The 233,833-nt window shown below is 46.0% G+C and overlaps 4 protein-coding genes across 7 annotated transcripts; 1 reads left to right on the top strand and 3 right to left on the bottom strand.

Moving 5' to 3' along the window:
• Window positions 1–42,383: 42,383 nt before the first annotated feature.
• Plekhs1 (pleckstrin homology domain containing S1) lies at window positions 42,384–65,774 on the bottom strand. 2 transcript variants are annotated; one of them, XM_077799169.1, is made up of 12 exons: window positions 65,747–65,774; window positions 56,700–56,788; window positions 56,460–56,566; window positions 55,193–55,327; window positions 52,841–52,916; window positions 51,888–52,007; window positions 49,941–50,066; window positions 47,841–47,947; window positions 46,727–46,933; window positions 45,941–46,042; window positions 45,106–45,241; window positions 42,384–42,563 (listed from the first exon to the last, which is right to left on the bottom strand). In XM_077799169.1, exons 1-12 carry the CDS (start codon window positions 65,772–65,774, stop codon window positions 42,384–42,386), a joined length of 1,413 nt encoding a protein of 470 aa, XP_077655295.1. The 2 variants fall into 2 exon arrangements, with proteins under 2 accessions (XP_077655295.1, XP_026244996.2); XM_026389211.2 differs by having other exon boundaries at window positions 51,888–52,004.
• Window positions 65,775–85,505: 19,731 nt separating this feature from the next.
• Window positions 85,506–117,044, bottom strand: Casp7 (caspase 7). Its single transcript, XM_026389170.2, has 7 exons — window positions 116,977–117,044; window positions 112,167–112,276; window positions 94,421–94,557; window positions 93,822–93,950; window positions 91,320–91,495; window positions 90,824–90,953; window positions 85,506–87,092 (listed from the first exon to the last, which is right to left on the bottom strand). Exons 2-7 carry the CDS (start codon window positions 112,274–112,276, stop codon window positions 86,863–86,865), a joined length of 912 nt encoding a protein of 303 aa, XP_026244955.1. The 5' UTR covers window positions 116,977–117,044; the 3' UTR covers window positions 85,506–86,862.
• A 7,989-nt stretch (window positions 117,045–125,033) lies between these two features.
• On the top strand, window positions 125,034–194,467 carry Nrap (nebulin related anchoring protein). 3 transcript variants are annotated; one of them, XM_026389205.2, is made up of 42 exons: window positions 125,034–125,293; window positions 125,628–125,722; window positions 126,277–126,364; window positions 130,491–130,595; window positions 133,079–133,183; window positions 134,214–134,318; window positions 135,000–135,104; window positions 135,816–135,923; window positions 136,214–136,285; window positions 138,658–138,762; window positions 139,729–139,845; window positions 142,046–142,150; window positions 143,894–144,001; window positions 144,966–145,070; window positions 149,706–149,804; window positions 150,757–150,861; window positions 151,966–152,073; window positions 152,321–152,422; window positions 154,032–154,229; window positions 155,173–155,277; window positions 158,119–158,217; window positions 160,096–160,200; window positions 161,444–161,551; window positions 163,539–163,850; window positions 165,008–165,112; window positions 167,874–167,972; window positions 169,521–169,625; window positions 170,378–170,485; window positions 171,028–171,141; window positions 173,255–173,452; window positions 175,022–175,126; window positions 176,291–176,389; window positions 177,964–178,068; window positions 178,434–178,541; window positions 179,405–179,716; window positions 185,372–185,476; window positions 186,203–186,301; window positions 187,898–188,002; window positions 191,167–191,274; window positions 192,510–192,821; window positions 193,495–193,626; window positions 194,200–194,467. In XM_026389205.2, the coding sequence occupies exons 1-42, from the start codon at window positions 125,222–125,224 to the stop codon at window positions 194,302–194,304; spliced, it is 5,160 nt and encodes a 1,719-aa protein (XP_026244990.2). In that variant the 5' UTR covers window positions 125,034–125,221; the 3' UTR covers window positions 194,305–194,467. The 3 variants fall into 3 exon arrangements, with proteins under 3 accessions (XP_026244990.2, XP_026244989.2, XP_026244991.2); XM_026389204.2 differs by having other exon boundaries at window positions 138,655–138,762; XM_026389206.2 differs by lacking the exon at window positions 142,046–142,150 and having other exon boundaries at window positions 138,655–138,762.
• Window positions 194,468–194,541: 74 nt separating this feature from the next.
• On the bottom strand, window positions 194,542–225,082 carry Habp2 (hyaluronan binding protein 2). The gene is made up of 13 exons (XM_026389207.2): window positions 224,944–225,082; window positions 213,413–213,449; window positions 207,438–207,548; window positions 204,690–204,797; window positions 203,410–203,526; window positions 202,553–202,672; window positions 201,942–202,113; window positions 201,329–201,426; window positions 200,144–200,399; window positions 199,006–199,148; window positions 198,251–198,385; window positions 196,715–196,860; window positions 194,542–195,062 (listed from the first exon to the last, which is right to left on the bottom strand). Exons 1-13 carry the CDS (start codon window positions 225,010–225,012, stop codon window positions 194,898–194,900), a joined length of 1,677 nt encoding a protein of 558 aa, XP_026244992.2. The 5' UTR covers window positions 225,013–225,082; the 3' UTR covers window positions 194,542–194,897.
• Window positions 225,083–233,833: the final 8,751 nt, after the last annotated feature.

Here is a 233,833-nt window from a genome sequence, read left to right as displayed (position 1 = left end):
TAGTAGATAGTGGGAGAGGGAAGGGGAAGGAGAGCACTTTTTTATTAGTTTGATATTTAGTAGACCATGTCTTTACATTGGTCATTCAGGAATTCCTTACAGTGAACACAGAAGCTACAATTAGAAGAAGATGATAGGTCTGTGGCTCAGTGGCAGAGCACTTGCCTAGCATGTGTGAGGCACTGAGTTAGATTCTCAGCACCACATATAAATAAATAAATAAAGGTCCATTGAAAACTAAAAAAAAAAAAAAAATTGAAATAAAGAAAAAAAAAGATGAAATCCTCAAAATCCCTTTATCTCCTTTATTAAAGATCAAGTACCAAAGAGAAGGGTTGGAAGGCCTGTTTTGAGTCAACTAGAGTCTTCAGAGGCTGAAGGTTAAGACGCTGGTCTGGTGTCCTATCTTTTCCTGCCTGGATAGCTTCCCCCCACCCCTTAATGCTGAATTCTATTGCAGTGTCTGGATGCACCACAATCTGCCAATCCCCTCACCTGTGGAAGCACATCTTATGAATAAAGCTGCTATAAACATCTGTATGCAGGTCTTTATGGGTAGTGGGTACAAAAATTTTGAATGCCTTTGGGTAAATATAAAGAATTGAAATTGCTGGGTCACATGGTAAGAGTATGTTTAGTTTTATAGGAAACTGCCAAACTGTCTTCCAAAATTGTTATCCCATTTTGTATTCCCACCAGCAAAGAGTAGATGAGGTTCCTATTGCTCCTCGACCCCGCCAGCATTTGGTGGTGTCAGCATTCTAGATTTTGGTCATTGTACGTAGTGGTTTCTCATTGTTGTTTTAATTTACATTTTCCTAATGCCAAATTGTGTGGAACATTTTTTTCATATGGTTGTTTCTTATCTGTATTATTCTTTGTTGAAGAACTTGTTGAGTCTTTTGCTCAATTTTTAAATTAAGTTGTTTTCTTATTGCTGAGTTTTAGAGTTTTTTGTATATGTATGTATGTATAAAAAAACAGTGGTGGGGGGGGTGCTACTGCGGTTTGAACCCAGTGCTGCTTTGCCACCAAGCTATATACCAGCCTTTTTTATTTTTTATTTTGAGATGTTGTCTTGCTAAGTTGCTTAGGTTCTCACTAAATTGCTGAAGCTGACCTCAAACTTGCAATCCTTCTGTCTCAGCCTCCCAAATCGTGGGATTATAGGCATGCACCACCATGCCTAGCCTTATTAAGGATTTTTTTTGGTTCTATATGCATCAGAAATATTGGTCTGTAGTTTTCTCATAATGTCTGTGTAGTTTTGATAATAGGGTAATATTGGCTTCATGGAACAAGTTAAGGAATATTTCTTGTTTCTATATTCTGAAAGAGAAGATATATTCCCTCCCTTTTTTTACACCTTGGTACTGGGAATTCGACCCAGGGCCTAATGCATGCTAGCCAATAATTTCTTCCTTTAAATATTTGGTACAAATAACCAGTGAACCTGTTTGAGCCTGGTACTTTCTGTTTTGGGAAAGTTATTATTGATTCAATTTCTTTTAATAGATATGGGCCTGGTGACATTGTTTCCTCTTGTGTGAGTTTTGAAGATTGAATCTATCAAGGAATTGGCCTATTTCATCTATGTTATCATGTTCTTTTGGCTTTTAGGATTTACAGTTGCAATATTCATGCAGTGTTACAAAATCTCAATTGAATTAAACATTTGACTTTAAGAAGATGATTCAAAGAGCCTACGTAGTCACATAATGAAGGATGCAGAAAAGTTTGCATGAATGGTGTTTATCTGAACTATTTACTCAAAAGATTGGTTAACTATAAGTTTACACTGCAGTATTATTATTTTCTAAAGTGGAATTATGTAATTTATGGATCTATATCTCTATAACTTAGACTGAGTAGTTGATCCAAAGTGAAAACTTGGGCCAATGCAAGTTAAAAAAATGCTTTTATGAGACCTAAATATGAAAATTATAAATGGAATGAATGTATATATATATGTGTGTGTGTGTGTGTGTGTGTGTGTGTGTGTGTGTGTGGCTTTAACTCCAGCAATGACATTAATTGGGGTATTTCTTGATAAGCTTTCATAGAAACATTCACAAAATTTTTAATAATTATTTTAATCATGAGAAGGAATGCTTACTGCATTCTTGGAACTTTTCAGAATTTTATCAGCTTGGCTTGTACTTCATTGTGGAGGTAAAACTTCTGAGGATCACGTTTAGTGGGGGGAAAAAAGCTTTTAGGAGGCATGGTCGTAGTGTTCATTTACAAATTTTAAATATTTTAACTTGATGTTATAAACTTTTTGAAGTTGCTAATGAAGAGTTATAATTAGAAAAACTTTATATAGTCCATAGTTACAGGTATTATAACATAGGGGGAGCTGGTCAAGTCATTCAGGGTCATTTAAATTTATTGACTAGTTTTTTTCCCCCCTAGAACTGTCATTTTCTCTCTTTTTATTTATTTAGTTTTATTTTGAGACAGGATCTTGCTAAGTTGCTTAAGGCTTCAGTTAGTTGCTGAGTCTTGCCTTGAACTTGTGATCCTCCTGCCTCAGTTTCCTGAATTGCTAGGATTGTGGGCCTGTATCACTGCACACGGTAGCCATGTTGTCTTAAGAGCAGTACCAGCCTTTTTATTATCCTGTGCAAAGATACCTTTCCACATGAACATCACGATTTATGGCAGCTTGGAATGATTTTATTTTGTTACTATTCCTGTGAAACATGCATAGCCTCATTTAGGGGACATACCAAATAGTTTTACAAATAGGTCACAACCACAACCAAATTTTTCTAGGCTGTCTTGAGAATTGTATATGAATTCTTAATTCTAATACTCAACACTTTGGTAAGTTAAAAAAAATTAATACTGAAATGAAAGATGAAGAAATCTACCATCAACCCCAAATAGACGAATGACCACTTGGTTTATTTTTTTAAGGTACTGGGGATTGAACACAGGGGTGCTTCTAGCAGTGAGCTTCATCTCCAACTCTTTCTTGTTTTTACACAGGGTCTCACTAAGTTGCTGAGGCTGACTTAGAACTTGCCATCCTCCTGCCTCAGCTTCATGAGTCAATAGAATTATGGGCATGCACCACCACACCCAGCTTGGCAGTTCTTAACATCCTAAGTGACTCAGAGAGAAGGGGAAGTAGAAAGAAGCTGATACTGGGGAAAATGCTTACTGCATTCTACTTGGAACTTTTCAGAAAGCTTCTTTATAGCCTTACCTGACATTGAACGTTGTGTAACCAGGTACACTGACGCTTGAAAAGACGGTGACTGGCTTTTGAACTTCACATAGTGTTTTTGAGGTTCATACATGTTTTGAGCTAATAGGAAAACCTTTCTCCCTGATGTCAATGCCTCTTAATTCCAATTTATCACTATTTAAAATGGGCCTAAATGCAAGATTGTTTTGCAGGGCATCTAATTTAAAATAATGCTGTTATTGAGTTATATTCCCGTGGATGAAGTGTGTCCAGAATTTATTTGGTCCTGATTAACCATTAATAGCTAAGGAACTAAGAAGTGAGTCATCTTCAGGTACTTCAGAATCCATATTAGCTTATGACTTACCTAATTATTTTACTCTGTTCATTTAGTTCATTTGGTATTGATCTTAGAAGCCAATAAAGAATATATGTGAAATCAGCAAAAGCATAAATTAATGGTCATGGATAATTGCCAAAAGCCAAGTGCCAATGTCTCAGCTTGGCACAGAATCACGAGCCACCACACAGCTTTGTAGGTTCAAACAGCAATTCTTTATTCCCGATCTCACACCAGCCTCCACACACGTTCAGGGGCAATTCCAATATGTCCGATCCCAAATCCTACTCCACGAGGCTTTTTTCAAATCCCATTTGAATCTCACGAGAACTCAATGGGAACAAGCAGCAGGAACACCCTAATCCCAGCAGCAATAATCTTCAACCTCAACTTCCCTAAAACTCCTATTGTCACGCCCTAAACCCAAGGGCGGAGATACTTCCTGCAGGAATACACCCTAATCCTGGATCCACCCTGGTGATTGAGCAGGGTCACCTTTCTCAAACACACAAGCAAGGTCGCAGCAAATTTCCTAGGCAAGTCCATTTAACATGGGGTACACTGGCAAGGATTACGATGCGTCATATCTACTTGGTAATGGCCCTCAGCAGATAATAGAATAGTTCATCTATGACAACTTCCTTTTAATCTGAGTACTTGGAAGCTTCTAATTTGGTGGTCATTTTAATATGTTAATTATGTTTCATCTTTCCCCTTCCTCTCAAAAGTGTCTACCCTTTCCTCCCAAAAGATATATTCTTTATGCAGTAACATCTTCTCCTCATGGTTTTACAGTTCATTTTTTTCTTTTTAAAAAATTATTATTATTATTATTATTATTATTATTATTATTATTATTATTATTATTTTACCGTGCTGGGAATGGAACCCAGGATCTTGTACCTGCTTGGCAAGCACTCTGCCACTGAACTCCATCCCTAGCCCTCACAGTTCAGTTCAAGTTTTGATAACAAATATTTTATAAATTATTTGTTTTATGTAGTGTTCCAAGTAACCATGTATAACACAAAATTATTATTTTCTTAACGATTCATAGCTGGGCCAGAACTAAGGTGAGGTGGAGGCATAAGTTAAGAGGTGCTCCCTTACAAGACACAGAGTGACCCTGAGTCAGAGCATCCAATTATGTTCTTTTGCTCCTTGGGTGAATAAAAATTGATTTGTAAAGAAAATTTTGTTTTATTTTTGTCTTTATTATATATGGAAACACAAAGATTTTAATTTGAATTTAAGAGTGCATTTTGAAGCACTTCTAGACTCATCAATATCAAGCTAATCAATAGCAGTTTTTCTGAAGCATTAAAATCCAGATTCTGGGGCTGGGGATGTGGCTCAGCGGTAGCGCGCTCGCCTGGTGTGCGTGCGGCCCGGGTTCGATCCTCAGCACCACATACCAACAAAGATGTTGTGTCCGCCGAGAACTAAAAAATAAATATTAAAAATTCTCTCTCTCTCTCTCCTCTCTCACTCTCTCTTTAAAAAAAAAAAATCCAGATTCCTTTGAGGGCCTTCCCTTTGTAAATACAAAATATATTAAGGGCAACACCTATATGTTATTCATCTTATGATCCAGTACCTTTTTAAGTCCCACCCAGGGACAGTTGTCAAAAATGAAAGATGCTTGAACACATCAGTTGACTTGGAATAAGCAGTCATTTCTAAGACTGCTCCAAAACCCCATCTACATTCTAATAATCAACTTCCACATTTCTTTTATGTGTGTTCCTCCAGTGAAACTATTTCCAGAAGAACCACTGGAAATAAAAATATGCAAAACACAGTGAATTGTTTTAGTACATTCAAGCATCCGTTAGGTAAGTCCAATTCAGTGTAAGAACGATTAAGAAAATGATCTTTGAGAGATGAACTGGTGTGATTTCATATCCTGACAAAGGTGACTTTGGGGTGGGCCAAGCTTGCTGACCCACTTGGTGAAATAGGACACACAAGGAAGCCACTTACAAACAACAATACATCAAGAGTTCACGGTGGTCAATCTGACTTGTCTTTAAACAACTGGCTTGATTTAAATCAAACACGGTTTTCTGAAGGTGCTACTCTTAATGTTTTAGACTGAATTTTGTGGTTTTAAATTCTGGTGAAAAGTGCAATAGTTTGCATGGGAATTCAAAGACACCCTAGAATATTCTGTGCTTTGTCCCAAGTATGATTGACTTTTTTCAGGAAAAAAAGATTAGTAAAGACAAGTTACATTATCTGTATGAGCCCTTCTGTTATTTCAAAATGGAAAGCAAGAGCTTAAGATCATAAAATGGCATCAAAGCTGGACTTGAATATGCTGTTAGATAACGTTATTAAACTGTTTTTAAGTCCATTTCAAAGAACTATTACAGACTTCCTGTTGAGGCTCTGAGCTCCGATTACATATCACATGGGATACACAGATAAAATTGTAAATGAACTAAAGGCAACAGTGTCTGGAAGGGGAATATAAGCCAAGTGCCCTTGTTTTGCTAAATCGGCCATGGCTTTTTATTTATTTATTAATTTATATTTTTTTTTGGTCTTTTATCCAAGGAAAGAGTGCCAAACTGTTTTTTTTTTTCTTTTATTTTTTGCTTGTTTGTTTTTAAATAGCTTTACCAAGTTATCATTCACATATCATAAAATTCACCCAAAGTATACAGTTCAGTGATTCCTAGTGTATTCAGAGTTCTGCACCCAGCACCATTTCAGAACATTTTTATCATCCACGAAGAAGCCCGAGGCCCGTTAGCTATTTTCTCTCACCTCCCTTCCCCCCACCCTAGATCACAACTGATCTTTTTATCTCTAAAGATTTACTCTTCTGAACATTTGTTGTAAACAGAATCATATGCTACATGATCTTTTGTGACTGACTTTTGAACTTCACATAGTGTTTTTGAGGTTCATCCATGTTTTGCCATATATCAATACTTCATTCTTTTATGACCAAATCCCATTGTTTAAAGATACCATATTTTGTTTATCCACTCATTTATTGGGGGTATGTGAGTTATTTCCACTTTTGAGCTCTTATGAATAATGCTGCTGTGAACATTTGTGTAGAACTCTTTGTGTGGATGTATATTTTCATTTCTCGAGCAGGATCACTGGGTCACATATTAACCGTGTTAAACCTTCTGAGGAACTGCCAAAGTGTTTTCCAAAATTCAGGGCCATTTTACATTCCCAGCAGCAATGGACGAGCTTCCAGAACCCTGTTCTCCCCAACACCGGCTATGTTTTTTTTTTTTTTTTTCCAGCCATCCTGGTGGGTGCAAAGTGGGATCTCATTGTAGTTTTAGTTGTGTTTCCCTAATGACTAATGATTAGCATTGAGCATCTTTTTTACTAACTCTGTTTGGGAAAAGAATAATATGCAGGAAGTTCAAGTAAATGTGTGTTCTAAAATATAGGCTTGAAACCTAAGCAAAATAGTCTTTGATTTACCAGAAAATGTTGATGTGCAACAACAATGAGCTTGCAATTTTGGCCCAGTGAGAATTATTTGAATTAATAACAGGACAAACTTAAAAACGCATAGCAGCATTCCAGGTGTCACCAAATAGTTGTCTGCAGAGCAGACAGGACATTTGCTGCTTCGGATTGCAGACAAAAAAACAACATGAGTGTGATGATTGTGAATTGGAGTGGAATGCCGGAGATAGGAGGGTTTCATCAGGATGGACTCCATCAGTTGACTTGGAATAAGCAGTCATTTCTAAGACTGCTCCAGGATGCTGATGTGCATATGTAACAGGCAAATCTTTAACCAGTTTTTACACTTTAAAATTGTAACATGTATCAAAGATCATATCTGAAAGTTGGATTTTAATAAAATAGATAACTTATCTGGGTCCCTTTTAGCTCTAAAGCCTATAATCACATAATTCCTGGGTAAGGTCAAGTTTTTTTAAACATGTGTAGTAAAAGATTATCGTTTTAAACAACCCAGCTATTCATGTCACGGAAGCAGACAATCAGCTAAGAAACTTCTCCTTTTGTTTCAAGAAAGAAGATTGAAATATATAAGAGTCCTATATTTATTCCAGGCTGTGTTCCTGTAATTTATTCATATGTATTAAAATATTTAATAGTTTCTGACAAATAACAGGTGAGATAAGTCAGGAGGGGTTTGAAATTCACCACATTTTTTTGGTGACCATCTGCAATCCCTGGACAAGAGGAAACAGATGGGTTTGGTTACATTATCCTTGCTCTGCCGAGTAAACAGTTGGGAAAAACATTAAGTATCTTTTAGCTCCATATCTGCTTCTAGGCGAGGAATGTTCGATGATAACAGTGTTAGCCTTTTCAGCTGTTCAACATTTAGTGATAGAAGCTAAAAAAAATTTTAATATATACTATAAAAAGCAACTCATTGGAATCCTCTTTGGGTGACTTTGTATATTCATTCAAGAAGTATTTACTGAATGCTAATTATGTTGAGACACTGTGCTTGAATTCCTTAGGGAAATCTTCAGGGACAAGGTAGCATTTGAGATAGAGTTCACTAACATAGTTCGAGCAATAAATTGAGCAGCTAAAACCCCAACATGTTGAGTGTAAGCGTGCACACCTGTATTCCTAGCAATTTGGAAGGCTGAGGTGGGAGGATTGCAAGTTGGAGACTAACCTGGGCAATTTAGCAAGACTGTGTCTCAAAATAAAAGATAAAAAGGGCTGGGTGGGGATGTGGTTCAAGGGGAGAGCGCCCCTGGTTCAATCCCTAGTACTGAAAAGAAAAATAAGACAGAAATGTCAGCCTTTAAGGGGCTACTGAGATATACAGAAGTGGACAGGAAGTCATAAATCATAATATATTGTAGGGTCAGCAGAACTGTGTGGGCAGAGGTGATGTCACAGCCAGGAGTTGAATGCAGAAGCATAGATGGCCTCATTAAAGCAAAGCCACCTCATTGTCCCCTTCTGGCATTCAGGAATATTAAAATAAATAAATAAATAAAAGTTTGACAAAGACCTATTTAAGGTCATTTTAACCTTTTCTGTAGCCTGTCAAAAATATCAAAATGTGAGTCTCATTTTCAATGTACGTTACAAGGTTAAAAGTTATTATAAAAGAAGAGAATTCTTTAGCAAAAATAATGGAATTGCAACTAAATTCGTGGATAAATCATGCTAACTTTCCTCCACTTCATCCCAAAATTCATTAGCATGGTAGAAAAGATATTAAAAAGGAATAGATTTACAAAGATCAGAAGTTAACAGGGGAGACATCAGGGGATGGAAGAGCTAACCAAATTTTGGAAGACAGGAAAAGAACCAAACGTTCAGAAAAGATGATTTGAGAGAGGATACAATGGAGAATCTGGAGTGTATGGAGGCCATATGATTATACATATGAAAAGCAAAGGGCATTATTAATTGAAGAAAACTAAAAGCTGTACAAGAAAGGGCATGTAATTCTAGTGTTCTACTTCTGCAATAAACAATATTTATATACTCCTGTCTAAATAGTGAGTGGTAAAGTATTTAATTAGAATGAGTGATCTACTGCTCCCAAGGAACAGGGAAAGAAGTAGATGGGAGAATGTTCAAATCAAGTTTCCCAGTGAAAATCTCCCAAGTTGTAGCTTCCAGTTGCAATTAGAATAAAAGTGAGATGCCTTACTTCAGTTTCAAAATCCTGCCATTGTTCTCTGACTCCCTCCTGGTCTCGTGTCCTCCGACTCTGCCTTCTTTAACCTGCCTTCAGCGACACTGGCCTTCTTTCTCTTCTTTGAAAGTCAACTCTTTACCTCCTCCAGGCCCTTGTCATTGATCTTTCCTCTGTGTAAAATGTTCTTTTGGTAGAAAATAGGTTGGTCCCTGTACCCATTCTGCTCTTCTTCCACGGTAAGAGCATTTCAGCTCAGTGTGTGGCTGCCCCGAGTGGAAGCCACATGTCAAGTTTCCCGTGCAGCGTGGTGTGTCTAGGACTAAGGTTTGGCCTAGGAGAGGTGAGCAAAAGAGACAGGAGGTTGCTGAGTCCTGCTCTTACCGAGGAGTGTGCCCTGCTCCTCCTCCCTCCGTCCTGCTGTTTGGAACTTACAGCCATCTGGGCCCTTCCAGATGAGGGGCTGGAGGGGCACAAAGATAAAAGGAGCCCAGGAAGGCAGAAATAAACCCCATTTGCTTAAGCCATTGTTACAGAGGTTCGGTTTTGTGCATTCAACCTGCACAGCAGATGTTCTTCTCCCAGAAGTTCACACTGAGTCCCTTCCCATGATTCAGGGTCAACTCAGATGTCACTGCAAATGTCTTGATCCCTCTACTGAAAGTCAATGTTTCAGATTTCTATCCCTGCCCAACTTTCTGTATAGCGTATAGCAGTGTAGTAAATTGTTTTGCTTAATGATTTGCTTTTTATTGTCTTTCTCTGTTATCCAAATTTCATGAATGGGATATCCTTATCTGTTCTGCTCACTGCTGGATCCCTAAATCCTGCAACAGTGGCTGGCACACAATAGGTGAGCATTATGTATCTGTTGACTGATTGACTGCATCGTTCTGGGAAGTCAGTATTCAAAATAGATACATCAATTTTAAAAAGCAGCTTACACACAGTGTTTAGAAATGCAGAGATAAATTAGGAGAAATGCAGCTAAAATATTCTTAAATGGCTACTCTAGGGACCAGACTAAAGTGGGGACAGGTGCCACAGGACACAATTGTTTTTCATCATGTATTTCAATTTCATTTCCTTTGATACTATTGGATTATATATATATATATATATATATATATATATATATATTTTTTTTTTTTTTTTGAAAAACACCAAATTTTAAAATAAACAAATATTGTGCATTCATTAAAATGGTATGGTGGTATGGTAGAATAATGTTTATAGATATGAAAGGACGTCCACCATGTAAAAATAAAATGAAAAACTATGTATCATTATATAGAACAGGATTTCATTTTTGTATTTGTAGGAAACACATCTGCGTAAAAAGATGCTGTGTTATAGTTAATACATATGACAAATTCCTGCCTTTGATATAAGTGATATAAGTGAATTAATATTATTAATCATTTCCAATAAGGAAATGATTAATAATATTAAATGAATATTTGAAGACTTTAGGCTTGAAGGGACACAGGTGGGACTTCTTCCCAGGGTTTCTCTAAGCCTTGGGTCAGTTCTTCCTTTAGGCCACTTAATGCGGAGTTTCACCCTTACCCTAAGAACAGTGGAGTCAATGGAGTCTGTTAAGTAGATGTGGTGTGACAAGCTGGGCTTCAGGCAGATTTGTGGAAATGGTTTGAATCAGAGAAATGAAGTAGGAAGCTATTAATGCCATCAAGATAAGAAATTATGGACACCTAGTGTCGGAAAGCAGTGGTTGGATAAGAGAGAGGGCAGTCTTAAGAACAGCAGTCAGAGTCAGGAAGTGTCCAAGGAGCTCAGGGACAGCTCTGACCTTGTTCACTGCTCCATCCCAGGGGCCCACCTAAAATGGTTTCCAGTGCATGTTGACACTCAGTTAATACTTACGATGTAAAGAAAAGGGAAAGATGAGACCTGGGAGTCTGGCTAGATTGCCTGGACAAACTACAGGCTGTCCTCTGGGCAGTGACAGGAGGGCTAGTGTGGGCCGAGGTACCTGTGAGCTCGGTGAGGCCATATTGGATTACAGACACCTGAGCGAAGGCCACTGGTGAACAGGTGGATGTCCAGGTTTAGACTTGTGCTAGAGAAAGGCCTGAGGGTCATCAGTGTACAGATACCTGTAGCCAGACAGTGAGCAATGGTTTATTTAGGAGGGTGAGGGGAGAAGACAGGACAGAACCTCCAAGCAACTTCCAAATTAAGGAGCAGGGAGCCCAGGAAGAACAAAAAAGAACAGCCAGAGAGGCAGGAGGGAAAACCTGCTGTCGCAGTTGAGGGGACAGTCAGCAGTGGAAACACTGCCAACACAGCCCAGAGATGGGTTCTGAAAATGCCAGTTGTACTTAGAAAAAGGAAGCTGGTAGGGTGATCACTGGGGAAGTTCTGGAATGTCCAGGCAAACCAAGCTTGAGCACCATTTTCTTGTGTTCAGGAGATTAATGAGTAAGCAATCTTTTCTTTCACTTTTTTTTTTTTTTCCGGAGAAAATGCCCGTTTTTTGAGGAATAGCTCTGTGTATTTATAAAGCCAGGGACGGTTTGACAGTATGAAAGTTTAATGGTTGAACAGTTTGACAGTTGGCTGGGGTGCTTTCTGATTGGTGGGTAAGGATCATGTGAGCCAGCAGGGCTCACCATTGGATGGCAGGATCATGTGAGCCAGCAGAGCTCACCATTGGATGGTTCTTCTTGGGGGCTGGGGAAGTTAGTCTTTGGAGCTGGGGCGACTCCCAACATTCCCCCCCTCTTTGTTATTAAATGAGAGTGGGTGTCGAACTCATTCTGGCTGCTTCCTGCTGAGATAGGGTGGCATGGGAGAAAGAGAGGAGGGAAGTAAAGAGCCCCCACAGGAGGGCAGAGAAGACTGGTATAACTTCAGGAACCAGATCAACGAAGGGTCCTTGCCACCACAGATCCATGATGATGTCAGTCCATTCAGCATAGGTCCTCGACTGGAGGTATCATCAGTAGCCAGGAGTTGGTAATTCCTGAGGAGAAGCTGGTTAAAAGCTTGATTAGAAATTTTTTACACACCTGAATCTGAATGAACTTTATGATAAAGGGAAGGAACAGGCACAGGGAGTTTTTATAGCCCAAATATAATGGGGTCTCTGGGTCTGCAAGCTGCCTTGTTGGCACAATGGGGGTTAAGTGTTCAGCCTTGAGCAGGGGCTTGGGCATTTGGGCTTGAAGCAAACAGATGATAAAGAACCAGACAGAGGGTTTGAGAAGCCAGGTCATCCTGCAGCTAACTTTATTTGGCATGACCTGCAGACCAGCCTGTCCTGCACCTAACACCCTCAATTCCACTCTTCATTCCTAGTCCAATCTAGCTCCCTCCCCTCTCTATTAAGGCTGCTCTTCAAACTTTCTCCTAACTGGGTGTACTAGCTTGCTTCTCTCTTTGCTTTTCTCGAAGGCGGCCAAAGGAGGATGGTGGCCCATTGTTACCATATTTCCCTTTGAGAGCAGTCATATCTCTCCAGGTTTATGTGAAACACCTCAACTTTAAATACTGATACTTGAATTTCTTGCGAAACTGGGAGGGTAAACAAAACACACATGTTCCTCCTTAGGCCCAAAAGACAACTGGTAAAGTGCTCTCTTATGAGCACACTTATTCAGGGGTTACCATGCTCTGGACACCTAAGTGGTTTTTCAGAAGGACAACACACAACGGTCCCACTCCCGGCCAGAACCAAGCAAGTAGGGGGTCTGTAAGGAAGAGAAGGGGGTCTGGCTGAAGGGGGCCCTTAGGGTCACTTGCCTTGAATATAGGGCAAAGAGAGGACCCAAGAGGGGCCAGAAATGAGGGGGAGCATTAGCAGAACTCATTTATGGAACATTGGGCTAAGAACAGAGACACGGGAGAGGAAGAGCTTGAGGAGATCTTGTGGGGAGGGATGACAAGAGTACTTAATGACAGGTGACGATCATTGGCTCTTCTGATGAAGGTGTAGGAGTGCCGGGCTTAAGCCTACTGAAGAGCCAGTGTTGTGTGAGTAGCAGCAGCGCTCGAAAGAGTGGACGAAGACGGCAAGCCTTGAGAGAGGGGGCCCTCAAGCAGCGAGGCATTCCCCCCTCCCGGGTTTCGGCACCAATGAATGTTCTTTCACTTTTTCCCCCTAATTTTTAATGGGTCTCTGAACTTGTTGGTACCCACCTCTGGACTATCACCTTCTTATCAAAGTTCCAATGACTTTGGAACTGTTTGGCAGCAGGAAGTTTTTTCCACTTAGTCACATTCGTAATCAGTTCACTATCAGTAAGCTACAGAGACTTGTTTGTTCTGGTTCAGACCATGGCTCCTGGGACACCAGGCCTCCAAATGCTTGGATTTCCAGCTTTATGATTTCATCCACCGTTCTTGTGTATCTTTCTCATCCTTCCTAGAATAAAGACCCTCCCTCCCCATCCCCTCTCTCTCTGGGAAAGGGTAAGAGGTCTAGAAACATTAAAAACGATGCTGCCATCATATTCTTCGTAGCCAATTGTGTGTTTTTCCGGATTTCCTTGGCCCAGGATGTGCTCAGCGCGTAGTTCTTTCCTGAGGGCCGACTTTATTCCCCTTTTCCTTCTTTGCCTCAGAACATGGCTTCTCTCTTTCATCAGGACTCCAGAATATCATCACTTCCCCTGTGTCATGAACAGGGCCTGTTCCTGACTTCTGTTGGAGCAACAAGAAGGCTCTCTCTGTCATCTTTCCCATCTTGTGTTTCTTGATTTGCTCTTTGGTGACCTGGCAAGTTCCCTAGAAATACTAAGGGCACAATTGTGTTGTGGTAGCATGGACCAGGTTCAAACAAGATGTTTTTCCTGCACTATTGCTTGTTTTGTCATCAAAACATTTATGCTAGAAACACTTTCCTGAGTACCTTCTGGGTGGGTGGGCACCATGTATGTGCTGTAGGTATCAATGGCAGATATGCCATTGTCACCCAGTAGCTAGCTACTCAGCTGGTCTCTGGATGAATGAGACACCTCAAGCGGTCTTTGAAATGGACAGGATTTGGGGGAAGGGATGAGACCAGGGTAGAACCCACACTGAAAAGGCCCCAGAGCTAAAGCCATGACAGCAATCCACAGGGAGGTGGTGGCCTCTGCATAGCTGCCAAGACAGGGCCAGATGAGTGATAGATGGAAAGGCCTGGAACCTGTTAAAGGTGCACTTGAGTGGGCAAATCACCCCCAGTCCCCAGCACAGCTCTTCAGATGGTGAACCCCTCTTGGAGGGAGACCTCACCAACCAATGAAGAGGAGAATTTTGCCAGCTTCAGTTAAACAAGGTGACATTAACCAAATGAGCTGGGAGCATATCTTCACCTGTTGGTGCCACCATACTATATAACTGAGAAATTTATAAAAAAACAGAAAATGTTTTCCCACAGTTCTGAAGGTGGGGAATTCCAAGATCAATGCACCATTAGGTGCACTGTCTGACAAGGGCCAGGGATGGGCTCAGGAAGGGCTTAACCCTGTGTGAGGTCTCTGTTACAGGGGCCTTGATTCCATTCACTAGGGAGGAACTCTCACCACCTCCTACAGGGCCTACCTCTTCATATTCTTGCATTGGAGGTTAAGTTTTGGAATTTCCTCTATGAATTTTGGAGGAAACATAAACATTCAAACCACAGCAGGATGCTAACACCATTTCCTGATGATCAGAGGACTCAGGGGTGAGCTCTGGAATAAAGGCCATTGACATTATCACTGTGCAACTTGTCAGTCTTTTAAAACGCATTGAGAAGAAAAATTGCTGGGCAACAATGAAAATGAAAAGTCTTCACTTAGTGTCCAGAGACTACAATTTAGTACAATTTCTGCCACTAACTTTGTGACCTTGAGAAAATTAATTCACTTTCCTGGGTCTCATTTTTCTCCACTAGAAGGAGAAAACTAACTGATCTCTAGGTCCTGCTTTTTCTATGAGCCTGTGAGTTCAGCCGCTATTTGTTTTCAGAGTGTTTCATACTTTACCGGGTCTTGGCTATGATCATAATGTTCAAATTAATTATCACAATGAATATGTTCTCTAATATTAAAATATGTCAGGTGAAAAAAAATGCTTTGAGTCCATTTATTTATTTTCTTTATTAATATTTACTTACCTATTTGTGTGTGTGTGTTTATGAGAGCAGCTAAATTTCCTCCTGCTTAGACTTCAGAGGTAGAACAACAGAAGAATCTTATACCTTACAGTGGTATGAACTGCAGTATGGTTGTGTTAGCCATAAAATAATAAAATGGGCCAATAGCAATGGAAAAGCCCATCAGTAAGTGAATTGAAGACTGGGCACGCATAGCACATTAGTTCTTCAGTATTCCCAGCATAGAGAGGACACCCAGGAGCAGAACAACTCCACCATGCCGATCACTTATTTTGATAAACAATGTGTTGATACAAACAATTGGTAAATTCTATATATTACGTCAGTTGTGAAGTACTGATTTATCACTCAGAACTGCAGTTTCCTGATTCAATTTAATGTACAATAGATGAACATATTTTGGCAGCTCTATGGATCGTCTCTGGTGATTCCTATTGGATGACAATCCACTGCAGTATCTGTCCCTCCCCTGACATCGAACGAATCAATCATCTAAGAGGCACCAACAAAAAGGATATTTGAAAATTTCAGGTGGTTTGGGGGAAGAATTAGAGTTGACTTACAGGAGTGCCCCTGAGTAAGAATTGCCCATTTCCTACTCATAGGAGACGCTCTGCCGGCCATTCCCTGCTGTTACTCAGGATTCCCTCTCTGGGCTTAGGAGAGCCAGGTTGAAGTGGGCTAATTCCCTATTTGGAAGGGCACTCTAGACGTCTAACTCCAGGAGGGGAGTATAGAGGAAAGGGTTGTCCTGTTTCTGTAAAAATGAATAGCTTTTGAAAGTGCATTCTCTTTTCTCTCCCAGGATTATTCTCCCAGGATGACACCTTCCACTGCAGGGAGGTGAATACAAATACGGCCAGGATTCAAACTCCACTCTGGATCATACACCCGTTTTTGAAGCTCCCCTCTTTCCATTCCAACAGCTAAGTGTCCAAAGGACAATGAACATTTCCCCCTGTTTATCCCTCAGGGTTCATGGAGACATTTTTCATCATCCCCTGGCTTGGTGAGAGAGTTTGTTAACCAACTTCCATCTCACGCCCAGATGACAGTGTCAAGACGGACAGGGCAGCTGGTTTTCTTCAGTGATAAAAGAATGAAAGACGTTGCTGGTAAATAGCTTTGACTATCTTCACAACTATGTTTATGACCTCTTAAATTAGTCTTGCTATCCTTGTGTCTCTCAACAGCTGCTTCAAAAACTGCTCCTTTTCTAGCCTGAGAGTTACCCTGGTTACCAATCTTGATAATCAGTTCCTGGAGATTTCCACTGTGGATGCCTGAGAGCCTGTGACAGCCTCTTCCCTAGGTCCTGCGTGTGATGGCTTTGAACTTGGTAGGATTCTGTGGACTGCTGCCTGTTCAAGTTCAAGTCATGTGGGTGGAGTGGGACAAGGAAGAATGCTGTCTTGCTAGGATCTGAGCAATGGCATGCAACTGAATTTCTCTAGTATTTTAACATCATGCCTACCATATTCTTCCTTAAAAATAAGAACTGTCATTTATTCTCAACTGATGCAAGAGATCTGGAGACAGTGGTTCCATGGCTCTCTGGAGTTCAGAAGCCCATGTCTAATTTGTGCTCACAGTTGATCTGTATCTACTTCTTCTTCTTAAAAATAGGTGTCTGCAAGTTGGGGATATAGCTCAGTGTTAGAGCACTTTTCTCACATGCACAGGGCTCTGGATTCAATCCCCAGCAATGAAAAAAATATATATATATATAGCTTGCAAAAATAGTTACCTAGTTACCTGGCAGACTCCACATCAGTCTCTGCAAAAGAAGGTTGAATAATGAGAGCAGAAGGGAGTATCTGCCTAAATTCACAAGAAGAAGGAAGCAGGGAAGAAGAAGGGTGGGGGGGAGAAGGAGAGAAGGAAAAGGTGTAGTGAGAGAAAGAAGAGAAGGAGGGTGAGGAGGAGGAGAAAGAAAACAGGGCAGTCAGAAATGCTTTTTCTTTTTTTTTTCCTCTTCTTCTTAGCAATGTTTCTTTTTTATTTATATATGACAGTGGAATGCATTACAATTCTTATTACACATATAGAGCACAATTTTTCATATCTCTGGTTGTATGCATAGTATAGTCACACCAATTCGTGTCTTCATACCTGGACTTTGGATAGTAATGATCATCACATTCTACCATCATTTCTAACTCCATGCCCCTTCCCTTCCCTTCCAACCCCTCTGCCCTATCTAGAGTTCATCTATTCCTCCCATGCTCCCACGCACCTATCCCTCTATGAATCAGCCTCCTTATATCAAAGAAAACATTCAGCATTTGTTTTTCTGGGAATGGCTAACTTAGCATTATCTCCTCTAACTCCATCCATTTACCTGCAAATGCCATGATTTTATTCTCTTTTATTGCTGAGTAATATTCCATTGTGTATATATGCCACATTTTTTTTTATCCATTCATCTATTGAAGGGCATCTAGGTTGGTTGCACAGTTTAGCTATTGTGAATTTACATTGATGTGGCTGTGTCCCTGTAATATGCTGTTTTTAAGTCCTTTAGGTATAGATTAAGGAGAGGGATAACTGGGTCAAATGGTAGTTCCCATTCCCAATTTTCCAAGAAATCTCCATACTTCTTTCCATATTGGCTGTATCAATTTGCAGTCCCACCAGCAATGTATGAGTGTATCTTTTTCCCCACATTCTTGCCAACACTATTGTTGTTTATATGCATAATAGCTGCCTCTTCAACAAATGATGTTGGGAAAACTGGAAATCCATGTGCAACAAAATGAAATTAAACCCCTATCTCTCACCATGCACAAAACTCAACTCAAAATGAATCAAGGACTTAGGAATACAACTAGAGACCCTGCATCTAACAGAAGAAAAAGTAGGTCCTAATCTCCATCATGCAGGATTAGGCCCCAACTTCCTTAATCAGACTCCTGGGCACAAGAATTAAAATCAAGAGTCAATAAATGGGATGGATTCAAACTAAAAAGTTTCTTCTCAGCAAAAGAAACAATCTGTGAGGTGAACAGAGAGCCTACATCCTGGGAGCAAATCTTTACCCCTCACACATCAGATAGAGCAGTAATGTTTAGGGTATATAAAGAACTCAAAAAGCTAAGCACCAAAAAAACAAATAACCCAATCAGTAAATGGGTCAAGGACCTGAACAGACACTGCTCAGAAGATGATGTACAATCAATCAACAAATATATGAAAAAATGTTCATCATCACTAGCAATTAGAGAAATGCAAATCAAAACCACTCTAAGATTTTATCCCACTCCAGTCAGAAATGCTTTTTCAACAAAGTATTTTCCTCTGTCAGTTCCCAAGATATTCAGAAACCTCTCACTGCAGAGTGGTTCCAGAAGGGCGTCCTAACTCCTGCTGGGTTTCTCCTGTTTCCAGAAGACAGCTTGACAAGTAGTAAGAAGCTGTTTCAGCTCTTCTTTATTTTAAGGTTTCTCAGATTCATGAGCCTTTCTCAGAATTCTTTTTGTAAAGACTAGGGCTCCAGACTTAAAAAAAAAAAAAAAAAAAAAGAGAAAGGTGGGTATTTGCAGGAATGGGTTCTGAGACTCTGCAATCTACAGGTTTTTTTTTTGTTTTTTTTTTTTAAGGGAAGGGCTCCAGATGGTTCTTAATGCCAACAAAAATGTGTGAATCATCCCTTTAATCCTTAGGATTCGGAAACTGTTTTGCTCAAGGCTGGGTGTTGCTTAACTCTAAGTACCCTGAAACATTAAAGAATTTTGTATGCACAAATATTGAAAAATAAAGGAGTTTCTGCATTGCTATGTCATTCAGTTGGACATCCTAAAAGATGATGGGTCACTTAAGAATAAGATTAGGAAATTCATCTGCTTAAGAAAATGAGCATAATCTGGGCATGGTAGCTCATGCCTGTAATCCCAGCGGCTGGGAGGCTGAGACAGGAGGATCATGAGTTCGAAGCTAGCCTCAGCAACGGCAAGGTGCTAAGCAACTCAGTGAGACCCTGTCTGTAAATAAAATACAAAATAGGGCTGGGGAGGTAGCTCAGGGGTTGAGTACTCCTGAGTTCAATCTCCGGTACCAAAAAAGAAGGGAAAATGAGGATGATAAGAGATGACATACTTGAAAAAAGTACATATTTGATGACGTACTTGAGAATAAGAGAGTGACTCTGTTAGGACTTTTGGTGCACCTCACTGTACTGCATTTCTAGTGTAAGCTGCCTTCTGTCCACGCTGGAAGCCCTCTCATGGCCCCGTGGAGGGCAACGGCTCATTACCCACAGTTTGCACATTGTGGGACCAGGAAGTACAGCCAACTTCTAATTGTAACATAATCCAAGATGGAAAATGGAAAACGCTTGGGGTCCAGGGCCCAGCAGGCGGTTGGCCACTTCCACACATGCAAACCCGTGTGGCTGCGTTTCCTCTGCCATGGGCTTAATGTGCAGAAGCTTCCAGAAGGTGATCATTAAAACACCCTAAAGGGGAGGGAAGTGAGGATTGTGGGAGGAGGACCATCCAGCTGACATGGTGGGGAAAGACAGAGCGTCATTGAATGCACCCACCATTGAGTGTGCGCAGGGCAAAACCTAACCGACCAATCAACCAACCCACTGAACAACAACCCCAAAGCCCCCAGATTTTCCATTTTCTATTCCTTAATAACCCACTGCTAAACTTCATTTCTCATGGGCAGGAGTAGAATAAAGAAATCCTCATATTTGTTGAAACTTAAAATAGGGTCATTTTTAAATAAGCAATGGAGATGAACTGAAAACTCAAGAAGTGAATGGTAGTGGATGTTTAGTATGCAAAGATTTTAGTGGTCAATAATCGACTCTGAGTAGATTAAATGAACATTTTATGAAGAAATGAATTGGATAGAAAAACATCTTTTTTTAATTAATAAAGTTTATGTTGATAAATTAGGGAGTGTCCCCCCCCCCAAATTCCTGTGTTAATGCAGAAATATTCAGGAGTAGTCAACGGATTGGACTGTGAGAGATGTGACCTAATCAGTCCATTGTGGTTTGAATGGAATGACTGGCATTCATTCCACAATGGTGGTCATCGCAGGCAGATGGGTCACTGGGACTGTGACCTGGAAGGAAAGGGTTCCTTCTCTCTGCTTCCTGTTCCTCCACCATGCCCTTCCATCATGGGGCTCTGCCTCACCTTGGGCCCAGAGCCATGGACTCAGCTGACCATGGACTAAACCTCTGGAACTGTGAGCCCAAATCAACTTCCTCCTCCAAGTTGTTCTCAGGTTTTTTGGGTCACAGAGACCCAAAGCTGAGTAACGCAGGGAGTTTACTATTTTTACTCAGTTCCGATAGATTTTGACAAATAATGCACGCTGTATTGACCCTTCCTACTTAGGTTGATTTTGTATTTGTGTTTTTCTAAAGAGCAGCAAATAAGAAAGATCTAGCTGGTAAAGGGAGACAAAGAAACAGCAGGACAGTAAGAGGGAACAGAATGTGCAAATGTCTCACTGTGGGTGAGGCATGGAGCATCTGGGGAGCTAAGCAAAAAACAGTGTAGGTGGAGTGTGGGGGACTTAGGGGCAATGACAATGCTGGCAGAGATGCTGTCATAGAAGATTGGCCGACTATGATCTGGAAATGGGGTTCTGTGCTCAGGAAGATGCTCAGAGGACTCCGGGAATAACTGGATCCATATATTCAACATATAAACTTATTTCTCAAAATTTACAACGAATAAAGGTAGAATCAGAAGAAAATAGAAGAGTCCCTATTTGTTATCTTGACTCTTAGTTGATTATTTGCTGCTGCTAACTGAGTAGATCTTGTTTTGAGATTAATAAATACTTGAAACTTACCATACTTGGGGGATAACTAAAAATGTAGTCAAGTAACTAGCACAGAGCAAGTCATATTAGATGCTTGATGATATTTATTGTGAATGAGAAAGAGGCCCAGGTAATGAATGGGAATCAGTAATGTCTATAAAGTGTTATTCAAACAGTTCCCTGAGGGGGAAATCTGACTACAGTGAACGGAAATGACAGAAAATGATGTCATAAAATATCACTAAATTCAGAGCTGGTGACTATGTAATTTTTGAGATAACCCCCCCCCCCAAATTGTTGACACTTGGAAATCTTTTAAAAATTGTTAAATAAAAATTTCCCAACCACAGTAGACTATAATTCATCCAGTATAAAAATGACCTTGGATTTTAATACTAAAGGACCTGATTTCAATGCTCTATCATTTCTGAAGGATTAGAGATGTCCCTCAGACATTCCCAGTGTCCTTGAATAAGTCATTTGGACACATCATTCAAGAGCTCATTTAAAGCTTGACTGAATTCATTCACATTTTTAACTTGTCTCTCCTAGTGGATTATTTTTATAAGGCTCTCAGAAATTTATTTATCTTAAATTCATTTCTTTCAAATTATACTGTTAACATTTGAATACTTCTCTATTCTCAGTCTGTCCCCAAGCTTGGTTTCTTATGGTCACTCTTCCTTGGGGACATTGCAGGGAGAGGGAAGAACGGCATGGCAGAACTTCTGTAGTCCTAAAAGATAGGCTGATTGTGGAGGGGTACCTGAGGGAGGGGACCACCCAGACTCTGATTACAAAGTCTACAGTCTGGACTCCCCAAGAAAAAGGAGATCAAGATGTTATTTTATTTATTTATTTGATAGTATTTATTGGAGTGAACTCAGAGGGCTTTACCACTAAACTACACACTCAGTCCTTTCTATTTTTGTTTTGCTTTGGTGCTAAGGATCGAACATAGGGCTTTGCAAATTCTAGGTGAGTCCTCTACCCACTGAGCTATACCCTCAGCCCTTTTTATTTTTTGAGATGAGGTCTCACTCATTTGCAGAAGCTGACCTTTCAAAATGCCATCCTCCTGCCTCAGCCTCATGAATCACTGGGATTACAAGCATGTAACACAATGACTGGCAAAAATGTCAAAAAACAACTTAGCTGGGCATGATGGTGCATGCCTATAATTCCAGCAACTCCGGAGACTGAGGCAGGAGGATCACAAGTTCCAGGGCAGCCTCAGCAATTTAGTGAGGGCCTAAGCAACTTATGGAAACTCTTAAAATAAAAAACAAAAGGGCTGGGGATGTGGCTCAGTGGTTAAGTGCCCCTGGGTTCAATCCCTGGTACCTAAAAATAAATAAGTAAATAAATTAAAAAACAACTAAAGAAAAGCAGTTTAGTATAGTCAGAGGTCAAATAGCTTTGGTTGGAACTCTTGCCCTTTAATAGCATGTTGTTGAACCCTCTAAGCCTCAGTTCCTTCTGTAAAGTGGGCTAATAGGCTTCACTTCCTGAGTGACTATGGCTAAGAAACAAGAAGCGTCATGCATGTGGCTGCTCGGCACAGACTGCTCACTCCTCTCCTCCCAGGCCATGCTCTTGCTTTACAGAATGTCATCTCTGAGCCCTAAGTTTCATCTCCAGGAATCCTGATTTGGCAGCTCTGATCCCACTCCGATAGGTCATGGGATGTGACAGTTAAAACTGCTAAAAGGCCCTGGGTTCATTACAGTTGGGCTGAGTTTGGTTTGCACATCCTTCCCGAGGATGCTTCACATTTTGATGATGTTTGGTTTTACTTTTAGTACTTTGAGCTCACAATTTCTGAAAACCTCATAAGGACCACCTTCCTGTGGTTTAAGTGACATTTGGGAGCCCATAATTACTTAAGCATGGTTTCCTTTATTCTCTTGCTTACATTGAAAAAATTTTTTTACCTTTTTTTTTTTTTTGTACTAGGGATTGAACCCGGGCACTTAACCATGGAACCACATCCCCAGCTGCCGCCACTTTTTTTTTTTTTTTCTATTTTGAAACAGGATCTCACTAGATTATTTAGGGCCTCACTAAGTTGCTGAGGCTGGCCTTGAACTTGCAATCTTCCTGGCTGAGCCTCCTGAGCAGCTGGAAATGCAGGTATGGGCCGCTGCGCCCGGAATCTGCCACTTGTTTTTACTAGCTTGGCATTCTATTTCTAGGAAAATCAGCATGAGGTACAAACTTGCAGGTTTCAATTCTAGGTCTGGTATTGATGCTTGAGAGGTCATTAATATCCTCAGTTTCCCATTTAGAAAAGAATAATCCATCTCTCCCTAATTTTTGATCAAGTTCTCAGTCTTTCTGGTCTGGATTGGCTTTGTTTTGGGTATGAAATCCATTGGTTTGAGCTAAGTTGCATGTTAGTTTTAGGTGGCCATTCTGTTTGTAGCTGAGATTTGGCTTCTGCACATTTGGTTCTTGGCTTCTGAGACCTGTGCTGAGGATAAGCACAGTCCTCCAGTTCAGGAACCTGCCTTCTCTGACCCCCAAGCTCACACCCATTAGCTGTTCTTCTCACTCTCACTCCTGGGCATGGTGCCAATAACACACGCTGGATTTTGTGCTAGAGAAACATGAATTGCAATCCTAATTGTTTTACTGTCTTTATTACCTCAGAGATTTCTTGTCACACATCAAGCAATCTAGCTGAAACTCATATTTAACTTCGTAAACTTCCAAGTGCCAGAATGCCTCCAACTCGCCATAGTGCACAAGGATTACTAGTGAAGCTGCCCTTAATGTGTTTTGTCAGCCTTTGAGATATTAACCTGTGTGGATCTACATCCAGTCAGAGGTATGTGTTTTCTGTTTTTGAACCTTAGAATGAGGAAACAGCTAGGATCCTTTGCTTAGCGAAAGTTGGCTCTCTCCTATGACAGCACGAAGTGTGGCCATTCTGCATTTTGAAAGCCAAGACCAAAGTCTGCAATATTATCTATTGTTTTGTTCTGACTTCAATTCCAACAATACCAATGAAAGCTAACTTTCTCTTGGATTAAAATTAATGAGGGACAGGAACTCCCTCTTGCTTGTCTAGTGGTGCTTTTCTTTCCGACTCAGCCCACTTAGCCAGATTGAGACCACACATGGAGATCTGATAGTCCTCTCAGAGCTATGGTAGACCAGTTGGTCCTCTTTCCAGAACTGTTCTGGACCAGAGGGAAAGTTCCTGGAGTCAGTTGGGGTGGTAGAACTCTCCAGTGTTTTTTCCCCATATTATTTTATCTCCCCAAATGCCACTAACTCTGCTTCCATGTTTTCTGTTGAGACTTGTAATCCAGTGTCTCACCATCATAGGGAACCTGCAGGGTCTGGGCAGGGGTATGAGGAGTGGGTTCAACACCTTTTATTTCCAATCAGTCATTCAGACCATCCAATCTCCTAAGAGCTTCTTAATGTTTCTTCCTTCCAACAGATCTGGGAATTTGGAGTCCTGGGTTCAAGTCCTTGTTTTGCTTCTGAGCAACCTTGGGCAAGTCTTTCAACTTCCTGGGGTTGTTAAGCCTCACTCTGCAGATGAAAATGTTAGATTGGATGGCCCCCCACATTCCTTTTACTCCCAGTTCTTCATTATAAAGAACCATTGAGTATTTGCTATGAGTGGCTGGAGCTTGCTCTTCGGTGACTTTGGTGCAGTCAGGGAGCTAAGGCAGACACACAAGAATCAGGTTTCATCAGTGGAAGGCTATGTGTTATGAAATGCCCAAAGAGCTGTCTGCTGAGGCTCACAATTTTGATTACAAAGCTCGAAAGTAATACTGAATGTAGTTGGTAAACAAATCTGTGAGCTCTTGGGAGGTTAAATATCATCAACAGTCTTTTGCAATTTGTTGGAGCAGGGACAGACATCTGCAAATTGTAGATATTTACATAGATGAAATACAATACTCTAGGGGGATTATACTGCATCTCAGTAAAAATGAAATGTCTAGTCACCATATTGTAAATTTAATTCCAACCAGAATCTTTATTAAGCCCTCTGGGGCGGAAGGACACGGGGATATAAACATTTTAAAATTCGGCTGCTCTCCAGAGGCTAGCACTCCAAAATGCACCATTTCTCTTTCTAGTTGCTAAAAAATAATGTCCTGTTGAGTCACATTTAAGAAACTTGAAGTGAGCCATTAACTCCTTATTAGCCAATGCTTGAAACACCAAGAAAACTCAAGGCACAGACAGGTATTTAGACCAATGGCCACATTTTTATTGTGTATTTTGTCCGTACCTGATAATGGAACAAGGTTCTCATTAAACAAGAGCCCTTGGTTTAGGGCTGTGCATAAAACAGGCCCTCAAAAAAATATTGCTAATATTTGGATCTTGAGATTCCGATATACCCCAAAGCCATCTTTGCAGAAAGTAACACACATTTGAGAATTTTAAATATGACTTGTATTTCCATTACTTTATCATCTAAACTTCATTTTATAATTTACAAAACTGAAGCTTATAGAGATCACATTTTCTGAAATCACCCTGCACAAAACTCAAAGTGGATCAAGGACCTAAGCATTAGACCAGAGGCCCTGAGCCTAATAGAAGAAAAAGTAGGCCCAAATCTACATCATGTCAGCTTAGGAACTAACTTCCTTAACAAGACTCCTAAAGTGCAAGAAGTAAAATCAAGAATCAAAAAATGAGATGGTATCAAGCTATAAACCTTCACAGCAAAGGAAACAATCAAGAAGGTGAACAGAGAACCCATAGAATAAGAGAAAATCTTTGCCACCTGCACCTCAGATAGAGCATTAATCTCCAGGATGTATAAAGAACTCACAAACTTAACAACAACAACAACAAAACCAATCAATTGATGGACAAAGGAACTGAACAGGCACTTCAGAGAAGAAGAAATATGATTGATCAACAAATATATGGAAAAATGTTCACCATCTCTAGAAGTTAGAGAAATGCAAGTTAAAACTACACTGAGATTTCATCTCATTCCAGTCAGAATGGCAATTATCAAGAATACAAGTAACAATAAATGTTGGTGAGGATGTGGGGGAAAAAGTACTCTTATACAAATTGGTGCAACCACTAAGGAAAGCGGTATGGAGATTCCTAAGAAAACCTGGAATGTAACTACCATTTGACCCAGATATCCCACTCTTTGGTTTATACCCAAAGGACTTAAAGTCAGTGTATTTTAATGGCACAGCCACATCAATGTTTATAGCAGCTAAATTCACAATAGCTAAACTATGGAACCAACCTAGATGCCCTTCAACAGATGAATGGATGAAGAAGATGTGGTACATATACATAATGGTTTATCATTCAGCCACAAGGAGAAATGAAATTAAAGTATTTTACAGTAAATGGATGGAATTGGAGAATATCATGCTAAGTGAAATAAGCTAATCCCCTTCCCCCCCAAAAAAGCCTGAATGTTCTCTCTGACATATGGATGCTGACTCACAATAAGGGCAGGGGAAGTTAGGGAAGAATAGAAGTACTTTGGATTAGACAAAGGGGAATGAAGAGAAGAGAGGGGGAATGAGACTAGGAAAGATATTAGGAGGAATCAGACATTACTATCCTATGTTCATATGTGAATACACAACCAATGTGATTGTACACATTATGTACAACCAGAGGAATAGGAAGTTGTACTCCATGAATGTATAATATGTCAAAATACATTCTATTGTCATAAAGAACAATTTTTTTTTTTAATATTTATTTTTTAGTTCTCGGCGGACACAACATCTTTGTTGGTATGTGGTGCTGAGGATCGAACCCGGGTCGCCCGCATACCAGGCGAGCGCGCTACCGCTTGAGCCACATCCCCAGCCCAAGAACAAATTTTAAAAAAAGAAAAAAATCACATTTTCATGACATAAAGATTTCTCTGCTTTTAGTTTCAAATTCCATAGTCCTTCCAAGGTCATAACAATGTGAAGCAAAGATAAATACAGACATCAATATAGATAGATATGGGTGAGGGTTCAAGGGTACAGTTTCAGTTAGGACGAATGAATTTTGGAGATCTATTATACAGCAAGTGATTATAATAATGCTTAGGAGACTTGAAAATTGCCAAGAGTCAATTTTTAATCTTTCCATCACAAAAATATAAGTACATGAAATGATGGTTATGTTAATTAGCTCCATTGAATCATTCCACAATGTATACATAGATCAAAATATCATGTGGCACACTGTAAAATAAAAGGAGATAGATAGAAGTATTTCTCCTAATAACTTTGCATTCTTTAGAGGCAAAGAAGTCATTGAGAAAGAAAAAATCTTTTATTCTGTGAGGTTTTCCCTTCTTAGCCTTTTCTAAGTCTTTTGAATACCTTGCGTGGATTCCACATGTTGAGATTTCAGAATCCAATTATAAATTTCAGCAAAAGCCCAAAAGCACAGCATTGAGAATGATTTGTAACAAGTCCTTCCATTCTTAAAGGTTCCTTTTGGTGCTCAATGTGCATTGGCTGGGCTTAACCCTGGTCTGGCAGCCCGCCTGTTTTTTTATTTCCCTCTACCGCTCTCTGCTGGTAGGAGATATGCATGGCAACTTCCAGAACACAGGCCACATGATCTTTCATGTTCCTGTAGTCAGACTATAGGACTTAAATCAATGATTATTGACTCTGGCTGCATATTAGGATCATATGAGACATTTGCAAACATACTGATACTAAAATACCAGAGATTCTTCCAGAATCTTCCAGAGATTTTGATTCATTTGCGTCTGGGGAGGGTCATTGTTATTTTTGAAAAGCTCACCCAAGAATTCCAATATGTAGACAGGGTTGAGGATCACTGACCCAAGAAATCAAATCTCACTAGGACATATAACAAAAGGCTAGTGTAAGTGAGAAAAATCTGCATTCCATTTTGTCATATCTAGACCGGTTCTTCAATTTATTCCATACCCTTAGTACAAGTCATTTCAACTCTGTGATTTTTATGGATTAAGAAAAGTTGAAATCAATTATTTTCTCTGCACGCTTTCAGGATTTTCCTCATGACTACCCAGGAATCCAGCCCAAAATAAGTCAGCTCTATTATTTGATCACATTTCATATTATAAGCTATGATATAAACAAATACTAAAAATAAAATGAGTTATGAAGAACGTATAATTCAGAAAGAAGTAGGCTTGCATTTCATATTAATGTTCTTATAAACTTAGCATTCCTTTACCATGAGTTCCGTGTTAGATGAAGGAACCAGAGGCCTGCTTACTTTTGAAAGCAGGTGAATTGAAAAGGCAATTTATTTGAGATTGAATTTCTGTCTAGTCATGAGGAGAACTGAAACTTTGCGGGAGGAAATAATATAAGTTTCAAACACACATACAGAGAGAGAGAGAGAGAGAGAGAGAGAGAGAGAGAGAGAGAGAGAGAGATTCTTTATGCTTTCACATACCACATTACAAATGACTGGGAATAAGGGTTTGGTTTTCTTAGAAGTGAATTTAACAAGTGATTCAAAGAACATCCATTAAAATAAACAAGCATCGATTCTGTGTTCCCAGTAGACGTCCTTCATGTCAGGAAGCTTCTCCACTCTCCTGCAAACCCTGATCTCATCAGCCCCAGTGGAAACTGATGTGCTTGTTCTCATGGATGCTCCCCTCTTTTGGGCTGCTTCCTATCTTGTGGGCACAGAATGTCAGTCTTTTCTTCATCAGCTCCTGAGAGGGCCTGGCCCTCCGGCCTGCTGGACCTGCTGGTATTGAGGAAACTGTAGTTGCAATGTTTTCACAAAACAAAAAACAACTGATCAAGCAAAAGACTCCCCTTAATCTTTTCTTAGCTTTAACTATTTTAGGAACATGCAACAAATTTACATGCTGGTTAAGGAGCATTTCCTCTGTCTGATGAGGAAGATGTACCAGTTAGTCCTAAGGGCAATTTCTATTGGGGAAATTTTTTTTTTAATATTTATTTTTTAGTTCTCGGTGGACACAACATCTTTGTTTGTATGTGATGCTGAGGATCGAACCCGGGCTGCACGCATGCCAGGTGAGCGCGCTACCTCTTGAGCCACATCCCCAGCCCCGAATTTTTTTTTTAAATAATGGAATAATAACCTATTCTTGGTGGATCTGAAATTTTCACTGAACTTTAAAAGTCTTCCTATAAATATAGCTTTTATAAAAACGAAGGAAATGTGAAAGAGAGGCAGGGTAAGTTCAGTTGTTTTTAGCCTTATTGCCTGATTTCAACCTGATTTAAGTTCTGAAAAAATTGTGCAATCATTTATTTTCATGGCTAAAGAAGCGAGTTACAAAACTAAGGAGATACGATCTTGAAATAATATGAAAACAACCCTTATTTTATCTAGAAGATGAAATTATTGTTCTATGAGTTTCCCAACATTATAATTTTCGACTCAGCCAAGATTCCAGTTCCGATCATTCAGAACAGATTTAGGGATGACAAGGTGATTTAAAGCTTTCCTTTAAAAATATTTTGTACATGGAAGGAAATCAATTTAGTGTCCCTTAATACTGAGCAATAAACAGTCAGTTCTATATTCCTGAGATTAGTGTCAATATCAACCAAAACGTTATCACTAAAATGAATTGCTGTGGCTGGTTCTATCTAAAAGTAAATAGGATTACTCACAGGGGTACTGTCTGCTGAATTCAAACACCACCATATTATTTGGGAGGAAAGACACCTTAGGTTTAAAATGGAAAGGGGATAGGGACCTTGTCGATATTTAAGGCTATACAGGGAGTCAGTAATGAAGGTCAGACTAATTTCAAACGTAGTTTTTGGTTACTAGTCACTGCCTTGGGAACCCCATTGTTGAATTCCTTGGTGACATTGCCTTATTTTTAGTTCTTTTGATAAATGAAAACTTCTCAATTTTGGATTTTGTTGTTGTTGTTTAGGTTTTTTTTTGTTTGTTTTACCATTTTCTTGCCTTTCCCAAACAGGCAAGAAAATTCCAGAACTCCAGATATCCAAAAGATGTTGCTAGGAAACGTCTGATCCATTCCAGTTACCTTGCAGGAATGCAACAAAATTATGAAGTGAAAAATATTTGAGGCCTTTATAAGAGTACACACATGTGGGATTGCTATTTCTCAGGACAAAACAAGAATTCAAGAGATGACATTGTTGGAAAAAGAAAGCCAAGATTATTCTGGCAGGCAGGAACGACAATCTGGCAAGACTCAAAGATTTTAGGAAGAACAGCAAATTCACAAAAGGGTTTTGATGTTGTCAGCATGTGAAGTATATTTAAAAATTTTAGAGATTAACTTAAAACCAGGTATTTAATCCATAGCATGGTTAGACTTGATTTTAGTGTTAGTATGCTATTAACTTTAAAAATAAGTCTATAATTAACTTGAATGGTAACCAGTTCACATATTATTAAGAAGAATTTATTTTCAATTCAAACATCAGTCAATAAAAATTTTCTACAAGTTGGCAGAAAATATATAATCTCTAACAACTTTATATGGAGAACAGATCTATTATTATAATTTCTATGCTGGAGTTGATGATTTTACCAAAATGTAAGCTTCATGAGAGTAGCAATTTTTGCTTCTTTTGTTCGTTGCTAATGGCTCTGGTGCTTTGAATAGTACCTGGAAGGTATCAGGTGCTAAAAATATGTGTTGAATGAACAACTCTTCATTGGTAGTAAGTAATTGAGACTTAAATTTTGGAGGATTCATCAAAAAGCATTTACTTCTTGGATCTTAATCTCTCTCTCAGTCAGGGGCTGGTCATCCATTTGGAAGTCGGGAAGAAATTTTGACTTTGACATTGATCTGTGTTTTCCAAATCTTCCATCCATGTATTTGCAGCCACTTGCTCACATTGATAGCTTGAATTGTCAGAGATGACAAGATAGAAGGGTTCTATTTAACGTTTATGTCCTCAAGGTGTCTTTCACAGGGTGGACATTCAATACCGTTATTAATAGAGTTGCATTGTACTGAGTGACTTAAGCTGTAAGTATAGCTTTCCATTTTTCTTGGCAACTGTCAACCTGGGCAAGAATCGACATCAGAGGTATTGTTAATAAGTTTGGTTTTATTTTCAGAACCCAGATGAAAAGCAGTTAGCATATGGAAAATGCTGACAGTTTTTCTCCATCTGCTGGTCATTTCAGAGAAAACTGTATCTGCACACTTTCCCGGGTGGTTTTACCCTGGATTTGCATTGCATGAAGAAACGTTGGTTACTAAGCATTCAATACAAAGGCACTCCAAGGGCCGTGTGGATTGATGGCTACTAGTTTAAGCTTGCTCTATGCTGTTGCTGCCTAAGCAGGACTCAGGTTGCACAGCTGGGGAGACCACAGGATGAATTTTCACCAGGTGGGATTGGGCACTCAGGGAGCAGGGGCAGTGGGTGTGCTGAATACCTCCTCGCACACCTTCCTCTGTGGGCACGTGTTCTTCAGAGTGAGTGCATTAGTACTGAATTAGTACTGAAGTGATTAGTACTGAATGCTGACTTGCAATGCTCTTTACTGCCTTTCCAAATGGAATCCTTAGGTGCAGGGTCACGGGATCCAGAACTTCTCCATCTGAAAACACTTGTGTTTTTGCTGTATTCATTTTGGTCTTTAATCACTTGGCATTCCAAGAAAGTCAACACAGTGTATGGCTACTGCAGCTTCACCTGATAGTCCCTGAGTCTTTCTCTGATTCCCTCCTGGATGCTGGGGGCCCCAACCTTGAAGCTACCTTCATGTAGTGCAGTTGGGTGACACACTGACTGTACAGATGAACAAAAGCCAGTGTGGACCCTTCAAGAAGTGGTGGCCCTCTAAAGAGGAGTTCTCTCTGCATGTAAAAAAGTCAATGACCAAAGTTGGCTTAAGTTGAAACGAGATCACTTCCAGACCCCTGGAGTCACGGAACATTGATTGTTTTATTTTCTGGAGGTCAACTACTTCTTAAGATCACATTATTTCTATATTAGAATTCTTGCTTTAAATTCTTGAATTGCTGGTGGCATAGCTGACCATATGAGAGAACCAAAGCCTGTAGCCTAGACACTCTCCAATACAGTAATACACAGAATGAGCTGTGTTTGCTGAAGGGCTCAAAGAAATGTGCAAAGGATTAAAAAAAAAAAACAGGAGTAAGAAAGAGAGAGGGGAAAATATCAAGGAACACATGAGAATATCAACCAAAAATAAAACCAAAAATAATAACAATAACGAAGTTGGAACTCTTTGTTAAGTATGACAAAATGAAATGAAAAAAAAAAAAAAAAAGAACAAAGACCTCAAACCATCTTCCTCTAAAGAATCCTTGGGAAATGTGTCTCTTGAAAGTATTCACACGGCTGTCGTCTATCAGATGGAATTAAGGAAATTAATTTCTTATTCATTGATCAGCCAGCCTCTTGTTGATCTTTTCACATGGAATAATAGACAAATCATTGCTCTAAAAAGTCATTAGATATTAACTTTAAAAGGGGAAGAAAGGAAAATTTTCAAAAGGGAAGAAAAATAAGTATAGGAAACCACCTTGATTTTTTGCTGATGTCAAGAAATAACAAACTAAACAGGAAATCTGTCAACTCTGGCCAAAATACAATGATGAGTTGAATATCCAGAAGAGACCAAATCAAACGTGTCAGACTTGTTCCACCAGAGTAGGGCAAGGTTTGGGAATCTGGGGGGGGGGATGTTTAAGATAGTCCCCCACTTGACATTTTATAAGGAAAATTTGGCTATCTACACGGATGCTCCCGGTGATTACAGAGGCCTCCTGGCTTTGCATATCCCTCTCCATAAGCCTAGCCAGTCCAGCGCATGGAGTCAGACCTCAGTTCTACAACTTACTAACTGTGTGACCCAGGGAAATAATTTTACTTTTTGAACCTTAGTTTCCTCCTCAGTAAAAGGGAGATAATCAAGGGCTAGGGCTGGGGCTGGGGCTCAGAGGTAGAGTGCTCACCTTGCATGTGTGAGGCACTGGGTTCGGTCCTCAGCACCACATAAAAATAAAATAAAGGTATGGTGTCCGCCCAAAACTAAAAAATAAATATTTTTTTTAAAAGGGAGATAATCTAACACTTAACATTATAAAAATTGCTGGGAGGCTTAAATGAAACAACCCTATGAGGTACCTGGTGGGCTCCTGTTGTGAACCTGCAATGAGGGGTCATTTGGTCATTTTGTTCTCATGACTTCAGTGCTCTCTTCCCTATTGTGCTCATGGAAACTCATTCCCCCCACCCTCCATGGCCAATCTGCTGCCTCCCTTGTCTTTCCATTCATTCACATTGTCATTCATTCTTTTTGTCCCAGTTTAAGCCCCATCTGTTGCAAGCGGCCAATCTGTAATGCGCCCATTAGCTCCTAGGCAAAATTCTTCCTCTGAATTGCTGTGTCACTAATGGTTTGCTTGGTGGGTCTGGGCACTTGAATACACTCTTTCTTATGTCACACAATACTTTTTTCTTGATAATTAAAGGTATCTTCCTGAATGGGTTTAGAATGATAGGGCTTAAGGTTACAAGTGATAATGTAATCTTTTAATCCTTAAAAGATTACATTATCACTTATCAAAAAGTAGTTAGTATTCCCATTTTACTGATGCAGTAATTGAGAACCAATTGCAAATTTTTCAGATCAAAGGTCAAGCAGCAGTTGGGTGACAGTTTGGTAGGACCTTAAAGACCGTGCCTGATAGTGGTGAATGGGATTGGGAGGCAGGCCAACCTAGGTTTTATTCTGTGACCTTGAGACAGTTCATTAACCTCTCTGAGTTTTGTTTTCCTTGCCTGTAAAGGGAGGCTAGTAGTACTTAACTTGAAGAATTGTTGAGATTAAAGGAAATAATGTTTTAAAAGCTCTTAATACAGTGCACAGTGTTACCGAGCAGGTTCCTTTCTGTAACTTCAAGAATAAAAAGGTGTCTTCTACATTTTCTAAGTGAGCCTTTATTGAGCAGTGCTGCTTAGATACCTCGTTTCCAGACTGGAGAGCCAAGTGGGGGCCTGAATGAGGAGGATCATAAATTTGGGGTTAGCCTGGGCAACTTAGTGAGACCTGGTCTCAAAATTAAAAATAAAAAGAACTGGGAAATGTAACTCAGTGGTAGAATACCCCTGGGTTCAATTTCTAGTATGAAAAAGAAAGCCCCAAAAGCAAAATGTCATTTTATTAGTGACAGATGTTGAAACTCTGTTTTCTCTAGAGGCTCTGACCCATGTGGCTTTAAGAACTCATTTATCTATGTGACCAAAACCAAGAGGAGCCTTGGTGACCCTTCATGGAAGCCTTTGTATTGTGAGATTATGACTTCCTCTTTCATTTAACTTGACATGCATTTATTATCATTCTGAGCACTCTTAAAAACTATGAAATATAAAAATTACCAAAAATATGGTTTTTTTTTTTTTTTTTTGCATCAAGAATCCACAGTTAATCAGGGCAGGAACAACAGGTAGAGTTGGCCCTCTGTATCCACCTGTTCCACATCTATCTCTTCAACCAACTGCAGATTGAAAATATTTGAAAACAAAGTGTGCCTGGATGGATCTTTCCCTTGTTGTTATTCCTTAAACAATATTGTATAACCACTATTTACATAACATTTACATTGACTCAGGTATTATAAGACATTTAAAGAAGATTTCAACTCTATGGAGGGAGAGGTGTGCATATTTTATATACCAACACTACACTATTTTTTATAAGGGATGATGGTGTCCACAGGGAATCCTGGAATCAACCTCCCCCTGCCCCCACCAGGATACTGACGGATGACTGCCTAGTTATAAAGAACATTTGCAGATTTGCATGCTACAGAGGAAATGGATACAAAGTGATATGGAAACATAGATGGAGCCATCAATTGTGCCTGGAAGAGAAGTGAAGAAAAGCTATAGAAAAAGGGGATATTTTAGCTGGACCTCCTGGGTTGACTGTTTGCCAAGTAGATGCATACTCTATTAAAAAGTGTCCACAGCACCACCATTTACTTTCCCTTTATGTTTCTTTTCATTCCTACATCATAGAGAGTTAACCAGGGCATTCTGATGTGGTTTTCATGGTCTGAGTGGTTTATACTCAAATCTAGCAAGCTAGGAGAGACAGATCATAGTGGGAGGGGAATCATGGGTATGAGAAAGCTCTGAAGATCATAACGAGTAGGCAAATGCTCAAGAGCCCACATAAGACCATAGGAAGGCAAGCATCTTTCCTAAACAGACAGTGACACTAGCATCAGGTCTATTTATATAGCTCAGCAAATAGATACTGCATTAAAAATGTTCACAGCATTGCCTAATAAATCCACAGCCCAGCTCAAGTTAGGCTTATGTAAGCCAGGAGGAATTCTGGCAGAGTCCCTTGCAGTTTTACACACTTTGTTTGGAAGTGTGAGATATTAATTAAAGAAAAGCTGGATTACAGCATCCAGCCTGATTTGAGCTGGCAGCTTCTTGGCAGCTTGCCTGTGATGATGAAGACCAATTTCTTCCTAAGTCTCCCTCTTTCTGAGCTGGAGTCCTCTGCCTGCCCCACGTAGCTCATGCTGGAGCATCTGGTCTCCTAGCTGGGGTCCTCATGATCTGGTTATTGTTTAGGCTTTTTAGTTTTGTATGACAAGATAATGGGATTGCCAGATAGCCTCTGAGAAATCAAGGTTGGATTAGCATAGAAGACAAAAACAATCGATCAAGGAGTTAGCTCTCCTTGGAGTAGAGGAAAGCCCTACCAGTCCTGAATATGCAAAACTGGCAATCACGGTAGCTAGCTTAGCAGTTCCTAGAAGAAGGCCTTAGAGGAGAGCCACCAGCATCTCCTTAGCTCTTGACAAGTTGAGAGGTGCGTTGTTTGTCGTGAGTGCTTCATTGGTATCCTGGTGTAGCTCTGTGAATCCTGCCTGCTAGCCACTGCATGCCCTCTTGCCTGAGTTGACATGTGTGTGACCAAAATACCTGACAACTTGACAATTTAGCAACTTAGGGAAGGAAAAGTTTATTTTGGCTCACAATGAGGTCTCAGTTCATCGTGGTCAGCTGACTTCATTCCTCTGGGCCTGAAGTGAGGCAGAACATCATGGCAGAGGACAGGGCAGAGCAACACTCCCTGCTCATGGTGACCAGGGAGCAGAGAGAGAGAGAGAGAGAGAGAGAGAGAGAGAGGTCGGAAGGGGCCACAGGGCATGCCCCCAGTGACCCACCTCCTACAGCCCTGCCCCGCACCTGCCTACAGTTACCACCCAGAGAGTCATTCAAACTAGGACAGACGGATCAGGGTACAGTTCACAATCCAATCCAATCATCTCACCCCTGAACATTTCTTCTTTAACACAGGAGCTTTTGTGGGGGGCACCTTATATCCAAACCATGGCAATTTGTATATCCTTATACAAATTGGGACCCTGGTTGTTGGGCTAATTTTAAGATTTCAGGACATCTTCATCACCCCAAAGAGAAACCCAACGACCATCATTCCCCATTCTCTCCTCCCTTCATACGTGACAACCACTCATCTACTTTCTGCTTCTAGGGACTTGTCTATTCTAGATATTTAATATAAATAGGATCAAATGATATGTGGCCCTTTATGTCTGACTTCTTAACCCAATGTTTTTGAGGTTCATCCATAGTGTAATGCGTCAGTGTTTCATTCCTTTTCATGGTTTATAATATTTTGTAAAATGGATTTATCATATTTTATTTTTATCCATCAATTAATTGGCATTTCCACTTTTTGGCTGTCATGAACAATGATGCTGTATGGGTTTATGTGCAGAAATATATTTCAATTCTATAAGGGAAATGTTTATCCCTAAACAATTTTTTTTACCCATATTCTTAAGCTATCATTTCTCTCAAGGAAAATATTTTATTCTTATTAATATTGCCAGTGTTTGGCATAGTGCTCTATACCCACAGATGCTCAAAAAGTGCTGATGGTGGTCACTAAAGGAGATTAAGGAGTTTTCTGGCCTCCACCACCATCATCACCCTCCCCCCAGGCAGCTGAGCCCCAAATCCATGTCCCAGAAACCCTGGATAAAAACTGGTGTCCTTTCTCCTAAACCTCTTACACCCACACTCCTGGCTTACTGACTCTAAGTGTGCACATGGCTATAACAACCACAGTGTCTGCTTTCCCAGCCCTTAGCATCAACAAAAGCAACCCAAGTTCATTGGGGAAAGGGGAAAATGTCCTCTAAATCTTTGTACCCTTAAGAAACACAGATTGAAAATCCGAAATCCAAAATCCTCCAAAATATGAAACAGTTTGAGTGTTGACGTGCTGTCACAAGTAGAAAATTCCTCACCTTGAAACTTTGTTCATGCACCAAATTATCAAAAATGTATAAATTTGTCTTCAGGCAATATGTATAAGGTGCATATGCAACACAATTGAACTCCTTGGTTAGAAATTGGATCCCATTCCCCAGATGTCTCATTCTGCATGTGCAAATATCCCGAAATCCAACGTCTGAAACACTTCTGGTCCCAAGCATTTTGCATGAGGGATGTTCATCTTGTACGTAGAGTGGTGTACACTTAGAATGCCCATGAGTGTGTCCCTGAGTAGAGAGACCTGAAGGATGCTGGAAAGGGTTACATTTTGGAAAGCCTATGATAATTTAAAGACTAGACCCCAGAATAGTGCCTTCTCAAGTGACATCAGGGGAATAAGGGATCATGATATGCTCATTTTCTCTTCCTCACTGTGTGGTCAGCAATTTGTTAGAGAGTGTTAGACCTTGCATTTCTCTTGTGTCCTCATAACAGTTCCCAGGTCTATTGGCTATAATACAAGAACTTGTTAACTGTTGAGAAAACAGCTTGCATTAAAAAGGTCCGTAGCTTGCTTTTCAAGTTAATTATATCTGATCCCAGGCCAAAAGAAAGAAAGAAAGGTGAAAAAGAAATGTCACTAGAGTCATTAATGTGAATATTTTATTTGAAAACACTATCAATATAGAATAATATTTATGAATTAGTATTTAACATAAAATGCAGTAATTTCTTCTTTTAACATGTATTTATTGAGCATTTGCTATGAGCTGAGCACTGTCCTTATGTGCTGGGAATAGACACATAAGTACACACATGTGTGCATAGACAGGGGTGAGTTCTTCCTCCTCTTGGTGCTTACTAAACCTTTCCATGTTGACAGAAATAGTCTATATCTGTGCTACTTGATGCAGTAGTCAATTATCACACAAGACTATTGAACACTTCAAATGTAGCCTGTGCCTCTGATAAATGGAATTTCAAATTTCATTTAACTGGTTTCAAGTGAAATAGCTATGTGTGGCTACCATACTGGGACAGCTCAGCTCCAGAGTTCTCTGATGTGAGTGTGAAGTTTTCTTAAGCACCTAGTTTTCCAGAGCCACCTAGCCAGAGTTGATATGGACAATGGCCCCAAGATCTTACCACATTGTTGATCTATACACAAATATTTCTCTAACTCAGACATTTTGAAAGGCTTTCTCAATAAAACACATTTCTTCCATATCTACAAATCCAGTTTCACAAAAGAACCCTGATTTAATCCAGCTGAATCTGAAAAAAACCTCTTCCTTTGGGCCTGTTTATGATACTTTAAATTCTTGTCATTGTCCCAAGAGAAAGTCACTTGGAACTAGCTGTGAGGGGAGGAGCCTTGGGTGTGTCAGCTTCTCAGTTTATTAAAGAATTCCTATGACTCCCATCTGTCTCCTCGTGCCCCTCATTATATGCACACACACATTCACATCCATACATATAACCGCGCTCACTGGTTGACGGCTTCACCTAAGGACAGATGTCCCTGGCCCTGTGCATTCAGTTCCTACCTTACCAGCTGTATTCTGCATTTCACTGTGGAGGGTTTGCATCCTCAGTAGAGAGAACAAAGCAGAAACACAGTCTCCCTCCGAGGCCTGTTCTAGAGGCACGAGGTGCCCTTCAGGAACCAGGAGCAGGCTGGAGGAGCAACATCTCCAAATGCCTCGCAGGAAAGTCATGCAAAAGCAGAAAAGATATCAGCCCAGGAGCCACAGGCCTGGCATAGAGCTGGGGAAGCCTGAGGGGAGTCTCTTCACATTTCTGTGCTCTGGCTTTCCCCCAGCCAAACCGAGCCACACCAGATGCAGGCCAAAGATGCAATGGCCAAGCATGGCTATGGTCCATATGGAGTAGACATGGAAGAGGTCCATCCCTCACAGGCACAGCTGGGCCAGTCTCCCATGCCCACCTGGAACGGGGTTGCGATGAACGTCAAGGGCAGCTCTGGAAGGATAAAGGTCACCGATGACATTTTCCCTGAGGCTGGCTGTGCTTGTGACTGTGGACAGGCAAAGCGTGAGGAAGGCCTCTTAGCACTGGAAAAAGTCTACACCATAAGGAACAAGACTGTTTTCAGAGACCTTCCCCATCTCTCAGCAGCTCATCTTGCAGAGCTCTTTGCCATGTCACAGAAAAGAACCCCAAAAGTCATGCTTAGGGACAAAGGCCTCGATGCCCAGATTTTTGGACCCGTTTTGTCAGGACCATTTTTGGGGCCCACTGGCATCGTGAGGAGAAAGAACCTGTATGTCGGGGATGTGTGGCTGCTCCAGCTCTGGGAAAGGGAAGGCACAGAGGACAACCAGGAACCGATGCTGAGGAATGGCAGGCAGAAGTGACAGAGCTTCTCTGCCTCAACTGCCGAAAAGCACGTGGCGGCACCCAGACCAGAGGGCCTTGTGCCACTCAGCTGGTGGCCGAGAGCAGGACTGAGAGCCAGGCTGCGGCCTCAGGATCCAGCTTCCTTGGAGGAGGTGGGCTCATCTGCCTTTCAGAGCTGTCGACAGCTCGGTCTTCCCCCTAGAGAATGCCAGTGTTCACACTCCATGTTCTGCAGCTTCACTGGGGACACACAAGCCTCCCCACGGACCCCTGGAAAGATTCTTTGCCAAAATATGCGTTTCTTGGTGGACCAGCAGACAACTCCCCTGGGAGTATGATAATGCAGATTCCAGGACCCCACAAAAGATCCACCCTGTCGGAATCCTTGGGTTGGGGGCCTTGGAATCCACCCAGAGATTTCCTTTTGAGAACACGCCCCTTGTGTGGGAGAAGCCCCAGGAGCCTGTGCACCTAAGTACCCAGCTGACCCTGCTGTGAGGATGGGGGGAAGGAATTTGGGGCTCGGATGGGGGCAGGGGCAGGCTGGCTGTCTTCCCTGTGGCACACTGGGAAGGGCCAGGGGCTGTGGTGTGTTGTCCCAGCACATCTATGTGCCGGACAGATGATCAGCCCCTCAGTCCTCTGGCTCCTCTTTGCCTCAGTAAGGAGGCGGAAGGACTTGGGCTAACATTTGTCCCTCTCCCTCACTGAGGCTTTTCCAGGAATTGCAGGCTGGCCTCGTGAGCAAACCAGGGGGAGGAACTTTGGCTTCACATGGTTGGTTGCCAGGTGGTTTTTACCTTGAAGGTTTTTATTTCCTGTACTGAGGTGGCTTGGTTTCTCACTTAAGAAGGTTTGAGACATACACACACACACAAGCACACACACGTTTATTTCTCATACTAATATTTTTTTTTAATTACAAAAGCAATATATGCTATGGAAAAGAGAAAACAAACAAATTCAAACATAGATATGTCTCTTGCCCCAGGATCTACCCGATCATGTTTCTCAGAAGTAATTCTTACTGTCAATCTAACGGGCATTATAGTACACATAAAAAACAAAAACAAAAGGCAGAGCTGAGAGACAGCAGCACAGCACCTGAGAGGGTGTTCACAAGGAGGCCACCTGCCTAAATGTCAACCCCACAACCTCTCCAGGAGGGAGGGAGGTGGCCCTCTCCTAACGAGGGCTGGGGAGTTTTTAGATCCAGAGCTACACAAACACAGCATCACTACTAAATTGGGATGTTTTATCTATCAAACGGCAACTTGCCTTATCCCCCAACCCCGCCCTCAGTTTGAGGATTGCACTTGGGGGCCTCATATATGCAAGGCAAATGCTCTAGCACTGAGCTACATCCCCAGCCTTTTTAAATTTTCATTTTGAGACAGGGCCTTGCTATGTTGCTTAGGGCCTCATTAAGTTGCTGAGGCTGGCCTTGAACTTGCCACCCTCCTTCCTCAGCCTCCTGAATCACTGTGATTACCAGTGTGCACCACCACACCTGGCTACAACTTGCTTCTTTGATTCTTAATAGTTTGTGCATATTTTTCATAATTGTCTATGCTGAACTTTTAAACATCTTCTATGTTCAGTTATATGAAATCATAACTAAGCAATCTCCAAATGATTTTTTATTACCACAAGCAATATTACAATGTGACAATAAACTTTCTGGTTTTTACTGATTTCTTTGTGTGCGCATTTCTATAGGATACCTTTTTAGGAGTTAGAAGCAGTTGTCAAATAGGCAATGTAAATGAGAACATTTTTACTTTCTAGACAATCAGGACATTAGAAAGTGAAACATTTGAAAGTGTCTTCTAAGCACTGAAGGTCTTTTCTAATCTTATCTAAATCAAAGGTGTAAGTTAGGATATTTGTTTTCCAGAGCTGGTTGTAGATTGCTGGTTTTGCCACTAAGCAGCTGTGAGCCTCAGAGCTGTGGAGAAGGCACACCACCCACGGTGTGGGGCCTCCATTTCTTCCACGTGCAATGACGGCCTGGTAAGATTCACTTTCTGAAGCCCCTTTTGCTCTAATGTTCGCCCTCAGCTTCTTTATGAAAAAGCATTTGATTCTTTTGGCCTCCCAGGATCAATTTGTTACTGCACCAATTGGCTAAGAGCTTTCAAATTTGAAGCGCTAAGTAGTTCTCCCTTTATTTGCATAGCAAGTAGGGCACTCTTGGATGGAACCTAAAACTGCTTTGACTTCTAAAATCGTTTCTGGGTCTTTAAGCAAACAAGGGATGCATTGAATCCAAGTGGCCACCCGGTCCACATTCTGGACTCTGGGGCTGATGAGTCACAGGAGGTGTTTGGGAAGGCTGCAAGGGTCTCGCCTGTCTCCGGGGAATCTTGCCTTCCTGGAATGAGTAGTTCCAAATGGATGTTCCTGAACAAAGAAGCAATTGTGTGACAGCGACCTCACAGAACACAGTGTGTACTAACAAGATGAGGGACTTACCCAGTCTGTGTTTGCAGTATTTGGGACAAGGCCTTCCATTTTCACTGTGTTCCCTAGTCATTATCCCACTTGACCCTCTCAACACCCCTGAGGTCACAGTCAGAGCAGGGACAGTTATCCCCCAGGTAAGGTGCAAGTGCAGCAGTTGAGAGAGGTGTGCTAGCGTGTCTCATATCACCTGCCTGAGTGGCCGCGCCTGGCACAGTCCAGGGCTCTATCCTCTGCTGCAGTGAGGTGGTGGCTGGCTACTCCCCAGTCCCTTTCTGCTGGCCCTTTTTAATGGCTGGGCTCCTCTTGGGTGCCCTCTGCAGTCCAGACTTCTCCTGTTGGATCAGTGCAACTCCTTGGTGTTTTAAGAGGCAGGTACAGGCCTCAGCATGAAATTTCTCTGAATTTGGGATCCGCCCGATGGACAGCTTTACTTTCTAAAACATGAGGAAGAAGAAAATTAAATGACTGAAGATCGTCCTTAGTTGGTCCTCACTTGGTCCTCCTTCACACCCTTTGAAGCTCTTAGGAAGAAAATCCTGAGATGAACAAGATGGCCAGAGGAAGCCAGGGATGATGATGATTTTCATTTTCTGGAAGTCACTGGCCTGAGCCTCTAGGGAAGATGCCAGAGAGCTTCAAGGATGCCCAGAAGGGTCCAGATGCACCAAGAATTAAAAGGATCTCTTGAAACCAGCGAATCAAAATAAGACCATCAGACAGGACCAGCCTCAGACAAAACTGGGAGGAAATTGACGTTTGATGAGTGTCCCCTTCAACCCAGCAGGCCCTCCCCCTCGAAACTCACATTTTGCCACCTTTAAAAATCTTACATTCTCAGTGGTGGCACCCTCTTGGAATCCCAGCAGCTTGGGAGGCCGAGGCAGGAGGGCTGCAAGTTCAAAACCAGCTTTGGCAACTTACCAAGGCCCTAAGCAACCTAGTGAGACCCTGTCTCAAAAAATAAAAATAAAAATAAAAAGGGCTAGGGATATGGCTCAGAGGTTAAATGCCTCTGGAAAAGAAAGATCTTACCTCCTCTCCCCATCACAGTCCCTACCCCAACCAATCAACTGTAGCCTAACAAGAAAGGTAGATCTGATGGGCTCAGGTGCTTTACAATATCGGGGGCCATTGTTCCTTCTCCGGCTCCACATCTTTCTTTCCAACATTCTGTTTCCTTCCAGGGACCAGATATTTGAATTTTAAGAGAATTGTATACACATTTTTACATAAAAGAAAGAAGTCAGGAATAGTGGAGAAGGAGGGCCACTTCCTAATCTTCCAGATAATCGTGTTGGTGGGTGCCCCGTAGTTGTCAATGGCACCTAGGAGTTGCAGACAGAAAGGGGAACATGGGGTAAGCCTAAGGGAAATGCAGGTGTTCCTGCCCATGCAGGTGACTCTCCAGTCCGGAAGGACATCCATGATGAACGCGAGGCAGAGACAGCCAGGTGGGGTTCCTGGATCTGCTCCCAGTCAGAAACCCTTTTCTTGGCATCTGAGCCCGTGTCTGGGTTGGAAACTTCCAGAACAGCACAGAAGGTTATCTTGGCTACTTGGCCCCAGTGTGGATCCTTGGCAGACTTAATGCATTAGTTACCAGTTCACACACCATATGAACTCTTATCCAGTCTTCAATACCTAAGCCAAACTTCACCTCCTCTGAGACACCCTCCTGGTCTTCCTCCATAAACTTACTCCATTCTTCTCCTGTCCTCCCTATTCATGTCTCAGGGACATGCTAAATAGCCCCTGATATGCTTTTTTCAATCCACTAATCTATGAGCTCCTTAAGCTCAAGGTAAGGCCATTTTTTTTTTTTGCAGTCCTACAACACGACACAGTATCCAGCATAAAGCAGATGTTCAATAAATAAGGAATAAATGAATGAATGAACACATGTGTCCTTGCTCTGCCATTAACTAGGGAGGTGTCTTAGCCAACTTTCTCATACTTACTGGGTTTACCCTTTTAGATAACCGGGATAGGACAATTTGTTGAGCCAGCAGGGTTACTGTGTGATGCAGAAGAGAGAAGAAATATCCCTAATATACATATGATGCATAGTCATAAAACCTCAGAGTTGGAAGAAAGGTTATCTAGTAGCATGGCTTTTAGAAATTTCAAGTCATGAAACTGTGTTTTCAAGGGAAGCTAAGACAGGCCAATATTTTGGGGACTTGTCTGTTTAATAAAACATAAATGAAAACCATGGACTTCTCTAACTGAAGCCCCTGCACACTGTCCCCCTCCTCTTCTCTCTCCCAACTACCACCCTAGAAGTTCAAGAAGCAGAATTTGAAAATGGACCCTCTCACTTTAGAGAAAGGAAACTAAAGCCCAGAGAAGGAAGTGACTTTCCCAAGGTCACAGGGCTAAAAGTTAGAGAGAAAATTAGACCAGGATAGAATTAGCCATATGAAAACTACACTAATAGGAGAGACCATTTAAAAATAGGCTAACCTTTTGAAACCACATGCCCTCTGCACACCTACATATTATGTCTAATTCTTATAATAACTATATGGGGACAGTATGATGATGTCAAGACTGAGCCTATCCATGGCCAATAAAAGAAGCCAAAAGAATAGTACCTACACTGAACACCTAGTATGTGTCCGTCACTATTTTAAGCACACGATCACATATTATTTCATTTAATTCTCCAACATTGGGTACGATCGGTATCCCTGATTTCACAGAAGAGAAAATGGAAGCACAGACTTCTTCAAGTAGCTCGTTTGCAGTCCATGAGCCAGCCTGATTCTATGCAAACTCTTTTTCCCACACTATGCTATGTCTGAGGTCACAAACCCAGGTACTCTGTCTCCTAGCCCAGTATCTTGCAAATACTACCTTATGTGAAAGGCAGAGTTTCATTTGTATCCCGAGTACTTTTCAGACTCCAGTGAAGACCTTGATCTTGTTCCTCCTGCCACTGACTTGCCCTGGCCAGGGTTGGTTAGTAGGACTCACCTCTTTCTGTATGGACCGGGTAAGAAACAAGGAGACCTCCTCCAGGCTTTGGGGTTTCAGGTCATTCACAGCCAAGACATGATCTCCATGGCAAAATAAGCATCCCAGTTGTGGGGGGCCTTCCCACCGGGTCACACTGCAGTAGAAATACAGGGCTCAATACCAGCATGTGACACAGTTCTCAGGGAAGGGAGGGTGGGGCCGGGCCTGCAGGGACTCCTCACTCAAGCTGTGCTGGGCCTCATCTAAAGCTGACCAGCTCCTTTTTCTGTTTCGAGTAACTTCTCCTCAGTCACTACTGTCGGAGTCTATCCCTTCCTCCAAAACCTGTGCAAATAATTTCACCCTTGCAAAGCCCTGTGGACTCTGACCTTCTGCTTCCTTTTCTATAATTAACCTCCCTGCCCCTGGGCTTCTGCATTGTGAGAGCACCTTCTTCATTACACTTTTAAATAAAATGCATTTTGCACTTGCTTGTCTGGGCAGCTGTCTTTCTCACCAGGTTGTGGGGCCCTGTGGTACCACCTTTCTATTGTTTTGTTTTAGATTTTTATAACCCCACAGTTTCAAGTAAACAGAGGACGCTCAGTAAGTGTTGGTGGGCAGTGAGCCCTCGAGGTTACACAACGCACATCTAAAGAACAAATCAGCAAATTCCCGAATGAGCAAGCTCCGCCTTAAGAGAAGTCCACGCATGGCCTGGCCAACGATTCCTTGAGTCTTCTTTGTGACAACATGACAGCCCAAGTTCCCGGTCAGTTTTGTCAAAATGACTGATCCCTTCCTGTCTTGGAATCTCCTGTTTTAGTCCACAACAGTCAATTCTCCCACCTACCATATCCGTCCGGCCGCTTCGACAAGAGCAAGATAGTTGATGACATCTGGCGGAGAAAGGAACACGTCGAGCGTCTCCAAGTGGCTTTCATCGGGGATGTTGCTGACAGAGAAAGCATTTGTAAAAGTCACTTCAGGCGACTGACCCTGGCTCTTGAACTGTCCTCTCTGAGCAGATTTTTGGCCTCCTGTTTCTGAGACAGTTTCCAGCTAACGGTTGTCAAAAACATTTGGAGAAAAATGTGAATTTAAGTTAGACAATTACTCCTAAGTATCCCTCCCCACCGTTCTTGGGATGTGGTTGTGGGTGGGAGACAATGGAGAAAGAGGAGAACACAGTAAATTGGTTGGATAAGTAAGCATCCTTAAAATGACAACCATCTTGTCAAATGCCTTTGGCATCAGTTGAAATCGGAACATCCCCTTCCTTGTCTATAAGCCAAGCCTCTCGTGACCTGCACGCCGTGTTAGCAATGCTAATGGCAGAAGCCGGGTGACATACTACTCGGATCAGTGTGGATCCAAAGTCCCAGGACCTGAAAGACTAGCCAAGGAAGAATTTTTAAAAGTAGCTGGAGATGCCACCCCAAGCCCAGGGGACTGTTTTCTGTCCAGCTCTGTCATTCACTGTCCTTGGCCACAACATCAATGACAGGGAGAAGCTGGTCAGATTCTTGGCTGACTTGGAGATTTTTTAGGAACTGCTTCAAAACTTGAATCCTAAATAAAAACAGAAGGCCTGCCTTGCCCTCAGAACCCATGAGTTTTGAAAAGATGAGAGCTTTACTTGAGTAATATAGACAATTTCACAACAGTCAGTGAGACCGATCCCTTCTTATCATCCGTGGCCTGTGTTTCTGGATTGGCAGGTGAAAGACACAGATCACTTCCTGAATCTGGTTCCTGCAGTTGGGGGCCTCCATCCTGGGGCTCTGGAAAGGTCTGGGCCTTCTCTGGGAAGTCAGCAGATGCATTGTGTGTATCCTTGAAAAAACTATAGAGTAGAAGACGTTAAAACGAACCCTTTTTCAGCATGTCCATTTACAACTTTCCACGGTGTGTGTCAGATTTAAGTAGCCAACAGCCACGTGAAAACTAACAAGGTCTTGAAGCGTGTCCAACCCTCCGAATCACAGCCGCAGTTAGGATCAAATCCAATAAGATTTCCTTCTAAAAATGGATATGGAACCAAAATAATCCTTTACAGGGCTTGGAGGACAGAGTGCGAGTGTGAGAGACATAAATGCAAAATAGGAAACAATTTTCCCAGACAGAAAACGTCCTGAGGTTGTCACAAATGCTTTTCTGTGGGTGGAGAAATCATTGCCATTTTTCTGGTTTTGAGATTACAGACTGAGCATCCCGCATCCAAGAACCTGAGATACGAAATGCTTCAAAATATGAAATGTTGAGTGCCAACCAGATGTTGTAAGTGGAAAACTCTGCACCATGAAACTTGGTTTCATGCACAAAATTAAAAATAGCGCATAAAGTTATCTTCAGGCTATGTGTATAAGATGTCCATAAAACATAAATGAATTTCATATTTAGACTTGAGTTCTGTCCCTAAGATATCTTATTATATATATGCAAATATTCCCAACTCTGAAATTTGGAATGCCTCTGGACCCAAGCATTTTGGATAATAAGATTCTACTTGGGTTGAATGGAGTCTGTGAACACATTTCTCTCAATTTGTCAATTATTAAAAATGAATTTGGGGGCTGTGGTTGTGGCTCAGTGGTAGAGTGATTGTCTAGCACATATGAGGCACTGAGTTTGATCCTCAGCACCACATAAAAGTAAATAAATAAAGGTATTGTGTCCAAAAAAAAAAAAGAATTTACATTAGTTGTTTTAGGATAACAAGAATCAATTTTTAAAATGGCAGTTTTACTTACCAGGATTTCATTGACATGTAATGGCATTCAATTGTCTTGGGGACCTGGTCTTCACTACCAGGTTCAATGGATTCACCAGAATCATTGGAATCAATAACATTATCCAACTAAGGACAAGAAGAATGGATGTAAAGATGCAAGTCTGCCAATCAGACAGGAACCTTCTACTCCTAACCTGGACATTCACCTGGACCCTGAACTAGTAAGTACATCTGCCACTGGATGAATAATGGTTCTCATTTAGGGAATGTCAACCAACCTCACCTACACAAGCTTGAGCCAGTGAAGTTCCTGGCAGACTCAAAGTCCATTCTGTCCTCCTGGGTGCCCCGTGCTTTCTGACATAAGTGTTCTATTGAACTAAATTGCTATTTACCTTCATGTTTTACCACTACGCACTTAATGGCATGAACCCTTGTCCCCAGACAATCCTACTGCAGAATCACAGAAGTGGGCAGGTCAAAGACCAGACACAATGTGGAGCTGGTCATAGGCTACAGTGCTCACAGGCAGCCCCAGTTGCTTGAGGAGGCCCCAAGGGTCCTAGAAACTTCTGTCCTCGGGAGATGCTCAACCAGTCCCTTAGAACTAGGCATCATTGACAGCAACGGTTGCTCCAAACCCCAAGACTTACCTGCCTAGGTCACCACTAACCTCACCCTGGAACACTGCCGCCAATCAAGCTGGTCTTCCCGTGGCTGCCCCTGACCAGTGGTGCTCTCCTAGTCCCCAATGTCCATGCCGTTTGCTTCACCTGGGATGTCCCTGTTCTCTTCTGTCCATTGACACTGTGTTCAGGCCTGGCTGAAGTCCCACAGCCTGCCCTGATCACCCCATCTCTGTGGATGGCTCTCTGAATTTCTATTGCACAGATTAATCTGCTTTGTGGACTCTGCATCCCTTACAGTATTTAGCAAAAGACAAGTGTAAATTACAACTGATGCTCAAAAAACACCTGGTTGGTTGGTTGGTTGGTTGGTTGAACTATCATGAAAGACTGTTCCCTAGCATGAAAATATTCCTGGTGAACAAGGCTTCTGCACTCAGATAAGCTGGGGAAATGCTGTGCGTTGTGTGCCACTCACCTATTTATAATGCACCACTGCCTCTTAGGTCCTCTTTGAGGACCCTGCTGTTAAAAAGCTTGTGTAACTTGGCGCTTCCATAACCATACTCTAGTGGAAAACCCCAGGTCTGGGAAACAATGCACCCCATGCCCCGAGTCATGTGGCCTTACTGTCTCCCATTCTCTTCTCTCTGCACCCACCGAAGATGGAGTGGCTGGGTTCATGTGACTGGAAGACAATTCAGGTTCTGCTACTTCCCAGCCTAGAAGCCAGCTCTGCCCTGATGCTGCTTACAGAATGAAGTCAACTCGGTGTTTGAGACCATCATGGACTGGCTCTTTTTTTCTGTTTTGTCCCCACACACTCTGAACGGCCACCTAACTGAACGATTCATCATACACATATCAAATACCGTTCCATCCTCCAAATCTTTCTTCCCTGACTCCAATGGAGAGAAAAATCTGTCCCATTTCTGATGCTCCAGGCTACTTTGTGCCTCTTTGTGTGTAACATGATCATGTGGTAACGATTAGACTGTGAGCTCGGAAGGAAGGGGCAGCCTCAAGTCCATTACTGAGGCCACCACACCTGGGACAGGACAGTGCCTAGCACTCAGAAGAGCTCCAATGTACCAACAGGCTATTGATACACACCACACAACTTACCACCCGAGGACCTACCTCTTGTTCTTACTTTTCTTTCAGTTCAGAATACTGACAAGCTTCCCAAGTCAACTCCCCAAGTCCGAATTTTAGCCATCAAGTAAGGTCAAATGTCACCTCCTCTATAGATCCTTCTCTGGTTTCCGTTTGGAAATCAGGCCCCGCTCTTCCTATGACTGGCACACCCTGGGACACTGTATAAGCATCTCTCTGCAGCATGGGGCCCTTTCTGTCTTATACTGTGGCAATTCCTCCACCAGGGTCAGAGCCATGAGCTCATCATCTATCCTGATTCTCCACAAACAGTGCAGGACAGGGGCTCAGGAATCACTTCTCTAAGAAATGAGCCATTAGCAGATGGGAAGGGTTACCTCTAAAAGAACACTTCGAGGACTAAGATAATAACTTTCTTCTTGTGTGTCTTGAGTGGTCTCTGACAAGAAATCACGTGGAAGATGAGCCTGCTTGAATCCTGGAGAATTTTTTTCCATTAAGTACTGCATAAAAGAGATGCAGAAGGAATGAATGATTTTATTTTCCAGGGACCGAGCTAAACCACATGCTTTCTGGAAAAGCCACAGTAGAGTAGTTGGATTTCAAGATCAAAGAAACTTCCAAGTGCCCACCCACGCAAGTCCACACACCTTGACCTGGTCTCTGGAGTCTGCATCGCCTCCCATGTTGTAAATACACAAGCACATGGTTCAAACTGCTTTCTTGACTACTTGAAGCATAAATCAGAATAAGCGGTTTTGTCCTGGGAGTGGCGTTCTTAGTTACTAAGCTCTGCCATGGTGTCCCCACTCCCACCTTTTTCATTATCAGCTGGTGCCATCTGAGCAGGTAGTTAACTGGAGGCAGGGCACGCCACCCTTCCTCTTCTTGTTCCTAGTCGTCTTTTGTGTTTTGCTCACCTCTTTCTGTTTCCATAGCAATGCTCTTAGGCAGCATCGATCACGTGATGGTATAGATTATAGGAGTCAAGGTGATAGACATTCAACCAATTAATTATTGCCTTCTCTTCCCCCTAGATACCACTTACTCCACTAAAATGACTGCTTTGTATGGCAGGAGAATTGTTATAAATTCAATTTAATTCTTGCAAGAACAAAGCCTTAGGGCCGGGGTTTTCAAAAAGACCCTGAATATTCTCTGAGAAGTCCTTGAAAGGTGATTTAAAAAAAAATGTGTACAGATGATCCAACTTATGATGGTTCCACTTATGATTTTTTGACTCTCTGATGATGAGAAAATGATGCACATTCTGCAGAAAGCATACCTCAAATTTTAAATTTTGATCTTTCCCCTGGGGGTGAAAAAGGGTCCCCCTTAATCTGTTAAGTCCCAAGTTTTCAATGCTGTGAATATTACAAACTGACAAAGAAATCATAATCTAGAGCTTATATATTATTATATTAGTTCATATTAATTAATAAGATTATATCATAATTATTATATTATAATATAATTATATGATTATGTTATTTAATTCTATATTATAGAATGTATTTTTAATATCTGGGATAATGGGAAAGTAGGTTAAATAACAATGACAGAAACCAACAAACTATGGTATCCTTAACTCGAGCTGGTTAGAAAATCACTGGATCTAAACAGCAGAAAAAGGCAAAGTGATCAATAATGTTTTCCCTGGGGAAAAGGAGACCTCATGAGTGAAAAGCAAGAGGTCTTTGCTCAAAAGGGTCACAGGACCGTATCCACTCACTGAATGGATAAACGAGATGAGGTGTTTGGCCTGGTGAGTGTGACACGCTATGAAAAGCTTTTAAAATAGTTGAAGAGCTACCAACTCCATACAATGGGAGGCTGTGCATCTTTAGGGATGGTTGAGACCCACAGAGAGGGAAAGTCTCTAGGGGAGGAAACAGTATCCAGCAAACCCAGGCAGCCCGTTTAGGACGGAGATCCAAAGCTGTACAGACAGCAGAGGACAGATCGAGAGTGGCTTTCAAGAGGCAGTGCGTCTACCTCACTCCCTGAAATTCATGAGCATTTGAATGGATTTCATCAGAAACAAAGACGAGGGCGACAGCAGTTATAGTGAGAAGCAAGACCCATGAAGGTGAATGAAGGAAATCAGTAAGAAAATAGAAGCCCAGGCTAGACGGTCAGAAATCACAGGGAGACTTTCTCCAAAGGCATTTGTGCCTGTGCGTGGCAAGGTGCCAGGCCAGCAGGCTTTGGCTTTAGCAGAGGGGCCGCAGGCCAGCATACCAGACGTGTGTCCAGGACATGTAAATGGAACGCAGGCAGAGGGAGCAGGGGACGGGTCCCAAGAGAGAAGGTGATTCTTTTACCATGTGTGGAAGGCTGTTTCGTGGCGAGGTGGGGCTCACAGCTTCTATCACACTGGAAGGACCAAAGACAGGGCTGGGGTAGGAAACGGGCCTTGTATCACCCAGTGAGGGTCCCTCCTGCTTAGGAAAAAGGAATGATATCATCAGGACACAGCTGATCTCTTATCTGGAATGAAAGAAGAGCCTCCTGTGGGCTCTTCCCTCAGCACCTCCTCAGCTGTCTGGGCGCTGGGCTGCCATGGGCCAGTGCTCTCTCACTAAGACAGGGCTGATCCTGCCAGCTGTTCCCAAACCCGAGGACACTCTGCCTGGCCTTGAGGGAGGCCCTGAGCTTCCTCAACTTATCAGCCATCTCTCCCTCTGAACCCTGGCCGCTCTGCTCTATCATTCAAGTTTACTTTGCTTTCTCCTGCACCTTGGCTTTTGCTCTAAGCATGGAACAATCTAGAAAATATGTGAATAAAGTCACCTAGAGAGCAAAGTTCCACTTGTCAAGGCCTGCACGAACACAAGACTGACGAAGACCCTTATGAAGCAAACTAAAAACTTTAAACTACCAGCCCTTATACAACTGGCAGTATATTAAAATGCAAGATAGATGAAAAAACATTTTTACAGAAACCGTCCTAGATGTAGTCATTCAAAAGAGAATGTCTTGCGTAGCCTGAATAACAATGATGGAAAAGAGTATAGTTCTAGCTACTATTGAAAATCTCTTCCTTTCCTTTCACTCTCCCCCCAGAACAGACATTTGAATTGTCCGTATTTTAGCTCTCTTGCAAAACATGAAAAGTATTTTTTTCCTTTTGTTCATCATAAAACATAACATTTCCTCACTTATTTATTTCTAGAATTAATGCCTGTTGCCAAGGAGAAAGAAAAAGCTACCATTATTCCTGTTAAAAGAGGGTGGTGTTCAGATGTCTGTTATTTTATGAATGATGGAGAGTCACCTGGGTGTTCTGGTGAGCTGCTCGTGCACCATGGCAGAACGATGATATGAAAGAGACCCAGTCTTTAATCTTCTCCCTGTTGATGGGAACAAACTCTGAGCTGACATGTGGCAACAGCAGCACCTGCACTCACTCATTTTGAACCAGAGGATCATTTTATTTATTCCAATTAGTTATATATGACAGCAGAATGCAATTCAATTCATGTTATAGAGCGCAATTTTTCATGTCTCTGGTTGAACACGAAGTACAGCCACACCATTCGTGTTTTCATGCGTGTACTTAGGGTAAGGTATCAGTCTCATTCCACTGTCTTTCCTACTCCCATACCCACCTTCCCTCCCCTTTGCCCAATCTAAAGTTCATCTATTCCTCCCATGCTCCTCCACTCCATCCCCATTACGAATCAGCATCTTTATATCAGAGAAAACACTCAGCATTTGGTTTTTTGGGGATTGGCTTACTTCACTTAGCATGATATTTTCCAATTCCATTCACTTACCTGCAAATGCCATGATTTTATTTTCTTTTAATGCTGAGTAATATTCCATTGTGTATATATATACCACATTTTCTTTATCCATTCATCTACTGAAGGGCATCTAGGTTGGATCCACAATTTAGCTATAGTAAATTGTGCTGCTATAAACATCAATGTGGCTATGTTCCTGCAGTAGACTGTTTTTAAGTCTTTTGGGTATAAATCAAGGAGTGGGATAGCTGGGTCAAAGGGTAGTTCCCATTCCCAGTTTTCCAAGGAATCTCCATACTGCTTTCCTTATTGGTTGCACCAATTTGCAGTCTCACCAGCAATGTAAGAGTGTACCTTTATCCCCCACATCCTCACCAACACTTATTGTTGTTTGCATTTTTAATAGCTGTCATTCTGACTGCAGTGAGATGAAATCTTAGAGTAGTTTTGATTTGCATTTCTCTAGTTGCTAGAGATGTTGAACATGGTTTCATATATTTGTTGATTGATTGTATATCATCTTCTGAGAAGTGTCGGTTCAGTTCCTTGGCCCATTTATTGATTGGATTATTTGTTTTTGGGGGGTTAAGATGTTTGAGTTCTTTATATATCCTACGGATTACTGCTCTGTCTGATGTGCTACTGGTAAATCAAAACTTGCTCCCATTCTGTAGACTCTCCATTCACTTCACCAGAGGATTCTTTTACTGTGGCTAGAACAGGCCATGGGAGCAGCTCTCTGGTGAATATGAATATGTTTTCCAGTAGCTTCAGAGGTCCACCTCCTCCCCATTTGCACTCTGGAAGGAATTCTCATGCCACCCCGGTGAGGAAAGCTCAGAGAAACGAAATGGGAAATAGAAAATAAGAGGAGTAATCCCAGGGCTTGGGGCTTTCGGCTCTATGGTGTTCTGGAGCAGGTGCCCTCCTAGCCTGACAGCGCCATTTGGGCACAACTATCCAAGGGAGCTTCCCCTCAGGGAAGGCCGGTCTTCATGAAGAGTCGTGTCTGAAAGACTGTATATAAATCCCATCTTCTTCACTGCTGGCTTGCACAACAGTTTAAAAGAAAGCTCTGGATCTTTAGGTCAACCTAAAAGAGATCAAGGTCCCTCATGCTTCGATATTCCCGGCCTTCTCTGCATAGCCTCTTCCCCTCACCATGGCCTCACCCCCCAGCATATAAAAGTGTGCAAAACTTGAGTGGGCACCTTCACTAGCTACAAGAGCTGCTCCTCAAAGAGAAGACCCCTTGGGGGTGAGCACGGTCCTCCCTTATACATGTAGCGTATACAGGTATTCTTGTACTAGGTCCTTTTACTTGGGATGCATCTGTGGTAATCGTGACTATTATGGGTTGGATCATATCCCCCAATCTGTCCAGGATACAGACATTCCAGTTCTAACTCCCAGTCCTCAGATGGTGACCCTATTTGGAAATAGGCTTGTTTCGGATATATTTCGTTTAGATGAGGTTATACCAGAGTAAAGGTGGCTCCTAACCCAAGGTGACTGGTGTCCTTACAAACAGGGGACCTTTAGACACAGAGAATACCATGTGAAGACTGGAGTCACACTGCCACAAGCCAAGAGAAGTTAGGAGAGAGTCCTGGGACAGAGCCTTCCCTGGAGCCTTCAGAGGGACCACGGTCCTGCCCACACTCTGATCTCCATCACCTAGCCCCCGGAACAGTGAGACCATGCATTTCTGTTCTTCTAAGCCACTTAGTTTGTGACACCTCGTGACAGAGCCTTTGGGAATTAGTATAGCGAGGGCTGCCAGGATGGCATTGGAGATTTCAACGTGGTTTAACATGTTCTGGATTTCGGTTTGCTTTTGCTTAACGCCCAGGAGACGACTCTGTCTCCTTACAGCCTACCTGTCGTGGCTGATGAGGAAGTAATCTCTGTTAGTGGTTCTGATGGACATCACCTCATCCGGGTGGCATTTAAACATCCTCTGCACAGATTGAAGCTTTTCCTGGCTATTTATACCCACGTTGACGCTGGCATTTCTGTTAGACATAGACACAAAGTACTAAGCCAATGCACATACCAAATGAGGAAAAAAACTGACTAATGTTTGACATTAGGATGCATATTTGAATAAAACTTAAAATCTGCTTGATCCATGTGTTAAAGAGCGTCCAGTAATTTGAATTATTATTGCTATTATTTGAATTATTATTTTATTTTATTTTTTTAGAAAATAAATGTGTACTTTGAATCTGGTTCATCATTCATTGAAACACTGTGTTTGACCTGAAATTTAATTCAAAAGATGCTGTTTCCTTTTTTTTTTTTTTTTTTTTGTATTAGGGATTGAACCCAAGGGTGCTTAACCACTGAGCCAGATCCCTCTCTCCTTTTTTAAATGTTTTATTTTGAGACAGGGTCTCACTAAGTTGCTTAGGGCCTCGCTAAGTTGCTGAGGCTGGCTTTGAACTTGTGATCCTTCTGCCTCTGCCTCCAGAGTCACTGGGATTACAGGCATGTGCCACTGTACCTAGCTCAGCTGGATTCTTGAGTTCACAAATCATCTTTTTTTGTTTGTTTGTTTTGTTTTGTGTTTTTTTGGAATCAAGAATTGAACTCAGGGGCACTTGGCCACAGAGTCACATCCCAGCCCTATTTTGTATTTTATTTAGAAACAGGGTCTCACTGAGTTGCTTAGAGCCTCTCCTTTGCTGAGGCTGGCTTTGAACTCTCAATACTCCTGTTTCAGCCTCCTGAGCTGCTGGGATTACAGGCGTGCGCCACTGAGAAGGGGACCAAATCATCTTCTCAAGTTGTTTTCTTGTACATACTTTTTTTGAAAAGAGAAGACAAAAAAGTTGACCTAAATTTTTTTAAAACCCATCTCGGCTTTATAAAATGGTAATTTCACCTGCTCCCTCCCACCCACACATTAAGTGAAACTCCTTTCCAAATGAATGCTTATTAATTAAAGACTTATCATCTGTGACATAGTATGAATGGACATTTAACTACCTTTTACTCTATGTGTTCATAATTTTAGTTCCCTAATCATAATAGGATTAAAGTCCATAGTTCCTCTGTCAATGATTTAAGTTTAAATTTACATGCAACTTGTTAGTATCTGACTTGATAAGATGTGTTATAAATTTCCTTGCTCTGGATACACACCGATCAATTTCGAGGGAACCTCGTCGGTGATGGTCTTTGTAATAGGAAAGAATAAGACCCTTGTCCCCATTCTTTGACAGGATACAAAAACGCTTTTTCCAAGAGGTCTGAAAGGTGAAGAAAAAAAAAAAAAAGAAGAAGAAGTTTTGCATCTCAGTTAAATCTCAGAGAAAGAGAGAGCATTAAAAAAAATGCTCATGATGCTGGTGGGAGGCTTGTTAATCTGTAGGGAATACTTACTGAGGAGGAGAAAAGCTGAGGAGGTGGTGACTTAATAAAGTAATCTTGTTTATAGACTTCATTTTCATAATAAAATGTGAGTTGCTTGCCTAATAAAAGAAAGTGAACAAGACTCAGTTGGTTCTCTCATAAATTTCAGAAGAGAACTGCTTCAATCAGATAACACTGTTTATTTCTGGAAAGGTCTTCACACCATTCATTTACTCATAAGATCGTCCTATGTCAGCCCAAGGGAAAAAAAGGAGCAAGTGTGCGACTCTTCCTCATCCACGGCTGGGGCTGTCATTCAAAGGATGCTTCCAGGTACCTTTGTCCTGCTCACCCCCATCTGGTTCTGTTTCTGGAATATGTCACTGACTCTCTAGGTGTGAGCACAGGTTTGTCACCATTCCCATTGCAGGAGCAAGATAATTCTGTACCTCCCTTTTGTTTGCACATAAAAGTTAACCACCTGCTATTAAAAATGAGGTGGCAAAAGTGCTTTTCTTTGGGGTGGGGGTGGGGGAGAGGGGCAGGTGGAGTGTCTGCAGAACTTGGGGAGAGAGGAAAAGTCAGGACAGCTGCTCACCAGAATAACTGGACACTGGGATGCTGGTCCCAACATATGTACTACAGAATCTTGATTCTGTTTTCACTTACTTACTTAATAAAGACCCTCTCAAATTTCCAAAGCCAGGTGCAAATTAGACTTATATCTTGAATGTGAAAGTAAAACCAATCGCTTAAAAAACTATTTAAACAATCCTTTGGTTTTCTAAATAATGAAAGTAGTACATATTTCTTGTAGACATCTTGGAACCCAGAAAAAAACTAAAAATGCTTATAATTCTAATACTTACAGAGAACAGTTAATGTATGAGTAGCTTCTTGATTTAATCATATTCACCACCTCCTTTTAATAGCAAGTGGCTTTGCTTTGGTTTGCTAGACCAAAGGGCAATACACAGAGTCCTCAAATATTCAAGAATAGTAATTAGCATAAGGGTGTGCCGAATCTACCTGAGGCCAGGGTAAGAACCATTAGAAAAGATCAGAAGGAACAGTGTTCAGTGTTCACACAGGGCCAGCAAAAGCACCCATTCCTTTCAGCCACACTGGAAAGACCTATAATTTACTTATAATTTACAGGACATTAGGTAGAGTCCTGAGGAATAATTAGCCCTAGACTGAGGACTGTGCCAAACTCACCTAACAAATCATAAAAACAAGTCTTAAAAGGACCAAGTTGTTTCCAAGAAACTTAACTGCATCCCAGAACAAAGATCAAGATTTATAGGAATTTTATATATATATATATATATATATATATATATATATATATATATATATATATCTCCAGTACCCAATAAGGTAAAATTTGCAAAGTCTGGCAATCAGTCCAAGATTACCAGGCATGCAAAAATGGCAGGAAAACATGACTATGATGAAGAGCATAACCAAACAATCAAAACAGACTGAGAGCTGACACAGATGTTAGAATTGGCAGAGAAGATCGCTGAAACAGTTATTATCACTGCATTTTTAAGAAATTGGGTAGAGATAGAAAATTTAAAAATACCCAAAGTGAACTTTTTGACATGAAAATGACAATGTCTTTAGGGGGAAAAGAAATACACTGGGTAGGAGTAACAGAGAGTGAACATTGTAGAATTTAAAAACGTAAAAAGATCACCAGAATGTTGTGAAAAACTTCAAGTGAACTAATATACAAGTAATTGGAGTTTCTTAAAGTGGGGGAGGAAGACAGGAAAAAAATATTCAAAGAAATAATACTATAAATTCTATAAACTTAAAACTATAAATCCCAAGATTCAAGCAAGTCAATGAGCCCCAACCATAAGAAACACAAGATACAAGGAAATACACTAAGGCAGATCAAAATCAAGTTACTCAAAACCAGTGATAAAGGAAAAAAATCGTAAAAGCAACTAGTGGAAAAAAAAAAAACATGATGTATACAGAACAAAGATTAGGAACAATGATACTGATTTCTAGTCAGAAACAATGCAAACAAGAAAAATAGAACAATGTACTCATAGTAATGAGAGAAACACTGTCATCCAGAATTCTCTATGCAGCAAAAATATCTTTTAAAAAATGTCTTAAAATTTTTAAAAATATCTTTTAAAAAATTTTAAGACATTTTCATATATGCAGTGCTGAAAGAATTCATCACCAGGAGGGTTGCACGATAAAAATGTTAAAGGAAGTCATTCAGGCAGAAGGAAATCTTCCAGATGGAAATCTGAATTTATAAAAGGAATGAAGAATACTGAAATAGTACCTACAAAGGTAAATATGTGAGCTTTGGTCTTATTATTTAACACATTAAAAAACCCATTGAGGGGCTGGGGATATAGCTCAGTTGGTAGAGTGCTTGCCTCATATGCACAAGGTCCTGGGTTCAATCCCTAGCACTACAAAAAAAAAAATGACTATTAAACAAAACTAACAATGATTGTGCACATTATAATAGATATACAAATAAAATGCATTCCAATAGCACCATAAAATCCAGGAGGGAAAAATGGAAATGCACTTTTGTAAAATTCTTGTATTATTGTTGAATTGGTATAAAATCACTTAAAGTTAGATTATAATATGTTAAAAATGTATATAAGCCCTAAAGTAATCACTAAAATAATAAATCACATAATGATAACTAATAAGCCAATAAGGAAGATAAAACAGAATTACTGAAATTCTCAGCTAATCCAAAAGAAGGCAGAAAGGACAAGAGGAGAAAACAAAGGGGAAAAAAAGACAAATAGAAAACAAATATCAATACAAAGTTGAGTGGGCAGTGCACACTTGTAATCCCAAATACTTGGGAGGCTGATGCAGGAGCGTCATAGAAAAAGATATACTATGCTAACACGGCCAAAATTTGCAATGGTTGTATTAATATCAGTGTAGATTTCAAAACAAAGAATACTACCAGGGATAAAGAAGGTAATTTCATAATAATAATGGGTTCAATTAATCCTAATAGAACATAACAATCCTAAACATATATGCACCTAATAACAGAGCTTCAAAATACCTGAAGCAAAACCTAATAAAACTACAAGGAGAAATCGATATATTTGTAATATACTGAGAGACTTAAATACTCCTCTCATTATAACTGAGAAGACAAATAAATAAAAACTGAGCAAGGATATAGTAGACTTGAACAACATTATCAGCCAACTTATCCTGAGTGAGATTTATACAATACAGAACACTTCACTCAACAACAACAGAATACACATTCTTCTCAGGGGTACTGGCAATATTTACAGAGATAGACTCAATCTGAGTTGTAAAACAAGTCTCAGTAAATTTAAAAACATTCGAGTTATAAAATTGTGTTCCCAGAGTATAATTTCCAATCAAATTATAAATCAATAAAAAATTTTATTTATTTAATTTATTTTTTATTCTAATTTGTTTTATATGCCAGCAGAATGCATTATAATTCATATATACATATAGAGTACAATTTTTCATATCTATGGCTATATACAAAGTATATTCACACCATTCCTGTCTTTATACATGTACTTAGGGTAATGATGTCCATCTCATTCCACCATAAAAGAAAATTTCCACCATAAAATTTCCTGAAATAAATAACTCCTGGATCAAAGAAGACACTTTTTGTATAGGATGAAAATTGAAGCACAATAAATCAGATTTTTTTTGGATGCCACTAAAAAGTATTTAGGAGACATTTTATTGCACTAAATGCCTACAGTAGAAAAGATCAAGATCTCAAGTCAATTAGGTCAGCTTCCACACTAAGACACTTGAAAACACTGAATTAATTAAATGTAAGTTAAAGAAAGGAAAGGAAATAAAGATCAAACTGAAATTCAATGACAGAAAACTGAAAGACAGTGGAGAAAGTCAAAGAAACCAGAAGTTGACCTTTTTGAAAATATCAACAAAAAATCCCATTTTCAGCTTTGCTATTGAACACTGTATAAGAAGGTCTTTCCTGAGCAATTAGGCAAGAAACATAAATTAAATGCATCCAAATTGGAAAGGAAGAGGTAAAACTATCTCTATTATGAGATTACATGAATCTATATAGAAATCCTCATATAGTACATTTTTTAAAAGCTTCAGGAGAAAATTCAGTAGCTTACTTGATCAGCACAAAAATTAGTCTTATTTCTATAAGCCAGCAATAAATAATCTGAAAATAAAATTAAGAAAGTAATCCCATTTACAGTAGAATCCAAAATAAATAGATAAATAAATAAAATATCTAGGGGTAAATTTAATTAAGAAGGTGAAGTATTTGTACATTGGAAACTACAAAACTTTGCTGAAAGAAATTAAAGAAAACAAAAAATAAAGAGAGAAAAATATCCCACATTCATGCATTGGAAGACTTATCATTGTTAATATGTTAATACTGTCCCAAGCAATCTAAAATTTCAACACATTCCTTATCAAAATTTTAGTGACTTTTTTGCAGAAATGGAAAAGGCAATCCTCAATTGGAATTCCAATTGAATTGCCAAAACAATCTTGATGAAGAATAGAGAGAACTCAGACTTCCCAATTTCAAAACTTAATACAACACTACAGAAATCAAAAGCATGGTTCTGGTGCACAGATAAATATACAGACCAGTGTAATAGAGTTGAGAGTCCAGGAAAAACAGAAACAAAAACAAAAAGAACCCCACACATCAATGGCCAAGGCCATTTGATGAGGAGACGATGATCTCTTTAACAAATTGTGTTAGGACAACTGGAAATCCATACATGAAAAAAAATATAGTTAGACTCATACATCTTATCAAACAAAAAAGTTAACTCAAAAACCAATGACCTTAATTTGAGAGCTAAAACCATACTATTCCTAGGAGAACACATAAGGGTAAATTTTCATGGTGTTGGATTTAACAGCAGATTCTTAGAAATGACACCCAAAGTAAAAGCAACAAAAAATAGTTATATTGTATCTTGTCAAAATCAAACACTCATATCAAAAGACGTTATCAAAAAAGTGAACAAACAACCTACAGAATAATGGGCAAATATTTGCAAAGCAGATATCTGATAGGGGCTTAATACAGTACTCTTAAATGCATTAACTAAAACAACAACCCTATTTAAAAAATGGACAAAGGACTTGAATAGACGTTTCTCTGAAGAAGATATACAAATGCTAATAAACACACAAAAAGTTGTCCGACACGAAGTGGGAACAATGAGAAACCATTTTGCATTTGCCGGGATGGCTTCATTAGTAATGATTATGGTGGAAAGTAAGTGTCCTGTGAAGATATGGAGAAATTTGAACCCTCCGACGCTGCTGGTGGGATGCAAAATGATTCAGGCATCATGGGAAACAATTTGGTAGTTTCTTAAAAAGTTAAGCACGTAATTATCATATGACCCCCTCAATTCCAATCTTAAGCATAAATTCAAAAGAATTAAAATGGCACTCAAACAAGGACACCTACACATATGCTATATCCAGTGCTGTTCATAAGAGCTAACCATGGAAACAGTTCAAATATCCATCATGGACCTGGATAAACAATTTGTGGAATATATGTATATATACATTAAAAACATTTTACAGAAACAAAGCAGCCAGAAACAAAAAGTCACATACTGTATAACTGTATTTCTTTGACGTGTCCTGAATACATGAATCCCTAAAGTTAGAATAAAGATTGGTGCTTGAGAGGGACTAAGGAGAAGGGAACACAGAGAGACACTGCTCAGTTGGGTGAAGGCTTTAATCCAGGAGTGAGGTCATGTTTCAGAATTGTATAGAAGGGGTGGCTGCACAACACTGTGAATATGCTAACTGCCATCAAATTATTTCCTTTAAAATGGTTGATTTAGGGCTCAGGATGTGGGGCTCAGTGGTAGAGCACTTGCTTAGCATGCATAACGCCCTGGGTTCGGTCCCCAGTGTTACAAAAAATAGAAGAAAATAGTTCATTTACTTTTTCTTTAAAATCTGTTTTAAAAAGTTAAAAGGCTATTCCACTCCAAAGGAATATGCAACCATGCAAAGATTTATCATGGATGTTCATAGAGTTTTACTTGTAATACCTATAGACTGGAAGCAATCTATATGTCCACCTATAGGTGACTGGATTAACAAATTGTACTGTGCCCATACAACTGAATACTATTGGGGAATTAAAAGGAACAAACTATTGATATATGCCACAGCAGAGATGAATCTCAAAAAAATCATGCTGAGTGAAAGAATCCAGATGACTTGTTGATACTGCATGATGATATTTATGTAAAATTTATATGGGGCTGGGGTTGTGACTCAGCAGTAGAGCGCTCACCTAGCACATTTGAGGCCCTGGGTTCGATCTTCAGGATCACATAAAAATAAAGGTATTGTTTCCAACTACAACTAAAAAATAATATTTAAAAATGTATATATATTTGTTTTTTGATATTTACATAAAATTCTAGAATATTTCAGTTTATATATGGAAAAAGCAGAGCAGTGGTTGTCTGGGGAAATGTGTGTGAGTGGAAGAGTGGGAGACAATGGATGAGAAAGCTTGTGGAGTTGACGGATAGGTGCATTATCTTGATTGGGTGGTGGCTTCACAGGTGCATACATATGTCAAAACTTGTCAAATTTGGAAAAAATAAATAAACCTCTTCTTATCATCTCATTCCTTCATTCTACTAGGTAAAATAGATATATGATTTTGCAAAAATTTATAGACAAATGCTCATATCAGCTTTCTTTGTAATAAGCAAAGGCTGAAAATAACCCAATCATTTTGTCAATAGGAATATTGACAATAGGTAACAAAGTACAGCACATCCATGGAACAGGGATATTACTCAATAAGAGGGAAAAACTATTAATACATGCCACTCTGTGGGTGAATCTCCAAAGAGTTAAGCTGAGTGGAAGAAGTCAGACTTTATACATTATAAGAAGGTACTATATGACTCCATTTGTGTAAAACTCAGGCAAATCCAAAGACAGGAGGGGGAGGCAGTACTGCGTGCTGGAGGGAAGAACTACAAACAGGCCTAAGAAAACTTTTGAGGATGATGGCTATGTTCACTATCTTGATGGTTTCCCAGGTGAATGCATCTGTCAAAACTTATCATGGTAAAGAAACTGTGGTATATACTCACAATTACTCGGCATTAAAAGAGAATAAAATTATGGCATTTTCAGGTACATGGATGGAGTTGAAGAATATTATGCTAAGTGAAGTAAGCCAATCTCAAAACACTAAAGGCCAAATGCTTTCTCTGATTAGTGGATGCTGATCTATGGTGGGGGGGGCATGGGAAGAATGGAGGATCTTTGGATTGGGCAAAGGGGAGGGTAGGGAGGAGTTATGAGGGTAGGAAAGATGGTGGAATGAGATGGACATCATTATCCTTGCACAAATGGTGCTTCTCTACACCGTGTACAACCAGAGAATTGAAATGTTGCAATTCATTTGTGTACAATGAATTGAAATGCCTTCTGCTGTCATGTACAACTAAGTAGAACAAATTAAAACAATAAATATAATAAAAAAAGCAAAAAAAAAATCTTATCATGGGGAACTGGGGTTGAAGCTCAGTGGTAGAGCACTTGCCTAACATGTGTGAGGCACTGGGTACGATCCTCAGCACCACATACAAATTACAGAAATAAAATAAAGGTATTGTGTCCATCTACAACTAAGAAATATATTTAAAAACTTATTGTGGTATTACACTTCATTTCACTCTCTTGTTTGTCTATTTATTTAGTGGTATACTAGGGATTGAACTCAGGGGGACTACACTACTGAATAACATCCCCAGCCCTTTTTGTTTTATTTTAAGACAGGGTCAGCTCACTAAGTTGCCCAGGCTGGCTTTGAACTAGAGATCCTCCTGCCTTCACCTTCCCAGTGGCGGGTGTGTGCCACCGCGCCTGGTTCAGATAGTATACTTTAAATACGTGCAGTTTATCGCACGACAATTGTAATAGATGATAATAAAGCTATTAAAAATATGACCAATCTGAAATTCATGACCATGCTAGGTCCATGCTCCGAATACTTTGAGGTTTCCCGGTAAGATGGGGTCAAGGTCTGGCCCCGTGTGGTGCCGCCCTTCTGTGTCCTCCTCCTCTATCCTCCCCAGCCTACCTTAGGATCCGTTCTTGTCTGACACATCCTGCCTCTGAGTGACTTCCCTGCTTTTATTCCTGCCATTTCATCGGCTGAGGTGTGTTTTCTTTTTCAATCTCTTTTAAGACCCTGCCCATCCTGTAAGGTTCAGCTCAAATGCCTTCTCCATAAAGCTTCTCTGGATTTCTACGACTCTTTACACATTTTTTTCTTCTTTGGTTTCCACAGCATTTTGTCCCTATTTCCTGATCACAGCAAAGCCTGACGGCATGTGCTAGCCTGTGTTTTCCAATACAGCTACTTGCGGGTGCTTCTCTTAACTTTCCAGTGACATGATAAATTCCTTAAGTGCAATGACTCTATTATTAATTTACTGGCATATCACCCACAATACGAAGCACACAGACTGAGAGTAATAGGTTCTCTGTAAATATTTTTTAGTTGAATGGAAGAATTTGGTTTCCAAGTTATTTGATCCTGAACTCTGCTCTTCTAACCACTTGCCTTTAGTGGATTATGTGAATAGGAGCCATGATAACAGAATAATGTACCTGAGCTACCTTCACAACAAGCTTCACAACAAGCTAGGCAGTTTCTCTAATGAGAATTTCATGCAAAATCATGGAAATCCACCCCTGTTTTTGCTGGGCCATCGTTTGTTATGAGCACTGTCTCTAAGTAACAAATGGAACATTTGGCCCACGAAAAAATCACAAAATGTGAAATTTCTAGACACGTCAGCTCTTACAAGATAATTAAGTGAATCCAAAGTTTGTGCTACATTCTCCAAACCAAGAATCATGATCCCAGAGTGCCCACCCTTTATTCCCCCCATTGAAACCCATGTGTGCATCCTGGTTAGCTTAATTGGATTTGTTTTTCATTTTTTTGATAAAAAAGATTTTTTTCCTTTTGAAATTATGCCCCCAGGTACCTGGACTCTTTGGAGATTTGGTTTCCATTATGACCGTCTGTTCTCACCTGTCAAAAAGAAGGGTAAAGTGTCAGTTGGTCTCCAAACGACTATATGCCCCTTTCCATCAGCCACGGAAGCACTGAGTATCAGGATGGTGCTCACAAATGCTGGGGAGACGGGTTCTGATATCCCCTTTTCATTCCTTTAATATTTTCCTCCTTATCCCTGAAGCTGGTGATGGCCATGGCCATGGTAAGCTGGTGGACAAGTCCAGGTAGCTTGTGCTTACCAAGTGGGTGGTCTGTGGACGTGTTGGAAAGGTGACTGAAGGAGCCGTCTTTCCTGGGCTTTTTTTGTCCCTGTGTCAAGAGCATTTCTGACTAGAGAGCCCTGGGTGGCAGCAACACCAAGGAGAAGCGATAAGAACAGGGCAGAGGGCAGGAGTCCACAGAATGCGGGCGAGGAAGCACTGCTGAGGAGAGGAAAGATTGGAGAAGAAAGAAGCCCTTCTCCATGACAGGGACTTGCCTTCTCCCAAGGGAAACTAGCAGGCAAGGCCAGGGCAGCCGGGGTGAACCGGGGAGAAGACGCAGGGCCTCCCACTGCCAGGGGCACCCCCTCCTCATCTCCCTCTCTCCAGCATCAACTTATTCATTCCTCCAAAAGTAGAAATGACTCATCTCTGAATGACAGAGAGGAACATCTTAAGATTAAGACATGTCCTCACAGCATCCTTTTGGTGTTTTGTCAGATGCGTGGAAGAGCTATTTGAAGACCAGTGGGGGAGATTTCCCAAATCCTAAAATCACACCTCTCCTGCCTGGGGAAATTGTCTTTCTTGGGGTATCTTGTGCAATAACAGTAGTGATGATTTGGGCGAATTTCTGGGGCATGTGCAGATGTATGTTGAAGAACACACTCTGCTCCGTGCAATGCCTGGGGAGAAAGACACACTATTGAGGTCAAAGGCCTTGGTTCCCTGAATACCAGTTCTGTACATGGAAGAAGAATGATATAAACTACTTAAAACTTTGCCCATCCCCCTCAAAGCAGGGACAATATTTTAAAAAAAATTACCCCTGAGATTTGGTATTGAATTCATGAGCTTCTTTCCAATTCTGGGCTACCCATGCCTGCGTGGTTATTAGGAATGGATGGTTTCCAGCCTGTCATACTTCTGGTCACCCATGCACGTGAGACTCAGTCGCCCTCCCACGTGAGCAATGGCGTTCAAGCTCAGCTGGGAGGACTGGACAGAAGTGACCAGCTCTGTTTGACATATTTTAAAGCACCGGTGCACCGTGTTTGCTTCAAGCTGTTTGGGGGCTATTATTTGTCCAAAAGCCCCACATCATTTCTTCTGATAAAATATGTCACTAGTTGTTTTAAAGCCTGTCTTGTTGATAAAGGTCAAGAGTAAAATCCTTTTCCAAGGATAGCAGGTTGAGAACTTCCTGTAGGTTCACATTTCAGAGTTTGTACTTAATCTCACCCTGCCACCAGAGCTCAGAATGAGCAGGTGGCGTCCAGGGAGCCCAGGGACAGGGCACTTAATGCCTGCACCAGTGAGTGCTGTTTCTTTTGTGTCTCAGAACTGTTCTATTTGGAGGTGGCCTGTTTTACAAATGGAAAAGTGCATTTGAGAGAGGAGGAGTAAGGTGACTTGCACCTAGGTCTCCTGTGGAGCCCCCTCAGGGCACCTGATTGATGCTCAAGTACACTCCTGATGACTTCCACTCTCCTGTGTACCGTGAATATCAAAGTGTGCTTTGAAGGACATCTCTGGCTTCCAGGGTCTGTGAAGAGCTCCAAAGTCACCTGTGGGGACCACTCCTCCCTCTTCTCTCCACCAACTACAAAATGGGATGACAGATAAGGCTGCAGGGTTTGATGGTTTAGTGGGTTAACAGCGGAGATTGGGTTTCAATTTCATCCCCATCAGTTATGAGAGATGTGATCTTGAATATATGACAGTACCCCTTCATGCCTCCATTTCTTCATCTATAAAGTGGATGGCATAATGTCACCCTTCTAGAATTGCTGTGAGCCTCAGTTGAAATAATCTGATGAGAGCACTCAGTAGATATTATCTTGTTTTCCAAAAGTATCAATAAATGCTAGTTTTCAGATCCTTTCCAGCTCTGATATTCTATGATTGCTTAATAATAGCTGCATTTATTGATTATAACAGGAACTTGTAAGCAATATCTATAGAGAGCCTCATCACACTACTTGTGAAGCTTATATTCTTTTTACAATGATATAATACCAAGTGACAGACAAGGAGACAGTTATTAGAAAGAGTAAACAACTTGGCATTTGTTTTTTAAGGATTGGCTAGCTTCACTTAGCATAATCTGTTCTAATGCCATTCATTTCCCTGCAAATTCCATGATTTTGATATAAGGAGAGCAACTAAGAACAGAGCAGGGAGGAAGAGCATGAGGAAAAGACTAACATTATACAGGTGGGAGGGAAAGGGAGAGAGAAGGGAAACTGTATGGAAATGGAAGGAGACCCTCATTGTTACACATAATTACATATAAGAGTTTGTGAGGGGAAAGGGGAAAAAAAAACAAGGGAGAGAATTGAACAACAGCTGATGGGGTAGAGAGGGAAGATGGGAGGGAAGGGGAGGAGGGATAGTAGGGGATAGGAAAGGTAGCAGAATACAACAGTCACTAATATGGCATTAAGGAAAAATGTGGATGTGTAACCGATGTGATTCTGCAACTTATATTTGGGGTAAAAATGGGAGTTCATAACCCACTTGAATGTAATGTATGAAAGATGATATGTCATGAGTTATGTAATGTTTTGAACAACCAATAAAAAAAAAAGAAAGAGTAAACAACTTGCCTTAGAGCACACAATTAAAAAGAAGCTGAGCCAGCCTCCCAACTTGAAAGTCAATCTTCACCACTTTGTCCTTCCTATCCAAGGAAAAAGAATAAAATCTTTCCCTAATTCTGTCTGCATTTCTTGTTGCTGCCCCCAAACAAATCAACAAGCAGAAAAACCTTTCCATTCATCTCTTCAGTCTCACTCAGGAACAGCACTCCATATTCATTGCCTCAGCTGTTCATTATAGTGTCACTTGGGATTTGTGGACTATGATACCAAGAGGTCTTATTTCCCTCTGTACAGACCAAGAAGATTATGAAAAAAAAAAAAAAGCTCATAAAAGCAAGATGCCTCAATTGAAAAATTTCCAATTTTTGATTTTCAATTTTTCAACTGCTCCATGGTAATGAGCTTCCAAATCACAATAGTCTTGAGAATCCAAACCAGTAACATTATAGAGTACTTACTGGAAGCTGGTCCAGCTCTCAGGAAAGTGCCTTGTCCCTGGGTCTCCTAAGTCCACCTGTTCAATGTGAGCTCTGGTGCCAGGTTGGGGATTAAGTGTGAGCTCTGTTTGAAATGTGAACCAGCAGGAAGTTCTCAAACTATAACTGTTGGGAAGATTTTACTGCCTCAAATTCAAATGGAAGCTGGTGCCCTAGGGGAAGTCCTGGGCTTTCATTCTTCTTGTGGCTTGGCACAGAACTGCCCTTGGTGTTTCAGGTATCTAACACCAAAAAATAAAAGCAAACAAATAAAAAAAAAGTCCTGCGAGACTTTGGACCATAGTCACAATAACTCTTATTGAGGACCGTGCCAACCCAACCTTGACCTTCTGCAGTGACTACCACTGAAACAATTTCTTCGATTCCCACCCAACCATATCTTACCAACATCTTCCTGAGGAGGGTAGGAAGGATTCCTTTGTACTAGATGAGAAAACAGAAGCTTGGCTTCTCTGACACCCTCATACATGCCAATGGTTTCCAGGAAGAGCTAGCTGCTCCCTCATCCGTGATGGGGTATTTCATCCACAGGGTGGTGCAGGGCACAACCCCTGGCGTAGCCATCCAACAGTTTACAACAGTGAGTAGGTTGCTCGAATGGCCATCCTGAGACCTGCTGAGTGGTGTTTGGCCACCAAATGGCCTTAGTATGTTTATGTATTTGTTAGGAAAAAGGTGTTAATGAGTTTTATCCTGTTAAATCACCTTTCAATGAAAATACATTGTCTTTCATTTTAATCCTTCTCACCCTCATTAGAATAGTTGGGATCTAATCAGCTCTGCTCTGTATCCATTGCCTGGGTCTTACAAAGTTACTTAGATTCTCTGAGTCTATATATTTTTAAATTTTCAGTTGTCAATGGACCTTTATTTTATTTATTTGTATGCGGTGCTGAGAATAAAACCCAGGGCCTCACACATGTAAGGCAAGTGCTCTACCACTGAGCCACAACCCTAATCCCCCTCTGAGTCTATTTCCTCATCAACAGAATGAAATGGATAATTCTGACTTCATGGAATCTTTTAAAAACTAAAGATTTCACATATAAAAAGCACTTAGCACAGTGTTGGATCCATAGTTAGCATCTCACAGAGGTTATGTCTTTGTTTGTCTCTTTTGCACTCTGTGAAGAGAGCAGGTCTTATGGATTTCTTTATTTGTCTAATTTAATTGAACCTCAGGTATGCAGAAATGCTTGATTTATTGTTTACCTCCTGCACAGGACTGGTTTTGCTTGGTTTAGGAGAAACAATTTCTCATGATATTATTTCCTGAATGTTTCTTTGGGCAGCTTTTGGCCACTTTCAAAATAGTCTCATATCTTTACATCTGGTCTTTAACTAGATATTAGTAATTGTAGGTCTGAGTAGTTCTTAAAAAGCCTGTGCTGATGTCCACTTACTTGGGAACTACCAAGCTATGACAGCCCATCATTGTAGTACAGAGACCTAGACAAAAGAATATGATTTTAAGACTTGTGTTCCTTAGGAAAAGATGCTCATAAAAGGTTAGACAGATAAATAGAATTTCCACTTTTCCACATGTCCATCCATTATCCCACCCTGTGCCAGCCATTTTTTGAGGGGTCTTGTTTTCCAATAGTATCACAAAACTCTTTGGGGAAGAATTTCATATATTCTACAGGTGCCTAGGAAAGCTATTTGTACTGTAGATGCAACCTGTAAAATAAGAACTAGGAACAAACAAAAACTGGCTCAGACACTGAATATTAAACTTGTGAAATCTAAACACGTGGATGAAAGGCAAGCATTGTTTTCCTTTTTAGTTATCTCCATCCACCTGTGAAGAAGGCAGTGGTCAAATACCTGCTGCAAATCAGCAATTGCCTGCTCACTTGAAACAGCAGATGAGTTATTTCATGACTTGGCTAATTATGCTTCCCTATCATGGAATTACTCTTCAGTTTTCTGTTGCCTCTTAACAAAAACACAACTGAACAATTTCAATTTCTATTGCATGAAGATGCCTCCTATTTACTGGAACATTTTTACTCTACCTAGAATATTTTTTAATCCCCAAATTTTGCAGGATAAATATTATTCCTTAATTTCAAAAGGAAGAAACTGAAAGTTGAAGAGATGAAATCGTTTGAAAAAAAAAAAAAGTCATGCAGCTCATATGTGAGTGACAGAAATCAAACTCATCTGTTTAACTCCGAAGCTGGTATGTGTTCTTTTACACTTTCTGTAATATATGAGTCCTGGCTGGGACCAGTTGCCCTGGGCTCTCAGCCTGCTCTGCTACTGACCGATGGTGTAACCTGGCACAGGTGGCCAGGGAGGCACAGGGAGGAGATGACATCTCTGCTGGTCTCACGGGCTGGAGTCAATGAGGTTTCCATTTACCTCCCGCACCCCTCCACTTCTCAATTACCCTTGGTACTCATCTTGCTCTTGGATGGTGGACACATGACTGTAGTGTTGGCCCCAGTCAAAGGCTCTAAGGCAGAAGGCATCTTGAGATTTCTGTCCAGGATGCTGGTTGAAGGCTCTCTTCCTTGAGCAGTGCATTTTGTGGACAGGAGAGCATTTTGCTTTCATGGGGGAAGTTACCCTGATAACAAGGATGACACCCGGAAAGGGAAACACTGAAGAATCACAGACACAGAGCAGCAGTCCGGAGGGTTTGGCCAACTTGGCACCAAACTGCTTGAATTCCATTCTGCCTCTGGACTTTCCCACTATGAGTAATTGAAATTTCCTTGGCTGTTTAAGTATTTTTTTATTAAATTGTTCATCAGGGAGGCATTCATGTATTGTCACTTCTAACCTGTTGAACATGCAGCAAAGTGGACTTCAGAGAAAGGATACAAAAGGAAGGTGAGTCAAGATGGCCTAGTATCCGCTAGCATGGAGTCAGACTTCCAAGGGTTGTTGATGTGCTCTGTGATCTTGGAGAAGTCGCTTAACCTCTCCATGCTTTAGTTTCCTCATCTTTAAAATGGGGATGATGATGGTACCTATTTAATTGATTCACTATGAGGGTTGAATGAGCTGATATTTGGAAAGAGTTAGACGAGTTCTTGGCATGCGGTGACACTTTATAAGCAAGGCATTGTGTCTGTAATTTATAACCAAGCTCACCTCTAGAGAATGGGGATGGGCTCCCCTCAGAGTGTCAAAGTATTTTTACATGGTGACAAAGTCATTCTTTTGGGGATGCCCATCATTCTTTTGTTATCCTACATGTATAAATAAAGGTCCTAGGAGGATCAAAATAATCGGGGGGCGGGGGGGAATCTAGTAGTAAACGCCATGATGAAGACCAAGAATGGGACAGGAGTTCATGCTTCTGCTCTGCTTCAGCTCATGGGAGACTCAAGCCTGTCCCCTTGCTCCCTCTAGGGGAATCTGGTGGTGGTGACCAGGTGACCTTCAGGTACCTAAGGAGTTTGATAAACTCCAAGTCTCATAACACCACCTTAATTGAGTCTACAGTCTCGCCCACGTCCTGCATGGGCAGTAGAAATGGGGTTCCCCTTGGGGGAATGGGCTGGCTGAGAAATAAAAGCTAGGAAAACTAGAATGATGGAAAAAAAAAAAAACACAGAAATGGGCTGGACGGGTAAGCCCATCAGACGGATCAGGCTCCTAGACTGGCAAAATGGAGCCCATGCCAGCTTTATTTATATTGGGAAACATCAAAGGCCTTCCATAGAATGTTCTTCACCAAAATAGGTTAAAGGTGGGCTGACAGTTCCCAATGGGTTACGCCCATCTCCGGAGCTACCATGAGGGATCTTCCTAGAAGAGCTGAGATAAAGGCCATGTGCATTGGGCAATCTTGTCTCGGGAGAGCCATGGATAGTTCACAATGCCAAACCTCAGTCTCCCTGGCTGCCCTACCGAGAGAAGACCCTCAAGTAATTCACGGATGGCTTCCTGCACTTCAGTTTACCATTTACAAAGCATTTGCACAGGGTCTCCCTCTGTTCACACATAAGCCTTGTTAGGGGCACAGTGAAGACATTATTTTCCCTATTTTATATCCAGGAAGAAAAGCTAGATACCTTGGCTTGGATTTGGAATGTTCCCCAAAGTCTCATGTGTGGAAGGATTTGTTCCTAGTGCACCAATGTTGACAGGTGGGGCTTTTAGGAAATGAATGGATCATGAAGGCTCTAACCTCATTAGTGGATTAATCCACTTATGGATTAATTTGAAAGGACAACGGGAGGTGGCGGGAACTATAGCAGTGGGGCCTGGTTGGAGGAAGTAGGTCACTGGGGTGTGTTCTTGAGGACTATATCCTGTCCCTGGCCCCCTTCTCTCTTTTTTCTCTGTGCTTCCTGGCTGCCACGAACTGAGAAGCTCTCCTCCATCACACTTTGGTGCCCCTATGCTTCTGCCTTGGAGTCAGCTGACTATGAGCTGAAATCTCTGAAACTGTGAGTCAAAAAAACCCTTTTCCTCCTTTAAGTTGATTATGTCAGGTATGTTGGTCACGGTGACAAAAACAAACTAACATGTTGACTGCTACAAGGTTTGATGCTAAGTAAACTACCACCAGAGTAACAGCAGCTGCATCCCACTGGGAAGCTGGGCATTGGTATATAACACCTGCCTCCGAGTGAGGTCTATCCCGGGATGAGGGAACTCTGATGTTTATATACGACCTCCTGCCAACCATCAGGGATCATTAATTTATACGCCTGACTATCGTGTCGGACATGTCAAAGTGGGCTTTGGAGGTCAGAAGAACCCTCCAGACAGAGCCATGTGTATTCTGGCAGCTGAGAGGAGGCCAGTGACTGATGCAATTGGCAGAGGGGATATGGACAGTTACCTTGTCACTGTTACCTGCAAACAGGCCTCAAAATAGAGTTTTTGGCTGGGCATATGACTATTCTGAATTCAATCAGGATTTTGAGGGTAAGGAAATAGGAACATATTGTAGCCTAAATAATGCCCCACTCCCTAAAGAAGCCTACAGCCTAATCTTCAGTTCGTGGATGTTACCTGCCATGGCAAAAGGGAATTTTGCAGACATAAATTAAGGATCTTGAGATGGGAAGATGAACCTGGCTTATTAAGTGGACCTGATGTAATCACAAAGTCCTTAAGGAAGAGGTGGGAGGTCAGGGGAGAGAGAAGATGCTACCGTGATGTCTCTAAAGAGGGAGGAAGGGGCCAGGAATGGGGGCAGCTTCTAGAAACGGGAAAAGGCAAGGAAACAGACTCTTCTCTAGAGTCTATAGAAGGAGTCAGCCCTGCAGACACCTTGATCTTAAATTTATGACTTCCATAACGGGAAGAGAGTTCATTTGCAATGTTTTCAGGTGCTAAATTTGTTGTCGTGTGTTAGAAAGTAAATTTCTTCCAAAGAAAGTGAAGGTTACATGGTCCAATGGAAGAGCCTCTTCCATATATCTAGTGGGCATCTCAAACAATTTTTTTTTTTTAAAGAGAGAGTGAGAGAGGAGAGAGAGAGAGAGAGAGAGAGAGAGAGAGAATTTTTAATATTTATTTTTTAGTTCTTGGCGGACACAACATCTTTGTTGGTATGTGGTGCTGAGGATCGAACCCGGGCCGCACGCATGCCAGGTGAGCGCGCTACCGCTTGAGCCACATCCCCAGCCCTCAAATAACTTTCATAAGATCTTGATTTTCACAGTTTTACCTCTTCCCACCAAATCTATTGCCAATTGCAGGAAATAACCATTTCATCCACCTGCCTAGACCATCAACCCAGGACTCAGCCTGAATTTCTAGTCTTTTCTGACTGCAAATCTGGCAGGCTCTACCTTCAAAATAAGGTCCAAATTCTTGATGGCAGTGATGGTTTTACAGGTATAGATTTATCTTCACACTCATTGAGTGGTATATACTAAATCTGTGCAGCACTTTATATGTCAATCATACTTTTTAACAAAGTGGCCAGAAAAAAAAAAAAACAAAACAAAACTGCTAAGAGCCACAGCCAAGTAATATGATGCATGGCATTTTTGGTTGAAAGGTGAAGCCAGCTAGCCATTGAGATGATATGATTATGTTAAGATTTGCATTCATATGGATATTGGACTCCTGCTGTTCACCTCGGCCTGCTTCCGGACTCCTGGAGAGTTCCCATTGGTTGGGGAAGTGCAGTAGGAGGAAATTCCGGGGGAGGAACTTGCTCCGGGGTTCTGGGAGAACGCTGCGCTGCGTGTGTGGATCTGCTATCTTCCCAGGCGCGCATGGAGCATTGGCGGCAGTTTCAAAAAATAAAGTTTGTTCCTGCTTGAGTGGCTCGTGATTTTGTGCCCAGCCAGACTGCGGCACAAAACAAAAACAAGCCCAGATCTGACTCCCCTCCCCTTATTGAGCATAGAGGTCTCCTCCAACCCACCATCATCTCTCACCTGGGCTGCTACCACAGTAGCCTTCTACTTGGTTCTCCATTTTTCTTTTTCTCCTTAACACATTCTTCAGAGTGTCTTTTGCAAAGTGTGACAGGTCCATCCCTTCCCTGAGCAAATTTCCCAGTGGTTTTACATTTTGGCTGAATGAAATCCATGTGCTTTTATCATGGTTGAGGGTCTGTCATCATCTGGTCCTGCCCACCTTTCACCTTTGTTTCCGGCCGACTCTGCAGCACTGGTGTGCTTGATGTGCTCATGCAGGTCCTGCTGGGTACCTGCTTCAGGGCCTTTGCACTTGGCTGCTGCTCTTCCTAGAACTCTCTGCACATGTCCCCACAGCCTCCCTCATTCCACCCAGATTTCTGCTCAGAAGTTACTCTCCCCAGAGAGGCCTTTCTCGGCCATTCCAACAGCCCGTCTCCTTCCCACCTCATTGTTTGTGAGCCTCAAGTCCTACTTTATCACTACAGGAAATGCTATCAACTGCTTTCTTGACTAAAACATAAATTCTAGGAGGACTAGGACTACTTGGTAACCCGCCCTCTCCCCAAGGCCAGGGAGAGGCCTTGTCACTAACTCAATAAATATTTGTTGTTGAAAAGAAACATGTATAGTTTATATGGTTATTTCCTTTTAGGTATCATGGATAGTGAAGGACAAGAGGTGGCTTTCCGCAGAGCTGTGGTTTCCTGAGAACAAGGAGCTGTGCATTTTTACATCACCACCCACATCTATATCTTTATGCCTGAAAAAGAAATTGGTCGTCAGCTCCCACAAGCCCTGCCAATAGAAGAGAAATTGTGAACCAACTGTGATTTGCAAGCACAAATCTCCAACACAGACCTTTTCAATCACAAATGGATCTTTCTGCATTCTTAGATGAGAGGGACCATTGTTCCCCTTGTGATACCTGGCTATTAGATGCTGGCTGATTAATTACAGCAAATTCTTACCTGGTATTCTTAACCTAACCCACTATTTCTAGCTTACATCCAGATCTCTTAGTACTTTAGCTGTCCATGCTGTTTTGCCCTTGGTTACTAATGTTATCTTAAAATGTAAAAGTTGTAAGAAGTTGTTGTTGTTTTTTAAGTTGATTGAATATACCTTTTTTAAAAATAAATTCCTTCCTGGTATTTCTTTTTTTTCTTTTCTTTTCTTTCCTTATCCCCTTCTTTGAACCAGTCTTACCAAAGGGCATAGCTTTCCCCCAGGGCCCTCCTCTGGCTCCACAGTTTCTCAACTGTCCATCTCCCCCTGTTCCAGGCCCTGGGCCTCTGGTTGTTCAGCTTGGCTGCAAATGGAAATGAATGGAGGAGTTTTCCCACACTGATTCCTGGGTTCCAGCTTCACAGGCCCTGACTTGGGTGCACTGGGATGCTGCCTGGGTATTGGCACTGCAAAAGCTCTCTAAGGTGTCCGAGGTAGAGAACTGCCACATCTAGTCCCTCTGCTAGATCCTCCAAAGTCCTCTTTGAATTTTTCATACATCTCCTGGAACTCATGAGGATTTGAGTTCTGCTTGATGACTGAGTTTTGGTAACAACACCCACCAAAGGAGAGGTCTCCTCCTGTGATTTGAGAGTTCTGTGGCGATGTCAAAGTCTCTTCTACGTGTTATTTCTCTGACTCTTCCCAACATCTTTGTGAGGTGGGCCCTCAGGGCCAAGATGAAGCCAGAGTGCTGGAGTGATGATGGTCTGCACAGTTAGCACAACCTGGCTGCCAGATTTTTGTCCCACAAACAAACAAACCCAACCCAAATTATCCAACCAAAACAAGAGGTACAATTAAATTGAAATTTCAGAGAAACCATGAGTAATTTCTTGGTATGTTCCATGTCCTATTTGGGATATATTTATATTGATGCAATTGTTTTATCTGATATTCAAATTTAGTCAGTGTCAATTTAAGTAACAACAGAAAGAACTTCTCCAAAGATAATGGAATTATTTGGAAATGAACACTGCGATGGGAATATGCGTGCTACGATAGATAACACTCTGTGCTTATTTAGGGAGGCAAGGGTGTGATAATAAAAGCAAATGTGACTCCATTTTGTTTTATGACTTCATCCTGTAAAACAACCGTGCCAAGGAGAAGGGTCATGACTGCGGCAAGATGTTCTTTTCCTTTTGCTGTAGAAACCTTTAAGAACACGGAACTATCTAATGGGGCATTATTTCTGTAACTAGGGTAACGGGGGCTCTGTTTCTGTAGCTGGGCTAACTGTGATTGGTTAGGCTTCCCGCCGTGGACTGCACTCTCCCGCTTCTGTAACCTGGCTTGCTTGCATTGGCTGGACCCACAAACGTCCTTTTTGTGGTTTTCAGGCTTATAAGGAGTGACCGTGCAATTGTTCGGGGCCGATCAGGAGAACAGCTTTATGTTCTGGTCAGCCGCCACCGGTGTGCTTCAATAAAGGCTTGATTTTGATTATACGTGAGTGGTCTGGAAGTCAGTGTATGAAACCCCGGGACGAAGCTTTATCTATAACAAGGGGAGGCAAGAGTTTCTAAAATAGAGAGGGTTACATAAGTATTTTTTAAATAGTCATCCTTGACGACAAGCATCAGTAACCAGGATGGCATCAGTCCAAGGCTGCACTGGCAGTGGCTGGGCAGATCTCCTCACAGGAGTATTTTACTGCTGTTCCGTTGTAGTGGGCTTTGTGCAAAGTTGTGATTCTGGTGCGACAGTTCTTGTTATCAGACATGAGATGACATTATGCATGAAATTCCCTCCTTCAGACTTCCTGGCCTTATTTGTTTATGTTTTGTTCAGGGTTGGCACCAGTGACTCCATTACGATTTCTGACAACTCTCACACTGGCATCTTGTATTTTATCTGGGGACTCTGGTCCTCAGTGCCGGTTCCTCTTCTGGGAAGTTTCTGCCATTCTCTGACCTTCCTATAGTACCCAGGGGCTTTGCCTCTGCTCTGGGCTGCATCCTTCCTCTCCTTTGCGTGGGGAATCACTTTGCTCAGAGAGAGCCTCCTCTGCATTTTAGAATCCAATTGCAGGGGGCTGCGGTTGTGGCTCAGTGGTAGAGAGCGCTTGCCCTAAGCACGTATGAGGAACTGGGTTCGATCCTCGGCACCACATAAAAATAAATAAAATAAAGGTATACAAAATATAATAACATTATTTTTTTTAAAAAAAAGAATCCAATTGCATCTCCTTTCCCACTTTCCTAATCTCTTTCTGTGGCCTGATTTCTATGAGGTCAGGCTGGTTTAAAAACACAATCCCAGGTTTACTGAATATGTTCTGTGTGTAGGCATCGTGTTAAGTGCTTTGTGTTCATCATCTCATGCATTCCTCACAAGACCCTTGGAGGTAGGTACCATTTTTTGGAGGGGGTACCTGCAGTGGACTATCTCTATTTGAAGATGGAAAAGCAGAAGTTTAGATAGGTTAAGAGACTCCTTAAGCTTGTACAATGTGGAGGAGCCAAAGTTGAGATTTGAACCTGGTGCTGTCTGACACCAGAGTCTTTTTGTCTTAGCTAGTCCACTGGGGAGACAAGACAATAGTTCTAAGACCTTTGTGACTTTGCTAGTCAAGTTTTCAGCTTATTTAGTTTGACTTTCTGAAGCTCCTGGGATTTGGAACAACCACTGGATAAACTTTTTCTATTCCATGTGGGTGGCTTAGAGATTAAAAATATTGGCAATATAGCAATCCATAAGACATATCCATATTCATATTCTTGGAAACCTTATTTTTAACCCTAAAAAAAAAAAAAGAAGTGTCACTGAAAGGCTTTTGAAGAAAGACGTCAGCAACCACAGCCAGCCCAGTCAACTCTAAATCAACCCAGGGATGATGTTCTTTAAACACATTTGCTGCAGCTAAAGGGGCAAAGAGTTTTTGCTGATTGTGGTTACCAAGCCATGGAGATGTATCACAGAGGCTATTTCCTAAGTGTTCCATATCATTTTTAGAATAAGCTGCTGTTTGTGCTTTAGCCTTCTGTAAATATTTGTGCAATTAATGTATGCTGGCAAATATCTCAAGAGGAAAGCAGGCTTTATAATGCCAAGCAAAATTCTAATTAGCAACACAAAAGAAAAAGGATTGGTCTCTTTCATTTCAGTGCTTCTAAACTGTCAGCACTTAAAGCTGAAAGCTTTGGAAAAGATAATTTGCAAAAGCTGATTTTCCTAAGCTTTTAAGAGTTGGTCCTATACCCTAACGTTAAAAAACGTTCGCTTGAGAATTATCTGTTCCTTTCCCTACTGAACAATGTCAGTAATTTTAAAGGGAACATTTTGCATTGTGGGGATGAGTGACCTGCTAAGTGAACGGCTTAAGTGATCTACTTGAGAGGAAGCGAGGAGGTACACCTGCTGACACCAGCTGGAGAAGCCGGCGCACCTGGGTCCAACTGGGCCTTTCTTAACAAAATGTCCTGGGCTTGAAGATCCCATGCAGACTCCGGAAACTCCTGGGTAGGAGTGCTCCAGTTCTGAGCACACACTGAATCCTTTGCTATTTGATGTGGGGTTGCGATGGGTGTGCAGGTCTGCAAACAGCCAGTATGCTGCTGGCCCTTGGGTGTCCTTGCCAGCTGCTTAATTTAGGCTTTGCTGTCACTTGTGCAGATTTACAAGGGAGATGTTTGATATCTGTTTACTGTGTTGGGACCATCTTCATTGGAATCTCTGATTCCTGGTTTCTATCCCAGACCTTCTGGATTGCAATGGGGATGGGGGTGGGGTAGGAATCTGCCTCATAAACTGCTCCTCCAGGGATTCTCAGGCACCTAAAACTTGAGAATCATAAAGGAACTAACTTCTACCTGCCATAGCTTCCTCTCCACTGTCTTCCCCTCAGCCCAGTCAAGAGGTTGGAAGAATGAAAAATGATACTTCTTCTGGCAACCTGTCTCTGGGTCCCCAGGCAGGAGAGCATGTATTCCAGAGTCAGGTACGTGCCACTCTGTCTCAGCTGCTTTTACTGGAGTGATTGGTTCACCCCCTTTAGGGCGAGCATCCGTCTCCTGGGTATCTTTTCCAGTCCCATCTCTAACATGCCATTTGGCAAATACTAGGACTCAGTAAATATTCACTGTGATTCAATCTGGCTCCATCCCTGCATCTCTGGGAGACCTCGGTGTGAAAGCACATGCTAGACAGCATGATCAAGGAGTCCTGGAGGCGGAAAGGGCAAGTGGAGGGCCTAGGGGACCATCACCCGTTCTTGCCTCCCCAGGAGCTGTGACATCACCATATCACCGTCACCATCTTCATAGCATCAGCATCTTTGAGATCTGTCATTCACCTGTCACTCTGAGCTGGCGGTGCGGTGCGCTGAGCTCTTCACCTCTCATTTAACCTTCACGATACTAAGAAACTGAAGGAAGGGCTGCCTAAGGTGACATGGGGTATTAAGTGGTCAAATGGCACAGCCAGAATCAGAACTTGGGTCAAACACAGAGCCTCATTTTCAAACACGGAGGGTTAAAATCACCTCTGCTCTAAAGTTGGATGCTTTGCTGATTGAGATTATGTCTCAGAGAGTCCAGACCAAATCTATTGGGTCCTTGACATGTTTCCCAAATCCTTCCTGAATCCTGTGCTATTTGCTTGGGTTGGACCAGCAAAGCTCAAAAAGTGTTCAGCCTTGCGTATCTGCAGCCTGACGCTTCCAGATTCAAATCCCTTGACATAGTTTGGCTTTCAATGATTAAAACAAATTTGTTAGGAAAACAATAGTGCCATAAATATTTATAGTGACAGATAAACACAACGAATGCCAAAACCAACTCCTATTTGGCTGTTGGGTTTCCCAAGGTTGTTCGTGTACTTTGAGAGGGCTCTTCATGCATGAGCCTACAAGCTAATGGAGTTTCCACGTCCATGTCAGTCCTGCCGTGGTAGCTGCGGCGGCTTTCCAAATATGTCCTTGGTGTGTTTGTGCTAATGATTTATGAATCCAAAAGAATTACTAGCTGTCTGATCCAAAATGAAACCCGAAGTGATCGATGGCCTGAGGGCATCCTGGTAAGGAGAGGTAATAATTCTCCTAGTGGGCTCCAAGGGCAGGTGGGAGGGGACAAGTCCTGAGGCTCCAGGGCACAACAGCTCTGGCTGCCAATGAACACTCCCAAGTGCAGGCTCCCGTCTATTTATGAAGACATTTTAAAGTCTGCAATTCACATTCACAGCCACTTCGAGAACACATAAACAACCCTATTATATCACTCAGCAAAGGCTTATTTTAAAACGGAGATAGAGAAAGTGAAAAGCTTGCCATGTTCCTTAAGGGTATGTTATGGGTTGGACATATCCCCAGAGTTCATGGGGTGTTAACTTAATCCCCAGTTCACACGTTGATGGTATCTGGAGGTACAGCCTCAGGGAAGCAAATACTAGGGTTACATGAATCATGAGGGTTGAGCCCCATGGTGGCATTAGTGGCTAGCATGAGAGACCTGAGCTAGCACACTTGCTTAGACTCACCACATGTGCCCTCCACCATGATATGATGCAGCAAGAAGGCCCACATCAGATGGTAATCAGATGTTGGCACCATTTTCTTGGACTTCCAAGCCTCCATACTTTGAGTTAAATTACACTTCTTTTTTTTTTCTTCTAAATAAACTACCCAGTCCATGATTCATTCAGTTGTAGTAACAGAAAACAAACTGAAACAAGAGTTATCATGCAGTTTCACAAGAGAGTTTTGCTCTCTCCATTTTATGGAATATATAAGATGTGGTCCATGCTCCGAAAACGGAGTTTCTCAAAGTCCAATGAGCAAATGGATCATCTGAAGAACAGATTAAAGTGCAGATTCTTGTTCAGTAGGTCTGGGGCAACCTAGGGAGTATCTCTGGAAATCCCTGGGAAACTGCTATTTGTCCCTGGCCCATCACAGTCAGCTGTCCTTACCCATGGATTTGGAATTTGCACATTCAACCAACCAAGGATTGAAAATATTTGAAAAAAATTGCCATCTTGGGGCTGCAGATGTGGCTCAGTGATGGAGTGCTTGCCTAGAATGTGTGAGGCCCTGGTTCCATTCTCAGCACCACACGAAATTAAATAGATAAAATAAAGGTATTGTGTCCAGCTACAACTAAAATAATAACAATTTAAAAAAAATTGCAAGGCTGTGACATCACTATATCACCATCACCATCTTCATAGCATCAGCATCTTTGAGATCTATCATTCACCTGTCACTCTGAGCAGGCGGTGCCCTGAGCTCTTCACCTCTCATTTAACCTTCACGTTACTAAGAACGTATTGAACATGTAGACTTTTTTTCTTGTCATGATTTCTAAACAATATAAAACAACTATTTACATTCACATTTTTATTGTATTGGATATTATAAGTAATCTAGAGATGATTCATCCCAAAGGATATCAGTAGGTTATATGCAAATATGATGCCATTTTTTTTTTTTTTTTGGCGGGGGGTACTGGGTATTGAACTCAAGGGCACTGGCCCACTGAACCATATCCCCAGCCCTATTTTGTATTTTATTTAGAGACAGGGTCTCACTGAGTTGCTTAGTGCCTCACCATTGCTGAGGCTGGCTTTGAACTCATGATCCTCCTGTCTCAGCCTCCCGAGCCACTGGGATTATAGGTGTGTACCACTGCGCCTGGCATGTTGCCATTTTATATGAAGGTTGTGAACTCCCACAGGTCTTGGCATCCTTGCGGGGGGGAAGCGGTTCCTGGAACCAATTCCCTGCAGACACCAGGCACCACAGTAACACTGAAGAGCAGAAAAGAATTGCTATAAACTAGTGATTGCCACAGAGTCTTACCTAGACAGATGTTTCCTGAAAAAGGGCCTGAGAGATGGAAAGATGGAGGGAAGTCAAAAGCAACTCTTGGTGACCAGAGAAGCTGCTAATGCACCGTTAAGACTGGACAAAATAAAAGATTTGTCAATCAGCATCTGTGACTCTTCAGTGAAGTTAAGTTTCTTTCTCTCACAGAGGACTTAGTTGCTTCAGGGTTTTAAATGGTGTATACAATGGTCCCAGCACTTTCATTTTGAGATCTATTTTGAGCAATTCATAATCTTAATGGGCTTACGATGGTTTATGGAAATCTGCTCAGGAAAAAAAAAACTAGGGATAATGTATCAATAGCTAACACTTTAAGTAAGTTAGTGGTACCTGGAGGAAAAAAAAAAGAAATCGAAACCCAGATGGAGCTCCCTGTGCCCAAGGATGACACATGTCTTCTTCATGTGATGAGGGAGGGCACTGTCCCATATTCCTGCCAGGGGGATCTTCTCGGACTCTTCATAACAATGAGATCTGGGAAGGTACCCTCCTCTGGACTGAGTTCTGCCTAGGGCAGAGCTGGCTATGAAATGCTCAGAAACTGGACACAGGAAGGTGTGGCTGAGCAGGAGCCCAACCTGGATGAAGATTGCTGATGCTGAAGGGCTAAGGGTGTAGCTCAGTGTACAGTTCTTGCCTAGCACATGTCAGGCCCTGGGTTCCATCCCCAGTAGTGCCCAGAAAAAAAAAAATCATTGTTATATAATGTATGTGCATAAATATGTAACAACAAATCTCACTTGTGTATAATTATAGCACACCAATCAAATATGGAAAACATCAGAGATTATATATATATAATATGTGTACATGGTTGAAATAAGATTTCAATCTTGATGAACATGGCCGTAAGTACACAAGGATCTAAAGATGAAGATGTATCCATTTATTTATTTATTTTTGCCAGTACTGGGGATCAAAACTAGGGCCTCCAACGAGTTAGAGTTACACCCTCCAGTCCCTGAAGATGCTTTTTTTTTTTTTGGTACCAGGAATTGAACCCAAGGGCGCTTAACCACTGAGCTACATCCCCAGTCCTTTTTTTAGTTCTTATTTCAAAAGAGGATCTCGCTAACTTGTTTAGGGCCTCACTAAGTTACTGAGGCTGGCTTTGAACTTGTGATCCTCCTGCCTGAGCCTCCGGAGCTGCTGGGGTGTGCCACACTGGCATGTGCTACCACATCTGGCTTGAAGATGCTTTCTTAACCATGATTTATACTTCTAGTCTAATGGATATAAGGAATTGTACCCCCTTATCCAAAATACTTGGGACTAGAAGCCATTCAGATTTCAGAGATTTTCAGATTTTGGTATTTGCATCGGCTTTACTGGCTGATCATGCCTAATCCAAATTTCATAGAAATCTTGATGCTGAACTTGGGATATTCACTCTTTATTACCCATAACTGTTGGATAACTTAAAAAAAAATTAATTCTAACACCTGGGATCATTTCTTTCCCTTCCAATGAAGCTGACAAAGCAAATTAGAGTGCTCTGGTTTGTACTTTGAATTGCATTGTATTTAAGCACATCGATCATCGATTTCTAATAAGGGGCCTTTAAAAGACAGCCTACTTTCCAAAGAACAGCCTGTGAATTCTGGGCATGGTAGAATTGAGGCTTGTTGATTCTTGATTTATGCTCTCCACTTAAATTTTGAACATTTGGTATATTTTAGATGGCAGAAGACCAGGGACAAGTCCAATAAACTGTCCCTGAAACTAGTTTTCTTATTTGAAAGAAGATACTTTTACCCCATCTGATTTTCTTTTTCTGGCCAAATTAATGACGGCAGCTGGTCCCAAACAGCTTTACAAAGATGACTATACTGACTTTATTAGTGTTCCAGCTTCAAAATAAAATTCTATGTTATATTTGGTGTTGAGATCAAGTCAGGAGACTCAATTCTTTTCTCTTTTTTTGTATCAGGGATTGAACCCAGGGGCACTTGGCCACTGAGCCACATCCCCAGCCTCTTTCATATTTTTTGTTTTGAGACAGGATCTGGCTCAGCTGTTCGGGACCTTGCTAAGTGACTGAGGCTGGCTCTGAACTCGCCATCCTCTTGCCTCAGCCTCCTGAGCTTCTGGGATCACGAGGGTGTGATACTGTGCCCAGAAGGAGGCTCACTTCTTAATCTTGTCTTAACATTTTCCCACTGCCATTGATCACTTCAAAAGGAAAGCAAACCAAGCCAGTTAAGAATTAAGAAACCACATTTTAATCAATAAATATGAACATTTGTTAACCAGTTATTAGGTAGAGAGAATCAAGTAATGTATAAAGAGCTCAAAAGAGAATATCACCTTGAACACAAAGTGCTAAAAATATTTGCTATAAACTTCCTCACTTAGAGAATTAGAGATAACAAAAAAAAAAAAAAAAACCAACATTTACTCAGAATAAGGTCTGGAATAATCTAAAAAGTTCCAGGTGTATTTTCATACTAAAACAAATTATTTTGCACATAAAGCCGAAACAGATTATTTGGTACATATGTAGATGATCCGACAGCTCAGTGAATAAATGATTGAACGGGTGAACTGCTGAACACCAGGGACTATGATCACTTATGTTCACACTATGGACCAGGCCGACACTCGTTTCTCCTCCCGTATGATCCCTTGCTCTGCTCTGTGTCGGGGGAAGTCACCCTTCCCAGGTCAGCCACCAGCTGGCGTCCAGTTGAGGTGGAATGGTAAGGTGCTGGTGGAAGACAGAGAAGGGAGGCCAGGGCATTTTGGGGTACCCGACTCAGCTCTGTCCTTGTCTCCGTCTCAGGTGGTGGTTTTGTCCTTGCCATGACTCCATTTCCCAGAGTCCCTTGGTAGATCCAGCTCTCGGTAGGCAGTTCCATCATGGCGCCAGTTCCTGTGACTGATCTGGTTTCTGGACTCCGCAAACCACACATCCCCCATTATCCTCACCATCCCAAGTGTAGTAACAGCTTTTTGCTGTTGGTTTCTCTTCTGTCATTGATGTAGATGCATTTCCTGTATTAAATTCCCTTGGTTGAAACACCTAGAATGGCTTCTCTTTTCTGGACTGGATCCTAACTGACACATCCTAGAACCATTAATTATTTTCCTCTTCTCACTTACCTGGGAATGTCTGCATGAGAAGCTGCGTGAAGCCAATAAAAACCCACTCAAACCACACAATGCCCACTTTCTGCAATCCAGGCCAATGAGTCTCCCCTCAGCTTTTTTCCTGACAAAAACTGGAATTCTTTTTTGTGAACTGCAAACGTGACCCTGACTCTCTACCAATGTCACCATCAATTACAGTGGACACAGCCAAGAGGTCATTTTTGTTGCATGTACTAAGTACAACAACAAGGTAAGAGGAATACAAACAAAATCAATCTTAAGTGGAAATTACGAAGTCATTGAATGAAGAACATTGTAAAAAAAAAAAAAAAAAGTCTCTGAAAATTCAGAGAACATAAGACAGCACCAGAAAGTTTCTTCCCTGTTGAATCAATAAATTTTCCTGAAATTAAAAATCTCATAACATTTCTGGATATTTCAAGAGCTTCAAAATAATGACAATAATAACCTGACTCATCAATGAAGGATTCGTAGCTTCTCAGCTAGAAGAAATGGCTACTTGGGGAAGTAGAGTTCTTTGGTGAGCATGGAGACCACGCAGGGGATCTGCTTTTTCTCATTGAAGCGCGGGTCTTCAGACTGGGACTCAAAGTGCCTGGCTACCCTGTCGTTCACCCTGGTGAGGATCTGCATGATCTCCAGGTCTTTGCCGTGCTCATCCAGGATGGAGCAGAGGGCCTGCACAAACCAGGAGCCTTTGCCGGGGTTCCTCCATGAGTAATAGCCTTTGAGAGGAGAGAAATGAGAAGATCCAATCAGTTAACTGTGGTAGCTAGTGCACTCACCAATAAGCATGAGCTGTCAGTCTCTGGGATCTTCTTCATGCCTGGCTTTTTGGAAATGATTCCCTTCCAATTTGCACACAAGTCACTAATGAGAATCACGTTGCTGAGAACAAACACCTTAGATGGAGAAAATGTCATGAAGATGCTAAAGAATGCTTTGGGTGTTCTGTAATGGAAATCCAATAACAGACAATATTACTCAGGGTGAGTGTTGGTGGATGTTGCCAGAACACTCTCCTGCATCTGTTTTGATAGAGTTATCCACATAATACCTAGGAGGTACCTAAGTGAGAGTGAGACACATCTGCTTCTGGAGATTTCCATAAGAAAGGTGGAGGCCCAGGCTGTGACCCTGCAACTCCTCACCATACAACTGGGGTGAGTGCAACTTTCTAATTCAAGCCTAGAAGAGAGCTTTGCAAGGAATCTCAGAAAACTGTGAGAGTGTTCTTGCTTTTGGCGGGGATGAGGGGGGACATAAAACCAGAGCTGGATGCTGCTGAAGAAATGCAAAGGTAAGGGATGCTGAATACCTTAGGGGCGGAGGCAGGAAAGCCTGCTGCCCCGAGGGCTTGGCACTGTCAGGGCAAAGATGTGTTCCTCATGGACCCCACATGCCTATGGGAGGGTTGTCCTGGGTCTTGACCAACACCAGGATGAGAGAGGATACACCAGGGCCCTAGAGGATGTCTAGGGGTTGAGGAAGAAACCAGGAAGACTAATCAGGAATAGAGATGCAAATCCAAGGGCTGAGGAGGAGGAGCAGGGCCCAGGGAACCCCGGATGCAGAGCAGCACTGAGGGTTCCGATCGTCTGCCTGGCCAGGGCATGAGCGGTCAGATGACCGACCCTGGGACTCACGTCTTATCCCTAACCTTGCCTCCTTCCTTCCCAGACTCCCTCTTATATTTGACTCTGGAAGAATCTAAAAATAGATCTTTCAAATGGAAAGCTATTGAAAAAGCTGAAAGATCAAGGCCCCTTCAGCCATTTAGCCCTCCAGCAGGGCTGAGGAATTGGGAGAACTTTAAAGCCAAGTTGAGTTTGGAGTTTTAGTTATTATCTCCGACTGGACATTCTGGTTATAGTTTTGCAACTGTCTGTGACTTTTTAAAAGTTTCTACGGTATTGTCTCTTGTCTTAGCATAGCAGCAAATCTACGGACCTACTGCGATTTTCATCCAGAGACAAGCGAAGAGTCCACTCCCCCCAGGCCCCCCACTCCCCTAACTTCATTTAAAAAAGAGAGTGCAAGACCAATAAGGTTGGTTGTCTTTGGTTTCCATGATGAGCTGTGCTTCTTCCTCTTACTGCCACTGGGTCACACTAGGTGAATGATAACTAGGTCATCGTAATTTTTATAACAACCAGTTCCAGAATAACAGTCAATACATAGTAAGTTACTGTGTAAAGTGATTTAGAATTCTCTCCTGCAGTGCAAGGTACTGGTAACTACCTGCATGTGGCCTGAACTAGGGCTTTAGTAGGGCACATACATTATCTCATTCAATATGGTATCCTGATGAGGCTGGGCATAGACTACCATCTCCTTGGTTTTGTGACCTCTGACCTCTGGCCTACAGGGGCTCCTAGGTAACCATTCAAAAGTACGAATGTCATCTTGTGACTTGCACCCCAAATAGCTTCCGTGCTCCTCTTTATCAGAATTAAGTTCAGGCTGCTTAGCGTATCACACAGAGCCCATGACAACAGAGCCTCTTGCCATGCCCTGTCACATGCTGTGCTATGGAGTGAATTATGCCCTCCACCCCCAAATTCATATGTTGAAGTTCCAGCCTCCAATATCACTGTATTTGGAGACAGGACCTTTATAGAGATAGTTTGGAGTAAATGGCGTCACAAGAGTGAGTCCCTGATCCAACAGAATTAGGGTCCTTATAGGCGGAGACGCCAGAGACCTCACCCACTCCTGCTCTCTCTCTCCCGGCCATGTGAGGATACAGTAAGAAGACAGCCATCTACAAGAGCTCATTAGCAACCAAATCGTTTAGCAGCTTGATCTTGGGCTTCCCAGTCTCTAAAACTGTTGTTTAAGCCATCCAGTCCATGGCATTTTGTTATAGCAGCCTGAGTTAACTGATACATCTTGATACAATCTTAAGTTTAACTAAATGCATTCAGCTATTTGACCTGCTTGGCAAATCATCTTTCTCTTCCCCTTCTCTGAGTTTCCAGGACTCAGTTACAGAAGCTCCTTTTAAGGAACAACTCTCTCGCCTGCCTCCCTAGAAGAGTTCATCTTTCTTCCCTGAGTTCCCTGAGACTTTGCCCAGAGCACCTACAACTCCACCACCATGTCTGTTTACAGTAACATATGACTGCCCTTACGCTGCCTCCTTCCCAAGATCAGGAAGGCCAAATTACTTTCTATCTTAAATGATCCTTAAAACTTGTGAGTTATTGTTCACTTAAGATCCCATCGGTAGATCCTGCCAGAGCTGGTTTTTTCAAACACACCACTCTATTTACTATAACCAAAACCACTGCACCAACCACTTGACAAAACTGTCATTGCAGCTGGGAGAATTCTAACTCAGTGATGGTTTGCATCCAAAATAAAGGAAGGACTTTCACGGAACAGTCTCAGGAAAGCACGGTGCTTGGTAAATAATGAGGAGGCTTGCTCACAACTGGCATTTTCTGGTACCTGTGAGTGTGAAGGAATCCTGGCCCAGAAGTTGTGTATGAAATCTCTGCCTGACCTTGGGCACATCTCTCAAGGTCATTTTAATTTTTCCATCTGTAAAATCAGGACACCATAACACCTTTTCTAACTAACTACACTTTTATCATAAGGATGACACAACGTAAAAGACACAAAGTCCCACTGTAAATTATAAAGCACCGAAGAAATGTTTGTTTTTATAATGACTTCCTAATAATAATAGGAACAAGTGAGAGAATTCAGCTTTTCTGGACAGAAAAGTGAACAGACAGAATAACGGTCCCCAAAGATGTCCACATCCTTACCCTGGAACCTGTCACCATATTATCTTATGTGGGAAAAAGGTCTTTGCCAATGTGATTAAGGTTATAGAGCTGAGATGAGAGGGGACTCCGGGTGGCCCAGGTGCGCTAGTCTAATCGCTAGAGCCCTTTGCCGCTGTGGTCAGAAAGAGGGAGCCACGTGAGAACAGAGGAAGGGCCAGGGAGATGTGAGGTTTCTGGCTTTAAATGGAGGAAAGGCCACAGCCGAGGAACGCAGGCAGCTCCGACACGGTAGGAAAAGGCAAGGAAATGGGTTTCCCCGCTGAGCTTCCAGAAGGAAGGTGATTCTGACAACTCATTTGGGGATTCTGATTGCCAGAACAGCGAACAACGCATTTGTCATCAGCCACTGTGTTCATAGGACAGGTTGAGTATCCGTCATCCAAAATGCTTGGAAGTGTTTCAGATTTCAGTGTTTAGGTCTGGGAACATTTACATGGTCTTTGCTGATGGGGCATCCTGACAAGAAAAACGCAAAATCTGAAATGCTCCAAAATCCAAACCTTTGAGCACGTGGGTGGCCCAAAAAGCTTCAAGATTGAAATCATTTTGGATGAGGGATGTTCAAACTGCAATTAATTCACGCAGCAACGAGAAACAGGGAAAGGCCTCGAGGCTTTGGTCTGATGGTGGAAGGTGAGCAGAGGCAGCGGACTGGATACCTGGGACTGTGGAATAAGCGAAGAGGAAGTCGGCTTCCACGGGGATCTTATGTCTGGGACTAGCATCAGTGTCATTGATGGGCCCTGAGTCAGCCTGGATCCCGTCATCGAGCTCCGTCCCTCGACAAGCCTAAAAATGAAAGGAGAGATCACTTCGTGGTGTTGGGAACAGAAAGGCACGGGCCGTTCACTGCTGTGTCCAGATGCCAGGGACAGTGACATCAGGCCCATCCGAGGAGCTCAGTGGTCCTCGGATGAAGGAGTAAGTGAATGAATGACGATCCCAGTTAGGCAGCGAGACAAAGTGTTGCAAGTCTTAAAGAAACCTTCCTCCTTTGGGATCCAAGGCAAATTCATAAACCAGCCACTTAGAGCGGAAAAACCAGACCCAAATTTGCATGCCCCATAGAGACGGAGATTTGCAAAGACAGTGCCACCCCAGTCACCCTACAGTCTTTTCCCATTTGCAGTCGTATTGACTTTGAAAAGTGATTACCTGAATGAAGAAGAGTTTGGGTTTTTCTAAAAGGGTTTTGCATCGATCTCCCCTAAAATGGGCCGTCAATTCCTTTATCGGTGTCACGCCATCTTTACCGTAAATTAAATTTTCTTCTCCGTGGCTTAATAAGATGCAGGCGAAGCAGGCTGAGTTGGAATGGTCCTCCTCAGAAGCTGCAGGCAAGCAACGTGAACACTGAAAATTAAGACTGAAGCCCTGTGGACCTCTGATGTGGCACCCCCAGAGGGAAGCAGGCAGCTGCCCAGGACGGCTGGAGGGGAACCAGCGAGAGGTGGAGGGTGGTCAGGGATAGGGCTCCGCTCAAAGCACGGGACTGTCTGCGGTGACCCTTGAGTGGAGACCCGTGGAAGGAAGTTAGAGAACTCTGACATTCTCACTTGGTCTACACCCTGGGTGGAGTGGCTTCACGAAGAGTGACCCCAAGGACCCAGGAGCCAAGTAGCTGCCAGAAGGCAGCACACTGGGGAGCAGAAGGGCATGGCCCTGCCATTGGCCGGGTCTGGGACAATGGGCAGGTTACTTAACCATTGATGCCTTGGTTTCCTGGTTTGTAAGTAGAGGTGGCAGAACCTGTTTAATCAGTTAATATTTGTCAAGTGGGCCTCATGCAGGCATTTGGCTAGAGAAAATAAAACGTTATGTCAATGAAATAAGACAGTCATAAAAGGACAAATGCTGTGTAATTCTACTTTGACCAGGTACCAAGAGTCGTAAAGTGCACAGAGAGAAAGTCGAATGGCCGTGGCCAGAGGCTGCGGGGAAGGGGACATAGGGAGCTAGTGTTTAATAGATTTGATGCTTCAGTTACGGAAGATGAAGAGAATTCTGGAGGTGGACGGTGGTGATGTTTGCCAACAATGTGGACATGCTTAATGCCACTGCACTCCACACCTAAAGATGATTAAAACGGCAGCTTTTATCAAGATACAGATTTTTCTCTGTGATCAGTGAGGGGGCGAGGACTGACATTTAACATTTCATGAGCACCTCCTCTGTGCCAACACCTATCCAGGTACTTCACACAGACCGTCTTATTATTCTCACTGGGCCCCATGCAGAAGGTCTCATTTTTCTTCCTTCACAGATGAAACATGGTTGGCATCTCGCAGGGGTGCCACAGCACTGGCCACAGAGGGCACAAGCACCGGAGCCTGGGAGCCACGCTCCAATGGTGCTGCCAAGCCCTCTGCTTCATTGGTTCCAGAGAGCCGGCGTGGCCTCTGCTGTTCCCATCACTGAGTCACCTGTGCAAGGATCTGCCCGGTGACTTCTGTGTTAGTTTTGATAATAGAGGGACAAGGTGAAGGTGATGAATGCTGGAATTCTTAGCTGATTTTAAGATAAAATGAATCAGGACAGAGTTGGAAAGTGAGAGTTTCATCCTCCCTGGGACCCAGACCACACACAGTCAAGGAAAATCCCTGCTTTACTGTTTTGATAGGATGCAACGTGACCTGCTCTGGGCTGGGGCAGAATTCACCTTTCCCAAGAACAGAAACCAACACCTGCCCTCGTGCCTATGGAGGCTATTATACTTGACAAAGTTAATCCTCCAACCCCAGGAAACCAGCTGGGAGCCTGGTCCACGTTCCAGGAAAGTAAAGAGATGAGAAAGGTACAGTTGCCTGGCCCGGGGCACCCAGCTGTTGGCACTGGTGCCAGACCCACCGTGGAACTCCCGATTCCTAGGGTGTTCTATTCCAGACCTACTAGGGCAGAGGAGTTCAAATGATAAGATTCAAGTTTGAAGAAATTAGAAAAAAGCCTAATTAAAACTGATGCCTACTTAAAAAAAAAAAAAAGAGGGTAGAGTCGTCTTCTTTTCTAGAACACAGCTAAGAAAAGCAGCAATGAACTGTCTGCTCCCTCTGGGTCACTGTCAAATGAATCTGTACAACTTGATCTTCAAACAAGCCCTAAATTCCAGAGTAACCTAAGTGACATCCATGAGATGGTGTGGGATATAGAAAACACATGGGAAGACGGGCTGGAGTTTGGTTCCGTCCATAATTTCCTCTTCAGTATGTCTCTATCCCCACCCACTTTTATAAAATGAGCATGGTACTGCTGGGAGCCAACATCGCAGGGTTCGTGATAAAGATTTAGTGAAATGAAATCGTGGACGTGCTGCAGTTCTGCAGTATAGGGGGATTATTATTCTCCATCTGCCACAGGGAAAAGTTTCCATCTCAACTCCACTCTGCACAAGGGGCTGTAGATTTCTTGCCTCTCTAGGAATCAGTCCTATGAAGCTACACCCATTCTGTATGTTCACACCTGTTTCTCTTGTGAGAGCTTAATGAAGCTGCTTTTCCGGGGATACTCCAGTTTTCTGAAAGAAACCCGCCTCTGGCAGCACAGGCACAGAGTGGCCAGAGGAAGAATCATCCCCAGGCGGCAAACCCCCTGTGCCCCCGAGACCAGCCTGACACGGCGCCTCTCCACACAGAAGGAAGGTAGAGGAGGGTGAGCGCTCACCTCGTTTCAGCAGATCCTGCATCTTGGCACAAGAGCAGTCATTATAGACGGTCACGTCAAAACCCAGGCTCCGGAAGCACTTGAAGAGGGCCTCAGCATCTTTGTCAGTTCCGTTTCGGACACACATACCTGTGGGAAGCGAGCGGAGTCACCAATGGGCAGTGCTGGGTGCAGGGTACCCCGGAGCCAGGTGCCCAGGTGCCGGTGGCAGCTCCAAAGTACATCCTCTGAGTACATAAAACACCTTCCGAGGTCACGATTTCAATCGGCAAATGAAATGAGGAGCAAATGCACAGGAGAGGGGACGCGCCTGCCCTCTTCCTGTAGCTCTCAGCCCACTCCATGACAGACAGGCCCCTTGATTCCTAGCCTCAGTGGCCCTTGGTCAAAGTCCCTTATCAGCTAATGTACACGGTGGGACATGGGACTGCAAGTTCCTGGTTTCTGTGTATCCCCACCCCTCCAAGAAGGCCACCTTTGGAGGAGAGGTGACTGATAGGATGTGGGCACAGCATCACAGCATTTCTCTGTTGAATGTCTAACACAAACTGGAGAAAATGGAACGGCATGGGAGAGGGAACCCAGGCCACAGCACCCACCTGTCACTTTGTCGAAGTTCTTGTTGTTGATGATGATGCATTTGCCCACCTTCTCAAAATTCATGTTGTACTGGTACGTCGGCACGCGGTCCCGGGGGATCCTGACAGATCGAGTGGAACCATTTTTATTCTTCTTACTGGGAAAGACATAAAACCAGTTAAGGGCTGCGGAAGAGTCATGGCCCTTTGTGCCCAGGAAAGTCGCAGGGTGCAGACCTGGGGTGGACAGATGGCCCTGTTGAACTGTCATGTTTAAACAGGTTTCCTGGTAAATTCTGCTAGATGTCAGAGCAATGCAAATTAAAATCACAATGTGATCAGGACACACTCACCAGAATGGCTACCGTGTGAAAGAAACTGAGTGTTCAGCGTCTGGAATGATCACACACGGCTGGGGGAACCTCCTTTGTACTTCCACTGTGCAAAACTGGCAGATTCCACTAACACTGAGCTCACACACACCCGAGGACAGAGGGACTGCCTGGAGCGCAGACAGGTGTACCCAAGGGTTCCCAGCAATCGCCCCCAACAGGAAATAATCCGTACGTCCATTCACAGCAGGGTGACTCAACTGCTGACCACGCATGAGAAGGAACGGACCTTGACCACGTGGAGCCACGAGAACCAACCTCACAGATACAACGGTCGGTGAAGAGCCAAACAGAAAAGGCACCCGCAGCGCTTAGAAAACTAACCCCTGGGACTGGACGTCGCCAGATGGTTTTTCCCCCGCAGTCGGAGGCTTAGGGACCAGAAGGGACCCAGGGACTGTCTCTCAAGTGTGTGTCATGTTTTGTTCCCTGGTATAAGTGCTGGTTACATGCGTGTGTCAAGAGAAAATTCGCGTGTGTGCTTTTCCACGTGGGAATGTCATGATTTAATAACGCATATTTAAAAAGAAAAAAAGGAACAGGGCAATTTAAAAAAGAAAGGAGGGCCCTTCTCCTCTCCAGAGGACTGGTGGTCAATCTGCCAGGTCTGGCATGCAGGTGTCGTGGTGGGAGCCCCAGCCGTTCCCGGAGGGCAGGGGACCCACGTCCAGGGAGAGTGGGAAGCAGCCCTGCCACTCTCCAGGCCAACACCAGCACCAGGAGGGGACAGACTTTCATGTGTCCTGAAGATCGCCGAATTCCCAACCCACGGAACAAGGAGCGGCATGCAGGTGCTCAATAAATACGTCATAAGTGAACAGGTTGATCGACTGAATCTTATCCCTCACTGTATGCATGAAACCGAGGTCCACAGGAGGCAGCGGATGGTTCAGGCAGTGACGGGCGGAGGGGACCCTCACCTGGCCTCCGATGTGCTCTTTGAGAAGTGAGACCCCTCGCCCGGGAGCATCAGTCAGGACGACTCACCATCCTGCTGCCGTGCTCTCAGCCCGAGGTGCTCTCAGCAACGCTGAGGGGAAGAGGCCTTTCTCCCTCCCCTCCCGCCTGGGCCCGGATTCCTGACGGGCTGTGTGTGTCTAACGTCCGATTCCTTCCTGCCATCTCTCCACTCTGTCGTGACCTTGTCCTCCACCTTCCCGGGGTCCCACTTCTTCCGAGACGCCTTTGCATTTTTAGAGAATATCCTGAATCCCTTCTCTTGCCTTCTCGGGGCTCCTCCCCCACCCCTCTGTGCTCAGCAAGGCCAGCTTTGCTTCACACCATGTCCCCAGAAGGCAGCACTGCACCCAGGAGCGCTGGACTGGGGATAGCAGAGCTGTGTCCACTCCCCCTGTGTGACCTGGCCAGGGAATCACTGCCCTTCGGAGCACCTACATCCTCTCCTATCAGTGGAGCTGGTCACAGGCAGCAGGTGCAGCCCTCTGGAACCGTCACAAAGTTCGACAGGAGGTGTGGCGGCAGCAGTGCTCCCTGTGAAGATTTTCCCCCTGCAGACATGAGCGTCAGCAAAGGGCTCTGTGGCTCTGTCCAAGGACAAGCTCATGGGCAGGAGCAGGACTTCCTCATTTCCACCCTGCTGACGACGGCTGACAGCGCTGGCATGCGTGGGAACATACGCATGCACAGTCGATCACACGCACAAGCTTTGGTCCTCACAGAGGACCTGGGGGTAGGTGGGTTGGAGGGTGAGGCCCACCTTACAGGTAATAATAACCATCAGCCGGTCAGTGCCTGCCGCGGGTGGAAGCTCCCAGCTGCATTTTCTCACTGAATTCTGACAGCACCCCAAAGACAGAGGTGGGTGTCACCATAACCCCTGCTTTAAGGATGAGCAGGGGAGGCCTGGGTGGTAAAATCACTGGCTCAGGGTGAGTGGGCACAGACTGGCACCGGCCACCTACGGGCAGGCGCTTGAGTGACCTGTTGCCTGTTCTGCATTTGCACAGACAGGAAAGTTGACGTTCAGGGCTAGCATGCCTCCCAGAGCGGGCTTTACGAGAGTGGTTTTCTTTGATCAAACCCTGTCTTTGATAGGGAAATCCAGGACAGGACTGACTCTTCTCCCAGGTTACTCGGGGAAGTGGGTGTCTAAGCTGTGGCTTTTCTTATACCCGGCCCCTGACTGACTGAACCTTTCAACCAAAGGCAGCTTCAGGGTGGGCTTCATCCAGCATCCTCCTCAACCTTTTAAGAAAAGACCAGGAAGGGATAAAAGGAGAGAAAACTGAACCGCAAGATTCCTGGGCCCTGAAGGCCATTTGAAAACCCTAAAGGGATCAGCGAGTGTGGCCAGCGGAAGTCACATGTCATGCCCTGGGACTTTGAAGAGATGAATTTCTACTTCTATAGTCTGAGATTCAGATCGACAGGACAACCACCAAGTGATAAACAAGCTGTGACTTTTTAAAAGGTGCATTAGCTCATCCTCAGCAAAGAGCAAAATAAAACCAGCAAACGTCTTTTACAAGAAAAAACCAGGTGGGTACAGGTTACACGAAAAATGAAAGGTCTCAGCTTCTATCACAATGGAAACCAAAAATTAATTAATTTCTTCGTTACAAATTAATTTTGTGAAATTAATTAATTTTGGGCAATAAAGATACATACACATAGTTATGATGTGGACCTTAAAATGAAACATACAGTGTGATTTTTAGCCCTGATAAATAACCTCAAAAGTTCCCTTATCTCTCCTGCCCTCAAACTGAACTCTGATTTTTCAAAGTGAACTTGATATGTGCTTCCTCTTTCTGGGTTTGAGTCAGTCAATGTCAACATTTCTTTCTAACCCAAACAGCTTCTCGTTAAACTCGGGTCTTCCCAGACCACAGAGGTGCGTTACAGGGTGATTATCGGTTCAGTCTGATCGGATTCGTGTTCAGAAGAAGAGCCAGCTTTGGGGGACCAAGGCAGAGGGTGATGGCCACAGCAGTACCTGGAGAGACCCACTGACAAGGAGGACCCAGGCCAAACAGAGGGGGACCAAAGTTCCCTGCAGACAGACGCATTCTGCAGGAATGAGCCTCCGAGATGAGGCCCTCTCCTGATAGCTCCCAGGTGTGTGTGTGGGGGGGCACCTTCTCTCTGGAGGATGATCCACCCCAACTCTCCAAGTCTCCCTTCAAGACTGTGGCAGAAAGTGATTTCCCATAGAGGTCCCCTGACCCCATGGCCATTTCTGAATGTCCCAAGGATTCCTGATCCTAGGCTGGGCCAATGAGTCCTCTTGCCTGGGAATTTGAAACTGGAATTGAGGAAAAAAAAATCAGTTTCTCTCAAAGGACTAACTGAGAGTTGCTGGTAGCCACACTTCACCATGTGACCTGAGGAGGTCAGAGGACAGGCTGGCAAAGACCAAGGGCTCTGTGACGGTGTCCCTGGGGCTGCGCCCCCTGCACAGGCTCAGCCCTGTGGACAGCTCGTGGAGGCTCACAGGGCACAGGGGGACCCAGAAAAGCCCTATGGGTCACGCACGCCCTGCTGAGCTGTCTCCGAGCACCACCACCCTAGTTCACAGGGTATCTTGCTGCTGGCTCCGGCAGGACCCTGGGCGGCCCTCATCACCTGGTCTGGCGGAGCCTGCCTGGTTCACGGACGTTTCCCAGCTTCTACAAGAGTGCTGCACACAGTAGGTACTCAGTAATATTTCATAAAGGAACGAAGACAAAATACAATAGAGCAAGGCCCCTCCTGTCCCCAACCAGTGACCCTCGGGCCAGCAGAGCATTCCAGAGGCATTAACTAGGTATCCACTCAGGTTCAAGGGTCCTCGGTCAGGAGGACAAGACTACAGAGAGGGAAGCTTTTCGGGGTGGCCCCTGGATGGGGGTTCCCTTGTGGAGTCCTTCTGAGGTGAGATCCGGGCCTACCTGGAAGCCCTTTTGGAAGGCCAGGTTTTCCTCCCGCATTTCCCCGCCCCTCTCAGTCCCCATCCCCCACCTTCATGACAGGCCTCAATTCGATTATTCACCTAGGGACTCACTCCTCTAACAGCCAGCCGAACAGCAGGAAGGTCCAGTCCGGGGCTGGACCACGAAGCGGGCAGGGGTGGGTCTTAAATCACCATCACACTCCTGCGAAGAACAACGAGGCTGTGCTGATGTGGATGGGCTCCAGGGAGCAGAGCCCACCAGGGAGCAAGACTGAAGTGCAGACCCGCGGGGCGCAGGCTGCCTGAGGGGGAAACGGAGAAGAAAACAAAACCGTTTTCTTCAATTGGCTCATATTTGCACAGAGAGCCTCCTGGAGGATGGTGCTGTGGATAAGTCCCTGGGTTCTGGGGTCGCACTGCCTCTGGGTTTGAATCCCTGCTCCAGCACAGAGCTGTGTGATCACACCCCAGGTTGCTTAACCTCTCTGTACCTCACTTCCCTCACTTGTAAGGAGGACACAATAACGGCAGCTACCTCGGACTTACAAACCAGTGGTCAGCCACAAAGCACTAAAAGCGCGTGGCATGGAGTAAGTGGGAAAGAAATGTCACCGTCATGATTCATGCTATTACTGTCTATCATCAAAAGTGGTCGGTCACCTGTGTTATGGGCAGCTAGCAGCAGGACCGCAGGCAAGTGGGAAAGAATCTTCCCGGGACAGCTTTTTAAATTACATGCGTTATTCTAAACATTAACCTAAAAATTACTATTTGAAGAGTTAAAAGTCGTTTGCCACCTCAAGATCTGGCCTGTCTTGAAGATTACTGGCTTCGTACATTTTTGGGCTACTTGTTAAGGGCTCCCTGGAAACCCCATCTTCCTGAGCAATTTTAACCTTCTCCCTAATATTTTAAACTTTTCATTCCTCCATGTCAACACTCACACGGTATAGATTCAGTTGATGTTTTGCTCACTTACCCCTTGGCATTTTTCTCATTTAACCCCGGCAGTTCTGGGGCGCCCGCCCCACTTCACATGGCGTGATTACGTACGTCAGTTTGCCCTAATCCAAGCTGGACGGGGCCGGGCCCGACTTACCCCGAGGAAGAGCGCCATTCTCCTATTCCCCGGCGGCTGGCCGCACTGAGAGTCCAATCCTGCCCTAGACGTGGAGCAAGTGGCGCCAGGCTGGCGAGATTCCCCGCAGAGGCTCAGACACTCTCAAGGTTGGGGCCCATGGCACAGACCATCTGCCCACGGCGTGGCCTCTGACCTTTCTGTTCCCCTCAGCTATTTCTGGGGCCCATCAGAGCAGAGAGGGTGCTGCCCCCCCCCACACCCCCGTTCCTGGCGGCTCATATTTGCTTAAAGAGCCTCCAGGAGGATGGTGTTGTGTCCCGTGCAGGACAGAGCGCAGCTGGCCTCACCATAGCATCAGCTCTCTGTGTGGACGCAGCCTCTCAGCCCTGCAGCTCTGGACCAGAACATCAAACGTACCAAGCTGCAGGGCGCAGGCCCTCTGGGGGCCGCCCTGGGCAGCACGTGGCGTCTTTAGGGCCGAGGGTGAGATTCATGACTCTGAAACCTGATAAGTTCACTCAGCTCAGACAGTGGGGCCCAGCACTGAGTCACAGCTACAGTAACCCCATCACCAAAGGCTCCCAGGAGATGCCACCCCAGGCAACGCCATCCTAGAACATTTCTCGTGTGTAACACATCGTTTGGGGTCTCCTGGGTGTGAGCAGAAATTCCCTCTGGGCTCAGCAGAGGCACGCTTTGTGTCCCGGTTCTAGCAGCTAAAAAGGAGTTAGCATCTGCCCAGAAATCAGCTGCTGGGGTCAGATTCGCAACCGGGTGGGACAGAAGAAAGGGCCTGGGGGCTGGGGAACTGCGCTCCTCAACTAGCCCACTGCAAGAAGATGGCAGAGCTCTGCAGCGGGGCTCCGCAGGGTCTTGGGGAGGGGCCCAGGAGGAAATAAGCAGCTTTCAAAGGTCCAGATTAGAACCTTCTCCAGCCGACCATCATCCCAGGCATACGACTTCCTACACGTGGCTGTTCTTGTGGCCCTGTTTTAGGAACTTCCTGCAGAAGACCTGGACATGCACATCCTTCTCCTAAATGGGACAAATGGGACACTGGGCAGAGGGACCTCCCCAGGGATTTCTTGGGTGGTGAACAAGCATCATGGATGTTTTCATAGACTCAGGCTTTACAATGTGCACAGACAGTCGTTATCCCTTGATTCTGCCCAATACGGACCATGGTAGAAAACTGGCCCCAGGTTTCTGATAAGCCAGATTCTACTGCTTCCCATTCTACCCATCAACCCCTCCACTCTGCCTCAGCCAACTGTCTGCAGATAAACCTTGCCTTTCTCTCTGCCCTTTTTACTTTTGGAAGACTTTCTTCCCCAAGATCATTCTGCTAAGAAGAAACAAAGGGTTCTTGCTTTGGAAGCTGCTGTTAAATGCAAAGTCCACGATAAATCAGACCAGTGAATTCAAAGTTCAAAATCCTCTTAAAAGCTCAGGAATCCCACAATTGGCTGCAGATTTTAAAAGAATAATAATAAATCTGGCCACTAAGTCACTGAGCTTAGCGGGGAACAGGCAAGATCACAACAAACTTGATATCCTGGTGGGATGATAGAAAGTCACTGAAGTGTGCCCTAAAGTGCACTGGGAAGCCCATCCCCAGGACCAAGAGACGGCCAGCCCCACCACCCTGCTTCTTGGGGTTGCTTCCTGGCCAACACTGACAAGTCCCTTTATCTTCATTTCCTGGGGGCGTGCGGGTGAGTGCAAACCTCTGCCAGGAACACAGATCGTGCCTGATCAGCTACCAGGAAGGAACCAGATTATCCCAACTTCTCAGGTCCAGAGCCAGTTCTTGCAACCTCTAATCTCGGTGTGAGGCCAGCGTGGTACGTTTTCACCACAACCAAGAGTCAAAAATTTACAATCAAGCTCTGCTGGGTTTTTAGATGAAAGATCCTCCTTAAAGAATCTCCAGCAGCTCATTCCCTCAAAACACTACAGAATAAAAGTATTCTGCCTGCCTGACAAGGAGGGGGCAAGCCTCAGAGAGCAGCAGTGGAGTTTTTACAATCCCCTCTGGGTACCGTCTTCGCTGGAGTCGATAAATACAGGTCTTATCCTCTCCCAGATCCCCTGGGCTGCTCACAACCTGAATGATGCCTTTCTATGTTTGGAAGGGAAGAGAAGCTTGCAAACGGACTCCTGTTTGTTTCCTAAAGTGCCTCTGTGGACAGGATTCCCAGTAGCTGCTTGGTGTTTGCAGACATTCTTCAGCAAACACTAAGCAGAGCTTGGGCCTGCGCCTCCCCAGGGCTCGGGTTTGCTAGCCACTCTGTCTAAATATTTGGGGGATGATTCATTCATGGCTTCCACAGAGGGCATCCCCACAGTCGGTCTGAACACACCAAGGCCAGAGCGGAGCAGGGAGGAAAAGGAGGTGCAGGGCGGTACCTGGCGTCCCCATCGGGAAGGGGCCCCCTCTGCAGCAGAAGCAGACTTCGCCCCGCAACGACGGGGAGCGAGTTTCCCTCTTCTCGGTAATAATAAAAACTCAACATGCTCCCAGCTCCGCAGGGGACGGGAGACTGGCACCGGCCCCGCGGGCCCTGAGGGCCTGCGACTGAATCAGCAGTGAGCTGCACGCTGGAGTTTTCCATAGGACCATTCAAACCCCGGCTGGGAAGGTCACACTGGCCTCTCCCTTCTCTGCTGACCGGCAGAAACTGGCCAGCCTCCACCCTGCAGCAGCCCCCACCCCTGGACGCCTCCCCAGGGCAAAGGCAACTTGCTAAGAGCGCGGGGTCCAGGGGGAGGGGAAACCCCTTCCGTGCACAGGCAGCCAGCAGAAGGAGCCTCAAAAGTAAAACCCAGAACAGCGGCGGGAAGGCCGAGCAAGAGGCGGAGTGACCACGGAACACAGCACCCTGCAGCTCCGTGACAGGACGAGCATGCACACGTGACCCACCGCTCAAGTGCCCAGTCGACTGAAGCCTGCACACGGCACGCACATGCGTGGCAAGATCCGTGGACAGGCACCCACGACGACAGGAAGTGAATCTGTGTTAAATCAAAACCTTCGAGTTCACCAGCTGTTTTTTCCCTCCTGCTAAAGGTGGTCAGACCAGGAACACCAGGAGGACATCAGGAGGCCCCAGGACACGCCCAATGCCTTGACCTGCAGAAGCAGCATGTAAACCCTTGCTGGGGTCCTGCACGGAGGGGACAGCCCTGGGGTTAATGAACTTTCCCATCTCGACCCCCGAGTGTGTGGGGGAAGACGCAGACACACAGGACCGAAGCACGCACTCGGCCCCCAGTTTGGAGATGCCTCTCCCAGTGTCTGGGTGGGGACCTGCAGTCCAGGCTAACTGCCGGCTGATGGAGGGGCGACCCCCCTGCTCCCTGCGTCCCTCCCCACGTGAACTGAGCTCTGGGAGCAAGACAGAACTTGGCGCTCTACGTCCTTCTCTGAAAACTCAAGTTTGCAGAAACACTGTAAGAGGGGTGGGTTAAACCTCTTTGAAACCCAGTGTCGAGGAGGAGAACAGATCCCTTTCCCCTAAAGCGATTCACATCCACATTTCTTTCTCCCCCAAAAAGGGATGATCAGATCTCTCTCTCTCTCTCTCTCTCTGATGATAAAAATGGACAAAGAACTTAAAAAAAAAATCCAGGAGCAATCAAGGCTGGCATATTTTCAAATAGCCTAGGAGACGGAGCGGAAGACCCAGGAGGTGTCTGTGTGTATAGAGGGCAGGCCCAGAGCTCACAACAGCTAAGGTGCCTGGGCCACACCCTGGCGTCACCCCACCCTTCCTTTCTCTTTCTGAGTGGCACACAAACTCGCCAGCACAGGCCCTGGCCAGGCGCAGGGCCAGCGAGCTCAGGGCAGAATCACGCAAGGCCTTAGAACACGTTTCTCACTTGGGGTCCCCGGCCTTGCTCACTGCGGAGGCCACAGGTCATGTTCTCATGCAGCTTTTCTAGTACTGGACTTCACCACTCTATTCTAACAGCATTTAAATTTCTAGTCCTGTGTGTTCCAGTTGGATGTGGTGGGTCCCCCCAAAACTCAGGTTGAAGCTGAACTGCTAGTGTCATGGCATTGAGAGGCAGTGGGACCTTCAGATGTGACTGTGTCATGGACACACTGCCCTCACCAAAGCATCAGTGTCGTTCTCCAGGGACGGGGTGGTTCTCACGCTCCCCTCTCTTTGTAGATGCCCACTTGCTCTTCTGTTTCCTGTCACAGAGTTGAAGCAACACAAATCCCTCACGAGAAGCCGAACAGAAGCTGGTGCCATGTGCTTGGGCTTCCCAGCCTCCAGAACTGTGAGCCAAAATAAACCTCTGTTCTTTATAAATCATCCAGACTCAGGCATTCTGCTATAGCAACAGGAAGTGGACTAAGACACTCTGAAAATCTGATGATTTACCTCCTTTTCTCACTCTTTTCTTTTCATCTTGATTTTTTCCCCCCCTTCTGGAAGAGCTAGAACCCAAAATACCCAAAGAAATTCTATCTGCATAGAGGACGCAGCTTCACAGTTCCTAAACTCTGACCATGTTTCATTTTAGTGACACGTGGTTCACTACTCCTGAAACGTGCCCTGTCGACCGGAGGGAGGGTCCCTGCTATCCTGCTGCAGCAGCTGTCCCTGTACCATCCCACAGCTGAAGTGAAGCAGAAAGTGTGCAGTGTGTATGAAGAATTGAATTTGCTGACCCACTTGGGTGGAAGCAAAAAACTGCTGTTGGAGGATTAATGTGGTTGAACAGCTCGATGCCACCACAGTTGTGGGTGGCACTTGACATCAGGGTGGGAGCACTAGACTCCAAGTTAAGTAAGCCTGTATCATGGTACAGTCCTGCTGGGTGACCACAGGTACATTACTTTACCTCTCTGGTCTTATTTTTGTTGCTCAAAACAGAAGGGAGTTAGGTAAATGAACTTTTAAGGAGTCTTCCAATTTTAACAATATGATTCTGTGATTTCTTCCTCATTAGATGCATTCTGGTTATTTTATTAGATTCTCACACCAATCCAATGGTGTGAGAATGGATATCCCCATGATGCAGATGAGGAAACTGATGCTGAGAAAAGTCACATGACTTGCAGTAGGCCCTCAACTACAGCGTGGGAGGCAGGACCAGGATCTGATCCCAGGTTGTCCAATTGGACTCCACCTCCACTGTTATTTTACTTAGTTAGATAACATGGCTGCTTCAATATGGCACTAATATGACACTGCAAATTTGGGAACAGACATCTATTCTTCTTTTTATTTTGGAGCACAACTTCACTTCTCTGGTTGTACACAATGTAGAGTCACACAATTTGTGCAGTCACACATGCATCTACGGTAATGATGTCCTTTCTCATCCCACCATCTTACCTACCTCTATACCCCCTCCCTTTGGCCATAACTAAAATTCCTCCCTCCATTTTTCCCATGCCCTGTCCCCCCATTATAGATCAGCATCCAATTATCAGAGAGGATATTTGGCCTTTGGTTTTCTGGGATTGGCTGACTTCACTTAGCATGATGTTCTCCAGCTCCATCCATTTACCTGCCATGCCATGATTTTGTTCTCTCTTGATGCTGAGTAATATTCATAGTGAATATATATCACAGCTTCTTTATCCCTTCGTCTACTGACGGGCATCTGGGTTGGTTCCACAGTTCAGCCACTGAGACCTCTACGAGTCTGCAGGCTCAATGTGACATCTTCCTTTAATGAAAAGGAGATGCTCTGGGTGGATTTTCACGTTCCTGTGTCTTTAGGGGCCCAGACCTGCCCTCTCTCAGTCAGCGGCTCTCACGGCACAGCACCGGCCTCACGTGGAAGGAATTCTTTGAATGAGCTGAGGTCTGGCCCCTTTCCAGAGCACTGCTTCCTCTCTGAATGGAAAGGTAGGCACCTGATGTTCTCATAATGACACAAATAACACATTTTAAAAACAGGGATCTGTTTACACACAACACGCCCTGGAGGAGAAGCCCGAGCTGCAGGCAGGAGAGAGAATTATAACCAAGTGGCATTTACTAAGCACCCTCCAGGGGACAGACTGGAAAACCAGGACGATGCAAAGCAGCAGCCCATGTGACCCGAGCCTGTGACCCGAGCCTGTGCCTCGAAAACAGGGACTCGGTCACATTTGGAGAATGAGCCTTTGCTGCTGCCCTCTCTCTGTGGGGAGCTGGAAGGATCAACCTGTCAGCCGCAGGTCCCCCAGGGCCCCGCGAGGCCAGAAATGTGAGACCGGGGACCGGGGATCTGTGTGCCACTTTGCTTTTATTTTCTTGAATTCTGACTCCGAGCAGAGCCCAGAGAGGAGCGAGGTGCCCTAAGGGGAACCTCTCCCAGGCAGCTGCTGCGGGGCTTGGGCTGCAAGGGCTCTTGGTGGCCCCTGTCATCCGTACCCAACTCCCCCGCCCAGTGCCTTCCACCCACCTTCCCCAGCAGAGTCTGGGTCGGTGCCTAGCCTGACCACCATTTCTGCCATGGCCCTGTGGCTCTGCCTGTCTCCTGGGACCCCCAGCCCTGTTTCTCTTGAGAAGTGGAGGTCCAGTTCCGCGGCTCCTTGCCTTCCCTCCCCTCCTAGCCTCCCCCAGCAACCAGGCTGTATCCTAAAGAAGCCTAGTCAACAGCTGCAGTCCCAGCCTGGGCATTTAATAAACACTTGAGCCAGTGCAGGGACTGCATGGCTCATGGGGGTGGCAGGTCACCTGTGCTAGGTGCTCCAGGGTCACCTTGACATCAAGTGAGATCCTTCTTTGCAAGGTGCAGTGGCACAGGCTGTAGTCCCAGTGGCTCAGGAGGCTGAGGCAGGAGGATCACGAGTTCAAAGCCAGCCTCAGCCACTCAGTGTGGCCCTAAGCAACTCAGTAAGCCTCTGTATCTAAATAAATATGTTAAAAAAAAAAAAAAGATCCCTCTTCAAGGGCACTGACGACACGGGCCTTGAGCTAGAAACTGGCACATAATGAACTTAGACTGTACCCATACCTATTTCCCCTAAATAAATTTTTAACAATTCAAACAATAATTTTAAACTATCTTGGGTAATTTTTATCTGTGTTTTCTAGATATTCTTCAATAACCAGAGAATGAGGAACACATTTCTAATATATATATAAAGTTTAAGAAGAGTCAAGAGCAGCCTGGACTAGTCAGGGCCCCTGGAATGGAAATAAAGTGATGCTGTGCTGCCACCTAGTGGCCATGAGAAAAAAGTCAAGACAGAGCTTGGAACTACCCAGGGCCAGAGTCCTACCCAGGCTTCTGGGCAAATGGGGGCTTCTTTTCATTTTTGAGAATCCTGCAGGGTTTCCAGGGGAGGCTGGGTGGGCTGTCTTGTTGATGAACTAGAAACAGGTGTGGGGCTCTGCTGCCTCCCTCCCTGTCTCCCTGACGGAGGTGCTGGGCATTCTGGGCCAGGGAATGGGATGGAACAAGAGGGAAGCCATCGGCCCCTAGCTGCAAGGAGCATCTGAGGAGCCAACCACACCCTGGTGGTGGACACCTGGTGCCTCTCCAACTCCTAGATCTCTAGACGTCACCAACCTCTGAATGCCATCTCAGGTCGTCCTTAGTAGAATAAAAAACCCCAGTTAGAGTCCTGACACTGTCCAGGAGCCTGAAGTGACGCTGGACACCCACTCTGTGCCTCAGATCACAATCTACGTCTGTGACCAGAGGGCACGACTATTCTGTGACCCAGGTGCCACCGTTCCTCATCTCTCTTCTTCAGGCTCTCCTTCCACTTGGTCACAGAGTCCTGTTGCTTTTACCTAACCGGCACCTCTGGAGTCTGAGTGCCCTGCCTCACCTGCCCATCCCACTCGGCCTGGACGACTGTCCCAGCCTCCTGGTTTGCTGCCCATCTCCATAGATCCCCTCTCCACTGTAGCTCAGGGTTCCTGCATCATTTTTTAAAAGGCTGTGTTAGTCTGTTTTATGTTGCTGTGACAAAATACCTGAGAAAATCAACTTAGAAAAGGAAAGATTTATTCTGGCCCACAGCTCATGCACCTTTGGGGACATAACAAAGACACAACTGATCACATCACTCTACTGCTTAAACCCTTTAGTGACTCCCACTGTCCTTAGGATTGATTCTAAATCACTTGTTCCAAGGCCGCCTTCCCTCCACAAATGCAAGGGTTGGAAGGAAGGCCGGGCCACCATGACTCTGGCTCCCACTGCAGCCCTGGGGCCAACACAGAACCTGGGGCACAAAGGTGGCAACAGAGGCCAGTTTGAGAGGCAGATGAACGCAGGTTCAAACCTGGGCTCAGCTGATCAACAATGGGACTTGGCTCAAGGGACTTACTTGCTCTCCGTCACTTCAAATAGTTCATGAATGAATGATATAAATAAATTATCAACCAAAAAGGGCATCTAGAGTGGTTAATTTTAAAGTTGCTGATACTTTCCTAGACAAAAAAATTACACCTTAATGAGGTTCAAAATGAGGTTAAAAAATAGAATAACAACTCTAAATTCTCAGGGTATGTCATAAATCCTAATTGAATGGTATTCAAACTGACTTCCTCCTGGTCGTGTTATCACTTAATAGGTGGAGAGGGTCAGACGGCTAAAGAATGTAAACAAGCAACCAACATTTCGCCATCTGGAAGAATAAGACATGGAATTTCCATCCACTGTAGCTCCATATTCTTTAATAATTCAACAAGCACGTCTTATGCTTCATGCAACTAAAATAAGCATTTCAGATTCAGAAAGTGGCGTTTAATTTAAATATTTTGCAAAGATACTCGGGGGGCTTATTTTGATAATAAGAAACTTGATTTCAGACAGGTACAATGGACCAGAATGTAAGGACTGAGGGGGACAGAAATCACACCACAAATCACAACCGCTTAGGCAAAGTAGGGTCTAGGCCAACATCTTCAAACAGGGTACTCAGCGACTTTGGAAGGGCTGCAGACATGGCCACATCCTCAATTTCCATTGATATGTTTTTCTCCTAAAACTAGTCTGTCCAAAACACCACTACCTTTTCAAATTCCCCCACCTCCACAGCACCCACCTGAACCTCTCTACCTGCTGTCCAAACCTCCAGTCACCTAAGAAGGGACACATAAATATCCTATCCATGGTTTCCTAGAATCAAGCTCCGTGGTGGGGCTTCCAGTTACACAGGAGTCTGAGAAGAGTGAAGTACACACGACATTATGGGGTGTTCAGGGCCCCACCTTGAGCTGTTCCAAATTCACTTATGCATTGAAACACCACACACACACACACACACACACACACACACACACACACCCCGGAATGGAGTGAAAGCAAAGCTGGCTCTTGTTTAATGACCTTGCTTCTTTCATCCCCTGATTGTCCCCCCAAATTTCATCAGTGTTGAGCTAGAGTCTGTGAAATCAAAACCAACACTGGCTCCAGGAGGTAAACAGAGGGCTGGGTTTTATATCCTTTCCTTTCACCCTCCCCATCTGTCTGTCTGTCCGTCCGTCCGTCCGTCCATCCATCCATCCATCCATCCAAGAATTTGAATTTAGAATTCAGAAACAAGATGATCGTCACAGGATGCCTAATCAGCATTTCTTGGACTGAAAAATGGAATCAGATCTTCCCTAACAGAAAGCAAGTCCAGTCAGGGTACCTGGGTGCAGAAGCTGGCTGTGCAGGTGACATGGGCGGGGTGGGGGGGGGCAGTTCCATAAATGAGCAAGTCACGCTGACAGCTCCCAGGTCTTGACATTTGTTTTAAAAGGATAATGATAAGATATTTACTAAAGCTACTTTAAAAATCTTTTTTTTTGTTGAACATTTTGAATTAAACAGGTTTGTCCCTACATAAAAAGGGGAGTGGGTTTTAATAAACAATTGTTTGGGAAGTTTTTGAATGCATTCTGGGAGAACTTCCCAGAAACTGAAAAAAGAACAATACCTCTAAAGATTGGATAACAAGGCCTTTGTAGGTCAGGTAATTTCCAATTCCTTCTTTTCAACATAATTGAAAGGGACCAAATCAAGTTGTCATTTTTGGCACAGAACTCAGAAGGAAGAATTAAGATACATTACCATAACAAAATTCCTACCCTCCCATGAACTCACTCATGGTTTTTCAGTACATATAGCTCTAAAAATGAAAGATAGGAAAAAAGACAAAATATCAAACTTGTTCTTATTCCAGCAACTAGTATTATTTAAAGATTTATTTAGAAACTAATTTTAAAAGCCCATCTGCTTCATTAATAGTTGAAAATGCATTGCAATTTCCATTGAGAATTATTTTGGTAAGGAATTACTTAAAAATATTAGTTATTTGTTAACATCTTTTTTTTTAGATCAACTGTGAGTTAATAATGGCTTAAATAGTTAACAGTCTAGGGTAAATTTCTTTTAACACTCACAATACCTGGAAAATGTCTTAAAACGCACACAGCCACACCCCACACATATGCACACATAAATACGTCAGGGATGTATTCTGTATTCTATCAGAATAAAATAGGGGGATGAATTTAAAAAATAAAAGAACACCAGAGTTCAGGGGGAAACAAGAAACAACTTAAAAACTAGTTGTTGAGAGAGTTGTCCATTTTTTTTTAAATCTCTATAGATTTGGATCTCCCTGGATATATTTAAAGAAATATTTTTTATATCAACGTTTACACACACCATTCTTTTTCTTCATTTCTGGGGAGTTTAGCAAAGCTTTACAAAGACTTCTGAAATGTTGATTAAACAATTCCTGTTTCTCTTTTCACTTAGAGGCAACCTGCTTGACCCAAATCCTCAAAAACGATGGGAAAAGTAGAATATATCATTCATGGCTACCTTAACAAAAAGTTTCTATGTCACTTGAAAATATACAAGGGACCAGGTAGTTTGGCGACATTACTCAACACTTGAAGGCCGCTGCTCTGAGGAGCTTTCCTGAGGGGTGGGTAAGCCAATTTACCTCCTGGCTTTTGAAAGTTCCCAGGGGTTGGGGCTATATTTTTCAAGTATTTCACAGGATATTCTTTTCTTTTGGTACCAGGGATGGAACTCAGGGGCACTCGACCACTGAGCCACATCCCCAGCCCTACTTTGTATTTTATTTAGTTGCTTAGCGCCTCGATGTTGCTGAGACTGGCTTTCAACCCAAGATCCTCCTGCCTCAGCCTCCCAAGCTGGTGGGATTACAGGTGTGCACCACCACACCCGGCCACAGATCCATTCTTAACCACAGATCTGAGCGACCTCAGTACCCTCTGCACTTAAAGAGGCACTCTGCAGCTTCTCTCTGGCACCTCGCATGGCCATCACCATTCCTGTGTTAGCTGAGCTCAGCACTGCAGTGCCTCCACCGAGGGTGTGATCACCAACCTGGCCGCCAGGTCACTAATGGGAAGGTCAAGTGTGCAGACTCCGGACAAAGGGATGAGTCACACTCGGGATAGTGCGAGACTCCCTGGGACTGCTCAGAATGGCATGCAATTTAAAACCTATGAATGGTTTATTCTGGAATTTCCCCACTTCATATTTTAGACACGATTAGCCATGTGTCATCAAAATCTCCAAAACAAAACCATGGATAAGGGTGAGGGTGGGGCTGCTGGACAAAGAAGCCAGGTGCTTCTGACCCACGATGGCTCCTGTTTCCTGTCAGGAAGCTCCGCTCGTGGCCCAGCCACCGTCAAAGTTACGAGTGGGGGGTGCAGGGTCTCTCCGTGTCCCCGCAGCCCTGCTCCTAAATGGACGCACAGGGGAAGGTTCTAGAACCTTCTAGAGTCTCATCTCAGCTGCACCACCGATTGGCTGTCATCAGAAAAGCAACGGTTAAACCTCCTAGTGCCTCAGTTCCCTTATCTGTTAAATGGTGGGGACAACAGAACTGTCCCTGGGACCATGTGGCCTGGGTAAAACACTACCAAGCCAGCACATGAGAGTTTAATAAAGGTAACTATTATTGGTAGTAAATGTCCAATTTAGAATTTTGAAAGTGGACTCAAGGAAGGAAGAGATGGGAACAGTCGTCCAGAACATGCACTGTCCTCCTCGGACACCAGGCAGGAAGGAGTCCCCCAGCACCGCCGTCCCTTGGCTCCTGGGCCCTGCCTTTGAGTCCCTTCCCAACAGGCAGCAGCAGCCCCAGTTCCACCCTGCAGGTGCCTGCATGTCACCTCTGATGAGAACAGCCCCTCGTTCCTGGGAACTTCTCCCAGACACACAGCTACAGAGCAGGAGACCCCTATACCTTGGTCCCCCAACTCCTGAGACAGGAGGGTGCACTAAGGGACCCTGGTGTTGTGACATACAATCCACAAGATCCTATGCAAACCTCTAATGCACGCATGAGCTTCCTTCCCTAAATGTCCCCTCCCCATGGGTGGGTGGAGATGGCAGAGGGTGGCAGGCTCAAGTGGCTGAGGGTTCCTGATGAACTCAGCAAGGAAGGAAACTTACCGGAACACGGATGAGACAAACGAGGACCGGTCTGGCCTAGCATCCACGACATCTGCACTTGCAGAATCCCCGGCTCCCAGCTCCCCAGCGTGGTCCCGATCATCTGCCATCTGAGAGGAGGAAAAACAAAAAACCAAACAGGCAATTGGTATTCAGTGGCATTGCTGGCCTTGTGATATTTTTAAATGATACTCACTAGGTGACACCGTTTCCAATTAAGCCTAGGGGTGAGCAGTTTGCATATTTAAGCTCCAGAATGACGACACCATCAATTAAATACACGACTGCCAAGTCTATTCCAGGCCTCATTCCAGAGACACAGCAAAGAGCAGCAAGGGACTCAAAGCCCTGCCTTGCCCACAGGAAGACTCTCAGCCTTCACAGTGTCTGTTCACTGTCCAGTGCATACAGTCAATCATGGGAGGTTTCTATCAACTGGGATCTTCACAATTCCTGGCAGGTCATAGTGTGCTCATCTTTTGCCTGTTGTTGCTCAAACACAGTTCAAGAACACCAGCACCTGGAAGCCACCAAGTCCTCTGTTTCTGATGATTTTACAGGGCTCTACCAAGATGGATTTCTATCAAATCACTTTCCTGTTCAGGAATTGTCAAGAGATCTGCAGTGTCCACAAGCTTAGCTCTTAGCCTGTCTCCTTGGGCTTTAAGGGCTTTCCTGTCTATGGCCTGCCACCCGTTCTCGTGAATACAGAGTTCCTGTGGAAAGCAGCCCAGCCCATTCACTGGCATTATCTGTGACTGTTTTCTCGGAGGCAGAGTTGAGTCATTATGATCCACAGAGCCAAAAATATTTACTACCTGGCTGTTTACCCCATGCTCGCTCCCTCCAAAGCCCTTGTCTTGGTCTTGCTGATTTGCACTCTGCTAATAGCCTGGGTCTGAAGGCAATATAAATTCATTGTCAAAGGCATCTGGCACACCAAAGGTGCTTATTAAATGGATACTGAGTGGAAGTTTGGGAGAAATGAATCCCCCAGGGAAAAGAATTAGTTGAGGACAATGCTCTTCTTAGAGCATGAGGATGACTTCTCACAATCTAGTGCTGTTCCACTCCTCACGAAGGGACCAGGGATCCTCTTTGAGCAACAGAGGGAAACCTCTCCAGACTGCATGTGTACCTGTTCTCAACCTCTGAGCCTCTCAACCGCACTGAGCAGGCCCCAGCCACTGGGGCCAGTTCTGTTCCCCTTCCAGGGCTAGCTGGGATGGCTGGAAGACAAGAAAGCATCATTCTACAGAACATGTTGTGCTCCAGAGTACAAGTAATGGCTTCTGGAGGTGGGGAGAAGGAATCCAGCTCAGAGAGGGATGTCCGCAGAGGCCAAGTGACGGCCTACTGGCCTGGAGATCCAGGTGACATTGTGAGCTACCTTCTAGGCTGACCTGAGAGACAGCTGGGCAGTGGTGAGGGTGGTGAGAATTTAGAAGGTGATGGGGTATTGATGGGGGTGAGATTTCATGGACACCCATACTATCCCCAAACTTAAGAAGTGTATATTAAATACGCACAATTTTTTCCACATCAATTATACCATAATAAAGTATTTTGTTTTTTAAGAAAATCCCTCAAGCCAAAATGTCTCTAAAAAAAAAATCAAACATTTATATTTAATATTATCAGGAAAGCTGAGAATCTTGGAGACTCCCTGTTACTCATTCAGTGAATACCTTCTGGGAGTCCAAAGCCCCAGGCCTGGTCTAGGAGTCAGGGACACACCTGTGAGCAGGGGGACCCTGTCCTGCCATGTGGAAGGACAGACATCGATGACAGATGGCTCAAATGTTGACCTGCAACTGTGGTGGGTACCGGAAGGCAAGTGCCGAGTGGCCACACAGGGGACCTTGATAAGCCACCTAGGAGTGAGGGAAAGTTCTCCAGGGAGGAAACAGAGTCCCCTGAGATCTGAAAGGGGAAGCGGAGGGCAGGGCAGGCGGCACAGGCACAGCGAGCTCTGTGCTCCTTAAACAGCGGTAGGTTCCCTCCAAGGAGGAGCAAGGCTTAAAGTCCCCCACCTTCCCAGCCACAGGGAGAGGGCTTGGGACTCAGCTACAGAGAAGCAGAATTAGGCTGGGCGTTACAGCCCCGTGGCGGGCGCTTTCCCTCCACTCCCTGGGCTAGGAGACCTTCTTTCTGAGGCCTAAGCATCACCTCTGGCTGACTCTGACCTCAGCTGAGGGTGGCGGGCCTTTCTGCTAACAACTTAGCGGTGGACTGGACTCTTGAATCTGCAAGGCTCAGCATCAGTTTCTTCCTCATTCTACCAGGCTGGGCTTGATTGCTGGAAACACCCAAAGGGCCCAAGGTGCGGTTCCTGACCTTGGCGGGGTTCTTCCCAGGCACGCCAACCCTGGGTTTTGACCCCTGGCTTCCTTTCATTTTCACCACCCACAGAGAAAACTCAGGCTGGGCTCAGTTCTGCGTGCTTCCTGGAGAGGGCGCACCTGGCACCGTGTTCTTGTATCTGGCTGAGTTTCAGGGTCAAGGCTGCAAAGCGCAGACATTCAAGGAACACAGCTTCTCCCACTGTGAACCGTGCCTAACGTCTCTTTAAATGATTTAATAGACGATACCTACTGCTAATGGCCTGGATGTGGTTTGTTCCCCAAGGGTTCACATGTTGGAAGACTGATCCCTAGAACAGTAAGAGGCAACAGAACTTTTAAGAGATGGAACCCTGCAGGAGGTTATTAGGTCTTGCCGGAGGAGCTGCCCCCTTGGAAGAGATCAAGGTAGCTCTTGTAGGAACCTTAGCTTCATTCTCTAGAGAATGAGCCTGGCTATTCCCTGGCTGCTTTGGCTTCCTGTCTTACAACATGCTTTCTTTCTCTGGCATGTGCTCTTGTCGCTGTGGTGGCATTCACCATGAGACCTTTACCAAAGGGGAGCTGATGCTGGGCTGGCATCATGCCCTTGAACCTCCAGAACTGTGAGCTAAATACACCTCTTTTCATTATAAAAGGACAAACCTCAGGTGTTCCATTATAGTAAAAAAAAAAATTGCCTAATACACATCCAAAGCACTAACAACGCCAGGCACATAAGAAGTCTTAGTTGTTATTATTATTGCCATAACTCACCAGGACTGTACCTGTATGCAGATTGGGAGCTCACCTTAGCCTTTTTTTTTTAAATCACTGAAAATTGGCAGGCACCTAATACATATTTCTTTATAAATTAACTGAATAAACTGCATATCAAACAACTGAACCAAAGGGACCCAGGAGGATGGTTAAGAGCCCAGGTGTGGCCACCAGCAGATCAGCTCTTGTGTGAATTGGCCACAGAACCTTGGAACAAGTACTCAGCCTCTGAGCTTCAGCACCCTGGTCTGTAAAATGGGAAACGGAGATGCCTAAGTCTCAGGCAGCTGTGAGGACCCAAGAGACAAGGCATGGCACATGCTGAATATTTACAAATATTCTCCATTATCACCTCTGTCCCCAGGACTGAGAGAACACTCAATGTCAGACTCCACTGATATTTTAAAACAACACCCATATTTAAAACAGCATTTGTGGAGACTGGAAAAAAAAGATTCCTATAGCGATCTCTAAACAGGCTTAACAGGTGCGCACAAGTTGGGGCAACTGGTACAGAGCTGGGTGGGGGAATTACTCCCAGTTATTACGTGAACTGTTGTGTTTTGCCCCCTAGAAGTTGGGAAACTGACTATATAGCAGCTGCTTTCCCTGCCAGGTGACATCACACAATCTGCACCCCACTTCTTTGCCCCAATGAAGACATTCTTCCTAAAGGGTCCAAAGAGAAAAAGTCCTGGTGACCTCCTCACCTCCAGTCTCTGGAGGGAGGAAGCTGGGCTCTGCCTGGCACTCAAGTGCTCCACTATGTCACCTGACATTCACAGGTTGCTAGGAGACAGGAAACTTGACCCTTGTCTTGCCTAAGAAACTTCAGAGAGGTTAAATATGCTGCCCAAAGCCACACAGTTTGCACGAGGCAGAAAGTGGACTGTATACCTAGGCAATAGCAGTACGGAGGAGGAGTAAGGTCAGGCTGAGCAGACTCTGAAGGAGGAAACAGTCTGAGTACACAAAGATCAGGCCACGTCAACCAGCGCAGGAGTTCATGGGAAGAGGCCTGGGAATAATCCACCCAAACCATCTACAAGTAATTTTACTTCCTTATAAACTGGAAAGCTGAATTCAAAGGTGAACGGACGCAAGAGTCCACACATAGGGCCAAGTGTCACCTGGCTCTTTTTCACCCCCTCAAGATACCTCCAAGAGCCCTGCAGCAAGGGGTAGCCCACAGTGAGCTGAACGCCAGCATTCTTAACCCTGACAGAGGGCTGCTGGGCACCACCATCCCCTCCTGCATCCGCACAGCGACAATCCTCCCGGGATCGCTGCGATCCCACCTATCCGACGAGGCACGGAGAGGGCCAAGGTCCCACGGCCGGAAAGCAGCGGCGTGGGAACTGGAACCCAGGCCAGTCTGACCAGGGAGCCCTCCCTCCTTCCCTTCCAAGCCATCCCTCCTTCCCCGCCCAATCCCGAATGCAGTGTCCCCAGGCCCCAGGCTCTAGGAGAAAAGGGACGGGAAGCTCAGCAAAGCCAGCAGCAGGGGGCGTGGAGAGTGCTCTCCCTCTCCCCAGACTCCGCGCCCGCGGTCTGGGCCACTCCGCAAGCGGAAGCCGGTTCCCAGAGCGCGGCGGGCGGAGCGAGGGGACCCGGGCGGGAGGGGGGAGAAGGGCAGGGCGGCGGGCGGCGGCAGGAAGCGCGCGGCGGCAGGGCTGCGGAGCGCGAGCGGCGGCGGGGGCCGCGGTTACCGTTCCCACGGCGGCCAGAACCTGCGGCGGTCTCGTCCCACAGCTGCTAGGATCTGGGGCCGCTTTCGCGAAAGCGAAAGTAAAAGTCCCAAGTTTTAGGGGGCGGAGCCGCCCAGACGGGACGCGGAACCGGGCCAGGCCGCGTGCGCCGCGCCTGGGACCGTGCGCTGCGCAAAGTTGGCGGAGGAAGGGCCCCTCGCCGCGCTTACAGCTCTGGCACAGCGCGTAGCGCAGCGGGCCACCCGCAAAGTGGCCCCGACCACCGTGCGCACTGTCCTGGGAGGTCGCCCTCTGCAAAGCTGGCCGCGCGCATCACCCCGGGAGAGCGCGCCCTGCGACTGTGGTCCCGCGCCATCCCCGGCGCGTCTCGGGCCAACAACTTGGCGGCGCTCACCGGAAAGCGTGCCGGACGAAGTTTGCAGACTTCTAAAGGATCCCGCCGCGTGCGCACTTCCCCGGAAAGCCCATTCTGCAAACTGTCAGCCGCGCTCAAATTGACTCGCAGCGATGGGGACTCTGTCTTGTCACTCCCTCCTACCCTGCCTCCAGTCTGTACCTCTACCTGGGCCTTCGCACCAACTTGAAGGCTCAGTTCCCACAGCCCGAGGGCTCGTTTCCTGGCCAGACCCTTGACCCCAGCATGTGCAGTTCGCATCCCCCAGGGGCTCCGCGCCTCATAGGATGTTGTTACCTTCCCCCAAGACCGAGCCCCTGGGCCAGCTGCGAGGTCGCTGTGATCTAGAGGCCTCCAGACGTCGCTTCCACTCGTGAGGGCGCCCTCTTTCCCGCGGACGCTAACTCTGCTTTCTCTCCAGCAAGTTAGCCCCTCGCAATCCAGACAGTTTGCCTAGATGTTGTGCCAGAATCGTTCAAGAAGTGTTTACGGAGCGCCCCCAAGTGCCAGCAGTGGGTGTGTGACCGTGAGTTAGCCCAATGCAGAGAGATTGACATCCACCCAGACCCTCCAACACACGCCCTCTTTCCCCTTTTGGTTGACATCAGGCAATAACCTCAGCTGATTTTGCTTGCCGGCTCTCTCTCCCTTGTGCCTGAAACGTCAGTGTTATCTCTAAAATTTCACCAGGTAAGATCACTTGGTTTTAAGAAAGACTGGAGTAAGAGTAAGGGAATAATTATAATTGATCAACTCCTGTACATTCCTAAATTCCCACTTATTTTTTCCACTTGAATTTTGTTTTATTTTTTTTTTTAAATTTGTTTTAATTAGTTACACATGACAGTACAATGATCTTGACATATCATACATTTGAGTCCCGGTATTTTTAATATGCACTTAACATGATTCCTAATACAGGTGCCCGCGTTCCTATTTAATACCAGTGTTCATGAAGTTTTGGAGTTAAACCATTTTAGATACTAAGATAATTTTATTTTAAAAAAAATTGGTTGTGAATCATTTGAGAAATCAAGGATCCTGTTGATAAAGCAGATAAGTTACTCTAATGTATGTAACTTGCAAGGCTGGGATATTGGAGGGTTTTCTGACATACAATGAAACTATGCTAGAAGTGAGAAGGGGACATAACAATTAGTCTCTGCTCATTTGATAATGAGGAATCAGGCAGAGAAGCTGCTCACACTCGAACTTGCTAGTGGTAAGGATCATGGTGCCTAGAAAAACAGTTGAGTTTTCCACCCCCAAGAAAGCTGCACCATAAGTGTTACGTTGGGTTGGCCACCAGGAATTCATAGCTGGTTCAAATGGAGAGGTGGCTTGAAAGGGGAACCTTTTCTAACCTCCGGTACTTTATTGTGGGTGGGTGTGTGTTAACTCCAGTATTATTGTTCTCAGGCTGGATTATCACAGTATCAATAAGCAAAGTCACAGAAAGTTGGAAGGGAAGAAACCATTTTGAATGTTTCCTTAAGTGTACTGACATTTTGAATCCACCCAATACTGTCTTCTGAATATACCTCCTCGGTGTCTCCAGCCTTGGACCATGTCATTTTTAACAATTTATTTAATTTTTTTCTTTTGTTGTGCTGAGATGAAACCCAAGTCTTGGCCCTAAGCACTCTTCCCCTGAGCTGCAACCCCAGCCCCCGTCATGTAATTGTTCCATGCTTCCTTTCTATAATGACAGGAGGACAGCATGAGCATCCTGCCCCTCGCTCTCAAAACATCCCCAGCCCCTTCTATTTGGATGGTTTCCCAAGGGCTGTCCTTGCAGCTGCTCCTGGGCAGGTCCCTCTGGGCCCTCCCTCCAGCCCTCTGCTCTGCTGACCAGGCTGCCCACTAGTTCTCTGTCTCTACCTGCTGGGCACATCACCTGCTGGCCACCAACCATCCCTTCTCCACTTCTCTCCAGCTCAGGCCAACCATGACTTAGCATAGGACCCCCACTGAAGGATGTCCCGAGATGTTCAGAAATACCAGGCTCAGGCTGGGGGCGTGGCTCACTAGTAAAGCACTGGCCTAGCAAGTGTGAGGCACTGGTTTCTATCCTCGTTACCACATAAAAATAAATAAATAAAATAAATATGTTGTGTCCATGTCCATCTAAAAAAAACTAAAAAAAAAAATTTTTTTTTTAAAGGAAATACCAGGCTCTGCACCAGCAGGTTTCTGCCACGTGTGGAGCATGGGAAGCTCAGGCAGAAACTCTTCCCTAAAGGAGCAATTCATGTTGTAATTATTATCAACTAATGGCCTCTCAACTTCCAAATCATCCTTTTTGTCTGTTCTGTGAAAAATTATCTGGGCCCTTAGTAGTTTCCCTTTGTTAAACTTTGTCTGTAGGGGGCGCTGGAGAGACATGGCCGGTGGAAAAAGCTTTGTTTCCTGGTTCTCTGCCTGGTGTGTGCCTGCAGAGGGGCTGGCTTCTCAGCACCAGCTTCTTGTAGAGTGGCTCGTGGTCAGAGCACCACACAGCCAGCAGTTTCCCCTGGCACCCCCTCAGGTGGTTTTGTAGCAGAGTACCTCTATTGAGACACCTCTCCAAGAACTTCTCTCTTTGGCATCTAGAGGGCTGACTTCCAGAAAGTTCCAGAAAGCAATTCCAGCAAGTTCCACTGGCATGACTCCACAGTGACTTCTCTGCCATCCAGTGAGTCACGGCCGTGCTCCTTCCGACGAGGTTTGGACCTCAGCCCTGGTGGGGAAACAAGGGAGGCGACGGAACCCTTCTTGGGTTCCCATTTCAGCTCCAGGGGTGGTGGCATGTTCCGTTGTTATGTTTTGTATGAGTTTATCTAACCCCCTGTTCCTCAGAATGGGACTGTATTTGGAGGTAAAGTCTTCAGAGAGGTAGAATGAGGTCATAAGGGTGGACACCAACCTAATATGACTTTTTTCTAAGAAGTGGAAACTTGGACACAGAAACACATAGAGGGGAGACCATGAGAGGGCACAGGGGAAAGACTGCCATCCACGAGAGAGGCCTCAGGAGGGTAGGCTTCTGGCCAGGAAAAGGCAGCCCCCGCAGTTGGGTTTTATTATTCAGCCTTGGCCCTGTGTGCCCAGGAATGGGGGTAAGGGTAGGTGAGAGAGCGTGAGTGCTAGAGACAGGCTCTGCTTTGTGAATTCTCCACCCCAAGTGTGGGAACACAGTATTGACTGTAGGGTGCAGAGGAGGGAACCGAGTCGACACCGTGGACTCTGAAGAGCGGCATGGGGAGTGCATGCTGCATCTCACAGGAGAGCTGCCCTTTCCCCAGCCCACGGCCAGCTTCTTTGAGTGGGCGACTCTTGAACACCCCATGCGTCTTCCCCTCCATTCACCAAGGTTAGCTCCTTCCATGCACCTTGCCCACCCCAGAAGTCCCTGCAGCTCCTGCAGACCTGTCTACTCTAAAGGCAAAGGGGGATTTAAAGGTCTAGGGGTGACACTCAGCAATGGGCCAGGAGACATGAATGGGCAAGCTTCCCAGACCCCATCCTTCAGTGGCATGATTCTGAGCACATTCCATACACTTTCCCAAAGGGTTCCCAGCAAGACTGAGCCCCAGCTGCCGGTAGCCATAATAAACTCACTTTAATGACTCTTTTCCCTAGTCTGTGGGACCACCTTCCAAACAAACTATCTGTGCCCCAAGTTCTGGCTTCCAGCTCTGCTGGAACCGTGAACCCCGGCAGGCACGAACTCCTGGCATGGGAGGAACAACCCCAGTCTATCCTGAGCAGCAGTGATAGAATCAGGGGTCAGTAGCTGTCCCCTCACTTGACCCTTGTCACCTCTGTAATTTCAAAACCAGGCCATAGATGCAGCCCTGAGAGTGCAGGAAATGATTTTGGAGCTGGGAAGAATGGCCTCATGCTCGAGATGACACAATCAAGACACAAAAAGATCTTGAGCAGCTGACTCACGGGGTCCGCTCTTTTATTTATCAAGAGGTAAAAAGGGAACACTACATTTCAGTTCAAAGGGAAACCGAGTCATTTCCCTTTGAACAGTCATTCATGTGGAACAAAAGGCTGCTCAGCTTTTCACTGGTCACCAGCTCCCTGAGCCAAGACTTAAAACAGCCAAAGCAACATGGGGTGGTGCTGCAGAAGCATCCAGATAGAGGCTCCACAAAGCTCTACCTGATCCACCCCCAGGCCCCCATCCTGGACTCTGCTGGTGGGACAGCGTCACATGCCTCTCAGCTGCTCCTTCAGACCCACTTGGCTTCACCTGTCATGGCCTGTGCCTACTTATGTCAACCCAGCTGCACTGGTGGCACCCAGCTCTGTGAGGGCTCTGGCATCTTCTCATGGGCACAAACCACAGTGTCTTTAGGGTTCTGCTGCCGTTGGGGTTTTCCCATTGACAGTGAGACATGACAGGCTCTGGACTCCCTGGACACATACACGGCATGAAGAATAAAGGACTTAATGCTCAAAATCTTTCACCAACAGGAGACAGAAGCCGATCACAGACTGGGTAGCAGTCATTTATGTGGTTTCTGAAGATGGAGATCAAGTGACCTAATATAGCTTACACATATTGGGCATCCCTAGTCCAAAACTCCAAAACAGGAAACTTTTTGAGCACCAAGATGATGCTATGAATAGAAGATTTTATTCTGTGAAACTTTGTTTCATGATCAAAATTATTTAAAATATTGTGTAGGGCTGGGGATGTGCCTCAGTGGTAGAGCACTTGCCAAACGTGTGAGGTCTTGGGTTCAAAAACTAAATCTAAAAAAAAAATGTATAAAATTATCTTCCAGCCATGTGTATAAGGTATAAATGAAGCATAAATGAATTTCATGTTTAGATTTGCTTCCCAAACCCAAGATATCTCATTATGTATATGCAAATACTCCAAAACAAAAACAAACAAGGCAAAAACAAAAACCTCTGAAATCCAAACCACTTCTGTTCCCAGGCATTTTAGATGAGGGATACTCAACTTGTAGCAGGTGCTGTTCACCTTGAGAACCAAACCTCGTACTGACCATGTCCCTCATTCATTTCCTGCCCACTTATTCCTGTTCCCTGGATTACACTGCATAGTAAAGTCCTTGCCACGTAAGCCTTGACCTCAGGCTCTGTGTCCTGGAGAATCCAGGCTAAGGCCACATGTTGTTTGAACCAATCCCTGTGGCCAGAGGAGCCCTTGGTGTGCTCATCGACTGGGTCTCCAATGGCCTGCTGTAACCTGTGTCAAAGGGGAGGGATGGAGGCCCAGGGAGGGAGGGGGCTGTGCAGAATGGGAGAGGGGCGTGGTCCACGCACAGTGTCTGTTGTCTTAGTCTGTTTTTTCACTTCTGTAACAGAATGCCTACGACTGAGTAATTGGTAAGGAACAGAAATGAATTTGGCTCACAGTTCTGGAGGCTGGGAAGTCCGACAGCATGAAGTTGGAAGGCCTGCATGCTGTGTCATCTCATGACAGAAGCCAGAGGGCAAGAGGGAGCAGCTCACTCAGGCGATGACATTAATCCACCAACCACCCCTCATTAGGCCCACCTCCCAATCCTGTGGCATAGAGGATGAAGTTTCCAGCACATGAAACGTGGTCCCCTCCAAAGCACAGCATCAGCCCGACAGGTGGCTGTGTCTATCTTGCCTGGCAGTGAGTGGAAACCATCCCGTTTCCAGTTTGATGGGGGTTTCTCCTCTTGATTGCTGACATCTGACAGAGCAGAAGTGACAGATCAAGTCAACTTAAGCAGCTGTCTTGCAGCATCCGTGTTTTCCCGAGTGTGACCGAGAAGGGGTGACAGCTGTGGGCTGCATCACCACCTTTGGCAAGGAAAAAAAAAATGTTTCACGGCTTTTTCCTTGAATGCAGTTGACCCTGATTTCTCAGTCCCCCAGGCCCCCAGACTGGGGGCAAGTGCATTCTCAGTGATTTGGGGGGCTCCCACTCCATAGCCAGGTAAGACTTGGTAAATCTGGTGGAGAGCAAAACATCTGGAGTTGCATTTCGCATCTGCTCTGGCTCGTGGCAACCCTGCTGCCTCATCACCTACCCAAGCTGCATTTCAAGAGAGTTTGCGCAGCCTGGAGTCCCTGATGGGTCCCCTTCCCGTGCTGCACCCAGCAGCTTTGTGCCCACAGGGGAGAACTTGAAACGCGCCTGTTCTCATGGGAACATTACTCTTCTTCACTTACTTTCTCTCCTGTGAATGTCCCAATGTCACACAGAAATACTACTGACCTCTCTCCACCTGACCTGGTGACACCCAGCCTAATCTCAGAGCATTGAGATCAAAGGTTGCTAATTGGTAGCCTGCCAGAAAAATACTACCTATGGCCCTGTTTAATGGTTTTATGCCCATTTTTGTTATATAAAAGAGGTAATTTTGTGTGTCAATGCATGTTTTCAGCTTCTCTGGATATATCAGAACATTTGGGAACACTGGTTACTAATTCCCTGTGACAACAGATGGCTGGGTCTGAGGAGTCTGGGGTTTTTGGATGGGGTGTGTTCTCCCCCATTTGGGAAGATCCTGTGACTTCAAACCTGGCTTGTACCAGGGATTGAACTCAGGAGCACTCAGCCACTGAGCTACGTTCCCAGCTCTGTTTTGTATTGTATTTAGAGACAGGGTCTCACTGAGGTGCTTAGCACCTTGCTTTTGCTGAGGCTGGCTTTGAACTTGAGATTCATCCTGCCTCAGCCTCCCAAGCTGCTCGGATTACAGGTGTGCACCACTGTGTCCAGCCTCAATAAATATTCATCGCACACTCTTTAGGTATCAGACCTTGTGGTAGGTTCTGGGAATATAGACGTGGCAACAAGGACCAAATATCCTGTGTTGGTGGAGCTTGTATTTTGAGGGGGGTGATAGAATTAAAAATAAATACATGCATATTTAAGGTGGTAATAACCACAGTGAAGATCCTAAAGCTTGAAGTAGGGAATAGAAGGTAAATGAGCTTGGGGGGTGGGTGGTGGGTGGTGACAGGTGAGAGAGCATTTTTGTATAAGGTGACGAGGTGACATTTAAGCTGAGACGGAAGGCAGTGAGAATGTCACAAAGTCAAGGGGGAGAGATTTTTGTCCTCAAGCTACACTTTTGAAGGCCCATGACACAAGAGAACAAGCAGAAAGTCCTGTTTGGAATAGGACAGAATACAAAGGCCTGAGCACTAAGAGTTCTCATTTGCCATTTTGCATCCCACTAGACGTTCCCCACAATTTATCTGACTAATTTTTCACTTATACTGTTGTTTAAGTAAAAATGTTTGATGTTTAAGTGTATCTAGTAGATAAAGCTAAAATTCACGTATGAGCTCTGCCCTTCCCGGGGAGTGAATCAGTCCTGTTTGACTTCCTGAGTTCTCGGGAGCTGGCCTCTTGGCATTAGTCACAGAATGCCTACAGCCAGCTTTTCTAATTGGATCACGGGTGGTGCGTGGCATAGGCTCCAGATTCTTTTCTTGGGTTGTGATCACAGCTACCGTTCGACTACTACCCGCTGCCTGGTCCTACCCCAGGGTTTGGCTGTCCACATAAACATGATGCTGTTGTGTGAGTTCACTCTTCTATTTAGAGAAGCCCGTCAGCTAGAAATACCTCCACCTTATTTCTCAGACGCATGCGTGCTGAGAGTGAGTTGCCAAAATAGCCCCTTGAGTAAGTGGTGGCTTTAAAAACCAACCAACTGCTGACTCAAACCAGAAGGTCAGTAGAGGAAAGTGGATGTTGGATTCTGAACGCTGGATCCAGGAGCCCAAAGGAGTTTGTAGTGTTGGGGACTTTTTGGAGACTTGAGCAAGTAGCCTGGGGGTTCTCCTTGGATTTCTCGCCTGTTGTCTGCCCGCAGTCTTCATTCTTCAGACCCCAAGATGAACGTGCAGGCCTGCTCCAGGTGTGGCTATGGGGTGTATCCTGCTGAGAAGATCAGCTGCATCGACCAGGTCAGTAGCCACAGCCTGGCCTTTGGGAATAATGACAAACATGGGACACTTGTCTTCTTACATATGGATATGTGGCTTTTTCTGAACCACAGGAGAAAGATGTACTTTTCTACCTTTGTTAGTTCTACCCACTTCCGTGTCTTCTAGGTTGCCTCAAAAAACCAAAAAAGTTGTGTTTATTTAACATAAAATAATTATATGTGTCTGTGTGGTTTTTAATTTTTTTTAATCACCGTTTTATTCCTACATCTTAATCTTTAAACCTAGAATATATAGGAATCCTGAGCCTGGGGTGGGGGATAAACAATCACTGAGTCTTCTCTGTGATTTCTAGATCTGGCATAAAGCATGTTTCCACTGTGAAGTATGCAAGATGATGCTGTCTGTGAATAACTTCGTGAGTCACCAGAAAAAGCCCTACTGTCACGCGTAAGTGTCTGATGCCCCTTCCCTGCCGCTGCTTGAGTTTTGTTCATTTTTTGACAAGTAGGTCTCCTAAAGGAACAACCTGTGCCCTCCACGGTTAAATCCAAGCAGTGTCCCCAAAGCGTCCACTCACATCCAATCACGGCAAAGATCTAAAGTGCGGCGTTATGCAGTGGGTAGAGGATTCCAAATTTCTTAAAGATCAAATCTATCTACAATAAATTCTTATTCACTTGTTAAGTGTTGTGCAGTTTAACTGCCAGCAGCAGATAGGCAGAGAGCGCTTTCAGGTTTTTAAAGTCACTTTCAAATCCTTTCCTAGGTTTTTTTAGAAAGCTCTCAAGTGATCAGTTAAAGTTTGTCTTTAAGTCCTTATGTGCTGAATTTAATTGGTTTTATTTTTGTTTTTAAGACTTTTTTGACCAGAAAACTATGAACTTAATTATTAAATTTTATATTTACTGATTTTAAAAAACAACTGTTCCATTAAGAATAATCATTCAATCATCTTGGATAACGGGGCGTTTCTGATTTTGATTTATATCTCATTTTTGTAGCCATAACCCCAAGAACAACACGTTCACCAGTGTCTATCACACGCCATTAAATCTAAATGCGAAGAAGATTCCAGGAGCCGTGGGTGGGGTAAGTCACTTAATGTTTACATTTCAAAATAGCCTTTCAAGAAAATCCCTTTGCTCAGGCACCTGTTAGGTTTCTAAGTGGATCTCTGTAGGGGCTGGTTCATTTCCTCCACAGACACATGCAAAGTGTATTGAAATAGCACATGTCACTCTTTGTCTTCCCTCAACATTTGGGGCCAATACACAGGATAATCTGGGTTCAGTATTTGATCCTTGATTCTAATATAATCTTTCTGTCTGACCCGCTCTGGGCAGATGGTGTTAGTTGAATAGGCCTTGCATCCGCTAGTGCTTAATACTTAAAGCAAAATTTACAGGGTTGGAAAATATTACAAGGGCCCTTCTTTTCTTTCCTCTGTAATATGTTGGTACAGAACATTCTCAAAACTTCCACTTCCACACTCTGAAACCTCTCTTTCATTAATTGCTTAAGATTATGTGCAGCCTCTCTTTCTCCCGCGGGTAGGGGGAGGCCAAAGATGTTTGGATTTGGAAATGAGATGGGCTTTGGGAGGGGAAGCGGGAGGTGGATGCAGAGGCCGTGTTGATGAGCCTGACCCCTTTTCCCTTTTGAAACATCAACAGTGAAGTTTTGTCAAATAACTAGCCGTTGATGGAACTCTTGCATCTCTTAAAGTGATGAATCATTGGAGTTCTCTGGCCCTGGCCGGGTGAGAAATAGCTCTGTGGGAAGGCGGTTAGCAACTTTCTAAAATTAGAAAATTACCAGCGAGGTGGAGGGCTCTCTAATAATCTCTCCTTACCCCATGTCCCTTGTTGGTGTGACCCCTCACCCCTTATACTGACAGTGGCCTCACTATCAGGAGAATCTATATGAGACGGAGCGGCTGCCCTTGCCCTGTGACTCTTTACATCTGCTCCCGGAAAACTTGATGTCACTAAGTGCTTCACACTAATGGCCAGTTTACAGTATGTTTATTTAACAAGCATAATAGACTTGCTTAATTCACTTACTTCCTACACATCACAAACCAATGAAGAAGATCCTATTATTATCCTACTCTACTGGTGAGGAAACTTAGGCCTAGATAGTTGGTCATCCATCATTGATTTCTAAAGATCCACAAGCCTTAAAAATCCACAAGCAGTCCTAGGTTACTAAGAAGACTAAGCCTCTTAGAACTTTGATTTTTATCTTTTGATGTCTGCGGGCAGCTATGTGAAATTCCAATAAGTGTCATTTAGCTCTTACTTCAGCAGTGCCAGGAACTCGGCTGAGTTCTCTGTTTTCTCATGTATTCTTCACGAGAACCCTCTGAACTAGTGTCATATTGCAGATGAGGAAGTTGAGACTCAGAGAGGTGAAGTAACCTGCTCAGGTTCATCCAGCTCGGTGGGTACAAATCCAGATCTTTCTGACTGCAGAATTCTTGTCATCGGCCCAATTCCATATCTACCTAGAGGGTGGCAAACTCTCCAGAACCAAAAAAATACTTGTTGATGTTTGCACACATCCAGATGTTTTACAGTTGTGAACGGGAGATGTGTTTACAGAATGCCCTTGCATGTATCACACTCTCTACAGAAAGACTGTCATGTCGTGTCGCATCTTCCAACCCTACCCGAGCCGCAGCTGGCAGTTCCACCTTACAGTCAGGCAACAGGTCACAAAGGATTTACCTTGCTGCAGTGCTGAACTCTCTTTCTTTTAACTGTGTGTGACAGGTCCAACCTGGCTCGAGGCTAGGATTATCGCTGGTTCTGCTTCCAGCCACAGGCAGTCATGTGGGCATCCCAGGAGGCCTGAGCGTGTCTATTTGTGTGAATTTATGTGACTATACGACAGTGTGTGTATGGACATATGTGTGTATGTGGGGAGTGCGTGTATGTGTGTATGCAGGTATGAATATGTGGGCACACACACACATATATGTACATGTACATGTGATATATGCATGGGTGTATGTGTGTCTACATATTAAAGTGTATCACATATGTGTACATGGTATGTGTGTGCGCATATGTATATGTGTGTGTGCTAGGTATGTATGTGTATGTGTGCATATGTATGTGTATATGCCTTTGCATGTATGTGTGTGCATGTGGTGTGTATATATATGTGCAAACACTGTCTTCAAGCGTGTGTGGTATACATGTACACGTGTACATGTGTGTGCGTGTGTACAGATGTGTAAATGGTATGTGTGTGCATGTGTACGTGCGTATGTACAAATGACTACTGAGATCCCTTTCTTCTCCTTTCCCACCAGGGAAAATTTTAAATGGTCAGCTATGTCCCTTCTAGGCCCCAGATCTGCTCCCGCAAGACTTTTATGCAACCAATCTAGGGGGTTGATGGGTTATTTTTTATGCCCCTTATGTCTCTGAAAGACTTTGCCAATGAAAGTTTTAAAAAAATCATTGTGCATGTGCTAAGAAAACAGAGGAAAGAAAGAGATGCTTCAGGGATGGTGGTGAAGGAGAAAAGAGGGCACAGATTCTAAGCTGGCATTTGCAGCAGACTTACGTTTCTGTGTTTCCAAAATGCCCTTCTTTGAAAAATAAATAAATATTTACTAAGACAGAATGTCTTGTTTGATAGGTGTGAGTGGAATATTTAGAAGAATAAGCATCTGTGTTCTCACCTATTCAGAGAATGAACTTTAGCCCTAAATGCTGGTCACACTAGGGCTCTCCCCTTGTCCTCAGTAGAATTGGGGACATTTGTGATTGTCACAGCTGGGAAGGACAGTTATTGCCTCTGGTGGGTAGAAACCAGGGGTGGTGTTGAATGCCCTGCAATGCTCAAGAAGTTTCCCCACAAAAAAGATTTAACTGGCCCCCAAAATATCAGAAACCCTGCCTTAAGTCTATGTGATGCTCATGGTACTTCCTTCAAATACTCGGAAAGCAGCAGGTAAAGGTGTCAGCATTTACGGGATTTAACAATATGCACCTTGGAGCAGCGTGAAGCAGCAGTAGGCAGTAGCAGGCCGGGAAAGTCAGGCAAGAAAAAGGTCCCTTGATGGGAAACTAGGATCCCTGAGGGTGTATTTTCCTCCAGGTCTGTTTCCTTATTATCTATAAAATTAAGGATTTAAACTTCAGCTTTTAAGAATTGCAGATATCTGGGCCTATCTATCTCAGACCTGATAAATTGGGCTACCTTCATTTGGACCTAAGACCCAGGTTTCTCTTTTGTGGTTAGTTTCCATGTTTTCTTGAAGAAATCTTTGCCTACCCCAAGGAATGAAGATGTTCACAGTGTGTCAGTTCTGACCAAACTGAGATACATGTGTCTGTACCATCTGTGCTGCTACATCTTTCAGTACCATTTCAATCAAAAATCATGGTGTGTTTTGTAGACACTGGCAGACTGATTCTAAGTCTTGAAGAACAAAATTGAAGGACTTAGGTTATCTCAAGTTATCAAGATTTACTATAAAAGCCGTACTCATTCATTCAGTGGAGAATTGGTACCCAAATGGACAGACCAGGGTGGTCTTGAATACGAGGCCCAGCAATTGCTCTGCTCAGATGTGGTCCCTCAAATGACAACAGAGGCACCACTGCAATTCAATGTAGCAAGAATGATCTTCCAAGAAAATAATGGAGAGATTGGATATTTTTATGGAAAAAAAAATGAACCTTGCCTCCTACCTCACACCTGTGCACAAAAATCAACTCAAAGTATATTATAGAGCAAGATGTTAGAGGTAAAATTGTCCATGAGGAAGTACTCCCATGAAACGGGTGAGCCAGCGTTTTAGTGAACTCCTTGGGTGATGGTCACACAGACTGAAGCAAAGAACATGACTCTGTCGTCCAACATTTTCGGCGGTCACTCCCACCTGAATACTATGTGTTGTGTGTTAAGCTCATGGAGACTTTACCTCAGTCTTGTTAATCACCCTGCTCAACACAGCTTGGCACAGAGCAGGAGCACAATACGTGCCACCTAGCTGGTGGCACAGATAAGACCACAGCAAGACGGGCAGCACAGTGTGCCTTGTGGTGTGGGGAAGACGCTTTACAGTCAAGACTTGGGAAAGATCCCCCTCCATTTAGCTCCGCGTTATTTATTTATTTATTTTTCTTACTCTTCTCTGAATGGAAATGTTACCAACAACATCTTCACCACGTTCATCTTCACCATGTTCATTCAGATCCATGACCAAGAAGATGGTGAACAGTTGAGATCGGTTTTTCACTGGGACATGAAATCCAAGGATGGACCCGATGCACCTCACAGGCAACCGCTGGTGAACGAGGTGAGAGAGGAGCGGTGGAGGGATTGGGAAAAAGAGAAATGGCAGGCTATGCAAATGAGTTGGATGATGGCGATGATGACGGTTAGCAGTAGGAATAGCAATATCACTTCTACAGAAAATCAATTCAGTTTTCTTTTGTCCTTTCTGTAAATTCAACCAGCTATGAAAGAGACCTCCCTCAATGGCTGGCAGCACTTCAGCTGGGTCTTTTCCAGTCCAAGTTCTTGTCCCTCCAACCTTATGTTCCTGTCCCTGGAAATAGCCCCTCCCCCACACCCCGGCTTGCAACCAGCGCTGCCCTTTCTTCCTCTGGTCCTCCACTCGGCCCCGGCCCTTCCCTCCTGGCCACCCTCTCCACTGGGATCCTCATCATTTCTACCTGGACCTCTGTGAGGGCCTCCTGCGATGGCTTTGCCTTGTGCACATTCGCCTTTCCCCAGCCTCCTGTGCCCACGCTGGTCACGCACCGCTTCTTGTATGTTCCCGACTTCCTCGCCCCACCACCCTCTCTGTTGACAGCCTCCTGGTTTCAGAATCCCTCAGTCATCTATTTTTAATTACATACATGATACTTGCATTTTTCTTATGATAAAAAAAATCATACACTGCAAAGTTAACCCTTTATCCACCACCTCCGATCCAGTTCCCTCACTTTAGAAGAACCCACTGTCATCACTTTTTGGGTATCCTAGACTTGACTCTATTTTTTTGTTTACATATGTTATTTGTCAGTTATCTATCTCTAGTTATCCTCTAGCTATTTATTGTCTATCTATTTTCTATTTATTTCTATCTATCAGTCATTCAGCTTTATCAGTCATCTAACTATCTGCCTATCACTTCTCTGACTTTCCACTACTTACATTTGAACATACCTGTCTTTATTGAAGGACCTTGACTCAGTTATTTAAACACTCTTTTGCTTCAGTTTTCTGATCTGTAAAATGAACTTCAGAAACTTCCTAATTCACGGAGCCTATTGTGAAAATTAAGATAAAATACCTACAAAAATATCAGGACAGTGGTAGATATAATAAATATTGGCTATTATTATTTTTATTGCTAGTTTCACACACATTTCTTTTGAAAGGCCTATGTTTATTTTCTCATGAAACAACATGCATTGGTTTTCACACTCAACAAATGTCTTGGAGACATTTCCACATGGGCAGCCTTCCAAGCTGTGGTGGACGGGTGTAGCATGGAGCATGGGTCAGAGGCTTGTACCATGGCATCCTATTGATGGGCAGGGATATTTTCCCTATTGCAGAGTTGCAATGAACACTCATTTTCATGGCCTCTTTTGGATACAAGGGAATGTTTCTATAGAATAGATAATGAAAATAAAGTTGCTAGGTCCAGGGTGTGTGCCTTTTTAATTTTCAGAGTTAAAACAGCTGTGCATTTATTCTCCTACAGGCAGACTATGACCCGTTTTCCTATACTCTCATCAATACTTGGTTTTACCAGGTATTTTGACCATCTGAATTTTGTTTTAATCGAGATTTTGCTGCTTGCTAGTGCAGTTGAGCATATTTTCAAGTGTTTTTTTTTTTTTCCAGATTTCCAGAGGCTGGTTCTGCCCAGCCTGTCCAGCCTGCCCTGCCAGACTGACTCCCTATCTCTTTCCCTCATGTCAGTTAAACTCAGCTCCGGGGTCTTTTCCACATGCCTTCTACTTTCCTTCATGGCCGCCCACACTCCTGGGAATCACTCAACAAATTATTTACTGGGTCTTCTGTGTGCCAGGCACTGTTGCAGACACTGGGGATCCATTAATAATGGAGCATGAACATCCCTGTCTCATGGAACTGACCTAGAGGAGAGGCCTTTCCCTCTCCCTCTGCCCTGTTAACTGACCATGACCTTAAAGGTCCAGCTAAAATTTCATTTTCCTACCAAAGGCAGGGGCCTTCTCATACAGAGGTGCACTTAAAAACCTCTCTTTGTGTCCATCATCCTTACAGAACATGATTACATATAAATAATTTCTAATTGTTTTTTCCTATGTTAATTTCATCGGCAACGGTAAATACCTTCAAAAAGAAACTTTGTCTTCTTTTTTTTTCCTTTTTAAAAAATTATTAATGGGCACATAACACAAAGTAGGTTTTTGAAGTTTGTCTGAATAATACTGATGAATCTCAGGTTGGCTGTCTGCAGGGACCCTCTTCCTTCCCCATAGCCCAGTCAAGTGCAAAGAAGAGCAAAAGATGTTAAGTTATATTTGATCATTTTTCTATAACATCAGTGAATTTCACAAATTTCTGTCACTTAGGATATTAGGTCATCTTCTAGTCTGAGGAAACGAACATGCTAGTTAGTGAAGACTTCTCACATACCAATAGGAGCTTGTGGTTTTTAAAGAAGATGTTATTTGGACAGTGTATGTGACTGCTGCTGGGAGTGCGGGGTGGATGGAGGGATCTTGCCAACCAAGTATGCAAGGCGTGTGTCTGTAGCATCTTGTGCTTCCTTTGCAGAGAGCCTACTGGCCTGGATATGGGGAAAGCAATGCTTGGTGCCCAGGAGCTCTGCCAGACCCCGAAATCGTAAGGATGGTTGAGGCCCGACAGTCTCTTGGTGAGGTAAGGGCCCTAGGAATCACCTTAGCGATTGCTTTAGCAAGTAGTTAGCAATTGGCTGAAATCTCCCTTTGTTTTGAGAAATGCAGCAGAGGAATAGTGTGTCCACCAAACAGTCCCCTGTCCTCATTCCCAGAGCCTGACTGCGTGTCACCTTACATGTGGGAGAGACATGGCAGGTGTCATTAAGTTGTGGGTCTTGAGACAAGAAGAACCTGGATTCTCGGGTGGCCCAATATGACCACAAGGTCTGTATGACAGGGAGGCAGGAGGGGCCACTCTAGGAAAGATGCTAAGGACAGAGAGAGGTCACAGTGTTGTGGGGCTGGGAACCCAGTTATGTCAGAGCTTCTAGGAGCTGGAAAAGGAAAAGAAGTTGATTCTCCCTCGTGCCACCACAGGGATGTCACCCTGTTGGCCCATGTGAGGCCAGGACCCCCTCCAAACTGTGAGACCCTAGAAAGTGTTCCAGTCGGAAGGCATCTGTAGCCCCAGTGCAGAAGTCCCCAGCTGTTTGCCCACTGTGCCCCTGGCCCTCTCACACACCGACCCTTTGAAGAGTCACTTTGGAAAATACCATTCGTCTTGGTGACTCTTCCTTTAGAGAGTGGGAAGAAAGCAATAGAAACATGATCACTAAGGTGAGATGTTTTATTAGGAAAACTATCCAATCTGAAATCGCGGAGGGACAAGTGAGCCCTCCCTCTCCCGGTGTGGTCGAACTCTCTGGAGCACACCAGTTCCCGCAGAGTCTCCCGTGTGAATGGCTGTGCTGCTGCCAAGCGAGCCTTGGAGTCAAAGGACACCAGTGGGGTTGGACCAGGCTCCCCACAATTTGGTGTAAACCCTGCAGGCGATACCTTTTGACCTAGGGAATGTGAGCTCCTTGGTGTTGATGGTGTCACTCAAGCACCATTTTCAAACTTATTCCAAGTGTTCTCCTAGTGTTCTTTCGAAGCCAGCTCTGTTGGTCCGATTCGTTCTCCTCCGGTATCTTACTGATTCTCACGCTGCTGTGGCTTCTGGCCAACAGGCGTATCCAGAAGACTATGAGCAGCAAAGAGGCAAGGGGAGCTTTCCGGCCATGATCACACCTGCTTACCAGAGGGCCAAGAAAGCCAACCAGCTGGCCAGCCAGGTGAGTGTCCTGAGCTGATTCACCTTTGATTGTCCTCAATTTTGTCACTAAAGAAGCTCTGTTATTAAGAAAAAATAAGATGGTGTTTTGGTGCAGTAGGAACTATTAGTGTTGTGTTAGGGAGGAATAAAACACTATTTTCACTTATCCTCTGGGCCCATTGGGCCACATCTCCAAAATGGAGAAAAGACCATGTATGTAGCTCATCCAGAATGGACCTAATGATTTCTTCAAGTTGCTTTAGTATTCAGGACACTCGTTTTTATCAACCAGATGGCAGGTCCTCCTGAAGACTGGTGTAGTTTTTGGTTAAGAGCTCAGATTTTGGAACTAGGTTGCTGGGATTTGAAGCCTAGCTCTGTCACATATTTCCTGTGTGGCCACAGGCTAATTACTTAACCTCTCTATTCTTCTGGCTGCTCATTTGAAAAGCAAGGAAAAGAATAATCCCAGGAGATGAGTAGTTGTGGACACCAAGTTACTCTTTGGTTAACACTTAGCAGTGCCTGGAGCTCTCTGGAATTTAGCATGGTGCATAGGTGCCTTTGTGACCATGATAGACTTGTCCCAGGTCTGTGTGGAGCATGGCCTGATGGTGTAGATTCGGGAGAGCTCTAAGGTGAAGTCCTCACAGAGGCTGGGAGGGGGCGTACACTTGACTCTGTGCCGTCTCCTCACCAGGTGGCATACAAGAAAGGGCACGAGGAGCGCATCTCCAAGTTCTCCACGGTGGCGGATACTCCTGAGCTGCTGCGGGCCAAGGCAGGGGGACAGCTACAGAGTGATGTAAGACGACATGGAGGACGGAGGGAGGATGCAGGAGGCATCCCAGCCCTGGGAGGGGGCAGCAGTGCCAGCAAGAGCTTCCTAAGGTCAAGGATGGTCAAGTCCATGAGTCAGTCAGCAGAGACCTCCCCAAAACTCTAAGCAGAAAATGTTAGATGAGGTTAGTGCCAAAGAAGATAGAGCCGATGAACTGGAAAGAAATCCCTCTTGCCACTGCAAAGTAGAAAGCATGATTTCTAAAGAATTTCTACCACTTGCCTGGGCATAGCTTAAGTGCCCCACAGCCTACTGAGACCCCAGCATGTGGTGTTCTGAATGGGAGGTGGAAGCACAAATCCAGCTTCCCCTTATAAGCCATTTCCACTTGCCTTGTCGTGGATCTTGGATGGAGGGGCTTTCTTGGTCAAGGGTTGGAGACCTCACTCAGCCCAGCCCCAGCACCTGGCCCCCGGCAGGTGCCACACAATTAGGCACTGAGCTCCACGCTGAGCATCTCCATGCCCCAGGTGCTTTGCTGAGTGCTGGGAATGATAGGTAAATGAGATGCAATGCCATCAAGCCAGAAGCTAGTGATGTGCCACAGGGGCTGTGACAGGGGATGAGCAAAGTGTCCTTCCCAGGAGCCCTCAGCCGGGCACCTCCCCGAGATCATCAGGTAGACAGTGGGATTGTGGCGTGTGAGTCAGTCTTTTCTTTTTCTTGTTTTCCCAGGTGAGATACACGGAGGACTATGAGCAGCAGAGAGGGAAGGGCAGTTTTCCTGCTATGATCACGCCTGCTTATCAGATAGCCAAGAGGGCCAACGAGCTGGCGAGTGACGTGAGTGGCCATGGCAGTGCTGTCATGTTAAGGGGGAAGCAGACAGCTAAGCTGGGCCTGGGGAGTCCAACTTCCCGTCTACTCTCGCATGCATCCCGGAGCCAAGAAGTAGCTTTCCCTCGTAGTTTTCAGTCCTTTTTGCCGTGCCCATGACCTGGTACTTCTAAGACATATTCCCTAGACTCAAGCAGAAAAAGAACATTCCATAAAACACTCATTTTTTTTTTCCCGCTCTGGCTCCTGTGCATGGGAGGCTCAACTCAATGAGTTTGTCCTTTCCCTTCAAACAGGTGAGATACCATCAACAATATCAAAGAGAGATGAGAGGAATGGTGGGTCCAGCCTCTGGAGCCGAGGGCCAGGTATGAGCTAAATGACTTCCTGGGAGACTGGCCTGCCCCTGGCCAGTTCTCAGTTTGGCCCCTACGAGCTGTGACATAGCCTATGTCCCTTTAACCAGGGGACGGACGGGCTGTGGATTATCTTTGCCCTGTGTGTGTGGATGGGGGATTTTCCAAGCCAGGAAGTAGCAGACAAATAATCACACAGGTTTCGATTTGAAGCACTGTTTTCTTTAAGAAGCTCTACAAATACGGTGGCTCAGCCAAGAATAAGCCATTCTCATCCATTTATTGAAGAACAGACCCAAAGATTAAGACTGGTTATGTTTAGTTCATCATGACACTCAATGAATTTAAGTGAGTAAATGAATGTCTTCCTTAGCTGCATAGTTGTTTGATTTATTTGGCAACGAATTAGTTGACTCTACCCCATACATGACCTATAAAATTAAATGACAAAAGAATTTATTTCTCTTCTTTAGAAAAACAAGTCACCCGTTGTGGCCACATACTCATGTGTCTTAGGATGTGTGTGGACATGGGCAGTGACCCCTTTGCAAATGTCGGCCTGAGGAAAAGAAGGCTGGATTTTCAATCCAAAAGACCATTTTATTAAATTCTACAGGTTGATTACATACTCTCTTCGTGCTTTATATTCAACAAAAATGGATTCTACTGGTTTCATAGGTTAAATATGTTGTCTAGAAGGCTTGAGACAACTTTTAAAAATGAGTGTTATTAAGAAATCTCTGGCTTCTGTGGCCGTCAAAATATTTTATTCTGTATTTTGAAAGTCCTTCCACCACTAGCTCTAACACATGTTTAGCAGGGGCATCGAGGCACGCCCGTGCACATGGATGAAATGTAATTTCTGAGATCATAGTTGGTTCTTGATTTTTAGGACACTTGGAAGTTTCCAGTCTTGATAATAACAAATACAAGAATCAAAGTGGGTGTCGTTGGATTGCACTGTTAGCAGCTGCTGAGGGGACTCAGTGTGGTGTGGCATTTCACTGTGTGATTTAGCGTGACTCGCCAGGGCATGGGTAGGATGGAGTGAGAGAGGCAGACAGACAGCTATAAATATCTGTAATGCCTGAAATGCCAAGCAATTCAGGCTTCTTTTTAACATCTAATTAGACTCATTAAAATGACTATACTGTGTATTTGATTTATCATTTGTAACCAGTCAATTCCCCAGCAGGATTAGGTATTTTACAAAAAGGTTCTCTCTGTCTGTCTGTCTCTCTCTCTCTCTCTCTCTCTCTCTCTCTCTCTCTCTCTCACACACACACACACACACACACACACACTCACACACACACCACACACATAAAACCACCAGCACAAAACTGTAGAGCAGGATGGGGAAAAACCCCATAAAGCAGATTTCTAAAGAATTTGAGAGTTTTTTTGTTTTTGCTAATTATATTTGGCCCAGAATATTCTGGCAGTCAAGCAAAAAGGAGCACTCAGGCTAAACAGTTTTCATGACTGGACAAAAGGAAGCCTGGACATTTTAATTTGACCCAGTTCTTTTACTTAAAGAAAATGTGTGGGCCACAGTCCAGTCCTGGTGCTGGAGGAGGGTGGGTCCTGCCCCGGATGAGGCCCCGGAAGATGGAGTCATGAGCTGGGGGACACAGTGATGGGCATCCAGCAGCAAGAATGCAGAGGAGGGCGCAGCTGGTTCTGCCTGGGGTGGGTCTGGATGAGGGAGGATCGGGGACGCACGAGAGAACGTTCATCTGAGCTGGTCTTGCAGGGCCTCTGGCTGCCAGGGAAGGGTGGCCCCAGTCACTTCATGAAAAAGAAGGTCTCGGTGGGAGCGGACTGGTGGCATGGGGAAGAGGAAGGGAAAAGTCAAGACGAAGGTTACCGCCCTGTCTTCGGTGCTCAGTGACTCCCGTTTCAGATAACTGATGTGAAGTTTTCCCTCACAAATTGCAAAACTGGCAAAAGACCCCATTTCTGGTTTCATGACACACATCACCGAGGGAGACAGTATAGGGGATGTCAAAGCCTCTCTGTGCACAGATCTGCCATGGTACCTGACTGAGTAAGATAGTGCTCGAGACCAGGGGAAACAAAGGACTTCCCTGCTATCAGTGAAGACATGCACAGTCCCTGGCACCACGGCACTGGGAGACGGGGAGTATCTTGATTCATCTTGTGGAACTAAAGATAACGATCATGATCATAGTTACCATTGATTTACTACTGTGTACTGCGCACCGTGAGCAGGCCTGACCCCAGGGCCTGGCGTCCTGATCACCACATGGTACAGCACCTGTGGTGGTCACTGGAATGCCGGAGTGGATGGACCTCTGTGGGAACAGGCTCTGGGACCAATCACTTCTGATCACCACCCAAAGTTTTGATTATCTCAGCAGGGTGACTTGGAGGAGTATGAGGAGCCCAGGGGAAAGGGCAGCTTCCCCGCCATGATCACCCCAGCTTATCAGAATGCCAAGAAGGCCAACGAACTTGCTAGTGATGTAAGTACCATCAAGCAGGGTCAGCTGGCGGCACCACAGAGATAGAGGAGCCATGAGACTTTGAAAGCTGTGCTGACTGAAACCTACACACAGGCACATTTCTTAGAGCTGAGCCACAGGGGAATGTTCGCCTAGCCCTCGACTCCCATCCACATTTTCTGATGTCTTCTTTTTTCTGTTAAGTCTTTGTTTACATTTATCAACTTTGCAAGCAGATTGATGTGGACAAACAGCACAACTCACTTTAGGTCTTTTTGAAGCAAGTACAAATGCTGGTCCGGCCAGATAAGCAGAGATTAAGAGTCTCAAGCAGAACCCATTTAGAAGTTGAGCATTTTAACGGAAGAGCTGATTAAAATAGGTTATATGATTATCAGACTGGGTGTAACCCAACGATAAAGTCATTTTTATTTGCAGAAAGTTAGCCAACAAGCAGTCCTTGAAAGATAGGCTATAATTAAACTTGGTAAAGTGAAACTTCACTGCAGACCTTAACAGGCTGACTTGAACTTGACCTCTAATCAGGGGCCTCATATTCAAAGGATCCTTTTCCCTTCACCTTGACTCTGCTAAGGGTCAATTACCCACTTGCCAGAACGGCGCCACTTTTGCCTAAGAAAGAAAGTACAAGACATGGCCTCGTTACCAGGCTAGAGTTAGGGTACTGGAACCTGGGTTAGAATTGGGCTGGAATGACATGATCGTTTTAGGACTACATTTTTTTTTTCCTCATGCAGAATTAGAGTGTAATGCGTAAGAAGTGTGAAAAGTTCCAGTATCATTTTAGTTCAAGAAGGACCAAGTAGTTTGTAGATGTAATGGAAGAAGAAGTCCACGTGAATTCTTTGCCTTTAGAAAATTCTATTCAGTAAATGTTGACATTCAGTCTGGGGTTATTTTGGAGACGTGTTTCTCACAGAGCATGGAAATGGCAACTATAGATCTTCTTCGTGTGTTTTCTTTCAGATAAAATACAGGCAGGACCTGCACAAGATGAGGGGCGCCGCGCATTATCATTCTCTTCCAGCCCAAGACAACCTGGTTCTCAAACGGGCCCAGAGTGTGAACAAGCTTGTGAGCGAGGTGGGTATGGGGGGTTACACTCCCGCGCTGTCACCCCTTTGCCTCCTAGGTAGTAAAGGGGTGACCCTGTAATAAAATGGGCCGTTAAGAGAGTGACACCACACATACAATCTGTGGGTTTCCAGTGTCTGAAGAGTACGTAGTAAAACACAATTAACAAGAATACCAGGAGTCAAGCAAATTAAATTTTTCTTTGGTGGCTCAAACATGTCTTCCCAAGTCCTTACCAGGCTGTAGATAGTCAAAAGTGCCAGGCAGCAGATTTCTGGTTGGCAGAAAGAGTGCAGGACTTTGAAAACAGTATGATGTCATTATAGAGTGGAAATCCAAGGTCAGAAAGAGTGTTTGAAAAGTCAGACTTCCCTCCTTCTCCCATTATTGTAGCCAGAGTTGGAGAGGCTGTGACTTCCTACCTCCCAGGTGGAGCTAGCTGCCCGAGGGTGCGCGGTGTGGGTCTACCCTGTGCTTAAGCTTTGGGGGATTGTTAGGACTACTTGGCAAGGAAACACCCCACCGTGTCCTCTCTGCACCCTCCTCTCTGCCCAGCAGCTCCTCTTACCCCCATCACTTCTCTGGACCCAAATTGGCAACCTCCGGCAACACGGAGAGTGATGGCTACTAAAAGATTCACTTAACGAGTCATCTGCACCTCAGAGACAGAGATTCTCCTCTAACCTCTAATGGCTTTCCTTTCCCCCAAACTGTTTGTTAACCCATGGTTCTGCAACTTGGGACAACTTGGGAAAGTGTCACTCCTGAGTCTCATCATGCTTGGAAGTTGTAGATGGGTCTGGAGGCCTTGGCCTCTGCATCTACACAAATGTTCCAGCCGATTCTGATGTGCAAGACCATTGACGTACTACAACCTCAGCGTCCAATCCAGCCGTTTTTAGAAGTGAAGTTTTGTTGGAACACAGCCACATAGTATTCACTTACATATTGTCTGTGGCTGCTCTCGGGCTACCTAGGCAATTGGTGTAGAGGCCACATGGGTGGCAAAGCCTAAAATATGTACTGTCTGCTCATTTTGTTAGCTCTAGATTAGGCCTTCACTTTGTCTTGGGCCTGTAAAAGATAAGTGCCTGGTTCTGATTCATAGAGACTCTCAGGGACAAAGGTGGAGTGAGACCCCTGGTGGTACATCTCTGCCACCCTGGAACAGCACAGTTAACATGTTGGCCTTTTCCTATGCAAATATATAAATAACCGAATATATGAATATAAAGACAAACATCTACAGTTAGGATTCAACTATATATACAGTTTTATATTTTTTTTAACTTAAAATCATAGTGTGAACATTATAGTGCATTTTGCATATTTTAAAGGACATATCCCCACTCTAGTTTTATAATACGATAACAAATGAAGTTGTACTTCCTTTGGTAGGAGGCCACAAGCGAACCTTTGATTTCTTTTTGCCTTATGTTTCTCCAGTAAGACCAGCCAGCTCTGCCTCTATAAATAGTGATCATCCTCAGCCGCGTTCTGAAATTACTCAGGGTGACTCAAGAGTTTAATCTAATAACTACAGCCTCATGGCTTCTTCCAGGCACCCGGGGGAGCTCAGATAGCCAGGCTGCTTTAAATTGAAGACACTCTTCATCAGGGTGATCTCCCTTGTTATATTCTTTAATAAAGTGCCTTTTTGGGTAAAATTTTAGTGATGTATATATAGAGAGGTGAATATACCACAAGTGTGTAGTAGGAAGAATTTCTGCAGGTGGCTGTGTAATAATCTGTGTAATAGTAATCCTCATAATCTCTCCTATACTTTTTCCTCTAAGACTCACCACCTGATTTCTAAAATTAGTTTTCCATTGTTTTTTAAAAAAAATTGTTTTGTGGTGCTGGGGGTGTGTCAAACCCAGGGGTTTGTGTGTGCTCAGAAAGTGCTTTACCACTGAGCGTCACCCCCAACCCCAGTTTTGCCATTTTATTCAGCTGTATGTTTTTATAGTATTTGTTCTTGAAAAGGACCATATATTTTTACTTTGCAGAGTGAAATTGATTATTACTTTATTATTTGTTTTTTTTTTTTTTTTTACTAAGGAAAACACATACTTACAGCATCCTATGCCTGGTATTTTAAATATGGGGTTGAAAGTTTTCTAAAACCACCTCAATGAAGTTCTGGAAATGTTTTCAAGAGGGATGTGGGGTTTGGTTCTATTGTGCATCTGGTGTTTTGGTTCCCAAGGTGGAATATAAGAAGGATCTGGAAAGTAGTAAAGGTCACAGTATCAACTACTGTGAAACGCCTCAGTTCAGGAACGTGAGCAAGATCTCAAAATTCACCAGTGATGTGAGTTGCTGATGCCTAAGCATTTGCATGTGTCCCTGTGTCTTGGAGAAGCGGGGGCTCCCAGGCATGAGTACCTATGAGTTTTGGTTAAGGTTGCCTGCTGGGATTGGGCGATGTCAAATTCTGTCACATCCCTCCTCTCCCTCCCCACACTCGACTTTGAATCCTCAGGGCAGGACCTCTCCTCTCTGTCTTTCTGAATCCCTTGCACACAGCCCCGTGTCTGCTCCTAATGACAAATGCTGGTGAGGGAGCCTGGCTGAGCATGGGACTTTGTGCTTCTGAGTGAATGCATGATCTCACTTAACTCTCATGGTCATCTGGGAGCCAGACATTCTCTCCCTACCTCAAAGATGAGCAGATACATGCTGGAGTGGCATTTGTGAGTCTGGACATTCTCAGAGAAAGCCTGGTGATGTAGGCTTGAGGATATCAAGAACCTGTTCTAGAGTGTATGATTTAACTTCTGCTTAGCTATATTAATAGTAGAATTCGCAATCCCAAGTGACCTTGTAAGGCTCAGTAAGAAATTTATTTTGTGTGAAGGTTCTAGTTAAGAGGACCAGTTTTGGAACTAACATACTTGGTGCCATATTGTTACCCAAGTGGACAAGTCAGTTAAGCTCTCTGAGCTACTTTGCCGGTCATTCAAATGGGGATGATAATAAATCCTTCTTCTTCATAGAGTGGCTGGCAAAGGTTAACTGAGATAAATAGAATCGTATCTAATAAATAGCAATAGTATTCTACTTCAATGCACCGTGGGCCTGGAAACTCAATGTCCTCTCAGGGTGGGTGATTTTAATGAAACATCATGAAGCTACCCAGATTTTCCTATTTATGACTTTGCATCATTCCATTTTGATCTTCTCTTTACTTGATGTTATTTGAGACACAGCATCATTCTTTCACATGGTTGCAGTGACCATCTTTTATATCACAGAATTTGGCAAAGGTCTGGTCTTCTTCATATACAGTCATTCCTCTGCATCCATGGGACATTGGTTCAAGAACCCCCTTGTTGGGTACCAAAATCCTCAGATGCTGAGGTCCCTTATATGAAATGGCTTAGTAATTGCATATAACCTGTGTACATCCTCACATATACTCTACATCATTTTTAGATTGCTTATACTACCTAATATAAGTGCCATGTCAATAGTTGTTATACCATATTGTTTAAGAAACTGTGACAATAAAGTCTGTATATGTATAACACAGATGCAATTTTCTAAATAAATATTTTCATTCCATGATTGATTGAAACATGGTTATAAATTCCATGGAGGCAGAGGGCTGACTATATGTGGAAGTAGAAGTTATTTCATGCAGTGGCTTGTACCAGTCCCCAGCCTGGGACTGTGTCCACAGCATCCATACAATCAGAGCTTATCCAGTAATGAGCTCCACCTTCTCATGGTAAGTTTTCACATTGGAAAAGGTAAATTTAAAACAAAAAAAATATAAAAATAAACAAGTAAGTCAAATCTGCTTTGTGCTACCAATGCCCGTCAGACCCATGCTCCCGAGTGCTTATCTGCTGTCTTGATCCAACTTCTTGTGCTCGTTTGAAATTTAAGTGGTTAGAAAAGAAGTTTGCTTTATTTTTTTACTCACTGGTGCACTGACTTCTTAAATAGGTTCTATTTAATCATTTATAGTTTGGATTCTGTGCATTAAGACAAGTAGTTCGTCTTCAACAAGTAGGGAAGCTTTTGCTAAAAGTTTTGTGTTTCTACGTAGAATAAATATAAAGAAAACTACCAGAACCACATGAGAGGCCACTATGAAGGAGTTGGCATGGACAGACGCACACTTCATGCTCTGAAAGTTGGCAGTCTGGCCAGCAATGTGAGTGCTTCTGCAAGGGCCTCTGGGGGTGGAGAGGCGTGGGGAATCACAAACTCAGCTAATTGTTTTTTAACCTCTCTAAAATACAGGCCCATAAGAATTTCTAAATGTTACCAACACAACCAAAAATATGTATAATCCCTTACATTTTTTAAAGACTCAAAGTATGTATTTTTTAGCTTTCTCTGGTTTGAAGAGTACTTAGATCTATTATAATTGATCCAGTATGAAAAGAACTTTCGGTTTCTGAGTGATAAAGAGAGTGGATGAGCATGACTCATATTTGAAACCCCCTCAGGATTCCAAGGCTTTTGTGATTTATTTGGAGTTTGTTAGGTGGTTGTTTGTCTATTTGTTTATCCAGTCTTCATGTTCATTGAAGACCTACCAGGGCTAGGCACTGGGCAAGGTAATGGGATCACAGAATAGAACAGGTTCTTGTTTTCCCTGTAGCATGTAATTATTAATCTCTCTTTGGCTTTATCAATCCAATTCACAGAGTTTCAAATTCGAGGTTATAAATCTGGGAGGTCAAGGACACTGAAAGGAAACTGCTTTCATGATGCAGGTGTCAGTTTTCTCTGCTTGAGAATGTCCAATTAAAGAAAAAAATAAATAAATACTCTGAAGACTCAACTTTTTATTCCTTTTCCGGGGGTGAGCTAAGAAGTACCTTCATGGTTTACCCACGAGCACGTGCTCTTTGTTAACCAAAATGACAAGGAGTTTCATTGTTCAAAAGAGAGATAAATACACTACAGATGGAAGTTAACGAATGTTTGATTAATGAAGAAGAATTCAAATTAATTAAAGGCAAATGTGTGAACATAACTTAATTTTCCTTGGAGGTGATGCAACTGAATCAATTTTGTTTCTGGCTATTTTGAAAGTATTTCTTATGACTTTCAAATGAGGTCAAAAGAAAACAGGGACTGATTTCCTTTTCTTGTTCTTTGGGTTTCAGGTTGCCTACAAGGCTGATTATAAACACGATGTTGTGGACTACAACTACCCAGCCACCCTTACTCCTGCCTATCAAACAACGATGAAACTGGCTCCCTTGAAAGATGTAAGTCCTCTTCTGACGGCACTTTTATTGATTACTAGCCACTTCCTCCCTTTGGGACGATTCTTAGGCAGGAAGAGGGACAGAAACAAGAGAGACCACTGGCAGAGATTGAAGGGACTTGAGAAAGGGGGCTCTTGCCCCTGGGAGGTCCACCCATGCATGGCTGAAAACTCAGGTTTTCAATGTAAATTGGCGCCAACTCTGTTTTTGTCTTGAAAATACCCTGAAGTTCATTTTCTTCTCCTAGAAATGAACTGCGGGGGGCATTTAGGATCATTATTTCTTAGCAATGATGATTTTTGTTTTAAGCTTTGGAGTATAGTAGGTTAAGGACTGAAGGAAGCCCAATAAAATGAGTAGATGGGTGTAAGTTGAAAGTAAGTGATAACGTTGACTGAACTTTTTCTCAGGGGCAGATTGGAAAGTATATATATCTGGGTGTGTGTATGTATAGGTAGATAGCCATATCTATCTATTTATCCCTAATTGTTACAGCATTGCATATTTTAAAAGTTTGGCTTGCCCCACACAAACTAGTACAATTCAGTTTATTGTTTTCTGATCATAAGAATTTTACTACATGTTTTATTATGAAAAATACAGAAAAGTACAAAGAAAAAGATAAAAGTCATTTGCCATCTTAAAGCGTTCTTAAGGTGGTCTGTCAGTGAGTGGGTACCATCATTCTTGGTCAGTGAAGGTAGTCTCTGATCAACAATTTAATACACAATTCTGCATATATTTATTGAACGCCCCGCGTTACTTTCCTTCGGTTCCTTTGGAATCAGCATGACTCCAGTATTTGACTCGGGTTTCCCCATTGGTACATAAGGCTTCACCCTGCTCTCTCTCTCTCCTGCTGACAGTTGGAGCAGTAGGATTTGGTTGGGTCTAACACAGTGTCCCAAACATCAGAGCACACGCATAGCAAAGGATAGTGTATTGGATGAAAGGAGATGGGAAGCAGAGGAATGTCAGCCTCTTTTTTTCCCAGAAGTGTCATTGGGTTGACTTACTCATCTCACCTCAATGAAGCCAAAGTTAAAGTTGGCCATCACCAAAGCTACTTTCTCTTTTAGCTGCAAATATTACCCGAGACACTTGCCAATGAAGAGTGCTTCATTAAACCTCCAGGGTGTGCTTGTGCAGCAGAGTTCTAGAAATCATGCCTAATAAATAGCACAAACAAAACAAGATCAATGCCTACAATTTTGTTATCCCATTATAACATGACCCGAAACTACATTTTTCCATAGAAGACTCTGGATCAAACTGTACACCTGAAATGTAGCTAGCCCACTTGGGACATCTGATACAAGAATTAACTTAGACTGAATTAGGGGTGTTGCTTTTAGAGACAGGTACTAAACTGGCAGGGCATGAGCCACAAGCAGGCTTCAGGAGTATTTTTTTGTTTTGTTTTGTTTTTGGCTACCCATATTTTTAAAAAATTGAAGTTCTGAGTTAGGGGAATTCATATTTTCATCTTTTCTTGAAAAGTCTGAAAAGCCTGGGAAAAGAAGTCCCACTTTCTGCATGGTGGCAGTTGTCTGGGACTGAATGGTGGCTGTTCCCTTCATGTGACTTAATCTCTTTGACCTTTCCTTCCTGGCTCTGGTGTGAATTTGAGTTTATTGTCCCTAATGTGGGGATTTTAGTGTTCAGGAAGTTTGGGGGAATCCATTTGCAAGAGCATTTGTGTCCTCTCAGTCTGATAGCATTAAAAATGGTGAGATAACTATGAAATTAAATAAAGCATGGGCCCTTAATTAGAGAGCATTCCCTTTAGATGGATTTTATAAACACTAATAGAATTAAAATGAGACTCTATATTTAGCAAAGAAACCCTTCAGAATGTAGATTGGAGCAATGGCCAGGCATTTGTGATGTTGCAAAGATGTGATTAATCATGGAGACTGTTAATTATGTCCTGCAGAGAAAAGTAATTGTGCTCTGTGACATACTTAATGCAGAATTATCGGGAAGGAAGATGCCATTTAAAAAATATAGTTTTCGTGACATTTTATCATGCATAATTCTGAATTCTAATAGACTCCATTATGAGGTGATAAGTTTTTGCTCTGAATTAATGCATTAGGAAGTCACAGAACTGTAATCTCATTATTAGTTGACTTTGAAATGACTTTGTATTTCCTAGTTTTTCCTATGCACTCAGGACACAGACAAACTTTTCTCCTTGAATCATGGAATAAAAAGTATAAAAAGGTGCTATCCTTGACTCCAAATCCAACAAAAAAACACTCTGAGGCCCAGTGTATTTTTCCTAGATCCTGTTCTAGAGGTTAACTTGTAAGTCATCCGTTTTTACATGGATCACATTTCCCTGTCTAAAGCAATACTAGCTCAGGCTATGGGGAACCTCTCATCCATATACCAGGTGAACAGTCCCAGCACACTAGCTTTGGCAAACCAGGTTTCTAGTGCATAGATTAAGAGCCACTCCTGGGATTCAGATCCAAGCTCTGTCATTAGTAAGTGTGGCCTTGAGTAAGTCACCTGAGGTCTCTGTGCCTTAGTTGGCACATTATAAGGTAGGGATGATAGAGTGCCTACTGTTAGGGTGGTTGGGAGAATTAAATAAGTTATGTGTGAGAGACTTGGAGCACTGCCAGGGACACAGTGAGTGTCCTGGTGTTGGTCATGATTACAGACAAGAATGAAGGGAGTACAGACCAGGGAAGACAGTGGCATACGAGCAGCAGCCAGCGGACCCAAAGTCTATTTCATTTGCATCTCTGAATTTTAAAAATATTGAATCGTTTTCCAGTATTTAAAACTGCAGGATTTTTCATGATAATGTGGATTTCTGGTTTCTTTGGAATAATTGGAATGTCCCACAGAGATTGGTGGCCTTCAGGCTGCAACTCCCCAACAGGGGCTATCATCTCAGGGAGGCAGCACCCAGAGAGAGCAACAGGTGGACAAGAGGACAGAGACATAGGGCTGTCGCGTGGATAGTCAGGAGATGGGGTGGGGCCCCTGTGAAGGGCAGAGCCAGCTGCCGAGAGCAGGCTGGTGGCCAAGACTGCAGGTCCAAGCAGAGATGGCAGTGGACAGTGGGGACACTGTAAGGGGTGTGGGGTTCTTAGGCAGCTGTCATCTACTGTGGGATCCTGGGTGGGGTTGGGGGCTTCAGGGAATACACCAGAGATGTGCAATCTGCCTGGGGGAAGTTTGGTGGTGATCAGCCCCATAAGCCAAGCCAGGGCCTAGCAGGCTCAAGTGTCCGATAGGCTCAAGTGTCCTGAGGGACTGTGTCATTTAGGGCCCTGGGAGCAAGGACCCATCAGCAATACTTACGTGCTCACTCTGCACAGGCATCTGTGACAGTTGAAGGAATGAATGAATGAACAAGTGGGAGGGACCAGGAAGGTGTAAGGGAAGAAGGACAGGGTTAGAGATGAGTTGACTTCTTCTTTTACCTGGATTTCCAGCTAGCCTGCGTGTGCAGTTACTCAAAAGAGTCCTTAACCATCCAAACCTACCCTCATTTCTTTCACTCCAGATCTCCTTCCTGCTAAATAGGTTTGGGGGCCTCCTGCTCCGCTCAGCTCAGCACATCCCCCTCCCCCCGCCCACCTGCTTTCAGCTGCACACCTGGGCCTTCACTCCCTGGCTCCAGTTCCCTTTGCCTGGGAGGTGCATCTTGGTCAGGTGTGTTTGGAGGAACACATGGTTGGATGAATACAGTTTCATGTGCAAATAGCTAGTAACCCTTCACTCTCTAAAAAGCAATTTGCATTCTCAAAAGAGAAAATTCACTAGTCCCAAATATCTTGAAATGGGAAGCCAAGTGCTGGAAATCCCGCCTCCTCCCCTTCTGAACTCACTGCTTCCACTGCAGTGCTGAGCTAAGAGCAGTTTTCTTGGGGACTGTCACCAAGTGGAAGTGAGCGCCAGGCAGGGGCTGGTGCACAGTTGCAGTCACCCTAGGCCGTCCCTGTGAGGGGCCACTAATGCTCCTTTGCTTCCCACTCAGAGACGTGTGTGAATGTGGGTGGACTTGTTTTCTCTCTTTCATTTTTCTTTTAAACATCCCTTTTTTTTGTGAGGCATAAGACATACAGAAAAGCATAGCAAGTGCAGATATTCACCTTGAATTTTTATAAAGTGGCCGTGTGCAGATCTTCTTTGAGAATAAGCCCAGGAATAGCATTATTGGGATGTAAATATGTGTATTTGCCAAAATGCCATACCGTTTTCCAAAGCTACTGTGCCAGTCTGCACATCTGTCTGTGGCATTATGGGGGTTTTGTAGCACCACGTCCTTGCCAACACTTGATATTCTCAGCAATTTTAATTTTCTCTCTTCAGGTGGGTGTGGAAGTATATCCTGTTGTGATTTTAGTGTGCATATCTCAGGTTCATAATGTGGACAAGCAGCTCTTCCTGTGTCCACTGACGGGGGGTGGGGGGGCGGGGGGGCTCTTTTTTGAGTGTGCTGTTTTCCTGTCTGTTGGCTCAGGATGTCTGTTGGTGTCCAGTTGAAATCTTTGGTTCTTTTTCTAATAATTTGAGAATCACCAATTGGTTGGGTTGGGGAAGGGACCTAAGCAAATCTTAGAGAAGAAAACAAAAACCAAATGACATCTCTCTGTGCCTATTTTTACCTAGGTCAACTACAGGCAAAGCATCGACAAGCTGAAGTACAGCTCTGTGACCAATACTCCGCAGATTGTTCAGGCCAAAATCAACGCCCAGCAACTGAGCCACGTAAGTCACCTGCCCCAGCCCGGCTGGAGGTGGGGGTCTTGTGATCACTGTGAACATCTAACTCCCAAAACATCTGAACATTTAACTCCCAAAGATTTGACTTTTATTAATAGCATCATGTCTTATTATGGCCATGAAATGATCCCCCTCAAAAAATTTTTATTATGGAAAATTTCAAATGCATTCAAAAGTAAAGAGAATAACATAATGAATCCTCCGGTACCTGACCCTCAGATTCAGCAAGTACCCACTCATGCCACATCCTGCTTCATATATAGACCCACCCACACCCCCCCCTATTATTTTGAAGAAAATAACTTAATCATAAATATTTTACATATGTGAATCTTTAAAAGATGAAAAAATTTAAACATATTTATACCATTTTAATACATCACACCAAAACAACAAACAAGACGTCCTCACAATAATTCTTAATGTCACCAGTGTCCAAAGTTCAGAGTTAGTTTTTGGTCAAGACTGCATCTTAAATGATGCTGTGTCCTTCCTTAAGGAATCACACCTGGCTAGCTTGTGTGTGTGGGGTGTGTGTATGTGTGTGTTTTAAGATGGCTCTTTCTTCAAACGAGCATTTGGTAATTTCTTATTGAGGATCTACCCTGCATACGGCAAAATGTTCAGCACCACAGCAAGTCACAGACATTAGTTTCATACCTTCAAGGGCTTGTAAAGGGAGTTGGTGAAGTTGTCGCAGGGATCTCTTTTTTAAATACACAATTCTGAGTGTGCCTTTGAGTTGTTTATGTTTTTAATCGGCCCCTTCTATCTATTAATTAGAAACATTCCCCAGATTACAAGCTTCTTTGTAAAATGCCTTTTCCAGAAATTCCTTCCTAGTGATGGATCTCAGGGGAAAGTGGGAAAGAGTGTCTCCCCCCAAGTTCTCCTTTTGCCCATATAAAAACCTGCAGCTGCATTTTCAATCCATCAGGTGAACTACCGCGCTGACTATGAGAAAAACAAGTTGAATTACACACTGCCGCAGGATGTGCCTCAGCTGGTGAAGGCCAGAACTAATGCCGAACTCTTCAGTGAGGTGAGCAGGCAATGGGGAGGACACGGAGGGGGACGTGGGTGGATGTGAACGTGAAGGATCCGGCATGGTCCAACAAGCAGGGAGCCTTCTATTCCTGAGAGAGATTCGTCAAAGGCATCCATCGAATTTTAATTTTGAACTTTGCCATCTTGTGGCATCCGTTCACTAGGGATGAATTGGTCAGAGCAACTCAATTCTCATTACCCAAGCACATGTATGGCCTGTGAGAACACTGTACAACCATCATCAGCACCATCATCGCCATCACCCTGGTGACTTCTGACTGGTGACTTGCTGTGTGGACAAAACACAGACTTTAAGAACAATCTTAATTGCTAGAGTTTTGCAGAGTCACTGGTGGGCTGTGATTAGACTTCTCATTCCAGATTGGATTGGTGGGACAGGAGAAAATAACTCCAGAACTAATGTTTTTTGAAAACCAGTTCTATACTGGGGTAGCTGGTATGATGTGACATGATAGGATACAGAGTCAGCATAATCCTCAGGAGCTGTTGTAGGGACACACTTGTTGGCATGGGCTTTGAGATTTGGTAGACCTGGGTTTAGATGTAGGTACAGCCAGTTTTTACCTGGGTGACCCTAGGTGAGTTCTTTAATTTCTCTGAGCCTCGAAGGCCTAATGAGAAGATTTGCAATTAGTGCGATGATGCATTTAGGTCAGCACCAGCAAACCCTAGCTGCTGTTACCATGGCAATATCAATACCTTCCATGACAAGGGCACTTGGCCAGGTCAGCATTTATTTCCATATACCATATCTGAGTCATTCTCACAGCAACTCTGAGAAAGAGGAGATGATATTCTTTTTTTGTAAATGGTAAAATCAAAGCCCAAAGAAGTAATTACCCGTAGTCACATGACCAAGAAATAATAGAGCTTTGTCCTGCACTGTCCATGTGGCTCTCTAGCTAAGGAATCAATGAACTGTGTTAATAGTTATTCTTACTATTTTTATAATAGCACCCAAGGACTCTGGCCTGTAAGTTGTTAAAGAAACCTACTTTCCTTAAAGAAAATTTGTCTTCAACTTTTGGAAGGACTGTAGGTATAGCAATTCCTGCTCACCTGTGTTTTTGTTTGTTAGGTTAAGTACAAAGAAGGCTGGGAGAAGACAAAGGGGAAAGGATTTGAGATGAAGCTGGATGCCATGTCTCTGTTGGCCGCCAAAGCCTCGGGGGAGCTTGCTAGCAATGTAGGTTTTCTCTCATTAACTCAGAAATGGATAAGGAATGGTTCCAATAACGTGTCAGTGGTCCTGCTGAAAAAAAAAATAATGACTGTTAACATTGTAAACATCGCAGTACTTTAATCTTCTTCTGGATCCACGGAAGACGGGGAGGTGTTTTCTCAGAATAGTTCTCCTTGCATTTGTTAAACCGAGCCCCTTGGACGGCACGGTTTCTCTCGCACTCACAGCAGACTTGCTTTTTTCTCTCAAGATTAAATACAAAGAAGAATATGAGAAAACAAAAGGCAAAGCCATGGGAACAACCGACTCGAAGCTTCTGCACTCCCTGCAGGTGGCCAAGATGAGCAGCCAGGTAGATTCCCTTTCCACCCGCCCCCCCACAGCCCTTTACCTAAAGTTATGTTACTTTCAAAGTTTTTCCTGGCAACTTCACCTGGTCATTTAGGATAGCACCAGCAAACCGTGTTTTTGATTTCTTATTATTATTGATTTCTGCCTGCAACTCTTTTCTTTCCTGACTTGTGTAAGAGGTTTGCTCACTTTCTTTATTTTACTGAACATGCTCTTCTTTTAAAGTAGAGGAAGAGTGTAGCCCTCACTGTGACAGCCTCTGCCGATCAAGGTACAGAGGCGTTTGGCCACAGTTATTTAATCCACACAGGTTTACCAAGCAGTTACTATGGGCAAAACACTTAGGAGACACTGGGAGCTCATAATGAGTTTCTTCCTCATGGAGCTTAGTTCTGCTGGGAAAGTGGCTTAGTCTATTTTTTTTTTTTTTTTGCTATAACAGAATATATGAGACTGGTAATTTATAGAGAAAGAGGTGGTTTATTCAAGACTGCATTTGGTGAAGGCCTCATGTAGCATCACCGTGGTGGGAAAAGTGGCCAGGCAAGAGAGTACCTGCAACACGGAGAACACAAGTGTGGCCTTGCTCTTCATAGCACATTCTTCTTTTTTTTTTTTTTAAGTGCTCAAATATCTATTAATCAGATAAGCATAGTTATAAGTATCAGTACATATTTTATAAATATTATTATAAAATATGAATAGCAGAATACAGCATGCTAGTCTATATAATAATCTCTGATGTTTATATCACAATGTAGTAGCCCATTCTTGTGATAACTAGTCCGGTCCCATGAGGGGGAGAACCAGCTCCCTACTGAGACACAGTGTCTTCTCACATGGGCTCCACCCCCATGACCAAACGCCTCCCACCAAGCTCTTTATTACCACCATCACCACCAGACCACCATCCTCACCATCACCACCATCATCATCATACCAGGATCCCCATTACCATCATCATGGCAACCATCACCACCATCAACCACTATCATCACCATCAGGACCACCATCTTCACTATCATGGCAACCATTATCACCATCATCAGCATCATTACCACCTTCATCAGTCACCACTATGGCCACCCTCATCACCAACATCATCATTGCATCATTACTGCATCCCGTCACTGTCATCCTCATCACTTACATATATCATGTGTTTGCTGTGTGACAGTCCCTGGACTAAGCACATTTCTGCTCCTCTTTCATATACTTATTACAACCGTTTCAAGGAAAATGAGCCCTCAAGGAGGTGACATACCTTTCCAGAGGTTTCCCAGCTGGTAAAGGACAGATCAGGCTTGAGCTCAGGCGTGACTGGATCTGAAGCCCAAGCTTTGTTATTCTGCTTCTGCAGATAGAGTGCCCTCCTGGAGCAGCCAGGTAAAAAGAGTGAAGATCCATAAGAGAGAGGTATCTCAGAGACAGGTGGAGCCACAGCAGCCTACGGCACTGGCTTACAGAGCTAAGCTCTGGATCAGACCTTTCTTACAGATGGGTGGCATCGAAAGTACCCATTCCTCCTGAAAGCCTGGGAATCTTGTGTTTTCATATCACTTCTGCAAGAGCAGCCTTTAGGTAATGGGCCTTGCTTTGGTACACCCCAGGTTGAATACAAGAAAGGCTTTGAAGAGAGTAAGACCCACTTTCACCTGCCCATGGATATGGTAAACATCAGGCATGCTAAGAAGGCCCAAGCTCTTGCCAGTGACCTGGATTACAGGAAGAAACTGCACGAATACACCGTGCTGCCTGAAGACATGAAGACTCAGTGGGCCAAGAAAGCCTACGGGCTCCAGAGCGAGGTGAGCCCTCCCTCACTGCCAGCTGTGCCCACATCTCACAACTAGATACACTCTCAGTTTGAACTTGTACATGAGACTATTACATAACCTAGAGGACTAGGAGGAACTTCTGGAGATGTTGGGCCCAGGGAGGACAGGAGGGAGGCCGAATCATGACAGCACAGACTCAGGTGTGGTGGATGGAGGAGTGGGGCTCAGGGCCAATGGGGAAGGTTAAAATGTGTTGGCACAAGCAAAGGGGAAACCAATCTTGGAAATTTAGTAGGTTGACAAAGAAGGTCCTTGGTCAAAATGTATGAGAAATGGTCTTTAAAAATTTATTAAAATTTTTTTGAATTTATTAAGATTCTTTAGAATTTAAATTTTTAAGAAGCCTACAATTTATTCAAAGAGTAATTTCAAATTTATCAAATTTTTAAAATTTATATGTGTTCTTTTTAGTTATACATGACAGTAGCATCTATTTTGATATATGTTTTGTAAGCATGGAATATATATTAATTCTAATTGGGATGGAGAAATGGCCTTTCTGTTAAGGTTGTAGTGTTTGAACATTTAAGTAGGACATGATATTCTTTTTTAAAAAATTTTTTTTTGAGAGAGAGAGAGAGAGAGAGAGAGAATTTTAATATTTATTTTTTAGTTTTCAGCGGACACAACATCTTTGTTGGTATGTGGTGCTGAGGATCGAACCCGGGCCGCACGCATGCCAGGCGAGCGCGCTACCACTTGAGCCACATCCCCAGCCCCAAGACATGATATTCTTACTATGAGGCAGGCCCAATGGCTTTACCTCCCAAGCAGAGAGGAGGGGGCATAAGGGAGGAGGGGGCAGTTCTTCTGGGAGAAAAAACGCAGCATCGAGAGCTTCCTGACTCCTGCACCAAATTTGTCCTGTCTGCACCCGTGTCTGTGCTGAATGCCGGTGGTGTTTCTCTTGCAGCTGCAGTACAAATCCGACCTGGCGTGGATGAAGGGAGTCGGGTGGCTGACTGAGGGCAGTCTCAATTTGGAACAGGCCAAGAAGGCTGGACAACTGGTCAGCGAGGTAACCTGAGCTTATGCGCCTGGCTTTCAGTCGTTCTCAGCCCAAGTCACCGAGAGTGACCTCGGCGTCTGATTCCTCCTCCTCACTCCAAGCTTTTATTTTAGATGTGATTCATGGGAGAGTACTGCTTCATTTTACATTTGCAGCACATCCTGAACTAACTTTCTACACCCTTAAACTTCCTGGAGAGGGATTTTTCAGAAGCCTACAATTATCCAAAGAGTCATTTCATACAGAAAGATTGTGCAGGTTGAGCATCCCTAGGCTAAAAGCCTGAAATCTGAAATGCTCCCAAATCCGAAAGTTTTTAAGCACTAACATGATGCCCCAAGTAGTAAGTTCCACACCATGAGACTTTGTTTCACGTACAAAATTATTTAACATATTGTATACTCTGGGGCATAGTGGTGCATACCTGTAATTCCAGCAATTCAGGAGCCCAACGCAAGAGAATTATAAGTTGGAGGTCAGCCTCAACAACTTAGTGGGACCCTGTCTCAAAATCCCCTGGATACATTCCCCAGTAACATACACAAAAAAAAATTATATAAAATTACATTGAGACTATGTGGATGAGGTATATGTGAAACATATATGAAATTTTTTTGTTTAGATCTGGGTCCCATCCCCATGATACCTCTTTATGTCTATGTGAATATTCCAAAATCCCAAAACATCTGAAATCCAGAAAAGGCATTTTGGATTCAGGGAAACTCAACTGGTAATGTTTTTCTTGTGTGAGGAGGATGTGATTGCTTCTGAATCAGAGTCTGATGATTTCGGTGAGCATTCTCTTTATGCCTGGGCCTTAACTGCCTTGCTGACTTCAGACACGTCACTCACTATCCTGACTCCTTTTTCCTGGTATTAAAATGAGAAGGTTGAACAGGACTGTCCCCAAGGGCCCTGGAGCCCTAAGCCTGTGCATCTCTTTATGCCACGGAATGGCAGCAGGCAGAAGAGGACTTTGGAAGGACATTTAATTTGGAAGTGTGACTATTTCAGGAACTTTGTTTGGGATCTTCAAAAGGGATTCTTGTCTCAGTGCCGGGAAGGCTGAGTCGGCATATCTCTTGCAAATGATAATAATAGTGATCAAATAGGTACCATTATGGACTGATGATAATTGTCTAATCACTGGTGCATTTGATGGACCACTTTGAGTGCATGAATGCAAACTGCTATTTATAGGTTACGACTGTCCTATATGGGTAGATACGATGATCCTATTACTATTACCATTTTATGTATGAGTAAAGTGAGACTCGAGTCAAACTTTAGGTGGGTAGCAACCTGGGGTTTGTACCCAGTTTGGAAGACCTAGTGCCCTAACTGTTGTCCACTAGGCAACAGGTAATGTTGCTAAAAGCATATTTTGTCATTTATTCTTACCGTTCCACTGCCCTTCTCTCAGACAAGACATTTAGAGCCAGTCTGTATAAATAAGGAAGGTAGAAAGAGAGAAATAATCCTTTGAGGCTCCACTTCCTAGCTTCCTGGAGACTTGCTCATTTCCGGGTGGAGCAATGAAAGCCTGTTCTGTCTTGGATAGGGGTGCAGTCTGGAGGGGGACCCAGGCAGTGGGTCCTTTATCCTCAGGAACATCGGTTTCTATCTCACTTCTTGTGCTGGCTACAGATTTTTAAGCTGTTTGGGGCCAAGAGGATTTTTCCCCTTCACTTTTTTTTTATATGCCAGAACAGATTTTTGCCTCCTTAGAAAGTAGTTAGTAAGTAAATTTGAGCAAGGCAGAGTCTGGGGTGACTGGAAATGTCAACAATGGAAGAGCAATGTGACATCACATGGTGAAGGGGTTTTCCTATTCTACACAGTGAAACAAAGAAGGAAAATTTGAAGACTCTTTAGCATATTTTCTTTAGACCTTTTTTTTTTTTATATAAAAGGGAGGAAATTCGGAGCTCCCAGGGTTCCAATCAGTATTTTGGGTCCAGCTGTTCTATAACGCTCTTGCTAACGTCACTGAGAGTTTGGGTGGCCCCGGGCTGTGAGCTCATCTCTGGTGTCCCCCCCACCACGTGAAGCTATTGCCACAGCCCGCCATCCTCAGAGGCCACCTTTCCCTCCACTTTGGCAGTTCTGGTGGAAAGACGAGAAGTTCCCACAGGGGGACAGAATCAGCACATGTGACAATTTGCCAGTTAATCTGGCTGTGAGACAGGGACACGATGAGAACAAGACCTCCGTGATCTGGGAGATGAGACACTGTGAGGGTGACTCGCACCTGAGCACCAGCCTTCTGCTTGTGGCCCCTGGTGTTCATCCTTTCTGTAGCCAGTTCTTCCCGGACAATCGTAGTGACAACAATGACAGTTTCAATGGCATGTTCTAAACACATTGCCAAGGACTTGGCTCACGTGGGAGGAAGAGCCCAGAAGCGCTGCTCCACCCCAGAGTGAAGGAGCTTCTGTTGTCCCTGTGGTAGGTGGGCGCAGGTCTGTAGGGACACTCCCCGTGCCGTGGAGCTGATAAGAGACACAGGGGAGGTTTGAACCCAGGTCCTTGTGGTTGCAAAGGCCAAGTATCCTCCACTTAACCCTCCTAGGTCAGATCTAGATTTATAAAATGGAAATACTTGGTTGCACACAGTGAATTACAGTCTCGGCCACAGGAAAAACTAAAGTTCCCACCCAGTACCAGCCATGAAAACACCAGCACAGGCTGACTTGGGGCCATGTGGTCCTGCTGGAGCTGCAGGACCAACTAGAACCTTCTTCCCAGGGAAACGCTTGGGTCACAGAAAGTGTGTGCACACATGTGCTGTGTGCATGGTGGTGGTGGGGGCAGCCCAATTATAATGCTGTGGAGTCCTGTTCCTTTTAGAAAAACTACCGGCAGAGGGTTGATGAGCTGAAGTTCACCAGTGTGACCGATAGTGCGCAGATGGAGCACGCCAAGAAGAGCCAGGAGCTGCAGAGTGGGGTGAGTCCCGGGCCGCCCTCTCTCCACCAGGCTGCTGTGTCATGGGCCTGGGAGTCTTCAGGGACAACAGCAGGTGCTGCCCAAGCACGACTCAGGAACCAAAGGACCTTCCCCTTAAACAGGCTGGACCTGGCTTTCCTCAGGCTTCCAGGCTGCATCTGGGGACTGGCCACTGGTCCCTGCTGCTTTGCTCACCCCCCTTTTCCCCCAAGTGTTAGAGATGGGTGCGGGACTGTGACCCTTTTCTGCCTTCAGGATTCCTTCTTTCTTTCTTCTTTCTCTTTCTTCTCTCATCAAAGACTATAAATCTTGGAGAAGGACATTTGCCTGTGGGATGTGTGCCGGTCACGCTCATTTAACCTCAAATATGGGCGGCAGAACAGTGAGGCGCCATGTACACTATTTACAGATTAGTGTCTAGCACTGAGTGGATGCCCTCTTCCCTACAGCCTGGCCAGGCCCTCTCTAGTTTTCCTTCCTAAAGGTCCAGGTCCCCCTGCTGTAAAGGATGCCAGCAATGTCACCCGGTCAGTGGAAAGCCACTGTTTGGAAAGTCAACTCCATGGTGGGGGGAGGGAGAGAGAAAGAGCAACAGGAGGAGAAGTTCACTCCTACTGTCCTTTTGGTCACTGCTCCCTTCCTGGTATCAGTGCCTCCCCATGCATCAAGGTCATGGAGGCACAGAGGACAGAGTGCTCCTTATTGCTCCCTCCCTCCTGTGCTAATCTGACCCCCTGGTGGGCTATTCTGTATGGCCATGCACAGTGTAAATGACAACAGCTTGGGGAGGTCACTGGCTTCTGGGGAACAAAGGTATAAAAATAGAAACCTTGGAGGGGTCTGCAGGTTGGGCCCTAATTTAAACCTAATTTACTCTATTCTGCCACCTAGTGTCTGGCCTGGTGGTTTGTTTCTCTTTAAATTGTTTTTGTTTTTAATTGTAGAATATTTGTACCTACTTTTGTGGTACAGTATCATAATTTGATACATGGGTACTGTTTTAGGCAGCTCTTTTGCTGCTGTGACCAAAAGACTTGACAAGAACAGTTTTAGAGGAGGAAAAGTTTATTTGGGGGTCACAGCTTCAGTGATGTCAGTCCACAGAGGGCCAACTCCATTGCCCTGGGCTGGAGATGAGGCAGAACACCATGGTGGACGGGTGTGGTGGAAGAAAGCGGCTCAGGACTTGGTGGACAAGAAGCAAAGAGAGACAAGCTCAGCTCACCAGGGACAAAATATATACCCCAAAGGCATGTTCCCAGTGACTCACCTCATCCAGCCACACCCTACCTGCCTGTGGTTACCACCCAGTGAATCCATTCAAGTGGATTAAAGCACTGAGTAGATAAAGCTCGCATGACCAAATCATTTCACCTCTAAACTTTCTTGCATTGTCTTACACATGGAGCTTTTTGGGGGATACCTCATCTCTAAACTATAATATGTACAGTGTGTAATGATCAAATGAGGGTAATTAACATTTCCGTCTCCTTAAGTATTATCATTCCTTGTTAGCAAGGTCATGTTGGGAATTTTCAAACTCCAAATAATTTTCTAGTTATTTGGAAATATGCAATTAGTTGTCCTAGACCATACTTGCCCTTGTGTATACAACTTTAGAACTACCCTGTGCCATCTGTATTGTAGGACCCATTACCCATCCTCTGTCTTCCCTTCCTAGCCTTTACTCTTCCTGGCCTCCAGTGACCTCTGTTCTCTCTCTATGTGAGCTGCTGGTTTTGGTCCCTACAGATGAGTGACATCGTGTGTACTTGTCTCTGTGTCTGGCTTCACTTGGCGCAGTGTCCCCCAGTTCCCCACCTGCTGCAGCAGTTGTAATGCGCTTCCCATCACCCCCACCTGCTTCTCTCCCAACAGGTGGCCTACAAGGCAGAGAACCAGCAGACTATCCACCAGTACACCATCAGCAAAGACGAGCCTGTCTTCCTACAGGCCCGGGCCAATGCTGCTCACCTCAGCGAGGTACCGCAGGGGGTGTGGGCAGCCATGGGCTCTGTGCCTTTAGCCACGCAGCCCACCAGCCCCATTGGTGGTGTCTGTGCCAGCCGAGGTGACTGACACGGGGTGGTTCTAAACGTTGCTCCCTAGCACATCTGGTTCCTGGGCCATGTTCCTGGGGAGGGGCTGGCGACCTTCCCTAGCGCTGAGCTGGTGGCGGACTTGAGGCTCTGGGTGGATCCTGGGGTCACAAGGTGTGGTTATTCCAGGGGTCAAAGTTGAGTAGTGGCAGAGGGGAGTGGGAAGAGCTCAGAAGTTGGCCCTAAACTGCTTGGGTTTGATCCCCGATCTGTCACTGTCCCAGGGATTTGACCTTGGACAAATTCTTTTTTATTGTTGTTCTTTATTCAACAATATTATGAATTATTCAATCATACTAACTGTCCAATTAGTGGGCTTCTCTGTGACATTTTCCCATACATGTGTCTGTCCTGTTGACTCGGGCCGCCTCCCAGGTGCCCCCTCTTGCCCTCCTCTCCCCACAGGTCCACTTCTTCTGTCCTATAGCCCTTCTTCTGTTTTCTGTTGTCTGGATTTTTGTTTGTTTGTTTGTTTCCACATAGGAGAGAACATGTGTGATACTTACCTTTCTATGTCTGCTTGTCTGACTTTACATGTTAACCTCCAGTTCCATATGTTTTGGACAAATTCTTTACTTTGAGTTGTCCCAGGAGTGGAACGTGGCTAGCCTTTCCTCGCTGGGTTTTCATGAGGGTTCGCTGGGCAGATATGCATCAGGCACTGGGAGGAGCATGCACAGTGGTTGCCCTCAGGTGTTCCCAAAAACAGACCTTGATACCGGGAGGTGGGTGTAGAACAGGGAACAGGAGGAAGGAAAGGCCCAATGGATGGAGAAAGGGTAGAGCCAGAGCCCTGCCGCTGGGGGCACGTGGACAGACACAGAGGACAGATTTCCCCCAAATTCTGTGTTGTGCAATGCTGCTCTGCCTGTGGCCTGTCTTTGGGGGCTTCACATATTCCTGATATGTTCAAGGCTTCTGGAGTTTAATGTCTTCTGATTGAAGCCCTGTGTGCCGAGGGGTCTTCGGCCACCAGCAAGGAGGCCTGAGTGTGTTCAGTCTGTGTGAGCCTGGGGCTTTCAGTTTCCAGGGAAGATGTGATTGTGGTTTCCTTGTTAGCAAGGTCATTTCAGAGTCTAGAGAAGCCCTCTCACAGGGGATGATCTCTTGTCTCCTAAATCCCCCAGAAACGGTACAAGAGCAGCTGGGAAAACCAGAAGGCAAGAGGGTTTGAGCTGAGTCTTGATTCCTTGACCTTCCTGGCAGCCAAAGCCAAGAGGGACCTGTCGAGCGAGGTGAGTCAGCCCCCAGAGTGTCGGGAGTGTGGGGTCCTGCTGCCTAATGTCTGGGAGGGTCTCAAGGAATTGGGGCAGGTTCTTTATCCCTGTGAGCCCCAGAGTTCTTATGTGTAAAGGGGGATAATAACAAGCATGGCTACCCTTCCTAGTTCCCTGGGAAAGCACTTGCTGGGCCTCTGTGTTGGTAAGTGGTAACTTAGTAATAGTACTAGTAAGAGCAAGAATCCAGGGTCCTCACTTTACAGATGTCCAGAGATGGTCCATGACTTTCTCATGTGATTTATGATGTTCTAAATGTTTCTAAATCTGCTGTAGCCATGGTTAAAAATATAGGTTCTAACCAGGTACAGTGGCGCACACCTGTAATCCCAGGGGTTTGGGAGACTGAGGCAGGAGGATCTTGTATTCAAAGCCAGACTCAGCAACAGTGAGGCACGAAGCAACTCAGTGAGACCCTGTCTCTAAATAAAAATACAAAATAGGGCTGGGGATGTGGCTCAGTGGTCAAGTGCCCCTGAGTTCAATTCTGGAATCAAAAAAAGAAACAGAATATAGGTTCTGATGTAAGACCTTGGCTACAACCACAGCTCTGTCACCTCTCAGCACTGTTATTTTGGGCAGATTGTTTAACCCTTCAGTAATTAACTTGCTGGTAAACAGCTAATTGCAAAACGGTCATGTGGAAATGAAATGAATTGATGTGCATTTATTAATTTGATACTGGGGATCGAACCCAGGGGCACTTAACTACTGAGCCACATCCCCAGCCCTTTTTATATTTTATTTTGAGACAGGGTCTTGCTAAGTTGCTTAGTGCCCTGCTGAGTTGCACTGAGGCTGGCTTTGAACTTGTGATTCTCCTGCCTCTGCCTCCTGAGCCACTGGGATCACAGGCATGCATCGCTGCGTGCAGGGATGTGTGTTGTTTTATGGTCCAACGTCGTCTGTTATGAGCCTGATGGGAGATAAGGAGTTTGGGTCAGAGCATAAGTCAGACTCTGCTTCCTCCATCATGAAGGTCTTGCTTTAGAAACAAAACAAAACAATAACAACAAAACAAAACGAAAACCACCAGTTGAGCCAGTGGCTTGGTCACATGGTTGGTTTTCACTCTGACATGAGCTCCTTACCTTGTAGTCAGCAAGCAACATTTTGCAAACCAGTTTGTGGATGCACTTTGAGTGGCACCTGGTTACCCCATGCCTGGCTCAGTAAATGTGCAATAAATAGCGGCAGATGTTGATGGTGTTGCAGGCAAGAGATGAGTGTGGAGCTCAGGTCTCCTAATGGAGTAGCCAAAAGTTGAAAATAGTGCCACGTAGCGCACGTGCTGCGGTTGCCCAAGCATTTCCCATTGACTCTCCTTCTGGTTGTCTCTGCTCCTGGCCTAGTGAATTCTTCAGTTTTCAGGAAACATACTCTTTTTAATTCCCATATTCCTTGAGCTCCTTTCTTAAATACCAGTTATATGTTGCCTGTTCTATGTTTTTTTCATTTCACGACTACTTTTTAAAAACAATTTTCTCACTCTCTAAAAAGATTTAGGGGTGGGGGTATAGCTCAGTGGTGAAGCACTTACCTAACTTCTATGTCTGAAAAAGAAAAGAATTTTTAAAAAATTTAAGGTTTTTTTTTTGTGGGGGGGAAAAATAAACCCAGGCCATTTAAAAATAAATCCCGAAAGATCTCAAATTATTAGAGAGGATTTGGAATTTCATAAGAAAATTGGTAAAAGACTGATAATAGCTGAGCATTCAGGAAGCTGCCAGAGCTTTTGGGCAGACAAGGTAAAAAAAAAAGTGGAATTAATGGGTAATGATATTTTATCTCCTCATTTGATGAAAGGAAATATATCAGTTGTCCAAACTCTAATTCTTTTAGGATTATGTCAAAGGCTTTGTTCTAACTCACATGCCTTCAGTTTGAATCTGAACAGCTTCTAGAGGGGATTCTCACATCCCGCTGCTCTGCTGCCCTCATGTAGGTGAAGTACAAGGAGGACTATGAGAAGTCCAGAGGGAAGCTCATCGGGGCCAAGGGTGCACAGGGAGATTCTCAAATGAGCCACTCGCTGCAAATGTCCAAACTGCAGAGCGAATTGGAGTACAAAAAGGGCTTCGAAGACACCAAGTCCCAGTGCCACGTCTCCCTCGACATGATCCACCTAGTGCACGCCCGCCAGGCTCAGCACTTAGCCACAGACATAGGCTACAGGACAGTGTCCCATCACTTCACAGCGTTGCCCACAGACATGAAGGTGGAGTGGGCCAAGAAGGCGTATGGCTTGCAGAGTGATGTAAGCTCCGTGTGTGTGTGTGCACGTGTACACGTGGGTGCTAGTGCTGGTGCAAGTGTGTCCCCCCCACGCTTCAAGACAAGGTGATGCTATGGGATGCCTGTTTCTGGCTCCCTAAGTGGAAACACCTTAGCTTCCTGCTGGTTTAACCTTTATAGAAATTATGCCCATTTTAAATTCCGCACTAACAGAAAATCACAGAGCTACTTGTTCCTTCTTGGATTCTGATCTACATACGTCTTCCAGGTTTCTTTTGACCAGTAGGGAAAATGTATTTGTGACATTCTTAGCTGTGTTTGGCTAAGGGAGAGTGTCACCATGGCTCCCCAGTTTGGGAATGACCAGATGGCCAGCCTTCAACAACCTTCTCCTTCCCCCTATGACCCACCGGGTGCCGTTTGCTTTCTGTCTTTAGCAGGCTCTTGTGCAAAAATGTGGGTGAGTGAGTGGAAAAGGCGGGTCAGCTGCAGCCAGACTGTTCCACACACGTGTGTGCTCATGTGTCTGTGTGTGTGTGTGTGCTCACACTTTTTTCCGGGTAGGACTGTTTCATGATCCACAGATGATAGGCTAGTTGGGAGAAGTGTCCATTTAAATAACTGTCCATTAAAACTACTCCTTCAGTGGCAAGTAAAGAAATGAGAAACATCTTCCTCCTGCCCCCCACCGTGGCGGAGGGCAGGAATTGGCACCGTGGGAAGCCTCGGATGCCTTGTGAAATTCCCTCCAGTAGCTCCCGCCTGAGTTCTGTTACGAATTCTCATTTATTTCTCCCCTTCGTGTCATTTTAAACAAGAAAACTGGAAGTGCAGACAATGAGGATGCGCTTCTTTCCGAGGTAGACCTGAGTCCCCGGTAATGAGGGCCAAGGTGGGTTTGGTCCCTCCTGCTCTACCCCCAGGAGTGTGGGCGGGGCCTAAAGCCCAGCTCCACCGGGAGGGCTCCAATTAAAGAGGAAATTAATTTACATTTGGAAGCCCTACCTGTGACTGTGCAGAAATGGATAAGACAAGAGTGGCATATGATTTGACTCAGCTGGCACCAAGGGGACATCGGGAGCCGTTAATAGCCCTTTAAATGTCTGTGCACCAACAATGGCCTGCCTTTTTTTTTCTTTCTTTCTTTCTTTCTTTTTTTTTCTCTCTCTCCTTTGTCAGAACCAATACAGGGCAGATGTGAAGTGGATGAAAGGCACAGGCTGGGTCGCCACCGGGTCATTAAATGTGGAGCAGGCAAAGAAGGCAGGAGAACTCATTAGCGAGGTGAGATTTCCTGACAGCGTGTACCAGGCCTGGCTGCATTAGGCGTGTGGCGTTTCTGTATAAAATTAAAATAATTTCCACTCAAAAGGCAAAGAAGAAGGCAAAGCCACATGAAAGGCCTCCGAACCCGGACTAGGGCTGGTAATTAGAGGGAAACCATATACCAAACACACACCAGTGGGGGCCCATAGAGCCCTGGCAAAAACAAAGTGGGTGACAAATGACATTATGAATAATAATGACAATCAAAAGGAGCTCAATTGCTACCCACCAACTTACCTTTTTAATGAAGCAGCACAGGAGAGATGATGAAAAGATACATTGATTGCACCCAGAAAGCGCTTTGTGTGACTTTACGCCCGTTTTCCTTCTCTCTTTCGGCCACAGTGTAAACAGTTTTTTTGAATATTCACGTGGTGTCCGACGTGGTGACATGGTCGGTGCTTTCTTGTGAGAGTAGATTAGATTCTACTGAATTTAAATCTCACTCCTGCCAACTTAGAGCCACCCTGGCTGGACCCGAGGGCTTTCCTGCTTATAAAAGGAGCCATTTCCCCACCTTTCAGGACAGTTCATTGAGCAGCAATTTTAAAGACTCAGCACGGTGGACGCCTTGCTAACTCCGTGCTGTCGGGAGCTGCCTGTGTCTCTCTCAGGGTGTTTAGCACCCTCTCTGGACCCCAGATGCCCGTAGCACCTTCTGCCTCGCTGTGACAACCAAAGAGGTCTTAAACATGGCCAGATGTCCTCCAGGAGGCAGAATTGCCACTGGACTGGGTGCCCCGGCCAGTCATCCGTGGCTCCTGCTCACGCAGAGGCCCCCATCAAACACCACCCGGCCCTCTTCATGTCTGTTTGGGGAGGGGCTTGCTCAGGAGGCAGGTGAGCCTTCGACTAACTTCGGGGTACTCTGATCCTTCTGGATTTTTGTGGGCATCACCATGGCCACATCCCTTAAATGCTTAAGCTCTGGCCATGAGCATCCTGGGACGTTGTTTTGAGGAGACTTTCTGACTGAACGCACAGTCCACACCGAGGGACACAGAGGGACACCCATGCTGGTTTTTCAAGCACACCTGCTCCGCATTGAGACTTTCCCAGGAGAGCGCGTTCCAGTTACATGACACACAGCAGGGTTGATTTCAAAAGTGGCCTCACCCAGATCAGCGTCGGGACCTTATTCAGTAACACCTGAGGCTCAGAAGGTCCTCAGCTCTCAGCGGGGACAGTACTGCCCTAAGTTGTTCTGTAAAATTAAGGAGAGACCCTCTCAGGCAGATGAACCTGAAAAACTCAGAGGAACAAACATTTGGGTTTGATGATTCATGGTCCTTACCTCTCAATTTGGGGCCTACTCATAAAAGGAAACCAAGAGTAAAGACTGCATAACTGGGCTTCAAAGTAATTCTGGTATGAGTCTAAGTCTGGCAGCCAAGGAATCTTTGGGGAACCGTTTATCCCTTGGTGATTTAATTTATGACATCCTTTTGCAAACTTTCTCAAGGAATTTGGTTATCTTTCTTAATGTCTTTGTTTCATACCAGCCCTCAAACTTCAGGGAGAAAGGGAAAACATCACTCGACAATCTTTCCCCACTATCACTTCAGGCCACCAGGTTTTTAAGTTACTGTTCCCTTGAGTTGACTTCTTAACTGTCAGAGTGCCAGGCATTGTTGAAAGAGCCACAGGTGGGCATGCATGCATACACCCATACCCCCACCTGCACACACACCCTCCGCCTGCCTAGGGTATAAAGCAAGAGTCAGATAACCTTTTCTGCAAAGGACCAGAGAGGACCAGATAGTAAATATTTTTAGCCCAGCAGGTTTTATGGACTCTGTCACAACTAGCTGAAAAATGACCATATGCAATACATAGGTGAATGATCATGGTTGTGTTCCAATAAAACTTTATTTACAAAAATGGGTAATGGGTTACATTTGACTGCATCTAATTCGACCTAGCACCATACGCAAAAGCCCAGCTAGGATAAATAAAGGGATATTTATTAAATAATTATTTGATTTGGGAAAACAAACTACACAGTCCTATTAAAATAGCAACTATTTCAGTTCCTGGGAAGAATACTTTGATTAAAGGAAAAAGGAATTAATTTAAGCATGATTTTCAAAACACTTCAAAATTGGGTTCTAAGGCCTTTGCCAGCATGTGAATTTTTTTTTGTTTCAGTGTCTCTCAATTTATGTGGTGACTCATTCCAATCATAGCACCCTTTTCTTATTTAATATTTTAAAGAATTATTACACATGCTAACCGAACCATCCTCTTAAGTGATTGGCTAGTGTATGTTCCCTGACTGTTAAATGCCAGGGTTTTGACTGTGATAATGTGTGCCAAGTCCTTTTATAGAAAGAAAATAGAAAGCTTCAATGGATAAGTAACTATGAACGCTCTCAGAGCCAAACTAAGATATGTAAACAACTGCGACATAGTATTTGAAGCCTATAAAAGGAATCCTTTCCTAAGTGTGGATCCTACATTTTTTTTTACTGGTATAACCTAATTTTGAGATGTTGTCTTTGCACCAGGTAGAAATACTTTAATGTTAATTGACATGAGGTTATTCTTAAATTGAAACAAATATTAACCTGAAGGCACCTAGGATATAAAGATGGAGGAAGCAGAATAATAATTATGTTCACAAATTCACTCTAATCTCAAGCAACCTATGATTTTCTCTTTCAAATGGCATGAAAGAGCAGCACAAAATTCACAGCTTTGATCTTTTCCTGCTCAACAGAAGAAGTACCGTCAGCATCCAGATGCTTTGAAGTTTACCAGTATTAAAGACACTCCGGAGATGGTCCAGGCCAGAATTAGTTATACCCAAGCAGTGGATGTAAGTGATAATGTATATACATTATGACTCTAAGAGTGGGCCCTTCTTTCAACAGTGCGATTGAAGCGGAGGGGATCTTGGGCTTGCTCCTTCTGTCGTCCTAAGGATGAAGGAGCTCCTTGTCCTTTGCCGAGGCTCCCCTTAGCGGGGGTGCTTCCTCATTAGGATGCAAACTGGGCGTTCCTGCACTTAGGATGCCAAGTGGGGCTCCGCACCCCACTGCCCCAAGATGCTCTCCTTCCTGCCCATTTGCATGTCTTGAAGATTCCGTGATGAGTCCTCCCCCCCCCCCTTTGTTTGAAAGTGTTATTTTTCAGAAGGGAACTTGGGGTGAGATTCTTGCTAATTGGAATACCGAAGCCATGCTTAGGGGTCTATAGGACCCAAGGGCAGGACTAGTTCTGTTTCCCAGACTTTGAAAACGATTTGAATCTGATTTATGGGCATTAGCCTGGCTTTCAAGACATTTCCCATATTCCCTTTATAATGTGGAACCAAGTTTTGACCCTTTGCCCTCTCAGTGCTGGGTTCACAAGAGACTAAACAGAATGACAAGTTCCTATAAAAATTCACTTTGGGACATGGATTAGCTCTGGCCAATTCAATTGAGAGGAGCCCATGGCTCTTTGGGTAAAGCAGAGCTACATTTTAAATTTCTTCAAATCGTTCAACTTGCCACTTGGAAAATTCCCAAACCTCATGGGTAGGGGTTTTAGAATTCTCTCCCTTGCGTCCCAGCACATCATTCCGACTGTGCCTTATTTGACAGAAATTCTGAAATGGGCTGGGCGCTTGTCAGAATAGGCAGTGGGATGATTTCCAAGCTTATGGGCTCAGGAATTTATAATTTCTTGTTAATCAGCCCATCAAAATCAAATTGAATTCTGAGAAACACAGATGGTCAAATAGGAATTTCTTCGGAGAAAAACAATACTTGCTTCCTCCTTACCCCAATCACCTCTAGGGGGCACTGCTGTGATACGCAGGAACTTGGACACAGCAGCTAAGATTTGGGATGGAAAAGCCTGGCTTAGAAACTTTCTCTGGTGACTGATGCCAACTCCACATGTCATTGCAAACTACAAGGATGTCAGAAGCCAAAATCAGAGCTATGGGTTAAAAGAGCCCCATACCCACCCAGGGGAGGTTTATTAGGACAAGAGTCCTTGAGATGGGAGAGGGGACAGGGATGGCGGTAGAGGAACCCCACAGACAGGCTTCTGCCTCCTCATGCCCTCTCGCCACTTTTAGTTAATAACCAAATCACCGGATGGAAATTGGACTTCGTTTTCTTGTTTGCACTCACCTCAGAGGTGTGCTAGGAGTGGCGTATTCACAGAGGGGAAATATCCTGAGCTGGAAAGTAGAATTGGGGAGAGAATGATGTGCACGTTGCCATGTCAGCTATAAATCTGGGTGCAGGCAGGGTGCCCGCGATCCTGTGTCCACGAGGACATGGTAGCTACAGCACCTTGGTCTCCTGGAGTGCCATGTGGCCAGTGCACGGGGAGGCTCTGGGTTTAATGCAAACCCTCTCTCCATCCACAGAGGCTGTACAGGGAACAAGGAGAGAACATAAAGCATCATTACACGCAGACCACAGACCTGCCTGAGGTCCTGCTGGCCAAGCTGAATGCCATGAACATCAGCGAGGTGAGGTTGACCTGAACCACTAGGGACACTGGTTTCCATGATGCAAGTCAGAGTACCTTCATGGGCATGCACCATGCCCAGTGCTCAAAAGGTCCTGGGCTGGTTTTAAGCTCTGCTGTCACCCTCTTGAAATGTGTGGCCATTTTGAACAAGGAGAGCCACACTTTGGTTTGCATGGGGCCCTGCAAATGATGTAGCTGATTCTGCATAAGTGTTGAGTTCATTGCAGAGAGTGAGCCAGGGAAGACAACCTACCTGCCTCAGAGCAAAGGGATGTGTACCAAGGAGCTGAAGTATGGAAGTATCTCAGTAAAGCTGAGTACGTCCGGGGCTGTGCCAAGGAGATGCCTGGGGGCTTAACTCCCATCCCCCATAATCTCTATCTACACTCCTACATGCCACTCCTATCCTTTGATAGAGACATTGGTTTTTCTTTATCTTAACATGAAGAGCTATGCAAATGCAGCCTTGCACCCCCTTCTTCCAGTCAACATGCTGGTCAGAAAAATATGGATCTGACTCTTTGCTTTTAACCCCTTTCTCTGTGGTTTATCTGCCAACAGTGGGTGGGAGGCAGGAGCCCACTCTGAACATTTGTTCTAAGCCCCGGTGATCTCCAAACCCCACTGGGGTTAGGATTGGGGTGGGGGGAAGAGAAGCCCGCCACAAACCAGATTCCCACTTTGGTAAACCAGAGTTTAGGAACCACCGGGTCACCTGAAGGTCTGTATTTGTGCACATCTTTCTTCCAGACACGGTATAAGGAATCCTGGAGTAAACTTCGAGATGGTGGATATAAACTAAGGTTGGATGCCATTCCGTTCCAGGCAGCAAAGGCTTCTAGTGAAATCATAAGTGATGTGAGCATCCGATACTGTGACAATGTTTCATCCGACCCAGCTTTAGCTCTCTTTTGCCTCTAACCCCTGCCTTCTTTTGCCTGTGGATAATTTCCTCTCCTCTCCGAACTGACTGTGTTAGGGCAATCAGATAATGACCAGTGCAAAAGAACATACCTTACAACACACAAAAAATTCCCTAGCCGGGGGTACAAAGCCAAATGCTGGACTGTAAACATGGACCCCGGGCAGATGAAATGTACCCTCCACCAAGAGTTTTCACAAAGGGAGTCTGTGTGAAGAGACCGTTAACAATGCGTGCACCTTCTTGCAGCCCGGGCCGCCCAAGTGCTAATGTGTCCTGCCATTTCATAGCTGAGCCCTTTAGTCATTGGGAGTCTTGCATATGAAAGAATAGACCTTTTGACAACTCCCGCGCGTTTTCTTTTAACTCACCCAGTTACTGTCAAAAGAACAAAACATTTTTTGCCCAATACCCACCTCTTCCATTCCATGTCCCTTGTCCCCGAGCTGTTACTCTCTCCCGCTCTCTTTCCCTTTAGTACAAATACAAAGAGGCATTTGAGAAAATGAAAGGACAGATGCTTGGCTCCCGGAGCTTGGAAGATGATCTCAGCCTTGCACATTCAGTGCACGCGACCTCACTGCAGAGTGATGTAAGTAGGAGAAAATGCGACCGGAGCCGGGGGGCCCCCCGCTTAACCATGCTCATGGCACAGCCAACACTAGTTGTCACTTGTCCTTGTGGAAGTGGGCATTGGTTCTGTTGTTAAATTGCGTTTGGACTTCAGCCTCTTCTGCTATCAAATGAGGTTGGATGAGTTGACCTCTTAGTTCCCTTCCGGGCGGGACATTCTTTGATTTGGAACACTGACCGCAAATGGTGGCCTATGGCCTGCAGAGGTATTTTGTTTGGTCTGCGGAGTGAATTAGCTGCAAACATTTAAAATCGGAAAGTGTGACATAAAAGTTTGAGAAGCTAGACGGGGTTCCTGCAGGCCACTGTGGGTTGAGGTTGCTTACCGACAGCTTGCTGGTAGCTCCCTACAGAGGGGGTCTGTGCTCTCCTGGCCAGCAGCTGCCCCTCCTCCTCTGCCTTTTCCTTCACTTATTTGTGCTACCTGCACAAATGTGGGCATCAGAGCTTGCCACCACCCTTAGAGTTGATCCTGACCCCTGGGTGTTGGCACATGTGTGTACATGCTGTCTCCTTGCACTTGTGAGCTGGCTAACGCCATTGGTAACATCTGCATCCAACATGTTATGAAAGTCCAAATGCTTTCATGTACAATGTCTCATAAAACCTCAAACCATCTCTGGGAGCTAACTCTGCCTTGTTATTCACCCTGGTTTCCTGATAAGGAGATGGAGACTGTGTTGGTTTGCATCACTGTGACCAAAATACCTGACAAGAATAACTTAGAGGAGGGAAAGTTTATTTTGGCTCATGGTTCAGTGGTTCAGTCCATGCTCAGTCAAATCCATCGCTTTGGGCTGAAGGTGAGGGAGAGTATCGTGGCGGAAAGGCATGATGGGAGAGCTCTGCTCCATTCCTGGCAGCCAGGAAACAGAAAGAGAGAAGGAGGAACGGGGCCACAGGGAAGATGCACTCTTCCAGGGCTCACTTCCACGACCCCCGACTTTCAGCCATGCCCCACCTGTCTACAGTTACCCCCTGGCTGAACCATTCAAACTCAGATGAACTGATAAGGCTACGGCTCTCACAATCTAATCTTTTCTCCTCTGAACATTCTTGCATTAATACGGGAGCTTTTGAGGGACACCTCATATCCAAGTCATAATTAGAGACTGGGTGGTTCAGTCCCTTACTTAAGGTCAACTAGAGAGGAGCAAGGCCAGGAAGTGGCGCCGACTCCGTGTCTCACTCTCTTTCCACAGCTTCACACGTTCTTTGCTATTTTATTCTCTGTCTGGGTTTCCCCATTTCTAATACCCACTCCCCCTTTCTTTTTGTCCTGTGACGATGGGGTTGGGCATGAATTGTGCTAGAGCGAGGGCAGGATAAGTGGAGTGGCAATTGAGGGTGGGGTGATGGAGCTTCAGGGAAGCGATGGGAAAGATGGAGGAGGACGAGGAAGAAAAGGTGGTGATGACGCACCTGACTCCCGAGAGGGCCCTGGCTGAATTCACAGGCCTTCCCGCAGCTCCTCCAGGAGGGTACGGAGCCAGCGGTCTGGAGTGGGCTTCCCTTACCTTCTCAGGATATGCGTGGGGTTTGGGGAATGTCCATCCTTCAGGGCTGGCTCTCCAGGCATCCACCCTACTGCTCCTGGCCCTCAGGTTGACCAGGAAGTCACCTAATATTTTGAGAAAGTTCTTCCTTAGTTACTGTGAGATGAGGACCCTTGGTGTCTAAACCCTGAACCTGAGTGGATGGTGTGAAAAAGAGTAAAAAGTGGACAGGGTCCAGGGTGGCCGTGCATCTTCATACCTCTGGAAAAATTAGATCTAACGAATTGAGCCAGGAGATCACTGACGTTCTATCTGGGCCTTGTATTCTCCCCTAACCGGGGAGCTGTGGGCCTTCTTTACCCAGATCAATGACCTCCAAGAACTGGGGTGGTGAATGGCAGGACTTGGAGTTGAGCCCTGCTTATTAGGCCATTCCCCACAAGTAAGGAGCACAGATCCTGCCAGGAACATCCCTGGGGCTGACCTGGGACACTGACACTGCAGTGGCTCTTGCTGACAGTCCCATTGCAAATGGTGGCTTTGAAATAGCCGCTGTTAATCTGTGTGCCCCTCCAGGTAAATTACAAGAAAGGCTTTGAACACTCAAAGGCACACTTCCATCTGCCGTTGGACATGGTAACCCTGGTGCACGCCAAGAAGGCTCAGACCCTGGCCAGCGACCAGGACTACAGACATCCGCTCCCCCAGCACACGTCCTTGGCAGAAGACCTGAGGCTGCGCTGTGCCAAGAAAGCTCACAAGTTGCAGAGCGAGGTAAGGAGGCCTGGCCTCTCCCTCAAGGCCCTTCCTCTCCCAGGTCTGATTGTGAAGCACTGGCCGGCAGCTCCTGACAGACACTGGGAATCCTAAATGTGCATCTTCTTCTGAGACGCAACCTGAGAGTTCCTGCACAATTACACAAGTCAATAAGGACAACCACCACTTACTGAGTATTTTTGCTCAATTCCAAGCACCGTGTTTTCACACATTCTCTTGTTTAATCCTCACACTAACCCTGAAGGGATGGTCTTCATCCCCACTACACAGAGAAGTTACAGTGAGGTGCCAAGAAGATAAACGGCCTACCCAAGATCACACAATGGTACATGGGAGAGGGGGGTGCTGGATTTGAACTTGAGGTTCAAGTGGTGGAGATGCCCCTAGGTTCATACATTTTCACACTCAGGAGTTGCCAGCGGCTTTGCCTCTGGCTGCACATTGGATGGAGGGTTCCTTTTGGAGCTTTCTGCACTCCTGTCCCCCCTTCTGGGGAGCACTAAGATGTGTCTATAGACGCTGCTCAGAGCGCATCCATCAGCTGACCCACGTCAGGGGAAGCGAGCGCAGGGGAAGGTCTGGGGAATCAGAGCCCCTTCTTCAGGCCTCTCCTGGTGCCTGTCCTCTGCGGCAGGCCAGGGAGGACTTGCTGGCTCTGGAGGAGAGGCAGCTAACGCTCCTCTGCAGCAGCAGCAACAGCAGCCTGTTTTGCTCACACCTCTATCCCAGGTTGCCAGGTGTGCGTGCTCTGAGATTTGCAGGTAACGGGCCTCTGTAGGAGAGTAGAACACCACACGAGACCCCGTTCCTGGTTTGGCGGTGCCAGCGAGCCGAGCGGCGCTCAGGTCTGGAGTTTTATGCCTGTGTTTACTCAATGACATCAGCTGTCAGGAACCTGAGAGCAGCTGTAGGAACCAGGGAGCTGCCACGCTCATCCCCGGCCCCTTTGTCACTTGCACAGAGCCCTCGCTTGCCCTGCCTCCTGTCGTGATGGCAATTGGAAGGCAGAAGGCCCAGGGGCCACCTCGCTGGCTGAGGGGAGTGACTTTGGGGACTCTTTAAACTGTCATCCCAAATCACTCTGGTACACACGCTCGCCCCTATCCAGGCAGGCGCAGACAGGCCTTGGCCAGAGTGTTTTGGATTCGTTTATTCGTTCTTTCTTAACCCATAATTAATTAATGGCACCCGCTGCTGCCGGGTTTTGTTTTAGAAGACCTGTTAAGCCATTTGCACGCGCGCCCCAAGACGACTGACTTCCTACCCGCAATCCACCCCAGCGTTTAGTTTTTGATAGCTCACATTAAAATGAAAGTCTGTCTAGCGTCGCTACCACAGCTACTCTGAGACAAGTGACAGCAGAATTATCTTCTTCTGACCTACATTTTCCCCCCTAGTGAGCATTTACCAAGAAGCATCTGTGCGATCGCTGAGCATGGTGTGTCTGAGAGACGGACGCGGCCCTGAGTTCTAATTATGACAGATGCTATGTCACAGACCTTTGGCTTCTCCTTGCTATTGTTCTGAGGGTTCAGCTTTTCTGATTCTTTGTATTGTTCCTTGCAGAATCTGTACCGCTCAGACCTGAACTTCATGCGAGGCGTTGCCTGCGTCATTCCAGGCACGTTAGAGATTGAAGGAAGAAAGAGGGCATCTGAGCTCATCAGTGAGGTGACTGGGACTGGGGTGGGGCTGTAAGGCCAGTGGGAACTTAAGTAGTTGTCAGAGTGGTGGCTCACCACCTAGCCTCTTGCCTGGCTTCTGTCCTCACTGATTCTTCCATGCAGTTAGATGCCCTTGAAGATGTCATTGTGGCCCTGGAGTCAGTTCCTGTATTAACATGTAACGATTATCTACTGTCCCTTTGAAAAGTGGCCCTGTGGTACAATGCAAAGCCAACAGGCTTTGGAGACCAATAGATAAGAGATGGCAGTTTCAGACCAGTGTTCATTTGCTGTATGCCCTCAGACCAGTGACCAGCTCTCTCTGAGCCTCAGTTTCTTAATTAGTCAAATGGGAATACTCATGCCTCCCCATTGAGCTTTTGTGAGGGCCCACACTAATCTCAGCACAGTTCATGTGTCAGCTATATGCAAAGTGTTCACTGTAAGATCGGTGGTGATTTTTGGTTAAAAAAAATATGCAGTGCTTAGAATTCTGCACCCCTGGGTGAGTCCTGTGGTGCACCACAGGACTTCTTTCCACAGTCTATGCAAGGACAGGGGCACGTAATGGAGGCACAGGAGTGGAAGGTGTCCGAGTGCAGCCCAGGAGCTCCAGTGGGTTCCCAGTGTGCATCCCGTGGGGGTTTAGGTCTTGTTTGTGCTCCATTTCTTCAAGAAAGTCACTAAAATGAAGGTTTCTTAAGCTCATGATGCATCAGAACCCTGTTTGGAGCTTAAAAGAAAACCCAGAGATATGGGCCCCACTAGTGACTTTCTGATCCTCAGCCTCCCCGGTAGCTGGGATCACTGGTCTCCTGGGTCGTGTGGCAGGTGCATGGTCAGAGGCTACAGAGCCGGCCCTAGTGTCACCTCAAGCACAGGGCAACCGGGTCTCTGTTTGGAAGCAAACTTCAAATTTCAATAGTCTCGTCTGCTTTCATGGCAAAGGCTAGCTCTCCCCTTCCCCCTCATGAGTGTCTGGTTCAGTCCACCGTCCTGTCCTCCTCTCTGCTTCTTCATCCCCGTAAGTCACAAGAGCAGGGGACCGACTGGACTCTGGAGCGACAGGCTTGCAGCCAAATGAGTCTTTAACTAGTATTCCAAGAACTGGTTCTCCTCTGGGTTTAAACCTTACGGAGTCGTCTTCTTCCTTTCTCGTGTGTGGATTTAGAGTAAATACCGTCAGCATCCTGGGTCGATCAAGTACACGGCTGTGACGGACACCCCCAACCTCCTTCATGCAAAGTTCAGCAACCAGATTACCAACGAGGTAAACTCTCCTATGGCTTTTAAAAAAAAAACTGATGTTTGTGGGCTGAGGGAGGAGGAAGAGCCTGTGTTTGTACGGAGGCTTAGAAAGCAAAGAGCATGATGTGCAGAGTCTGAATATTGTCCAGAGGGAAAGAGGAGCAGTAGGGAATGTGGGTTAGTCTGTGGTCTTGCTCCCTTAGGGCTGGCTTGGACCAGCCTCTGCAGTGTTCCCTGGGAGTGCTCAGGCCTGAGCCACTGACTCCAAAGGTTAGGTCACGAGAGCCTCAGATGATTCCTTGGCACATTAAAGTCTGAGAAGTTCTGGCCTATAATTCCTTTCTTCTATCTAGGCAAATATGGAGTGACCAATTTTATATTGTCACTGTGGGGAGGATCTGTGGTTCTGCCTGGACGGTCCCAAGGCTCAGGGCTCATCAGTCTTCCTGATCCCTGCCTCCTCTCCTTCTCACTCGCTATTTACCTGGCTCTAGCAAAAGGAAAAGAATGTTACTCCATAAGTTGACTTTCCCACCCTTTTGATCCTATTTCTTTCACTGACCTGACATAGGTGTGCTGACAGAGATGTAAATATTGAGTTGTCTTTAGGTTTTAAGATTCTCCTGACTGTGACTTTTAGAAGTCAAGTGAAATTTGACTATTGATATGATATATATATATATATATATATATATATATATATATATATATATATATATATATATATTTTAAATCAGAGTCTCTCTAAGTTGCTTAGGGCCTTCTCACTTGCTGAGGCTGGCTTTGAACTTGCTATTCTCCTGCCTCAGCCTCCCAAGTAGCTGGGATTACAGGCATGTGCCATCCTGCCCTGCTTGAATAGGATTGATACTGTTAATTTCCACTTTCACCCCAAGCTCAGAAGTAAGAAGTGAGCTGGAGAAAAAAGTCTGGAGAGGTGGAATTCATGGTCTTGTTCAGTGATGTTATCAGTTTTAAATTCTTATTTAACCTTTCCTGCCATCTTGAAATGTGGCATTCACAGGAGCCACGTTTCAGATGCATGTTTCAGATGCAGTGACAATATCTTTTATGATGGCTTCTGGCCTCAGAGAACTCAGCAACCCTTTAGCCCCCTTTCTAACCATCAGGATCGATGCTCTGTAGAGCGTGGGCTTGCTCATGGGGAGGATCCCTGGTGTCAGGGAAGGACGCACACCAGAATTGGGCGCCCCCTTCCTTCAGGCAGGGCTTCTTCTAAATCTCTCAGGTCTTAGCATCCTCTTATACTTTGTCCCCAAGGACAAGGTCTGTGTCATGAGAAATGTCAATAGCATTCTTAAATTTACGTCATTCCCTGGCCTACTATTGAGCAAAGAAAATAGCAGCTTTTTATATATTTCTCCTATTTCACTGATTTGACCCATAAAGACTTGTATGGGAGGAAATGTCTCCTTGGAGGTGGCAGATGTACCTCTGACATTGAATGACCTTTTGCTGTCATGTTTGCCCAGTTATAAAAGAGGAGTGTCCAGCACTTCAGAAACGCATAGCACTTATCTTCTTTTTTCTTTCTTTTCTTTCTTTTATTTAATTTTTTTTTCCGGTTGCGGGCAGCGTCTCTATAAAGCAGCTGGAGAGGATGCTAGACACCAATACACAATGACCCTGGGTCTGCCCGAGTTTGTCCGAGCAAAAACAAATGCGGCCAATCTGAGCGACGTAAGCCTGTCCTTCTGCTCAACTTGAGCATGCTCCCAGCGATGCATGCTTGTGTGTCTGTGAGGAGCCCTGATAGTGACTTTTCTGGCATTCATAGGAGCCATATTTCAGATGCATGTTTTAAATGCATGTTTTAGATGCCCCTGTGCAACCCACCTATCTTTGCCCAAATGCGTCGGGTGCATAAGTGTGCTCAGAGCCTGCTGCAGGATGTGCTGAGATTTTTCTCTGCCAAATAGGAAGTCTTTGCTTCTCAGAAATTGGTTCTGGAGCCCTGTGCTACAAATGAAAGGGGTAGCCTTTGTTCACTGATTCATGTAATTTATTTTTTTTTTTAAAAAGATGTACATGTGTTCCCACTTTAGGCAAAATACAAGGAGTCTTGGCATAATCTCCGTGCTCAAGGCTACAAGCTGACAATAGATGCGCTCCCCTTCCAGGCTGCAAGGGCCTCTGGGGACATCGCCAGCGATGTGAGTGGAATGTTCTGACCTTCCATCTTGCCTAATCTCTGTTAACTTCATGTAAAACAATGTCTGTGGCTGATTTCCCTGAATTAAAGCAAATCTATAACCATGAGAGACAGGATGTCACCTGCAGAATATATTAGTTATGAATGAGATCCTTTGACAGAGGGAGGGAAAGAAATGCTTTGTGAATCGGGAGCTAAATTCAGGCAACCGATCACCAGCAGGAAGGAGCTGGTGGTTGATTTCTAATTGCAGAGTCTGGGCCGTCTGGGGACGCCCTGTAATGTGTGAACTGCCTGTTTTGAAACCCCACCCAGAATTGGAACCGGATCTCCCCTGAGACGGCTAGGCAGCCCTAACGTGCCTTCCCCTTGGCTCCCTGAAGTTTCCTGCCACGGTGTTAGGGTCTGCCAGCTGCGTTGCAGCCACTCTGTTGATAACGTCCGTAGCTTGGGGACATGAAGGTGACTTTCTCTTTCCCACAAACAAATCACAGAAAACGTGGACTTCAAATAAATGGATCCTGTCTTTGGGGTTTAATGTTTTGCCAAGCGCAAACAGATGAAGCACGAGTTTCTCTTTTTACCCTTTTTGATAAATTCCGTTTGGCCACAGGACACGTAAGGGGAGTGGGACCCTTGCTTTGGCTCTAAGGACCTGATTCTAATTAGATGGGAAGATGGAGCAGTGTTTTAATTGTTCCTTCCCCAGGGAGGAAGGCACGCTCTCAGGCCAGCCCCGCCGTGGTGGCTCTTATAATCTTCACCTCCTCTTGTAAGAGGTGATTTTTCTAGGGCCTTCGGGGTACACAGATGGAATTTAAGCAGCTGGGTACAGAACCCTGACCCGCTGGTGCTGCCGTCCAGTTTCTCTACAGACACGACTTTGTGAAGGAGCGAGGGAAGCTCATCGGGATCCGCAGTGTGAGCGATGACCCCCGGCTGCGGCACTGCCGGCTCATGGGCCAGCTGCAAAGTGAGCATCAGTACAAGAGGGAGGCAGCCGGCAGCCAAGCCCAGTGCCACCTACCCATGGACATGGTGCACCTGGTCCATGCCAGGAAGGCCCAGGCCCTGGCCAGTGACCATGACTACAGGACTCAGTACCACGAGTTCACGGCGCTACCCGAAGACTTGAAGTTGGCCTGGGCCAAGAAAGCCCACGCCCTGCAGAGTGAGGTAGGCCCCTGGTGGAATGCAAACCAGCCCCTCCTTCCTCCTTCCACCACACGCTGGTGTCCACCACTGCCCCTTCCTTGGGCTTCTGGACCCTCAAGTCCCAGTGACTTGCTTCATCTAAGTTGAAATCCATCATTCAGTCATTCAACCTATGCTGCTGAGCACCTTCTACATACCAGGTACTGTGCTAGGCCCTGGGAGTGTAACAGTCAACAAAAAAGGAAAACAATCTTATGCTCATGGGATTTCTGTTCTCCTGGAAGGAGATAGACCATGATTGATAAGGCAAATCTATAGCAAGTTAGATGGCGACATGCTATGGAGACAAGTGGGTCAGGGGAGTGGGTAGGGGGTGTGGATGTGTGTGTTCATGCAATCTAAAATATAGCATCAGGGTAGCTCTTGCTGGAAAGGTGACATTCACAGGCCCAAAGGAGATGAGAGAAGGGGATAGAGAATTCTAGGCAAATAGAACAGCGAGTTCAAAGGCCAGGGTCCTGGCAGGAACAGGCTTGGCATATTTGAGACCCGAGTGAAGAAAGTGGGGGGCTGTCATGGGAGAAGGGGTCAGAGGGAGCACAGGGTCTAGGCTGAGGCTGCGGGGGATGGAGGTGAGGATATGACACCTGCTGACTGCTGCCCGTTGCTTGTATCATTGCCACAGCTCTAAGGTGGGGACAGACGTCACTCCTGCCTTATAGATGAGAGCACGAGGGAGGCACCAAGCAAAGTCTAGCTCCAGAGCCCGCTTTCTCAGCCATCCTGCTCCCTTGGAGGGAGCCTGAAACAGGATGTCATGCCCCTTATGGTGCACTGTAGACCCTGAGGCCCAGAAAGGGGGGTCCTGCCCTGAGCAAGGACAGTGAGCAGGTGGCAGGGGCAGCAGCCCCTCCCCTGTCATGACTCCTGAGATGCAAATCCCAGGTCCTCCATCCTGGCTGCGTGAGCTTGGGCAGTCCCTGTCCTTGCAAAACCTTGGACATGGAAACACTGACTTGGGTGAACCCTGGGCCATTGGCACATTAGTCCTTACTGTGTTCACCAAGGTTTCCCAGTTTGGGCACTTGTGATACTTTTGGCCAGATATTCCTTTGTGGTGGGGACTGTCTTGTGTGCTGTAAAATATCTAGCAATGTCCCTGACTTCTATCCTATGGTTGCCCATGGCATCAGTCAGAAAGGTCTCCAAATATTGCCAAATGTTCCTTGGGAATAAAATTAGCCCTAGTTGAGAATCTGGTTCTAGGTTGAGAACTGGTCCATGGGAAGCACTTAGCACCGAGCCTGGCCCATAGCACACTGGAGCAAGTGTTAGCTCTTCTAGAATGTTCTCCCCAACATGCTTCCCATCCTGGGGGCCTTCAGGGCAGAATGCCTGCTCTTAAGTTTAATTAGATATAGCAATAAAGGGGTGTTAGGAACACATTCTTGGTTATCAATTATTATGGTAATGGTCTTATTAAATCATTACGTTAGTAATTATGATTTACAATATCACATCGTTCACCACTGGGGAGAGTATGGAGTGTGCAAGACTAATGGGTCCTGCAGAGGGAGATTTTACTTGCTGCCAACTTCCACTCTCAGGGTCACTGCAAGCAGGTGACCCTGAGAACCCCACCCACCCACAAGGAAAGCTCAAAATGTGACTCTCCAGTGCCCAACTGGTCAATAGTCTATTTTGGGGAGAAAAGAAACTGCTGAGACAGGACAGGCGCTCAGGGGAGACTCCGAGGCCACCTGGGGGAGGTGAGGACGCCAGTCTGGGCCAGGAGGTGTGTGTTGGAGGCAGCCACTGTCCTTGCTCAGGGCAGGACCCGCCCCCTCCCCTTTCTGGCTTTCTAGGCCTCTGTCTGTGCACTGGAAAAGCAAAGAGGTTTGCTCTGATCCAGATTTTTGGGATTCCTAGAAAAATATTTATTTATTTTTTAAATGGCAGGGTCCATATAATGTCATATTTTGTTTTACTCAGTAAGGAAAAGGGGGGGGGGGAACCCTAACTGCTACCTGAAGGTATGATTTATGTCACTGTTATTTCTAAACAGAAAGGAAACTTTAACACTAGAAAAAATGGGGCATCATCCAAACAGGAGAAACAGTGGTTGGCAATCTCATCCTGACATTTTAAGACCAGGGTCTGTATTAAATTTTTGAAGGTTAAGAAATTATGGCTTAAAAACTTAAACTACCATGTTATGCTCCATGCACTGTCTTTTGACTATAAATTGGTTCGTTTGGGAGTCTCGATTCTAGGATAGTTTGAATAGTAGACCTCAAAATGTCTAGCTGCTTTTGAGCCTTCAGCTTTATTGTTGTTATTATTTAAAAAATCAATTTGCATGTCGTTATATTATGTAGAAAAGGAAACAAATACTTAACGGGAGGTCCCTCAACTTGGCAGTCCGAGAAGGAGCCTCCTCAATTGAGCTGCTGCCCCCGCCCTCTCCCATCCAGGCCAGAAGGAAAGCGTTGTGAGGGGCCAGAGAGGGCTGAGGTGCCTGCTGCTGGGGCTGAGCTCCTCAAGGCCATGATTGCCCAGGTCAGGGCCAAGCCCTTCTTTCCTCAGGAGTTTGTGAGACACCCCGGCTGGCCCTGGCAATGTCCATCATGGACACAAGCTTGTCCTGCTGCCTCTTTGTGCCCTTTCAAGTCTGCTATTCCATACTCCCTCCATGATCTCATGCTGGGACCATGGGAGGTCCTGAAAAGCACATGCCCCACCCTTTACAGGTGTGTGTCCTTGGGCAGACTCCTGAAACTCTCCACGCCTCAGCTTCCCCAACAACAGTAACAATAGCTAAGACACGTGGGACCCTTGCCCTGGGCTGGCATTAGTATAAATATTTTTGCACAATATTATTTAAGATCTAGATAGGTACGAGTGTTACTCCTATCTTTACAGGTGCAGCAATAAAGCATGAATATTCTCAGTAACAATGTGCCCCACTTCGCAGGCTGGCGGGGATGTGACTTGCTCAAGACCTACTGCCAGGAGGATGTGAAGCAGGATTCCAGCTCTGGTCTCCTGACCCCTGGTTCAGTCTCTTTGGCTTCTGCATGTGGCTGGATTAGGAACCCCAATCTCTGGCTTCTGAGCCTGTGCTCCTGACTACAAGTGTGACCTACTGTGTTAGTCAGATTTTTGTTCCTGTGACCAAAAATGCCCGACAAGAACAACTTACAGGAGGAAAGGCTTACTTTGGCTCATGGTTTCAGAGGTCTCAGTCCATGGGTAGCCAACTCCATCATGGCGGAAGGACATGGCAGGGAGAACTTTTAGCTCATGGCATCTGGGAAACAGAGAGAGAGGAAGGGACCAGAGAGAAGATCAACCCTCCCAGGGCATGCTCCCATTGACCTCTTTCCTCCAACTAGGTCCCACCTCCCAGTAGTCCATTAACTATCAGTGGATTAATGGATTAATCCATTGGGGTGGATTAATTCACTGATGAAGTCAGAAGCCCCATGATTCAAAAGCCTAAAAGCCCCACCCCTGAACATGGGGACTATGCTTTGATACATGATCCAAACCATAACACCTACCCAGAGCGCAGCGGCTCAAGGCTGTTCGGTGAATCCAGCCCATCTTTGACACACCAAACATGTTCTGCAGATGAGGACAAGAACCTCCCCTTTGCAGGATGGTGTGAGGGTGGAACGAGATAGTGGGTCTAGAGCAAGCTCCAGTGCACACAAGGTGACATGATAATGTTTCTAATTAGTGCATATACCCCCTCCTCTAGGCACCTGGGTACTCACATCATTCACTCACAGGCTCATCATAACTCAGAGACTGAATGTTGCCTCTAGTGTATTTGCAACAGAGTGCTCCAAAATGGGGGTGCCCTCAAACCCCACTTATGACTCTGCAGGTGTCTTCCAGGTCTTAGTATATGGAAGGAAAATAGCAAGGTTGCTGTTTGCTGAAGCCAGATTTGGATGGGCAGTTTGGGAAGGTCTATTATTATCTTAGGCTCATTCTCTGAAGCCGTCTTTGGGTAGCTGATTCTCCTCCACTCCCCGCCCTCTCCCCCTCTTTTATCCTGAAGTCTGGGGCAGGTGTGTTGTTTTTAGGGTCTGGTGAATAGTCAAAGCTGGGCTGGGAGCTGAGATTTCAATAGACGATCCATTTATAAGAGAGTGTGAGGTGCAGTCAGATCTTTGGGGAACCTGCATCTTGCTTTCTGACTTACCTGCGATCCTACTGTTCAGCTCAACAAAAGGCGAGTTGAAAGAGCGCTCCCCACTTCATCTGGCTTATGAAAGGAGCAAGGCCTGGCTGTGAAGAGGCCCTGTAGGATTATTCTCTCCAACTTAGAAATTTATCCAATTTTCTCTGTTCTTTATCAGAGTAGAAGGCAAAAGCTTTGCCGGTGTAGACTGAAAGATCGCGGTATAAAAAGCAATCTTACTGACATGGGGTTTTGAAACCTGCTCCCAAGCCTGAGTGATGTCTCCCTCCACCAGTTGGAAGGCAGAGTGGAATTGGCACAGGGGCATTAGCCAGCAGACAGCAGATCAGAAACGGACTCTCTTTGAGGCCAGCTGTGAGGAGCACTGTGAATCCTGAAATGAAAGAAAACTAAAAAGGCCGAGAGGCTGATTTCCAGAGTGATATTTTGCGTTACAGCAGAGCTTATATCTAAATTAGAGAAATGCCATCGACTTCGTTTAGATCCAAATTTTAGATTTCCTTAGAGAAGCTTTTCCACCTTTAAAAATGCCTAATTTCCATAAAGAGAAGAAGAAAGGGATGCAGGTGACTGTCTCATTGAAGGTAATGGTGGGCACATCAAGGAATCGTCATAAGGTTTGATGTTTTGGGGGGCTCCTAATCAACCCATTGTCTTAAAAGCACCTCTTATTATTTTCTCCAAGGAATGGTGCTGTAGTCCTAGTCTTCTGAGCCCTCTAAAATGAAGAAAGAGAACGAAGCTTAGCCCATTTTTGCAATATAAGCAAATCATATGACACATTGGGACGAGGTAAACTGAGGCTTGAAGAATTAAAATGGCTTACTCTTAGCCCATTCATGTCTAAATTTGTTTTAAATCCTGGCTTTCATTGACTCCTGCCCCCTTCACTTTTGCTACCACAAGAACAAAATTCTAACTGGCTCTTGTCCCTAAGTACTCTCACATGTTTTCATGAGAACAGAGGGGTTGTCATGACCTTCCAGTGTCACAGAGGGAAACTGAGTCACCATCTTGGTAAAATTTGCCCCTAGTTACAGCAGGTTTGATCTGAGCTCAAAGCAATTTTATCAACCCAACGGTGAGTGGAGCGATTTGATTTGGGCAGGTGGTCAGTCATCTCCCTGGCAGAATACATGAAAGAATCCTGGCCGCTGCCTGGGTCTGAGCACATGTCTCAGCTCTTTCTTTAAGTGAGAGTTCACAGAAACCATCACCTTTGGCTGCAGATCCTGCTGGTGGGGGCTTCTCGTATCACGTGCAGGATTCATTATTTTACCTCCTGGCAGAATGCACAATGCAAATGACTGGACTCGATGACCCGCAGCACGTGCCCCCGAGGGAGGGGCTGAACTGTTGTAAGGAGCCTTATTGCAAATGCCACTGCAAGTCAAGGACCTTCTTGAAGTGCCCTAAGAGTCTTGGGCACTCTGCTGAGAAAGCCCACGATTTTCTTTCTGCAGTTTCGCTACAAGTCGGACCTCATGGCCATGAAGGGGACAGGATGGCTAGCACTGAGATCTCCACAGATAGAGAGCGCCAGGAAGGCGGGAGAACTCATCAGCGAGGTACCATCAACCTGTCCCTTCCAGAGTGACAACCTGTTCATGGAGTAGGGATCCCAACGGGATCCAGGGCTGCTGGATTCCTAGTGTTTTCTCTGGGACCATTTGCAAAGAAATCCTAAAACGGAATGAGATTTCCCACCAAAGGAAATCACTATTGGGGAACTAAAGGCAAACATGTTAGAAGGTTCTCAGTAAACACGGTATATACAATCATGATCGAATATGGCCATTATTTTATTGGAGGCAAGGAGTTTGCACCTGCCCACTGAGTTGACTCATAGTGTCTAGTGTCCAGACAGTCTCAGAGAGTGTTAAAGTTGGCACACAATGCCCTTCACTGAATTCCCCACCAGGCTAATGACCTGGAGATCCCTCCCTTGGAATCTCCCTATGGGTGGCTCTGCCTTCTCTGTGTCCTTCATAATGGAACTTGTCTGGTCAGGGTCCAAGCAGGATCACATTAATGCTAAACATTGTCCTCTGCTCTATTCCTTTATTGTGAAGAGTCTTTTTCTTTAAGAGAGTCAATGCCTGTAAAATGTTCCTAATCACAGAAGAGAGCTTGGATCTTTCCCATGCTATTGATTTGGGTACCCACCAGAAAGATTTGTTGTTCAATAATGTCACCGGTATCTTTGATTCTAAAGGAGGTGGGGTGAAGCCACGTCTGGGAAAATGCATGATGTGTGACTGTGTTTGGTGGAAACCTTTGTCTTTCTCTTATAGACCAAATACCGTAAAAAACCAGACAGTATCAAGTTCACCACAGTGGTTGACTCCCCAGATCTGGTTCACGCCAAGAATAGCTACGTGCATTGCAACGAGGTGGGTTCTTTCTCCTCACTCATCCTGGGCATGCGGTGGGGTGCAGCTGCTCAGTGGTCAGTGCTGAAGAACACAGGCTCTGGGTTCAAATCCTGCTTGTGGGGGCTTCCTGTATCATATAGGCCTGGTCCATTATTTAACTCCCAGAATGGAAACCTTCTGAGCTTGCAAATCTTTTGTCTGGATGACTGTGGGTCAGCTGCTTTCACTCTTCTAACCTCAGGTCTCTTATGAGAAGGGGGTTGCGGGACAGGGGAATAATGAGAGGAATGATTTCATGAGATTAAGTGGATTAAACGAGGATTAAATAAATAAAAGCAAATAAAGCTTTTAGTGAGTATGGCAAGTACTGTATAAATGCCCCTTATTATGGCTTGATCCATAATCATAATGATAATAATGCCAAGTATTACTGATGATTCCTTACCCTGCGAGAGACCAGATATATCTTAATTGCTGATGAATGGCAATGGAATTAAAAGCTTAACATAACCCAGTTAGATTAAAAAAAAAGAAAGAAAAAGAAAAGGAAAAGGAAGAGCAGCTACATTCAAAGCTTCTTTCTTTTGCTCCCTGTATAATTTAGCTCCATTTCCTCTATCTTGTATTTATTTCAAGAAGTAGGAACCTATTTTTTCCCCCTCCTGGATTGTCAAGGAATCGATCCTGTAAGCAAGGGAAAGAGCTGCCCCATCCACCCAGGGAGCCCAGATGCTGTATGACCAGTATATTCACATTTGCAAAGTCCATAGTGAATTTGAGACTGGATTAGACTCTTGTATTTTCCTCTTTAAAATTATATGAGACTCAAATACTTTCTAAAATTGTTCGCACTTTTTTTTTTTTTTTTTGGTACTGGAGATTGAACCCAGGGGTGCTTAACCCCTGAGCCACATCCCCAGTCCTTTTTATATTTTATTTGGAGACAGGGTCTTTCTAAGTTGCTCAGAGCCTTGTTAAGTTTCTGAATCTGGCTTTGAACTTGGGATCCTCCTGCCTCAGGCTCCTGATTCCCTGGGATTCTAGGTGTGTGCCACCAAACCTGGCTACAAGTCTTCATTTGCTGCTCTAGAAGTAGCAATCATGATGTAGTTTGAGTTTTAAAATTGTATCTGCTTGGGTCCTGGGTGAACTATGAAAAGCTTAAATTTTTTTGAATACATGTTGACATTTTATAATAAGAATAACTTCTTAGGTGTATTATTATTATTATTTCTATTAGTATTAAACAACAAAGGCTTGAGGCTGTATCTTATTACCAGTAAAAATCATGTGTCATGCTTCCTTGCAAAGACCCTCTGAAATATCCACAACCTTAGACTGCAGGTGTGGCCAGCCAGTATGTTGATTTGTGATCCATTTGGAGCAGATCTTGGTGAATATTTTTAACAGGGTCTATGTGGAACCAGCCACCTCCACTTGACCCTGGTCCCAAAGGCTGCTGCCTCCAGGCACAAGATTCTAGAAGGACCTCTCCTTGTGTAGGGCTGGGTTTCGCTCCATCTGGTGGGCAGTTGTGTGGGAGGGGCAGGAGAGAGAATCAGCTGCTTCTCCCCTGTGGCTTCACCCTTGACCATGAGTCTGCCTTACCCACAGCGCCTGTACAGGTTGGGGGATGCAGAGGCCCTGCACAGATACACCCTGATCCCCGACCACCCTGAGTTCACTCGAGCCCGCCTCAACGCGCTGCACCTGAGTGACGTAAGTGAGCTTCTGATCCCTGTCCTGTGGGCCTACTTTGCTAAAATGACCTGTGCCCAAAGTGGATTTTATTCATTAGAAAAAGAAGAGTCCTGGGAAGGAGGAGGTGAAAGAGAAGGAACAGTGAACTGAGAGTGGGACACACTGTTTGTGTGACTTTTGTCACTTTCCTTGCTGGACCTGTTTGCTCACCTGTAAAACCGGGTTGAGGCTGAGCGACATGAGGTTCCTTCTGGCATCTCATCTCTGACCTGGGCATGGCTCCAGGGACCTTAGTATGTGCTAGGTAGTGGTCAGGGGCGTGTTCTCCTGGCCCCCGCAGGTGTCTGCATCCTGGTTTCCTCAGCCATCCAGAGGAGTTGGAGATGGAGTGGTACCACCTCACCCTGCAGCTTGGGGAGACGCCCCATGGTAGCCTCTCCTGTCCGAATGCACTTGCTCCTCTGTGTGTGTGTCTGTCCCCTGCAACACTCCAGTTTCCCTGGGACACCTGCATGGCCAAGATGCTGTTTCCGAGACCCAGGCTTGTTGTTAGCAGGGGTTGAGCCCCCCCACCCCCCGGTAGTAATAGAATAGGCAGCTGCACGGCCAGCAAAGCTGTGATCCCTGGATAACAGGTAGAGAGGCGTTGGAATCAAAAGACGTTCTCGGATTGGAATAACACAGGCTGAGTGTGTCAGCCTGGGGCAGCGAGCGGCCTCCCAGAGCCCGGCCATTCTTCCCTCCCTGGCCTGGCCATTGTGTCCTGGGGCTCCATGCGGATCGACAGCTGCTGCCGTTCACCCCAGAGGTGGCCGCCTCGCAGGGGTTGGCAAGAGGCGCCTTCTAGTTAGCGTGTGTATTAGTTTGTTGCGTTTGTAAAGCCCTGTGGGATCCCACGCAGTGAATGCGCTGGTGCTTTGTAAATATGAGTTATTATGACCATTTGATGCTTTTGAGGGATGCACGAGGGATAATTTTAGAACAGTAGCTCTGGTGGGCTGACCTCCATCTGGGGAAGCTGGACCGCCCCCTCCGCAGAGCTGGCTCGGGACATCTAGCTCATTAAGCGGCCAGGGTGGGGAGGCAGGGCCTCCACTGGAGGGACTTCCGGAGGCCCACAGCCATGGAAGCTGTATCAAATTGCCAGTCCACTGGGGGCCCAGCTTAAGGAGGAAAGAAGCCACCCCAGGTTGGTGGCGGGGAGCATCTTCCCTCTCATGGGGGGCCAGCCCCACAGAGTCCTCGAGCTGAAATTAGCTGCCGGGGCGTGCAGGTGTGAAACTCATGGACCTCATTTGAAAGAGCGCTTCTCTGGGGGCGTGTGGAATACGCACAATCGGATCAAGTGCTCTGCGAGGAGGAGGTGGAGGCAAAGTGACCTTCCTGGGCAAAGAAAGCCATTGAGATGTGCAAGGCAGCCGGAATAACTCAAAATCAAATGGCTCTAATGCGTGAGGACGAGGACAAGACTGTGCCCACTGTGATCAAGAAGAGGAGCGCCCAGGGTTCCAAATCAAAGGGCCTCCAGAATCTAAGGATCCCAGTGGCAAGGCAAAAACCTCAACAGAATAAAAAACTCAGGAGGAAGTGATCACAATCAGGCAAGGAGTAGACAGGAGGAAGAACAGGAGAAGGAGCTGGGGCCACTCCCTGGCCAGATGACCCCCGAGCCACCGATACTCGGAAGCTGGGTGCATGGGACACCAGCGTGGGATGGCGTTGGGCTTGGAGGTTGTGCAAAGCTTGGTGTCATTAGCCAGCCCGGGCCTGGCGTGGAGGCTCTTCTCAGAGAGGCACTGTGTCCCCGACACAGAGGGTGACAGGGCTTTTTGACTATTTGCTATCTGATGAGGTGGGGCCACCAAAATAGGAAGCCTCATGCTGAAGGGGATCACTGTTCTGCTGCTATCTGAAGGCTCCTCCCTTCTGTCTTCCAGTGCTTGCCGCCAAACTCGAGGGTGACACCCAGTAAATAGAATTGTTTAGGCTCTGTATCCGTCCACTAGGTGACTTCCCCAGCAGGACAGGCTCTGCGTTCCAGGCCCTCGGACACTGTAGATATTTGGTTCCTGGTCTGCGCTGTTGGATTTTGGAGGGGGAAGTGGGGGCGAAAGTGAGGGTGATGACCACACAGGCACGCACAGGTGACAGACCCGCCCTGCCTGGCCCAGTGCTTCATGGTTCCCTCTGGTGCCAGGCCCAGCCTGGGAGGGGCTGGGCCTCTTCGTGGCTTTCTGCCCTTCCTCCTCTGCTCCGCCAACCAACCCCCCGTGGAACAGAGGACCAGCCTTGACCTCTATTTCCGGGTGACAAGAGGAAGATTCTTTCAGGGCCCTGCCCCGCTGTGGCTGATGAAACCAGCGAGTCGTGCTGGGGTCCGGGGCGTCCCTTTGTCCTCTGTGGGTGATGTGTGGCTTTCCTGCTGTCTCCCTTCTCTGTGGCTGAATGAAAGCGAGCCCTCCGCTGGGACCGCCCGAGGACGCCTTTCATGGAGTCGTTCCCTTACCTTGAAAAAAACGAAAATCGCTACATGAAGGCGCTGGAGATTCTGACACCTCCATTGGTGGTGTGGGTCTACCGAGGACCGGGGCTGTGATTCCAGACTCCTGGAGGGGGCCCGGGGACAACCTGAAAAGGGAAAAAATGAAAGAAGGGACATGAAACACGTGGGTCGCGAACTCAGGTCCTTGACAATACACTGAATCCAGGTGAAGGCTCCTCCCTCGGAGCAGGCCCCTGGGGTGCTCAGGAGAGGTGTGGGAGGTGGCATCAAAACCAGGCCGAGCCCTCACCCCAGGAGTCACTTGAGCTAAGAGACCCGCAGGTGTCCAGACCCCAGGAACAGCGCCGTTGGCCGGCACGTGGGAGGAAACGGGTTCTCGAACTTGGAGCTCCGGCCCGTAGCACTGCAGACCCTGGACCCAGAGAGCGAAGGCGGAGATGGGAAGGAGGGGGAAGGGGTGTCTGAGACCCAGGCCCACAAGAGCGAGATCCAGTGGTCGGGTTGGGGGCTTAGAGCTGAAGGCCTTCATGGCCAGCCCCAGTGATCCCAGAGCTGGGGAGTCCCCAGGATGCAAGGGGGCCATGGGGACCATGTTTGGGAACTCCTCCTGCTGAGAGTCATAATACAGTGACAATGGAGTCGCCCCCCGCTTACCCACGCTTTCCCTTTCCCCGTCTAGAAAGTCTACAGAAACTCCTGGGAGCAGACCCGCGCTGGCGGCTACGACTTCAGGCTGGACGCCATCCCGTTCCAGACTGCCCGGGCATCCAGGGAGATCGCCAGCGACGTAAGACCCCGCGCGCTCTGCACTGCCGATAGGGCTGCTTGGTTTCCCCAGCTCTGCTGCAAGGCACAGGACAGGCACCAGGACTGTCACGAGTGCCCCCCTCTCCACATCAAACTGAACGTGGATTTCAAAGGAATGAAAAATCAGGGCCTGATTTCTAGGGTCTTAGCCAGAAATTTGGGGTGGGGAAGGTTGCCTTCCTACTCTCGCTCTTAAGAGTGGCAGTCTTAAGAGTGGACGGATGAGCGCATCTGGAGGTCAGAGAACATGTGATCGGTTGGTGTGCAGTGAAGGGACCTCTTTTAGCCAAAGTGGAGAGGAGAAAGCCTTTGGGCCTGTGCCCTACATTGGCTTGAGTTCAAATCCTGGCTCAGCCACTTAGGATTTGGCTGTTTTCTTGAGCAAGTTGCTGATATTCTCTGAACTCAAACTTCTACGTCTACGAGATGGAGATTTAATACTTGTCTTCTAGGACTGATGTAGGGATGGAAATGAAATGGCTTACAGTGTCTGGCTCATGGCAGATTGTTCAAAACCCAGCTGCCATGATTAGTGAAGAGGAGAGCTTCAGTGACTAGACAGGAGGCACAGGCTCACCCCACGGCCAGCTGCTTGCCAGTCCACCGTGAGATAAGCACAGAAATCAAGAGCTGGTGATCAGAAACATTCTTAGCAACAGACATTGAGACAGCAAAGGGTGTGGGTGATTGGTGGACTCTTCTCACTCAACAGGGTAACGGCCAATCTGGGTATTATCAAGAGCGCGTGGTCCAACCGCACATGGGTCTTTGATGGAGTAGAAATTTAACAACACAAAATGAGGCAGGTCCCTCACCATAAATGATTTGAGAAGTACCTGACTGGGTCTGGTACTAGGGATCAAAGGAAGAATGGGTCATGCTTCTTGTCCTGTTGGAGTGTTGGTTACAACAGCAATAGTATCAAGAGCCACCATCGGTGGGCTTGAATTGGTGCTGGACTTGAAGCCCCACCCCCATCTCATTGAATCCTCTCAACATCCCATGGGGTGGAGAGTCATCCTTCCATTTTATCAGAGAGGGAAACTGAGGCTGGGAGAGGCCCAGCCAATGATCCAGGGCCACAGAGGTAGGTATACTTGAATCCAAAGCCTGTTTCTAGCCACTGTGTGCTTCCTGCTGAGAATCCTGTGGGCTCCCTGGATTCTGGCCCTGGAGGGGAGGTAGGCTCGTGACCCTCTGTCTTCTGACTTGCAGTTCCGGTATAAAGAGGCCTTCCTGCGGGACCGGGGCCTGCAGATTGGCTACCGCAGCATCAACGATGACCCGAGGATGAAGCATTTCCTGAATATGGGCAGGCTCCAGAGTGACAATGAGTACAAGAAGGACTTTGCCAAGAGTCGGTCCCAGTTCCACAGCCGCACAGACCAGCCTGGCTTCCTCCAGGCCAAGAGGAGCCAGCAGTTGGCCAGTGACGTGCATTACCGGCAGCCCCTGCCCCAGCCCACGAGTGACCCTGAGCAGCTGGGCCTGAAGCACGCGCAGAAGGCCCACCAGCTGCAGAGTGACGTGAGTACCTTCACAGGTCCCATGTTCCCTTCTGGGGCGAGCCAGGCTGAGACAGCTTCGGAGACACCTTAGTACCAGGAGGACTAGAACAGTAATTACCATTTCTCAAATCTCTCCTGGGGGCCAGGCTCTGTGCCAAATGCTTTTCCAGCATTGTGTCCCATTGTCCTCAACCCCAGGACTGCTTCGTTTTATAGATCAGGAACTCCAGACTCAGAGAGGTTACATAACTTACTCAAGATCACACAGCAATTAAGTGGCAGACCTGGGATGTGACCCACCTTTGGCTTGATGTGACAGCCCAAGCTCTTGGTTGATCACTGTACTACCTCCAGTGGGTCCTAGTAGTCACCCTCCCCAACTCTTGCACTTTCCCTGGGAAGAAACTAAAGTTCAGAGGAGGAAAGTTAAGTTAGTGAGTTAGAGCAGGCCCCAGATCCTCCTCACCCTCATGGCTTGAGTGGGCAGATGAGGGAAGCTGCAGCTGGCCAGCTCAAGGTCCCCATGCAGGGAGCCCCTGCTTAACATGACTCCGCTCCTCTCATCCTGGCTTTGCTGACAACTACATATTCGGCTTCATCTGGCTTCCTTTTAAAAAGAATCTTATCTGCCAGGTGGTCCAAGAACCCCAAACCCTGCTGACTTGTTCCTCCTGCTTCCTCCTTCCCCCAAGGTCAAGTACAAATCAGACTTGAACCTGACTAGGGGTGTCGGCTGGACCCCTCCCGGCTCCTACAAAGTGGAAATGGCTCGGCGGGCTGCAGAACTGGCCAACATGAGGGGCCTGGGTCTCCCGGGGGCTTATGTGAGTAGCAAGTAAACCCTGCCCCCCCACCCTCTCCCTCTTGCAAGACCATGGGAAAGACAAACTCATTGTTTCTTTTCAAAGTTTATTTTTGGCCAAAGGTCAGCTGGCGCTAAAGAAGTGTGAAACACAGCTCGAGCGAGGCGCCTAATTTCCTGGGTCTGAGATGACCGGGCGGATGACATGTGGGTTAAACTTCCTGCAGGGTTTTCTCTGAAGTCGCAGCCATTAGTTCTGCAGAGGCAAACCTACCAGGGCGACATCAATCCCGGGCCAGGGCAGCCCGGGCTGCGTTGACTGCTTGCTCGTTACAGGCGCGGGAAGGGTCAGGGACTCTCTGGCTACAACAGTCTGCGTTTTGAACCCTACTTTGTTCAGAAGAAAGATTTCCACGGCTAAATGAGAGATGGGCTCTGCCGCTTTCCCGTCCTTGCCTTGAGGAGCACTTTTCTTGGGCAGGGTGGGGGAGGGGAGGGCGAGCATGTTCAAGGCTCCGGGGGCGTCTTGGTCCGTCTGGCGGGAGCAGGGCAGGGGCTTCCTTTCAACTGAGGGAAGTATGTTTGGTTTCTGCAGGGGGAGCCGGAGGTGGTGGAGGCTGGAGGTCACCCGAGGGGGGAGGTGAACCCAGATGCCACTGAGATTCTGCACGTCAAAAGGAAAAAGGCTCTGTGGATGTGAGCAGGCAGCCCAGCCCCCGTTCTCGAGAGAGACGCCACCGAGAAAGTCTGCTTGCCAGACACATCCGTGCCCAAGATGGCCTCGGTTTGGGCACGCTGTGAAACACAGCACACCAACCCATCCCCAGAGCTGCCTTTATTAAAATAACAATTCTGCAACCAAACGGAGGAGGTTGTATTTTTTTGGTCGTCTCTCCCACCCCACCCCCCCACCCCAGGAGGGTGGCTGGTTGTGTTGAGTGCCTCAGTGGTTGGAATGAGGAGAGTCCAGGCGACTGCCCCTGGCGCTGGGCATCCTGCAATCTCGCATTTGCAGATGTCCCCGGCAAAGGCAGACTCTGTGAATGCTGATTCTCTAGAGGGCCCAGTTGTTGGAACAGAAGCAAACGTCACGCGCATTTCACGTTGATGCCATCATTCCCGGGAGCCTCGTGAGATGGTACTGGTCCCACCACGTCCAGCCTGGATAGCAGTTATCTCTGCTTAGAGCCTGGACACTCTGGCTTGTGGCCTCCTAGAGGCTCCAGCAATGTCCTTGACTGCCCAGGAGGGCGCCTTGGTGCAGAGGGGTTCTGGGGTCCTGAGGGCAGCATCTTAGAAGCCTGGCTCACTGTGGATGGTGGTTCTGATCCAATTCAGGAACTTGGTGACTTGGGTGTAGACGCCTGGTTTCTTCCCACATTCTAGTCCCCAGCTCACGATCCCATAGACGTAGTAGGTGCCATCCTTCTCACAGGTCAGAGGGCCTCCAGAGTCACCCTGAGGGGAAGAGCAGGCGGAGATCAGCCTCCTGGGCCAGAAGACGTCAGAGACGCCCCCACCTCTCTCCCACCTCCTGCTCCCTGTCCTCTGGATGGGATCACTGCCAGTTCTCAGGGGCTTTCTACTTCCCCTGGCAGTGACCAAGGGGATGAGCCCTGTTTGGACAGACCCACAACCAGGGGAGGGCAGGGACTCCGAGGAAGCAGGGCCTAGCCCACCGTTCAACCTGGGCTGTGGGGTTGGGTCCTCTGGGTTCCGAGCCATTTGATAAACGGGGCCTCAGTTTCTCAATTCTAATCCGTGGATGGCAACTCTTGTGAGGATTCTTTGTAAAGGACATAGATTGGGCCTGGAGGAAGTGGCGAGGGGGAGGGTGGGGAGGAGACGGGGTGGGGGGGCGCAGGCTCCTCCCAGTCACTCCTGCTTAGGCGCTGCCACTAACAGGGTTTAAGCAGTGACTGTTCTCTCTTAACGGCAGCTGCCACCTTACCATCTGAGGGACACATTAGTCCCTTCAGGCATCTGAGATTGGAGAATTACTTTGGTGACTGATAAGGATCACATGACATGAGACTAAACCAGGTTTGAAACCCATGACTTTGGTTTCCAAAGCCCTTGAATTTTCTAGAGAACTGAGCAACTGCCTTTCTCCCTCCCCTTCCAGAGGCTCAGTGAGTATTGCACCCCCTGCCTTGCCCCCCCTCTGAGCAGGTGGAAATCATGGCTTCCTGGTAAAGGCACAGGGTAGCAGGAGAGCCACAGACTCTGGAGAAAGAAACCTCAGTTTCCCGTCCCCAGTGGGCTCGAGGCTGGCAAGTCATCGCCGGGTTCCTTTGTAGGGACGCTCTAAGAGACAGGATTTGAATGTGGCCATGCCGGGTTTTTCAGGACAGTGGGGTGGCGTCTAAGGACTGTGGGCAGAGAACCCTAAATTGAGGTCTTCCTGGGAATCTGGGGAGGATGTAATGTGTGATATGGGACTTTCAGGGAGAGGCTCTATGGGGAGGGGGCTTTGACTTGGGAACCTGAGGTCTCCTCAGCACCCTTTCTCCTCCAGCTGTCCCCACAGACCTAGCAGCTTGGGGCTCCCAAAAGTCTGGAGTAGGAAGAATGTCATCAGGCCCTGGGTTAATTGTAGCCCTGGAACCGCTTACTTTTCAGGACTAAATCAATCCCCCCCTCTCTCTGTCTCTTTCTCTCTATCTCTCTATCTCTCTCTCTCTCGTCTATCTCTGTCTCTCTCTGTCTCTCTCTCTCTGTCTCTCTTGTCTATCTCTGTCTCTCTCTCTCTGTCTTGTCTATCTCTGTCTCTCTCTTGTCTCTCTCTCTCTCTCTCTCTCTCTCTCTCTCTCTCTGTCTCTCTTGTCTCTCTCTCTCTCTCTCTCTCTCTCTCTCTCTCTCTCTCTCTCTCTCTCTCGGCCAAGGTAACTTCTCTAAGCAGCCGTGAGGTGGTGAGGATATCACCTCTGCACCTGGAGGCTGTGAGTTACATTAGACCCTGCAGGCCTGCTGCGGCCATTACGCCCACTCGTCAGATGCACCAGGGGAGACAGGTCCCCTGCCTGGGCCTCCACTTTGTGGCAGGTGGCCCCTGGCTCCCCTCACAGGGCTCTAGGGGGCCTCTCCCCTGAGTGCCACTGGAGTCTGACCTGGCAGGTGTCCTGCCCGGGTTTCTGAAGGTTCCCTGCACAGATCATACTGTCGTCGATGGTGCGGTCGTAGAGACGGCGGGAGTTGCACACAGTGTTGGAGATCAGCTTGACCTTGGCATCCAGCAGCTGTCGGGACCCTTCTCCTGGGGGACAGGGACAAGAGTCACTACCTCTGGGACCTGGGGGCACCCACCACACCAGAAGCCGCAGGAGTAAGGAGAAGGCCATCAGTCCTTGGCTCAGGAGGGAAGGAGGATTCCAGGAGATGGCAGAGAGGCCCCGACCTCCCTTCCCTTCAGCCTCCCCACCTGTGCAGAGCCGAGCTGCCTGACAGCAGCCAAGGGGCATCGGTGGTGCCCTCCCGTCTCTCCAACGGCACCATGAGGTCTGGGAGAGCAGGGGTGGTGTGGTACCATTCTTAAATTACATGGAAGGGCTGCCATGTAGTGTATTCCGGATGCAAGGATGAAGGCACAGATGTATCCCCATGCACTAAATTACCTGCTTCCCAGAGATCCCCTAAAGTAGTGAAATCAGCTAAAACATGTCATTGATTTTGAACATGCAGTCTTAGAGGACTATTCAAGACAAAGAAAGTCATTATAGCCCAAGGCCCCATAAGATCCCTAACTAAGACATCATTGTGCCCACCCGATCACACTGAGCACAGGAGAGAGGTCAGGCTCAGGTGGATTGCAATGAAAATGGCCACAGAAAGTTTTCTGGCGGACCCTAAGTCCATTTGGTCAGAAATCTCCTTTCCCAAAAGCCTCCTACAAATCTGCATATTACATTTCACTTTCTTCATGAATACAGACCGATTTAAAATGATTCTTGCTTTCCATTGTTAAAAATGAGATTGGGAGAGAAGACAAATATGTTTTGAGTGTTTGGGGGACAACTTGAACTACCTCCTTTGAATTTCTTTGTATCTGAGCAGATTCCAGGCCTTGGAGATAAGTGTGATTATTGGGAGATTAAAACTGAGTTGTAATTAGTTAAAATAGATTCTACTGTCATGTATAAAAATAATTTTTTTTTAAAAAAACCAATGTTCTATAGGCCAAAGAAGATGTACCAATTTTTTAAAAATATTTTAAAATAAATAAAAATTAAAGCATAAAAATAAATAAGTAAATAAAACTGAGTTATTCAAACCACAAAGGCAAGAATCCACCACAAGCCCGTCTGACACCACAGTCCATGTGCTTTCTGCTCTGCCAAGGGAAGGAGAGAGGTCACCCAGGTTCAGGATCAAGGCGAGAGAGAAGCCAGGCATCTAGGGGCAGGGCCAGGGATGGACACAGAGAGCAGGGAAGGTCAGGGAAGGTCAGGGAAGGTCAGGGAAGGTCAGGGAAGGTTCTTTGCTGATGGTGAGATTCAGCTAGATCTGGGATGACAAGGTCGATTCTTCCTTTTGATCATGCATCTTAAACCAATTATTTCAAGTTCAGAAGGACACGTGAGGCTGGCCCTTTTCTCTCTGGTTGATGTGGCTCTCCTGAGTCTCAGGAGAAGGCATGCCAGACTCACCCGTTTCTGTCACACCCCAGCCAGAGATGTGGCACTCGGTCCCAGAGGGAAAGGGATCGTCAGGCAAACAAACCGTCTTCACGTATTTGGATTCCACAGCACAGTGACCATCGACGGGCTTTAACTTGAGCAGAGCTGGGTGGAGACAGAGGAGGAAGCTCAGGCCACGTCATCTCTGTCTGAGAAGCATCAGCTTCAGCTTGGTGTGAAAGGTGGCAAAGCCCTCCCACACCCTGTGCCTGAAAAAATTCTTCCTCAGTCATTTCACCTTTTAAGTTTACACCTAGGAGCAGCAACGCAGGCTGAGAATAATATCAAGAATCATAATTGAGTCTGAAACCACTTCTAATCCACTTTAAAAAGCAGGCTGTGTCTGCTCATGAACACCTACCAGGTGCCAGGTACGGCCACTGGTTCATCATGTCACTAAACGTAGGAAGTTAAGAGTTGTACAACAGTGCCCACATTTTATAGAAGAGGAAACTGAGGTTCAGGGAGGTGACCAGCTCCCAGTAAGCAGGGGACCTGGGGTTCAAGGTTGAGTGCTTTCCACAACACAATGTCCCTGTATCTCTTCCAACTTAAGACCTGTCACGAACACATACTCTTAAGATCTAAAAAGCTCTGAAATAATTTCTCTACCTTATAGGACCCACAGGGGACCAAAATGATCAAGGACCAAACCTCAGCTCTCCATCAGTGGAGAAACCCACCCAGGACGAGACCCCAGGAGATGGGCAACAGAGGAGACTTGCCAATGTCGTTGTGGGGAATCTCGTCTCTCTCGTTATAGTGGCTGTACTTGAACATCTTCTCCACCCTGAAGGTCTGCTCGTGGAACTCGGTCGTCTTCAGGTCCTGGTCCCCTAGCACGACTGTTAGATGTCTGACTTTTATGCTGGAAGGGAAAATAAGATGATGGGGAGATGGCCCCGGGCCATGGGACCTGGAAGCCACACCCCAGCTCTGCTCTGGGGAGCTGGGTGACCTTCGGCAGACTCCGGACCAACAGCTTCAGCATCCTCACCTGTCGTCCGCACAGGACCCTACTGTGGGTTCCAAATATGACACCGTGAGGGGATTTCTTTATTAATGGAAGCAAACTGCAAACCCATGTTGTCATTTGTATCCATCTTTCCGGGAGACTTCCCCTTCTCCCTGGGCGTGGCTGCAGGACAGCCATTGGGGTTGTGAACACATCTGCTGACATTCATTGGTAGGCACTAATGGTCACTTGTCTGGCCTCTCTTGGGAGGCACCTCCCAAAATCCCATAATAAACCATTTAATGACAGCGTAGGCTGGAAGCCCTCAAGGTCCCCCCAAAACTGGGATTTGTGGGACCAGCCCTGACCATGAACTTAGGGCCTTTGGAGGAGGGGGCAGCTCTTCAGCTCCTGGAAGTCACCTCCTTCTGGAAGCACACAGGAGAGCTGGCCAAGGACACCTGACCCGGGAGGCTTGTTGATACTGGCATTGGACAATGGAGTGGGTTATCTTTCTCTGTCCAGGGCAGGACTGCACAGCTCAGGAGACAGATGTCAGTTCACTTCCCATCTACCCACTTTCTTCCCACACGGCTCCATTTATGAAAAGAGGAATAAAAAAAAATACCCTTCACCTCCAGGTATTCACCAAGTGCTCTCTGTGTACAAACCCTGCTGTAGGCACTAAGGACACCACAATTAATAAAACGGAGAGGAATCCCAGCCTCCCTCGACTTGTCTTCCCATGGCCGGCACTGACCACACGGCGGCTGTTTTCTCTCTAGTCCTAAGAGCCACTCTTTGCCTCTGAAGCATTCGCCCCTAATCCCGCCAAGCTGCCACTCCAGTGGGAAAGGGAGACCCCCCTGCCAACAAGTCACCTGGTCCTTGCTCCCAGAGACACCTACTCAGTGCAATGGGCAGCGGTGAGCACCCAGCAGGGGTGGATCAGCGCACCCCCACAGTAGTGGCCTTGGGGCATGGAGGTGGTCAGTGGCAGGGTGGTCTGCAGGGACACCTGCCACGGGTGCTTGCCCGCAGTGCTCTTGAAGCCGCCGTAGATCCGCTTGACCTTCCTGTCCGCTATCTCGGTCCTCCCACAGGAGGCAAACCCGGGCAGCTTGGCTGGGGGCTCTACGGGGCTCCCCTCTAGGTTGGCAACATCTGTGGGATGCAAGAAAACAAATCACTGGGCTCAGCCTCTGCATCTCGATTCACATAACACAAGTCTACCACAGAAATAGCATTGAACGCATCGCTTTCCTTCCCATTTCAAAGTGAGTTGCTCCTGGGAGCTACATGCATACACACACGGAAGTGTGTGCAGATATATAAACCCATCGCTGAGCTCTTTGCTAATGAACTCACGCTGTATTTGGAGCTTTGTTCAGTGCAGAGGGGCAATGTCCAGGTGATGTAGAGTAGGGAGATAAGATGTTTGCACAGACAACTGGGACACAGAGGGACAGTGGTAAATGCTGCATGAATGGTCCTGAGGGTGAGTAGGGAAAGGAGAGAGCGCGCCATTCAGGAGATCAGAGAGGACTTCTTGGAGGAGGGTGCACTTGAGTTGGTTCTCAAAGAATGGTTGGAAATGGCCAAGAGCAAGATATGGGATGAAGTGTTCTACCAGAGGTGACCCTGAGAGCCAGGCACAGGTGTGACTGTGGTCAGGAGGAACCCATGCTGGTCAGGGTAGGAGAGCACATGTTCTGGATGTGGTGCAGTTTTTGATGGGCTGGCAGGAGCCCTGGAGCTGGAATTCAGATCACGTGCTTCCTGAGAGGCTGGGGGCCAGCCAGAAACTAATCACCACCATAGACCACAGGCCTGGCCTGGCACCTGGAACGTGGCAGGTGATCAAAACCTAGCCGCTGGGTGTACCAACCCGGAGTCCAGAATCACAGGCTGGAGGCTGGACACCTGGCCCGGGTGGGAGAGTGTCCAGCTTGTGGAGAATCCCAGGGTGGCCGAGGGTGGGTAGGTGGAAGGGGGGTTGGCAAAGCAGGTGTGGAGGGGGAACAGGGTTGGCTGGAACCGGGTGCCAGGAACGTCACCTCCCACCCCAGGGTCCTTATGACAGCCCTGCTTACCTGAGGCTGAGCAAGCCGGGACGTCGCAGTACTCCCACTTCACCTTCTCACTGTTGACTTTGATGAAACACCAGGGCTTTTTGTCTCCATCTGGGTTTCTAAGGTATAAATTTTAAAAAGTAACTCAGAGTCAAGGCCGGGAGACCTCAGCCTCCTCCCAGGCCCTTGGGATCAGCTCTGCGCTTCCCCTGGGACAACTCTCCATTTGAACCGTCTGATGGGTTAGCAAGGCTCGGGGTGCGGGAATCCCAGGGACCAGAAAGGGAATTCACAGGCCTGCGCCAGACCCGTGGGACACGTCAGTTGTTCTCAGAAAAGAATGAGATCCCCACGGAGACCCTTCCTCATCAGGGAAGTAAAGTGGTCACAGAAACATGGCGAGGGTCAGATTCTTCAGCCCGAAACTCTGGATCCCAGGCAAGATCCTCTGAGAACAGCCGGCCAGGAGGCCCCACGAAGACGGCTCCAGGACGGGAGCAGCCCCAAGAGGGACAGGGAGCTGCTCAGCACGTTGCTGAGTGGGAAACCTCCCTGGAAGACGTCCTGTCTGTCTCCGGACCCGTTTCCAAACCAGGCAACCGAGACTGGGCCCCGAGCACGTGGTGCTCTTTACCTACAGAAGTTGTGCTCCCCAATCCCGTGGGCCTCTGCCTCCTCCATGAACATGTTGTAATTCTCCTGCAGCAGGAGGTGGGAGTTCCAGTGGAGGCAGGGGTGCTGCTTGGCTGTCCTGCTCACACTCCCGCGGTAGGAGTAGCCATCACCAACGTAGCAGTCGTCAGGACCTCGGAGAGGGCGACAGGGCTGTGAGGGCAGGGGGCCATGGGTGTGCTGCTTCAAGGGTCCTGAGTCGTTATCACTCGGAGAGTTCATCACAAGGTTCTAGAAAGTTCCACACTGAACCCGACTTCAAAGCATGAAAAATACTGGTTGGGAGGTGGGTGGGAAGTTGAATTCTCAACTTGGGGCCTCGAAAGGGACATGTGGAGGGTGAATTGAAGCCCAGGTATGCCCAGGTGTGATCCACCTGCCTGCAATATGTCCCAGATTATACCATCTTTACTGGGAGCCAGACACAGCCTTGGGTTGGGAGGATGAGGCAGGAGTCGGGTTTGGGAAACTCAATTGAACTGCGTTCTGGCAACAAAACCCAAGCAGAAGAGGATTCCAGAGGCCTCCCTGGTGGCCCTGAGTTTCCAGGGAAGCGGTGGCTGAGACCCATACCTATTTCGCAGAATCTCCCACTGAACTGCTCCGGACAAGCGCAGCTAAACCTGGATCTCCGCTTATGCCGCGAGCAGGTGCCGCCGTTCTGGCAGGGGTTGGGCCTGCACACGGAAGCCGCTGTGAACACAGGAAGCGGGGCCAGGAGGGCTCCTCAGGAGGAGCTGCAGCCTCCCTATGAGATGACCAGGGGATATGGGTGGCACTTTTCTGCTGTCACCTTTTACAACTGATGGATCACCAAAGGGGAGAGGCAGACCCATGGCCACTCTAGTAAATGCACACATGAGCTCTAGGAACATAAGCCGATGTGGAAGAAGCAACACAGGTGGAGGCCATGCACAAAGGGCACATGTGTGTAGATGGGTCACCCAGCAAGGAGAGGAGGCATAGGCGGAGCAGAAACTGGGGACGAGTCTGGGCTAGGCTGAAACTTGGCTCTCGCCTTGCAGAGCTGTGTGGCCATGAGCAAGTTAATGAACCTGTCTGATTTCAGTTTCTTCATCTATAAAACTCTTTCTTGCAAAGTTCTGGGAGAATGTGAAAGAGACTGCAAATCTCCTGGAACAGCACCTGACTCAGCAGTGATTCCAGGTAGACTAACCCCCAGCATGGCCCATCTTAGGAATCCTTTAGTGCCAACTCCCCAGGGGGAGTGGGTTTTGGTTCTTTCTGGATGGGAAGGGACACAGATCAGTCAATTCCCACTGGGCTCTCCAGGGAGGATTAGTCTTAAAATTCTAGTTCAGAAGGCCATCTTGGATGCCACGGAAACTTCAATTACTTTACGTCTGGACTAGCACACAATGAGATGCAGTGGTTCAGGCACCAGCAGAAAAGGGGGTTCCGCCACCTACCTCTGGAGCAGTCTGGACCCGTGTAAGGGTATTTACAGGCGCAGCGGTAGTAGGGGGGACTGTGCGTAATGAGACATTCACTCCGGCCACATGGGTTGTTCTTGCATTTGTTTTGTGCTGTAGGAGATGGACAGAGAAACGGGGGAGACACAAGACATTGTCTGGGCACCTTTTGTTTAGAGGGATACCTGCATGGGGCATCCTGTGGGGTGGGCAGAAGAGCTGTCTGTGGCCTTGTCCATGGTTCTGAAATGCCCTGCTGCACCGGATGGCTGCTCTCTCATCCCTGGGTCAAGGGTGATTGCTTCCTATGCTTCTTTCACTGCTCAGAGTCTTTGTTTTGTCCTCTTTTTAGTAAAAACCTCGATACATTTTTACACCTTGAACAAACAGCTGGTATTTTAGTCTCTGCATCTTATAACTGATTTCATATTTCATTTCACAGTTTTGTCTTTCTTCTGAGAAGTCGAGGGATGAACTCAAATGCAATGTCCATGTCCAGTATCCTTGACCACCCTGAGACACTCACTGGAGGAAGGTAAGGTTTGAAAATGGAGGAAATAAGTGGGAAAGACACAAAGGAAAGAAGTCGGCTCCAAGGTCCTCTATCTGCTCCAGACCCTCGCTACCTCCCCACATCCCAAGAGATTCTTGGCAGGGCTAGACTGGACAGAGTCCAGGTTCTCTCTAGGGGTGCCACACCCACAGGAATCCTAGTCCTGATGGGTATCCCACGGAAATGCCTTCATGTTATGCCCTCAAGAGCTTACAGAAGGACGGCACCTTGCGGATGGCAAAGATGATACCTGAGAGCCAGGTACCAGGGCTCTCATTTCTGCTCCTCTCCTAACTTGCTGTGGGAGCTGGAGCAAGTCTCTGCACTCTGGGCTTCCTTTCTCTACCTGGGTTGCACCTGATGCACCCTGAGGGTCTTCCTGCTGTCTCATTTGGGGACAGTATTTCTCTGGTATGATTAAAAGTTATGATAAATGTTTTGAAAGCTGAGTCCTGAGTTTTGGAAGGCAACTTGGGTAGATCCCAGCCCTCATTCCCTCTTGGCCTCGGTCTTCTCATCTGTAGAGTGGACATGCTAGTCCCATCTCACCGTGTGAGAGGAGAATGCAGAGAGATGCTGCCTGTGACCGTGCAGAGGAATCCATCGTGCACGATGCCACAGGTGCAGCCACAGTGCCTCCCGTGGGGTCACTTGGCCCTCCAGCTAGGGCTGGAGGAGGAACGGCTTCTCCTTCCATTCCAAGGAAGAGTGAACCTGCACTTACCGTTCTGACATCTGTTCCCAGAAAAGGGGGCCTGGCAGCTGCAGGTGAAGGTGTCCCCGCTGGCGACACAGTCCCCACCATGTTCACAGGGGTTGGACTGGCACGGATCTAAGACACATGGGCAGAAGTCAAGGTCAGTGAGGGTCAGCCAATAAGAAGCCCCCACTTTTCATCCGACTTCAGTCTCCGGCCCCAAACCAGAGAGAAAGAACAGAGCCAGGGATGGGGCAAAGGAGAAAAGTGTGCATCATCTTCAAAGAGCGAGGAAAACTGCAGCCACGCGACCAGAGACAGGGATTTGGGCTCGTAAGAGGGGAGACGGAGCGATGTGACTGGAGCCCCTGGGCCCACCGTGGACAGGGCCTTTCTCATGGCAAAACTCCCCGTCTCCCCCGCGAGCGTCCTTCTCCTCCCATCTCGCTGGGAGTGCTGCGGGGTCTGTCTCTGATGCTGGAGGCATTTCACAAGCCCGAGACCTCCCTACTCCCAGTGCCCAGGGGTGGAGGTCAGGAGTGGGGGAAGAAAACCCACCCCTCATGAAACGCAAGGCTTCTGAACATCAGGAGAGAAGACCAAAGGCGGAGGGTGACAGAAGGATTGACGGCAAGGAGGAAATGACCCAGTGGCCTTCATCTTTCTTCAACTACTTGTTCAGTTAGATTTTGTCATATTTCATCTGTGCCTTTGGCTTTTCATGGTTGTCTGAATGGACCTCCCCCTTGGGGAATTCTTTATCCTTCTGTTCACGCACATTGTTCTTTGGTTCAGGAACTCGGATCCCTGGGCCTGGCTCTTGTTTTGATGGTCCCTTCTGAAGTTCCCCTGATGCCCTGTATCTTGGCCCTGCCTTCCAGGCCACTTTGCTCAGTTAACACAGCTTTTATTCCACTTGCTCCCTGATTTCCGTGCCTTCTCCTGGCTCAGTCACGTGGCTTTGCCTGGACCCAGCTTCTTATTTCCCTTTCTGCCCCCAATTGCTCTGGTTAAGAAGCTGCAAGACAAGTGTGGTGGAAGCACACACGTGTGAGCGCACACACACACACACACACACACACACACACAGACACACAAACATACCTAAACCTTCTGAAGAGCGAAGGACAAAGAAAAAACACAGCAAACATGGACTCAAAGAGAGGCTCAAAGCCAAGCTGTGGATCCCACACTCAGGGCTCCAGGATAACGTAGATCCTTCTGCATAACTCGGACCCAACCTGAGATCAAAGCTTCAGAACTGACTTTGAACAGGACTACTAGTCCCCGAGTCAGGAGCCCTGAGTGTAAGGCATTAGCTTGCCACCAGACCTTGGCCAGACCGGTTCTTCTCCTGGCCTCACTGACTCCATCTGCCATTCAAGAGCTGGGGAGATGGTTTCCAAGAGCCCCCCCCCCCCACCAGGCCTCATTGTGTATGATTCTAATTGAAAAAGATCCTGTCCATTTATTGATTGGGTTATTATTATCATTTTTTTGGTGTTAAGTTTTTTGAGTTCTTTATATATCCTGGACATTAGTCTCTATCTGATGTGCGTGGGATAAAAATTGGCTCTCATACTGTAGGCTCTCTCTTCACCTCAGTGATTGTTTCTTTTGCTGAGAAGAAGCTTTTCAGTTTGCATCCATCCCATTTATGGATTATTGATTTTATTTGTTTGCGCTATAGGAGTCTTGTTAAGGAAGTCAGGGCCTAAAACAACCCAGTCAATAAATGGGCTAAGGAACTGAACAGACGCTGCTCAGAAGATAATATGCAAACAATCAACAAATATATGAAAAAAAAATGTTCATCTCTAGAAATTAGAGAAATGCAAATCAAAACTACTCTAAGATTTCATCTCACTCCAGTCAGAATGGCAGCTATTAAGAATACAAATGACAAGTGTTGGTGAGGATGTGGGGATAAAGGCGTACTCATACATCGCTGGTGAGATTGGTGCAGCCAATGTGGAAAGCTGCATGGAGAATCCTTGGAAAACTTGGAATGGAACCACCATTTGACCCAGCTATCCCACTCCTTGGTTTATACCCAAAGGACTTAAAAATTGCATACTACAGGGACACAGCCACATCAACGTTTATAGCAACACAATTCACAATAGCTAAATTGTGAATCCAACCTAGATGCCCTTCAGTAGAGGAATGGATAAAGGAACTGTGGTATATATGCACAATGGAATATTACTCGGCATTAAAAGAGAATAAAATCATGGCATTTGCAGGTAAATGGGGCTGGAGGATATCATGCTAAGTGAAGTCAGCCAATCCCAAAAAAACCAAAAGCTAAATGTTTTCTCTGATATGTTCATGCTGATCCATAATGGGGGTAGGGGGGAGCATGGGAGGAATGGAGGAACTTTAGATAGGGCAAAGGGGAGGGAAGGGAATGGAGGGGCATGGGGGTGGGAAAGAGGGTGGAATGAGATGGACATCGTTACCCTAGGTACATGTATGGAGACGAATGGTGTGACTCTACTTTGTGTACAACCAGAGACACAAAAAATTATGCTGTATATGTATACTATAAATTGAAATGCATTCTGCTGTCATGTATAACAAATTGGAATAAATAAAAATTTTTAAAAAACTTAAAAAAAGAGAAAGATCCAGCCTAAATGAATTTTTTAATACCTATTTATGGTGCTCATCAGAGAGGAGGGAAGAGAAGCCCTCACATTTGGGTCACAGGTAAATTCCTCTTGGGCTTGTGGCCTCCTTCCCAGAGGGCCCTGACTCAGACCTGGTACCTACCGTCGTCTGCATAGTACCAGTCGGGATTCTCGGCATAGGTCGACCACGAGGTGGTGTTCTCCTCCGGGTTCTGATGCTCGGAGCTGTAGTCGTAGTAGTCGGGAGTCCAATCTGCAGGGACGGAACGGCACAGAAGAAACCTCAGCATCGGCATCTTATTTAGTTGGACACTTTTTCCTGAAAGAGTTCAAAATCCTCAAGGAGGAATCCCGTGTCTTTCTAGCTCTGCATACTGATGGGGGTGGGTAGCCGGGATCAGGCTTTGTGGCTTTTCACTTAGGGGGTGTTACAATCCCGCAAGGCCGTGTCGTTATTTGGCAGGGCCAAGGGCACTGATTGAGAGTGCAGGGAGGTCAAGCCTGGGCTGTGCACTAACTGTCCTCTCTGTGCCTCGGTTTCCCCTCTGAGAGCAGCAGGACCGGGGCCTAGCAGGCCTCCATGGTTCCGTGGGGGGTGGACCAGGTCAGATTCTGCAGCTTTGGAGCGCTTGGTTGGGTGGCTCTGTGAGCAGCATTTCTTCGTGAGACTTTATTTGTCACCTTAGTCTCATGAAGTCACTTTCCTTTGGGTCCCAGCATCAGGCTTCTCCCAAGCCAAGTCTACAGAGCCATTGAAACTGCTGGTGTTTACTGAGCCCTTGCAACGCACCATCTCATTTCATTCTCACGCCTAGCAGGTGTATAATTTGCTTGACTTCAAGTTAAGAAAATTGAAGCTGAGAGAGGTTGAGTCACTTGCTCAAGGTCACGTACTAATACAGGGCGGGTTTTAGCTGATGCAACTTGTGTCCATGTAACCACTGAATCTCAGCAGTGATCTCCACCCCAGGGCCCCACTGCCTTGACTGGCATGGTCCACGGCCTTGGCTACACCCACACGTGGCCGTGGGAGAGGGTCTCCAAGCATTCCCTCTCCAGACCCCGCCTGCCAACTAGGACTCGCCAGTCACAACCTTGATAAGGTCGTGGCTCTTGCCTAACAAACGGGAAGGCTGTGCGTGGAATTGGCCTCTGGTGTAAATCTCACGCTAGACCAGACTTTGACAAAAAGCCCTTTGTTATCCGGGGCCTTGGAAGACTCTGGTGGCTCTGCGGCTGGCGGGGAAGAGTTTGGAATGGGAAGAAGTTGGGTTAGTTTTGTGCTTTCCAGCTGGTGGGTGTGCCGAGTCAGGGAAGCTGTCCAGAGATGCGTATGATAATGAGCTGAGCCCATGCAGACAGGCGACTTGAAAGGGACCAGGCAGAGCCGGGAGCCCGTGGACGGCGTGGAGCGTGGAGGACGGCACTCCACCCACGCCTGATAATCAGCCACCTCATCTCACCATCCCCTCCCTCATTGCGTTAGAGTCTTTATGTCTCTGGCTTTTGAAAAATCCACTTTTGCACAATGGCCACTTTATCTTTCCCATTAAAACCGAACCGTCTTTTCATTTCCTTTTTGAATACGCCAACTCCGGCTCCTTGGCAAAGTTTCCCATCATATCTCAGTGTCAAGTCCAGACTCCCCTTTGCTTGCTCATTATTTCTCCTGAGCTGCTTTTCCCCCACTATGAAAATGGTCCCAGAGGAGGCCACCTTTCCCGGGATGAGGATCCAGGTTGAAGACAAGGCCATTGTCTCCCTGGAGCAAATGACGTCTCCTTCCATCCCAGGGCCGCTGAGAAAGACCAAGAAGCGGCACAAAGGAAAGGTTCTTCTGAGTTGGACGCGAAGGATTTCAAACGGACATTTGGAAGAGACAATGCGAGGATGACATCATTTCTTGATTTCTTTATTCTTTGGAGAATTTGTGTTTGCTTTTCCAACAGGGGTTCACAGAGAAGAGCCTTCAGGTTGTCCTATGGTTTCTCCCATGGCTCCCATGGGTCAGGGGTCCGACTGGCCGACCTTGACTGGACTATCAGGGATCCCTCCCCCAAGGATCTCTGGAAGTCCTTTGGGAGATTCTTACATAGAGGGGACGGTGTGGGGTTTCCAGGGGATGGGGGATGGGTGGAGTGTCTGTGGGGGGATTTGGACTTGAACCCAGCTCTGTCTAACAGGGCTGCTCATCTCTCAGGGATTCCGAATCACATTCCCACTGAGCAGCACCAACAGTGCCTCCTGTTCGCCAGGGTCCTGGGTCCTTGGTTAAAGGGAAAGAACCATCAGAGACAGACTCGGTGGCCCTACCACCAGAACAGAAGCCATCCCATAGAGGGTGGTGCGAGGAAGGCACGGAGGTCCTTCACGTGTGGGGGAGCCACAGTGCGCTTTGACGGTCTTGTGGGGGCATCACGCAGCAGGCTTCCTCCACCTCCAAACTCTATGCCTATTTTGTTTATCCTCTCATGTTGGCACTATCTATACCAGAAGCTCGTGTTGTGCATCTGCAACCAGACAAGGATTATGCCCGGGGCTGAAAGGCACAGGGGACCATGGAGAGCTACCCAGTTATACAAGTAAGAGTGGGACGTGGCCTTGACCTCAGAGGAAGCTCTGGGCGGGGTAGGCTGGAGGAGAAAGCCAGTCACAAGGAGATCAAAGGGTGGTACTGACCCAGAAGCCAGTGGAACAAGAGCCCCAGCCATCTACCAGCCGGAGCCCAGCCCACATCACCCGGCCGGGTCCAGACCTGAACTACCCGGCTAAGCCCCACCTAAACGGCTAACCCCAAGAATGAATATCTAAATACACAGGTAATGGTTGAAGCCACGGAGTCTGGGGTATTGTGTTACTTAATAACAACAGCAGACATCAGGATTGATTGATGTCGGGTTGCTAGCGGAATAAGAATTCTAGATCTTTGAGGTATAGGAACATCCCTTACTGGCCAAGTTGGCTGCAGAATTTAGGTTTGGGATGATGGTACCTCACTCCGGGATTCACTTAGTCCATCTGATTTGTTTCCTCCAACTAGAGTGTTGGTTTCTTAAGAGGAAGGGCCACGATCCACTTCACGGTGCCCAGCAGAGCCCGGTGTGCAGTTGTGTGGGGCAGACCCACCTCCCCCTTGGCCTCTGAGCCTCCTGCCTTCTGATTGGCCAGCACACGGCTCTGCCCCCAGACATGGCCCCTGCTTGAGGCAGAGCAATGGTGAGTTCAGGAGAGAAACTCCTCGTGAGATGTGGGTCATAAGTAATTAGTGAAGAAAACTCCTGACGGGAATCTCAGAACTTGTCCAGATGCTTTCTTGGGTAGAGAGGATCGCTGCCAGAGGTGGATTCTCAGTCCGTTGATAGATTGTAGTGGACAAATTTGGGTTCAAATTCCAATTACATGAAAATTTGGGCTGCAAGAAAGAGGAGAGGCTTGGCGAAGAAAGGAGCAACTGACAGAAGTGTTTTATTTCAGGTTTAAAAAGAAAAATTTGTGGACTTGTCTACGTATCAGAGTCTGTTTCTAGGGACTACCAGGAGGAATGGTGAGGTCATGCTCAGTTAACCAGAGAGCCCTAATGACAGGTTATTGCAAACTGAATCCTTCCTAGGGGTCGACACTAGGCTAAGTCCTGTGGTTGTGCACAATCTTACTTCACCTGAAGCATCCCCAAGGCATATGTGACACTATTCTGTTCCACACATAAGGAAAAACCAAAGCAGAAGGACCTGGCCTCCTAGCCCAGATCTACCTAACTCCAAGCCATGTTTGCCTCTTTACGAGCCTCATTTGGGTTTATGTTTCAGAAACTCCATGGGTTTTAGCTTTCAGGAAGCAACATGCACTGGGATATCTTTAGCACGTGCTCCGGGTCCTTCCACCAAGATTACTGTGTCCACGTTTAGCATCTCTCAGAACAAGCGCAGAGGTCCTGCAATGGGGGCTTCGCAGCTGCTCTGGTTAAAGAGCCTGCCAGATGTGCGGAACAGAATAAAAATCCCCGGAATGTCGTCCCTGTTGGCGTCATCCATCACGGCGGCACGGACAGCTCCTCCGAGGGCCTCCCCCGGGGCCCAGCCCTGTCGGACTGCATTTGACGCTTCCACTCTGGCTGACGGGGCAAGCGCAGCACAGGGCCTCGCTGGCAGGCGGAAGGACAGCTGATGGATGGGCTTGGCCTGTGTTGCAGGGCAGAGCCCAGCCAGCTTTGAAGAGCATTTCCGCAGGCCTGCTGGCTGCTGTATCACCTGCTTTGGGGAGATGGGCAGAGTCTGTGCTGTTTGATGACCACCTCCTTCACTGCCCACTGGGGACTAAACACCTTCTGCTCCAGCCAGGCCCTCGCTGTGCACTGTCTCCAGCAAGACCAACCAAAGAAGCAGCTTGCCTGTGGGCATGAGCAAAGTGTCCCCTCCCCACACTGCTGCCTGGAGCCTGCAGGGGATGACAAAGTCCGTCAAAGCACAACCCCGTGCCATTCAATCACACACCTGACGGGCATGGCTTCACACCTAGCCTGTTCTTTGCATGAAGTGTGCCCCTGCCCCCCAGTCAGAGGCTCTTGGAGCACCTCCAGGTGGGTCTTAGGAGCAGCCTGCCCCAGGGCCCATTCATTCTCTCAGCAAATTCTCACAAGCCATTAGCAGAATTCTTGTAGAGCCCAGTTTCACGGGGGTGCTCAATCCTCTGCTTAAACACCCCCAGGGATGGGGAACCTATTAACTCCCAAGGTTCTGAGGGCCCATTCAGATTTTTGGAGAATTCTGCTGGTTCGGAAGTTCTTCCCGACTGCAGATCAAAGCTGACCCTACAGCTTCCAATCTACTGAACGGCAGCTCTGAAACTTAAGGCCCAAAGAATGAATCCACTCCTTCTCCATGATCTCTGTGAGGTAGGGTTGTTCAAGTTGTCCTCTGCACCATTCCAGGATGTCTAAACTCACTGTTGACATCTTTGACAACGTTCTGGCAGATGGCAGTAAAGTGTCTGGTGGTAGAGAAACTCCCTGATTTCTACAAAGTCGCCTCCTGGACCAGGGAGGGGCTGCTCTTCAGACTCTCCAAGAGAGTGAGGTCTCTCGAGTCTTCTCTGTCTCCTCCTGTGTCTCTCCACAACCTCTGCAGCCCTGTCTCTTTGACACCCAGGCCTTTAATGGTGCCTGAGGCAGAGGCAGCCTTTCCAGCCCCTCGGCCTCTCGCTGGCTGTGTGTGTGGGCGATGGGTGGCCGTCACAAGGGCAGCCCTGGGAGTGTGACCTCCGGAGGATCTGGACTCCACACCACCAAGTTCTCTCCTTAGCTTTGGGGAAAGATGCAAAATCTCTCAAAACCCAGGCCCCATGAGTATTTCCACTGCGTTCCCTGAGCCCATGGGGTCCTGGAGCCTCGTGCTCTGGGCTCCTGATGTCTGTCTGCCCGAACGTCTGTCTGGGCTTGGCTGCTGGAGAAAGTCACCACTGAGCTGCTTCTGACCTGGCTACTGTTTGCCTTGCTCCAAATCAGCCCTTGATCCAGAGTTCAGACATGACCATGGCCTCTGTGTCTGGTTCCCGTCCTCAGGGGGTGCCAGTCCCTATCAGTGGGTGTCAGCCTCTGGACAGAGGCAGCCATGATCCAAGGTTCCTCCTGGGAACTCTGAGAACCAAGGGAGACAGGCACCCAGAGCCAGCGGCCACAGGAGGAGGACGGGAGGAGGTTCGTATGGCTGTGGGGACTGGGTGGAGGAAATGGGGTCCTGGCTCCCCACTAGAGGGGTCGAGTGGGTCGGCCTTCCCGAAGCCGGCCGTCGCTCAGGCACACCCTGGCTTAGCCTTTGTAAGTCACTTCAGCCACCAACGGGCTGTGTGACGAGGAGAAAGTTGCCTCCCTCTCTGGGTCTTGGTCTCCTTCTCCGTAAGATGAGGGAGCTTCCCCCTGGGCTTCTGAGACTGGCCATCCGAGGTGTCCCAGGGCAACCTGAAGTTGTGCAAAGCCCTGGGTGAGGGGACTGTTCCTGGACAAATTCCCTAAGGGGTCTGTGAGCCCCCTGAACCAGCTGGACCTGAGAGCCCTGGAATACCTGCCCTTCCTCCAGCGCGGACTCAGGAGGGTGGGAAGCCACAGGGGGTCAGCACACTCACCTGGGTCCAGGTCATCGAGGAACGGCATCAAGGAGAACTGGAAAACAAAGCAACAGACACAGCACGTTGGACCAGGCCAGGCCAGCGGGGCGCTCCCTGGGCTCCCGGAAGCCAGAGAGGACCAGATCCAGGTCACAGGAGCACTGGGCGCCTTCTGGGTGGGGAGGGGTCTATTTGTCGATGCCCCCTTCCTCCTCGGCAGAGACTCCTGTTGCCTCACACACCTGTGGGCCCAGGAGCCCAGGTCCTGGTGCTCCGCCAGTTGAAGTGGTATCTGCCTGTTGCCCCTTACGTTCTAACTAGCCCATGGGAGGTCTTTGAGGGGGAAAGGCAGACTCAGGTCACAGAGCTGTGACGGGGACTGAATTTAGGCTCAAGTCCGAGTGATTTCCTTGAGTGACAGCCTTTGGGGATTGGGGATGGGCAAATGCTTAAAACTCTCCAGACATTTCCGTTGTTCTTGGAATAAATCACGAGCACCCACCTGGACCTCCAACCTCTTCCCATACTCCTTCCTCCCCCTGCCCTTTACTAAGCACCAGCCACACCCGGCTTCTAATTGGCACAAGCCAAGTTCCTCCCACCTCAGGGCCTTTGCACTGGCTGTCTTCACTACCTGGACCTCCTTCCCCGCAGTCTACCAGGTCTCAATTTAAATGCCATCCTCTTAAGAAGGCCTTCCCCAAACACCCTATCAATCAGTAGGACATCCTGTTTTTGTTTTTCTGTTACTACACCTGTTTATCCCCACCACGGTCCTCATTACAGCCTCGTTTTACACTTGTTCATTTTTGCATGTCCTCTGCCTCTGAGATTAGATTCTGTGGAGGTCTTCATTTGTCACGGACGCATCACTCAATGTCTAGCATGTGCCTGGCCCGTGGCATTCCTCAGAAGGTTTTGCTGACGAGTGATCTGAACAGTTCCCTTTAGAACGAAGTTCTTAACCAGAAGAAGAAACCTGAACTCACCCCATAACTGGAAAAGGTTCTTTCCCTTCAAACAGGGAGTCTCACACCAAGGCCCTGGGGCAGTGCCCCACCATTGGGCTTTATAAATAAAGTTTTATTGGAAAACAGTCCCATGACCATTTTCCCTTTTTTAAATATATTGTTTTAGTTATCAATGGACCTTTATTTTATTTGTTGATACGCGGTACTAAGACTCAACCCAGTGCCTCACACGTGCTAGGCAAGTGCTCTGCCACTGAGCCACAACCCCAGCCCCACATTTTTTTTTTTTAATGACTACTTTTGTGCCAACAGGGGCAGAATATTTGTGACAGAGAAAGCATAGCTCAGAAAAAACCACCATCAGGCACTTTACAAAGTCCGCTGACCTCTGGTTAGAAAATGAGAGCTGTATCCCTGGGCAGACTTGCCCCGGGTCCTGGCTGCAGGGAAGCTGAGCTCCGGGTGCTCCCTCCCAGGACCCAGGGGATGCAGGCAGCTCAATAGCTTTGCCTCCTCCACCTTCAGCTGAAGTTTTCATTTTCTGTTTTGCTGTTGGTTTCCTTAAACATCTTTGGGAAGCAGGAAGAGGACGAATTAGAAAGGAAGATAAGAAGCGACAGGGATCACCTCCTGATGTGCAGTACCGAGGCAGCGAGGCAGCGACAGGACAGAGAGCATTGTGGAAAACCAGGCGCCTCTTGAATCCACCCTCAGGGAACACACGGGTCCCAGTGGAGATCCAAACCCCGGGGTTCTACAGAAGGGGTGCCTCCACTCCTCCAGAGTCGGCCTCAAAGGAGAAAAAACAATGGAGGACTGTCCTTTGTTTCAAGAGACAGACGTGGCAACTGAATTCAGTGTGTGGTCCTTTGATTGGATCCCGAATTTAAGAGAAGCACCACAACAAAGCTCATGAGCAACAACTGGGTTGTTTAAATATTTCCATGGTATCACCATATAGTGTCCAATTTCCCTGGATAACGTTGCCATAAATCCATAGGAAAATGCTTATTCTAAGATGTGCCTGCTCAAGTATTTAGGGTGGTGTCTGCTCTCTATCTGCAAATGATTTAGCAAACAACAGAAAACACACACACACACTCACACACACACACACACTCACACACACACTCATACACATACAGAAGAGGGAGCATAAAAGTGGCAAAATGTTAACAATTGATCTCGGAGGGTGAAGGATGTCCACTGTGTTGTTCTCATTTCCATTTTTCTGTAGGTTTGAAAACTCACAAAATAAAAATTGAGGGAGGAGAAAGGAATGCCAAAGAAGGAAAAAAGGAAAGAGGGGCGGTCCTGTGAGGTCTGGGCCTGTGCCTCTGCCCCATTTTCTACACCAGCAAGGCGGGGACAGGTGTTTTGTTTGGGGGCTGGGCTGGGAGTCTTGCTTAGGGAGGGTGTCAGGCCTGTGGTGCTGGTACAGGGAGCACCTGAGGACGCTCTGGGTGTCAGCATGGGGCATGGGGGCCCTGGGGACAGACGTCACTCCTCCTCCAACCTCGCCTCACTGCAGCCGCTGGCTGGTGCTTGGCCCTGGGCGCTGTACCCTGCTCCACCTGCCCTCTGTTGAACTTGTCCAGAGGACAGGGCTGCCCTCTCCTCAGGAGGCACCGCAGGAACTCTTCTCTCTGAACTGGAGAGGGTGGCCCGTGCCTGGCTACCATCAGCCCTGAGAAGTGCGCAGGACAGGAGAGAGGACTGTGGGGACACCCTTTCTTGGACCCCACCAGGGAAGGGTCTTCAGGACCTGGCCCTGAGTCAGAGCTTGAATCTTGGCTCTAAACAGAGCTGAAGGGACACCCAAGTGTCGTGCTGCCCTCGGCCAGCAGGTGGCAGGCACGCCCTTCCAAGGCTGTGCTCGGCAGTAACCAGGTTAGGATGCAGCTGGACTTCCTGCCCGGAGCTGACCTCTCAGGAGGCTGAGTGCTGCTGCCCACTTGCAGCAGAGGCAAGTCACTCTGTGACTCACTGTGTCCACCCACAGAGAGGCCGCGATGGGACGTGGGATCTGGGAATACTATAGGGGGCCCTCAGAGCTGGGACCACGCAGTTTCAGGGCCATATTCCTGAAACTGACCAGGACAGGCCTGCAAGCAGAATGATGGACACAGAACCTGCTCCGTTTATCCCATGAGTCTGCTCTGTTTCCCACAGGGACAGCAAAATGGTAGAAGAACTCTTTCTCTTGGACTTGCAAATCCATAGAGGAAGATTGATGGAGGAGGAGGAGGAGGAGGAGGAGGAGGAGGGGAGGAGGAAGAGGAGGTGAGGGTTGTGATAACTAAGAAGTAGAAGAGACCAGAAAAAGGATCTCAGTTCACAATTATGTAGAGCTAACCATGAGCCACAGACTGCGCTAAATGGGTGCAATACTTGTTGTCTAGTTTGTCTCACATAATACTGGATAACTTAGGTACAATAAGGATGTCCATTTTAGAGGTGAGAAAACTGAGATTTGCAGAGATTAAGTTGCCCCAAATAACTCAGCTAGTAATGCTGGAGCTGGGTGCAGAGAGTCAGCCTTACATGGGTGTCCTTGCTCTTACTTGTCCTCGCTGGGAGGGCCCAGGGAATCCAGGCGTGCAGACCCTGTCGTGAAAGGGTGGAGGAGGAGACAGAACCCTAAGAGGGGCAGATGCTGAGCTAGGTTAAAATACCAGGATCCTGTTCTTGGAAAGCTTTATATTTATAACAGGTCCATCTGCAGTGGCTCAGGCCTGGCAGACCACATAAAAGGCCATTTGGTCCCGGGGTGGGGAGGGGAGTACAAAAGTGAACCCAGCTGGTCCCCTGTGGCGAACACATCTCAACCAACTCTCCACCCTGATGGGAAGGCACACAAGACACTGTCCACTTCTCCAACCACCTCCATTCCTAGTTTCAATGGGGCTGAAACTCCACGTGTCCCAACTGACCAGCTCCTCCTAGGTGGCTGGACTCGGCTGCTGCTCACAATGGAAGGTGGTTTCTGCAATGGATCCAGCCGAGGGTCCCTCCGCTCCACACTTGGACTTTCTCAGTGGCTCCACAGCTCAGGACTCTGACCTTCCAGAGGTCAGGAGCAGGCCCTTGGCAACATTGAACTCCCCAAGCCACCAGCAAGCTTGTCTCAAGGTCTCGTGTAAAATTTAAATATATTTAATTTAATTTAAAATAATCTGGCGATTATTTTAATCTAGTCATGATTTTAACTAGGTTCTCGCTCTGCCTTTCAGAATTCCAAACCTTCTGGAAGACAAGACAGAAAGGCTGAGGCTGAAAGGCTGAGTTGCTGTGTTCCAGGTATCCCATGGAGTCGGTGGAAATGTTCTCAGGCGATGGGCAGGCAGAGGGGGGCCAGAGGCCTAGAAAGGTCCTACAGCAGAGAAATCTTCCTCCCAGTAGGGGAGAGGCTGGAGCCCTAATCTCAGCCATCTCTTCCTTCTTGGATGTTCTACCAGGTACCTGGTGGAACAGATGTCACTGACCACCAGGGAAGGATGGCGTTACTCCCAAGGGCAGCCCGGTGGAAGAGAACTTGGCACTGTGGCCAAGTGGGTCTGCTGCTGCTGGATGGGGGGGTGACAGGGACACGTGCATACAGTTCAGTAGGACCAGTCCCCACTGCTAGATGCAGAGCTTGGGGCCAAAGTAAATGGTGGAGGTGACAGGAAGCAGTTGAGAGTGTCCAGGTCACTAGCCCAAGTGCTGTCCCCATACCACCCTCCTTCTCTGCTTCTGCTCAAACCTTAGCCACATCATGAAAAGAAGAGTTAAGCCAACCCACGGGTCCTTTGATCCATTAAATTGTGGCAAAATATATGTATCATTATATATAACCTTAACCACTTTTAAGGGTGGCCTCTTTGGCACTCATTGCATTCACAATGTATCCATCACCACTCTCTATGTGCAAAACGTTTTTCTTTTCCCCAACGTGACTTTCGCCCATTAAGCAATAACGCCCCCTTCTTCCCTTTCTGCATCCCCTGATAACCTCCTTCTTCTGTCTCTCTGAACTTGCCTCTCCTAAGTGCTTCATATAAGAGGAACCCTGCAACATTTTTTCTTCTGGGACTAGTTTTATTTCATATGCATAATATTTTCAAGGTCTGTCTATATTGTAGCATATATCAAACTTTCTTTCCTTTTAATGGCTGAATAGTGTTTCATTGTCCTGCCTGTCTGTCTGTCTGTCTGTCTATTTCTGTCACATTTTGTTTATGCATTCATTCACTGATGGACACTTGGTTCTCCACACGTTTTGGCTATTAGGCTGCTATGAACATTGATGTACAGTTATCTGTTAGCGTCTCTGCTTTCAGTCCCTCTGGGTGTCCATCTAGACATGGAGCCACTGGGTTATGTTGTAGTTCCATGTTTAATTTTTCCAGGAATCCCCGCACTGTTTTCCAGGGCAGATGTGTTTTATGATCCCACTAACAATGAATGAAGGGTTCCAATGTCTTCACCTCCCCACCAACATGGAAACCAATAACATAGAAAGTATTAATTTTTTTTATTTTTAAGAAATACCGCCATTGTGACAATAATGAGGCGGAGCTGGCCTGTCCTTTTTATGCCCAAGGACTCTCGCCCTTCTCACTTGAGCTCACAGGTGCTCAGAGCTGTCCTGGGGTTGGGAGGGTCCACTGTGGCTTTGCGTCCACCTTTTCACCTGGGGCTCAGGGCAGGAGGGAAGTTTGGAGGGAAAGACTTTGGTGGAAAGTTTGGATACCTCGGAAGAATACACGGGCCCGTGGTGCCTGCACGGGGTTTCCTTCCTGAGAGCCTGGGTGTAGCTATTCACAGAGAGGAACGGACCCCTACAAAGGAGGGAGCCAAGGCCCAGTGAAGTGGCTCGCGTGGGGACTTGAGTGGGTTGGCAGGTGGGGAGAGACTGGAGCCCAGGCCCCTGGTTCGGATACCAGTCTCTGTGCCTGCCTCAGAGCTGTACCCAGGTGCCTGGGTGCTGGGCCGCAGCAGCAGCAGGGATGGGCAGGGGCAGGGGCAGGGAGGAAGAGTGCCCCATCTGGGGACCTGGGAAATTGCTATTTAAAGACACTGGTTCTCCAACCTCAGGTGCCTAGGGATGGTGGAGAGAGCTTGGTAACAGCACAGACCCTGGGCCACCTGCAGGCACTGTGCTCCTGTGGGCCTGGCTGGCTCCAGAATGTGCATTTACCACCAGTGCAGCCCATTCCGCCCTCGGCCATGCTTGGATCCCACCAAGTGACCCAAGGAGACGGAGGGTTATCTTTGTTCCCGTGCGGCTGTTGAATCAGTCCACGCCTCAGTTTCCTCGATTATAAAAATAAGAATTCCCTGACCCACTCTGAGGTTCTTATTTGAGAGCATTTTGTTTTTCAGAGCAAGTACAGGACTTGCAAGGGATCCCTCTTCAGGTGGGCACTAGGTGAGAAATATCTGTACAAATGGGCCATCCCAGGGACCTGGGTCAAGTCGACTTAGGAAGAGGTGGGGCTAAAAGTGAGGGAGTGAGCCCGTCCAGGGTGGAGACTGGAGAAAAGCGAGCCCTCATTTCTGGAGGTGATAATGCACCAAGGAGAAGATAAGACAAAGGAGTAGGCCAAGTCTGGGTCCTCCACGGACAGGAGCCCTCACATTAACCTTCTTGGCCAGGTAACTTCAGCAAACCACCCAGGGCTTCAGCAAAGTGAGTGCCCACTGCTGGACACCAGCTCCACCACCAAAGCTGTCCTCCACGCTATAGCAGGTGACCCGTCGCTGGTTCCTGAGTTGATTTAGGTGGTGCCTGGCCAGGGTATGAAATGACATTGAAATGCAGTCTGAACAAGTCTCAAGTTACTGTCAACCATCCCAGGTCCACCTCAGGGAGAGACTCGGGTGGCCGGTGCGTCTCCGTCCTCCATCCCTGGCTGATCTGCTCTCCGACAAGGAGAAGCAGGCTTCGGGGCAGGGCTCTAGCCTGAGGACAGCCAGCTAGAATTCAGCACGTCCCTGTGTTTTGTTGGGTTCTCCATTAATGGTAGAGTCACTGTCCTTTAAAAGTAGATCAGTACAGATAGAGAAAAGGGGAGTCTGTTTCACAAAAGTATGGGAAACTGGTTGGGGCTGTGGCAAAAGTTTTCAAGATGGGATTCGTTCATGACAAGCACTGACCTAACTGGCTGATTAACTGGCAAGACTTGATCCTTCCAGGGTCAGAGGTAAAGAAAGCTTCAGGACCCCTGGGGAGCCGTCGGGTGGGATCAACTTGATCTCCTGCTGGAAGCAGGAGTCTGAGGCCACTGCCCCGTCTGACACCCCTGGTTCCACATAGAACAGTCCCACAGTCCTTGGCAGGGTCCCGTGAAAGGATCCATGCCACAGTGGTTAGGAGCACCGGCATTGGGCAGATGGGTTTATCTGTAACCTGCCAGGGCGCCATCTTGGATGGATTATTGAACTCCTCTGTGGTGTGGTTTCTTATCTGTGAGAGGAGAGGGACACTAATCCCTACCTCCTGGACTTGTTGGAAAGCCTCAGTCTGATAATAAACATAAAACACACAGTAATTTAGCATAGGATAAAGACTTAAAATTGATCGCTGCTGTTATTGATACCATTGTTAGCCATTGATGTCGATGATGATTTGTATTTTTTTTTTTTTTTTTGCAGATTGCTGAGTGCACCCCAGGGGAGGGGCAGATTGAGGAGAGCTCACTCAGTGCAAAGTCTTCCTGGAACTTGTTTGTCAGGTCACAGGCACATCACACCGGCTCCCTCCCCCCACTATTTTCCCTGGGATCTTTGCCAAGCCCTAAGCCAGGAAACCTTATTATATTAATTATGAAGAAAAAGCATGTTTTATTTAAAATCCCGGCTGCCGAGTATTCTGCCATGCTGTTTCTCTGTGGCAGCAAAATTGCTTTTGCATTTAGGAAACCCTAATGAATTCAGAATGTAAATGTGTCTGTGCCTATACACACATGTGATTTCCTGCGACCTGATTTCCCTAAATACCAGTGTACACTGCCAAAGCTAATGAGCTGGACTCGTGCTTCGGATCGGTTTTTTAAAAAGATCTAGGAGAAGCTTCGGTGAAATTCAATCCTTCCCTTTTTGGGAAGAGTACGTGGAATCCAAGAGAAAGGGCCACCTCTTCTGCCTCTTCTAGGTTCTGAACGAGACGGGCATTATGGGGAGCTGAGACTTTGGCTCACATCTGCCCATCAAAGGCCCTATTTTGGTCCTACAGCCCATGAAGATTTGGGAGCTTGAATCAAATCAGATGCTGGGCCTGGCTGCTTGGCCATCCCAGTCTGGCTCCAATGCCTCGACATCCACAGCGTCTCTGAGCAATAACCAGACAAGCATGTTTTCTCATTCTCTCTCTCGTGACAGAACCAGGCAGATCCTGCACATCAGTCACGTGGGAAGGGCACAGAGAGTGGAGGGACCACAGGACCTGGAGACTCGTGCTTCAGAACACTTGCTCCTCCCTTCATGGTGCAGTGTATGAATGTGAGTCCAGTGTCTCCAGAATGTCTCATTTTCAAAACACTCAGAGACCTGCGTCCGTTAAGAAATGTTCTGATTTTCCAATGCTGCCTGGCAACTAAAAGAAAACTAGAGCACTCAGCAGGCTGAACTTCTACCTGCCAAATAAAACCTGGACTGTGAGCAGAATGGACTCCGGGTGGCCAAGTCACAACCCTTGGCTGATGCAGCCGTTTCTGCAGCTCTCTATCTGGGAAGATTCTAGAGTTCCAGGATTTAAAAAGCCCAGAAATGTGAGCAAGCAGGCATTTTAATTTGAAGACCCCTTTGTCAGGGACATAAAAAGCCATTGTCTCTGCTTCTCTCTGGGGCTGGACTGGGATAAGCAGGACAGGTCTACGAGCACTGTTCTCTTGCTTCAGATCCTGCAAGAGGCCAAATCCCATTGCAGCCAGCCCAGTGTGCCCTAAATGACCCCAAGAACTATAGTAGAATGAGATTTCTGGACAGTCCCCATCATTCTTACAATCAAGTGGGCCTCCCATGATGGATGAGGAGTTGGACAGGCCTGTGTCCCAGTCCTGGTTGGCAAAGTAGTTGAGCATCACAGGACTTATTTCTAACCCGAGAACAGGGCTCACGTACTCATCTATGCTGGGTTCAGGTGCTCAAAACTGATAATTCTGGAAAAACCAATCTAGACCAGATTAGGAAGGCCTGGGAAGGATGCCCCAGAGTTCATAGCAATGATACTTGACCTATAGCTCTTTGATGAGCAGATATTGAAGTTAAAATCCAAGCTAAAGACCATCCTAAAGAGCAGTCAACAGCATGTTCACCATGTGACCCAATTCACAGGAGAGTGCCCAAAGGTCTTCCCAGTGGACAGCAATCACAGATCCTGCGAATGCCTTGCTTCAGAATTTCAGCGGCATATGGAACCCATTACCCTCCACCCAGCAATGGGCCCTGTTCTAAGAGCCTCCGTACCTATAGAGTGGATTGTGCCCCTGTGATGAGGACAAAGAGGTCTCATGCTTAGCCAGGGCCCAAGGCCTGTCATCTAAAGCTCAGCTCTTCCACTTCCTAGCTCCGTGACTTGGAGCCAAGTCATCCTGCTCCATATCTGTAAAATGGGACCAAGGAGGATACCTACTACTTAGGATTCTTGTGGGAGATGAACTAATCTGCAGAAACCTCAAGCCTGGCCCTCAAGACTCCTCTTTCCAGGCTAAAGTTGGTTATTATTCTTAGCTACAAGGGTGGGAGAGGCCTCCTAGCCCATCTGGCTCTGTGGCTTCTGTCCCCCAGTGATGCCCCAAACTCTCCAAAGCATCTGAGTGCCTTGGCCACTTTCCTCTGGATGCCCATGCGCTGGCCCGTGGAATTTGAGCCGCCGTCTCGACCACCTGTCTGGCACACATCTGGGTAAGAAAACATTCCAAAGCCCCGAGTCCTCTCTTTGGAATTGACTAAGCTCATTGCCCGAAGGCGATCTCTCATATTTTCTCTTTTATCCATTATTGACTTATAATTTCATCGCTAGCCCTAAAAATTCACTGGGGCTTGCAAAAAAGGGATTTTTTTTTTTCGGGACCATTATCCTTTCTGTGAACTTCAAACAGACTGCATCCACCCTTCTCCTTGCCTGCAAACTTTAGGCTTAATTCCTTCCGACTGGTACTTTCTCTAGGCCTCTCATGGGCCTCCTCTGATAATTTCCACCATCTTTCTGTAGACCTGTGGGATTTCTGCCATGTGTTGGGCCCAGACCGCCAACAAGCAATCATATGATCGGGGGGGGGGGGGGGGGAGTGCTGATAGCAATCTGTAATTGCAGCCACTGCTCATGCCCGAGTCATAATTTGAAAAGAAACCAAAGTCAGTCACTTGGCAGCTGACTATGTGGCTAAGAGAGGTGTCTGAGCAGAGTTCGCTGAGGAGGAGGCAAAGCTGTTGTCTAAAAAACACGCTAATGAGAAATCCTGTAATTTAATCTGCTTCCTTCAGGAAGCACTCTTTGGAATGAAACGGGACGTCGGCTGCAAAGGTACTTAATAAGATGCAGAGGCTCCAGCTGTTACTTCAGTTCTGACTCTTTGCCCACTCTCTTCCACCCGCTCCCCAACAGAGGAGAACGTTCTCTGATTTTTATAGGGAAGCTGTGTTCATTCTGGAAATTTTAAGTAAAAAAAAAAGAGCTCACATTTATTGAAAGTCTCATCTATGACCTCATTTAATTGTGACCTTTCCCGAATCTGTGAGAGATTAGCACTGGGTTCTCAGGCGAGAACACCGAGACTCAGAGAGATGGTGTTCCTGGCCCCACATTCCTTACCCACAGAGGGGCCAAGCTGAGATTCACCCCTGGCCCCAGAGCCACGCTCATGCCTCGGCCCACGTCCTGCAGGGAACTCCCAGGAGGCTCCACCTCTGTTGAAGGACCCTTGCCCTTGCCTGCAGAGATCCAGCTGACCCTGGGACCACAGCAGCACACGGCAGCAGGGGCCAACATCTCCACCTCTCATCTCATCCCAGAGGTTCTGAGTCCCCAGTCCAAGACCCCCTGATGCGACTTCCCTGCCTGGCGCCCTTCTACCTCCCTCGGGCCCCAGCCACTGGGGTCATGGAGAAAAAGGAGAAGAGGTGCCCACCATGAAGCCTCTCCCCAAACCTAACCCATCTAAGCAAATCCTTTGCCAGGACCAGCAGGATTCCTCTCTAAGGCCCATCCCAGCGTTGGCTCCCAAAGGCAGGAAACTTGGGTGTGTCGTCACCAGCTCATAAGCAGACTGTTCTGGGGAGAGAGTTGGTGGTTCTCCGTGGCCTCTCACAGGGCCTCCGAGATCCATGCCAGATAACAACCAGTGCGGATTTTCTTCCCCGGCTCCTTGGTGGGAATGCTTCATGGAGGCTCTGCTCCCAGGGGGCTCAAGTCAGACGCATGTCACCCTGCACTAGCAGCCCGGGCCAAGGCCTCTCAGACTCAGGACATACTCACTTTGGCAATGTTTGCCTTTCCCAACTAACGTCTGTCCTCGCTCCCTGCACAACTGGTTTCGTCTTCCCAATAACCTCAGGATCCCTGGACTGTAGACATTTCAAAAGGACACTTACCCCGACGGCTGACTTTCCCACAAGAACAGTTAACAGCAGAACATGGAGGGCAGGCCTCCTGGCCGACATCCTGGCAGTTGAAGGCCTGGGCTTGGCTCTCGATGCAGTTTCTTTGGTTGTCTTTGCCTTCAGGGGGGGAAAAATGTCAGTCTCCGAGGATTCAGGAACAAATGAAGAGGATGCAAATTATTAACTAGGCATCAAATACGGTTTAATGTTTTGCAAACCAACTATCTTGATTAAACAAATGGTAACTTTGGGGCTGGGCTGAGTCATGGGGTAGTTTCTCTTCTGGGAAGAAAAGTCTCCAAAGAAAGGGGCTGAGATAAAGAGCCCCCTAGCTCCTGGGTGCCCTTGAGGGTTCGGTGCAGAGAGCTGAGGGTGTATCTTTGCATCTCAGCCACAGGATGAATAGACTCCAGACCAGGAGAGGCCACGCCAAGGTGGCTTCCATTGCTGACTGGGGGAGAAGGTTGATAGATTTCTGATCCTTCAAATCTCAAACAGAATTAAGGCCTGGATGGGCTCCTGATAACATCACACTTTATATTCATGAAAGATAAATTAAAAGATGCAAAACTGCTATTGACAAACATTGATTCTGGGTCCTTTGAAGTGTTGCCCACAGTCGCTTGTTGGCTTTAAAAGTTTTCTTTTAAATCTCATTATGTAAGGTTTTTGCTTTTTAATTATTTTTCCCCTTTCATTGGAGTCATTCTTTGATCAAGAGGAGGGGATAAAACATGGTGCTCCTGTTCGGGGACAATTGTTCCTTGTTTAGACAAGGTTGCAGGTAGGGCTATATAAAGAAGCGATTCCCTATTAAGCCTGGGTTCCTGTGGACACAATTGATCTCCTTAATAGGTGTGATCTTGAGCTCCTAGAAACTCCCGACTGCCCACAGTAATCTATACACAGGCTCCAGGAATTCTCTAGACCTGAGTTCTGAATTCAGGTTCTGAAATGCTGCCCACATCTGAACCACGTCTCACCTGTGCCGGCCCCTTTCACCTCTGTCAGCCCCCTCTGCCACATGCACACAGTCTGCTCGGTGGCTGCTCCCGCCTTGGGAAATCAGGTTGCTAGCTGTGAGGACCCCTCATGTCCCAGCCCAGAAGAAAGCCAAAGTCAGGGTCCCAGCAACCAAGTGGGTCTTGAAGGACCTATCAGGTCCTGCCACTTTACTGCCTAAATAACCCTCAGTTATTATTTTTCTCCTGTTCTCTTGTCTCTACCCTATCTTAGGCAGCCATGGACTCCCTTCTGATCAACATCCACCTGACCCCCTATAACACATGTACATGCTGGTCCCTTTTTCTAGAAAGTTCTTCAGTAACTTATCCTACCCTTTCCCTAATCCTTACCCCAACCCTAACTCTGCCCTTATTCATTCCTGAGAGATTCAATTTAGTCGACTCACCTACTTCATGCATCTTTTAGGTAGTAGCTCAAACATGACTTCCTCAGAAACTATCCCTGTGTTTTCCCTCCAGCATTGATCACGGTGGTGATGATGCATTGCTGGTGCTACTTCATTGATATCTGTTTGCACACTGTCCGCATCAGACCGAAAGCTCCTGAGATCAGGCATGGGATTCCCACCTTAGACACCAAGTACTTGCCCAGCATTTGATAGAGGCTGAATAAACTTATGTTGGATGAAATGAACAAAACCACTTTATTAAAGTGACAGCTGGATATTTTATAACCAGGATGCCTTCGACCACATAGCCAACGAATGTGAAAACAGGACATGAAAAAAAAGCCTTTGTAAAAATCTTGAGCATCCTTCCACTTATTGGTGGACATGACGTTGAGATTCTCAAATACCCGCTGAGGGGCTCCCATGAGCTGGGCATCGGAACAGAGGGCTGCAGGGAGCCAAGGTGAACTTCATTCTGAGGAGCCCACGTTCTGGCTGAAGGAGGGAACTGGTGAGTTTCAGTGACTGCTAACTGTGAAAAAGAAAAGAGCCAGCAGTGGGGCGGAAATCCTGGCAGGTGGAAGGTTTCCGCAGGCGGGGATGGTGGGGGCCCAGGTGGTTCCTGTGGCTGAGGATGCTGGTGCTCATCTGCTCACAGAGGAGAGGCCAGGGCTGGCACAGAGGCCCTGGCTGCTTCCCCGGCTCTCACGGCTCCTGCACAGCAGTGAAAACCCATCTGTGGCCATGTTCAGGTGAGCCTTGCCACTGAACCCCTCGTGTGGCCAGGTGTCTCTTCCTCCCCTCCACCACCTCATGTACTAGTGGCCTCTGGCTCAGGGGAGAGACTCCCAGAGAACAGGTCAGAGGCTTTTCTTCCTGTGTCCACAGGAAGTGGCCCGGGCAGGTTGGCTGTTCAGCTTTGTGATCTGGATTAATTTCCTGACATGTAATCTCCCTTTATTTCAAGCAAAAAGGGAACAATTTTGTTCTTTTTGTAGTAGCTCCAAGCGCCCCCGCCCCCCGCCCATTGTCTCTTATTTCCCTAAAGTTTTGTCATCCTGACAATGTGAAATTGAATAAACTCCTATTCTTGGTCCTAAAGGAGAGAATTCTCTAAAGGATACTTAATCCTTCGGATTCAGAAGGACAGAGGGGGTGGCTTGTCAGGCCATATGTCTTTATCTGGGGAGACTCAGAGCCTGTCTGTTCCTCCCTGGGGGGTTTCCACGGTTGCCCATCCTCTGTTCCCGGGGTGCTCTGGGTGCCGTTTCCCACGTGTCGGGTTACACACTGCTGAACAGAGCTCCTGTGCGGCCTGGCTTTCTAGTGGGCTTATTCTCCACCCTCAGGAATGGCGTCCTCATGGTACCCTGGCCAGAGACCCACCTTTGGATGCACTGGGCTGGGGGTTGTTCTAACAGCAGCCCGTTGCTGGGCCTGAAAGAATGTGTGTCGTGTCTGTCTTTAAGTAAGTCTTCTTCCCTCTGTGTGGGGGCAGGCAGCAGAAAGGGGTGCCCAAGGCCAGCAGCCCGGACTCAAAACAGACCCAGGCTTGAGTTCCCACCCTGCCATATCCCTGCTGAAGAGCATTTAGTCATTCATTCTGTATGCGTTTATTGAGCACCTACTTTGGGTCATTTTCCCACTCTGAGCCTCGTTTTCCTCAACTGTAAAGTGGGCTGATAGAGTTCCTGCCCTGTGGTATTATTGACAGGCGTGCATGAGAGGATCAGGGTGCTTCACGCAGCTGCTGGTGGGGAGCAGAGGCTTGCAGGCGCACTGGATTTGACACCCCTGAGGGCTTTCTATGGCTTGGGCTTGCAAAGCCCCCACAGGGAGGAAAGGATGCCCAGTGGGTCTAGTCTGCAAACAGGGAAAGGAACGATCACCTTCTTGGCAAGGATTCTTGTCTTATTTGGCTTCTTTAGAACCAGGATCAGCCATTTTTTCCTAAGCGTCCCAGAGAGTAAATATGATTTCTGTTGCAACTTTGCACATCTTGCCATGGTACCACAAAAGCAGACACAGGACGCACTTTTGCAAATGGGCATGATTATCTCCATTAAAACTATATTTATAGATGGACACAGTAATGCATGAGTGTGATTCCAGCAGCTCAGGAGGCTGAGGCAGGAGGACTGTGAGTTCAAGGCCAGCCTCAGCAACTTGGTGAGGCCCTAAGCAACTTAGTGAGATCCTGTCTTAAATATATATATTAAAAAGAACTGACTGGGAATGTGGTTCAGTGGTAAAGCACCTCTTGGTTCAATCCCTAGTCCCCAACAAAAACAACAAAAACAAAAAAATTGTATTTCCAAAAACAGGGCCGCAATTTACAGACCCCTACCTACTGTTGCAGAATGTCACCTGGATGCTGCAGAGCATTGCGTGAGTTAACGGGGTACTGGACAATAGGACACAGGGCTCTGGACTGATGTGATACCGCCACTTCAGAGAGTGTACCCAGGAAGCATGCCCCCCTCCCCTCTGGGCCTCGCTAGAGTCTGTGTAGGGTGGGGACCAAAGAGCATTTAGTCATTCATTCTGTGTTTATTGAGCACCTACTCTGTGCCTAGCAGGGCTCTAGCTGGTAAAGCCACGGGCAGTTATCTCCCTAAAAGGAGCCTCACTGGGTCATGTGGATGGTCTGCCGGAAAATTCCTAAAGCCACCTCTGATCAGGGAAGACAGGTGCAGGAAAACGTCCCTGCTCTTTCCCAGTGTTCTGAGGGCCCCTGGGGAGAATGGAGCAGTGGAAAGACCTTGTCAGCCTGGCACAGGTGTGTGTGTGTGTGTGTGTGTGTGTGTGTGTATGTGTGTGTGTGTGACCCCTCCCACTCTGCCCAGGCCCCCAGCCAGGTCAGTGTGTCCACCTGCGCTGGAGACCTGGTGTGGCACAGCCCATCTTCTGACCCGGAGGGCACCAGCCTGCCCCGTGCCTACGAAGGAAGCCAGAATTTATTGGGCAGCTTCTGGGATTCAGGCACCCCTGTAGTCCTGAGCTCATCTCTCTCTTCATAACGACGGCGCAAGGTAATTTGGCCCATGTTTTATAGTCAAGTGAAGCTCAGAGAGGTTAGACAACTTGTCCACGGTCACATAGCTTGAAGCACGGCCAGGATTTGGAGTCTTCTGCCTGAAGCCAAGGCCTTCTGACTCTCCCGCGTGGGCTCCCCTGTTAGGGCAAGGCCGTCTGGGTTCTTATTGGAGAAAACACATCGATCAGCAAGGATGGCCCGTTGTCCCCACAATGCCGCCTCCTCCTCCTCCTCCTTCCTGTTCCCTGTCGGGAGGGTGGCAAGTGGCTAGTGTTTATGAAAGCAATCACGTCCTTCCAGCAACGCAGCCGCTATTGTCCTAGGTTGGGTTTCCTGGGAAACGGACAGAGCTGCTCGGTGGTGTGCGGGAGGATGTGGCCTCTTCCCCTCGGTCCTCCCCGGAGGAGGAGGCAGGCGGGCGGCCCTGAGCAGAGGAGGAGTCGGGTTGCTGGGAAGTCAGGACAGAGTCCATCCCGTGGAAAGCCCCAGAGTCGGGATGCCCTGGGCCAGGGGGCTGGGCCTCTGTCCTGGGAGGGCCTCTTCACTGGACATGGGCTACCCCCACGGAAGGACGGGACCGTGGGCAGCTCTCTAAGGGCAAGAGGTAGAGAGGAGCTCAGCTGAGGGCCATGACCTTACCCAAGGTGGTAAGGTGGCTGGGAAGCGGGGCACCCCTGGAGCAGCGCAGCACCCGCCCCACCCCTGAGCCGGACGTTGGTTCTGCATCCCGAGGGTCAAGTGCCAATTCAGGAGCCTGAATGACTGACTCGGCCAGGCCTTGAGCAAACATCTCCAGCCGTCCGTGGTCTAATCAGAGACGGCTGAAGCACGAATGTGGCCAGGCTGGTCCACAGGGCAGACGACAGCAGATGTTGAGTTAGATCGATCAATATCGAGAGAGAACTAGGATGCCATTATGGAAGACCTGAACCCCACGCAGAGAGAACCTGAGCTTTAGGTGAGAGCCGTGCTCCTTGCTGGCCAGGGGAGAAAGAGAAATCGGACCATGGGGCACCACTGACATCAGACATACGCCCATTTCACAGGAAAAATGGTTTTTTCCCTCATGGTCTATCCCAGGTCAATTTTGAATTTTTTTTTTTCCAAGCTGCTGAGCATGGATTGGAGTTGGGTAAACAGGATGCAGAATCCCACAGAGACAGTGAAGATCTCATTTGAGCCATATGGCTATTCAGCATGGCCAGCGGAAGGGTGTCCCTCTGCTGGCAGCCAGAAGTCTGGACGAGCCATGATCCCTACTGTCTTCCTCACAGGTGGTGTGTCTCCAGCACACAGTAGGAGCTCCTCCAGCACACAGTAGGTGCTCAAGCAACACCAGCTGGGGGACAGAAGGAATGAATAACCTCTGTGATATCTCTCCATCTTAGAAAATGGCACACATGTCTTTTCAAGTGGGAAACTTGGAAATCGTCATTGATCTCTTCCTTTCCTCCTCCTCCCCCAGTCCAAATCACGGACAGGTTTCCTTCTCCAGAATGCAACTCAGATCCTTCCAGCACCTTCCACGCTTGTTGCCCATCTCCTGCCTGGCCCCCTGCCTCCTGTTGAGTCCATTCTCCAAGATCCAGTAGCACTCATCATATTACGTCACCCACCTGCTTAAAACTCTTTGTCTTCCCTGTGCGCTTTGAACAAAAACCAAATTCCTACTGAGACCCTGTTGGATCTGACCTCTGTTTATTTCTCCAGGTTCGTCTTGGGACTCTATCACCCATGCACCTTTCTCCATAAGGACGGAACCATGTCTGTCAAAGTCATTGCTGAATCCTCATCTCTTGCTGAGGGCCTTGTATCAAGTAAGCAGCAATGAATATTTGTTGCATGGGTGGATGGGTGGATGGGTGGATGGGTGGGTGGGTGGGTGGATGGGTGGATGGGTGGGTGGGTGGGTGGATGGGTGGATGGATGGGTGGGTGGGTGGATGGATGGGTGGGTGGGTGGATGGAAGAGAGCACTGTGGGCAGCCATGTTGGATCAGGGACAGATTCCCCTCCACTGGCAGGGGCTCACAGCCAAGCTAGGATTCAGAACTCAAAGTGACTCTTCTTATCACGTGGGCCCTGGCTCCTGCCGTCGGTCATTCTGACTCTTTCAATGTAGGAGATTTGGAAAGTTAGAAGAACCACTGACACCGCACACCCTGCCAACCCCAAGTGCGACCCAGCCCAATGTGAGCTGAACACCTCAGGAATCTTCACACAATGACTAATCTGCCCATTTGTTCTTGCTTCTTTTCTTTAATCTTTCAGTGGGGCTTCAATCTTCACTCCGGCATTTTAATTTCCTCTGTTCGGTGGTTGTCTATGGCAGGGAGAGCGCATTTCCCCCTATTTCTCCCATCCCATCAATCAGTTCTGCGGAAACACAGTCTGCCTCCTTGGATCTCCAGCCTCACAAACAGCCATCACCTGGGCTGTGTGATGCTTCTTGTTCTAAGTGCGTCTTTGATTTATTAAACATTTTTGAATAAAACTCTGCATACGTTTTGCATGTTGGAAAGCACCTGCCCCCACCCCACGTAATAGAATACCTGAAACAGAAGGGATCTTGAGATTTGGGCGTCTCTTTCTGTCTAGACTTGTCGGCTTTCTGAATACACGATGCTGTGATATTTTCAAAAGCCCTTTTGCTTCTAGGGAAGGGAGACCTCTGAGGGCCTCTCTAAAATGTCGTTCTAGACACTGCCAGGCATGGCCACCTTCCCTGGGCACATTTGCATACTACCTCTGCACAGTGCTAGCAAGAGCCTGGGTTGGCATTAGAACCCAAAGAAATGCCATTTACTTGCAGAGCCATCTTGGGCAAGTTGCTTAACCTCTCTGAGTCTATCTTACCTAAGTTTTGTGTGGATTAATGGGATGACATGTGCAAAAGTGCCCGACACAGAGTAAATACTTAATTTGTTTTAATCTATTTTTCTCTCTTTCTATTCCAGTGCTTGTTTTATTCCTAAAATCTTATGGAGACTATATATCTTTCTCCAAATTGGCATGATAATCAATAAAATTTGTATGAAAGAAGTTAGACAACAGTGGAGAAAGAGCAACACCCCCCCACACACACACACACACAGAACTGTGAGACTCCTCTCACTGAATCATCCATCCTTTCTCTTGTTCTAGAAGTCATTGTGTGCTAGGTGCCAGGGCAACAAAAGATGCATAAAGACTTTCTCCATGAAGAAAAGCCCAAACAGGCAAATCCACAGATACCTGCAAACCCAGGTCCTTGCCAAGGTCAACTACCAGCCTCACAGGGTGCATGGGAATTGGAGGAAGCCCAGGAAGAAGATGGGGGCCATCAGTCAGGACAGGACAGCTCTCGGCTGACCCATCCTTAGCCCCACCCCCGTCTCTGGGGGCTCTGGAAAGCCAGCTGACACTTGGGCGATTGTTCCCTGCCACCACACCAACACATGCTTCTTGCATGCCCAGCACAGGGTTTGAGACTGGCTGGAGATGAGAGGACAGACCTCACCTATGTCCTCTGGACCTCAGTTCCCCCTCCTGTGACATGGGGATGATGTTGGCCTCCACCTTATAAGGGGTGCCACTGCCTGGGTTAAGATGGGCAAAGGTCAAGGTGCTTGGAGCCATGCGGCACAGAGGAGCTCTGGAGCGTTGGCCAGGTGGTCTGCTGCCAGGTGGTCTACCGCCAAGCCTCCTGTCCTGCTCTGAGGTTGCACCAAGGGCTCGGTTCATTAGCATAAAGGATGTTAGAAAGACACTTGATTGACTATGTGAGCAATACTCAGCCAGAGGGTTGACTCAAGTGAGAGGCACCTTTGACGTGGCCTAAAAAAATAAAAGAATTGGAAAGGCTGGCGGCCTGAGGCCTAGAGTGGACGTTCCGGGATTCAGGGCGGCGCAGCCTCCCGAGACAGAAGGCTTTCTTATTTCCTTGCCGCTGCTGATCGTCCAGCTGCCTGAACTGCTGCGTATGGACCTGTGTGTTGTCACCATGCCCTGGGCCCAGCAGCCCTTCTACAAGTGTTTGTGTGGCCGGAGCTTATCAGCTGGCCCAGTGACAGGTGGCTTTGGCCTTGAATCATTCCTGTCCTCTGGAGTTCACTTTGCCCCCTGACCTGCTGGATCTTCCAGCTCCCAGGGACCACTGAGCCCCAGGCAGGCATCCCCGCAGGGGTCCTGTGCTAGCAGCTCACCTGCTGTGCACCTGCTGAAGGCTCTCACCTGGGCCCTCTCAGCCCCACCCTCCCTCCAAGCCTGTGGGGCAGGCCCTGGGCACCCTTGCCTGGACGGTGCACTAGCCTCCAGTCCCAGCCTGACCCACAAACCCAGCCTTCGTTGTGGCGGATGAGCCAGGAGACACCCCACCCTGGGGTGTCACTCTCTGCCTAAAACTTGCCCACACTGTCTCATTGCCTTTGGACAAAGCCCAGCCCCATTCAT

This window comes from Urocitellus parryii, chromosome 5 (genome assembly GCF_045843805.1).
Source record: "Urocitellus parryii isolate mUroPar1 chromosome 5, mUroPar1.hap1, whole genome shotgun sequence".
NCBI classification, from domain to species: Eukaryota; Metazoa; Chordata; class Mammalia; order Rodentia; family Sciuridae; genus Urocitellus; species Urocitellus parryii.
This window is presented reverse-complemented; position numbering and strand designations above follow the sequence as displayed.

Coding starts and splice junctions, on each gene's coding strand:
- Plekhs1 (XM_077799169.1), bottom strand. CDS start 65,774: ATGGAAACCAAATCTCCAAAGAGTCCAG. Junction 46,043..46,726: donor AAATTGTCTATATTACTCAA/GTAAAGCTCTCA, acceptor TTTCTCTGTCAG/CAACATCCCCGATGAAAGCC. Junction 45,242..45,940: donor GAAGCGGCCGGACGGATATG/GTAGGTGGGAGA, acceptor TTTCTACTGCAG/TGTGACCCGGTGGGAAGGCC.
- Casp7 (XM_026389170.2), bottom strand. CDS start 112,276: ATGGCAGATGATCGGGACCACGCTGGGGAGCTGGGAGCCGGGGATTCT. Junction 94,558..112,166: donor TTTGTCTCATCCGTGTTCCG/GTAAGTTTCCTT, acceptor TGTCTTTCCCAG/TAAGAAGAATAAAAATGGTT. Junction 91,496..93,821: donor GCAGGATCTGCTGAAACGAG/GTGAGCGCTCAC, acceptor GCTTGCCTGCAG/CTTCTGAGGAGGACCATTCC.
- Nrap (XM_026389204.2), top strand. CDS start 125,222: ATGAACGTGCAGGCCTGCTCCAGGTGTGGCTATGGGGTGTATCCTGCT. Junction 150,862..151,965: donor ATGCCGAACTCTTCAGTGAG/GTGAGCAGGCAA, acceptor TTTGTTTGTTAG/GTTAAGTACAAAGAAGGCTG. Junction 163,851..165,007: donor CGTATGGCTTGCAGAGTGAT/GTAAGCTCCGTG, acceptor CTCCTTTGTCAG/AACCAATACAGGGCAGATGT.
- Habp2 (XM_026389207.2), bottom strand. CDS start 225,012: ATGTCGGCCAGGAGGCCTGCCCTCCATGTTCTGCTGTTAACTGTTCTT. Junction 213,450..224,943: donor TGGGAAAGTCAGCCGTCGGG/GTAAGTGTCCTT, acceptor TTTGTTTTCCAG/TTCTCCTTGATGCCGTTCCT. Junction 204,798..207,437: donor CTGGTACTATGCAGACGACG/GTAGGTACCAGG, acceptor CATGTGTCTTAG/ATCCGTGCCAGTCCAACCCC.